The following is a 288358-nucleotide window of genomic DNA, read 5'->3' on the forward strand; positions in this document are numbered from 1 at the left end:
AGAAAATCAGAGACATATTTTGAACTCAATCAGAAGTTTAATTCTTAGCCCTAGCAATAAATATATGGAATAGAAAGTACTTTAAAACATATTGCCTTTTCTCCCTGACTGAGCATGGAATTAGAGGAGGAGGAGGAGGAGGAGGAGGAAGAGTTCTGCTGCTGAGAAAAATGATTTATCTCCTGAAAAGGCAATCTGAGATATTCTGTGTGCTTACTCCTAAATAAATACTTTGCAAATGCTTCTTTTGAAAAGTAGAAATACTCCTTGCACGTATCAGGTCTTAATTGTTTTTCCACACTTTGAAAAAAAAAGCTGGCACTTTCAGAGTGCATCTCTTATTGCTCCTAAAGTTCATCCATCTAGAAATGGTAAAAGTTACCTAAATCTCAAAACTGGGAGATAGCTCTGCATGAGGAAATTCCAGTGTATTTCCAACAAAGTACAAGTTGTTTGATACAGGGAGATGATGAATGTGTAGCTTCTGCTTATGTAACAGAACTTTGGTTTCCTCAACTCCCAGTCTTATTCATACTCCAAACTATCATCAATCAGTCCAATACAGCAAATGCTGGCAATGATCAAGATTGCACTTGAGCACTAAGATGAACAAAGAGAGAAAAACTCATGGAGAAAGAGCGTGATACTAGGTTCATACCACTGAGACCCACACTGAGGAAATTATGGAAAACTTCAGTGAAAGAAAGAGATGGAGAACAGTTGCAGTAAGTCTGGGACTGACAGAAAATGATCAGCTGGACAGCCCAAAGAAATAAGGAGAAATGGGATATACTTCATGGATAGCAATCCATGAAAGATAACATTATTAGGAGTGTTTTGAAACAATTGGACATGTTGGTGTGGGCTAATTAAACCACCAGGTTGTTATATGACCCTGACAACTGAAGGCACTCTTTCCTAGACTATTCATCTAGACTCAAAAGAAAAACTAGGATTTTTTTTCTTGGAATATAGCTATAATTTATTCCAAATATGGGTTTTTCATCACAATGGATTGAAAGAGACTGCCCTCAAATAGTGCAAGTCATATCTGGATGGACAAAATAATAACATTAATGATAAGAGAAATAATAGTCATCAATATTCTCTTTTTTAATGAAATTTAGGAAAATGAAGGCAAAAAGTAAGACTTGAAATAAAGGTATTCTAGAAGACACCATTGGTAGATATATTGGTTGTAAATAATTGAAAAATCACAATAAATGACGTGCTGAAAAAATTGTGACAAATAATTAAAGATCAACATTTACTACCCATTTTTGCAGTTGACATGTGGCAAAATTCTCCATATCCCTTGATAACAAGATAGAAAGACTTCCTATTTTATCACATATTTTATTAGATTTTGTTCCAGATCTACTCTGCAATTCTATCACGTTAGTAATTTCAAACCTGAAATCTTCTGAGGAGGATTCATGGTGAACTAGACATCCTTGAAGGAATGAGGATGGTATTGCGGGGGAGATCAGTGGCCCGAGGGTGAATATTAGCCAGTGCAGTATCTCCACAAAAAATGAGTGACCATGAGATTGCCCCCTGTGCTCTGGACAGCTACTCCTCATCACAAACCTGCAGAGATTAGGTTTTTGAGGTCAGTTTGTGAGTTGAGTAGCTGGAAGTCAAGGGAGTTCAGTCAAGCTTACAGCTGTAATGCAGCCTATAAGGGGATAAGATTTTCATAAGCCTCATTTCTTAATCACTTTGGGTATAACTAACTTACAGATAAAGGGAATTTTTCTTTTTTCTACTTTGGCAATACTTTTATTTCAAGGTTTCAATTACAACAAGAAAAGTTCATGCAAACTTAAACGAGAGAAAAGAATAAGAAGAGTTCATCAAAGCAAAAAAAATAAAAAGAATGTCCTCTCAAGAAAGCAAATTCTCATCACAAATATTAACAATTTCATAATTTCTTTACTTTCCTCTTAATTAACAAATATAAAACTTTTCATCCCATAATTGCTTTCTTTGCTTTCTTAACCATAGGCAAATCAAATACATAGCATCTTGCACAATCAGTAAAAAGTCTGATCAGATCTTTAAAATAATATTAATTAACATATATAAAACTCAACATTCAACATCTCAGCTCTTAGCAAAACCCCATTTAAAAGACATTAAATAGTTTCAATATCCTGGTATAAACAAAAAAGTAAATTTTAACATGACAAAGAGGAATGGTTTCTCCTTTAAAAACAAACTCCAATACACAACATTTTTCCATTTCAAATGCCAACAGTTCCTAAGAAAACCATCCCAAATAGCAACATATCTCATTCAAATAAACATTCCCTATATCAGCTCTAAACTATAAACAATTCTACATTTAGCAAATGTAAAGTAATCCCAGTATTTGAATATAAACAAAAGGTTAAAATTTAACATAAGGAAGAGGTATAATTTCTCCTTTAGGAAGAATAAGTTCACAAAACATCCTCACCTGAAGTAAAAAGGCAGTTAGACGTAGATCCAATTTAGGTGCTGGATTCTGTGTGCAGATGCTTAAACATCATATTAAATGTAAGCAAATCTAATAAACCACATTTTTCCATTTCAGATATCAGTGAATCTAAAGAGTACCAACCAAAATGACAATATAACCCATTTTAACCCTGGTCAAGTAAAACAACTTTATATTCCTTTGTTCCTTTTTATATAGAACAATCTTTGTCTGTAATCCATTTAGATCCTTGATATTAATTTCTTCAATGCTATAAAACAGCCTTTTTTGCTTTTGATAAGCAAAAGAAATTGATCCAATTGCTCTCTGGAATTGTCATATTTATTTCCTTCTTAATTTTTAAAACTTCATCCAATTGTTTCATTATATCTATGACAAATTCTAATTCAAATTTTCATCTAGTTCTCAGGTAGATTTTGTTGTGTATATTTTTCCTATAACATCTTCTTCTGAGAACAGACTGTATTTCAAGAAGCAACAAGCTGACATAATTGATTCAAAGTTCCAATGCTGTTACCAGCGCAGTTCCTCAAAGATATCTCTGAATGCTATTATATATTACTTGTCTTGTTACTTGTCAAAAATAATTTCTCTTTCCCATAACATGCACTTATTCTTTAAAGTTAATTTCAAAGTCTTAATATTCAAATATAATATTCCAATGCTTTCTGAGATCGAGACCTTAATCCACTTAAAATTTTCTGTAGCCAAAATCTTGTCTTGATTTTGCTGTTTATTTTAAATTCTTAAAAATTATAAAGGTACATCTTCATTTTCTTATATTAAGGATTCAGGACAATCTCCTGGTATTTGCAATCTTGTCATTTGAAATTGTCTTTGAAGCAGTTATATTTCTGAAAATAGCTAACAAAGAACTTATTGTCTTCTAAACAGGCTCCATATGTGGCTGGAGCAATCATGGTTAATATTTTCCCAATTCCCCCCCCCCCCACACACACACTCTTCTGGACACAGCTATCTTGCTATCTCCTTCTGACAATCAACCATAAGGTGAAGACTTGGGTGATCTCACATCCTCTCTTTATCCAGAGAAAACTAAAGGAACAAATTTACTCATTGGCTCCTATTCATGACCACAAATGCTGGCTCCATTTTTCATTAGTCTGCCATCATCAGTCTGCCATCTTCCTGGAAATCCCTAAAAATTGGTGTAAAAAAGCTATAAAATTCTGCATTTATATATTGAGCCAGAGGATTGTAAAGTTTAATATGCAATTGAGACCAGAATTTTTTCTTTTAGGATTGTTGGCCAATCAATTGGAAAAAAAAGTCATGGAATTTTGCTTTTGAACCTGATAACTACATTGAGATTATTATATGCACAAAGATGAAAAGATTTAGCTCTACCAGTTCATGAAGATGATGGATCTTGCTCAAATGTTAACTTATTTAATCAGAGGCAAGACAACATCTACATTTATTACTGAAATGTAGTTATGTGTAGTAACGTGAAACAAAAAAATGAATTTATGATTCATGATTTTGTTGATTAGACAAGGTAGATTATAGAAATAAGAGAGTATGTTGTAACCATAGAGTAAAAGCTAAGTTTGTAATTGTACTTAGAATTTTTGTAAAGATGATTGGGATCTACTTCTTTGTATCTTTTTTCTTTTCTATTTCTCTTTTAGTTATTTTTTCTTTCTTGCACTTTTATCTTCCTCTTCAATTCCTTTCTTTTTCATATATATGAAAAAGAAAGGAATTGAAGAGGAATACATAAACATATACATATATATATATGAGAGAGAGAATATGTTATATGTTAATCTCTCTCTGTGTGTGTGTGTGTGTGTGTAAACTGCCTAGAGAAAGGACACTCCCTATCAAAATAAAAATCACTGCATTGATTTCAATATAGATACTTTTATGAACACTGAAGTATTTGGATATAACTCCAGTGTAATAAACAAGAATCTCATGTAACTAAAAGGATAAACACTGCCAGTGTATTTGTAAATGGTTATTTAAAAAAAAAAAAGAATTCTCATACTGAAATAAATACTTTAGTTTGATTTGATTGTGACACAAACTGCCAAGAAAACGGCCTTACATTCAAATATTAACATGATTTGTTTTTTATTTCAGAAATGAAACTGCCCTCTCATCAATCAACTGATTTTTACGTTGCTATAGCTACCAATTAAACCTGTTCACATTTTAAACTCTAGTTTTTTCCCTTTTTGAGCCTGTAGATTTATTCTTCAAGCCTGCGCAATTGAAGTTGAGAACTCATAAATAACTTTAATTTTCAGTAACATTTTTATTTAAAGGTGACATAGGTTTTTTTTTTTTTTTTTTTTAAGGCAGTAGAAGAGTTTGGAGGACTAGATACTTCAGAATTAGGTGTTTTATTTATGGCTATTGATTGGGTGTTGTTTTTTTTAAAGCAGAGTGCATTTCAAAATAATCTGTCCTCTATTTGTTAGAATCTGCAAGATTAGAAGTAATGACCAGAAGGAATGAAGAGCTTAAAACTGACAAAAGTTTAAAGAAGAGGTACCTGAGGATCAATAGAGTCCCTGCTAAAGGAATGAGTAGATTGGTAACTTTAGGCCAGGGTGTCAAGCTTGCTTTCATTGAGGGCCACATCAGGGTTGTATTTGACCTTGGGGTGCCGGGATGGGCATGGCCAGCTCGACGTCACTCATGTCGGGGGCGCCTATGGTGGCCCCAGCGCTCTGCCAGCAAAAACGGGCTCCCGAACTCTGTTTTCGGCTGCAGCGGCCTCCTGCAACCCTCTGCCAGTTAAAACAGAGCTCAGGAGGGCTACACGTGGTCCTCCCAAGCTCCATTTTCACTGGCAGAGGCACCATGGGCTGGTCCCTCGCTGTTTCCAGGATGACTCCGTGAGCCAGATCTAAGCACCATGCAATCCAGATCCGGCTCTTGAGTTTGACAACCCTGCTTTAGACCATCGTTGTTCAAATTTGGTGACTTTAAGTTGTGTGGACTTCAACTCCTAGAATGCCCCAGCCAGATTTAGGGTTTCCTCTTATTACATTGTGTGAGGTTGGCAAATGTCTCTTAACACAGATTTTGTGGTCTACTACGAATCAGAAAAATGCAGGCCTAGACTAGAGCATCAGTCAAAGAAGAAATGAAAAATAGCAATCCTTCATTTTAACTTATGGCATTTTCACACCATCAGAATTTCCACCAGCATCCATTGCAAAGAACATGTTCAATGTTGACACTGAAATATAAGGAATATAAAAAATACAATGTGAGACATGAGTTCTCCCCCTCCCTTTCCTCCAACTAATAAACAGGATATAACAAAAAGCAGTATTTAATCAATCGCCTGCCCCCTGACTTATCATCAGTTATAAAATAGAAACATCTACTCAGTCTCCATAAAATAAACTTTTCCCATCCTCACCGTGTACGGTGTTTCGATCTTTTTCAATACTGAATAGCTCTAGGCATTTGATGCGATGCTGCGAATTGAGGCAGAGAAGACTGGTTGTAATAAATAAACAAAAGCAGATTGAAATCTTCAAAAGGATTTAGTTCGTCCTCTTTGCCAGCTTTCCTCAGTTGCTTTTAAAATCCCCCATGAGTTGTCACAGTGAAATGCCACTGTGTGTTGGCAATTGTGATGCTCAGTGCTTTTCCCACTACTGTGACCAAAGTTGTATATTACTACTGTGGCTAGATTAGTAAAGGAGGTGAGTGCTGAACAGCGTTTGCAGGAAGATTCAACCCCAGAAACTTCTGTTGACTCTCTGATGCGGATATGAGGACAGGAGTAAAAGTACCTGCTTCTGTTAGCCTCCTGGAGTAAACTGGCTAGGTTAGAGTAAACTGGTTTGCAACGAACTGAGCTAATTCTATTTTATGGTAAAGCTACATCAACAGAACCTTGCAAATCTGAAAGCACAATTTTGTCCCCATCTCCTTTGTAACCCTAGAAATGAGGTAGAGTCCCTTCTGAGCCTCTTGCCTCACCCACTATCCGATTGTGGACTATGCTGTCTCTTATCTCAGTGGCCCCCAACCTTTTTTGTACCACGGCCCGGTACAAAATGTTCAAAATGATCCACGGACCAGTACTGGCATCAGCACGCATGACCAAGGCAAGGCGAGCCAAGAGACCAGCCAGCCAGCCGTCCCCTGCTTCTCCCCGCCACCTTCAACTCCTCCTTTGTACCTTCTCACGGCCGATGGGCTTTTCGGGCTCTTTCTTAATCTCCTCCTGAGTAACGCAAGACTCCACCGCCATCGGGACGGATCTTCATTCGGAGCCGCCCCCCCTTCGATGAAACTAAGGCGCGAGGATTCCTTCAGCACCCAAACGCCACCCGACGACCGACAAGCTCACCCAGAAGCACTTTCTCAAGCGCCGTCAAAACAAGATGGCGGCGCCCAAGCAAAATAGGCGGCCTGGTACAAAATGGTCCACAGACCGGGACCGGTCCGGGGCCCGGGGATTGGGGACCCCTGTCTTAATTATAAAAGTTTTATTGATTTTAACAACAAATAAAAACACATAAAACATAAAACATAACATAAGAACATCGTCATTCTTCATAAATTTACAGACAGTGTATCGGTTGGTTTATCACTCCTTTTTGTGCATCTATTTCATAGTCATCATAATAATTATGTTACATAATAACTCATATTATCAATCAACAATTATATATCCTAATATCCTTATTAAACAATCATTTGACTATAATTTAACTAATTCATGCTTAAGCGAGATAACTATAATTTAGTTAATTTATAACAAATCGTAAAATCATACCAAATCTATCTTAATATAATATTCTAAAAATATTATCAAAACCAAAATATATATATATTCTATTATTATATTGTTTTATCTAACCATTGATAAAAAAGATCCCAAACTTCATAGAATTGTTTATCTTCTTGTTCTCTAATTTCAAATGTCAATCTACTCATTTCAGCACATTCCAGTATTTTCTTAATAATTTCTTCCTCTAATGGTATTTTCTCACTCTTCCAATTTCTAGCAAATACAATCCTAGCCGCTGTTAACACATTTACAATCAAATACTTTAAGTTTTTATTAAATGTATCAGGTAAGATTCCCAATAGAAAAATCTCTGGTTTCAAATCTATATGTTTTTTTGTCATTTCTTCCAACCATATGCGAATTCTAGTCCAGTATTTCCTGGCCTCCTCACAAGTCCACCACATATGGTAATATGAGCCAGGGATCTGATGACATTTCCAACACTTTTCGGATTTATTCTTGAACATTCTTGCTATTCTTGTCGGGGAAAATGCCACCTGTAAAACATCTTATACAAATTTTCTTTATATGCTACTGACATTGTCATTTTATAATTTTGAGACCACAATTTTTGCCATTTTTCTAAATCAATCCCATATCCAAAGTTCTTCCCCAAACAATCATTGTTTCTTTGACTTGTTCTTCCTCTAATTTAATTTCCAACAAATAACTATATAGTTTTTTAATCACTTTTTCATCAGCACCTGTCAAAATCCCATCTAAATCAGTCAATTTATCATAAAATCCTTCTGTTTTAGAATCTTTAAGATACCTTGAGTGTATTTGCGCATATGAAAACCAATTCATCTTTATATCTTGTTCTTCTAGCTTTTGCATCGTTTTAAGTTCACCCTTTTCATCCAGTATTTCCCCATATCTAACTGTTTGTTCCTTCTTATAAATTATGGGATAGGAAAAAGCTTCAATAGTTGATAACCAAACTGGAATTTTCAAATAACATTGTTTCTTAATTTTCTCCCAATTCAACCATAACGATTCCCGTATATAGTGCCTTCTGAAATAACCCTGCGATTTAGTTCCCTTATACCATAAAAAGCATGCCAACCCAATAATAAATCATGTCCTTCCAATGCCAGTAATCTAGACTTTCTTAACGTTATCCATTCTTTAACCCACATTAAATTTGCAGCTTGATAATACAACTCCCAATTAGGAAGGCCAAATCCTCCTCTAATTCTAGCATCCTGTAAAAGTTTTAGTTTTATTCTCGCTTTCTTACCTTGCCATATATACTTCAACACCATTTTATTTAATTCATCAAAATAGTCTTTACCAAGCCTAATTGGTATTGTTTGAAACAAATATAAAATTCTGGGTAAAATATTCATTTTAATTGTTGAGATTCTACCTATCAAAGATAATTGTAGATTTTCCCATTTTTTCAAGTCAGATGCTATCTGCTGTTTAAGTTTAATATAATTATTCTCTTTCAGTGTAGTACATCTTGACGGGGGACCCCTGTCTTATCTGACCATTCCTTGGCAGCATCTCCTTGCCCAGTCACCCAAGGTCTTTCCTACATACCATTACAGTTTCTTGGAAAACTATTGAGCCAGAAGGTTCTAAGAAAGAATTTGTCAATTAACAAGGAAATTGCCAGAAAAAACCTAACTAACAGATCATGATTGGCCTAAGGCTGTGATGGCGAACCTATGGCACATGTGCCACAGGTGGCACGCAGAGCCATTTGTGTGGGCATGCGAGCCCCAGGCAAACTTACCTCACTGCACATGAGTGCACCTCCCCGCTGATTTGGGGGCCTTTTTCGGCCTCCCAGGGGCTCGAGGGAAGCCTTTGCAACCTTTGGAGGCCGAAAAAAGGCCATTTTCATCACTTCCTGTATTTCCAGAAATATCGGAAATGACGAAATGGGCCCATTTTTCGGTCTCCAAAGGCTGCAGAGGCTTCCCTTGAGCCTCTGGGAGGCCGAAAAAGGCCTGAAAATCAGCTGGGAGGCATGCGCATGCACAGTGCAGGTAAGGGGGCAGCGGGGGGGGGATCACGCATGCATGCACAGGTGGTGGTGGGGCGCACATTGCCTTCTGGGTGCTGGCCCATGAGCGAGCATGCGCGAGCACATGCACAATTTTTGGCACAGGAACCCAAAAAGGTTAGCCACCACTGGCCTAAGGAATTACAGAAATGTTTTTTTTTAAGAAGCATATTAAATGTAATACCTATTGTTTTGCCATTGAATAAAACACAAAATAGGACCCCAATCAGGGAAATTAGGTTGCCAGTCAAGTGAAATATGATCTGCATCAGATATTTGTGCCATTTTCAGTGCCAACAAGTGATAAAACGAAGTGGTATGGGCATTATTGCAATTTCATGCTTGTACCAAATCTGTTTCTCAATGAAATTGGCATGATTCAGCTACCTTAAGGACTTGAGCCCACCTTCCCTGACATGGTGCTCTCTAGCTGTGGTGCAATGCCCATGATATTCAGTCATGAAATCATGAGGTTAGAATATCCCAGATGTGGAAAACGCTGTCTACCAAACTTCTCTAGGGAGATGCTATCTTACTTAACAGAAATAAAATGGTTGTCTGGGATGAGTATATTTTACTATGCATTGTGCTATATTTCTGTGCATGCAGGTCTAATTATGATTAAATTTCTTTACTAGTTGACAATACAAGGCAAATGATCAAGCTATATCAGATAGGAAAAAAATCAAGCCAGGGCAGATTGTTTATTATAAGGCCATCCATGAAGCCAAACAATTTGTGTTGTCAGATGTTTAAAATTCAAGCTTTATCTGCCCAAGAAACAGAAGAAAATAAGCACCACTGATCTTAAAAGAAAAAAAAAAACTTTGCAATTTCAGATTAGCAGCACATTTTGATTAATTTGTAGCTTTAATTGATGTCGGATGCAGGAGCCAAAGGTATAACCCCCCCAAAAAACAGTCCATCAATTTTACCTTCCTAAAAGCTATTTTAATAGCTTCCTAAAAGCTATCTTAAAAAGTATCCCCTATTTATTTATACTATATATGATCTTGTGCTTTCCCCCCCTCTTTAACCCTTTCTTCTTTCTATCCAGAAGATCTGCTTAATCTAACATTATACACCTCAAACTTGGAAAGTCTAAAATTAGTTGCCTTAATAACCATGTTGGGTTTATTATTAGTTCAGAATAATGTCATTTGTTTTTAAACTGAAGGCTCACATAGCTAATTTCTATTCAGAAATTTAAAAGAGAGAGATAGAGAGAAAGAGAGAGAAAGGGAGGGGGGAGAGAGAATTACAAATTTTTAATGTAGTAGAATGACCAGTTGGAAAAGTTCCAAAAGGATTTATTCCTAACAACCTTTAAATACCATTTATTTAGTTAGCCAGTTGTTAGCCATCCATATAAAATTCATAGACCAATGTTCAGTTCTAAATATGTTCTTTTGAAATGTACCCAGAATTTCAAGTTATCTTTCTTTGAGATTTCAACACATTGTATAAATGGGAATAATTTCTGTCCAGATAACTTTCCTTGAAGACATGTACTATATAACCTTTCTTATCTCTTCTTTCTCTCCAGTATTTCTTATAGCGTTTATTATTTAAGAGGAACATTCAGACACTTAAAATCACAGAATTTTTGGTATGGCTACTCAGAAGTACGTCTCGTTGAGCTCAGTGGGGATTACTTCCATATAATTGTATGATTTTAAAAAAATGGATTGCTGTAATTTCCAGAGGGTGTGGTAATGACATAATGAGGTCATCAGAGGATAAAGGCAAGATATGTGGACTATTTTGTCCTTTTTAAATTTTTGTTTGAAGGAGGTCAATTTATCATGGGTAGGTTAAACACTTTGGAGAGTCTTTGATGCACATAGTTAGTTACCAGTAATTTCCCCAACTTAGGATGTTTGAGCCACAAGTTACTCACCCTAATGACTAGATAATTACCAAGAAGACAGATGCAGAAATAAAGCCATCAGGATTCTTGCATCAAGAAAAGGTCCTATAAGCATTCTTGAGATATAAAATGAGAGAGAAAGTGTCTACAACTTTGTGCCCAAGTTCTGGACTGCACTAATTCTGATTACTTTTAGATGGCAACAAACTCCTCACTGATTACAGCTATGTAATGGCTTTCTACATTTCCCCAATCCAGGTCTGGTAATCTTCCTCAAAATTCAAAATGGGTATATCTTCTGAAAAGTGAAAAACTCTTAATGTTCAATGAAAAACTTTTCATTTTAAAATTAGATCTTGGGAAGAATAGTAGAAGCACCAGTTTCTTCAAATATCTGTCCTTTAGATATTTGAAAAATGCTATCGTCATTTTTTCTTTACCTTTATTTCTTCCTACTCCTTCCATTCCTTCGTCAATTCTCTTCTCAAATTACTTCCATCTTTTCTCATACAATTTATTTTCCATATTCTTAATCACCTTCTTCTGAACTCTCCTCGGGTTTTTTTCTGTCTTTGTTAGTGTATCACCTGAAACACTCACAATATTTCAAATGATGTATGATCCCTTACAATATCTAATAACCTGGAAATTATCCTCACTTCTGCCAATTCTTCTTAAAACCACATAAACATTTTTACAGTCACATTATCCTTCTGAATCATGTTTACCTCCTGAACATTCAAAATGTTTTTGCACATATTAGTGCCATAAGAATTTTTGTCATTTTTATAGCGGCCATGTTTGTTGAAGATGATAATAAAAATTTACCTCAACAAAAAAACTTTGCATTTGGTGGGATTATCATTTTGTTCATTTCAGGCAAGCTTTTCTGAATCATCAAAGTCGTTTTGAATTGTATTAGTAACTTGTTTATATTAGGATCTTTGATCTTTATTTCACCTGTAGATATAATAAGGGTTTTAAAAATATCAAACTGCATAACTGAGTTTAAAAAAATAAATCAAACAAAAGAAGGATACTGGATTTAGGACAGAACTACAGGATGAAAAAAAATCACCTTCAATAAAACTTTCTTCCATTATTCTTTTCTTTTTTCTGTTTTCCCCTTTGGCATGACTTGAGATTATGTTTAGTAATTTTCTTTTCAGGAACTCTTACTTACCTTTGCCTGCTGTCTCTATTATTTTATCTTGCCATGATATCCTACCTAGCATTTATCTGACAAATCACTTTTCCTGAAATCTAAGATAGAGGATTGATGTAAGCATTACACTCATACCTTTCTAAAACTCTGGTATCTCCTTGACCAATTCTTCCCTACTGATTAGGTCAAATAAAGAATGTAAACTGATCCTCTCTACTTTATGAAAGAGAAGCTTGTCAGCCAACTGTGCCAAGAATGTATTGCAGGTTCTATATTAGCAGAATTCTCTTTAGCAGATACCAGGTTCTATACATCATTATACGTACAAATAAGAATAGTCCATATTTTCTCCATATTAATGCTGTTAAAGGGAATATTCTTAATTCTTACTAAAAAAAGAGCTGGGAAAGGGGTCCCCCTCTTTTTTTTTCCATTTATTTATTTACAGGCTGACCAGACCATGAGACCAGGTAACCATGGCTTCTCATCATATGACGGTAATTTTACTATATTTTTCAAGTTTCAATGCAGTACACTCTGCTCCAACTATTCAGAGATAACATGACAAATGTTTTCTAGAATGCACTCATTTTTGAAAATTTGATCTTGAATGTCTCAATGGGGGTGTACACTCACACATTTGCAACTTGTTGCCATAGAAGCTTTAAGAATGGAGCCCTCTTTATTTAACTATAGCAGTTCTTTGATTGCAACTGATCTCAAAAGAGTGCATAGCTGATTCCCCCCCCTCCCCCCCAAAATAATTTCCCATGCATCCCTTACAGGATATTTTAATAACTATTTTCAAACTGTATTAACATCTGACACAAACACGGATGGGATGCTACTGGTTCTGCCCAGCTCTATAGAACCAGTAGCTCTGAAGAGCAGCAAAACCGAACTGGTTCTGTGTTTGCTGCTGTTTGGCCCACCCGCCCGCCTGGGCTCTTACCTGTCCTTTATTTCCTGATTTTTCAACCTCAGCTGCTTTGCACGGCACAGCTGAGGTTGAAAAAGCAGGAATAAAGAGGCTTTTCAAATGCTGTGCACTTGCACGTAGTATTTTTCAGCTGTCCAGGCGGCACAGCTTAAGGTGTTTTTACAAGCGCACGCAGCATGTGTCTGGCACACAAAGCGCAAAGCGCACATGCGTGCGCAAAACATAATAACCAAACCAATAGTAACACCGGTTGAATCCCACCCCTGGACACAAACATTTGAACATTAAAAAAAACTCTTCTAGGGGTTTTGGTCTGTGTTTGTGTTTCATAGACTCCAGCTTTGCATTTCATATTTTACTCATTTCAGCTGAAATGCCTTCTGATCTTATAATAGACACTTAGGAACTATCGAGTCCAATTTGACAGCCACGTCTTTATTTCAGCTGCAGGTGTCTCTCGAAGAACAGTCATTGGGCCATCTTCCATATGCAAAAACTATCAATTATATTCCCTTTTCTATAGTTCAGGGCTGTCAAACTCACGGCCTGCGGGCCTGATGTGTCATGTGCTGACCCCGCTCCTGCCTGGTTTAGCGAAAAGGGGGGAAAAAATCTCCCGGTATGTCACGTGATGCCGCCATGACGACATGAATTGACACCTCTCCTGTAGTTCTACAGGGCTTCTTTTTTCCTGATAAGATTCTTTGAATCCTTCACTTCCTTGTTCTTTGGCATTGGATGGTGGATATAAACAATGGGGTTGTTAAAGCAGGGGTGGGGGGAAAATCCTGAATTCTAAATATCTTTTGCAAATATCCCAAAATCTACCACAATATTAAGAGAGGTCACGATTTGCAATACCTTTTGGCATATTCTACTTTGCCATCTAAATTCTAATGTTGATTACTAATTTACTTGTGACATTCTCAAGCAATTACTGCTTCTATGTATCTCAAATCATATTCAGCCAGAAGTTTCTTCCAAGCAGTTCAAAGCACTGAAATAATATACGTGAGGTGGGGATGGAAGAGGCATTATTTCTCACAAGTTAACTTCTGATGCATGATTATTCCAAGTAAATAGAGCCCTGCAGCTTGACACTTGGTTGGTCCAGAGACAACCCTAGCAGTCAAAGATGCTTATGACTATCATCTTGAGCACTCTTGCAAATGCCTTGGCTTGTCTTTTGTCTTAGAAACTCCAGAAATATGTTATTTTTCTTTAACCTACTTCAGTTGCCGTATGTTTGGAGCAATCTGATTTTCAATTGCTATGAACTTCAATTGCCTCATCTCACTTCCTAACTCTTGACTCCATCGTGACGAGAGATCAGCTATGAAAGAAACAAATAGAATTCAAGATATTCTTAAATGCGTTGAGGAATTTTATGGCTAATATTCAAAAGTGGACAAGATTGCTTTCCTGCAATATGGATTCTAAGCTTGTATTTGGAGGAAGAGCAGGTGAGGCAAGAACCTGAAGTCAAATAGCAGAAGTCCCAAAGTAAACAAGAACAAATTCTACTGAGAGGACCTGCATGTAATAGTAAAGTTGGTCAGCATAATTTACTTTGCTACCTTCATTGTGTCTTCAGGTAGCTATTTAGCAGAGCTTCTTCAGCTGCTGAAAGGACTATTAAAAACAGTTCCAGTGATCAAAATGGTAGATGACTCAAATGTTATTTTGTGACAAATTTGCAAAGCACCCTTTTGATCCAGTTTCTTCAGAAGATGGGAAGCTCCAGAAACACTTTGCAAATTATCTTGCCCTGTTTACACTGGTCCAGTCCCAGGTTCCATAACAAATGACCTTCATGAGTTTTGCCAGAAATGAGACAGTATCCTCCTGACTCCAGACAGACACACAGACAGGCAGATAGACAGACCCTTTATTTCAGTCATTGACCAATCAAAGTACAATCAATAATGAACAACACAAAACTATCCCCCTAACAACCAGAACAAATAGCAACCATTTGTGGGCGAAGCTTATACATAACGCGGCAGAATTTTTGCTTCTTTTAGAGAAATACATTTATCTTGATTTAACAGATAGTGTAAATAAAAGCTATTGGAGCACTCCTGAAATTTAAACAAAAGGTGGCAATTGTCCATGTTGAAATTGGCAATACAGCATTAGCAACAGCACTTTGACTACTATACCGCTTCACAGTGCTTTACAGCTCTCTCTAAGAGGTTTACAGAGTCAGCATACATATTACCCCCAACATTCTGGGTCCTCATTTTACTGACCTCAACCTTGAACTGGTGAAAATCAAACTGCCAAACTGCTGGCAGCCAACAGTCAGCAGAAGTAGCCTGCACTACTGCATTCCAACCACTGCGCCACCCATGGCTCATGTAGAAGAAGATGGGCTCTGGTCTACAGTACCTATATCACTGGGGCTGTATCGGAATTCAAATGGGGTTTTCCTTCCAGGACAACTGTGGGAGAACATGAAATTGAAAGATAGAAATTGAAATTCCTAAATTTGGAGACTCTGATATGTTATAAATATGGCATTTGCTTATTTGCAAATGTATTATGAGAGAAAGTGGTTTTTGTTTGACCTTCTGTATCTAAGATGCTTTGCTTTAGTATTGATCTAGCTTGATCTGAATCTAAGGTTAAAATGGCACCATTAAAGAAACCATAGAGGCTCCATTTTTCTTTTTTGGACTGCCATTTCACAGGAAGATTGCTAGATGTACTGTTGAATTTCTTGACCTCACTTTGATTTAAAATGCCTGAGTATAAGATGCTTTGAATCAGACTGAGGAATTTCCAGTCCAGCATATTATATCAGTGATTAACTAGATACACAGCTATTTATTTGACTTGGATTTCACCCTGCATTCAGGAACCCAAGCAGAGGTGGTATTCAGCAGGTTCTGACCAGTTTTGGAGAACCAGTAGTGGAAATTTTGAGTAGTTTGGAGAACCGGCAAACTGGCCCGCCCCCATCTATTCTCTGCCTCCCGAGTCCCAGCTGATCTGTTGCCCTGCACAGGAGAATGGAGCTGGAAAGCAGGTTAGTGGGGTGGGGAGGGAATGGGGATTTTACAGTATCCTTCTCCTGCCACGCCCACCAAGCATGCCACGCCCCCCCAAGCCACGCCCACAGAGCCGTCAATAAAAAAAATTGAATCCCACCACTGAATATGAACAAGGAGGTCATAAATCCTGTTCCACTGGTATTCCCCAGTACCTGGGTTCTGAATGTGTGCCATCTATGCTTCAAGAATTGTAAGACACCAAGAGCCTATCGTATATATGAAACGAATTTGTCTGTTACCTCTAGTTGCATTTTTAAAAACTAGAACGTCTTTACAATTTCTAACTTGGTGGTGCTGTCATAACTGAACACAATCCAGGGTTTAATGTTGTTAAATATAGGTAGTCCTCGACTTACAACACTTCATTTAGGGACCATTCAACATTACAATGGCACGGAAAAAAGTGAGTTATGACCGTTTTTCATACTGACAACCATTGCAACACCCCCATGGTGACATGATGAAAATTCAGACGCTTGGCAACTGACTCGTGTTTATGATGGTTGCTGGGTCCCAAGGTCACGTGATCAGCTTTTGCGACCTTCTGACAAGCAAAGTCAATGGGGAAGCCAGATTCACTTAACAACCGTCTTACTAACTTAACAACTGCAGTGATTCACTTACAGTGATTAACAACTGTGGGGCAAAACTCACTTAACAAATGTCTCACTTAGAAACAGAAATCCTGTCTTCAATTGTGGTCCTAAGTGGAATACTACCTGTAACTTTCTGTATCAGTTTCAATGGATGAGCTCAATTTCAAACAATAGAATAGAGCAAAGGAAAAAGCCTCTGGCCACAGTATGATTTTATAATATTTTGGGGTCACATTTCCCTACACAGAACTTGCTTATAAACAAACCTGCAAAGAGCACCCATTGTAGTGATTCCTTATAAAGGAGCTACTGTAGCCTATTTATCACATTGGTGGTCCTTTATTGCATCTTTTCCAGCATCGCTTTATATGTACAGGTCAGATACTGTTCTTTTGCTATTTTGTTCTCATTTAATAGCAATAGCATTCAGACTTATATACCACTTCATGGAGCTTTACAGCCCTCTCTAAACGGTTTACAGAGTCAGCATATTGCTCCCAACAATCTGGATCCTCATTTTATCGACCTCAGAAGGTTGGAAGGCTGAGTCAACCTTGAGCCAGTCAGAATCGAACTGCTGGCAGCAAGCAGAATTAGCCTGCAATACTGCATTCTAACTACTGGCCCACCATGGCTCTTTAACAACATTGGTTTTATTTGAATGAATCCCCATGTGATCCTCCTTGCCTATTGATAATAAACTGGAGATAAAATTAATTCAGCCATTACAATTAAACAATCATGCATAAGAAAAGCGTGAGTGGAGGTTTTTTTATGTAACCCATTTGCTCCTCCTCCCTTTCTTTTTCCATTTTTTCCAAATCTTTGCAACACTTCCCTGAGATTGTAGCTGGAGTGTTTTTTTCTCCATTGTTTCACTTTCTGTTTTGCTTTTTGACACTGCTACTGGAAAGCTTTATGAAAACAATGCCACTGGAGAAAGGGAAATTACTCCATGCTGTGGAACTTTTGCCACAACTTGATCTTAAGATATCAGCTGTGAGTTTCATTTCTCTCCTCCTGTTTCCTATAGCCACTTCATTTCATCCACACGTTCACTGTGCATTTTGTGCAGGGGTGGGATTTTACCAGTTCGGGCCAGTTCAGGTGAACTGGATTTTAAATTTACACCTGGTTCACCAAACCTGTAGTTGAACCGACCGGCTAACCCCTCCCGTCCCTCCCCGCCTCATCCAGGAGTCTCCACACAGCCCGTTTTGGATGCAGGTTAAGTGCAGGGTCTGTGCAGAGGGTCTGGGAGGGCAAAAAGTGGCCCTCGAAGTTCCAGATGTCCAGAAATGGGCCTGTTTCCAGCTTCCGGAGGGCCTCCAGAGCTCAGGGGAGGCTGTTTTCATCCTCCCAGAGGCCTGAGGAAAGCCTCCAGACCCTGGGAAAGGTGAAAAACGGCCCTCCCGGAATTTCCAGTAGGCCATGACCACCGTGGCTCCGCCCACTCAGCAACTGGGCAGCGAACTGGGATTGTTGAATCCCACCTCTGAGTTTGTGTTTCCTGCTATCATTGAGCCTTTGCGAGTTGCCAGTGCCTGCCTCTGCATTTTCCCACCCCAGAGAGCTGAAATATTGCTTCTGAATGGAACCAGGTAATTGTGTGTTATCCCGATGATGATAACAGAAGGAAGGCATGCTGGAATCCTGCTTGGAGTAATGTACTGATTAGAGAGAGCAATTCAGGTTGATTAAGTGGCCTTTTCATCGAGGCAAACGGCTATCTACTTCTTTCTGCAAAGCTACCTTCAGGGCTTCAGGCTGTCTTAGATTCATGCATAGGAACTGCAGAAGTGGCCTAGGGTTAAAAAATATATATTAATAGCTCTGGATGACTATTGTTGGGTGAAAGAATGGGCTTAGCAAAGGAAGTTGCATTGACCGTCCTTCTTTTTGACCGAGGTTTCCAGCGATGCAGTGAGAGATCATTTTTAGATTTGGGACTGAATTATGTTAAAAGGTGGGTACGGACTTGAAAAGGTTCTGTGTATTGCATTACTTTTGTCTCAAAGTATATAAATAGCTTGGGAATAAGGACAGTTTTCTCACAGACAAAAACAGTACATTTAAAACAACAACAACAACAACAAAAGGCAGTGGACAGCTCCAACCAAGAGCACCTCCAGGTAGCTCACAATATATATTTTAATAAGAATAAGGTAAAGGAAATCACCAGCACCAAATGAGCCTTTCTGCCTTTATGACAGGAGACTGTCTACGAATACCTCCAGGGTGGGAAAGATTGCTATCTTTCTGGTGATACCAATATAGAATTGTTCTTGCTATCATTAAGTCTCTTCTGATGTTCACGTGAAATATGGCCTCCTACCATTGCAGCTTGGAAGATCTAAATCTCCCCAGGGCAACAAAGAATATGTCTTTGCTTCTGGTAGTCAGAAACACGATCTTGTTTCCCATTACTTCCTCAAACTCTGTCACTAATGATAAAACAAAGTCTTGGTAAATATTTCCTGAACTTTCATTATGTCTGCTGGAAAAAAAAAAAAACCAAAGCCCTACTGTAAGCATTCCCAAAACCAACTGGGAACACATGCCCTTAAATCACTGTTGATATGCCAGGCATTTTTTCCCCCTCATATTTTAGTGGTTTATATCCTTTATATTATCAAGAAAATACTGCAGCAGGCAGAAAATGTTTCATAAAAGACATCTTGCATATCAATAGTGAAAGGAATACAAATGTAATTTTATTACCTGCAGACTTTGCATTTGTTAAATATTTGAGGCTTTTCAGACCTATCAAAAGTGAGTGCGTAGAAAGAGAGACTGATCAAATAAATTCCTGAATATATCCCAACTTGAAATAGTGTAGGAACTACACAATGCAGGAGTTTTTAAGGATCCAAGGGCAGAAAAAACACCTCAGCAAGAGATAAGTTTTTTGGACCTCAGATCTTGAAAGTAGAAATTAATCATCCACAAGGCTTGGATAGCATTGAACAAGCTCATTTCTGCCATCCAGCAATTTGCTGTGTTGTTGTATTCTTTTTTTTTTTTTTTTTTTTGCATCAAAAGCAAGTAACACTTTATAAAATGTACATCCGACAAGGAAATAAGCATATTTCTGAACCACACCACTTAGACCTGTAAATACCTAATCAAATACTCTTGCACATAAGTAGACATACAAATAGTGTTTGGGAAGGCAAACAAGATCAAGGCAGAAGTGATGATGATGTTCTTCATCATGGCTTCGAAATCCATACCCTGGATGACCAAGGAAGTCCAGCACCTCTTGCATGACAGGTCCAAGGTCTTTAGGTCTGGTGATGGGGCAAGATACAGTGTTGCCAGAGCTAATCTGAAGAAAGGTATTCGGAAGGCCAAGACTGAGTATAAGAGGAAGATTGAGGATAATTTTTATAGCAATAACATGAGGCAGGTGTGGCGAGGGATTCAACAAATTACAAACTATCAACTGACCAATGTCATCCCTGCTGAGGGGGATGCTTCATTGGCAGAGAAACCGAATCATTGCTTTGCTCACTTTGAAGTGGAGAAATACAACCACCAGCCAATTGTAGCCCCCACCTCATTGGGGAGGAACAGGAGGTGAGGAGCATTCTGAGGGCTGTGGACCCTGGAAAGGCTGCCAGTCCTGACAGTATCTCTGGCCAAGTGCTTAAAGATTGTGCTGATCAGTTGGCTGGAGTCTTTACCAGAATCTTCAATTGGTCTTTATCCCAGGCCGCTATTCCATCTTGTTTGAAGGCTTCCAACATTTTTCTGCTGCCAAAGAAATTCCCTATCAATAACCTCAACAATAACAGACCAGTGGCACCCACTCCTATCATCATGAAGTGCTTTGAGAAATTGGTCTGCTGGCACATCATTTCTGGTCTTCCGCATACATTTGATAAACACCAGTTTGCATACAAAAAAAATACATCTACAGAGGACACTATAGCCATCACTCTTCACACTGCTCTGACTCATCTAGAACAGCGGGAGGGCTATGTGAGGATGCTTTTTGTGGATTTTAGTTCTGCGTTTAACACCATTCTTCCACATAGACTAGTGTCTAAACTTCTGGACCTTGGGCTTTCTAATTCAATCTGCCTTTGGATTATGGATTTCCTGTCTGGTCACTCACAGAGGGTCAGATTAAATAATCATATCCCTTCAGCCCTTATTCTTAACACTGGTACACCACAGGGTTATGTGTTGAGTCCCTTACTTTAAACTGTTTATGTGCATGACTGCATTCCCACTCATTCTAGTAATATTGCTAAATTTGCAGATGATACAACAGTAGTGGGACTTATCTCTAGGGGGGATGAGTCTGCCTACCAAGATGAAGTGGACCAGTTGCTTTTGTGGTGTGGAGACAATAACTTGGTCCTCAACACCAATAAGACCAAGGAGCTTATAGTGGATTATAGAAGGAACAGATCAGACATCCAGCCCTTGCTTATCAATGGAGACCAAGTGGAGCAAGTGGCCAGTTTTAAGTTTCTGGGTGTTACCCTAAAAAAGGACCTGACCTGGGGTGCTCACATTGCAGCCCTGGCCAAAAGGGCCCAGCAGAGATTATACTATCTGAGACTTCTCAGAAAACAAGAACTGAATGAAAAACTGCTGGTGACCTTCTACCGCTGCACCATAGAGAGCATTTACTGCACCTCTGTATGGTTTGCCAATTGCAGAGTGGCAGATAGGAAAGTACTCCAGAGGGTTAATGTCATTGCCCAGAAGATCATTGGTTGCCCTCTCCCCTCTTTGGAAGAGATTTATAGCTCCCCCTGCCTTAAGAAAGCTCAAAACATTATCAAAGAAACCATCTCATCCTGGGAACTCTTTTTTTAAACTATTACCATCTGGCAGATGGTACAGAATAATAAAAACAAGGACAAATAGGCTGAAAAACAGCTTCTATCCCAGGGCAGTAGCTCTTTTGAATTCTGCTGTATAGTGCAGTGTTGGTGTACTGTCGGGGATTTTCGGTTCAATGTGTGAAGGGTGAAGGATGTGTGTTTGTGCTTATTTTCATGGTCATGGTCATGATGTGCACTGAAGATGGTGTTTGATTTCGTTGTACGAGGTGCAATGACAGTAAAACTAAACTAAACTAAGGAACTGGTTTGGACAAAACTCAGCAGCACTTTTTCTTGCAGCTGTTGATTAAAAATAGGATCCCCAGCATGATTGCCAACATCCAATGCCAGACATGGCACAAGAAGAAGAAGTAGTAGTAGCAAGCTACCTTGCCATGCCACAGAAGATCAGGATGGCACGGAAAGGAATTTCAAACCATTATCCTTGATGTGCTAGTTTTCTTAATGTGAGTACAAAGTCTGGGGAACAAAGATTATGTTTCACTCTCAAAGAACACAAAAGAAAGCAAGCTGATAAAGCTTTAGATCAGGGAAATTGTGAGTTGATGCTTTTATTTAGACTTAGAATAACTTTATTGTCACTTTAAATGTACACTAATGGACACACATTAAAATGAAACTTCACTGCATACATAGGAGGAGATCCCATTAGGCCGCAGTCTGTTTTCGTGACCTTCCCATTGTGTTGGATTGTAATATCAGTTTCCAGAATATTTGTGGATTATGGAAATTATAGTTTGGGCTGAAGAAAGCCAGGATGAATTTGAAAGATGTCCCTTGACTTAGAAACTGAATTAGTCATTGAAACAAGATTCAAGTTCTTTTTTTAATCTGCTGGTATATAAAGTCCTGAACAACTTGAGAATATAATATCTGACTTCCCAATATAAATCTGTGCAATTGCTGATTAGATAGGTCCTTGTGGGTTATATCACAACTTGTGGGCTATTATTTTCAACTGATATGAGCCTGCCTAGGATGGCGGCACCCACACTTTAAATGATCTTTCTCCATCATCTGGGCCAGCAATGGGCCAGTTACTTCCTCTCCCAGTCTGTTTTACTTAATTTTGATTTCAATAGGGTTGCATTTTTTGGTTTTCAATGCTTGTATATTCTAATGATTTAATTATATTCTCCCTATCAAAAATTTTTTTGAATTTTCAGAGCTTACTGTAGAAGCAGTCCTTGACTTACAACATTTCATTTAGAGACCGTTCAAAATTACGGTGGCACCCCAAAAAAATTATGACTGTTTTTCACACATATGACTGTTGCAGCATCCCTATGGCTATGTGATTAAAATTCAGGCGCTTGGCAACTGAGTCATATTTATGACGGTCATATGATTCCTCCTTTTGCAACCATGTGACAAGCAAAGTCAATGGAGAAGCCAGATTCACTTAACAATCGTGTTACTAACTAAGCAACTTAGTTATTTAGTTATTATTTGCACCTATGATTAACATCTGAAGCCTCCTCTCTGTTTTATTTACATCCAGTAAGAATAGAATAGAATAGAATAGAATAGAATAGAATAGAATAGAATAGAATAGAATAGAATAGAATAGAATAGAATAGAATACCTTTATTGTCATTGCATTCAAAATACAATGAAATTTGAAAGCTACTGTGTTTCTCATATAATAAGGCCGGGTCTTATTTTTTTTTTTGAGCCCTGAAAAAATGGCTAGGCCGTCTTTTCGGGGGTGACTTAATTCCCCCCGCCCTTGCATCTTCAGACGGGCGGGCGGCGACAGCTTGGATGTTGACCTCAGCGTTGGTGGGGCACTTCATATCGGGGTCAATGCAGACAGCACCATATCCGGGTGTGCAACAAAAGTACTTCCTAACGGCAAGCCCCCCCCCCCACCATTCCCCCCCATTTCACATGTTTTAATATAGGCCTTAATTTGGGGGGAGGGGCTTAATTTCATTTCATGCCTATAAAACATGCTGGGACTTCCTATTGGGGGAGGCCGTATTGTTGGAGAAACAGGGTACTCCAGCACAGTGCCCCAAAAACCACATCACACTACAGAGTATTTAAAAATTAAAATAATTAAAGTAACAATAATAATTATTATTATAAAACCTAGCCTAAAGCCTATTTAAACATATATTAAGTTAGATAGTTTAAAAATGCCACTTTATACATAGGTCTAAATCACAAATATACTGTTTGATTTAATTCAAGACAATTGTTGCCTTGGAAAAGAAGCTGTTTCTCAGTCTATTAGTCCTCATTTTAAGACTCCCTGATGGTAACAGTTCGAAATATGAATGACCAGGATGAGAACGGTCTGTGGAGATTTTTAGTGCTCTAGAGAGGAGTCTGGTCACCCCTCCCCACCTCATCCAGGAGTCCCCATGCAGCCTGCTTTGGATGCAGTAAGTGTAGGGCGTGTGTGGAGGCTCGAGGGGGGCAAAAAACAGGCCTCGCAGAAGTTTAAGAAGGTCAGAAACGGGCCTGTTTCTGGCTTCCAGAGAGCCTCCAGAGCCCAGGGAGGCCATTTTCGCCCCCACCCCCACCCCCGGAGGCTCAAGAAAAGCCTCCAGAGCCCAGGGAAGACAAAAACGCCCCCCTGGCCATAGTGCAGGAGGCTGACTAGACCATGCCCATTATGGCCACACCCACCCAACAACCAGGCAGAGAACCCTTTGCTAAAATTTTTGAAGCCCACCCCTGCCCCTAGTCCAGTCTAAGAATAAGCTGGTCCGATTCCAAAGTCCAGTCTTTCTGCAGTGCATTTCAACCAATCCTTTGGTTGGGAAGATTTAATTGACAGCAGAGTTTTGCAAAGTAATCCACACTTCACTTGCAATTATCCTTGTGGGTAGGTCAGCACCTTGTTAATACAAAAGTACTACTGCTAGCAGTGGTGGTGGAAATAGTAGCAATAGCATCAGTGTCATTAAGTAGTTTGGTGGTCTATTATTCAGGTCAAGGGTGTAGATATTTCATGACGTACATCTAGCTAATAAGTTTGCATTGCAACCTTGACCAGTTCCACAAGATATGGATGGAGCTTTGCACCACACAATTACGAGTAGTACTATTTTATTTTTGATCACAGTTGTCTCCTGCCCTTCTTTGCACAAACCCTGGATGGAATATAGAGAGGTGACTCATTTTAGCCACACAACAACCCTATGATTAAAACTAGGCTGAATGATGAAGGGACAGAGGTGGCATTCAGCCAGTTCTGACAGGTTCTGGAGAACCAGTAGCGGAAATTTTGAGTACTTCGGAGAACCGGTAAATACCAGCTCTAGTTGACCCCACCCCATCTCTTCCCTGCCTCCTGAGTCCCAGCTGATTGGAGTCCCAGCTGATCGGCTGGGTCTTCTTTTGTTGCCCTGCCCAGGAGAACGGAGCTGAAAAGCAGGTTAGTGGGGAGGGAATGGGGATTTTACAGTATCCTTCCCCTGCCACACCCACCAAGCCATGACCACCAAGCCACGCCACACCCACCAAGCCACATCACGCCTACCAAGCCACGCCCACAGAACCGGTAGCAAAAAAATTGAATACCACCACTGTGAAGGGGTGAATCGAGACTTCATTAATATTGCCAGGTGGGACACACCATCCAGTCAGAGCCAAAGAAGCTTCTTGGATGAGAAGTGAAACATCTTCAAAGAAAAACCAGAAGGTCCAGTCGCCTCTTGAAAAAAAAGCACCTTTGGGACAACTATGACCTGAATGATTGAGAATCTGCATCGACAAGTGAGACACAAGTCACTTAAAACCCTTTGCCTTCCCCTGGGACTAAACCAAACCAATTTCCACATAAGACACAGGTAGCACACACACACACACACACACACACACACACACACACACACTATCAGCTGTTCCAGTCTGCAAGGATTGTCATGCCTATCGCCATCTCTGCGCGCCCCATTTTTGGCCTCTGTGCGCTTTGTTTTTGGCCTCCTCACACCCCACAGGATGTGCAGAGGATGAAAATGGGGCACATAGACGCCGAAAATGAGGCGCGCAGAGATGGCGATAGGTGATGACAATCCTTGCAGACTGGAACCGCTGATCGTTGGTATTCCAGGAAGCCGATCCAACCACCAATCAGCTTCTCATGCTAAATCAGGCTGTGCTGAAGCTGCCCAGGCTGTTAGCTGCAAGGAAGCAAATTGCTGGGAGGCATTTTTTTTTTCTTGTTTTCCTCCCCAAAAATTAAATGTGTCTTGTAGTTTGGAGTGTCTTATAGTCCGAAAAATATGGTAATTGTCTTGGTTATACCCCCTGTCAATACCAGTCAGTAAATACTGATGTTCTCAGATTCACATAGATGCAGACAAAGAGAAGAAAGGCCTTTGCTTAAGTGGTGATGGGGGGAGGAGAATTAAGCTAAATTGAAATGAACAGAATTCTTGTCATAAGTTGAAGCGGGACCTGTGGGCTGCTTCAAACCTTAGAGCAGAAATCTGCAGAGGAGCTCAGAATAACCTCTGAAATCTCTGCTATCTACGAGGAATTGCTGAATTGGAACCGATAATTCCATGACGTTGCATTTGTGACAGATCTGTGCTTGCAGGAACAAGTCTATGATTGCATACTAAAACTAAAGCGTGCCCTAGTCTTCATAGGTTAATTAAGTGAGGCAAGAAAAATTTTCTCCCTCTTTGCTCTACCAACATGCAACAGGATGTGGATATAAGACATGATTTCGCTTCTTGAGATATGCACTTAACTGCTCCAATTGTGTACATTTATAACATATATTCAGATGTAAAGATTACTACTAAATGAGTATAAATAAAGATGGCTATTTTATATGATACTTCAGTACATTTCAATTCAGCCAGGATTTCAGAATTGGCTACCCTTACTATTTCTGGTTATGCTTAAAAGCCAATATGTTTAAATTTTAGCAATAGCAATAGCACTTAAATCAGTGTTGGGGAAATTTTTGAGAACAGGAGCGCACGGGCGCAGGAAAGCACCAAAAACTGGCAGAGCAGCTCCCTGGCACACACGCTTGCACGCTGGCCACCTGGTCTTCCCATTTCTGACACACGTGTGCACCGGGGAGCTGCTTTTCTGGTTTCTGGTGCTCCCACATGTGTGAAGACCAGCTGGGCGGTGCACATGCGCGCATCAGAACCTGGAAGAGCAATGGGCGACGGCTGGCATGCCTAGAGAGATGGCTCTGCGTGCCACTTCCGGCATGCATACCATAGGTTCGCCACCACTGGTCGGTTTGGACCGGTTCAGCCAAACCGGTAGTTAAAAATGCCTACGATCTGCTTAGAGGAGGAAAAAAAATCCTCCGACAATTAGCTGAGAGGAAACCGAAGAGAAAAGCGCAGGATCAGCCGTCCCACCCGCCCCTGCACTTTTCTCTTTTTTATCCTCTCAGCTGATTGGCGCTGCAGGCCTCAGCTGGTGTGGGGAAAACTGCGCGCCCACCAAGCCACACCCACTGAACCGGTGGCAAAACAATTTGAAACCCACCACTGTCACAGACCTATATACCACTTCATAGTGCTTTACAGCCCTCTCGAAGCAGTTTATAGAGTCAACATACCGGTCCCAACAATCCGGTTCATGTAAATCTGGATAGAAGTCTGACTCAACCTTTAGCCCTGTCAGGATCAAACTTCAGGCTGTGGGCAGAATAAGCCTGCAATACTCCATTCTAACCACTGGACCACCATGGCTTAAATTCAAAACTGTGTTTTAGCTCTTCTGTATTATTCGTCATAGATGACTGGGAAAGGCATGGGACAACTGAAATAGCAAGCAATGTAACTCAGTGCCATTGATTGTCACCTGTACATTTAAGCAGATGTTGAAAAGCCAGCAAACTATGAGAATTTTCCAAGTCATCTGGATTTTTGCAGCCTAGATCTAGTAGCCTTCTCTATCCGAGCGTTGGGTTTCATTCAAGTGTTTGGATTAACTGTGCATTCAACTTGAAGGAACCAAGTATTTTGGAGAGTGCCTATGTCCTCCTCTCTTATGACATTCTCTAGTTCACATATGTTAAAAAAAATCACACAGAAAAGTCCTTTCTAAATATGGGGACACAACGGCAAAGATGGTAGAAAGTAGGAAATAATGATCAGATAAGAAGATGCACTAAGCAGTATGTGATATGATCTTCTCTTGACCCCTTTAGACTAGCTTGATGCCCTCAAGAGTGATGGAGAAGGATGCGCAATCCTCAAAGTTAAGGTAAGTATCAACTGTCAAGTGTGGTCAATTGCTGTACCTGGATTTCTCAATCTGGGCATTCCTCAGAAAACCACATGTGATCTGATGTTGCATGTATCCAGCTTTTATGGTTGCAAACCATAGTTTATATAACTAAACTATATAAACCATAGTTTATTCAGATAAACGTGCTATGGGGTATCCTGAGTATAGTGTGCTTCCTGCCCTGCTAGTCCTAAATTGCTTTTTTTTTTAAAGGAAATATATGTTCTTCATTTATGATAGTGCTTCAGAAAATACATTTTGAAGATTGGATGTTCTTGCATATTATGGTTGTTAGATATCATATTCCCATTAAGAAGAAAGGAAGGACACAATGAAATGAACAACCCCAAATAACCTAAACTTCAAATGTAATACTGTCTGCAAGCTCAATGCTCATTGACTTATATATAGAGAGAGATCAAAGCAGTTTTTTTGGCATGATGTGATTTCTCATTGCCTTCTTCCAAAATATTGTTTCAATTTTCCAAATTAACCAACAGTCTTGAGCTTCTCGGAAAAAACCACATCAAATACTAAGCAAAGATGAACCTGTTTAGTTTCCAAACCAGCCATATACCTGAACAAAGATTGAGAAAGAATAAGTCTGCAATAATAGAAACATCCCTTACGTTTCATTTTCACACACACACAAAAAGATTTCTAAGCTTCATGTTAACCCTCCAAATGTGAATAAATGCCTTACTGGCTTGGTGAATCCTCTCATCAGGAAAGCTGAAATGTCACTAAGTGATGTGCCAACTTTGCTTATTCATCCTAATGGGCTGTTAATTGCAGAGGTTCATTTAAAACACTTGGGTGTCAACTGGCTAACAAGAAACAAGAGTAATATGATTCCGTAATGAGGATGCTGAGATATGTCTGTTACTATAGGCAACTCTAATGCCTGTTACAGAACAATCCAGCTAAAGTTAGGATTTTATTATTTTTTTGTTTCAAGCCCCAATGCCTTCAAGAGAAAGTTTGTATTTAAAACTTTTGCTTGAAAGCTGTGGGAATTAAATGAGCTCAACTTTAGCTGACCATTTGTTTCACACGTCTCTTCCCCTTTCATCAAACAACAGTACAATGAAACTGTAAGGAGAAGGAGTGGCAAAACCTAGGGGTGGAATTAAAAGAGGGACCAGGCTAAAATCCCTATGTAGCCACAAGCAAACTAAGTCCGTTTGTGGCTATGTAGGGATTCCAGGCTGATCCCTCCTTTATCTCTTCCCTCAGTTCCCCTCCTACAAAAACTTTTCTGTCTGTATAGTGGTCTCTATAAACATTGGGGGTTGGTAGACCCACATGCAATTTGTGGAGGTTGTTGGGGGTTGCTAAAATGTGGAGAGGGGTCTGCCCACTCACAAAATGGCTAATGGGACAGATATTAGAAGTTACAAAGCCCTGGTTTGCCAGAATGCAATCTACTGCAACATTCCCTTTTGTATGACATTTACATTTTTTTTCCTTTCTTTTTGCAAGTGGGCCTCAGAAAATTTCATTTGCTTTCCCTTCCTTTTGAGGTGTGTATTACTTCATTTTAATTTTTATTTTTTGGCAAAGCTTTGGAAGCTCAAAGCATTCTTGCAAATGAAGATGATGTCGGAGACTAGGGCTGCGCATTGTGGCTGCGCCTCCATAAATAGAAGGCTTTTAAACTGGGAGGAACGAAAAGCAAGACGCAGTGCAAGGGGACAAACACATGGATGCCTTGAAAACTCCATCAGTTGCGGGAACCAGAGTATTATACAAAGAAGATTAAGAGAAGAAAGGAAGCTTGGGAGAGAAAAGAGAAAGATTGATAGCAGCCTATGTAAAGCATCAGAGAGTTTTGATGGGTTTTTTTTTTTTCAGTTGTGTTGCTGGAGAAAACAGATGAGAATAACTTGATCCCAGAAGAACAAGCCAGGCTGCTCACGGAAAGCACTACAGCTAAAGTTTAAAAATACTGGATCCATAGTTCAAAGGCAAGAGGCACTGGAGGAGATTCTGGAGAAGTTCCTGGTGATACCAGGCTTTTATGTAATCTGAACATTTCTGGGCTTCTTGGTGGGTTTTTTTTTAAAGTACAGTCTTTTTTTCTCCCCCTCCCCCACCAAATGCTTCACACAAGTGATATTGCACTTAGAAATAAACTGTTCTGAATCAAGGAATTGTTTTTCAGGACCACAACTGGTGACACCATCCCTTGCAGACCAAAATCCAGACCTACCACACCTCTGCCTTAAAGTTTCTTTGTTTCAGCAATATAACGTAGGAGTTTGTCCTGATGCTATTGCTAAAATAAAACCATTGAAACTCAGTAACCCACTATTTAATTAACTAAATACTCAGAAATCTATCTGTAGATTCCTAGAATGATGTGGACCAGAAAGTGAAAAATATCTTTTCAAAGCCGACATAATAGACTTTAAAAGATGGGACTGAATGACCCATTTGCAGTTAAGAATGTGTGTCAGCCAAAGTGTAAAAGTCCAAAGTTTAAAAATGTCCATCTGACTAGGAGAGAATTATGCATGATTCTGACTCTTCCTTCAGTCTCATCGGTGTGGCTCCAAAGTCTTCAGCACAGCACTGATTATTTCTTCTCCAAAGTATACAGAGGCAGGGAACAAGGCTATGAGAAGAGTAATCTTATCTGAGAATTCAACATTAGTTGATCAATGCTGAAGTAATCTCAGCAACTTAAATTTAGATAAGACTCCTGATCTGTTTCCACTACTAGTTCTTCCATAAGGAATATGTATACCAAATCAGTAATCCACAAGTAGACAGTTCATAGACAGACTATTAACCAGACAACAGTCAGATCTGATTTTTAGATGTTGGGAAGAACTTTGCCCCAAATATTTTTTTTTCTTCTCACTTAAAAACATTCTTGTCCTGATGCAATTTGACCTGAAACTTTTAGGGATGGTTGACTATATCCCATCATCCCCACATAGTCATGTTATGCTGGGGGATGATGGAACAGATAGCCATGGCATGTGGGTAGCCAAAAAGTGGAAAAGATTGTCAGAAAATATATTTACCAAAACTTTCTTCTCAGAAACATTTGACAGCCTTGAGCCTGAATCTGTTCCTTGAAAGAAAACTTTACTATACATAGTAGTTTTATATACAGTATTGGACTGAAACATATATTATTACATCTCTCCAGGATCCAGATGATGTCAGCCTGCTGGACCTTCATGAACCTGATTTTCCCCTTGAGCACTGGACCTGGGGGTTAAGTAAATTTGTTTTTAAGGTGTTTAATTTTGGGGACAACTATATTCACTTTAATTCTCTCAACCAATAACTTTGACTTCATATAAAATGAACACAATCTTGGGATTATTCTGATTTGGTTACCGTTTCTACGTTTGAAATTATGCTTTCAGTACTAGTTGCTTTTATACCTTATTTGGAAAGGTAGTGGCCTTGAAAAAATGTGTGCTGTGGTTGTTAAACTATGTTTGTAGAAAGCACATCTTTGTAAAAAAAAGTTGAGGCATGGAAATTAAGTGTTATCTACATCCAGCAAACCATTCTGAAAAATATGAAGAGGCCAAGGTTGAACTCTTTAGAAAGACAATGAAGAGGATCTTCGCAGTTGGATGAAAGAGGCCTTCTTTTCCATGGGGCAACAGTTGAGGCCTCCTTGGTGCAGAAGAAGAAGACTCTGCCACCTTCCAGGGGTCAAAAGAGCACAGTTTTACTCTTCTTGGCTCTCTTTTCCCTCTTGCAAAGAGCTTCTTAGTTTGCCTGCTAACATTCACTTTGGAGAAGCACAATTTAAAGCTATCTATCAGTTTGTTTTATAAGGAATTTGGCAGGTACCAAAGCAGATGTCTACACAGATGTTGTGCATTTCAAACATGGTCAATTCTTTTTCATATACAAAAAGAAAAGGAAGGATGCTTATGGATATGCTGTCATTCCCAAACCCTTCCTTTGCTGGTACACTCTTTATAAGGTTCAATCTCTTCCTCAGGACAGTTCAGCTCTGCTGAAGTTTGTAAAATGCAGTAAAATGTTCAAAACTCTTCCTTATGAAGCAATTATGTTTGTGAATGAGAAACCTGAGCTTGCACCACAAAAATTAGGGCAGAAGATGGAAATGAGGTTGAAAAAGCTATATTTAATCTATTTATTTTATTTATTTGATTTGTCAATCGCTTACAAGATAATAGGTATAAGTACATACATAGTTATGAATACATGAAATGGGTACATATAAGAAAAATAAAAGAAACAATAGGACAGGGACAGTAGGCACGTTGGTGCACTTATGCACACCCCCTACAGACCTCTTAGGAAAGGGGTGAGGTCAATAGTAGACAGTCTAAGGTTAAAGTTTTTGGGGTTTGGGGAAGAAACCACCGAGTCAGGTAGAGTATTCCAGACATTGACTACTCTATTGCTGAAGTTGTATTTCCTCCAATCAAGTTTGGTGTGGTTTACCTTGAGTTTGTATCCATTGTGTGCTCTTGTGTTGTTATGGTTGAAGCTGAAGTATTCATTGACAGGTAAGTCATTGCAATGTATGATTTTATATACCATACTTAGATCAGACTGAAAACGGCATAATTCAAGGTTTTCTAGGTCTAGAATTTCAAATCTGGTGGCATAAGGTATTCTACAACAAGTAGAGAGGAGTGGAGAACTCTTCTTGTGAAATATTTCTGGACTTTCTCAACTGTGCTAATATCAGATACGTAATGTGGGTTCAAGACTGATGAGCTGTATTTGAGTATTGGTCTAGCAAATGTTTTGTATGCTCTAGTTAGTAGTGTGATATTACCAGAGAAAAAGCTACGTAGGATTAGGTTAACAACTCTTAATGCCTTTTTGGCTATGTAGTTACAGTGGGCTCTAGCATTTAGATCTTTAGAGATGAGTATTCCAAGGTTCTTTACAGAGCTTGGATCATCAACAAGGTCTTGACTATTCAGCTTGTATTTTATTTTCTGATTTTTTTTTGCCAATATGTAGGACAGAGCATTTATTTGTTGAGATTTCAAGTTGCCATTTGCTTGACCATTCTGATACATATTCAAGGTCTTTTTGAAGGGTAACAGTATTGTCTGTGATGTTGAATAGCTTTACATCATCAGCGAAGAGAACGCAGTTGCTCTTAATATGATCACAGAGATCATTTATGTAGAGTATGAAGAGAGTTGGTCCTAGAACACTGCCTTGGGGGACACCACTATTGACAGGTACAGAATTTTAATTTTAATCTAATGTTACTCTAACCACGTAATTCAGTTTGAATTGAATTGTTTTATTATAAAGATATTTAAATCTAAATCAATTTAATAAAACATTAAAGGTAATATATTAATTTTAACCTCCCGCTTTTCTATGTGTATATGTACATAGATATATATGTATACCTATACTATACCTATACCTATATGTATGCGTATAGATGAAATATAACTATTCTATTGTGTGAGGTCCTTGTACTCTTTGAATTTGGTTGTTTGTTTGCAGACATTTCATTACCCAACTAGGTAACTATGTGAGTGTAGTGTTTGCTCCCTGTTTATATACAGTAGCTTGCCTTGCCAGTTTTGGTAAGGGTGTGTTTCTCCTTTGTAATTGCTTGACTAGAGTATTGTTTTATGCTTAATTATTTATCTGGTTTTAATCCCTGCTTATCAGGGTGTTGGTTGCTGGAAGAGATGTATTCTGGCCTTTTGTTTCCTTCTAACTTTGTATTTTTTTTGTTACTCCATTCCGTTCCATTGCATTCCTTATTTAAAATATTCCCCACTTTTATAAGGCAGAATGTTCAAGTTTTAGGAAAGCTCCCGCAGCTGTCCTTAATAACTTCGGGAGGCATTTGTAAACCTGGAGCTTCCAATCCCTGCATTCCTGATGCAAGGGAATGAGTGTTAATTTGCCAATGTAGGCAGTGTGGACCTCTGGCAGAGTCCAAGGAGGAATTTCCTGAATCAAAAGACTCTTGCCAGGAATTCAGTTTACTAGCTAATTCAGGAGGGTAAAGGGCGAAAAGGAATGGAATCAAAATGGACACACTGAAATGTGAATAATTACAGTGAAAAGAATGTTCTTTCAGATGCAGAAAAAGAAAAACCTTGCCCATTTCCAGATCTCTGAACTTAAGTGGGCACGCTTTTTTTCCCAGGCCCCACTTGTTCTCAAAGCAGACGCGGAAGTGATGCTAGTCTCACTATTTGTACATGTCATTTACTTTCAGGAACCAATGTTTAATGACACCAGCCTTCTCAACCTGGAACCCTCTAGATGTATAAGATTACAGCTCTCAGAATTCTCAGCCCCACCTGTATGAATTTGCATCAGATGGCATGAGGTCATTACTTAAGTGCCCCATTTACCCAATGAAATAAACATGCACAAGTCATGGTTTTGATATAATTTATGCTTTTTTTAAAAAAATTATTTTATCCAGGGGTGGAATTCTACCAGTTTGCACCTATTCGCTAGAACCGGTTGTTAACATTCTAAGAGGTTTGGAGAATCGGTTGTTAGAAGAAATTACTGGCCTAATCCTGTAAGGAAGGCAGGAAGGAAACATTCTGGTGTTGCTTACAGAAACGGCCTCTCCGTTAACCCTTATTACATTCTTGGCAGGACTAGACTTCCTGTCTCAGGAATGTCTCTGGAGTTTTTTTTCCCCTCCTTTGCTGATACTTTGCTTGTGTGGAGTGACCATTCAAAGTTACAATGGCACTGAAAAAAGTGACTTATAACCATTTTCACACTTACGACTGTTGCAGCATCCCCACAGTCACGAGAGGCCAGGTGAGGAGATGCGTGCCTTGATGTGAGTGATATTGAGTTGGCCACGCCCAGCCAATAACATGACCACCAAGCCACGCCCACCAACTAAGCCATGCCCACAGAACCGGTTGTTAAAAAATTTGAATCCCACCCCTGATTTTATCATTTATAAAGTGATGACTAAAAAGCAGAACAAAATGCAAAGATGAAAATACAGGTAGCCCTTGATTTATGGCCAAAATTGAGCCCAAAATTTATGTTGCTAAAGTGAGATATAGGTTAAGTGAGTTCTGCCCCCCATTTTATGACCTTTCTTGCCACAGTTGTTAAGCGAATCCGTCCATTTGTTAAATTAGTAACATGGTTTTTAAGTGACTCTGGCTTCGCTTGTCAGAAGGCCGCAAAAGGTGTATCACAGGACCCTGGGACATTGCAACCGTCGTAAATATGAATCAGGTTTTTGATTGCATGACCATGAGGATGCTGCAATGGTGGTAAGGGTGAAAAATGGCCATAAGTCACTTTTTTCAACGTCATTGTAACTTTGAATAGGCACGAAACAAACTGTTGTAAGTTGAGAGCTGCCTGTACCTACGTTGTTAAAGAAAATCAAAAAAATGCATAAAAATGTGACTGGTGTTTAATAAGGATACTGTTGACCCCAACCTTAGTAATGGATGCTGTTGACCCTGATCTGCATCTAATGTTATTTCATCATTTCTACATCATCAATTCCCTTCCCACAACTGGGCAGATTGAAGATTGCATATTTCACTTCTGGTACCAGAGGTGGCATTCAACAGGTTCTGACCAGTTCTGGAGAATCAGTAGAGGAAATTTTGAGCAGTTTGGAGAATCAGAAAATCCCATCTCTGACTGGAGATTTTACAGTATCCTTCCCCTGCCACGTCCACCAAGCCACGCCCACAGAACTGGTAGTAAAAAAAAATTGGAATCCCACTACTGCCTTATACCTATCTTCTATCCCAAAGGTGTCAAACTCAAGGCCCGTGGTTCGAATCTGGCCTGCAGGGTGCTTAGATCTGGCCTATGAGGTTGCCCTGGAAACAGCAAAGGACTGGCCCACAGGGCCTCTGCCAGCAAAAACAGAGCTCGGGTGGACCACGCACAGTTCCGTTTTTATTGGTAGAGGGCTTGGGCCACCACGGGCACCCCCAACATGGGTGACGTTGAGCTGGTCATGCCTCCTGGCCACGCCCCCCCCAAGGTCAAACACAACCCTGATGTGGCCCGCAATGAAATAAAGTTTGACACCCCTGTTGTATCCCATTTGTCATGTCAGACCTGTGATGGGTATTATTTTGTGTGAACCCTTCTACCCTGATTTTCCACAACATCACAAACCAACTGGCCACAATTATGACATGATGTGCATGACTCAGATGGTCCTTGACACTTGCTTTAATAATGGCAAAGAGATGAAGGGTTAGGCTGACGTTTGCAATATTAGATTGTGCTGAACCAGCTTCTTTCCCTAACTAAGAAAATCAGTTTCTGGGATCTAAAGACAGTGAAATAATTTTCCTGGCAAATGCTAGAGGAGCTACAGACTACTCAGAAAAGCCAAAGGTTCTGATAAGGAACTTGTTTCATCTTTTAAAAGACTCAGTTTGGAAAACTAGTTCCCATGTTAACTATAACTTCAACTTGAATAAGAAAATGACATTTTCTATTTGTTTGAAACAAGACTCGAACATCTGTATGTGTCCTTGAGATGAAGGCAGAAATAGACAGATAGACAGACATCACTTTATCAACTGATATTTATCCTTTCCAGGTTCACCTTTGATTTTATATGGTATAGATACCTTTTGGACAGTTAGAGGTTTGGGGCATTTAGGTATAAATGGCAACCACATGGTAATTAGAGAGTCTTGTGGGATGTTAATCTTCTCATCACTCCTTATCACCCATCCCCTCCCACTTGTGATTATAGGGCTGTAACTTTGTCACTTGTATCCTTACGATTTATATTGACTGTTTCCTAGTATGATTTGATTGTTGATTGTACCCTATGACTATCATTAAGTGTTGTACGTTATGATTCTTGATTCTTAACGAATGTACCTTTTCTTTATGTATACTGAGAGTATTTACACCAAGACAAATTCCTTGTGTGTCCAATCACATTTGGCTGGCCAATAAAGTGTTCTATTCTATTCTATTCTATTCTATTCTATTCTATTCTATTCTATTCTATTCTATTCTATTCTATTCTGTTTTCTGTTCTATTCTATTCTATTCTATTCTATTCTATTCTATTCTATTCTATTTTCTGTTCTGTTCTGTTCTGTTCTATTCTATTCTATTCCTTAGCTGTCGTGTCTTGCAGTCTTTTTCAAGATAATATTCTGGTATATTGGCTATATACTGGCTGTCAATTCATATAAATTTCTTGTTGATGTGTATGGGAATTTAGATTCCACTCGTAGGTGGGATGGGCATTAGACCAGTAGAATCTAATGAATAATGACCCTCAAGAACCATTTCAGTATCTAAATATCTATGGAGCTTCTCAGTCAACCAGGTCATGGTTGTCCCAAAAGTGCTTTTTCAAGAGGCAACTGGACTTTCTGTTGTTGTTGGTTTTTTTTTTAAGATGTTTCTCTTCTCATCCAAGAAGCTTTTTCAGCTTCTTCAGAGCTGAAGAAGCTTCTTGGATGAGAAGCAATATGTCTTCGAAGATAAAACCAGAAAATCCAGTTGCCTCTTGAAAAGCACCTTTGGGACTTCGGTACCAAAGTAATTTAATACCAGCATAAGGACATTCTGGGCATTCTAATAAACATATTATAATCATTATCCTTCTGTCCTATACTACTATTTTCCTAGTTCAAAAAACTAACTTTAACGAAGCTGCTGAGGTTCTAGATCAATAACAGAAGCAGGTCACAGCTGTTGTAATGGAGAAGTGTTCACACTGAAAAAATATGTCTACAGATTAGTGGTGCTTTCTGAGATTCAGGCATGCCTCTGGATGGCCAGATGGCAAAGTATCCAGGAAAATCTTTGGCAGTTTAGATCGGTAAACCAACATACTTGCTTCTGAAGAAGCCAAGTAGCACACTGTTTAGTTACATCTAGATTTAATTACTGCAGCATGCTCTTCCTGGGGCTATTTCTGAAGTGTTTTGGGGAAGTTGCAGTTGTTCCAGGCTGCCTCAGTAAAAATGTTAGCGAGCACTTATCATGAAATCATTAGATTGGATCTCACAATGCCTGCACTCATCTATTGCTTCTAGGCCTAAATCAAAGTATTGGCAAGTATTTGAAGGACTAAATAGTTTGGGTCCAATTTGGTTGGCAGATCATCTCCAGACATGCTAGAGATAAGATAAGCAGCCAATTCTCTGTCCTTCCTATAGCAGATACTGGTAAACCAAATCCCTTTAAAAATCTATGTGTGAAAAGAAAACTTGCTACTATGCAAACATGGCTATTTAACCAACTTCTATAGATTGTCCACTAAGCTACACGCATGTTAAAAATGTGACTTAAAGGAACTAGTTCTTTTCCAACATTTCTTGCCCATTATTTTTATTGCTGCAGGCAGCTTACATTTCTGATCTTTACCGGATCTTTAATATTCTCCTTATTGGTATCTATTTGTTCTTCTTCTTGCTGCCTTTTAGGACTCAAAACAAGTAATGAAACAAATGGAAAATATGACTCAAGAATAAAATCCACAGTAGTAAAAACATAGGAAAATAGCAACAGTTAAAATTGTTAAATAAAAGAAAGGGCCACCTTCAGATTAATCAACTCAGTTTGGCAAAAATACAGGTTTTAGACCATATTAAAATTAGTCAAAAAGAAAATGAAGCTCTGTTGTTTTATTTTTCTTCTGGGAGCAAGGGTGAATACGATCACGGAGAAGGGTGTTTTCTCTTGGGCTTATTAGAGCATGTGCCTTGGCCAACCCTTAAAGAAAGTTAACTTTGCAATCTGCAGAACACCAGGTCAATGCTTCTTAAGTAAGATGCCCCACCAAGCATTTGTGCTAAGTCTACTGACTTCTAGTTGGCAGAAGGCATATGTTGCACGGAACTATGATATTCTGGAAGGATGAATCAGTATTTTAAAATAAAGGGTTATCCATGACCTTCTTTGGAGATAAAAGTAATGCATTACCTAAGACAATCTGTATATAATTATGCAAGCTAAGATTGCAGGAAGACAAAATCCTTATGGCCATCTCTATGGAAATGAGGTCAGCTAAAAAAATAATCTCCGGGAAGATCAGTTTTGATTTTCTCTTTAAAGAGAAAGGGAAAGAAGGATGCGATGAGTCTGAGTTTTCCCCATAACTTAAGTTCCAAGCTTCCACCTTGCCCCAGCCCAAGCGTTCTTATTTTCCAGGAGAACTGGCTGACAGGAAGAGTCAGGATTCATTATTAAAAGACAAAGAGACACATTATCTGCTCTTGTGCTGAAGGTATGTCAAAGACTTTCTGAAAAGTCCTGGCATTCCTTTCACGAGAAGGGATGATTTATTGAAAATTGCTGCCAGAACACATGCACACCCTGGCAGCGGCAAAGTCTACCCACCCCCCGCCCCCCTCTTCTCTAATAATGTTCTTTGATCAGCATCTTAGGTTGTGTCTGCTTTCTCTTGTCTGCATGGAACTATGAGAATCAATACAATATTTTCCAGATCTTCCCTACCCCCCCCGCCCCCCGCTTCAATTGATTTTCTAAAATAGGCACTTTTCCATCTGCTCCCCACCCTCTCTTTTTCATCTTATTTAAATAGTACTGAGTAGAAGAGTTAATTCATGTAGAAGTACAGTATGAACTGTCGGATGGGAGAGGCAGTTTGGTATAGTGGTAAGGCTAGAAACTGGGGGACGGTGAGTTCTCATCTCACCTTAGGCAAAAGCCAGCTGGGTGACCTTGCGCCAGTCCTTCTCCCTCAGCCCTAGGAAGGAGGCAATAGCCAACCAACTTCTGAAAAGCTTTATTAAGAAAATCCCAAAGGAGGTTTTTGTTTTTTCCCCCCAAAAAGCAACTGGATTTTGTTTTTCCTTGAAGACGTTTCGCTTCTCATCCAAGAAGCTTCTTCAGTTCTTCTTGGATGAGAAGCGAAACATCTTCAAGGAAAAACGAAGTCTAGCTGCCTTTTGAAAAAGCACCTTTGGCCCAATCCTGACCTGGATGAATGAGAATCTCCATAGACATTTACTAAGAAAACTGCAGAGATTAAAGGGACTTGCCTGGGATGGGGGAGGGGAATTGGATGTATTTTGGTGTTCCCTTCAGGCAGTCAAAGGGATGAGATCCAAAAATACAGTGTATGATCTACATCAGCTAGTATGTAATGTCCAACCACCAATAAGATACCTTATAGGCAGATCTTTTCAGAAGCATATGCCACTGGAATTTATTTTAATGTAAATAAATTTATGATTGCAGAACTAAATACTGTTGCTCAATTGATTTGGTTTCAGTGGGAATTATCTGAATACATATTTTGATAACGTCTATTTACCAGGGATGAGCAACTTGTGACTCTCTTTATGTTTCATTACAAGATCCACCAACTCTTACCAGGATCAAGAAATATTAAAAAAAAAAAAACTCTTACCAGGATCACAACGGTGAAGGATGATAGCCACCTGCAGTCTGCAGTTGTATTATCAACGCACCTAGACATCCTCTGCTTTACTGCCTACTGCACCCACAGCATGTTCCTCCAGTTCAAGGCTGGTCAGCTGCCTGATCATCTGTCTGATGTTCTCTTCCATCTCCTCTCTTCCATGGCATTCTTATAGACTACCACTTCCATGACACGATGGAGCAGATGCTGGATGACACCAAACAGTACCCAAATGAGCAGGAACTAGATAACCAACCGTATGGTAGTTCCAGGGGTGGGATGCTGGCGGTATAACAACCGGTGATTACGTGCAGATCAACACAATGCAAAAGTCCTTACCTGTTATGTTACTTCAGGGGAGTAACACAGTTGAGGAGCGGCAATCCACTCTTCTGCGCTCATCAGCTGGGATGATAAAGGTCAGTACAGTGCATGGGCAGGCGGGCAGGCCCACATGATCATCGCACCAAACTGGTTCAGAGACAGCTGATCTTTGGAGCAAAGGGTTTGCCCGAACTAGTCCAAACCAGCAGAATCCCACCCCTGGATAGCTCCAAAGGTGCTTTTTTTCAAGAGGCAACTGGATTTTGTGGTTTTTCTTTGAAGATGTTTAGCTTCTCATGAAAGAAGCTTCTTCAACTCTCACTGGATGGTGGGAAATGGAAGGATCCAGTGAGAGCTGAAAAAGCTTCTTGGATGAGAAGTGAATCATCTTCAAAGAAAAACTAGAAAGTCCAGTTGCCTCTTGAAAAAAGCACCTTTGGGACAACTGTGACCTGGATGACTGAGAATCTCCATAGGCAGCCATATAATAATCAAATGCAAGATGAGCTTCTCCACTGTACTATGCAATATCACCATATTGCATAGTACAGTGGAGAAGCGTGAGGTGCTGCATCTGAATAGCAACCAAGACTATTGCCATTGTCCTCCTGCAGCAGGGCCATCAACTAAGGAGAGTCACGCCTGCTTCTGGAAGTTAGCACAGTCATGGCCAACCTGCTCTTCCTTCAGCATCCATCTAACACGATTCTCTTTCTCTCATAGCACCCGTTGCTTGCAGCATTGTCCCTGGCTTTCCAGTTAGTGGTGCCACACAAAGGTCTTGCACTGAGAACATAGGAGAGTGTCTCCTTCACCATTCCAAGTAGAAACAAGTACTACTGTTAAGGAGATTTGCCTCTAAACATTCCAGGAAGGCTGTCTGTGCAGCAGCTGAAGGACCAGGCACACAAATGGCTTGCCCCATGAAAGCACAACTGTGACCTAGACACCACCATGAGGACAACCAGGCATATCATCAACCACTTACATCATGACATCTGGAACACAGCTGCAACATTGCACATTGCAGGATCATTATGCTTCCACTATTAGCCTTCAGATCACACCATTCTTTGTTATAGTGTAGCAGATAAGCACCAATTCCACCCGTGCTTTTACAATTTTGTAAACAACAAACTAAAAGACTCAAGGTCCATCCCACCCCTGATAGGACCTAATGGTAAAGACTGCAACGATGACACCATTAAAGCCAACATCTTTAACACATTCTTCGGCTCAGTATTTGTAAACAGCAATGGATCATGCCCAGTATTTCCTAGCCGTACCACAGATAACAACAATGATCTAATACATATCAATTTTACAGAAGACAATGTTGAAAAAGCACTACGCAATCTAAAACCATCTCTATCTATTGGACCGGATGGAATATGTGCCTACTTCTTAAAAAAGCTATCCACTGCCATAGCCAAACCTCTAAGCATAATCTTTGAAAAATCTTTCAGGACCAGCTCCTTGCCTAACCTATGGTCACAAGCCACAGTCATCCCCATCTTCAAAAAGGAGACCCAAGCCTAGTTGAAAATTACAGACCAATCTCCTTATGCTGCGTCACCTGTAAAGTCATGGAATCAATTATTAACCAATCCATCATCCTCCACTTAGAGACAAACAACCTACTCTCCAATAAACAATTTGGTTTCAGAAAAAAACTATCCTGTAATCTGCAACTCTTACACTGCAAAAACATATGGGCGACACAACTCGACCAGGGCAAAGCAATAGACGCAATCTACATAGACTTCTGTAAAGCCTTTGATTCAGTGGTACACAACAAACTACTCCTAAAAATAAAATCCTATGGTATCTCTGGACAACTGAATAACTAGATAGAAGCATTCCTGGCAAACAGACAACAAATGGTCAAAATTGGGAGCGTCCTATCAAATTCTGTACCTGTCAATAGTGGTGTCCCCCAAGGCAGTGTTCTAGGACCAACTCTCTTCATACTCTACATAAATGACCTCTGTGATCATATTAAGAGCAATTGCGTTCTTTTCGCTGATGATGTAAAGCTGTTCAATACCACAGACAATACTGCTACCCTACAAAAAGATCTTGACTATGTATCAGAATGGTCAAACAAATGGCAACTTCAAATCTCAACAAATAAATGCTCTGTCTTACATATTGGCAAAAAAATCAGAAAATAAAATACAAGCTGAATAGTCAAGATCTTGTTGATGACCCAAGCTCTGTAAAGGACCTTGGAATACTCACCTCTAATGATCTAAGTGCTAGAGCCCACTGCAACTACATAGCCAAAAAGGCATTAAGAGTTGTTAACCTAATCCCTACGTAGCTTTTTCTCTGGTAATATCGCACTACTAACCAGAGCATACAAAACATTTGCTAGACCAATACTCGAATACAGTTCATCAGTCTGGAACCACATTACGTATCTGATATTAGCACAATTGAGAAAGTCCAGAAATATTTCACAAGAAAAGTTCTCCACTCCTCTACTCGTTGTAGAATACCTTATGCCACCAGACTTGAAATTCTAGAACTAGAAAACCTTGAATTACGCCGTCTTCGGTCTGATTTAAGCATGGTATATAAAATCATACATTGCAATGTCCTACCTGTCAATGAATACTTCAGCTTCAACCATAACAACACAAGAGCACACAATAGATACAAACTCAAAGTTAACCGCACCAAACTTGATTGCAGGAAATACGACTTCAGCAATAGAGTGGTCAATGTCTGAAATACTCTACCTGACTCTGTAGTTTCTTCCCCAAACCCCAAAAACTTTAACCTTAGACTGTCTACTATTGACCTCACCCCTTTCCTAAGAGGTCTGTAGGGGGCGTGCATAAAGCGCACCAACGTGCCTACCGTCCCTGTCCTATTGTTTCTCTTATTCTTCTTTTATTTTTCTTATATGTACCCATTTCATGTATTCACAACTATGTATACACTTATACTTATTATCTTGTAAACAATTGGCAAATCAAATAAATAAATAAATAAATAAATAAATAGATAGAACAAGCAGGGGGATAGCCCTATAATCAATGGTGGGATTCAGCTGGTTCGCACCGGTTCATATGAATCGGTTGTTAAATTACACACACACACCGCTATCAAAGTGGATCCTGGGCGCTGTGCTGCAATGGAGTAACGGGCAATAAAGCAGCCGGCGCGAGGGAAGGAGGAAGCCGCTTTCCTTCTTTCTTCTCCCTGCTCCTCCTCCTTCCCTCATGCCAACCGCTCTGTTGCCCATTTCTCCGTTGCAGTGCAGTGCCCAGAATCCACTTTGATAGCAGGGGGTTGGTAATTTAACAACCGGTTCACCCAGGGTCAGGTTGGCCATTGCGGGAGGCTCATCCCGCATGTGTGGCGGAGCTGGAAGACGGGGATGGGCCATGTCTCCCATGACAGCCAACCTGAGCCTGGGTGAACCGGTTGTTAAATTATTTGAATCCCACCATTGCCTGTAACCTTTATGTCCCATACAAGATTTGGCCTGCAGTGGGTTCTTCTGTATCCATATGAGTGGTGTCCATAGGGAGTGTAGGTTCAGGTAGTTCTCGACTTACAACAGTTTGTTTAATGACCTTTCAATGTTATAACGACACTGAAAAAAGTGACTTATGACCATTTTTCACATTCACAACTGTTGCAGCATCCCCATAATCATGTGATCAAAATTCGGATACTTGGGAACTAGTTCATATATATGACGGTTGTGGTGTCCCTGAGTCATGTGATCCCTTTTGCGATCTTCTGACAAGCAAATCAATGGGAAAGCCAGCTTCACTTAACAACTATGTTAGTAACTTAACAACAGCAGTGATTCAGTTTAAAACTATGGCAAGAAAGGTCATAAAGTTGGGCAAAACTCACTTAACTACATAAATTTCTGGCTCAATTGTGGTTGTAAGTCAAGGACTACCTATACCACTGCATGATATCTGTGAACAAGGGCCATAGTGTGCATTATTTAGTGCCAGGACTTGAGAGTGATGAACTGCCCAGAGAGTGGTGTAAAGCACTATGGAGCGGTATATAAGTCTAAGTGCTATTATTATTGAAGCCAAAGCATATTATGAGGTCCAAGCAGTGACAGGGCATTGATTAGTTTGGGTTGGTGCTGATTTTCCTACATGTCTGTGCTTGCTAATTGTACAAGACTTTCGTCAAACTTTGCATGTAGGATTATCTATTCCTCCATGTCTCCCCCAACACTCAACAAATGTGAAATTATATTAGTTCTGTAGGCCCTGCATCTTTTGATAACCCTACATCTACCACTCAGTATTTCCAAGTGCTATGCTCAGAAGGAGACTACAGGAGCCCATCAGACCCCCTGCACCACAAACATACTCAATCCTTTGTCATTTATATATTCTACCTATAGTAGGAAAGGGAGGACCCATGCAACCTGGTATTACATTTTGGAAATCTAGCCTTTATCATGATACGCTACATTGTGTTACAATCAGCACCTTTTACTTCTCAATGGTAGACAATGGCAGAAGTTGTTCTGTGGGTATCTGTGGGCATACCATATCTCTCAATCATCCCACCACAACATAGTGCACAACAACACAACTTACCAGTAGTTAAGTTCAGTTTCAACAGAGGGAATCGAGGCAGGGATATAAGCAACTCAGTAATCAGAGAGTGAACTTTCAAAAATTGCCATTGCAAACTATTGTTCATGTTTCATGGCAGGATATTGGGAAAAGTTTTCAATTAGCAATATTCACGTCTCTGATTAACTTCATTAAATACCTATGATACTGCCACTGTGCAAAGATGCAATACCATCCAGGGGAAGAAGAGAAACAAAACTAGTGCAGTGCCATCAATGCAGTAGATTATGTCCCAGTGTCACCCCTACTCCTACACATGGAGCAACATTTTCTATATTCTTCTGATAAACTAGACTCCAGGAGTTTTAAGTTTTCAACAGGAATATGTTGCTTCTGCAGACTGGTAGATGTATCTGCATGGGAGACCAATATGGAAATTACGTTTCCGTGTACAGGAAAACAATTCTGCTATTAAGCTCACAGAGTCCACTCTTGTTGAAAGGGTCAGGATGACATTGCCTCTGGGAAATCAGCAAGGTAAGATGCCCATCACCCACCACTATACCAAGACGCTATCTTCTGAGATTTGCAACCTTACTGGTGAAAAATGAAATCAAGCCTTTGGGTTGGAACGCAGGTGCCTGCAGTGTGTGGTTGACTGGAGTGGATTGCACCATGTTGGCCTGTGGTGTCATAGCAGATGGTGAGGACGGTGAAGGAAGTCACACTGGTGGGTCTGTTTTCATTGCTTTGTCAGGAAAATGTTGGGTCAACTGTTAGCATTCCAAAAGACCCATCATTTCTCAGCTGCAGAATTGTCCGGCAATACCCCCACCCCCATATCTGGCAACTCACAGGACTGTCCAGCATGGTGTTAATGTGGATTGCTGAACCTCAAGTTGCTATGTTTATGGACAAAAAAAAAAAAAAAAAAAGGGTTGCCAGTTGAAAATTGTTAAGGCAACCTCTGAGCTGATCACATGATACTCATTAGAATAACCTACTGCAATCCTCACCTTCATGAGCAAAAAAGGAGCTCAGGATTACGCTTGGTCCCTGATGTGCTCAGTGTGGGGTATCTACCAGGGAAAGAACGGAAAAGATAAGATGACCATCTCCTGTGCTATCTTGCCAACTCAATAACCCACCTACAGGGCCACTGTGTACTCCTTCCACTGCTTTCTGTGTGGTGTACAGGGAGGAAACCCTTAGCATGAATAAAAATATATGGTAAGCAGAAGTAACGTTTGGGCAGTGGCACAAAACATGGCCAGGGTTTCCTCATACAGCAGTTGCTCACTGCTGTTATAAACTGGGAAAGCAACAGCAATGGTACTTAGACTTATATACAGCTTCACAATGCTTTACAGCCCCCTTCAAGTAGTTTAAAGAGTCAGCATATTGCCCCCAACAATCTGAGTCCTCATTTTACTGACCCCGGAAAAATAGAAAGCTGAGTCAACCTTGAGCCAGTGAATTGTACCGCTGAACTGCTGGCAGTCGGCAGTCAGCAGAGTTAGCCTGCAATAGTGCGTTCTTACTAGTGCACCATCATGGCTCATAAAGCAATACATAATCATGGAGAATGAGGCCAGGGGATACAAAATACATATCAGTTAAGTGATATTCTTTCCAATCTTCCAGCCTTCCTTACTTTATGGTACTTTATGAATAAATGGATGGCTGTTGGCTTTTCCTAATGTCCATGGACAACCAGTCCATCTTTAGCCCTTTAAAATTCATTTTGGCTTGGATATGATAGCCATTCAAAGCTGTCCTTTCCAGATACACACAAGGAAATGCTACCAAACTGTGGCTGGCAAATAGCGGTTGCTGCCAAATTAAAGACCTACCACAGAAGGATCTTGATTTCCTTACATTCCAGTTCTAACAGCAATGCCATGAGAGAAGAAGAGGGCAGGAAGTCTGTGGGCCTCTCTTATAAACACTTTCGAGCACATAGAAATTGTATAGTTAGTGATGCGCCTGCCTGGAAAGCAGAGGATTCAATGTGAACAGATAGTCTGCAGTGATGATGTTGAGAAGGACAGTGGGTTGTCGAGATGGCTGGTGTTAAGAATTTGCCTTCCAGCCTCATTGGATATGTATGTATTAAATATAGAAGTTTATGTCTCTATCTTTGTCTCTGTCTCTCAGTATTATGTATATATGCATATATAAACAGAGAGAAGTAGATGGGGAGTAACCACAAAATGACATTTGATGGGGAAAAAAAGGAGTTGGCGTGTTAATTGGACACTGGAACATATTGGCATTTCATGCACATAAACAAGAACATACACAAAACAAAGAAACTGATTACATTGGGGAAAACTGACATCAAGTACGGGAATACTTGTCCAATAGTTGGTTACAGGATTAAAAAGAAACTTTTTTAAAAAAAAAAGAAGCAGCAGCAATGGTGTACCAACTAGAGTGGCCCGAGATGCTGACATGACAGCCCCTCACGGTTGGGGACACACACCATCTGGGTTCCTTATAGTACTGCAATGAACAAGAGAAGGGGGCTCAGAAACTGGACATGAAGCAAGTGCACCATAAAAGCCCAAATGCAAAATCAGCAGTGACACAATTACCATCAGCACTGCCTTGAGAATTTGATACGCAGATCTTCCCTAAATTCAGTAGAATTTATCTTATTTAACACTATAGCTGAAGAGTGATGCAGTTGGATTTGCCTTTTTCCACACAAAGAAAAAGGCCTTACTTCTGGCATGTCACCTTGTTAGAAGAATTATTATCTCTGATGACAAAGTCAAAATTGGGGCGGTGAGAAGCATCAGCATAGACTGATAGATGTATTAGCTTCCAAAGTGTGCAAAAACAGTTCCCCCAATTATTGTAATAATATAATATGAAACATTAGAAGGGGTATTGTACTGGAAGCCATTGATCTCATTCAAGATCACATAAATCCTGACAATTTTAGAAGGACTAGGTTTTACTCATTATTAATCATCATAAATTAGGAAAGGAGAACAACATTGAGGACATGATGGAAAATTACAGACGGATATGCGTTCTCATTTTTACTTAATTGATGAATGTTTCTTCCGTCTTCCCACTTTCGGGTTTATTCTGTAGCTCCTTAGGCTCAACTATTCTTTAAAGCTTGAGTTGAATTGTTTCTCTATCTTAATTAAATCCACATATTTAAAATAAAAGACTCAGCTTTTCTTTTTTTCCACAGAAGGTTTCTCATTCCATGGAAAGGGTTCCCTCCCCCATCTTTTAAAGTCCTACCCCCTCTTTGCTCCAGAGAGACTAGTTGAAGGACTAGAGAAACAGAAATATCAGGAGTGCCATGTCTTCCATTTCAAATTGCTTTCCTCTTCACTACAGTGTTTATTGATTTTTTTTTTTTGCAATGTTAACTTCATTTCCCTTCCACCCTTCTCTCCCCAACCCCAGTACTAGATTAAAATCTGAAAGGTATTAAATTTGGCATGAAAGATGCAAGTAGAAGGGGGAGAAAAAGGAGAGAATCCTACGCACACACATTGTTTGCAGGAAGGGTTCAGAATGATTTCCTGGAAAAAATAAAGATCCATGGTTGTAATATCTTCATTTTTTTCTCCCTCTCTCTCTTTTGTCTTCAAGGTGATGACACCTTATCATTGGCAATCTTGATTGTCACTTTCCATAGCTTGCGCCTATTATAGTCAGCCAGAGAAGTGCAGACAAGGAGAGGGAAGGGAGGGGGAAGATGGCACCAAAGTTTTATTTTTAATTTTAATTTTAAAGTAGGATCCTGTGGTAGTCAAAACACTGCACAGACCTTTCTAAGGAAGCAGGAGCATTTACCCCTGTGTGCTACAAGCTTTCTCCTTTTGTGTGTCTCTGTTGAGTATATCACACGCACATATACATGTATATACATACACACACACACGCACACACACATGCTAGGAGAAGAAATCAAACGACAAAGAGTCTTTATTTCCGGGAGAAGACTTCAAAATACGTGCTAGAAATGGACAATTTGAGTCCTTTTTCTCCCCTCAAACGCAAGCTAAAAGAGAAGGGAGGGGGATTAAAATCAACCACGTGGTAGATCTGAGCTTTTCTTTTCCTTTTTATTTATTTTTTTCTTTTAAGATACACTTTGCAACCTCCAGTTCCATTTGTGTTCTTTCACGCTGCTGCTGGGGGGGGGGGTGGAAGAAGGAAGGAAAAAAGACTAAGCCTCTTCTAGATGGGCGCATCTCAGGGATCAGCTTAGGGGACAGAGACAAGGCGCATCTCTGGAGGCGCTCAAGCCCGGTGGTACAGATTTTATTAGAACTTGTCAGGTCTGGTGGCAAAGGCTCTGGTGACCCAGCAGCGTAGAGAAGGGGCTTTCTCTCAGCATCTCCAAGACTAACAAGGGTTGCAGTTTACAAGCAACAGTTTAGGATTGGGAAACCTCTCCAGGTCGCTTGTGGTTTTTTTTTCCAGCTCTCCCAACCTCAGGAAGCCGGGGAGTGCCTCAGAAATCATATCCCAAGAGGACTCAAGTTTGTAACCATCTTCCTCTTCTCTCATCTTCTTCAACACCACCACCTCCTCCTCCTCCACCATCACCATCTCTAGCTTTCTTTCCCCCTCCTCTTATTCTCTTGCCTTCGGCCCCCCTCTTCTTTCTCCCCCCCCCCACGTTGTTGTTGTTAGAAAGCCTTCTTGCACCCCCTGGTGCTCTTGCGTTTTGTGTGGTAGGCAAGGAGATTGTCTTCTCTCTCTCCTTCTCTCGCTCCCTCTGGTTGCTCATTATTCAGAGAGAGACACACAGAAGATTGAGAGAGAGAGAGAGAGAGAGAGGGAGAGAAGAGAGACGGATATCTCAGGTCATCTGCAGCTGCAGCAAACCAGTAAGGGAGAGAGAGAGAGAGGGGGAGAGAGAGAGAGAGAGAGGGAGAGGGGGGAAAAAAGCAGGGAAAAAGATGGCGATTCTCCATTGCTGAGACCTGGCAAGGAGCACATGAGTCTAGCAAAAACAACTTCCACAACAATTGCAAGCAGGAGAAGGAGAAAAAGGAGAGCCGTGGAAAGCGACCAACGCCAGCGCCAGGACCTTCCTGTTGTAAGTTCTCGCAATTAAAGCCCATCGCGGGTCTAAGCTATGGGAACGGGGAAGAAAAAGCCTTCTTTTGGCTGTCCCACCACCTTGGAAAAGACAGGGAGATAGACCTCCTCTCATAGCCCGCGATCCATTCATTCCGGCAAGCCAGAAGAAGAAGAAGAAGCAGCTGAAGAAACAGAAGAAAGGGTGTGTGTGTGTGTCTGTGTTTGTGTGTCGGGGGGGGGGGGGGGCGACCCGAAGTAGTGGTGAGAAACGATGGTTTTGTTAAAGAGAAGAAGTGTCTTGTCTCTTAATGGGGGAGGAGGAGAGGAGGAGGAGAAGGAGGTAGTGGAAGAGCCGGTGGTGGGAGGAGGAGGAGGAGGAAGGCAGTTAATTAATTTTTTGTTGTTCTTGCATTAAGGGTGGGGGGAGGGAGAGATAAGTGAGAGGAGCGGAGCTCAGAAGTGTGTGGGGGCAGTTGGGGGGTTGGATGTGGGGAAGTGATTGGATCACAGGCGGGAGAGGTGGGGAAAAAAAAAAGAGCTCTGAGCTGACTCGACCCAGCTATGTGGTGACCTCTTTCTTTCTTTTTCTTTCTTTGCTTTCTCTTTCTTTCTCTCTCTGTTCCTTCACCTCTCCTTGCAAATCTGGTCCCTCTCTCTCTCTCTCAGGCAGGTATACTAGGTCTCCCTCCCCCTCCTACAACCGGTGTGGATATATATGTATGTGTATATGTGTATATAGATATAGATATATATGCGTGTGTATGTGTGGGTACACACGAGAGCTCCCGCCTTTCCTGAAGTTGATATAGTGGGGGTCTTCCCTTTGGCTGCGGTTTCTGAAAGGGTTGGAGGAGAACAGCGGTTAAGCTGGAGAGAAGCCATTACACACGTCCTGCTCTTTCCTTTGAGAGACAGAAGGGGAGAGAAGAAAGAAGGGGAAAAAGGGGGGTGGGAGGACAGAGACCTTCACTTTTTGTTCAGTTCCGTGGTGTCTATGGCTTTCTAGGGAACGAGAAGCAGCTGAGCTTCCTCCCCCCCCCCCCATCTTCATTCCCCCCTTTCTTTCTTTATCTCCTTGTCCTCCATTTGCAAGCTGTCTGCGTTGGTTCCAGTCCAGATTCCAAAATACAAAGCTACTTCTCTTTCCCGCGCACACACATACACACACACAAACACCGCCTTTTTCCTTTCTTTCGTTTTTTTTCCCTCTCTTGGAGAGACCTCCTTTCTTTCTTAAGCTTGGTAGTTTCTGGGGGAGGGGAGCAGAGGTGTGTGTTGGGGGTGGGTGGGAGGGAGGAATCTCTTCTTGGAGATCCTTGAGATCTGTTCCTTTTGTACCCTGGAGAAAGTTTTCTCCTCTCTTGGTTTTTGAAGGACCTTCTGGTAAAGGGGAGGGAGGAAGGTGGCGAGATATGGAGTTGCTTTCTGCTGTTGCTTTGTATGCATGGCTGTTTGCCTCATGAAGCTACTTGCATGCCTAAGAGGAAATGAATAGTTGGACAGAGGGCTGTGATCTGAGTCAGGTAAGCCATGTCATGTTCTCTAGCTCCACCAGAAAATGGAGGAGAGGGAGAGCAAGGACAGGCTTTTAACCACCAGACAAAGCTGAGATGGGAAGTGCTCATGCAATTATGGATGTTTCTCCATTTTTTTTCCTCTGAAGGTTTGTTGGCAAAGCCTGGCTTTGACAAGATTTTTCCTTCAGCTAGCAACATTTTTTGATGTCTCTTCTCTTCCTGCCTCCAGGAAATGGATGATTTGAGGAAGTTTCATAGATTCTTTTCATAGAATCTCCAGAGACAGTCAGAGAAAGAGAGGGAGAAAGAAAGAAAGAAAGAAAGAAAGAAAGAGACCTGTCTTCTAAAAGGACATGTTTTCTGCCCTGTCTCTTACAGTTTCATTTTGCAACTAAGCCTTTTTATTCTTTCTTTTCTTTTCTTTCTTTTTGGTTGAACTTCGTGGCATTCAAGTGAATGTGATTCAGTTGATCAAAGATATGTTTGGATTTTTAAAGAAAAGGAATAGTTTAGTGTATCTGATGAGGCAGTGTTCTTCCTCAGTATATGACGTGAAAATCAATGTCAATCAAATCTCGAGATGGTCTTGTGGAGGTCATTCCAATTTGGGAACCATGATAGTAGGCTGCCTTCTAGAACCATTGTAATTTGGGCCTGTATATCTTATTACAGCTACTCTTGGTATTGTTGCTGGGTTGTTTTTTTTAAATCTAAATGGGCCATTGTTAGGTCTCTTGGAATTCCATGAGGCACCTTATGGATTCATTTGTGATAAAGAGGCAAAACCTCAGTTCTGACTCTTGCAAATGGTCACATTTCATGTGAATTTCCACTATGAACCAATCATGTCTGAATATATTTAAATATGTTTGATTTCAGTAAATCTGTATCCAGGATTAAATCCCACTGAATTGTATAGATCTAGGATAGGATTAATTTTTTACACTCATATCTACATTATTTAAAATGTCTTTAGATTATGAACACAGTTGACAAGTAATTATGGGTTTCTAAGGGTTTTTTAAAATAGTATGTCAGTACAGACAAAACATGAAGTTTTTGCTCTCCATATTATATCCCATGTCAAAGTTTTATTTGGACTAGTTTAAGGTTTGTGTGGAAGAAAAATATGTAGCAGTATATGTAACATTTAAGTTTACCTTTTAAATTTTCTAGAACTAATGACCATTAGAATTTCCTTATGAGGTTAATTTTCTCTTTCAAAAATCAATAACATTTCAACAGTAAACTATTGAAAATAAAGGTAACCAAAATATTTGACATGTTTAAAGGAGTTTGGGTTTCCATAATGAGCAGTAAAACTGGAAAACCAAACCAGGTAATGCTGCCAGATAGATTTCTGTGCATGCCACTGATAGCTGGGAGTCATGAGAAAATAATGGCTCATTCACCTTGTCAGTATAATTAATTGTAGCTAGTAAACTGACAAAACAATATTCTAAAAACTCTTGTACAACTCTTGATTATAAATAGATAACTTTTGATGTTGTTTTCTTCCTAAGCTTATGAAAATCATGTTCATAGAGCCATCCTTGAAACAAAGCACAGTGTTATCTGGGCTTTATGCTTAAACTTTATGCTGGGGGTCTTATTCTTATGATGGGGTCTTTGGGAGGGCCTGTTCTGTGGATGCCCTTGAATTTACACCTGGTCTAGTGGGCACCATAATTGACACCATTTATTTTAATCATAGTTTTTTAAAACACTTATAGTATTTGGGTTCACACACTGTGCCAAGTCAGAACAGATACTCTGGAGGGAATCTCTGCCAATTAATATATCTGTTCTTGATTTACTTAAAAATATTAAGTCCTGTTTTTTCTTTTCTTTCTGTGATGGATTTATTCATGCTCCGCTTCTACTTATAAGAAAATGTACCCTTTTAATATTACACAAAATTACACATACTTTTTATCGCACTTTAAAGTAAAGATAAATCAGACATCACTTAAAGGCATCCTTTGTAGACATTTAAGAAAATTGCTATAAAAAATGTAAAGGTCATTTGCACAACAGATTTTAAATGAAACACCATTTATAGTCAATGATGGGTGTTCTTTAAAAAAAGGAAAGAGAAAGACTCAAGTTTCTTCCCATTAAAACTACTTAAGACAACTTCTAGCAGGAATTTAGCAGTTTTCTTTGCTTATCCAAGCAAATATTCCAATTGTCCTCTATTAGGAAACTGTGAAGTATTTAAGAGCTTTTACTCTTGGCTTAAATTGAGTGTGGGTTTCTTTCCTTTGATGTCATATGATTAGGATGTTTCACCTATTTCCATCTTAAAGACATTGCAGTCACCTAGATGAAAATAAATGCACACATTCATATATGTTGGAATTTATCTCTTCTAATTTTGTCCTTAGGCTATTTGGTGATTGAGTCCTTTGATTTTTGGTTTTGTCTTCCAGACAGCTGTATTCTTTTTCTTTACCAATAATACGTTATCTTCTTTCTGGGTTTTTTTTTTTTAAATTGTGGTGGCTCAGAGTAGCTGTGGAGTTGGATGGCCTCAAAACTGAACTAATAAAAACATAGATACATCACCTTTTTGGTCCTCTGAAAAAGTGGAGATGTTATTTCTTAATAACATGTTATTATAGAATGTTTTATTATTACAGAATGTTATTCTGTAGAAAAGAATTGTATATTATGAGGAATTTGATATATGAATAATGAGTAAATATCAGCATGGATAAAAGTGTAGTTTCTTGAAGTTGTATTTTTTTAAAAGTACAGTGAAGTTCAGTAGGAGGAATGACAGCAAAAAAGGTCATTCAGAATGTATGTGATTGCTATAAATTATATTCCCTTTCTCTTTGTTCTTGGAGTCAAAATAAAATATGGCAAATTCCCACTTAAATTGCAACCTCCTACAATAAGCTTCTGTAGTTTTTCAACACCTGTCTATAGTATCTGTTTTTCTTAATGGTTCCATTAAAATGGAGTCCACATAATCTCCTATATAAGCAACAGGAAACTAGGAGCCTTGCATATTTCATGCATTAGGGTGTAAATGATGGGGAAGATGATGAAAATAAAGATTTGAGGGCCAAGATCATTTCTCTTAATGTTGAGTTAAAGAGGTGTTAAACATTTGTTGTTTATTCAGACCTTTGCAAGTTTTTGAAACAGAAAAAAATGTATAACAGTGTGAAGAATTCTTTAAAAATTAACAGAATTGTTCCCTAATTTCAATTCTTTATAATAGCCTCCCTGCATTATTAAAACAATTCTAATAAAATTTTATAATTTTATCCCCAGTTGGAATGATTTTAATTCAACTCTTGCCAAAACTTGGTTAAAGTATGTTGCGTTACCTTCTCATTTGACATTGCAATGTAGAAAAATAAATTATTTTTGATAGTTGAAGGGATGGAATCTTAGGGTGACCGTTCATTATAAAATTTATTATATACACTGGACTACATATATTCAGTTATTCCTTTGTAACACTTACTTGCAAATTATCAATACATTTAACTACCAGAAAGGCATAATTGAATAATAGTGATCCAAGTTTAAATTTTTAGCTAAGGCTGACAGGAAACAAAAATATTTTGTGGAACAGATATTCTTAGTGGGAGGGTGGAATAGATATTTTAGTTGAGAGAAAAAGGATAGAGTTCTAGCACACCTTGAAAATTAGTAGGAGAAGAAAATACCTTAACCTCTTGTGGAAACATAGCATCTCTCCTGTTACTTAAACCACCATCTGTCCTTTAAGTGTTGCATATATATTTGGGGGATAGGAAGGAAGCTTACATGATTTGTGAGGTCCAAAGCATTCACATCCTTTAAAAAGAGCAATACTAATTGACATAAATTTCTATATTGTACAGTAGTATGTTTATACATGCTTTTCAAAAAAACAGTTTTCTTTTGAGATAACATTTGTCTTGAGTTAAATTTCTACAGTTTAGGGTGCAGATGTTAATACTTTGCCTTTCTGTCCAACCAGCACCATCAGTCGAACTGACAGCACAATATGAATTTTGATACTTATTGATTGATTGATTGATTGATTGATTTGATCAAACTTGGAGGAAGTGAATGGGAAGTCTGTTTATGTACATGTTAACAAAGAGTTGAAAACTCAAACTAAAATAGTAGGAATATGTAGAACAGCCTTCCCTAGGAAATGTGAGTGTTGATTTCCAACACATCTAGATAACACTTTGTTGGGATAAGCTGCTAAGCAAGATCCTTTTGCACTGATACCCTAGGAAAGTCCTCCTTTGTTATGTTAATTTTGAAGATTTTGAAAAAATATGTTAATTAGCTGCATTTTCAGTCCATTTCTGGAAAATGTTTCAACAGTTGCAGGAATTGCTCTTGATTTGAAGGCTACCTTTTTCCTGAATCAGACCGTGCTACTGCTCAGATGCAATAGTGTTGATTTCTACCATAAGATTGAGTTGCAGAAAAGTATTTCCCAACTTCTGCTATCAGAGACACCGCTGTTGATATTTATATAAAGTATGAAAAAATATTTCACTTTTGCATATGTGGAGACAGAAAAATCAATCAAGTTCCATGGTATCCTTCCATGGTGGCGCAGTGGTTAAAATGTGATATTGCAGGCTAATTCTGTCAACTGCCAGGAGTTCAATTCTCTCTAGGTCAAGGTTGACTCAGCCTTCCATCCTTCCGAGGTGTGTAAAATGAGGACCCAGATTGTTGGGGGCAATAGGCTGACTCTATAAACCAGTTAAAAGGGGCTGTAAAACACTGTGAAGTGCTTTTGCTATACTTCTTGCTTTGGCAGGAGGTACTGCTGTTGGTGAATCCTGTCCAACTTCAGAACAGTTTCTCAATGACTACTTCCACCATGCTGCAAGGTTGTATACAGTAGTATTTAGAAAACTGCAGGATTATAACTTCTGGGATCTTCTTCACCTGTCAGATTAATAGAAGATACATTAAGGAATCCTGGTGCACTCTAGTAGCAGCCTTGAGATAATGTCACTGTGGACATACTAGTAGGATAAGGTACATATTAGATGAATAAGACCTTGTTTCATCACTTAATGGACATACTGGTTATGATGGCTTACTTTTTCAAGAAGTATTTCAGCCTCGTGTGAAAAAGAATAGCGATTTCTTATCTGTTTGGGCCTTTGTCAGTTAATCCTGAAGATCCTGAAATGAGATAGCATTTAAGAAATTCTTAATTGCAAGGGGTGGTAGCAATTGCACTTGGAAGATTTAGAGTGCAATAGAAATATATTACAATGAATTGCTTGGAAAGTCATTCTGCATAGATATGTATTTAAGAAGTTGAACATGCACAAATACTATCTATAGCAAAAGACTGCAACAACTTTAGATGATCTGCTTCTATAAATAACCAGAGGTGGCTTTTCAGACCATATGTTTTGGATGTTTTTGGAAATGTGGCCTTGAAGCTGTGTTTTTTGTATATATGAGTACTAATGAATTTACTGATGCTCTGATATGAGTTACGAAAGTGGCTCTTTCTCTAAAAATTTGCAAGTTTTAACTTAAATATGAAATCATGCCTACATTGTTGCAATTGTTTATTGTGGTCTTATAGGTCTCTTGAATTTTAGAAAGATGTAAAAATATCTTCTTATGTCATAGAGGTGAACTTTTAGTCATTGTTGAAAAGTTAGAATTAAAACCGTACAGTTTCCCCCATTGTTTAAAAAAAATAAGCTGTTTGGGACACCGAGAAACGTAAAGGTGTTGGGAGAGTCACAGTTAACATTGCAATGGATGAACCTCACCATGGCAATATTCCAGATGAGTTTACTGTTGAAAGTAAAATGTTCCAGAAGAACTGGGAGAACAGGAAAGAAGTTAAAATAGCATAGTTTGTATGCCAATGCTGAGAGGAGGAGGAGAAAGGGAGACAGAAGGTAATTATCACAACGTTGACAGTCGTGTTGCTTGAAAGAACACAATTTCAGAGGTGCATTTGAATGATTTCTTTCCTTCGTCTCTCAAAATGGTCTCTGAATCATTTTTATGCTACTGTCTTCACTTCCAAACACAAGGAATTAGAAAAATAGGGGAGCTATGTTACAATTTAGATCATAGCAAGTATGCTTGGGGGGGGGGGGGAGAAACCCTCTTCAACATTCTTTATGATCTTAAGTGGAGCATGAAAAGGTGTAGCTGCACAAATTTATTTTTGGGTGGAAATTATGCCCAGTATTTTTCTTACTATAATTGGTATATTTTGTTCCCTGGCCAATAGAGATGATTCCGGCATTAATTTACTGAAAAGCATGCAATTATTCTTGTTCACCAATGGATTTTTCTTCTTGGAGACATCAGAAAGTTTTCAAAGCACCATCTCCCAGAGGTTTCTCCCAGGAAATGGAGCGATCTGACTTTTGGCGTCTTATTGTTTGTCCTTTACTAGCTACCAAGCCCAGATGGACCACATGTGGCCCTCACAACCCTAACTAACGTGAGAACTTGTATGTTTCCCTTAACCTATGAAAAGCTGTCCTGTAAGCAATAGGAAACAGGACAGGTTGTCTTTAGAAGTTTGATTTAAAATAGGCTGGTTTGATTTATATGCTACTTTATAACAAGAGGATCTGTTATAATTTCATAACACTTAAAAAGTTTCTTAAGCCAGGGAAATTTAAGAGCATTCTTTTCTATTCAAAAAGTAGCCAACTAATTGATTCTGCTTCATTGCTCTCAGTCTACTGATTCAGCTACATCTGAAATTTATTCTAGCTATATTGAAATTATACTCCATTCTCCAGATGGGATTTTCAAATCAACAAATCCTGGGCTCATTCCATTAGTACAGATTTCAGGTAAGCAGTCCTCGACTTACAATTGGACTAGAACTTTTGTTGCTAAGTGAGATGGTTGTTAATTCAGTCAGATCCAATTTCATGATTTTTTTTTTTGCCATGGTTATTAAACAAATCAGTTGTTAAAAGATGCTGCAACCATCATAAAGCCATGCCAATTTATCAAGGCTCTGAATTTTATTCATGTGACTGCGGGGCTGCTGGAGATGGTCGTAAGTGCAAGAACTGGTCGTAAGACCACTTTTTAGCGCAGTTCTTAAGTTTGAATGACTGCTAAATAAATGATTGTAAGTTGAGGACTACTTGTGTAGAAAGTGTCCAATATTTTATTGGACTGGAACTATGACATATTCACCTAATAAGACATACTAATGAAACTGTATTAATTTTAATAGGGCACAATCAGAAACGGGGTTAATTGGGACCCCATGTCGGTCTAAATATAATTGAAGATTGGAGAATAATGTTATTTTTTTTCATATCTGTATATGATTGTTAAGCTTTTAAAGATGAAAAATAGATTTGAAACAGCATTCAAGAATATCTATAATTGGCATTATTTACATGGGGTAGAAATGGTGGTATCCTATAGCAATGATGATGTGAGTGACAGATCACTGTTCAATTAACTTATATTTCATGCAAAGAAGATGCTCCTAGATGGATTATTTATTTATTTATGGACCCTGTCATAATAAATTTTGAAATATTAACCCACTGGTGTCCACGTATGGCTCTGAGTAGCCATAGTATCCACAGTTGAATCTCTCCATCTATAATGCATCAACTAGGTGCCACTTCTCTTGTTCACTGTCCTGTGCTATGGCATTCCGTTCATGTTAAGTGTTTGGGGGAAATGCTCCCGTTTGCTTGGCTGAATCTCATCAACAGTTCTGTAGCAGAGAGTAAGTAATTGTTTCCACTGGTTCCTGTATGTTTTTGGAGCAAACCAGATAAACATTGTTTTTTAATGCACAGCTTGGAGCCATGTGATAGAAGTTGGGGGGAGGGTAAACCAAACATATATACACTGGAATGGAGGAGAGATTTTTATGAGGTGATCCAGTGGCTTTTGTGCTCCAAGAAGAGAAAAACCTTTGCCAGAAGTTTTAAGTGTTCTAAGAAGCTCCAATTGTTTTTGAGGGAACGTGCAAGTGATTAGTAAAGGAACAAAACAATGTTTTTGATTAGGGGAATGAAATACTTCGCTACTGAAGAAGAATTCATCGGGGATGAAACTTGTGGACTAGTTAAAGTCCATTCTTTGAAACCTCACTAGTAATGAGTATATGGGAAATTACTCCTGAAATCATAATCATAACTATAAAGGCTTTGTAAGCAGTGTAAAATCAAGACAGTCGTGTTTATTACTTAATATTTTCCTTTAAAGCATTCAGAGTGATTTGCATACATTAAGAATTCTTACTGTGGGTTTGCCATGTAGTTCAGCATTAATATTCTTTTTTTTTTTTTAATGGTAGATAGGGAATTAAGGCAATCTGCTCCATAAGGCTTCAGGGGAGCAAATGTCTAATACTGTCATAAAAAAGTGAAAGTGGACTAGACCAGCTTTAGCCAACAAACTCTTTGGTTCCTCAATATTTCTCAGCACTAGGTTGGTCTGTGAAGTTTTTTATTTAAATGCTCAATGGAAGGAAAAGCTGTGTATTTCCCATCTTGCTGCCTCCTTTTTTCTCTTTACCACTTTATATTACAGTTAATTACTTAGCAATTATCAAGGGAACGGAATTACCTGTGACATAACAGTCTTGTGAGACTGACATCCTGTAAAGCCATCTGACACCCGAAGCATCTAAACTGTCTTGAAAATGAAGATAGGTGATGTTTAAACCCACTGCATGACTATTATTAATGGAAAGTATTAGAAGGAACCTAAAAACTGGAATGTCAGCTTATAGGGTTGGCTTTCAAAGATGCAATGATCGCTGTCAGGAAGCGGAAACAGGAGACACCGAAGCAGAAGGCAAGCAGAGCTCTTTAAGCAAGCACAAAGTAGGTTAAAACATTCCATAAGCAATATGTAGTGGAAAATCTCTGGTAACAAAGCTATCTGTGTTAGAGAAACAGAGACGGGGTAATTAATCATGGACTATAAAGGAAGGTAGACTTTTATGAAAGATTCTGCAGAAGTAAAATCAGTAGATTTCAAATGAGAAGACCATTTGGTACTAAAATTGGAAATGTCATATGTGGACACTGTCTGGTTCCATGATATTTTTGACAGCTGTTGGCAGTTGAACAGAAAAATAAGCTGTCTTGTTGGTAAAGAGTTAGGAGATTTAAGCTGTGAATGAAGTTCTAAAGTTTTGTGATTGTGGAAGAAGCTGTAATGTGAGTATAACTCTCATGCTTCCTGTGAAGTCATAATTATAGTTGTGGTATTAATAGGAAAAGAGTACCTATAAAAATGTTGTTCTGTGTCATATCTAGAGATTGTGGCCAAGATAGGTATGCCATTTGGGAACATCAAGATTTTGAGCTCTTACGCAACTGGTAAACAACTACATTTTCCTAGAGGTCTTTTCAAACACTGTTTGGATATGGTGTTCTGCTTTTCCAAAATGGCTTGTTGCCAGATCCACTTGGCTAGAGAGACTGATTATCTTTACCCATTTTATCTCCAATCAGCCAAATCATATAGATCAGCCAAATCATACTGTTTAGGGATGGATATTAGCCAATAGTCCATAACAGACATGAAAAGGCACTCTAACCTCAAGTGTGAATTTGAAGGCTTAGCTGCAGTAGTAGGCCAGAAAATAAAATTATTTCACCGCTTAAAATTAACCTACTTCATTGAAAGTGTTGCTTTAGTGTGTAATTGGAAAGTCCATTAATCATATGCTTTAGCATCCTGCAGGTGAAACTGTTCTACCCATAAAGCAAAAATGGAAGTAATAGACAAAGCTTGTCAAGCATTTTGTCTTCCAGATTTCTCTCTGAAATCCTTTAAAGTTATCTATTTAATTGATCACATTAACCCTATTTGGCAAGATCTTCATTTGTACATCTTAACATATGAGGGAAAATGAGCAATCCCACCTTTCTCTAAGGTGCATTGGTCACTGACGAGCTGTCTCTAAGGGCATGATGTGATTATTTTTCAAGGAGCCTTTGCAATTTATGCAAAGATTTTTAAGTGAGCGGTAATTCTGAAAATGCAGTACATGTTCTGAAATGGGAAGGAAAGCGCTGTGAGTCTTCCTGGAAGCAATGTTGTCTTGTTTTAGAATGCAGACATAAGGAAATCATCAGATGTATCTACAAAGTCTTTTATTTGATGCCTTTGAATCAGTGCTGATTTCTGGTGATTGCCTGGACTAGTCCTTGAAGTTTTCTTGGCAACATTTTTCAGAAGTGGCTTGTCCTTGCCTTCTCAGTAATTAATAGGTGTTCATGGTCTTTGGTTCAAATCTGTATTTGAGGTATACTTTTGGTGAAACAAGTCCAGGTAACAACATAAGATAACGTAAGATTACATATTATTGCCATTTCATAGCTTTCTCAGGTTGAGATGGCAATGTGGTTATGCCGGTTGAGTGATTATGGAGATGGACAAGGTCAATATTATCTGAAAGGCAATGGGGTACGGAATTGATTGCATAATATGTATGGTTGACAGTTTCTTTTTCATGCTAAATCCTCATTTATTACTAATGGTATTTAGTTTTATGGCCCTCCCCCTTCATTTTATGTGCTTGTTTTTTTTCTTAAATATATTCTAAAATAGTTTTGACTAAAATTATTTGACTAAAATATGTTCTAAAATAGTTCTGACAAAATTATTTGGTACAAAGGAATGAGATAGAGGAGATAATGCGTTGTTCATGACTTGTAGATCATGACAGTGAAAAGTGAAAATCCATACCACAGAGAACACTGAATGCTATGACATTTCTAGCAAAGATGGGTTTGAATATGAGGAAATTTAACTTAATTGTTTCTTAATTGTTTCATTTAACTTATGCTACTGGTTTCATATTATTATATTTTATCCTGATCACTTAAAAATTAAGAATGTTTTACATAGAAAAGAGACTACTTTTGGTCTACCATTTCAATCTGTGACCCCCCTCAACTGTTATGAGAGAGGAAATTTTCTAGATTACTGATATTTCTAGATATTTCAATAGCACCAGTGTTTTCATCAAGTTGATGTTTGTTATATTTTCTTAGAATCTGGCATCTAGGATATTAAAATCATGATAACTCTACTGTTCTGTTAATCTGTAGTGCATATTATGAAAGCAGACGATGTTGGCCAATGCATAACTTACATGCTGCTCTTGGTCTAAAATAGCTTCCTGTATGTTCCTTCAGGTGGTTCTCAAGTCATTTCATCTATGGTGATGTAGGGTGGGACAGACTCCTGGTCTTCACTGTAGAGTTGTTTATTTTAAGAGTTGATGTCTACTTGGCTTTGCTAATGCTACACTGCTATATCAAATGGTCTATTGAGGCTTCAAGGGGTTGGTAAGCTATTTTTATCATGTCAGTTTGGTAGATGAAGTTTCAGATTATCTAATGGTACTTTGGAGGTTCTGTTACCATATACAGAAGAACGTTGCCACTTTTTTGTGTGTGTAAGTGCATCTATGGAGTATTGCCATGTTTTGATATTAGATAATCTTGAGCTAGTTTTTTCAAAGCTAAATCCCAACTCTGATGTTATAGACTTTATTTTGGTTTATCAATCTTAGCATTTTGTTAAGAAGTATAGAAAGGACAATGCATTGATTCTGGTGAAATAAGTTGATATTTTATCAAGTTAATTCAGGAGTTATTTTCATCATCATTTTTGAGAAGTACATGAATGGGAGAAAGGAAGTTTACTATATGTTTGTTGATTTAGAGACAAGCATGATAAAATGAGTAGACTTGAAGTACAGGAAGTGTTGCATGATTATGGGGCTGAAAGTTGATTTCTGAATATGATAAGAGAAGATAAAGCATCTATAAGAATAAACAAAATGCTTAGAAATAGTTCAACACTGAGAACCTAGTAAGACAAGGATATATGACATCCTGGATTGTTTAGATATTTATAGATAAATATATAACGAATTCTTAGAAGTGTTTTGGTTATGGGTGTTTATGTACTTATCATATACAAGTAATGGCGTGGTGGAAGCAAAGATTGTTTGCAAAGTTAAATAAGCATGGTGAAATACAGGGAACAAGGTATTCCATGAGAGACATAGGTGGACCCTAAATATAATAAATAAATAAAATGGTGTTGGTGTAAAATAAGTTTAGCTATATACCCTTTTTATTGATCATGCCTTTCATTTATTTTGGTTTTTTTTACCCTTTTCTATACTTTATATAATATTGCTCATTCTGAAAGGAAATAGTATGATAGGTACTATTATTAGTACTACTGTTATTCTTGCCATCATACTAGCTAACCTCATCAGTGTACATTATCCTTTACAGAGTAATATTACTTTATAAAAGATGTTTGTTCTGTATGTGTGTGTTTGTGTATAATAATTTTTAAAAATAAAAAAAATAAAAATAAGATTTTCAATTTTAAAAATAAAAATTTTATTTAAAATTTTAACAGTAAGAACTGATATATATTAAAGTAGAACAAAAAAGAAAAAAAGCTGAAAGGGCAGAAAGAAAAAAAGAAGAAAAACAAAAAGTTATAACATAAAGTTATAAAGATGTGGCTCCTGATCTACATAGCAGTTATAAGTACAATTACTTGTTAAACTCTCTTTAAAGTTATATCATGCTTCTCTTTCTATAATCTCTCCTGTATAATTATCAAAATCACAAATCATAAGTTTATTCTTTTGTGTGTGTGTGTGTGTGTGTGTGTGTGTGTGCAAAAAGTCCATAAGAGATTTTTAGGCACTCCTAAATGTAGATATTGTCTTTTTTCTAACGAAACAAACCATTTTGACAAGTTCTATCTTCTTCACCAACCATTCCTACGTTGTAGGTATTGCCAGATCTTTCCATTTGCGCTCATGGAATAATCTTGCTGCAGTTTTTATATATGAAAAAGAACCATGGCTCTGGAAATCTGTGCTGAGAACACTTCCTAACTTGCAAGAACCAAAAAAGAGGAAAATGGTCTATACTAGTATTCCAAACCCAGGGATTCAAAAACCATATGGCAGCATTCTAATTTTCATCGTTGCCCTGGTTGGGAATTATGTGTTAATGTGGGAAACAATTATCTTTTCTGACTATAATAAGTGTAACGTAAGTATGTTCTGACCTAACAGAGGCATTCTTTTTCTTTCATACCAATTACTTTAAGCAAATTAAATTTAAAATTAATTTGGAACTACGATTCTGAGAACATTGTAGTCTCAACTCACCACCATGGCTGATTTGTGCCATAATCTTTCAACATCAATTTTCAGATCTTGATACTTTATGATTGTCTCCAATTCTTTGTCTTCTATTCTACTATCCCCTGGTATTGTCACATGAGTTATCCATATTTTCTTCTTTTCAACCACAGTAAATCTGATGTATTATGAGCCAAGACTTTGTCCATTTAAATTCAGAAATCCCACAATATTTTAACCTGCTCATTTTTTACTACTTTTTCAACTATCCTATTTTTTTATTACTGGCACGTGATAATTTTTACAGAAAGTACTGAATTACCAGTGAATCATTTTGATAAGTGTGTTATGTTTTTTTTATAATTGATTTGTGCAATCCTCTTGCATGAGCTGAGTATAGGATTTACTGTTTCTTCTGCTTCTTTGCAAAATCTGCACTTTGAATCATTTGATTATTTTTCAATTCTGGTCTTGATTGCATGCATTTGAATAGCTTAAGCAGCCAAATTCTCCTCGAGCCGCCGGAGCATCCAGAGACTGGGATGTGCTTCTGAGTCCTCTTCTTGCAGGCTGAGCTTTAGATGAGAAACGCTCCGCCCCTCACGTGGTATCGCGCAGCGTCTCCCAGTCTTTGCTCAGCCTCGAAGAGTCAGGCTGTGTTTCAGAGAGCTCCTTGGCTGATCGCACATTTCTTTATTATTACAACCCTCTCGTCTTGATAAGGTTTGCTTTTCCTTCCTCCTCCTGCGCAAAGGGTCTGGACTTAAGGGAAAATTTTTCCCGTCCTTGGGGCAAGGCTGCGGGCTCGCATGTGCCTGATAGCGCGACCCCCCACCCTTATCTGATCGCTTCGCTGCCTCCGCGTTGCCTCGTGGCACGCGTTTTCTTTACTGCTGGATTCCCCCCACCTTAAACACCGATCGGAGGGTCATCGCCCCTAGGGCCCTAGGCGCTGTGCTGACCAGCGAAGCCCTCCTTCCGTCCCGGCGTCCCGACGGTTCAGCTTGCGGCCGCCATTTTGGCTCCGCATCGTGGTCGGGCGCCATTTTGAATTTCTTTAGCTGCGGCGAATTGGAGCCCCAGGCCTTGGGTCAAAGCTTAGCTGCCCATTTCTTCCACCTGGCTGGCCCTTGTATTACTTGTTGGCCTCCCGCAGCCCGTTTTTGGGCGAAGTTGCAGCCCCCTCCGGTTTTATTTTTCTTGTCTGGAGGCCTGCTGCCAGAGGCTCTTCTTCTACCATAGGCCTCAGGTGTTTATTTGACTAATTGGCCTGTACTGAGATATACGAAGTTCTCACTGTTACGGTTACTGTTTAAAAAAAAAAAAAAAAAAAATCTATCTATATATATATATACTTAATACATATACAAAAGGAATATATTAAAAAAAAAAAAAAAAAAAAAAAATAAAATAAATATAATTATAATAATAATAACTTTTGTCTTGTACAATAATATTTTTCGTACATATATAAATATATACGGATAACCTGTATATACTTTTGGTACAAAAGCATAATAAAGATAAAAATCAATCAAAAGGATAAGGAAGAATTATAATTAGAGTATCTATTTTTCTGTACATACTATATTTCTTAGATACCTTACTGTTATCTCTGTACACAACAAATTCCAAAAGGGGGAGAGGGCCAGCTTCACCTTCACCCGGCCTCATCCAGGCCTGATCTGGGCGAGCCAACCGCCTTTGCTAGTAATTGTATCTAACATGGCAGACGACAATCCCTCTAAACGTCCTTCTTTGAAGGCTAAGGCAAAGTCCCACTACTTGCGCAGGCAGGACAAGGAACCTAAGGGCTCTAGACAGGACAAGGAACCTTCCAAGTCGCCAACGTGACGCCTTAAGGCGCCACAAAGCGTTGGAAAAGAGTTTGACCGGCGTTCAAGGAGTCCCGCCGGGCCGTCAATACCTCCTCCTCCAAACCCTTCTACCTCTGCTCAATCTCTCCCCTCAGACCCCTCTTCCCTACCTAGGCGCAGTTCGCTTCAGGGTCTTCCGACCCCGGACCTCCGACCAGACGGACCCCGAAGCCACCTTTACACCCACAGCCGCTGGTCTGCGCCACGATGAACCCTCTACCTCCGAGGTTCCACCTCACATCAGGGCTTGGATGGAATCAGCCATCCGCCAGGGCATAGCAGAGGGACTACAACACATGACAAGATCAGGCTTCTCCGCGAGCCTCCGAGCACGACTCGATATCTATCAGATCCCTTCCACAACCGGTCCCCAGTTGATCAGGTACTCTCTCAGAGGACAGCCCTCCTCCGATTGGGGCCCAGGTGGAGGAGGAAGGGGACTTTGGGGATTTCAGGGAAGAGGAAGAGGATTCCCGGATGGGATCCTCCCGCTACAGTGAACCCTCTTAGAGGCTGACATCATGGAAGGGGAGATGTCGGAGGGACGGGACCCTTCTCCCGACCAACCCTCCTTTGGGGGCTGTTTAAACCGCATATGTTCAAGTCCCTCCTCCTTAAGGCCAAGAATGTCTCTGGCCTTCTTTCCCAACCGCTGCAGAAACCCCCCTGTCCCAGAGGGCCCGGAAGACTCCATTTTCACCCAACCAGTGGTGGAAGCTGAGGTCATCCCTTCCCTCCCATCTTCGTTGATCTGGTAGCGAAGCAACTTACCTCCTCAGGGACCCCTCCCACTCCCTCTAGCCAAGACAAGGGATTCTTTAATCTCGATTCGGCTCTGTCTAACCTCCTGAATATCCCGGAGGTCGATGACCCCATTGTGGGTCTAGCCTCCTCCTCTACTCCCTAGTGAGGCCCTAGAGGCCTTGAAACCTGAGGACAGGCGGGCGGAGCAGGCGCTACGCAGGGCTCACCTATCTGACGCCTGGGCCATTAAGTCAGCTACGGCCGCCTCATTTTTCACGAGGTCCTCTATCCGCTGGCTACGTCAGCTCAAGGACCACATCCCTGCTTCCAATCTCAGAGCTCACCAGGATATAGCGAAGTTAGTGGCTGCAGCCGAGTTCTCGGCTGACGCCACTTACCAGTCGGGATAAAATTTTCTTCCAGGGCCATCACGTCGCATGTCACAGCTAGACGCATGCTATGGCTCAAACACTGGCAGGCGGACGAAAGTAAAGAATAAGGTCAAGCTGGCCACTGCCCCCATTACGGGAGATAAACTGTTTGGCCCAGCTTTGGAACCACTGCTGGTCGAGGGCCGCAGTAAGAGAAAGTATTTGCCTCCCTTTTTCGAAGGTCGGAGGCCAGGGCTCTCAGCCCTTTCGGAGGAGCTTTCACGCCCTCTCTACCAACCCCCTTCCCGCCCAGATATCCTAGACCCCTTCCTTCCGATCCCAGGACCGCACGGACCCGGGCGACAGATCCAGACGCGCGGTGGCGGCTACAAGAGACCCTTTCGGGATCGGGAGGAAGGCCCTACCGCAGAAGGTAGAGCCTCTTCCTCCCCCTCGTTGGCGGCCGCTCAGCCACTTCCCCGCCGCCCAATGGGACATATCCACTTCCGATGCATGGGTTAGGGACACAATCAGGTTTGGCCTCGCCCTGGAGTTCAGGTCCGCCCCCTGATTGTTTCTTCCCCTCTCCCCTCCTCAAGGGATCCTCCAAACGTGCACTAATGGATGCAGCCATCCATCATCTTCTTGACATCCAGGCCATTCAACCTGTCCCTCCGGATCAGAGAGGAAAGGGGTTTTACTCCCATCTCTTTGTGGTGCCCAAACACTCTGGGGTTGGGAGCCATCCTGGACTTGAAACGGCTCAACCGTCACCTTATCCAGCGTAGATTCAAAATGCACACTTTGCAATCAATTCTTTTTAGGCACCAGGCGGGAGACTGGTTATCCTCCATAGATCTTTCGGAGGCATACCTCCATATTCCAATCAGGCCTTCCATTTCAAATTCCTCAGGTTCTGTCACAATAGCCTTCATTATCAATCGTGGCCCTTCCCTTTGGACTGGCCTCGCCCCCGGACCTTCACCAAGGTCCTGGCGGCTCTGGCGTGCTCATCTCAGGGGAGCGTTCCTGTCGCCTCCACTGCTACTTGGACGATATCCTTATTCTATCCCCGTCCAAGTCCCAGGCAGTCAGGGATACCAGGGTCACTCTCTCCACCTTACAGGCACACGGGTTCCTAGTCAATTGGCAAAAGAGCCAACTTTACCCCTTCCACCCGAATAGGCAAGGCGGCACCCAGTCCATCCAGCTAATGAGGGAAGCCGGCGCCTATTGCCGCTGGGCAGAATCCAACCTCCTATCACTAAAGGCCGGAACACATCTCCGGAGTAGACAACACTCAGGCGGACTGGCTGAGCAGGGGCCACGGTGGACCAGGCAGAATGGTCTCCATCCATCCCTGTTCAGAGGGCGCTCCAGAATATTGACCCCTTCCGGTGGTGGATCTCTTCGCCTCCCCGTCCAACACTCAGCTTCCGGTTCTTCTCCGGTATCCATCTCACCGTCGGGGAGAATCACACAAACATGCGCTGCCCATGACCCCAGGGCTACTATATGCCTTCCCTCCGCCTCCCGTTAGTTCCCAGAGTAATACAGAAACTTCTTCAGGAGGGCAGACCTTCTCCTGGTGGCTCCCTATTGGCCCAGGCGACCGTGGTTTGCGGATCTCCATAATTTATCGGTAAACGCCCCATGGAGGATCCCCGGACAGGGTCTCCTCTCTCAGGGGCCCCTTCTGCATCCGGAGCCTCAATGGCTCCAGTTAGCCGCCTGGAGGTTGAGCGGATCCGTCTGACTAGTGAGAATCTCTCGAGTCAAGTCATCGACACTATTTTGGCCGCTAGGCGACCTTCCACTACTTACGCAATTTACGATGCCACTTGGAAGGGGTTCTGCAAGTGGTGTAGCGGGTCTCAGAGATCCCTCTCTCCCTCAGTGGCTCAGATCCTAGATTTTCTTCAGGAAGGCCTCCGTAAAGGGCTCGCACCTAACACCCTGAGACGACAAGTTTCTGCCCTCTCAACCGTGGTCTCCTGTGATAACTACGGTTCCCTTTCTCATCACCCCCAATTAGATCTTTCCTTAGGGCGCCACCAACCTGTGCCCTCCCACTGTTCACAGGTTCCCCACATGGGACCTCAACAAGGTCCTCGTTTCTCTCACACGTTCCCGTTCGAACCCTTGAGAGACTCATCCCTTCAGTTTCTCACCTTTAAGGTAGTTTTTCTAGTAGCTATTACTTCTGCTCGTCGAGTTTCGGAAATAGCAGCTTTGTCAGTTAGGAGCGATCTATGTGTATTCCACGCTGATCGGGTGGTCCTTCGTCCTGACCCCACATTCCTACCCAAAGTTAACTCTCCCTTCCATAGGTCACAGGAACTGGTTCTACCAAATTTTTGCCCTAGGCCCTCCAGGGGCAGGGAGGTCCTCTGGCACACCCTAGATGTTAGAAGGGCCTTGCGTATATATATTAAGCGCACTCAACCCATGCGAAGGTCGGAATCCCTCTTCCTATCCTTTCAACCCAGGTCACTGGGGCTTAAGGTTTCTCCTTCCACCATCAGTCGCTGGATCAGGGCTACTATTGCGAGGTGCTACCTTTCCCATTCTCTGCCCGCTCCGGGTGGAATAACCGCCCATTCCACCAGAAGTGCAGCCACCTCGGCGGCCTGGGCCACGCAAGCCCCCATCGCTGACATTTGTCGGGCAGCCACCTGGGCCTCTCCGTCCCCGTTTATCAGACATTATAAAATAGATACGTACGCCTCAGCGGAGGCCTCTTTGGCCGACGGGTCTTACAGAGGGTCATCAGTGATCCGGAGGGGCCTTCGGGCCAGACGGAGTCCCACCGTAGGACAGCCCAGCTTTGGTATGTCCCAGTCTCTGGATGCCGGCCGGGAGAATGGGCTGGTTCCGACGCCCCTTCTCCGACGAGCAAGCCCCACCCTACCCGCTGGTGGGGACTCTTGCTTCAGCCAGGGCCAAGTGATGATAGAATTACCCTCTTCGTTTGCAAAACTGGGAGATCACACGGAGGGGGCGGCTCCTCATCTAAACCACCTGCAGAGGGACCAAGCACACCCAGCCTGATGCTCGCAGGCAAAATCAAGCTTACAGTTTCTCTTTTTTAAAAGAATGGCTTCCAGTTGTAAACCATTGCCAGGTTTTATCTTTATCCACTTTCCCCTTGATCTTTTGTAGAAATTGAACATGTAAAGTTTCTCCTTTCCAGCATTCTGTCTGTGTTTTTATTACATTATTTCAATATTCATGTTTTGTTTTATGTACATTCAGGAAGTTTTCCAATTTTTAACTTGCACCAATGCTTCTTCTTGGCTGTGTTTTATATAATCAACCAAGGCACATTTTTCTTCTTCAACAGTTTGTTTGACCTGAAGTAAACCTCTTCCTCCATTTCTCTGGAGCAGGTATATAACCTATTGATATCACTACAGGCATATAATGCATAATGAATATTCCATCAGTTTTCTTGTTTTTCAGTCCAAACTGTTAAGTTTATTGAAGCTTGTGTCCAGTTAAATAATTCCAGCAGTGCCTTGTATCACAGGTATGGGCCAGGTATTCATGGTTTTGATGGTGTTACTACTATTCAATTTTGTCTTTAGCAGATTTTTCACTCTTTATATGTATTCTTTATTAATCACACTTTTAACTTGTCCATGATGATTGTTATTCATCTGTAATATGCTCAGGCACTTATTAGTTTCTTCCTAATGGCTCCTAATGATTTGGCCATGTGGTATTTAATTCCATCACTGTTTGTGATTTTTAATTGTATGTATGGTATTGCTCCTGTAGCATATTTCCCTAGGCCAAATTCCATTGCTTTTGAAATTCTTGCAATGTTTCTTATTGGCTGAATTTCAATTTCTGATTTCTCATTATATTATGATTGGTTGCACAGTCAGCCAGATGTTTAGACTTGATTTGGCATTTTTATCCACATATCAAGGCCTTCACAAGGACCTGGGATAAGCAAATGTTGTTATTATCTGTTCACAACAATGTGAAGTCACAGCTGCCAGTTCTTTAGCTGGTGTTGGCCTTCATACACATTGAATTCTTTCCAAGAAACTAGGATGTCGTAATATATTGGCGTGTGGATCCAAGCGATATAACCTTTTGTTGTTGTTTTTATTATTATTATTATGGGTTTGTGTGTGTTTCTTTTGATGAACTTGCTTCCTTTTTCCCTTAACAGAAAACTACGTTGTGTTTTTTAAAAGATATTTCCCCCCCAAAAAAGTTAATCCTAGAGTATAGCAAGATTTAGCATGGTTAGCAATAGGAGAGATTAAACTCTCCCCCCCCCCCCGTGTGTGTATGTATATACATATGTATATGCTTTTCAGTTATTTAAATGTATATGTATATATATATGCTTTTCAGTTATTTAAATGAACTGTATTATTAAATTGAATTGTAAGCCAACAAGTGTTAGGATTTGATACCTAAATCCTAATCATATCTATTGAGAAACCCAGATTTTGTGATTACCTGAAGATTCACACCTTTTGCTTAAGATAAATATTTTTGATACCCTGAACAGAACAATTGAGCATTTGCCTAATTTGAAACAGTTGATGAGAATCGGTGTATATTGTAGCAGCAGAAGTTATGAGGGCTGAACCTTTTCTCTCATTCCATTCACACTCAACCATATTCTTTTCTTTCATCACCCTTGTTTATATTGATCACTTGGGTAGCAAGGGAATATTACAAAGAGCTTTTGTAAACATGTACTTTGGGTTTTAAAGACTACTTCAGAGGTAGTTCCCTGGGTTTGCAATTAAAATACTGGATATTAGATAAAGGAGAAGTGTTTCCATGGCCTTTTAAAAGAGAAATATGCAGTTGTTCAAAATGTATGTTGTCCGGGCGCTCAATCTGGCACACCACTTCATTTTCATTTGTGTCTCTCTGTGTGTGTGTTTTCCCTGCTAGTGTGAATTACAGCTTCTAGTTATTCTTTGAGGTCATGTTCTTCTCAGCAGTCCAGTTGGAGATAGACCAGGTGCACTGTCCCACGCAGACTCTAAGTTAGGACTATAGTTTAGATGTGCTCTATGCTTGGTTTTTTTTTTTTTTTTTTAAAGAGATTGCTTTAATGAAGTGAAGTTTAAATGGGGTTTTGGTGGAAAAGAGACCATCTGGCTAACAGAAGGTTAGGGCAGGTAATGTCTTGCTGAGAGTGCCCCACAGATTAACTCGGTGTTTCTGAAAAATGCGCTCTGTGGCTGCTTATGTTCGAGTTTTGAAATAGTGCCTTTCGAATTTGCAGAGCCAGCAGATCTATTACCACTGCTGTGACACAGGAGATAATTCTGTTGGGCAAGCAGTAACATGGGGGTGGTTCTACAGCAGAGGATGTGTAATGTCAACATGAAGCCCTGGAGTTGGCACTAGGAAGGAAAGCAGCCATTTTATGCCAGTGCAGGAAGTCTAAACAGATTCTCCTCACTCCAGGCTCTGTCTCTTCTCCTTTACACTACAGCCTTCCCATTTTGTAATAAAGCTGCACCTTTGTGTTTTATCATCTGAGAAGTTCAGCCCAGGCGCACATTTCTTGGCTCTCCCCCTCTCCCGTCTCTCTCTTTCCCCCTCCTTTCCCCCCTCATCTTTCTTTTTTATTTCTCCTGAAGGAACTGAAGAATATTCCAAAAGCTTTGTATAAATGAAGGCTGGGAAGGGTTGTTGGAAGAGGTTCACAAAATCTGGAGAAAAGGAAGCATTCAGTCATGTGAAAAGTCCTAAGCTTCTGATGAAGCTCCATTGTAATGTGTCGATTCCTTCCTTTGTCTCCAGCCCATAGACACTTTTGTTCCATAGCTGCAATCATCTGAGAACACTGTGTGATGACTATGAAGTGGGGAAGGGTATAGAACACTGCAAATGATATAGAATAGACTGTGCAATTATGCAATTGCCATGTTATAGTAAAAATCCATCACAATTGTCTCTTAATAAGACATTACCATAGATTTGGGGAGCATTTCTTCCTTTTCTGTACATTCGTTGCCGTTCATTTAGCTGCTGTGACACCAGTAGGTTCACTGCTGTTAATTAAGGAGTCTGTAAAAATGGCATATAGGGTGCAGCAGTTTTGTAGGCAAAGTTCTGGGAATGTTCAGAACATTTTCTTTGAGTTCTTCAGAATGTATTGACCAGCAGAGCATTAAGGTACACTAAAAATTGGGTTGCTTTTAAGAGTAATAATCAGGCTTCTGCTTTGCTAATAAAGGTAATCCTTAACTTACAACAGTTCATTTAGTGACTGTTCAAAGTTACAACAGCACTGAAAAAAGTGACTTATGACTGTTTTTCACAGTTACGACCTTTGCAGCATCTCCATGGTCATGGGATCAAAATTCAGATGCTTGGCATCTGGTTCATATTTATGACCGTTGCTGTGTCCCAAGGTTATGTGTTCCCTTTTGCGACCTTCTGACACGCAAAGTCAGTGGGGAAGCCAGATTCACTTAATAACTGGGTTACTAATTTATCAACTGCAGTGATTCGCTTAACAACTGTGGCAAGAAAGGTTGTAAAATGAGCAGGACTCATTTAACAAATATCTCACTTAACAACAGAAATGTTGGGCTCATTTGGGTTGTAAGTCGAGGACTGACTGTATAGCATAGATATTTCTGTGTTTACTAAGCTGAAAGCAGGTTTCCCAAGAATAAGGTGTTATCGAGCTTTCCCATGGAATGATTAAATTGAAATATTATTGAGACCTCAATGTGAAATGTAGTTTGCATTTCTTGGCACCATCTGGGATGGGAGGGCACGCATTAAACTGAAATTACATAGCAAGAACCTTCTGTTGTTTGCCCTGCACTTATTAATAAGCGCAAGGAAATTGGGGGAGGAGTAATAAAACTGAGTTTTTAATCTAATCTTTTGGTAATTGTTCAAGGTTTAAATTTAGGTACCATGAGATAATGGTCACCTTGCAAAAACTGTTCTGTCATTTTACCTCCCTTCTAAGAGTTGGCACCTCCATTCATACTAACAACAAAGTAGAATTTAACACCTGTGTGTGTGTTCAAAGGGGATTGCAGTGTATTAATTAGGTTTTTACATGGCTTTTTCTGTCCAGGTTCTTCTGTTTCTTTGTCTCCCAGAAATACTTTGAATAAACAGTGCCTGTGCAGGTAACTTTATAAAGATGTTGCTTATGGCTAATCTTTCCTGTGTAATAAGGAATGGGCCCTAATTTACAATTAGGGATGACTCACAGTTACAGTCAATGAATTATATCACCAGGATCTTTCCTCCTGCTCACCAGAATAAACAGAAGTAGCTCAGGGCTAGTGGAGCCTCCTTATTCCCAAGAAATTAGTTTGGCAACATCTAAAGCAGCGTTCTAATCTTAGTGTTACCCAAATATCCTGTACTACAACTCCCATAATTCTCCAATCAGAGATGAAATCACATTATGCATGCTGATTAAAAAGATAAGCTTCAGTTCCTGTCTTGGTACTTAGATACTTGGGTACTTAGATACTTGGGTGTTTAGAATCGATAATTCTTTAAATCAATAGTCTGATCAAGGTGCCTGTTTTGTCATCTCTTTTTTAAAAAGTTTTTTTTTGGGGGGGAGGGGCGACAACAAATATGCAAATAGCTTGATTGAATGGGCTGCTTGTGTCTTCCTGAGAAAGCTGATGGTTTCATTCAGCAATATAGCTTTTTTAATTCCCAAGCCTGCGTGATAAGATGTGAGATATTATTCCAGCCTAGTTAAGGGAACAAAAGCAATAGGGTGCATTTAGTGTTCGGTGCAGGAAAATAATACTGTTTTTTTTTGGTCAGGCTCAGTTACCTGGATTGATTTTGGCTTCTTGACCTTCGGAACTGGAATCTACTAAAAGTGCCAGTCCTGACCATCCAGATAAAGATTTGGATTATAGAGCTATATTGTATAGATTCAAAACCCTTGCATGGCCACAGAATGGTATACGGCCATTTATATTTTCCATATAACTAATCTCAAGAGGTACTAGAGGGTAGAATAGGATAATCCCATGCAAACTATTCCAAGGAGTGGGGGGAGATACAATTTTTGACCATCCTTTGTGTCTGCTGCATAAGAATGCAGTGGTGATACTGATTCCTATAACCAAACTAATATTCATCGCTAAGGGGTGTTGGTGGGAGATATCGTTGAATTAATTACAATCCATTAGACAAAAAGAAGTGCCTAAATATAAAGACTTAAGTGTCTGTTTGGAGATACCACAAATCTAAGACTGGTTCTTGTCCATTCCATTTGAGTCGCTATCTTGTTGGTGTCTCCAGTTTCAGGTCAATGCTACATCTCATAATTGTCAGTTTTTCTCTGCTTGAAGAAGTTTCTGTACCTTGGAACTATTTGCAGTACAAGTACACCACTCCTGTAGGAATAGGCTGCCATGACATGCTTTGTATTTGTCTGGTTGCCTTTCTTGTGTGAAACAGTACTATGTAAATTTACACCTTATCAGCAATTGGTACATGGTGTATGGGTAGATATAATCCTCAATAACACCTATATTGGCCCTGAAGTGATGGTTGCAGAGGAAGTAGAGGTTGAAGCTTCTCTGCTGGCATAATGTTTAAACTAACACTTGCAAAGTTAGATAATGTAGGGACTACTTAGTCATTCCAAAAAAAATGTTCCCTGTGTATTCTGCTACCAAATATGTATTCTACTACTTTTGGGGAAAATGTGATGCTTATGACCCCAACTTTTTCTTTCAAGATGGAATGCATCATCTATCAGATTTTCAAGAAACCTCTCCATTTTTAAATGCAAATCTCTGCAACTTCACAGGTTTTTTTTTAAATAGAAGTTTTATCCAAAAGCATTACAATAAAACTAATAGAAAGTAAAAGAATAAAGAAGATGCAGAGAAGAAAAAAGAAAAGAAATTGACAAATAAAAAAGAAAGGAAAAAATAAGAAATATTACAGAAAAAAAGAAATATATAAAGAAATGTCTTCCCCCTTCATCACATGTATAATTTTTTTAATAACTTACGACCTTCTCTTAAAATATATCATATAATCACTTTTCCCCTTATCTGATCTATAAACAAATACTTAAACTCTCATCATTTCAATCCTGATGTCAGCAGAAATTCATTAAGAAACTTAAGACATCAGTCGAATCCTTTTGTGTGTCCAGTTTAACTTCTTTTTCTTTTACTCTTGTAGCCTCTAATTTTTAAATCCAGCTTCAAATCAGTTTCAATCTTGTCAAATGTTTATTTTGAATAACATATTTTAAACATTATCTATAGAGGCACAAATAATTCCAAAATCTTATTTCAAATTTATCTGGACATTTACTCCATTTATCATTTTATTTATCCTTTTGCTATTAATTTTAAAAAATTAAGTCCTTAAAACTCCTTTTGCTAAGGAATTGTGAAAAGCTGGTTTCCTCACCAGATCCTCATTATGTTGTAGTCCTTGGGTCTGGTTTTTGTAGAAGCATCTTGTCTGCCATTTTTCCTCTGGAAGTCCCATAATTTCACAGTTTTTGTCTTTGCTCTTTCACGTCCCTTTTCCTTCTAGTCTTTTTCTTTTTGGTCTTTCACTATTGATTAAAAAGCTGGTATATACTGTAATGTTTAACACTCTATAATTCCTACACATAGTCATTCATGGGCAGGAGGGAAAATGATGACACATGTTAATGAAGTAATCATAAAAATGCTGTGAATTATGTATTACCAGATGTCTTGCTTTTGCTCTAATTATTTTGTAATAAACAGTCATGCTTTAAGGTATCCGTTTCAGTTTTGATTCATACTATTTTGTTGAGCAAAATAACAGTACATAGTTAATCTCCAAACAAAGAAATGCTTCTCTTCCTAGATGCATAAATTGCACTTCAGTTTCTTTCTGACAGCATAAATAAAGTTAGGGAATGCATGACTATTATGGATCTTTGAATTTAAGAAACCATAGCTAACTGTGGCTTCTAAATTCACTTTGTTTCTTCTGTGAAATGTTATAGTTTATTATATAAGATTTTGGTTGTCTGAATGGCACTTATTTTTCTACCTATGGCCCTCTGTGGGAGCTCTGCAGTTTTTATTATCTTTATGGCTCAGATTTCATGCTGGACTGTGTTCGACTTGGCCTAGAGTCTATACTTTTTAATAAAAACTAGATATTATTTAGTTTCTGTTCATGAAAAAGGGAAGGAAGGAAGAAGAGGAGAGGATAAGAAAGGAAAGAAAAAGATTAGTTGACAAGAATATACAATTTTTGGATACTTAATAGCCAGATATGATAGTCACTGAAGACTACGTATAGATTTGTCCTGCTCACCCATAAAGCTTATCATTTTGGATAAACACTATCTCTGTCAATGCACCATCTTCTTAGGAAACCATTATGAAAACATTATATAATGGATTCCTTGAATGTGATCAGAGCATAAATACCAGTCTATAAGTTGATTCCTAGATCTACCGTTTGCATGTTTATTCTGAATAGATCATCAGGACAGCAAGCCTATATGCACTTGCCTGGGAATACACATGTTTAAGAATAAAGAACATTTGAATAGCTAAGTATAGAGTTATAGTGCTTGTTTCATTTATTCCATGGATTTATTATTTACTTTTACTGTGATTTATAAATATCAGTATTTATGCTTATAAGATTTATGAGGTAGCAGATACTGGGAAACCATATGGAAATTTGAAAAACTAGCTCTGCCTTATCCCACATTCAGATTTTTTTTTATTTGCCAACATTTGAATTAAGCCTAAAGGGAGACACCTATGAAGGATCACACTAAATGACTTTCTAATCCAGTTGTTAATGGTTAATTCAGTACCTTGAGGAAATTTGCATGTGAAACATAACCATAATAACTCTTATTCTGACTTTGACAACTCCGACTTTTTGAAAATTATGCTTCCTCCCTATCTCTTTCTACTGCAGAGAAATACTAAATAATAGATACATATTAAATTTTGTAATATGAAAGTGTTAATTTTTCTGTCAAAATGAATAGTGAAAATCTTTGCCTGGTGGCAAAACTGGAGTTAGGAAACTTCTCATTTGTAGTTATCCCAGGGTCTGTAGTGCCAGTGACAAGCAACAAAGGAATAAAACTTCTCAAAAGTCTGATAAAACTATATAGTGACTAGTGGTTTTCGCTCCTCCCACCCCAGTGATGTTTAGGAAAGCTATCAAAGGGGAATGTAGGTAAAGCTATAATGTTTGAGCTAGTTGAGTCTTATTGCTCTGATATAAAAAACCTTAGTATTAACTTCTTTTCTTTCATGTTTTAAGCAGGGGTGGGATTCTACCAGCTCGCACCTATTCTCTAGAACCGGTTGTTAACATTCTAAGCAGTTTGGAGAACCGGTTGTTAGAAGAAATTACTGGCCTAATCCTGTAAGGAAGGCAGGAAGGAAACATTCTGGTGTTGCTCACATAAATTGCCTCTCCGTTAACCCTTATTACATTCTTGGCAGGACTAGACTTCCTGTCTCAGGAACTTCTCTGGAGTTTTCTTTCCCTCCTTTGCTGGTGCTTTGCTTGTGTGGAGTGACCATTTAAAGTTACAGTGGCACTGAAAAAAGTGACTTATGACCATTTTTCACACTTATGACTGTTGCAGCATCCCCACAGTCATGAGAGGCCAGGCGAGGAGATGCATGCCTCGATGTGAGTGATATTGAGTTGGCCACGCCCAGCCAATAACATGACCATCAAGCCATGCCCACCAACTAAGCCATGCCCACAGAACCGGTTGTTAAAAAAATTGAATCCCACCGCTGGTTTTAAGGGAATATCATCATTTTAACTTGTGGTACCTGATTTTTTTTTTTTTACTTTGGATGAATCAGACAACCTTAAAGAAAGTCCTTAGACGCTACCAATTTTAACCTGACTGAAGGACATGTTCTAAAGAACTAATTCATTAAGCAGACTTTTGAAGGACATCCTTTATAGAACAACTACCCATTTTATTTGGTTAATGGTTGACCTAATTCCTGGAATGCATTTTAACATAAAGAATGCACCAAACAAGATGGGGATAAAAGCTGCAGAAGTCAACTCCATCATTGAATTAAAATCAATGCCATGCTCAAAGAATGTTGCAGAGTTTGTTACAGTTTTTAAATGGCAAGAACGTGTTGTAGAAAATTTTAAAAACAAATATTGTTTGAATATCAGTTAGCAATCCAGCTGCTGTATTTTGAAACAAGTTGCAGTTCCAAAGTCAGCTTTGATATTTAAATTGAAGTAAATTATAACAGGGAAATTTTAGCCTTTACCTTTTTGAACATATCCTAAATAAATAATATAAGAAAATTTTTCTTAAAAAGTATGTTATCTGGAAATAACTTTTTCTTGTGTGCCTTGGCTGGGGATGATATTCTAATCCTTGTGACTTTAATTACAGAATTTTGATAAACACATTCACAGGTTGTCTCTATGTTAGCATCTACATTGAACATTAGTTTCTGTGTAGACAGTGGCATTTAAATGTTTGTGAACTGTTTTAAATGTTTCAGCGTAAATATGACCTAAAGTGTTATTTGCTTTCTACACCAGTCCTAAACTAGCGAAAGAATCCAAATAAACAAATGAATAAAAAAAAACATACTTCTTTATTGATTTATTGAGGAAAATCATCCAAAGCTGCATATTTGTATGTGGAAAAAGTATTGATTGAAACATCTGACTCTATTTTCTCCATTAAATGAATGGATGATCCTAGAGATTCACATATGTTTGCTACACACAAATATATAGCTTGGGATTATTTTACTCAATAAATCAATGAACATATATATTTAAATCAAATCTTGATTATGGTCATAGACCAGCATAGGAACAAGTATAATGTTTTGATTCAAATGTTTAATTTTCTTTATATAGTTTTAGGTCTTGTAGGGAGAACAGATCACGTTTTAAGCCATACTAATACAGAAATATTGAATATTCAGAAAAGTTCTACAAATTTTTAAACTCAGTTGTTTAACAGTCTTATACTACTTTAATTTTGTTGGAAATGCTGTTTTTTTTTTTTTTTCCCAAAGAAGGTTTTCCTTGTGTGATTGTAGCAAGCTTTTTTTTCCCTGTTTACAGTATAAAAACTTCTAGATATTGATTGCCCACTATCTTATAAGGAGGAATATTTGTTTTTCCACTAGAATCTACATTATCTACCACTTTTAAAGTGATATTAAGGTGTGGCTTGTGATAGGCCTGTGCTTTATAGAATAAGATGACTCATTCTATAATTCTTTCTAGTATTGAGATTGAATTCCAGAAATTCCTTGAAGTATTGAACTTGGAGCTTGCTTCCATATGATCCTTTCATTTTGAAACTACGCTGAGAGCTGGCTCTCAGATTAATAACTTTAGTTACTGGATGATCAACAGGTAACTATCTCCTGAAAAGAGATAAGCCGTCTTTCCTTTATTTACACAGTTCTTCTCATTTAAAAATAGATTAATTCCTGGGATTCTTTTTTTTTTTTAAAATTTCCTGAATAAATATTATTCATCAGAATTCTAAGAAGCATGACCTTTGGGTTAATTTTACAATGCAAGTCATTGTGAGAGAAATGCAACATATTCCATAACATTTTATATGGGCCTATCTAAGTAGTTTTCATTTGTATTCCTTTCCTCACTTTCCTCACTGTTCTTTAAGGATGGAAAAATGATATAGTATTCAGTTTTTTCAGACTGAAAATTCTAGAAGTAAGTTTGGAAACCCAGTAAGTTTCCTCAGTCCTTTCACAGAAAAATTAACTCCTTATCTCTGCCTCCTTGTTATTTTTGGAATTTAGTTTAGGTTAATGTTGAATGCACATTTTATTTCTGTTGATATACCCTTGCTTATCCTCTTTGATTCTTAAAATATCACAGAATAAATTCATATTCTGCCTATACCTTCTGCCCAAGCCTGACTTAAACAATTAACAAGTCTTTTAAGTTTCCTTGAATTTATCTAATTGGACTTTTGAAACAGAATATTCAAAATGCCTAAGTATAAGATAATTCATTAAAAAGTTTATTCCCTCTCTGTTCTCCTGTCCACATACAACATGGCTTTCTAGTCCCTTTCTAAATAGCAGCGTATTTAAGATAATATATTGTTAACTAGAGTTTTAGCAATATATGATTTGCAATTAAGAGAAGTAACATACCATGACACACAATAGACTCTCCTCCTCTGTGTTATCCGGATCAGATGGCATAATAACCTTGCATGCAAAAATCTGGACTTCAGGTACTTTTAAATTTGCTGTCTACTAAGCAATAAAGATAATTTACCTCTGTATGAACAAATTCAATCATATCCGGCTAATGTAATGTAGTTTTCTTTATAGAAAACAAACGTTTATCAGGAAAAAAATGCACATTAAAAAATATGTACAGGTAATCCTCGATTTACAACTGGATACTTAGCGACCATTCAGAATCATGATAGACCTCCCCACCAAAAGATACTTATGACCCAGTTCCAAAGTTCTAATTGGCTGCATGTGATTCCATTATTGGGACTTGGCAATTGGCCTTCATTTACAGCTCTTTGCCTTATCCCACATGAATGCAATTTACAACTTTTTTTGCCAAAAAACCACCCAGTATATACTTCCTTTCTTTTTTTTCTTTTTTTTTTTGGCAAAAATGCCCCAAACAAGCGAACAATGGGCAGCATTTCCTTAACAACTACCATGTTTGCTTACAATATCATAAAATTTGGTTGGCAGACTCCATTATGGTTTTAAGTTCAAGGAGTTTGTACATAACCCAGAGATCATGTATATTGTGTAATAAAGATTTATTTGGTTGATTTTTTTTTCTAATAAAGCTGAAGATGACTGTATGAGTAGGATACAGAAAAATTAACAGTTCATAATACATATTTAAGGATCTGTAGCTGTAAAGCAACTGTTCTAAAATAGATATTGATAGATGGAATTCTAGGACAGTAGGAAAGAATTTTTTACTCTAGCCATGATGTAAACCAGGCATATCCAACTCGCAGTCCATAAGCCTTGTGTGGCCCTGGACAGCTAATAATGTGGCCCCATAATAAACATATACAAAAATAAATGTAGTTTGTTGTTTATATACATTATATTATACTATATATTTTATATATGGCTCCAAATAATTCCACTTCATTCAGTGCGGCCTAGGCAAGTCAAAAAGTTGAACATGCTGATATAGGTTGTGTGATGCCGTCCTCTATCGTTAAAGTGCAAAAAATGGCTGTGAAATAGTTCCCAATACATAGTGTTTATAAACATTGAGGTGACATTTCCTGTCTCTATTTTACCTATCGATATTGTTGTTTGTGTTAACAGTTTCCCTAGCAATAAAATTCATGGGTTAATTGCTCTGTAAATTGTGTAAAAAAGTATACTATTTCCCTATTTTTATTTTACCCTAAGCCTATTTCAAATTTATACTATGTTAATTCTTCGATTAACTTCTTAAGACCTGCATTTTTCTGCGGTAAATCCTCATTTATTTTATCTATTTATGATACCTTTAAGTTTTACATCTCTCAGAGGCACTTTTGTACTCCTGTGTAAAACAATTTTATAATATTCTCATTTGTTGGGTTTATTATTATATCTTACCCTGAAGGGTCAAGTGCCTCTAGAGTATTTTTTTGCCCCCGTAGAAAATGTGAATTGATATAAATAGACACAAATTTCCAATGGTGAAGTTGGCTTAAACAAAATTCTATGCTTTTAAGGGAAAAATAAAGTTGTCGGCTACCTGAATATAGTCACCTTATACCGAATAGTAGCATATTACCTATTTTAGGTATTATGAACAGATTATATGAGAGACTCCAAAATATAATTCTAGACATGGACATCAAGGAGGATGGGTCTGGTTTGCACCCATCAAGCAGTGACTCCCTGGGTTCTGAGGCTGAGAGCAAGGTAAAGGCTTTTGCACTGTCCTTTAAAAAACCCAATATGTTGAATATTTCACATTGGGAAAGAAGTGATCCTTCCTTCCTTCCCTGCGTGTATAAAAATTTAGCTTAGAAAAATTGAAGAACATAAATATGAGGGGGAAATTGTGGCATTCTTTACTTTCTTTCGAATTCCCAATAAAGCCCACATTTTTTTCTAAGCCTAGCTTAGAATGGAATCTTCACAGCTTCTCATCACTTTTCTCTCAGTGAAATGTACTAATCTATTGTCAGGCAGACAATAGTTATTGTACAGAGATGGGGAGATCAACCAGCTTGTGTTCCTGAATAAAACATAATGGAAATCTTGACTAAAGTTCGCATAGTGTCGAAGTCATAAACTTTTTGCAGAACAGACAAAGGAAGATGGATCCAATGAGTTGCCTCTGAGGCAAAAGAACTGATTTTTAAAAAAAGGTTATTTGCAATTTGCCATCTTTTAAGAGCTTCACAAAGCTGGGAGTTAGTGTTATTTGTTCCTGAAACCTGGGTTCTTTTTTTAAAGTAACCCTAAAACCTTAGAAGATTACTTTAATTCTTAAGAAATAATTCTTAGGAAAGCAAGGACTATTACTGAATAGATGCTGGACCTAATAGATTGAGATGTTATAAGGAGAAATACTGTAATAAGAATCAAGATACAGTGCCTTGCTAAATATGAAAAAGAATTCCTAAGGAAGGCTTCAATATTTCTAGTGGGAATATAACTAATTTTGAGATAAATCTGTTGAACATTTTCTGCCATAAGGATGTATGCTTATCAAAATGTAGAATTATCTATGAAACACAAGTTTCTGATACAGAATGATAAGCATTTTGATCTTTGGAAAGAAGTGAGTGCAATATCTTTTTGAACAGTGAAGAAGCACCCGTAGACTATTTGACAAGTGAGTCATTAATATTTTCATATATGCATTTCTGATTTTTTAAAAATATTGTAATGTATAGCCTTGAGCACTTGGCTTCTCTGAATCCTGATTTGTGCTTGGATCAACATCAGGCAAAAATTAATTTCCTCTATGTAAATATCCATGGTAAATGACTGGAGACATTAGGAATGTCAGAACTGAGAGTCAAGAAAATATTGAATCATTTCACCAGGTGCTTTCCTATTCTAGTTAATTTAGGGTTTGGGAACAGGTTAAAGTGCAATAAAAAGTTACATTTTCCTGCAGAGAACCTAAATAAGTTTCAGCTGGGGTGGGATTCAATTTTTTAAACAACTGGTTCTCTGGGCGTGGCTTAAGTGGTGGGCATGGCTTGGTGGTCATGTGACTGGCTGGGTGTGGCCAATTCAACATCACTCACATCGAGGCACGCATCTCCTTGCCTGGCCTCTCATGACTGTGGGGATGCTGCAATAGTCATAAGTGTGAAAAATGGTTATAAGTCACTTGTTTCAGTGCCATTGTAACTTTGAATGGTCACTTCACACAAGCAAAGTACCAGCAAAGGAGGGGGAAAAAAACTCCAGATAAGTTCCAGAGACAGGAAGTCTAGTCCTGCCAAGAATGTAATAAGGGTTAACGGAGAGGCAGTTTCTGTAAGCAACACCAGAATGTTTCCTTCCTGCCTTCCTTACAGGATTAGGCCAGTAATTTTTTCTAACAACCGGTTCTCTGAACTGCTTAGAATGTTAACAACCAATTCTAGCGAATAGGTGCGAACTGGTAGAATCCCACCCCTGGTTTCAGCCTGGAGCAAACCAGCAAAATTACAGGCAAGTTCTCATAGCATCTGAAGAAATGGAGGAAATCCTTCACTAGAATATATTAGCATTAGTTCTACTAGAGAGATTGATTGATTTACTGAAAGAAGACAAATTGGAGCCCAAATATAAATTGAACATGGATAACTTTAGCTAACTCTCATTGCCTGATCTCACCAGAAGTTGGAGAAAATGTGCCAAATTCTTCTCTTGTCTAAAAATTAATTTCTTGTGATTAAAGATGAAACATTGGCATATGCCAGACTGCCTGACCCGATAAAAGACAATATCAGAACAAATAAAACTTAAGATTTGGAAGCATATTCTTCTGCTTAATTTGTTGGCTCAGCAACTTCTTTTCTAACTGCGTTTATAGTAAGTGCTACAATAATACTAAACCTGTAAGAGACTGCTATCAAACTCTCAAGAGACTTAACAGATAGCGAACCAACATGTTTTAACTGCACAAATGTTTTAAAAATTGGATGACTTCAGCAGTTTTTTCCCCTGATTACATACTATATATATATTTAAAATGTTGGATGAGGCATTTTTTTTCTATAAAATTTTAGTTATTGTAAATAGGAATGCTCCCCAAATCCAAATAAGGTTGCAAGTAAGCAGATTTACAGATTGACACAGACGTTCAGTTAAGTTAGTCATTCAGTTAAGTTATAAAGAGATAACCTGAGGAGCTTTCTTTGTCATATTTGCTGTGACAAAATTATTCGGAATCCCATTTCTAGAATCCCATTTCTAGATTTTTATCAAAATCGATAAAGCAAAGCACTAGGAAAATGAGACCAAAAGCTTGTCATTCCCCCTCCTACTCTTTTTAACTTTTTGCAGGCTGGTCTTAGCAAAGAACTACAGCCAACCTACTTCGGGGACATTAAAAACAGAAATATTTTAACTATAATACATAGTGGCTCCTCTACCTTGACTTTCTACATTCGCTTGACTTCACTCAGGCTAGGAGAGTTATTAGGAAAAGGCTTTTAAAGATTGAAGGACAGAATGAAAAAGGACTCATCCCAAATTTGGTCCAAAACTCAGCTTAATCATTGTTAGGTAGAAACCAGCCAACTATATCAACTCACTCATCTCTCCAGCCCAACAAAGGTTCTTCTTTAGAGCCAGATATAATAGTCTACCCTTAGTGCTTTTATACAGTAGATTCAATAAAACCCCCATGATTAAATGAACCTGCCCTTGTGGTAATGGTTCAGTTGAATCTATTCTCTACATGCTGTAGCGCTGCTCCTTTTACAGTTGTATTTAAAGAAGATTCGTCTTTCCTCTCAAGCTACATGCACCAAATTCTTCCAAAAAACATCTTGTTAATGTTCTCTTAGCAGATAAGAAAACTGCTACCCCCCCATAACATAGTAAAATTCTGTATAGCGTTGTGAATGTGCACAAAAAAATTGACTGACTGATGTACACGACTGACATCTTCATATCTGATTGATTTATCTTACGGCCATGTGGATACTTTGTTTTTCTCCTTTTTTTCGACTGAAATTTATGTTTTCTTTTATCTTGTTATTGACCGAAATAAATATAGGTAGACCTCGACTTAACAACATTGGTTTAGTGATGGTTTGAAGTAACAATGGCATTGAAAAGAGTGACTTATGACCATTTTTTACACTTACGACCATTGCAGCATCCCCATGGTCACATGATCAACAGTTAGATGCTTAGCATCTGGCATATATTTATGATGGTTGGCGTGTTCCGGGATCATGTGATTACCTTTTGCTACCTTTTGACAAGCAGAATTAATGGGGAATCCAGATTCACTCAACAATTGTGGCAAAAAAGGTTGTAAAATGGGGCAAAACTCACTTAACAACTGTCTTGCTTTACAGTGGAAATTTTGGACTCAGTTGTGGTCATAAGTCAAGGATTTACCTGTATTGTATTACATGTAGAAGGCCATTTTTCTCCCACCTTTTTGTTTTGCTCTGTAACCAAAATATTTTTCTGAAATGTTTATAAGACAGGCTAGAGGAAGCATCTAACCAATCTTTGCAGATCTTGATGAATAAGTATCTGGTGAGTGCTCAGACCACAGGAAGTCCAAGGCAGCAGGCTTTTCTGGGGAATTGGGGGGAAAAACATTCTGGAAGAAGGCAACAACAACCCTCTTCCTAATTGTTGCCAAGAAAGCTATCTAGATATGTCATGAAATCACCAGGAGGAATCTAAGTGAGTTTACATTAGCAGTTTATAAATCTCAGTAATGAGACATCCTTTGCCCTCTGAATTACCGTCTATAAGGAATCCCACACAAAGAAAAAGGAAAGGAGGAGGAGGAGGAGGAAAAAAAAGAAAGTTCAGTCATTCTTTTTGAAAATTATCAGTCTTCTATCATAATGACCTGCTGGGAGAAACAGTTCAGATAACTTAGATGACATTGAATTATGCACAACACGTGATCGCTTAGCAGAGGAGATATCTTATTACCTATGAGAGGGTGTTGGAAAGGTGATGTGAAAGGATTGGAAGGACGGGGAAAATTGCCTTGATAAAATAAATAATTTTGGGAAGAAATCTTGCCCAGCTTCTGTTGCCTCTTTTAATCATGATTTGGCTCTTTCTGATAGGTCCAGGCTTGGATATGGGTATGGCAATCAAAATGTGGCAAGAAAATTCTGAATATACTAAGGTTAGATATCTAGATATAAAATATAAAAATAAAAATTTGGATGACTTTTCAGAGATTATATATAGAGATAATCTTTAGTCTATAAGATGCTCCTTTGCAAGACTACTTTTGAAAAATAGGTTGAAATTTTTGTTTTTTCTCAATAAAGGAACATATATGTATATACTTAAATAATACAGTGACAATATTATTTTTAATAAAAAATTATAAATCACAGCCAGTTACTAATACATTCGTTTTAATTTTGTTTAAACTTGCTTAAGTATAACACTTATTCTAATGTAGCTTCTTGGAAGCTGTATTGCATATGTGTGTGTGTATGTATGCATGCATGCATGTATGTAGTATAAATATATATTTACAAATCAATGAAATGCTCTGGTGCAGATTTGTATTTATTATCTTCTCCTTTCTGAAAATAAACATAAAAGTTAGCTAGTCATTAATTCTGCTAAATATGTTTTAAAATCTCTCTTGTTCATGGTCACATGCATTCCATACTTTGACCTGAATGATCATTTGGATTGGGATAAAATACAATTGGGACTTCCCCCATTAATATCACTTCTGTAGAAATACACCGTTTTTAGGATGTCTAGGAAAATCAAGAGCATCATGTATATACGGAAAGGTAACCTATCCAAGTCAGGCCTTTTCCCTTGAAATTCCAGGTTTTTATCACATATCAGCACACGTAATGCGACTTTTCTGCCAGTTCTGATTAAGAGTTTATGGATCATAATAAAAGTGTCAATGGAAGTGGCCAAATGTGGCCTGCAAAATTAATCATTACATAGCTTTTTTTGTTATTTAAGAACAGTCTGGCATAGTCTGATATTGTTCAGCAGTTGGTAGTGTTGGCCGGGAATAGTAATCATGGGAATTGTATAAGTAGAGGACACCCATTTGGGAAAAGTGGTTCTATTGCAAACCGCCTTGCTGAAGAAAACTTTGTGTCTGGAGAATCTTATTTAGACAAGCAATAAGGTAATAAAAGAACCAAGCTGTTAAAAAAGTCATGGATATTAACAACCCACTGAGCCACACTCCAGCATATTCCTAGAATAAAAAAAATGAATGAAAGGGAACTTAAAATTGCAAATACTCCCCCTCCCCCGTGCGTAGGGGAGAACTGTTTTGTTGTAAAAACTTTGGATTTCAGCTCATCTTTCATCTTATTAAACCAGCTTTCTTACAGTTTCTTTTCAGTTCAGTATTTTTAAGGGTGGCCATTGTTTGCAACACAATTGCAAAGGCCTGCAAAAGTCCCAAGAATGGCCTAACACTTTCTTAATGATAAACCTAGCAAGTTGGTGCTAAAATCGAGTTACCTACAAAGGGGAGAGAAGGCTGTAGGCAAAAATCTCTGAACAGGCTGAAAAAGCTATTTCTGAGAAAATTATATTCTGAGCGATTTGGCCTAGATCTAATTAAATCTTTGGTGGCATCGATGTGGCATCTATTCTGCTGTGAGATTCTCTGGCAGACCTTGACCTGTGTTGACCTATTCTTGAATAGGTGAACTTAATTTCTTCTGAGAGCTCGCTAGCTAGGTAGCTACTAAGTGACTTTGGAAATATCACAGCATCAGATTTTGCGTATGTGTTGGTTTCTCACATGTGTATTCTGTTTTGCTATTAGAAAGTGAAATATCTTGCTGATTTAAAAAAGGAGGTCTAAAACTACAAATCATGACAAAATGGTTATTAGGGTAGTCAGTGGCACAAAACTAACCATCTTGCTTTTTCCCTACCTGCAGTTGAACTTAGACTGAATGGCACCTGTGTCTTCCCATATCTGTTCATCTGTATTTTTTTAGAAACTTTTTTTTTACCAAAGTTGCATGAAACTGAACATAATATTCAAGGCATGGGATTTCCTTGCAAGATCCCTCCCAATCTTAAACATTATAATCCCATGAAAACTTCAAAGATTTTTAGAAGACCCAATTATGTTCTTTATTTTTTATTTTTTTTAAAAGGTCCTTAAAAATAAATAAAACTACTTAGGTTTTACTTTCCACCATTTTTGTTTCAAGCTCATTAATTTATTGGTTTACAGTATTGTAATATAAGTGTGCCATGAAATAAAGTCTTAGATAGGTCACAATATTAAAACAATTGGAAGTCAGTAATTAATTTAAAGCAGCAGTAAAAAATAATTGGAGGGTAAAAATTCAAGACAGGGGAAGTAAAATTAGCGTATTGCTGAGGCTGCAGAAATTGGGATGGTCACAAGATGGCAGGAAAGAGTTTGGGTTTTCTGTGTCTTTTAAAAGACCATTATCAGTTTCCACTCTGTGTGTGTGTGTGTGTGTGTGTGTGTGTGTGTGTGTGTGTGTGTGTGTGTATATATATATATATATATATATATATATATATATATATATATATATATATATATATATATATATGTATGGTGTTCGGCTTGGTTCGGGTATTTTCCCACGTCATTGTAGTTGTTCTTTTAAAGTTGTAGCAACATTTCAGCAGAATCTCATCTGCCATCATCAGGCTTCTGTATTGTGTCCGTCTGTGAGTCAGACTTTTACAGTGGTTTCAGATTTGAATTTGGGGCAGCCTATTGCTGTGCCAGAATGGTTTTTTCTTCATCCTGATTGGTTGGGAGTCTTGGTCTGTGTTTATTGGTCTCGGAGTTTGCTGTGTTCTGCTTGATTGGTGTCTCTAATATCTTCTGTCTGTTTTTTGGCTCTTTTTGTATCTTGATTGGCTGGCAGCATTGTGTTGCTTTAATGGAGGCCTTTAGTGCAGCTTGGCTTCGGGTAAATGGACGGCTATCATTAGTTAGGAAGCTGGGTTTCATCTGGGTGCCTGGTTGGGATGTGTTTGAGCTGGAGGTTCATGGAAGAATTCGAATCCAGAGCCCTGGCCAATGCCATCCTCAAACCCAAACTATGGTTAAGATACATCGATGACACATTCGTGATTTGGCCCCATGGACAAGAAAACCTAAACAATTTCCTAACACACCTAAACAGCGCACACCCCAAAATCAAGTTCACCATGGAAACAGAAACAAACAAACAACTACCATTCCTAGATGTACTAATCTACAAAAAAACAGATGGCACACTAGGACACACCATATACCAGAAGAAAACACACACCAACCGCTACCTCAACGCCCAATCCCACCACCACCCAGCACAGATAAACTCCGTGGCTAAAACACTAATTACCAGAACCAAACGCCTGGCAGACAAGACACACATTAAGACTGAACTATGCACCCTGACTAAAGTACTGACAGCCAACGGCTTCCACAAAAGCAAAATCACCAGCTTGATCCACAAAAACACACTGAAACATAATAGAGACCCAGAAGATGAACAGACCTATGGAACAGCTGTCCTGCCCTACATAAGAGGTACTACAGACAAAATTAGTAAGGTACTACACAGACATCACATCAGGACTGCCTTCAAAACAGACAGAAAAATAGCAGCCATCCTTAGCAACCCCAAAGATAAAATTGACCTGGAAAACCAAGGCATATACGAAGTCCCCTGTGCATCATGCCCGGCCACATACATTGGACAGACCAATAGAAGAATAAGCACCCGCCTGGATGAACACAAAAATGCAGTCAAAAAGCTGGAACACACTTCCTCACTAGTCCAACACATGGAAGCCACAGGTCATAGCATCAACTTCAATGGCACCAAAACCCTGGCCACTATAGAAAACCCTAATCACAGAATCATCAGAGAAGCCATAGAGATTGAAAAAGACCAGAAAGCATGAATAGAAGAGATGATTCCACTAGGCTGTCAATCATTTGGAAGCCTGCACTCACAAACAAAAAATCTCCACACCACAAGCCAGGCAAACACCTGGGCACAAACAGATCCCCTGATACCTCCAGCTCAAACACATCCCAACCAGGCACCCAGATGAAACCCAGCTTCCTAACTAATGATAGCCGTCCATTTACCCGAAGCCAAGCTGCACTAAAGGCCTCCATTAAAGCAACACAATGCTGCCAGCCAATCAAGATACAAAAAGAGCCAAAAAACAGACAGAAGATATTAGAGACACCAATCAAGCAGAACACAGCAAACTCCGAGACCAATAAACACAGACCAAGACTCCCAACCAATCAGGATGAAGAAAAACCATTCTGGCACAGCAATAGGCTGCCCCAAATTCAAATCTGAAACCACTGTAAAGTCTGACTCACAGACGGACACAATACAGAAGCCTGATGATGGCAGATGAGATTCTGCTGAAACGTTGCTACAACTTTAAAGAACAACTACAATGACGTGGGAAAATACCGAACCAAGCCGAACACCATACATGTAAGTACCGTGAAAACTTAAGAAAACATATATATATATATATATATATATATATATATATATATATATATATATATATATATATATATATATATATATATATATAAATATTAACAGATCAAATAAAGTGAAGATATGACTTAGGGAGGTGGTAAGATGGGGGTGATTGGAACATAAAAGCAGGTTGAGATGAAAGTATGGATTTAGGGAAAAGAAGCGCAGGGTTATCTAGACTGCAAAGATCTGAGTGACCACTAGTTAACAGCAAGAATTTGGCAAGTTATATTTCTTTGCTGCTTTCTGGTGCTTCTATGTTTTTCCAACCCCCCAAAATGACTTCAAAGTTACTGCAAAAGAGGTGTTAGGCAAGTCTCCTTGAGGAGAGCAGTATGAAGTCAACATTTCTTAGCATATCTTAAATGGTAAGAAAAGTAAATTTTCAAATAATATTGACTCAGGCTGTCTCTACAGGCTAAATTCAGCAATAGGAAACAATCCAGAAGCTACAAAAGGAGATGAAAACATCAATAGGTTGCTATTAGTTTGGTTTAGATCTAAAGTGGGCAAGAGTGCTTTGAATCCACATCTTCATAAGATGTTTTTATGGTGCTCACTCCCAGCCACTTTCTGGAAAACTCAAGTGATTGCAACACATTTATTGATTATGTGCCATTAAGTAGTTTTTGACTCCTAGCAACCATATAGATAGATTTTCTCCATAATGATCTATCCCTAACCTGTTCTTTCAGGTCGCATGAATGATGGTGCACTCATCACTATCTGAGTCCATCCACCTCTGGTTATCCTTTTCTTTCCTTCTACTTTTCCCAGCATCAGATCCTTTTCCAGGCTTCACATAATGTGTCTGAAGTAGAGTAATTTGAGCATGGTTAATTGTGCCTCCAGTGAGAACTTGGATTGATTTGTTCAATGAGTCATTGATTTGTTTTCTTGGCTGTCCATAATATTCTCAGGAGTCTTTTTCCAATACCAAAGTTCAAAAATGTCAATACCTCTTCCTATCCTGCTTTGTCAAAGTCCAGCTTGCATTTCTATGGAGTGTCATAGGGAATATATGGCTTGCAAGATTCTAATCTCTGTAGGTATAGACAGATCACAGGATTTGAACACGTTTTCTTCATGTTTACCAAATGCTTGTTTATTTGTTCCTTTATTGTTGATTGTTGATCCTAAAAGAAGCTTCCATCACCTCAGTATCTTTAGTCTCAATTCTGAGGGTGGTTTTTCCCGTTGTCATTAGCTTGCTCTCCTTTATATTTTAGTCCAGTTTTTTCCACAAAACTCATTGACGTTTAGTACTAGAGCTTACAGATACTTTGCATTTTCAGTTATCAGGGTAGTGTTATCAGCATATTTCAGGTTACTGATGTTTCTTTCTCCTATTTTAAAATCACGCTTATCTTCTTCCTATCCAGCTTCCCTTAATGTAGATTCTTCACATAGGTTGAATAAACAAGGAGAGAATATGCAATCTTGTCACATTCCTTTGCCAATCTAGAGCCAGCATATTTCACCATCTTCCATCTATACTGTAGCTTCCTGATCTGTATAGAACATGAGGATAATGAGAAGTTCTGGGATTTCCACTTTTCTGAGCACTTTCTATAGCTTGATGTAATCAACATAATCCAAGATTTTTCTATAATTGATGAGTTTTCTTTATTATTCTTTGGCTTTCTCAATTATCCAGATTGCATCAGTAATGTTTCATGTTCTTTGGCCATTTCTAAAGCTAGCTTGACCAACTGGTACTTCTTTTTCCAGGTAGGGCTCTAATCTGTGCTGAATGATCCCAAGCATTCTTTTGCTAGCATGTGAAGTTAAGAATGTTGCATGAGTTTACGTGCTCTGTTAAGTCTCTTTATCTTGGTATTGGAATGTAGATTGACTTCTTCCAATTTGTTGGCCATGGTGTTATTCTCTAGTTTTGCTGGCATGACTTGGTTAGAACTATCACTGGTTCTTCTTCTGTTGCTTGCTATATTTCAGTGGGATTCCATAAGTTTCTCTATTATCACGTTTTGACTTGATAATGGCCAGAGCACTGATCTAACATCTAGTAGTAGATGTTTTTGTAAATAAGGAATATTTTATAAGGTATTTCAGATGTTGAAATATTCTTCTATATAGTGTTTCAGTATACCCCTTCCAACTTCCTTTGATCTCCTTTGGTTTCTGGCTGTCCACTGACTTCTTTAGCACTACCAAATTGAGATTAGGACTTTCTTCTGAGTTCAGAAATCTTTTCAAAGACTTTTTTCCATCTCTAGTGTCTTGTGTCTTCTAACAGCTCTCTGAAAATCTTTGTTAAGCTCTTTTCTGAGGCTTTTTGTTGATCTTGGCTTTGGCTTCTCTACTTGGCAATTTCCACAGTTTGTTCTAACATCCAGTTTGCTTTCTTCTCTTTCTACATTTTGGCCGTCTCGTTTGACATTCATCCTTAATAACTTATTTGAACTTCATTCCATAATTCCTATGGTTCTCTATCAGTGAAGATCAAGATTTCAAAGTGATTTCTGATGTTCTTGAAAATGGTGAGTATATGTTCAAGTATATCATATTGTAGAAACTGATTAGCTTTCTTTTTTTTTCTTTAGCTTCATTTGGAATTTGCACACAAGCAGTTCATGATCTATTCCAAAGTTAGCAATTGGCCATGTCTTTAATGGCACAGTTGAGCTGCTTTTAGCAATAAAATAGTCAACTTGATTTCTATATACTATATATTCTATATATATTCTATATCTGGTGATGTCAATGTATAGAAGTGCTATTTTGGTGGTTTGAAGAGTGTTAGTTATATGAAGAAATAATTGGAGTGGTAGAACCTAATAAATTGATCCCCTGCTTCATTTTGGTTTCCTAAACCATATAATCCAATACATTTTCTTTTTTTCGCCATCTAGTCTCCAATCACAAGCGGCGTACATATTATTTGAATATTTTGTTGATTTCAAATTGGACTTGGAAATGAAACTCATTCACTTCCTCTTCTTTTGCATTGGTGGTTGGATCATAAACATGAATGTCCATGGAGATTTTCATCCAGGTCATAGTTGTCCCAAAGGTGCTTTTTTTTTTTTCTCAAGAGGCAACCAGATGTTCTTGTTTTTCTTTGAAGATGTTTCGCTTCTCATTCAAGAAGCTTCTTCAGCTCTGACTGGATTCCATTCCCCACCATCCACTCAGAGCTGAAGAAGTTCTTGTATGAGGAGCGAAACGTCTTCAAAGAAAATCAAGAAAGTCCAGTTGCCTCTGGGAGTGGGGGAATGCACCTTTGGGATATACATGAACGATTATCATATTAACCGGTTGTCCATGAAGTCTAATCAATATTATTTAATCATTGATTGCATTGTAGCCAAGCATTAAAGGTTGCTATATCTTTCCTAACTATCAAAGCAACACTATTTCTTCTTTGTTTATCCATGTAATAAAAGATGGGATCTTTTGACTGAAATAGTCCCGTCTCAAACCATCTCAGTTCTCTGATGCTGCAGATGTCAATTTGTAGTTGTTCCATTTCATCTTTCACTGTCTTGAGCTTTCCGGTGTTGAAGCTTCTTACATTCCCTGTTCCTATACTATAATGTTATCTTTGCGGCTTTACATTTCCTTTTCCTGTATGGCAACATTAGCAACTACATGTCTGGACGGCTTCATCGCAGTGATAATTACAGAATCCGTGTAATCGCTGATTCTTTTAGGGCAGAGTACTGCAAGCATGTGGGAACTTGAGATTCTCCAGGAGTTTGCATCTTTCATTATTTCACGTTGCAAGTATATTCGTTTAGAGACAGTTCAAAGTTACAACATTGCAAAGTGGCTTATGACTGTTTTTCACACTTACGGCCATTGCAGCACTGGTCACATAATCAAAATTCAGATGCTTGCAAGTGGTTCATGTTTATGATGGTTGCAGTGTCCTGGGGCCATATAATCCCCTTTTGCAACTTTCTGACCAGCAAAATGCGTGGGAAAGCCAGATTCACTTAACAAAATGGTGGCAAGGAAGGTCGTAAAATGGATCAAAGCTCACTTAACAAAGGTCTCGCTTAGCAATGGAAATTTTGGGTTCAATTGTGTTTATAAGTCAAAGACTACTTACATTGGAATGTGAAGCAGGAGCTGTCAAATTTTTTGGATTGGTACTCGTCAGCCAAATAAATAAACCTCCACTAGGATGGACTCTGGGCAGTATAAATAAAGTGCTAAAATATAAAACAGTATATATAAAAGTTAAATATGTGTTTTATAGGTCTTCCTGTCTATCTTTTATCTGCCTGCCTACCTATCCATCTTATCTATCCATGCATCCATCTCTATAGATTGCTTTGAATACACCCCCTTTTGTAGAGAATACTGTTTTGGAGTATCACATGTTTTTCAATTCTTCTCTAGGGAAAAAAAAAGATTGAATACTATTTAAACTACAATTCAGTTTATTGGCCCTCATCCAATCCATTGCTGCACTCAGACATTGATTTGGCAGATCACCTGCAGAGTAAAAGTGGAGGTCACACAACCCCTGTAATGACGACATATTGATAATCAGTCATGTGAATAATAAGAATCAAGAGTCTCACATGAGCAGAAATTTACAGTAGTATGCATCATGGTCACAACAGACCCACAGAACTAATTAAAACGAACCATGAATTGAACCCAGATTAATGTTTAGGAAATAAATTTAATTTGAAAGATTTCATTTGAAAGATATTTGGATGTTGCATATTTTAGGATTCTTAATTTAAAATAGCAATTTCCTTCTAAATTCCCTTTTAAATTCAGGTGCTTGAAGTAAACATTGTGGAAATCTCTTTACCATCCTTTTAGAGTAGTCATAGTAGAACTTTTGTCAGGCTGTAATCTCCAATATTGATTATTTTTGCTGAAGCATAAATAAAACCCAACCATACATGAACAAATTAATTTACTTAGCAGAACTTGATGATTCTGTTTGAGATTGCTGTTTTGCTCTTGCTCAGATTTTATATTCCATTATCTTTTGGATTTTTCTTTAATAACACATCCATGCAAAGTGGGCAGAGCTTATTTAAAAGGGGTGGGGCTGTTCAAACTTGGCAAGACATGGTTAGGTTTCAAAGAGGAAATGTTTTTAAAGACCAAAATGATTAAAGAAGTCATTGTTTTCTCACGAGGTTAATAAGCAGGAGATGATCTGTATCCTTGGCAACTGAGAAAAGCCAGAGTTTCAGTGTTTGTCCCAGGGTTGAACAACTGCTAGAGTGGACTAATAAGTATACAGTATATTTTTGCATGCTGTCCATAGATTGTACAATCTTTAGTTAATTGATAATTTGGCCCTTTGATTTAATTTATAGAGATTTGGAATTTGGAAAGAAATAAATGTGAATGCAGAGTTAATAATCATGGTTAAAATGAAAACCATCTTTAATGTTCTCTTTCCCGCTCTCAGATACACACACACATCAACATATATAACATTTGAATAAAAGGACATTCCATAAATAAATCTCTAGTTTATTAAAACTGTTGTCTAATTAAAAATGAAAATGGTCCTTTCTATCTCACTCATACTCATTCCATAGCAGAGCTACAGAAGTTAAATCATTCTGAGGCTGGTTTTATTATGTATCAGCTACACTACTATGCTTTTTTTATAAATGTATTTTTGTTAAATTTTAATTCTGTGTTACCGTTTCTAAAATCCCAATTTTGCATTCATTTATGAGATGTTTAGTTGGGCTCTCCAGGTTACGGTCTTTCATATATTTTGGAGTTATATGCTAATATATCTGGAAACCATTAAGAAAAACTGTTAAAGTTTTTTCAAGAAAGTAAGAAGATTATTACGGACAAAAACTCTTACATTTATTTTCCTGGAAATGCTGGGACAGAATCAGAAAAAATAACTGCCACCATTCCAAATTCCAAGTTCTGCAATAAGAGGAAAAAGTTAAGAAAAGGGGAAACCTTATTATTCATATGATGGCCCATCTTTTAGAATTTTGCCAGACTGGAGAGAAGCAGTTTGAAAGGGTGCAGATTTCTCTATATCACACAAGTAAAATTCAGTGAACTTAACAGGATAGCTTGTAAGAATAGGCAACACTATACCATGGGAATAAGCCCTAGTTAATTTATTGGGGTTACGATATGAGTTGAAAATGTTTTTTCTTCCTTTTGGGCTGTTCAAAATTTTTCTTTGTTTTGATGTATGATCCAAATTGCATGATCCAAAGCCAGAATTAACAAAACATTTAGAAATCTTTTATAATATTCATTAAAACTCAATTTCATTGTTGTTTGGAGAGTGGCTTTTTTCTAGAATAGATGAAAGAAAACAAGCTTGCCTTAGAATGAGAATTTGTGTCTTAATGTAAGGATGGGTTACAAGGCATAGACATATGACATTGTCTGACATGGGATCCCAAATAGTTGCAGAATAAACTCTGCAATGAGAAGCTGCCCACAGGTCTTCCTTAGTAAGAAAATAACTCTGGTCTGATTGGCAGGAAGATCAGTTAAGAACAGATTTGAAAGAGATGGCCTTGATAGCACAGAGTGCTGTTGTAACTCCATATAAAGGTTGGTGCATTACTTCTTTCCTCCTTTGCTTCTGCAAACATTAAATCCTGCAGTTCCTTGTTGTATTGGTAAAGTTTATACTTGTTTTATTTTATTCTATTAAACTGATGAATAAAGGAAAAGGAATAAATTCATGTAATATAACTTCGTTAGCAACTCCATGTACTCCAAGTCTTCTTCCTTGCACCTTTGATGGTGGTGGGTGGGGAAACCTTATGCAAAAAATAAATCTCAACCATTCATTGATTCATATCAGGTGTAGGTTTTTTATTCCTTTGGCAGTGTTCAATGATTGTTCTTTAACTAGTAGTCTCCATGCCTGAAAAACCTACAATTTTTGATGTTTTGATAGATGCCAGATACTGGGAATATAGCCAAGGAAACACATTGTTTGACTTCATTTTAAGATTGTAGCAAATTAATTTCATGTTCCTTAGAGCAGGGGTCCCCAACCACCGGTCCGCGGACCGGTACCGTCAGCGGAACAAGTCCTACCGGGCCGCTGGCTTGCTGGGCGCCGCCATCTTTTTGATGAAAAGTGCTTCCGGTGAGCTTTTCCAGGTAGAAAGCTCACGGAAGCACGTTTTCATCAAAAAGATGGCGGCGCTAACGCTCGTGAGCTTTTCGGGTAGAAAGCCATTTCTACCGGAAAAGCTCACCGAGCGCTAGCGCCGCCATCTTTTTGGATGAAAAGTGAGGTCACTGGAAGCACTTTTTCATCAAAAAAGATGGCGGCGCCCAGCTGATGCCGTGCACTGGGCCGCGGCGCCCAGCTGATGCCGGTACCGGGCGCGGCGAAAAGGTTGGGGATCACTGCCTTAGAGCAACTCTTCACTGGTTAAAAGAAGACATTCAAGCTCATGCTTCCATTATTTTTGTAAATAATTTCAAATTTTGTCGCCTTCTGTGAAAGAGGCTGCCTAGTTTGGGATCCATGAGCCTTTCCTTTCCTCTTTCCTCTTAAATCCCATGCTGTAGAATAGGGGTGTCAAACTCAAGGCCCTTAGTAGAGTACTTAGATCAGGCCCACCTTTGAAATAGCGAAGGACCGGCCTGTGGTGCTACTGCCAGTGAAAACGGAGCTCAGGAGGGCCATGCGCGACCCTCCCAGGCTCCGTTTTCACTGCAGAGGGCTACAGGAGGATCCCCCCCCAGCCCTGCCCATGCCACCATATGTGCCCCCTGACCTGAGTGACATCAAGCTGGCCACTCCCACCCCAGCCATGCCCATCCGGCTCCCTAAGGTCAAACACAACCCTGATGCGGCACTCAATAAAATCGAGTTTGAAACCCCTGCTTGTAGAACATCAGAAAGCAGCAGGACTTTTGAACTAGGTCAAATATTCTGTCAAATATGGCCCAAATTAGATAGAGTTTCTATTGTACAGGCTTTTGACTACATTTTGTCTTCCCTGGTTTTTTTTTTTTTTTTTTGAAAAACAAACATGACTTGAAATAAAGCTTAAGAAAGACCCATTTGTAATATCTGCAGTTAGTATTACAACTCAAATCTGTTTTATGATATACCTTACTGTTGTGCAGCTGAGGTAAAAAGTGTCTCACATGTCCTGAAGCACTCTTAGTTTAGCAAAGGTGATATATTGTGCAATGCACAACTCTCTCAGAAATATTGTTTAAAGGAAATACATGCTGTGTTGTTCTTCCACTTCATAGACCATTCTTTCTCTGTTCCTGTTGACACACCATTGGCAAAATTGAACCAGGTTAGTGTTGATAGTATCTTCATTTGACTATTTTTTAAATTTTTGTTTGCTTTTGGCATAATCCATTAGGAAATTCTTCTGCACGTTCCAGTTAGAGTATATGGCAACCGAAAAAAAACACCAGAAGTTAAGAGGTAGATGTCTGACTTAATTTATTTTAACTTAAAATATTGATCTTTTTCAGAGATTTCTGAGTTTATTTGTTAAAGCATTGAAACAAACTTGTAATAAGATAGATGAACTGTAATATTTCTTCATCATATCCTGGTGATAATTATCTACACATTTCCCCCCTTTTTTGTGTGCATTAAACTAGGTTTCCTTAACAGCATCAACATGAGGTTTTGTTATATTTCACTGCTCTTACCTATTGTAGACAGTTTACCTGGAATTTACATATTAATATTTGTAGCAGGAGGCCCAGTTTTGTGTAGTGATTAAGGCATCAGGCTAGAAACTGGGAAGTTGTGATTCCTAGTTCCTTCTTAGGCACAAAACCAGCTGAGTGACTTTAGGCCAGTCACTTTCTCCCAGCTAGGAAGGAGGCAGTGACAAACTGCTTCTGCAAAAATGTGCCAAAAACTGCAGAGACCTGTCCAGGCAATTTCCAAGAATTGGACATGATTGAATGGACGAAACAAATCTGCAGTAAAGTGTTTTTGTTATTGTGATATTTTTCTGAGAAGGTACAATTGATTAATTTTGCCAAAGTAGGCTTGTGAGTTGACTTTTTGCATTCCCTGCACCTTTTCCCCATGTTAACATCCAATTCTTCCGCTTCCAAAATGGGAGATGCTATCTTTTGTTGTAACAAGCATATTGAAGATAGATATTATAAAACTACAGATGGCCTTTGCTACCAGCACTTTACTATTCTAACAGAGAGTTGAAGGAATGAATAAACCTGGGACTTCCTCTAAATTCATATTTCATAGAAGGAATGCTAGAAGGAACAATGTATATTAGGCTCTGCAGATAGTTCAGATGCCTACGGATCCTTGTGAATGCTGACTTTTTAAAGAACTGTTTCCAAATCAGGAGAATGTTGGAAATAAATAATGTAAAAGGAGGTTTCGGTGTGTGTCAGTATGATAATTATCTGAAACATAATTGAATGGGACCAATTTTGGTGTGGTAGGAGAAGCCAGGAAATGATTTCAACTAAGGTCTTTAGAAAAAAAAAAACAACAATAAATACATTCCTGATTGTCTTTAGAGATTCTTAGTCATCCAAGACATGATTTTCCAAAGGTGCTTTTTCAAAAGGCAATTGGACTTTGTTTTTCCTTGAAGATGTTTCATTTCTCATCCAAAAAGCTTCTCCAGTTCTGACTGAACAGTGGAGGATGGAAGGATTAATATTCCTTGCAGTCATCTGGTTGTTAGAACTCTTTTTCTGAGAGTTGTTGAGGTGGTTTATCTGTGCCCTCAGGGTCACCAGTGCAAATGGGTGTGGAACCATCTTGGAACTGCTGAAGGGAATGAACTCAGGGCACAGATAAACCTCCAAGTGGCCTCCAAGTAGCCTCAATGACTCAATGAAAGTGAAACATATTCCAGGAAAAACAAAGTTCTTTTGAAAAAGCACCTTTGAGACAAAATGCATCCTGATGCAAGAAGCCATGGGCAGCAGCTCAGAAAATTGCTGTCTTCTCCATTCAAAGCCTACTTTGGTTCAATCACTCAAGTATATCTTCTCAGAAAAAGTCTGTTTTTTTAAAAAACCATAGTGAGGTGCTTGAAACATTGCATGTGATATTCAAAGCTTGGTTTGATAAAACATGTTTATTCTCCTCCCATGACATTTTTTGTAACCAAAGATGAGCCTGTTTAATGTTTTTGATTTGTTTAAAATGGAGTTATGTTTGTATGGATAGTGCTATATTTGTATGTGTGCATAAAGTCTCTGTTTTCTTTTTTGTTTTAGTACTCTATTTTCCCTGTAGGATAAGCAATAAATACATACAAACAAAAAAGCTATATCTATATAATATTATTTTGTCCTTTTCATGGCTTGTATTAGTAGAAAACGAAGGGCACAAAAATATATTATACAACTAGATGAGATGGAACACTCTTTAACACTATAACTCCCCATCTAAGAACATGAGATGTGACCTTAAAGACTATCTATGGAAAGAGGGACATTGTATTAACTTAGATCTTGAAATACAACTTAAGTCTATGATTTAGCAAACATACCAAGTTGCCAGCCTTCCCACTGGCAATGTTATTGAAGCCTGATTTCAAGCAGAATTATGCTTTAGACATGATTAGACAAAACAACTAGTGAGTTTAATTTTCAGCCTTCCGGAAATTTTAGCAGCTACATCTGAAATCACTCTGTGTTTTGCTGTGTGGAAACGTTGTGGTCTATCTTCTCTCAACTCCATTCGCACTGTATGAAATTCTCATTATTAACCTCCAGGAAATATTACAGATGCTGAAGTGTAAAGCAGAAACTCATCAATAAATTTGTTTACTGGTTTTTGCTGCAGCAGTTTTTTGTGCTACAGATACTTATATTTGTCTCTTCAAGAATCCAAAAGAACACACGTTCACAAATTATATTTGTATTTGAAAAACAGACACTAGCTTGAAGTGAATAATCCTAGCTATACAGAGTTTCATAGAATAATTGATGGCAATAGTTGAGGGGCCCAGATTGTATTATGAATCAAATATTATAGATGTTGGTTCAGATTGCAGGTTTTGGGGTATTCAAATGCATCCACTCCACAAAACCAGCCATAAAGAACCATTTATAAGTCTAAGTGTTGTTCTATTATGTTCAAGAAGCATATTCCACAGAGGGGAAAAAAGATTTCACCTTTTTGAATTGAACAAATGAGCTTGCTGCCGGATAGCCACACCCTACATTTCTGAAAATTATTTGGTTTCTCTTTTGATGTGGTGTTGCTGTTTCTTTTAACTGTGCCATGAAAACCGCAGTAGCTTATTAATTATACAATTAATACAATTAAACTTGACTAATAATGTGTAAATTTCAATCTGTTTTCTAGAGGGCTTCTTCTGACATTTCAGATTAATTTATCCTTTATTATTTATTATTTAACGCCTTACACACGTAACCTGCATTCACATGCAAACGTGGATGCTTATGTGCAAATATTCAAAAGTGAATTCTTCTGTACCTTTGGGGCTTTTTAGTGGTTTTTTTTTTTTAACTTTCAAGTCAGTGTTGAAATACCTGGTCAAAATCCCTTTAGTTTTCTTGGCAAGGTTTTCAGAAGTGGTTTGCCATTGTCTCTTTCCTAGGGCTGAGAAAGAGGGACTGGCCCAAAGTCACCCAGATGGAACTGGCTTTGTGCCTAAGGCGGGATTAGAATTTACAGTCTCTCGTGTTCTAGCATGGTGCCTTAACCACTAAACCAAACTCTCTCTCCATCTGTGTCTAGCTCCTGATATTTGAAGGAAATAGATTTCTTGATTTACAGAACTGTTCAGCATCAGCAAGTATCTTCCTTTCCCTTACTAGTTCATATATAGAAGTGTTCATTCCAACCGTCAGTTTGTTATATTATCCACATGGCCAAATGCAAAAAAAAGTGTGTTCTGTTAGTTTTCCTTTCTTTCTAATTCCCTTTTTTTTTTTTGCTCTGTGTTGTTGTTCCACCCAACTCCCACAAGACATATGGCCAAATTGTAAAACTGGTGATGGCCCTAGGTGGCTGAAATAATTAATGAGCTGTTTGGAAATGTATTAGCATCTGCTATTCTAATTTGCTATTAAGCACAGCTGCGGGTAGAAAATTTCAGATAGAAGGTATCCAACTGCATATTTGCTTCCCTCCAGCCTAAGCTGAAAGGTTCAGTTTTTAAAATTTTAATGAAATAATTTTGCCATCAAACAGGGTTAGGTTTAGTGTGCAAAGGCTATAAAACAAAATATTTTTTCCCTATATGGTTTTAATGCTTGATGTGTTTGACAGGCAACATGATCATGTATACTCTTACTCAGTAGGAGGGCCCATTGAATTCTCTTGGATTGCCCCCAAGAAAGCATACATAAAATTCTCTACTAGGAACATTAATAAATAAAATGCATGTAATTAGTTAGCCTATATTATATGTATCAGTGTTCTTCCTAAGTACACTCCAAAGACGTTGGACAGAATCGAACACAGTTGTATACATTGCATATATCAATGTTCCTGTTAGATTTAGGTGGGCAGTTGAGGCGGAGTTCTTGAAAAGGCAAATGTCATGTTCTCTGTGAGCTACCCTGATTCTCTAGTTTGGTGATGGCTCAAATATTGTTCAGAATCTTTTATTTTTAAGAAAAAAGATGTAAAGAACGACATCTTTAAGATTTTTTAGAAAAAAAAGACCCTTAAAACTGCTGCATTTTTACAGCACTTTCCTTGATCATGTTTGGGTATGCATGAGCTGATGAATAAGAAAGGAGGGAATATGAAAAATGAACTTAGTTTTGTCAACCTGTCATTTCCTTTTTTCTCTGATGTAGTGGCACAGAATGGACCACTCTAAAGGGCTTTCATAAAATTTGTTTTGGCTAATTACACTTTTGATTACCAATATTTATCTAGGCTTTATAAAGAGCACTAGGAAAAAGAGCACTGGTGAAAGCAATAGAACTCGGTATAGGTAGTCCTTGACTTAACACTGTAATTGGCCCCAAAATTATGGCCATAAGTTGTGCAGGTTATTAAGCAGGTCACCTTTTTTGTGGTGGTCACTAAGCCAAAAGAGCAGTTGTAAAGTAAATCTACCCTTCATTGTGGGTGTTTGTTTTTTAACTTATGGAAGTAAATGCCGGTTTCCAGCAAAAACATTGCAAATTGTGCTTATGGGTCTATGGGACACTGCAAACCGGTGTAAATGCATGCTAGTTGCTGTATGGCCAAAATGTGGTCACATGACCACTGAGAGGAACACACCCAATGAAACTGAATCTGAGTCACAGCCTGAGAAAGGTCCATCATAACTTCAAAAACTCGCTGAGTGACCAGTCATAAATTGAGGATTACTTGTATAGTATCTAACTATTAGAAACTGCTATAAGAATTTTATCTGAGGCTGTTTTAAGAAAAGCAAAACAGGTGGTAATGTATTCAGGGGGTGGGGTGGAATAAGCTCTTTAGGCAGCTGTTAACATTTTTTAAAAAAATTATAATTTGAAAAAGTAATCTTAAAAAAAATCTAATCAGTGTACTTGATTAGCAATAAGCAAATATAAGAATAAATATGTAGAGTACTTTGGGGCACCACAACAAGAAAGGTCTGTCTACGCTACAATCCAAATGGGGGTAGGAAGAAAGACCTTAAAGTAAAACAAAGTACATTCTTGTAGCCATGCAAGGAAGCAGAAACAAGCAAGTCGAATTTATCCTTTAAACAAAAGAAAGAAAGAAAAAAGACACTGGTATGAATGTGCTAATTTCCTACGCTGAAAAACTGGGTGTTATATTTGTTTTGACTCATTCACATATGAACTTTACCAGTGTTCTTTGAGTGCAAACCAGGCATAGATAGACAGACAGACAGACAGACAGACAGACAGACAGACGGGGGGGAGGTTTAGGTAGGTAGGTACTGCTTAATCCGGTGGTTCTCAAACTTTGTAATGTTCCCCAAAACCATAAATGAATTTATGTGATTACCCATTAGTAAAACTAATGTTAGTTTAATAACTAACTAATGAATAACTAATAATGATGTTATTAAGTTTCAGTTTGTGCAGGAAACCCCACCCCCTGCTTGTCTTCTATCATGACCCTTAAAATTGGCTTCGAGAGTTCCCAGTGATTTCCCATCTCAGAACTGTGCCCAATTTAAAATCTGTTTAATTACATATTGACAAATATTCAAACAATATATTTAGGCTAATTTCTTTGTGAAAACTTTAGAAGACCAAGTCATCTTGGCTTTTCATATTTAGCTAAGGTTATGGCATTGTGCTTCTGGAAGCACAGATGTTTTGGAAATCGGCATATCATACCTTGAATGTCAAATGCTAGACACCATGTAGTTTATAAATGGACTAGTCTGTTTTTAGCTATATTTTATTAGCTGTGGAAAACTCTTGGCTCTGCAAAGTTTCAGGAACCTTTAATGCAGATACTGAAAACTGATGAGCGGGAAATACAAAGTAGTTAAATGTAATTAAATCATGTACCTTGGATAAAATTTACATTCTTTCTTTTTACCTTTTTTTGGTCTGCTTTCCTTGGCATGGAACCCAGTTTGTTTCCCCAGTTAGATCTATTCCTGAATTTCAATTTTTAATTAATCTTAAAAGGTTAAGATGGCAATAACCAATTACTACAGATTATCCTTGGGTTAAACATGATATGTTAAGTACCATGAGTTCAGAATAGTGGGGCAGCTTACAGATGCATTAATCATATTTTCCTAAATTATAAAAGAGTCTTGAGCTGTTCTAGTCTAGGCAAGTTATTACTTCCAACTCTGTATGATGAGCTCCTTAGAGGATTTTTTTTTCATTAAAAAGCATCCTGCTGTATATAACTAGATTTACTACCCAATAGAATTGAAACTGTCCTGACACCAAGTTGAAATGTAGCGAGAGTATCAAAATTTATTGTCTTAGTGAAAAGTCATAACAAATTCAGAAAGGATATTGAAAATTAGTTCTTAATGTTATACCCACTAATGAAAATACACAGAGAAATGTATTTTTCAAATATATGCTTATTATGAATGTGGCTTATAAAATGCTTAAGTTTCTTCCTCTTTCTGAATTTTTTATACAGAGGAACTTACGCTATATGTGAGTCCAACTAAAAACATAAATTTTCTGGATCAGTTCAAATGTCATACAAAACAAATACCAACTAACGGGAACAACTATCAGTACTAAATAGAAATAATGGGCTAGATCTCTAAAGGCTAGGATAATGGTTTTAATCAGGGGTTAACACTTTTAAATTTTAGGAGGATTTTGCTCAAGAGACAAAGTGTGAGTGCCAAGAAAGCCGCCTTGAAGAAATAGAAATGTAAAGAATCTGGTAGTAACTTTTGAGACTGATAAGTTAAGGCATACATTATTTAAGGCAGGAGTCGCCAACCTTTTGGACCTCAGGGACCACCAAACTCATAATTTTAGATCCCAGGGACCACTAATCGGTTCTATGGGCATGGCCTAATTTGTAGGTGTGGCTTGGTGGTCATGTGACTGGCTGGGCATGGCTTGTATGTAAATATTATAAATATTTATATAAATATTGATTTTTTAATAAAAAAAAGAGAGCAACTTTTACCCAAAATCAGGCAAAGCAGGCAGATTGAGTTGCTCACAGAATCATTCAGTGATCTATCTATCTGCCGTCGGCTAGCTCAGTCTCTCAAATTTACTTGCCGTGAGTCTGCACTGAATTTGCTTGCAAGCAAACCTTCTATCCTAAGGGAGGTTTGGCTGTGCTGAACCGAAGATCTAAAGACTAGCTAGAAAGCAAGAAATCCAACCATTTCCTGCTTCCTAGCTAATCTAAATCTCTCGGCACAGCAGAACAGATGATGGTCGAAAAAAGGAAAAATAGCAATTTAGCAGGCAAATTTACCGGGTAAAGAGTGAGTGGGCGGGGAGGGTTCCCGCGGGCCATGTGGGCGGTGCAGCCTTGTGTTTCTGCACAGCCTGGATTAATTGCTTTGTGAGGATGCTCTGGGGGTGAGATTACTCTGGGGCCCACCAAACTTTTCTCACGGCCCACCGGTCGGCGACTGCTGATTTAAGGCATAAGCCTGCATCTGATAAAGAGAGCTGCAGCTCATAAAAAATTACGCCTTAAATAGTATTGTTAATTTTAGTTATGGAACCATCTTTTCCCTGTGGTTTCTACCAATCCTGTTTGCCTAGAGAAGAGGCAAGAGAAGCATGCACTGAATCCTATCTACAAGAAAGTCATATGTCAGGATCCAGGACGAGAGATTGTTTTTTGCCATGGCACTTGCCTTTTGGTACATCATCCTCCCCAGTGGTGGGATTCAATTTTTTTTTACTACCGGTTCTGTTGATGTGGCTTGGTGGATGTGGCAGGGGAAGGATACTGTAAAATCTCCAGTCAAATGTGGCATTTGCCGGTCTCCGAACTACTCAAAATTTCTGCTACCGGTTCTCCAGAACTGGTCAGAACCTGCTGAATACCACCTATGATCCTCCCCTAAATTGAACTTATGCTGAAGAGGCACTAAAAGCCTGGCTTTGCCATTAAGCTAGGGCTCTGATGACATATGTGAGTCCATGTTGTGGCTCATTGGAATGTGAGTCTTTTCAGCTCTTATTTATGTTGTCTTTAGGTCTGGTTGTTTTTACTGTTTGTTTCAGTTGTGGGACACCTAGAGTCACATGAATGAGATGAGCAGCCTACAAATTTCTTCAATGAATAAATAAAATATATAATAAATCATCTCAAAAGATATTACCAGATTCTCTCTGAATATTGGCCACCATTGAGTCCACATGATGCTTCTTCCACAATATCTTCTATAAATGGAGTGACACAGATTTCTTTGTGATAGTCACCCAACAGCCAAGCCCTTGAGAGAAAGTAACTAAAAGCTCTCGGGAGTTACGTCCCTTAGATCTCTAGCTGAGCTAGAAATACAATAAATTCATTATTTGGTTTATCAAACATGGTTTAGTCATTGGGACTTGTGACTTTGTTAGTCCATGTATGGTGCATGCATATTATTGCATATAACAAAGCAATTAACTGTTACAATTAGAAATGTCTTTTCGGGGTGATGACAACCCAGAGGTGTGATGGCCAAATATGCTAAATGAATCACTTTTTATGATTAGTATCATCACTGCAAACAGTGCATTGCTTGCTGGTCTGTCAGCAGTAAGGTGGAATCTAAAGGTATTTTTCTATAGCATCTGCTATTGGTGTATTTAACAGGTTTCCATTGAGAGCATAGCATTACTTATTTTCGTGGATGAATAGGATCCTTGTGTTTGCATATTGTATCTTTGCAGGGAACACATCAAGTAGCTGCAATGTATGTACAGTTATTCCTCGACTTACAAAAGTTCATTTAGTGACTGTTCAAAGTTATAACAGCACTGGAAAAAAAATGACTTATGAATGTTTTTCATACATACGATCATTACAGCATCTCCATGGTCATGTGATCAAAATTCGGATGCTTGGCAACTGACTCCTATTTATGACGGTTGCACAGCCCTGGGGTCATGTGATCACCTTTTGTAACCTGACAAGCAAAGTCAGTGGGGGAAGCCAGATTCACTTAACATCCATGTTACTAACTTAACAATTGCAATGGTTTGCTTAACTAGCAAGAAAGTAAAATGAGACAAAACTCATTTAACAATGGTCTCATTTAGCAACATAAATTTTGGGCTCAGTTGTGGTCATGTTGAAGACTCCCTGTAATTCTGGGGAAAGAACAAGATTTTTTGTTTTTTCCACTAGATATATCTCTGGTTAGTAAGATTTAATTTAATCATCTGCCTCTTGTGTGTGTAGACATGTATACAGTAGATTGTTTTAATCATCAGTGGTAGGGTCAAATACTTGTTCTCCATATTGAATTGTTTGTTATGTGAGCACACCTGTGCCTGCCAAGAATAATCTTGTCTATTATAAACCAATTGAATTAATATCAAAGATGCATTTTCCTGTTCACAGTTAGCCTCGTTCACTATGTATTAGTAGTTCAGTTCAAAGGAGCAACAGGAAGAACTGTGGCAGGCAGTTGTAGACAATCCAATTTATCATAGTTCTCTCCGACCCTATGCCAGACCACACATAGCTGTAAATAGCTATGTTTAAAGTCCCTCACAAAAGTCCTACTTTGCATAAAAATATTTTTTCCTCCTGATTTTAGCCAAGGCTCTCCAAATATAAGGAGCACATTTTTATTCCTGTTGTTTTCTCTTCCTTCCTGCGCTATGTGAAACATTAGCCTTTAATACAATTATGGCAGGCTGGTTGTGGTTGCTACTGTCTAAAATTCATGTTTATGATGCTCAGTGGCTACATATCCCAGTGCTATGCACTGAGGGCTCAATATCTTCAAGCTGAGATGGCCTTGAACCAGGAGAACTAGTCCAAGATAGTATTTCCAATGGGTACCCTGCAAGTTTGCTGGTTCCCGCTCCTGTCAGTGAAAGCTAGTTACAAGCCAGAGAGAATCAGCCTGGCCATAGCTTGTCTACAGGGATTAAGACTGTAGCCTTGTTTTCCCTAAATGACCCCATTGGAGCTTTGAAATTATTCCCTACCTACATGTGATTAAGACACCATGATTTGGGAAGTCTACTAAATACACAAGGCTGTCATATGGACAAAGAATTTTCTTCAGCATATTTGGTTTATTTCTTCAAGAAAAAAAACCCTGAGCCAGATGTAATCTTTCTATTTTCTTCCCCAAAGATATTAATTCAGAAACAATTAGGAGGAGAAAAGAACACACAGCAAAGGCAGCTCGAGCTGCATATACTGCTTGGCATATTAGCTGGCTATGGAAGCAGAAATGAAGAGCACTGAGCAGGAAAAGTGTAAGGAATGCATATTTTATGGCAGATAAAAAATTAAAACATAGGAACATGATAATTGGCCTTCTGCATATTCATGTTATACATATGCAGTTCTTGTGGCAGAATATATTTAGGAATGTTCTGGAGTGTTAAATCATCAAAGTATAAAAATATTTTTAATAAAAGTTCAAATAATGTTTTTGAAAATCATTAAATTTACTCAATTTTTATTGTCACAACTGTATCACAAAAAAGCAGACCTAGAACAATTGTTAACAAATGTTTTTTTAAAAAAAAGGAGAGACGGGAAAATCTGTCTTCTTGGATTGCTGAAAGGAAGAGAGCTTGAAAAAAACCCATTAGAGTCACCTCATTATGAGAATCCAACAGAAAACACTTTTTTTTCAAGAAATTCACATACAAACAAGAATGATCTATTAAGCATTTTAAATATATAATTATTTAATATGTAATTAGGCTTGGTAGAATATTTGAGCGAGCTCTATTTTTCACTGTACATAAAAATATCATTTAGAAAATGAAAATGTTCTCCTTTAAACATTTGTAACCTGCTACCTATCATATCATGAATACTTTTTATGGGTGAGGGTCTTTTATTTGTTCGTTGATCCTTTATCCTTGTTATTTAGTGATGTGCATTCCTACCCACCCACCCTTTTTTTTCTTTTCTTGAGCTGCCTATATCTTTCTTCCTTTCATTGTAACCTGGCTACAGAATGTCTAAGCAAGCAGATTACTGACAGAGAAAGAATTGCCATGATTGGATGTCTGCCAAGTTGTAGTCTTCATGTTTAATTTTTGCTAGGTTTCAATTTCTGAATGTCTTGCTAGTGAGGGCAGAAGGGACTTCCAGTAGTTCCAGTTCTCAAGGCCACTGGTGAGCCACACTGGGAATTGTAATTAAGCAACATAAGGTGGGGTAGGCTTCTTCTCCTGAGACAATTCCTATTCCAGTTAACTTGGTTTGCCCTTCCTGCCTTCCTTGCGCTCTCATTTTGTTATTGTTGTCAGTATTGTAAGGATGAGAAAGCGTTACTGAAAGATCCTGTCTGCTGAGTCCTTTCAAAGGACTCAGCATCTAAAGTAGATGTTTTCATTCAGATTTTTAATCTTTTGCTGGGGACGATTTTGCCTTTTTTTTTTTTTTTTTGCAATATGTACCTAACCTTGAAACAATCTGTTTTAAGCTCATTGTATTTCCAGCATTGACCTTTATTTTCTGTTGCTGTCCAGCTTGGTCATTTCCAGGTGTTGTTTTTTTTAAGTCATATCAAAGGCCAGAGAATCATTTCTTGGGTTAGCGTTAGGTTAGGGCAGGCTTATTAGATCTTGGGAAGTAGAAGAAAATCCTGCTATGTTCAATTAATTTAACTGCATGTCAAATTAGGGGTTCTCATTTATTTGCCCTCTCTGGGATTCCATGCTGGTTCATATTGCTACGTTTAGTGGGCCACCAAGATTGTGCAATTGCAACTTGTCTTTATGAGGTAATACACGTGAAACAATTAGCCATTTTTAGGAATACCTGGTAAGAGCTACTATGCAATTATCCTATAATCTTACAAAGTGTTACAATGTCCAGAAAGCCAATTAAAAAAAACAACATTCCATTGGTGCAAAAGAAATTTAGGGACTATCGTTTTCCAGGGATCAAAACAATCTGCAGTCTAAGTGGAATGTAAGTTTTAACAAAACTGTACTTTCTCCTCCTTGTGTACCATTTTAATGCCCTGGGCTTTCCCTATTGAATTTTGGAACAAAAATTAGTATGTATTGCTCTTTCATTATATACAACTGTTTCATCTTTCATCTTTAGGGTAATGTTTTCAGAGTCAGAGAAGAAGCTTGTTCCCAGAATTCCTTGCAGGAGAGTTAGAGTCCTGAAATTGGGATTAGCAGTAGCGGTGGGTAGATGGGATGCGTCCTAGGCCCAATAGTTCAAGTTCTTGGATGAGTGCAAGGAAAGAAAGTTGGAATATGATAAATGCAAATAAATAAAATACGACTGCGTAGAGCAGTTGCATCAAGTTGGTCCTTTAGGAAATTAAGTCTGATAAATCAAATTCACAACCTCCTCAGCAAAGCAAGGAAAAATGATCAAGATATACTTTGCTCTCTGCAGAAATTTTATTGGTAGGTAATATCTCTTATAATATCCTCCCCGTTAAACTTTGCTTATGAATTCAAGGAAAAAGCTGTTCAGGTAAAGTAGATTCAGATGCTGCATTAATTATTTCTATTAATGCAATATGATTTATTCTCCACTTCTGACTGCAAATGCTTTAGTAATGCTTACCCTAATTTGTTTTGTAAGATACTCCTTTTGCATTTGTCTGGGGCTTTTGCCTATCTAGGAGCAAATTGCCATCACATTAATGAAAATATTTAATTCATATAATATAATAAAGTTATTCTGGATTTTCTTCATATTTAAACGTACTGAGTTAGCTGCTATCATAATTGAGAGGAGACATATGCATGCAAAAGAAAAGCCTGAAATCTGTTTTGACCATGGCCCTAAATTGCTCCACTAACTCAAAGCAGGACTGGAGAAAAAAAAATACACTCCTTTCTTTCAGTGCTGACTGTGTTCATTGTCATAATATAAGTGCATAAACAATGGCCTGCTGGATCAGACCTCGGGGCCATCTAGTGCAGAAGTCTGTTCTCACAATGGCCAATCAAGGGCACAAGAAGCCTACTAGTCTACCAGCAGGTGGCTTTTGGTGTCTGTCCCACTGCCATCAGGGCTAATGGCCAACACCAGAGAGTTGCCCTAAAGAACACCGTCACTAGACCTTTCATCCTACAGCCTGCAACGGGAGACACTGTAGGATTTGGTGGCATTCCAATAATAGGACATGAGGCCTCCTAGGCCTAATTGAGACTAATTGCGTTTCCTTCTATGACTGTTGCTTGTTTCTGACTCATGTAACATGGGGCTGTGCGTCGATTGCATTACAATTGAATTATCTCAAACTTTGGCCTTCATGTGTGGCACACTGCCAGAAAGGTTAGCCAGCACTTTCTTTTCCCCATAAGCTTGCTGATAATAAATTCCATTCTTTAATGTGCTCAGGCTGAATTCAGTTTAAGCATTTTACATAGTTTCTTTTTAAAAAACAACAACAGTGCATATCTTAACACTGAAGCATGTTCACTAGCATTTCAATCCAGCATTTTATGACATCAAGGAAGGAGCTTTATAATTCTTAGATAACAATTTTTATTCATTTAGGAAAGAGCAGGTAATGCTTCTTATTTGTGACAGGTTTCAAGTTCAGCAGAATAGGAATTCTGTTCTTCTTCTGCACTTGATGGTCCTATCCTTTTATTGTCTTACACGTTCTGGCTTCCTTGGCTCGCTCAGCTCCAGCAGCATGTAAAAACAGAATAAACTGACCTCATCTAGTCTGTGTCTTTACAGAACTGATTTTGGTCAGGATAATGGAAACTGGAAGTCTATAACTTTCAAAAGTTCAGAACTGTTAATTAGCCTGGACAGAATTAGTTTTATAAGATGAAAGACAGAATATATTGGCAGCTCTGCATGAATATAATTTGATTCATTTTCATATAAGTGGCTAGTATAAGTTTGTTTTGATCACGATGAGACTTAATTATAGCTATTTTCAATTGATAACAATTTAGTATTTTTGATGTGAAAAATTAAACTACAATCCATACCTTTTTTAAAAAAATAGTTCCATTTTTAATAAAAATCATTGATTATTATATAATTTGGAAAAAGGTAAAGTTTTGGAATCAGGTAGAAATGCTAATGCACTTAACAGGCCCAGTGCAGTGTGTGTGTGTGTGTGTGTGTGTGTGTGTGTGTGTGTGTGTGTGTGTGATTACATCCAAGTACAAAATATGAACCCATGGGAAACACCCCAACAAATGGGTGTCCATATGACAAGATTAAGAAATACAGCTTAGGCACAATACAATTCTTTGCATATCTATTCTGAAGTAGATTGGTGCTGAAATGGAATTACTTCACACATATGTATAGGATCAAAATTTTACATTTACAAAATAAAGCAATAGAGATTCTTCCCTTACTCCTGAACTTTTACACAACAGCTGTTGGGATCAAACTGGAGTTTCATACTGAATGCAGTATGATGTCCAGGTCCATTAAACTAATTTTTATCCTAATATCTCGACTTTCAAGGGAAGCATCACATTCTGTTATATTTTCCTCATCTGAAAAACAAACACTGTAAAAAAATCAAGACAGTCACTGAACTTGAAGCAGTATTGTCCCTCTAGAGATCTGAAACCTATTTTCATACTAGTTGTTTCAGTGTTCACCAATTATCCCACTGCAGTCACAAGGCTAATTTCCTTGCAACAGACTGTTCAAGTAGTGTTTTCTACCGGTATGCTATACATATCAGTCTTGCGTAAACTGGCATCATCCGAATATATTGAATTAGACCTCAATACACCCATGGCATAATAACTATGGATATCTATTACAACTGGAGTGCAACAGGCTTGGGGAACAGTGCTCTACACTAGTGGTTCTCAACCTGTGGTCCGTGGATCCCTGGGGCCCCCACGATATCATAGGGGGTCCACGAAGGCGTGAAGAAATATTATGATTCGAATCTTGAATTAGGTCTTGGGAGTCCGTGGTCACAAAAGATATTTAAAGGAAGTTTGTGATGAAAAAAATGTTGAGAACTGCTGCTCTACACCATAGTTGTTATAACAATGCTATAGGGCATGCTGTAGAAATTAATTGGGTTACAGCAAGCAACAGGCCCTGTCTCTCAAAGGTGTTTAACTTATTAAAGTTTAACTTTGCTTATAGGTAAGAGAAGCACCGGGACATTGAGTATTACTAGTTGCACCAAATTTTATGATTTGTAAGGAGGTTTCAATTCTTCAAATAATATCTGGAGAATAGAATTCTTCCCCTCTCACAGCAAAAGGCAGGAGTAAGTCTGTATAAAATACCATTAACTCACAAACCAGAAGTTTTTAATGAACATTTTGAACATAATCAGTTTTTATGGTTGTTTCCAGTGTCTTATTTTATTGGTGTCTAGAGGAGAGCCCCCTATCTTATATATCCATTAAGTTAAGATTTTGAGACGTTACTCTCCCTCTTAATATTATCTGATCTGTATTCTCCTTTGGTGCTTTTTAGCAGATACAGATTAAAACATTTGTTTTACTTTCACTCTGTAAAATGATATTAAGCTACATTTCATACCTTTTTAAAAACAGTTCATTTTTAAATCAAAATTGTATAGTTTAATAATTGAAAAGCTCTGGAACAAGATTTAAAAAATAATGCAATGAATAGAACACGATGCAAAATATTTGAGTGGTAAAAACATGAGATTAAGATGTCAAGCCACTAGGCATCAGTGAATCTACATTTTTTTCTTGTTTCTGACATTCTTTAACATTCTTTATCTCCCTTTAAAATGCTAATTGATTGTATTAACATTTTTGTCTTTCTTTTTAATTATATTGGCTTCTATGGGAAGAGGTTTATTTTGGGAAAGCAAAATAAAAAGTAATAAATTCCTTTGGAAAAGAGGAATCCTGAGAATCCTTTCCCCACTTTGGACCCAAAATGGATTTGTACATCTTAATACATCTTGTGAAATATTAGAATAAAACACTGATTCACTTCTTATCTTCCCATCATGTTTTATAATCATGTATCTTTAACCATATATCACCTGCATGAATAGATTTCCACTTGCTTTTTATCTACTTTCTTGTCATGCAACACAAATATAATTCACACCCATGTTATCTCCAAGCCAGCACATATTGCACACATTGTATGTGTATTGCACACATTGCACATATTGTATTATTTGCTCCTGTTTGTATGGTTGATGGCATCCAGTAAAGCTCTCCCAACCTTTTATGCAAATCTTAAATCTACTCTTTTGTCCACCACTGCCGCTTAAAATTGTTCTCTGAATGGAGGTATTGGAATTTTTCTTTAAGAGCTGAACCATTTGCAAGTTAACCAGAAGGACATCTCGTAATGTTGGAGTGATCTCCTGGTTTTGTAATAGTGTTTTTAGAGGTCTGCTGAGGAGTCTCAAGTCTATGTAGAGTTTGTTTTTATGTATACATGCAAAAACCTCTTAAATTCTTTTTTTTAGTAACCAGATATTCAAATATGATTTTCTTTATGTATATATATCTTAGGAAGTTTCAACTCCTTCTCATGAAGCCACAAATTGCAGCTTGGTAGTTACTCCAGTATTCATAAGCTTTTTTAACTAGCTAGGCATCAATCTACTTCCTTCCTTACTTCTGCTCCTTCGCCACATAAAACCTATCGGAGGCAGTTGGCCTCCACATATTAAAGTTTCTCTTGGGCTCAAGGTCACTGCATGAAGTCTAGTTGCTTTTCTATCTATATAGTCACATCCTGTCACCCATTTCCTCTGTTCCTCTCAGCACTACTACAAAAGTCTATTTTCCATTACTTTCATAAAGGCATCAGACTGAATATTTCTTCTAAATATTTCATGCCCAGAAGAACTTAAGGTGAGTTTATAATGAGAAGGTACAATTAACATTTAGTATGGCTATCATTTGTTGGTTTTGTGCAAATTAAACTGAGATAGGCTTCTATCAGTTCTTGTGAAACATTCTAGAATTGCACACACACTAACAATCACAGTTAACACTAACCATTAACCATTGTTTCTCATTGTGATGTTCTTCAGTTGAACTTTGGATTGGAGAAGATTTGCAAATGATATTGAGCAAATTTGGTAGCTGCCTATGCATAGAACTAGAACATAGTTGAAATCAGATAGCAGGAGGAAATTCCTTACTAAAAAGGGAGCTGCCCACTGCAAATCTAGTTTCTGATTGGCCAATTTTCAGGAGATAGTGCTGTGTTTAGATCTAATATGGATGGTAGAGAGATAACAGTTCACAATATTTTGTAAAGTGTCAACATAATTTGTTCTAAAGACACTGTATGTAAAATAGTTCACTGACAATCTAAGGTAGCAATAGAAGGCTTTCAATTAGAACTGCTAGTGTTTCCTGATTTAAAATAAAAAAATCCTGTAGCAGGGAAATTGTAAAAAAAAAGAAAAAAGAATGTGCTTGGTATGATGTTGCTTATGGTATTTCAGGTTCTATTTCTTGAAGGTTTTGTAAGATCTATAATTAGTTGGCTGTTGAATCACATTGCTGTTTCAGTGCTTATTTTGGGTAAAGTAATCTCTCTCCAGCATAGAAAAAAAAGAAAAAAGATGAGAGCAATGCTAAGGCCTTCTGGATTCTATTAAGAGATATTTGCTCAGGAGAATGCAAAGGTTTTCTACAAGTGTATTTTTGGAGGATTCATAACAGTTTTTCTTCCACAAAGGATTGTTCCTTCGTTCCTTCCTCGTCTTCCTACAAGGAACTTGAGATCCTTCTTGAGCTAGATATTAGAAAAATGTCCAGCATATTTTTTATTCAAATAAATTGTAATTATTCCCCAATCAATTCTAATATACCTGCTAATACATATGTGTGTATTGTCATGTTAAGTAAGAAGACCTATGTTTGAAGGTTGAAAGATTTCACATATTGAGTTATTTTAAACAATGGCTGGGATACATAGAAGTCTATCAGGCTTAGGAAGTTATATCTTTTTACTTCCCTCCATGAAATCTCTGATTTTTTTTTTAAGTTACATTACAATATCCAAATATGTTATCTTTTAAAAACAGAAAAAAAGTTTCTAAACTTGGAAGCAATTTTACTATTCTTTAATAGTAAATGCAAATATAATGGAATTAAAATTTTAGAAAAATGCCGTTTTAAGTATTTATCTGAATGCGTGGGGAGACCTAAATGTTTTTTGTGTTTGCTGGATTATAGGCATAGCTTTCTGTGTGATCAGGAATTGAAATACCGTAAATAATTCTGAGTTGCCTTGATTGGTCTACTTACATGGGAGCAAATACAATTTCCTTTTCAGATTTCCCACTTGGGAACTTGACTGATAATGAACCTGAGCCCTCCCATTCTTCACACCCTTGACAACATTAAGCTACATGAACTTCAACTCACAGGATTTCCTACCTAGCCATTGGGGAATCCAGGGAATGGAAGTCCATATGTCTTAAAGTTTCTAAGATTGAAAAACACTGCTCTAGACTTTGAGTTCTCCACATTAAGTGAACATCTCAATGGGATTAGAAAGTATGTGGTATATTCAGCTCTCATACATGGTTGTTTCAGCATAGCTCTTTGCAACGCTCTTTAATGTCTCTTCAATCCTTAATGTTTCTTAATGCAAATTGTTAGAATAAATTCCATTAAGAATAAGCAAGTAGTTTATTCAATAAGAGTAAGTGAAAAATCAGGGCATAAGACAACCGTGGTGGCCCCAGTGGTTATTGGCACATTGGATGATGCCATACGAAAAAATCTTGGTTGGCACTTAGAAAATCTGCACATTGACAGAATATCCATCTGTCAGTTGCAGGTCACAATGCTTGGATCTGCATATATATACTACACTGATCAGAGGTGGTATTCAGCAGGTTCTGACCAGTTCTGGAGGACCAGTAGCGGAAATTTTGAGTAGTTCAGAGAACCGGCAAATACCACCTCTGACTGGAGATTTTACAGTATCCTTTCCCTGCCACGCCCACCAAGCCATGCCCACAGAACCGGTAGTAAAAAATTTTTGAATCGCACCACTGTACACTGATAATATCACAACATCCTAGGTTCCTGGAAAGTATCTGATGCATATGAAGGTGAACACCAGTTAAGTTGGTAGCTGTAACTTCACTTTGTTTTGAACAACTGTAAGAAGTTAGCACCCACCTCCCTTCTAGAAAAATGAAATATCCTGGGAAATGTTAAAAAGGCAGAATATTTCCCCTAAAAAGAGCAAACTCAGAGAAGCAGAAACTTAGCCCCCCCACCTTTGCTAATGGGCCATTAAGGCCTAGGCCAGAGTATTCTACATAATAAAGGGTCTAACCATCTCACCACCTGGCCTGGGAAGATTGTATCAGCCAACACTCAGGTGAAGCCATGTGGTCTACACAAAGCCTACAAAGTTAGCTAAGGCCCCCGCCCCTGGGAGTCTGACAGCCAATGGGATATATTTCTTACACAGGAACAGGAAACACTAAGGTGGGGCCCAACAGAGTTTATATAAGGGTCTCTCAGCATCTTGGTCTTCCCTTCTTGACCTTCTCACCTTGAAGTATGTGATCATCCTTTCTTTTTCACCTTGGAGCTCCAAGCCATGTGGTCCTGCTGTCCACCATTAAACCATCTTTCCAAACAGCCTCCATGTTTCCAGTGTCTTTCCCCCCACTTGGAACTGAACCCAGAAGGATATTTCTTTCAACACAACTAATAATGATGCTATTTTTATGTTCGCATAATTTTTCTTTGGATATCAAATTTTGAACATTTTGTTTGGCAGCTAGATTTTGAATAACTTTCTTAATCTTTTGGGTTTCTTTTTTATTTTTTTATTGTATAATCCATCGATAATCATATGGACAGTATGCCACTGCTGCCTTTGTCACTATGGACAAACATGCCAATATTGTTTCCATATATCTCTCTTTCATGTGCATCTTGACAGCATATTAACATCATCAGTGAAAAGCTCCATTCTTTGGCTGACAGATGGTTCTCTCTGCTCTCTTATCTTCCTGAGACAAAGAAAAAAACAGACACTCTATTTTGACCATTTAAACCACGTAGGGCCTTTGGAGGAAGCTGGTGGATACCTTCAAATGTTCTAGAAGTAGCAAATACATAAATAATAAGGAAATGATTTCTTCAGATTTTGGTGAAAACATGAAACCAAAGACCACTCAGATGTAATTGACCATAAAGTTATTAAAGGCAGAGGCACTGTCTTAAAAGTGAACAGATTATATGTTAAATAAATGCATGCACACTGATCAATGCAGTCCTCCAGCAAGGCTTCTTTAATTTTCTTTTTGGGAAAACCTCCTTTGAAATGAACAAAAGCTGAGCCAGCAACCTCTTGCTATGAGAATCCGGGTGTCAGGTGTGATTTTTCTTCAGCTCAGAGCTTCGCTCAGTTCAGGCAGATCTGTCCTGGGACAGTTGTCCTTGTTAATAGTTGACAATTGCATCGCTCTGCCTTCTGTTTTGTGACAGAACAAGTGGAGTGTTTGGTCTGAGTGATTTACTCATGGGCAAGCCAGAGTTAATAACCTTTAGAAGAAGCTTCAAGAAAAAGGCAACCATGTGGTACGGACAACTCTCGCTTGCTTTTTTTTACCTTGTAGGGAGATGTTTCATTTGTTATTTCTCCCCCTCCCCTCTTCTTCCTTCTGATTCCTAAGCTGATGTGAGAACTTTCAAAACAAGGAGGAACACAGCAGAGAAAGTCTTGCTTCTTTCTTCCCCTTTTCTTTTTTTCTTTTTGGTTTCTTTCAGGCCTTAAAGGAAGACTCCATCCGGTATGTAAAGGAAGAGAATCTCCGCCCGGATTTTTTTTTCCCCTTTCCACACACAATGGAGCTTTCAAGAGAACCTCTTTCCAAAGGAATAGCTCCAGCCTTTGTGTTGAAGGGTGTGCCTATTGGCAAGGCTTGCTAAGCAGACAGCTTGGCTGGTGATTAACAAAGGTCATTAGACTTTGGAATCTGGCAGGCAGAGTCAGATGGTATGTCTTCTGTGGATAGAAGAATGACTCCCATGAGGTTAAAGCACATACTGTGGAAGCCTTTTCTCCTCTCTTTGCTTCTTTTCTTTCTCCCGTTCTCCGTCTGCCTCCCTTTCTTCTATCCATCCTGTCTTAAAATAATAGCAATAGTAATAAGAACCTGGTTGCATTGCTGCTTCTTGCTTTGCTTCAGACCAGGAGGCCACCTGGCCAGACCTTTCTGCTTAAGCAAAGTCTATTATTGATGGATCATTGAGGGTTGTAAGAACCTTCAGAGATATTTTATCCATGGCTTTGTTTAAGGAGAGGAGGGTGGGGGGGAAAGCTGGTTTGATTGCAACCTTGAAGTCTTGGGCATCTATTCTTTCCCCTTCAAAGGGGAAAAAAATTCTGGTTTCTAACCCTGGTCTTGGAAAGCAAAGGAGAAGCTGGAGAATATTCTGTGGTGGAGATGAGGCTGAGATAAGTGAAGCCATGTTGTGTGCAGGCTAGAAGCTCTGAGCCTATCTCTCCCTTACTTAATACATGGCTTGTCTGAGCTAAAATGGCTGCTCTGTCTCTCTCTCTCTCTCTCTCTCTATCCCCCTCTACCTCTCTCTCTCCCTCTTAAAGCTCAGAGGACTAGGACAGCTTAGTGAGTCTTAAAGCGTCAGTGACGCAGGAGCTCATATCTCTTGAAAGTGTGATAAACACATTCAGAGAGCTGTGGCTTGTTTGACTTAGATGAAAAGACTATGCTGGTGGGGGGAGGAGGAGGAAGTTTAAGAAGATGGACAGTGAGAAGATCCGTTTCATTATTTTCTCTCCTGCTTTTTTCTCTGGAGCATTCTGAATTCAAGAAGAGTCGCCTGCTGCACCATGGCAAAAGGGGGGTGGGGGTGGGGGGAGAGAAGAGAAGAGAGATTGTTTTCAGGTCTAATGGACTGTGCAAAAGGAGACTTATGGGGTGGGGCCTCTATGTTCACTGCTGTAATTTGATCCAGAGCAGATAGCAACCTCTTCCACACACAGTCTGATCTGGTGCTTGCACATAAAAGATTTTGAGTCTCCTGATTGTTGTTAACATTGTTAGCTGAAAAGAAGGCAGGGCCAGCATTCAGTCTTTCAGGGCAAAGAGGAAGGTGAAGTGGGGCACCAAGAGATTGCCGTGGGTGTGCGTTTTCTGCTCATTGGGTCCACATTTTTAAAACCATGCCACCGAGAGGAATTTTCTTCTGATGCAGGATCCTGGTAGCGCTGCTTTTTCTTTGTAATATGGCTGAGAGAGTGTTTGGCTTTGAACATTTGATAAACATCACCTCATGTTACATGACAACGAGAAGATGGGATTTTGCTCAAAGCTCATTTGGGCTGCTGTTCCATCTCTTGGTCTGGTGGAGTTCCTAGACTAAATATGACCTGAATTGTGTGAGGAGACTTTAAAATAAGCTGTTCATTAAGGTAATAGCTGCTGGATTAGTCAAAGCTAGCATACAAGTTAGTGTATGAAAATAAGTAGGTATCTTATCCTAGTCTGCTACATATTTTCAACCTATTCAGGTTTGGAATTTCACAATTGTGGCTCTACACATTTAGAAAACTCTAGAGTTGAGACGGGTTATATAAAACAACATTTAATAATAGCTGGTAATATCAAAAGTAATAAACTTGGAAATGGGGAAGTAGCTTAAAGACTTTTTGCTTAAAAGCTTGGACTCGCCATGGGAGATGTGGCGGCTGTACCAATTTAAAACTCAACCAGTTGAACTTAAGCAAGTTGAAGATGTCAGCCTAACAGGGTTGTTAAGAAGGTTAAAATTGGATAAGATATAATATGTGTGCCACGTAAGCTTGGAGGAAGCATGGGATTAAAAGTCTTAAGTAAATAATCTGCTTGGCTTTCTAAAAAATTTTCAACAATAGTTCCCATGCATTTTATTGTTGATGGCTTTCCAACATGTGCTTCCTTGTTCTTTAGATGAACAGGTAGAGTGAGAGTAGAAAGGGCAATTGGGCAAGACTTCTGCAGTAATTATGAGTCACATATTTGAATGTATCAAAAGTACATTAGGTCCCAGATTTCTGTAAAAAGAACTGTTACTGTTCTGGTATGCTGTACTTTTTGTGCTTGGAGAATATTTCTTCTCCTATGATGAATCTGCTGCTGTAACAGTTTTGTGAACGGTTCTTATAAGCAATATGTTTCTTCTCCATCTTTTTTCAGGTTTTCCTAATGTAAAGCTTAGCAACAAAGATGGAGGTGCTGCAGTGTGACGGCTGTGATTTTCGAGCACCTTCCTATGAAGATCTTAAAGCTCACATCCAAGATGTTCATACTGCATTTTTGCAGCCCACGGATGTTGCTGAAGAAACTCCTAGCCCATCGAGATTTGGTTCCATAAACAGTGACCAGGCTGAGGTGGAGTATTCTTTGGTAAAAGATGAATTTGCAGTGGCAGATGGGATGGCAGGTAACTTTCTATTTGGATGTCATTCTGACAAGTTATCCCATTGCAGCATTCTCATATAATCATCCTAATTGCCATATCCAAATCTTATGACAGATAAAAATAACCAGGAATTGCTTTGAGGACAACCAACACTTGTGTTACTCAAATTCAACAGGAAGCAACCATACCCTGTGGCTGAGAATGTAGATTCCAAGAAGTATTCATCAAGGAATCTGTTACTTGTTCATCATGGGTTGGTTGAAAAGGGGGGGAAATAGCCACATATAGTAGATTGATCCCCCCAGGGCTGCTAAGTTTTTGATCAGACTTTTTTCTTCTTCTTCTTTTGTTACATTCAGAATTTACAACACAACGTCTAGAAAGCCATTTGTACGTGAAACTCATAGTATGCATGCATTTCAAGATAAATATTTTATGGAACAGCTTAAATAGTTTATCTAGTTGCTAGCGGTCTTTCATTGCTAACAATATTTGAGGGGTGTGTGTGTGTGTCTAAATTGTACTGGAATTTTATCCTTGTTTGTTAACTAGTATTTGGGGGCGGGGGATGGTTAAATTATTTAGAAATAGTATATATGAATTCAGCACTCTAACATTAAAAATGTGTATCTATGTGTATGAATTAATGTTTACATTTCAATTTCAGTTGTGCATTTATTACTAACATTCCCTGGAAGATAGTTGTAAAGGATAAGGTGGTAGGGTGTTGTTCTTTTTTGACATCCTATCTAGTATTTATGAACCAAATACCTTGGGAGGAAAGACAGCTTTGAAGGGGGAAAAGAAAAACAAAGAATAGGCAATGTAATAAGCATACTTCACAGATAATATTTAGTATGTTTTCTTCTTTTATAGGGCAAAATGCAGCTCAGCTGGGAACTGGCAATTACTATAGCCATAGCCAGGGTTATTATGGCCAACATATGCTCTCCAAATCAGCAAGCAAGTTTTTCCAGTGTAAATACTGTGTACGTTATTTCCGATCCAAAAACCTTCTCATAGAACATACCCGGAAAGTCCATGGTGCTCAGACTGGAAGCTCTCCAACTGGATCCACAAGTGCTGGTTCCTTAAACTACAACATCATGATGCACGAAGGCTTTGGGAAGGTATTTTCGTGCCAGTTCTGCACCTACAAATCTCCAAGACGTGCACGGATTATAAAACATCAGAAGATGTACCACAAAAACAGCCTGAAGGAGAGCTCAACCCCTCCTGCTTCTTCAGCTGCTATATCTGAATCAACCTCTACGTCTGTCTCGATGCAGGATTCGTGCAAGGAGCTTCCAGCTGAAGTTGTTGAGCGTAGTATTTTGGAGTCTATGGTCAAGCCTTTAACCAAATCAAGAGGCAACTTCTGCTGTGAATGGTGTACATACCAGACACCCCGAAGGGAACGTTGGTGTGATCATATGATGAAGAAGCACCGAAGCATGGTGAAAATACTGTCCAACCTGAGGCAGCAACAGGATGGGACCAATATGTCAGATGTTGTAAGCAAGAGTCCCCCAAGCCCTCCCCCAAACTCTAACTATATACCCATGAATGCTTCTGGGCGAGAGATGCCCAACGCAACTGTCCCAAACTACAGGAGTTCAGTAAACAATTCTCTTATCAGGTCCAACGCCTCTTCAAAATTTTCTTCTGCTTCCTATTCTCAGATGAAACATAAGGCTCCTCACAACTCGGGCATTGTTAATTTGTCTGACCGATCTCGTTATGGGGTTGGTGACATGACAAATTCTACTGATCTGGATACCAACAGCATGTTGAATGACTCCAGTTCGGACGATGAGCTCAATGAATTAGACAGCGAGAATGGGTTGAACTCTATGGATCACCAAAGCTCGGGACTAACTGCTGAGCAGCTGATGGGATCTGAGGGCCACAAGTTACTGGAAACCAAGGGGATCCCCTTTAGAAGGTTTATGAATAGGTTCCAGTGCCCTTTCTGCCCTTTCCTTACCATGCATCGGCGAAGCATTTCTCGCCACATTGAAAACATCCACCTCTCTGGAAAGACGGCCGTCTACAAATGTGATGAATGTCCTTTCACCTGCAAGAGCTCTTTCAAGCTTGGTGCTCATAAGCAGTGTCACACCGGTGCAGCATCGGACTGGGATGCCGTGAATTCCCAAACTGAAAGTATAGCTTCTTCTTTAAACGAAAGTACCATATCCTATGAAGGGGGAAACATAAACGGCAGGAAATCCGGGGGGATCATGGATTCCATGCAGCAGCAGCAACAGTCTCCGCAGTCCAATTCGCAGCACCCGTATAAATGCACCATGTGCAATTATTCCACCACGACTTTGAAAGGTCTTCGGGTTCATCAGCAGCACAAGCACTCGTTTTGCGATAACTTGCCAAAATACGAGAGCCCATCAGCAAATACCCTGCAAGACAGCGAGCCCGATGCTCATGCTTCTCCCAGCACTGTGAAGAAAAGCCAGACCTCAATTCTTGGACTGTCTTCTAAAAACAACTTTGTAGCAAAAGCCTCCAGGAAGATGTCCAATGACTTCCCCTTAGATCTGTCCCCAGTCAAGAAAAGAACCAGAATTGACGAGATTGCCAGTAATTTGCAAAGCAAAATCAATCAGAACAAGCAGCAGGAAGATGCAGTCATTAATGTGGAGGATGATGAAGAGGAAGAGGATGACAATGAAGTGGAAATAGAAGTAGAACTGGACAAGGAAGAAGAACAAACAGAACCACTGATGGAAATAGCGGCATTTGCTTCCCAGCAGATATGGGGAAGAGACACAGGTGATCCTCAGAAAGAGCCCAACTACAGGAATATCCCCCATGATTACAGCTCCACCAATGGGGCAGAAATTGAGCTAACTATATCTGAGGATGAGGAAGAATATTATTGTTCTTCGGTGGGTTTGAAGGACCCAGGACTGAATTCATCTATTCTAGGCAGCCAGGTAAGCCTATATGGATCTGATCAAAACAATGAGAATTCAGATTTTGGTGATTCTGGAAGGCTTTATTATTGTAAACACTGTGATTTCAGCAACAAATCTGCCAGGAGTGTTAGCACTCACTACCAACGGATGCATCCCTACATTAAATTCAGCTTTAGGTATATTCTTGATCCCAACGACCACAGTGCAGTGTATAGGTGTCTTGAATGTTACATTGATTATACAAACTTTGAAGATCTGCAACAGCATTATGGGGAGCATCACCCGGAAGCCATGAATGTATTAAATTTCGATCATTCTGATTTGATCTATCGCTGTCGCTTCTGCTCTTACACCAGCCCCAATGTTAGGAGCCTAATGCCGCACTACCAAAGAATGCATCCGACCGTGAAAATTAACAATGCCATGATATTCTCAAGTTACGTAGTGGAGCAACAAGAAGGGTTAAGCTCAGAATCACAAACGCTGAGAGAGATACTGAACTCTGCTCCGAAAAACCTGTCCACTTCGACCCCAGTTGCACGTGGGACTCATGGCATACCTGCTGCTTTTAACAAAAGTTCTTCAAAGGGCAATAGCCCCGAATCTGAAAGCCAAAAAGAGTCAACAGTCAACAGTGTTGTCGTTTATGATTGTGATGTCTGCTCCTTTGCAAGTCCCAACATGCATTCCGTCTTAGTGCATTACCAGAAGAAACATCCCGATGAGAAGGCTTCGTATTTTAGGATTCAAAAAACAATGCGTGTGGTGTCAGTAGAGAGGGGGTCTGCCCTGGCTCAGATGGCTTATGAACTGGGGTCACCTGGCTCTCCCAAAATGTCACCGTTACCACCTCCACCACCTCCAGACCTTACCACGGAGCTTTACTACTGCAAACATTGCTCTTACAGCAACCGGTCAGTGGTTGGGGTACTAGTGCACTACCAGAAAAGGCACCCAGAGATAAAAGTGACTGCCAAATACATTAGGCAGGCACCCCCGACTGCAGCAATGATGAGAGCTGGAGAGATACCTCCTGGTGTTCGTAGACCTGCCGTTTCTATGCAGCACCTGAATAGGGACGGCTCTGATGGTACTGTAGCTCCAGCAGAGAATGAGATGTTCTTCTGCCAGCACTGTGATTATGGAAACCGGACTGTAAAAGGGGTCCTTATTCATTACCAAAAGAAGCATCGTGATTTCAAAGCCAATGCAGATGTAATTAGGCAACACACCGCCACCATCAGGAGCCTCTGTGACCGGGGTCAGAAAAATTCCCCTGGTGGCTTACAAATTCCTACTTCTGGTTCCGAGCAAGAAAGGGCTAAGTTAAGAGCTCTCAAATGCAGGCAGTGCTCTTATACATCTCCTTATTTCTACGCATTGCGGAAGCACATTAAAAAGGACCATCCAAGCTTGAAGGCTACTGTCACATCTATTTTAAGGTGGGCATTTTTGGATGGTTTAATAGAAGCTGGATATCACTGTGAATGGTGTATCTATTCTCACGCGGAGCCCAGTGGCCTGCTTGTGCATTACCAAAGGCGACATCCTGAACATTACGTTGATTACACATATATGGCAACAAAACTCTGGGCAGGGCCAGATCCTTCACCCCCAGCCTTACTAATACCATCAGAAATGAAAATATATAGGTGCAGAGACTGTATTTTTGAAGCCTCTTCCATTTGGGATATCACTAATCACTACCAAGCTTTTCACCCTTGGGCTATGAATGGAGATGAATCGGTGTTACTAGATATTATCAAGGAAAAAGATGCTGTTGATAAAATGAACCCAGTATCTGATGGTATTGGTGCCAGAATAATTTCAGAGGATCATTTAGGATTGCCACAAGGGGACCCAGATACGGAATATGCAGAAGAGTCAAACCTTATCCAAGATAAAGCTCTTCAGCTTACCTCTGTGAATCCTGCAATATCCTCTACGCCGTACCAGTGCACAGTGTGCCAGTCTGAATATAACAATTTGCATGGACTTCTCACCCATTATGGAAAAAAACATCCCGGGATGAAAGTTAAAGCTGCAGATTTTGCACAAGACATTGATATTAATCCAGGAGCGGTGTACAAATGTAGGCATTGTCCTTACATTAACACACGCATTCATGGCGTTCTTACCCATTACCAGAAGAGACATCCTTCTGTGAAGGTTACGGCAGAAGATTTTGTGCATGATGTGGAGCAACCCGCTGATATGAGCCAGAATGACGTGGAGGAAACGAGCAGGATTTTCAAGCAAGGGTATGGTGCTTACAGGTGTAAATTGTGCCCCTACACGCATGGCACTTTGGAGAAGCTCAAAATTCATTATGAGAAATACCATAACCAGCCTGAATTTGATGTATTTGCACAGTCTCCTCCAAAATTCCCTGCCTCCATGGAGCCCGAAGTTCTTGCTGAAATTAAGCCCTCCCCTGAGATGGTCCCAGAAGATCTCCTGGGGGACGATTCACTACCATCATCCCACTTCTCTAGTTCCCATTTGGTTTCTCATACTGTGTTCCGCTGCCAACTTTGTAAGTATTTTTGTTCTACCCGGAAAGGGATAGCTAGGCACTACCGAATAAAACACAACAATGTTCGGGCACAGCCAGAAGGCAAGAACAACCTGTTTAAATGTGCCCTGTGTTCCTACACAAACCCTATTCGTAAAGGTCTGGCTGCGCATTACCAGAAGCGGCATGACATTGATGCTTACTACACACATTGCTTAGCAGCCTCAAGGACTATAAGCGACAAACCCAACAAAGTGATCATCCCCTCACCCCCCAAGGAGGACTCTCCTCAGCTAAGTGAGGAACTGAGAAGGGCAGTGGAGAAGAAGAAATGCTCCCTCTGCTCCTTCCAGTCCTTCAGCAAAAAAGGCATAGTTTCCCACTACATGAAACGCCATCCTGGAGTATTCCCCAAGAAACAGCACGCCAGCAAGCTTGGGGGTTACTTCACTGCGGTGTACGCGGACGAGTATGAAAAGCAGCAGCCTCCCCCGGAAGAGAGGAATGATTTTGAGAAGCCCGAAGTGGAGGTGGAGGCTCCAGAGATGGAGTGGCTTCCCTTCCGGTGCGTCAAATGCTTTAAGCTGTCCTTCAGCACGGCCGAGCTGCTCTGCATGCATTACACTGACCACCACAGCAAGGACCTGAAGAGGGATTTTACCATCCTGGGAAGTGGGGCCCGTTTCCAATGCAGGCACTGTGACAGTAAGCTGCAAAGCCTGGCGGAGCTGACCACCCACTTGAACGGCCACAATGAGGAATTCCAGAAACGTGCCAAACGCCAAGAGAGGAGGAAGCAGCTTCTGAGCAAGCAGAAGTATGCGGATGGTGCTTTCGTAGATTTCAAAGCAGAGAGGGTAAGGATCTGATTTTACATTACTTTTTTCCTATTTGATATTATTATTATTTCCTCCTCCTCCACCTCCTCCTCCTCTTCTTCCTCCTCGTCTCTTCTCCTCCTTCCTCTCTACCCTCCTCACTCAGCCAAGGTTACTCATTTCTTATTATTGTCCTCGGTAACTGAAAAGTCACAGGTTCTACAGTCATTGGGTTGTGCCAGTAAGTTCCATACCCATTGTTTCTTGTTTCATTGCTTTCCTCCTTTAGACTCCTGGCATGCCGTTTCATTTCCTCCTCTCCTAACTTTTCATTTCAAAGTGAATTTCTCTTTGAATAAGAAAATCATAGTATCTGTTCCTCTTTCCCCATGTCAAATATATTTTTTGTTCTTGACCAAAAATACCAAGAATGCAAGGAAATAATTGAGAAGAAAATCCAGTACAAAGCCCTTTGTATCTGTGGAAGTAAACCAATCTCTTTAAATGAACTGCATATTATATTAAACCCTTAGTTTGCTTGATGATATATGTGGAAGAACGTGCCTCTTTTGGAAATAGTCAAAGAGTGAATGTCATGTGGAATAAAACTTGCTCTTAGTGGCATTCTGTCATACACAGAGGTGTTTCAGCAAGTTGGTGCTAGAGAGAAAAAGGAAATGATAAATGCGTCTCATTGGATCCAAAACTACTTTCTGGTTTTGCAGGAGAATAATTTTCAAGTGGGATTCCACTTGAAAAATCCCACTAGTGGAATAAAGTCTTAAGACTGATTGTCAGATTAATGGGGATCTGAATATTTTTGGTGAGGGAAGAAATAAGAATATGGCAGATTACAGAAATGATGATGGCTCAGCAATCTGGAAAAAGGATCAAAATGATCAAAACCGGGAAATTAGGAAAAATTTAGGATCCCATTTGAAAAATCCCACTAGTGGAATAAAGTCTTGAGACTGATTGTCAGATTAATGAGGATCTGAATATTTTTGGTGAGGGAAGAAATAAGAATATGGCAGATTACAGAAATGATGATGGCTCAGCAATCTGGAAAAAGGATCAAAATGAATAAAACCGGGAAATTAGGAAAAACTTAATGGCCACAGCTTCTCAAGAGATTGTGTTTGATTGGAATGATTCAGTGTTTATCAGTTTTACAGCAAATTCAGTCATATATCTGAATATCTAAAATTTGTCTGAAATGTCTGTACATACTACAGGTAGCCCTCGGCTTACAACTGTTCATTTAGTGACCATTCAAAGTTACAGAGGCACTGAAAAATGTGACTTATGACCGTTTTTCAAAGATACAATCTTTGCAGCATCCCCATTATCATGTGATCAAAATTCAGGCGCTTGGCAACTGGTTCATATTTATTACCCTTGCTTTGTCCCAGGGTCATGTGATCACCTTTTGTGACTTTCTGACAAGCAAAGTCAATGGAGAAGGCAAAATCCACTTAAAAACTGAGTTACTAACCTATCAACTGCAATGTTTTACTTAACAGTGTGGCGAGAAAGATTGTAAAATGAGGCAAAATTCACTTGACAAATGTCTCACCTAACAGAAATTTTGGGCTCCGTTGTAGTTATAAGTCAAGGACTATATTAGCTATTAACTCTCTGCTTTCAGGTGCAAAAGATTCACCTTATTTTAAAAATCATACATTATTTAAAAAATAAAAAAGCTTCTCTTTGGTACTTCCATTGACCACGCTGGTTGACATTTAAATAATTGGGAACTGTACTCCAGCAGATACAGAGAGCACCAGATTAAGGGAGACTTCTGTGAATAATTTTATTTTAAAAAATCCTTACAAAGGACATACAAATTCTCAATTAAATTTCATGGTGCTTACAGGTGCTCACAAACATAACTGCTAGAGTTGCTCCCCATAGAGAAAGACATTAATGTCCTGTTGGTTTAGCATAGCTGCAGCTAAAAGGATGTTATTTGAGTGGAGGAAAACTCAATGATTTATGTTTTTATTTTCTTTCTGTATACAAACTCAAGGTTTTGGCATCCCATTTAGTATTGCTAGTAGAAGAATGTTGCAAACTGAGGTTGAGTTTTTCTACATGCCCCAAGGGTTTGAATCAATATTGTAATAGCACGCTGTATCTATTTTGGGACTTTTAAACATCAGTTTTTAAAATAAACTCATGCCGCCTTAGAGTTTTACTTATTCCAAGAAGCAGCATAATGTTGCCTCTCGTATTTAAATCTACAAATTTGTGACATTGTTTAGAGCAGTGTTTTTCAACCTTGGCAGCTTGAAGATATGTGGGTTTCAACACCCAGAAAATTCTCAAGCAGCCCTACTGCCTAGGGAATTCTGGGAGTTGAAATCCACAGGTTTTCAAGCTGCCAAGGATGAGAAGCACTTACTTAGAGAAGGAATGCTTAATTAAGTTTCACGTTTTATTGCCTTGCAGCCTTTTGGCAGCTTGGAAGAAGTTTCGAAATTGAAAGAGAGGAAAGTTGTAGGATACAAATGTAAGTTCTGTGTCGAAGTTCATCCGACTCTCCGAGCCATCTGCAATCATCTTCGTAAGCATGTGCAGTATGGGAATGGTTCTTCAGTCTCTACTGGAGTCAAAGTGAGTTTAAAGGTTTGTTTTGGGGTTAAAACCTTGGATTCAGCCAAAGGAGGAAGAAATCCCTAACCTCTTTTGTGAATCGGACATGACCGCAATCAGAAATAATATGATAATATAATGCTAATAATATATCAGCATTTATAACATGATTTCTATGTAGATTCCCCTTTTTTATTGGACTTAAGCCTAGTTCCTTGTGGGCAGAATATATGCACCCATATTAATGTTATTATAACACAATAATGTGAAATCATAGTTGCCAGTTGTTTGCTGGTATTGGCCTTCACATCAATTCCCACCCCCCAATAATCTGAGATGTTGTAGTGTATCAGCATAGCACATGTGTGGATCCAAACAATGTAACCATTTGTAACCGCAGCTGGAAATTTTGTCAACATTTCTAATTCAAATTTTTTGATGCGGCACCCTTTGCGCCAATATTCACTAGGACCTCCATGACTGATTTGTGGCATAATCTTTTAACTTTAATTTTCAGATCAGGATACTTTGCAATCTTCTCCCGATTCTTCTATTCTATTGTCTCCTAGAATTGCCACATCAATTATCCACACTTCCCTTTCAACCACAATTAAATCTGGTGTGCTATGAGTCAAGACTTGATCAGTCTGTATTCTGAAAACTCCCAATAATTTAACCTGCTCATTTTCACCTACTTTCAACTCTATGTTCCCACCTTTTTTTTTCATTACTGGCCCAGATGTCCCAGTGAATCATTTTGGTGATTATGTTATGTCGTTGTTTATAATCAGTTTGTTTGGTCTTCAACGAGCTGAGTATATGATCTACGTTTTCTTCTGCTTCTTTCCAAATCTTCACTTTGAATCATTCAATGGTTTTTTTTTTAAATTCTGGACTTGATTGCGTTAATTTGGATAGCTTGCCCCTGATATTATCATCTATTTACAATAATGTAAAGTCAGTGCAGCCAGTACTTTAGCTGGTGATGGCTTTCATATGCATTAAGTTCTTCCAAAGAAGCTAGGATGACATAAGGTAGCATATGTGCGGATCCAAGCACCATTATTATTAAATTTATATGCTGCCTGCCTCTTAACGACCCTCAGCAGCTTACAACAAATAGACATGCTAAATTGTTATTGCTCTTTTATGCAACCTTGAGAAAAGGTTTGGACTAACATCTCTAAAAGCTTTATACTAATATAGCCAATCTGTTTTCTGAAAGCTACTAATGGAGGTCTTGGTATATGCTGCCCTAGGATCCTTTGCTTTGAACTGTTTTCTGTCTTCTAAAAAAAAAAAAACCAGTTGTTTGCTTCCTTTTATATGAGAAGCTGCTCTTGAGTATTAGATGTAAAAACCTCAGAAGCCAGAGGAATTGGCTGCATAAAGTTTCCAAGGACAAGGCTAAAGTCGGTGTTGCTTCTATAGCGTTCTTCCCATGTTTTATTTTTAAATAAATGTTTTGTATATAATGTTATCATTTCTGTTTAGAACATTACTGCCAATTGTGCATTTATTTATATAAAATTCTTTGTAGCTATAAATTATGAAAAAGCATCGAATCAAGGCCTACTTGTCCATTGCACGTAGTTTCTACATAATTTACCTGTAATTGCTGCAAAACATGAACTTCTGTTTTTAAGTCAAAATATATCCACTCTTAAGTTTAAATTTAGTTTTCATTTAGAGACAACTTCTTTAATTAAATTTTGGTATGAGATATGTTAGTATATTAAATGAAACTTACTGCAAATGGCCCCTTATTTGCATTCTGCCATGTGTCCTATCTTTTTATGATATATGCTATTGTATGGAAAAATGCTTTTTCTTCAAATATGGCAGTAAATATTTTCTACAAGTTTATTTCCTTCCCAAGTTTTTACAGGCCACGACCAGAGTTTACATGCCTTCTGGTAATGGCAGTTAGTAAACCATCTGTGGATCTTTATTTAAGGCTGACAGATTGATATATTTTATAAATTAATGCAAATAAGTTGAATGTGCCCAGTAGGTGAGAAAAGTAATGAATACTGTGTAGTCTTTTTGATATTCTTCTTATCCCCTGCTCACCCCCGCCTCCTACCCCAAATTAAATCTAGATTACTTTACTCAAGCTTGGACTTTTTAAAACAGATCTATAGAAGCCAGTATATACTGTAGTTGCCAGTTAAATAGTTTGAAAAATATTTGTTTGGGCAAATCTTCAAAAAAATAAAATAAAATAAAATTGAAGGCTTGTAGTGTAGTGTCCTTGTGCCAGTTTTACACCAGAAAGCCAAAAGAAAGTGAGGAAACAGTCCAGTAATCTTCTGAAAGGAATATTGGCATTTCCGCAAAATTGGGACTATTCTACCTAATGAAGTGAATTATTCTTGAGGGGGAAAAAAAGGTTTTAGCAACAGTGTGCTCCAGCCATGCTAATCACCGCTAATGGAACAGCCGTATGTTGCTTTTCAAGACATCTTTGCTCAGATTGCATGGATGTCTGCTCATAACTGGATTTCAAGATTACTGCTATCAGAAGAAGTTGTTAGGCTTCCATAGATATAATGGTAACCATAGGGCAGAAGGGAGAGAGAATTGATGGCTTTGGGGGGGATGTGTGTCTTTTAGCAGGAAGCTGAAGATCCTTCACATGCAGCTTTCTTGGAGGGTATTGAGGGAGCCAAAGACCATATGGCCACTATGGAACTTGCAGAAGCTGAATCTGGACCATCACTGGAAGATGAAACCAGACCTGGTGGCTACCATTGCAGCCAGTGTGATCGGGTTTTGATGTCTATGCAGGGTCTACGATCGCACGAGAGGAGTCACTTGGCCCTGGCCATGTTTACTCGTGAAGACAAGTACAGCTGCCAGTACTGTTCCTTTGTTTCTGCATTCAGGCACAAGTAAGTCTGTACTACTTACTATTTCCGCTTCTTAATGTTCATCTGCCCATAATCTGAGGACCATACAGATTTACCAAAACCGAAGTAAATGTTCTTATTTTTCACATGTACTACTTTTACTGTGTGGTGCCCAATTACTACCAAAGGTATTATATATCGATGACAGTAAGCCCCCAGTAATTCTTAATAAGCAGTTCTTATTATTTTGGCCTTTCAACCCTTAAACTAGCCATAATTACATTATGGAAATACAGAAATTGAAACGTAAGGCCCATAAATTCTAGATTTTTGGTTATAAACTGCAATCTACATTGAAACTAGGTCATACATTTCAGGGATTTTTTTTTTAAATGTTCTGAGTTTATAACCCTCAATTTCTTACCAGCTAGACAACAACAGATTGAGTAAAGTAGTTTATTCCATATAGGTTGTACTTTATAAGATGTAGAAATGGAAAGCAGAACCATCCTTTTTCACTCCCCCACTCCACAGAACCAAGCTTATGTAGGCCTGCTATATTAAACTTCGATTTCTATTGGGTTTCTGCATTCATCCTGTGGATAAGTCCATATTTTTTTTCTTGCTTGGTTTTCTTGGTACTTGCTATAATACTTGCCAGAAAAACTATTGATGAGTGAATGTATGATTGATAGGTTAATTGACCGGATCAGAATTGTAGATGCCTGTAAAACATTTTTGCAATTTCATACTAGAATGTTGCAAACATGTATGACAGAAAAGGTAAAGGATTAAGGATAATTCTCCATTAGGAGTCTTTCCTCTCAATTCCATTTCTGTGGCATGTCACTACTGAGTTGTCTTGTGCTGGAAGTCCCTTCTTGCCTTTCTGTTTTCCTGTTCTCTATGGAAAACACTGATTACCACACTTTTCTTGTACTTCGGTTGCAACTGATGAAGCAAAAAAAGGCAGCTATGTGAAGTATAATTTTAAACATACTCAGAAGTCCCTTTCAACAAAATGCAAACTTCTGAGTAAGCTGGCTTAAGATCAGGCTTTAGTAAACAGTAAGAACCAAAAAACTAAATTCTTATCTTTCCCAACAAAGTGGAGAGGGGAGGAATATATTAAAAGTTAATCTTATATTTTATCTAAAAAATCTTAAATCAATTAATCCATTTCTTTAAATCAAACTGAAACTATTTAGAGACATACATCCCCATATACGTAGTAATGGTGCAAAAACAGTATATTTTGTAAAATTGAAGATGCCAAGAAATAAGGGAGAGAATGTAAAATGAGTTATGCTTGTCAAAATGTACAGGTGTATCTCCTGAAAAAGTCATAGAGCAGGCATCTTTTGCAAGATAAATTCAGAACTATCTGCTTTTAGATGAGAACTAGAAAGCAGGGAGAGAAAACACAAGTCTATGATGCTTCCTTTACTGGCAGTTCTTTTTAACATCCCAAATAATCTAAAGCAGGTATGTCCAACCTTGGCAATCTTAAGATCTGTGTACTTTAACTCCCAGAATTCCCCAGCCAGCATTAAAGTCCACAGATCTTAAAACTGACAAGGTTGGACATCCCTGATCTATAGCAGGCCTGTCAAACTGGTGGGCCGGATACAGCCCACACAGGCCACGCCCACCCCTGTTCCACAAAGGCGAGAAACATTGTGATATGTCACGATATGGCCCGTGATATGAGCGGGTTTGAAACCCCTGATCTATAGTGTAACTACATGTCTTTTACATTATGGAATTGGGTTTCTATGAAAAAAATAGCCTGATTTATAAGGTTAGGCAGATCTGGATTGAAGTATTGGACTGTGGCTGATTGACTGATTGATTGGTTGATTGATTACAGATGCGTTTATGCCACTTGACTCATCAAGACGCTAAGCAGTTCACAGAAGCAATGTTATATGTAATAAAACAAATGTACAAATTATAATTTTTTATTAATAGCAAATAATTAAAACTATATGACATAAAAATGAAAACACTTAAGAAACTAGTCATACTTTTTTTTCCTTCCTAGCATTTTCCAATAAGTATAGGGTGTGCATTTTTTTCAAATCAACCAAAAGTTGATTCATTGGTTGCAACAGGAATTGTCTATGTAGATTGAGAGTGTGAATGACCTGCCCAAAGTCACCCAGTCGGCTTTCATGTCTAAGGTGGGAGTAGTACTCATAGTCTCCTAGTTTCTAGCCTGGTTCCTTAACCAGGGGTGTCAAACTTGCCATCACAATGGTGTCGCGTGACGTATCGTGACTTTTTTGCTCTTCGCAAAACCGGGCATGGGTGTGGCCAGCGTGTGACGCATCTGGCCTGCGAGTTTGACCGCCCTGCACTAGACCAAACTGGGTCTCCTTAAAACTAATTATAAACCTTCTCATGTCTCAGTTCTCTAAATATACAGGTCTTTTTACAGCTTTCTGAAGGGGATGGGAATGTAGATCTTGTGGGATGGTGTTCCACAGAAGAAATATATTGGATTAGAAGGAAATCTGTTTATGGTGATGCAAATATGTCATGCATTTCATTTGCTTTAGTTATAGAAAGGGGTGGCAAAGAAATAGGCTGGATCAAAGGACCATAGCTTTACTGCTTCAAATTTAGCTGTAGGCAGTAAGGTCTTAGATGAGATGGAATGGATGCAAGGGAGGTCAGGAGATTCGGGTTGAGGTATGAAGTTTAAGGAAACGAATTAAGTCATCGACAAACATAGATGGTAAAAATGTCCCAATTGGAAGTGGAAGCTAATTAATACAAGTCTTTCAAGTTCATCTTGTCCACCTGTCAGTCTAGAAAGTTCCTTCCTTGTTTAGGTTCTTCTATAAGCCCACAGAAATAAATGATGCATTGTTATTTATCTAACAGGAAATGAAATATTTGATGGAGGTAAATCTGTAGGTCTGGCCCATTGGAATCTCATGATAGTATTTACTGAATAATTTGCTTACATAAAAACCTTTTAAGGACACAGTGTTTATAATACCATCAGGTTTGTACTTTTGTAAACATTAGGCACTAAATTTAAGATCACCTTAAACTATTATAGTCAGGCTAGAATTTTGAGGCAGAATTTCATTGTCAGCTTTGTCATTATCATCTGAAACCAAAACAAGGCAGTCTTAACTACCGCAGCAAAAGCTTTCCATTATATGCTTTTTTCCCCTGGTATAGATAAAAATCTGAGATCCATCCAGTGAAGAGTCTAATGCTGTTAGGAACATGCTGAGGTTCCACTGTCAGTGGTGGAAATGTTGTTCCTTGCAAGATCTTCCCAAAGTCTTCAGTTTATAGAAAACACGAGATCTTGCAGGTATCAGGATAGGTGCAAATAATTATCCTGCAGTTTGGTATCTTGTTAGTACTGTCTGTGGAGATCCTTAGCAGGGAACCCATGTTAAGGTACCCATCCTTAAACTGCTCTGCTCCTAAGTTTCTGAGGAGATGTGAGGGATGCATTGTTAGTGTGTACTAGCTAGAATTCTTCTGGGTTCAGCCTTTCTACCAACCATATAAATTGATACATTTTGCTTCAGGTGCACTGCACAATGAGACCATGCATTTCTAGAAAAGGATGCTTCAAAGATCTGAGAGAAGCATTGCCTTGAAGCTATTTGTGAAGCAACAAGCCATTTCTTGTAAAAAGAAGTGACCTCGTTGTTCCAGACTGTTCCGCTCTGCAGCCCTTCCCTTCCTCAGCATCCTTCACCACTTGGGGTGCATGTAGCTGCCCAGAAGCCTATTTTGGCTTTTGCGGAATATTGGAGAAGACTAGAAGGAAACTGCAAGAGAAAGTAGTCCCCTTAGCCTTCTCCAACCCTGCTGATGTCATTTTCTTGAGTTTCCTGCTGAGAAAAGCAAGATACAACAGGAAGCCTTCAAATGGATGCCAAAAGCTTCCCTAAGGCAAGTCATGTTGCCTCCTTGCTCAAACAAAGAGGACATTGTGTCTGTAATGCACCTCTAGGTCATCTCCACAGGCCTACAATCTGGATAATACTCTTAGGCATAAAAGCTGGCTGAGTGACTTCAGACAAGTCATTCCCTCTCAACCTAAGCCACCTCACAGGGTTATCGTTCTGGAGAAAATCTGGCAAAATCAGTGTGTGTGTGTGTGTGTGTCTAAAAGGTGGAATAAAAATATAATAGTAATATTAAATAGTATTATATTAATAACATCAATGTTAATTCATGACTGCCATGCAGGCTCCCAATTTGTATTGTTTAGCTATTACTAGATTTCCCTCAGTTTCTTTGTTTTTGATAGCACCAGCTTTTTGTATTTTAGTCCTCCTGGGTGAGTCTCCTAGGACAAGAGATTTTAAAAAAAAAATTCCTTTTGAAAAGAAAAATGAGGCCACTAGGGGGCTAATTTTATGGGAATACAGGGATGTCCTTTTCGAAACGATTCTTTAAAAATATTTCAAATAAAATTTAAAATAAATTCCTTTCGGCTCCATTTTATTATTTTAAACTTGTACTTTTTTCGGTTACAGGATTTCCTTTAGGATAAATCTCCTATTAATAACTTAAAGCAAATTGTGGAAATACTACTCTCAGTATTTTAGTAAAGCACCTGAGATAATTGATTTGTCCGTTCTTCAGTATCTTTTTTCTTCTTCTTTGTTAATATACTTATCCAAGCCAAGCATTAATCAAAATTATATTTTGTATTCTGTGAATTCAATGAAAAGTAATAATGAAATAGTCAGGTTTTTAATTTTATACTTATAGTCTCACCTCAGTATTGATAAAAGTTATATTACTTCCAATTTATCCTACCAAAGAATGAATGAATACACAACACACACAAACACACACACCTGAAGTGATAATACAGGAACAAAAACCCTAATCTTATTAGTGAATAAAAGGATTAAAAGTCATTTTCAGTCCACATGGTCAGATAAAAAGTTTGAGGAGATTAGCCATACTTTTAAAAGTACAAATATCCACATTAGAAAACAGAAATGTAAATGGTGTTATAAAGTAATGACTTTGATTCTGAGCTAAAATGAAACAGAAACAAAGTTGTGTAATTTTGTATTTCATTTATTTTGTTGGGAACCGGTGTTAAAAGCGATAGCTGAACAGAGAAAGCTGTGCACAGCAACATAATACTTAAGTCAATTTTAGTGATCTATTAATGAATTCTTTCTTAGCACTTTCTCTGGTCATTTGGTGGAATAACTAAAAATTCAGAATGTTTAATATTTGTTCAGCCATAGTTTATTACATCATCTAACTTTAAATTGTAGTTCAGAATTGCAGTTAAATTTGCTTAGTGAAAGTTAAAGTAATAATACCAGACATAAATAAGACTAATCACAATTCTTCGTTTGCACTAACGATAAACTATTGTTAAGTAAAAATACAAACTAGACTTTAACTGAAAAGTTAAAGAATCAATTATCAACAAATGAACCAGCAAACATGTAGAAAACTCTTAAAAACATCACTGGCTTCAGCAAACCTCCTTCCCAGGCAGAAGGAAATCAACAACTAGCAGATGTCCTGAATGTGTTTTACTGCAGATTTGAAAAGAAACTACAGCCACCTATCTCCACAACCCACATCTCAAACACACCAACAACAGCCAAGCCTCCTACAACTGGCCCCAATCCATTGGGCTCACAATCTCTGGTGATCACAGAAAAAGAAGTACAAGATCTATTACACAGACAGAAGCCAAGAAAAGCATCAGGGCCAGACAAGATAACTCCTTCTTGCTTAAAAGTCTATGCTGACCAATTGGCCCCCATCTTCACCCGAATCTACAATAGATCACTAGAGATGTGCTATGTTCCTTCCTGCTTCAAATGTTCTACCATCATCCCAGTGCCAAAGAAGCCCTCCATCAGGGAACTGAATGACTACAGACCAGTTGCTCTAACATCTGTAGTTATGAAAATCTTTGAAAGGCTTGTGCTGTCCCACCTGAAAACCACCACAGATCCGCTGTTAGATCCCATGCGGTTTGCATACCGAGCAAATAGATCAACAGATGATGCTGTTAACATGGCTCTGCATTACATCCTACAACACCTTGAACCTCCAAATACCTATGCAAGGGTCCTCTTTGTAGACTTCAGTTCAGCATTCAATACCATCATTCCAGACACTCTTCTAAATCAATTAAACCAACTAGCGGTACCTGAACACACTTGTAAGTGGATCATAAGCTTCCTAACAGACAGGAAGCAGCATGTGAAGCTAGGCAGAATCACGTCCGATACCTGTACAATCAGCACAGGGGCCCCCCAAGGCTGTGTGCTATCTCCACTTCTCCCTATATACCAATGACTGTATTTCAAACGATTCATCTGTTAAAATACTGAAGTTTGCTGATGACACAACAGTGATTGGTCTCATTCGATACAACGATGAATCTGCATACAGACAGGAGGTTATACAACTTGCCTCGTGGTGTAACCAGAACAATCTGGAACTGAACACACTCAAAACCGTAGAAATGGTAGTAGACTTTAGAAGAAACTCTCTCATACTACCACCTCTTACAATACCAGACAACACAATATCAACAGTAGAGACCTTCAAATTTATAGGTTCTACTATATCACATGACCTAAAATGGACACCTAACATCAAAAATGTCATCAAAAAAGCACAACAAAGAATGTTCTTTCTGCGCCAACTCAGAAAACTCAAACTGCCCAAGGAGCTGCTGATACAGTTCTACAGAGGAATTATTGAGTCTATCATCTGCACCTCTATAACTGTCTGGTTTGGCTCTGCAACCCAACAGGACAGACACAGACTTCAGGGGATAATTAGGACTGCAGAAAAAACAATTATAACCCACCTGCCTTCAATCGAGGACCTGTATACTGCATGAGTCAAAAAGAGGGCTGTGAAAATATTTACAGACCCCTCACATCTTGGACATAAACTGTTTCAACTCCCCTCAAAACGATGCTATAGAGCACTGCACACTAGAACATCTAGACACAAGAACAGTTTTTTTTCCCGAACGCCATCACTCTGCTAAACAAATAATTCCCTCAACACTGTTCAACTATTACAAAATCTGCACTACTATTACTGTTAATCTTCTCATCATTCCTTATCACCCATCCCCTCCCACTTGTAATTGTAGGACTGTAACTTTGTCGCTTGTATCCTTACAATTTATATTGACTGTTTCTTAGTATGATTTGATTGCTTATTGTACCCTATGACTATCATTAAGTGTTGTACGTTATGATTCTTGATTCTTAATGAATGTACCTTTTCTTTATGTATACTGAGAATATTTACATCAAGACAAATTTCTTGTGTGTCCAATCACACTTGGCCAATAAAGAATTCTATTCTATTCTATTCTATTCTATTCTATTCTATTCTATTCTATTCTATTCTATTCTATTCTATTCTATTCTATTCTAATATTTCCTATTTCTTTTCCCTGGCTATTATCATCTGAAGGACCCTAGAAAATTGTTAGGTTTACACCTACCTCTGGCTGTTTTCTCCAAGTTAGTGTTTTACACAATAGTTGTTAAATTGTTTGAAAGATGACTTCAGAATGTATAGAACACACTTTGTTCAGGTGTGCGATTTGCGATTTTCTCAGTAAGAGGTTATATCTGAATGCATAAAGTCAGCCAGAAGCAACTCGATGTGGCTGCTTTGAAAATATGAGCTTCAAAGAGGTTTTGGGATAGTCTAAAATACCAGTGTCAAATTCACTGCGTCACGTTGCCGTCTCGTGACGTTTTTCCCATTCGCAGAGCTGGAGTGGGTGTGTCCTGTGAATGATGTATCCGGGCTGCCAAGTTTGACACCCCTTCTCTAAAACACTCATTTGAAAGGTTTTGAAAAAAATCCTGCTCTTCATTTAGATTGACATTACCAGCCATTCTGGTTGCTGACAGTTTTTATAAAATAATTTTAATTACATATTTTACTTCTGTGGTGATCATTCTGCCCAGCAGAGAATAATTAAAAACACTGGAGATACTTTTCCCCTGGGGATGAAAATTTATAGTAAGGGCATTTCTTACTGTTCAGATACATAGCCCAACAAGGAAACCAACTTCTCTCACGTATTTGCACGATTTTTGGGAGATACGGCTTACTTTTGTTGGAATCAGTATTTTGAATGGATTTGTTTTATTCATATTCTGCAGGTGGCTATGACAATCCTAGTTTCATTTTAGTTGTTCAGTTTGTTTTTTTCAATTAAATACAAGTTGTGGATCTAGCACCCCTAGGAAAATGTCTTCTTTTGTGCAAAAATTCACAGCATTTGTTTCTCCTGGTAGGAAGGAGGGACTTCAACTGTCTGCTGACTATTTTTATTTCAGCTAAAAAGTTTGAAATAAATGAACAATGGTTAGATGAAAAGAGAAGTACTTAATGCTACTGCATATTTACAAAGAGGCTTAGCTATTGAAAGTCACCTACCTCTTCTCACATGCTACAGTCATATTCACGTATGCAGGCTACAAATAGAATTATAAACTTTGATTTCAACCTCTAAAATTTTGTGTGTGTAAAAAGAGCAAGCATTAGATAAAGTTCATGGCTTCTTTAGTCTTGGTACTTAGTGTGTGTGTGTAAGAAACACCCCCTGGTTTCTGCAGCAACATTTCTGCAGCACACAGTTGCATCTCTCCTTGATTTCCAGAAGTCTCCTGGAAATCTCCTGTGTTCCTGGCTTGAAATTAAAATGTTTGTAGAGCTCCTGTTAAGTTTTTTATTTTTTTATTTTCCATGTTGAGAATCTTGTTTTGGTCCAGACAGTCATGTGATTTTTAGTTATGTTTTTAATATATGCATTGGACTTACAGTATGTTGCCAAGAATCTTCATAGAGTTAGGTGGCCTTAACAAATCTAATAAATGAATAATACACAACGTCTCAGTTTAATTATTTTCATATTATCAATGGTGTAACTATAGTGGTGGTGCAAGTGGTTAGAATGCAGTATTACAGGCTAATTTTGCTGTAGTTCGATCCTGACTGGCTCAAGGTTGACTCAGCCTTCCATCCTTCCAAGATGGTTAAAATGAGGACCCCAGGTTGTTGGGGGAGGAGAAAATACTGACTCTGTAAATGGCTTAAGAGAGTGCTGTAAAACATTATGAAGCAGTATATAAGTACTAGAAGAAGTGGTTACCTTGGTTCTTGTGGGCTGAGATTTCGGTCTTAAAATAAAAATAAAATAAAATAAAAAAATAAAATTATAAAAAATAAAAAAATAAAATTATAAAAAATAAAAAAAATAAAAAAAGATGGACCTGGCCACAGGCAGGTATAGGACCAATGTACATGGTCCAATGAGGAGAAGCTAATTTGACCAGAGAGCATATCGGATATAGGTGACCACTTTCTTCCTTTCCTCCTCAGCCCTTCAGGAGACTCAAATCTACTCTTCTGGCAGAGGTACAGTTGTGTGATGCTTCTCCTTTTCTTCTTTCTTTCTGCCCTGAATTGCTACTGCTTGAGCTTTCTAACCCATCAACGGGGCCACTGGAGAGATCTGGCTTGCAGCTCAGGGGGCTAGTGGTGGTAAAGGTATTAAATTAGGAGAGGAGAGACCAGTTTCTTGCCCACTCTCAGTTGCGTAAACTCCCTGGTGACTTTGGGCCCATCATTCATTCTCTGTCCTACCCAGCACATGGTGATGCTATTGAAGGGGAAATTGGAGGAAGGAGCTCTTAAGTATGCTGCTTTCAGCTCCTGAACAAAAGGCAGGGTATAAATCCAATAAATAATATAATATTCATGCTCCTCCACCTCTTCTGCAGAGCACCTTATCTGTGAAAAGAAAATGAATCTGTGTCGGTGCAGGCGGTATGCAGTAGATGTCTTTCAGTCATCCCATACTGGTTGAAATGATTGATATTTTTGCTTCTTTCTTTTTTTGCTTCCCATTGCTGCTTTTCTCCTGCCAAGTTTGGATCGCCATATGCAAGCACACCATGGACATCACAAACCATTCCGCTGCAAACTCTGCCCTTTCAAGTCCTCGTATAATAGCCGGCTGAAAACTCACCTCCTCAAAGTCCATGCTGGTAAGTCTCTTCCCGAGATTCATAAAAAGAAGGTCCCCTTCCTTTTTTTTTTTTTTAACCCTCCCTCACTGTTTTCTGCTGCTGTAGCCTCATCAATTAACAGTAGCTTGCAGCCTTAAAGTGAGCCTTGGGGCCAATTAGGGGGAAAGTGCTTAAGTTAAGCTAATTCTCCATTCAGCAAATCTTAAGCTGGAATTGAACCAACTGAGTTAGGTGATCCTAAATTAGACACAGGCTGGAACTTAATTCCAGAGCCATAATTAAACTTCTACTAGGGTGGAAACCAGGGCAAGAGGTTGAATTAAGAACTTAGGCTGCAGCAAAACAGCCAGCCCCTTTGGATAGCAAATGTTAATCAGGTTGAAATAAAAGGGCTGTGCCAAATGTTCATATTCAGATTATGTGGTGTAATTTTACACTTTGTTTTGAGCCTAGTCATAGCCATTATTCCTTGCGTACTTTGTCATAATTGTATGTTTACAGTCTGCTTTTTTGGTAACTGCAAAGATCCCATATTGGACACTTTTATGAGGATATGGACATATATGATGTCGCTGTATGGTTCAGTGAGAATAAGCAACAAGAATGGAGTGCACGCTTTAATAGACATTCATGGACCGTTCGTCATGCTTAAATGTACATTTTGAAGCATGTGTATTCTAAGAAATCACATTCAGATAGGAATCCCAGATAGGATCAGATAGGATTCTGATAGGAGTTATGTATTAACCCAAGGAGCCTTGGAGATCTCCAGGGAAGACTTTATAAACTTTGAATTTATGGTCTCCTTTAAAATTGTGGGAAACCATGAATATTTTAATAAGTAATATTTAGAAACCTAAATTCTAGTAAGTATTACAATGTGTAGTCTGTTCAGTAAAGCACAGAGAAGTTAGGTGAGTTTATTAAATGAGAATTTAATCTGACAGTTATAATTTTGACTGTGTTCTTCATCAGCAACATAACTAACAATAGCTTGAAAATAATTAAGTACCGCCTGCCAACTCATTAGTTTATGGACATACATTTCAAAACCAAGAATTTCAATAATAGCTGTAGGCTTTAGAGATTTCTCTTCAAAGTTAATGTTGTTGAGAAAGATACAAGTTTGTTAAAGCAAACATAGTTAGAAACTTCTTACTTAAAATAATATTACCAAATACTGGATATGGTAGTTGCAAATTTTATTTTTTATAGTTGTACCAATGATCATTTTTGTAAGTCTTAGTTCTTTGATAAGTATAGCATAGTCATTGTCATTGATTGGCTGTTTTGTTCTGTCCTATTACAGGTTCGTCTCTGATAAGCTTTGGTTTTATTTATCAATTAGTCCCAAAAAATTTGGGTGGGGAAGAGGGTAGCTTTGGTTTCATGTGTCAATTAGTCCAAAATAAATTGGGTGGGGAAGAGGGTAGATTGCCCCCATCATTCAGATTTCCAAGCTCCTTCCAGGTGATAATTGAGTGATAACTCTCTACAATTTTGAGATCAGATCTTTAGGAAATTATATTGCTGAAGGTGTGCCCTGAAGTCAATAATTCCAGTTTATGTTCTTTCAGGAATGTTTAGCCAATATTATAACCTGAAAATACTTGCATGAGATTTTCAATGTTTGTGTTCTTCTTTTAACATAGCCATAAGTATCAAGATGTGGTTATGTGATCTTCATTGTGTTCTGTGCTGCTACAGTTTTACCAAAGTTTACACATCAGGATCATATGACTTATTTCTACCTTGACATTTTTTTCCTCTGTGATTACATTTCTATACAAAACTGGTATTTTATTTCAAAGCTAGACATGACAGAGGTACTATTTTTATTCAGTTCTATTTTGATTGAGTACAGAATTAACTTGTGGAATTTTCTAGCACTAGATACAGTATTGGCCACTAGCCTAGATGGTTTTAAACATGGGTTGAGCACATTCATATACATGGCTAATAATCTTGATAATTAAGGTAATTTCTGTGCAGTGTCTCTGAATGCCAGCTCTTTTATCTAGTCAGTAGAGGAATGGTGGCTGCTTGTACACTTGTTTATACATATCCTGAAGACATTTATTCAGCATTATAAATGGACTTGTACACTAGAATCTTATAGTTGAAAGGAATAGTTTTGGAATAAACTAGATTAGCCCTTTATTCTAACGTAATAAAGTTGTACTTGAGAGCCCAGGTATACTGCACTGTATATTTTTTTAATATTACTAGGTGTTCATTTCAGCTGACTCTTAAATGGAAAATGATTTGGGGATTTCTTTTGAAACTTTAAAAAAAAACAAATGAAGTTTTTTTGAAATGCTATTATATTTCTTTGTAGCCACGGATCCTACTTAGGTTTCTTCATTTGATTTGCTACTGATATTTTCTGTAGATTTTCTGAGATTCTTGACCTAATGTATATAAAGCAACTAATCCTTCTGAAAGCAGTTTAGGCCAGTTAATTGTCTCTTTGTAGAATATCTTTTGTTTGGTGTTTAATGTCAAAGGGTTTGTTTGGATTATTGAATTATTAGCTGCATATCCAGAAGTAGAGCAGGAGGGCTGGAAGCATTTAGTGACTCTTGCTGAAGTATATTTTGGGGTTATATGCTGCTGTCTTAAAGGAGGAATCAAATAATACCTTTCTGTACTAAAAAAAAACCCGAGCCTCTCATAATATTCTCTGATGACCCCCATATTCTATTTTCTATTTTTATTCTAGATAGCTCACTTTGAGGGATGCAGAACTGTTTTGTTATTTTAACATTTACCCTAAACATTCACATCTATGGAACTTCTGTTTAGTGAACGAACTTAGAATATGAATGTTATATGTAAACCCATGCTCATCCTGCTGTAGACTTTGGCATTTTTGCCTTTAGTATTTAAGCATTTGGAAACAATCATTTTTCTATCATCAGTTGGCTGATGTTCTTGTTTATAAATATATTTAGCAAAGCATTTTAAGGAACTGTCATTTGTTTTCCTCTTGTCAATTCTTATTCTCATAGTCTCATGTTGTAACTTCTGGCTGAAGTGTGCGTTTTGGTCTGCTGGGATTGTACTTAGAAGAAACACTAGAATCAGTTCATGGTGGGTATTCTTATTCACATGAGTATCTCATGTTTCCTGGTGCAGAAAAAGTCAGCAGCTCATTTATCTGAATGTACAATGCAGGATCCAATCTGGGTCGGTCACCGAGACCAGAGGTTTAATCTTCAGAGCTTTGAGAAATGTGCTGGGGCCCAACCTCAGGGAATTTCTGGTGAGAGAGAACCGTGAAGATGGACTCCAGCACAAGTTTAGAAGCTTGAAAGACCACTTCTGGTCCCGGTTGGATCCGGGACATTATCCTAGGACATGATAATGTAAAATATACAATCTTTCACATTAGAGACAGTTCTGTATAGAGCAGGGGTGTCAAACTCAAGGCCCAGGGGCCAGATTCAGCCCATGAGGTGCTTAGATCTGACCCGTGGGCCTGCCCTGGAAACAGCAAAGAACTGGCTCATGGTGCCTCTGCCAGCGAAAAGGGAGCTTGGGAGGGTTATACACGGCCCTCCTGAGCTCCATTTTGGGCCGTGGTGGCCTCCTGCAACCTTCTGCCAGCAAAAACGAAGTCTGGGAGGGCCGTCATAGACAAAAACAGAGCCTCGATGAGTGGCATCGAGCTGGCCATGCCACCTTTGCCACGCCCCCTGGCCCCTGGGGTCAAATACAACCCTGGTGCGTCCCTCAATGAAATCGAGTTTGACATCCCTGGTATAGAGGTTAAGGCACCAGGCTAGAAACTGGGAGACTGTGAGTTCTAGCTGTGCCCTAGGCAGCGTGACTTGAATTTTGCACCAGTCATTCTCTCTCAGCACTAAGAAAAAGCAATGACAAACCAGTTTCCAAATCTTTTGCCAAAAAATGCAGTACTTGTCTAGGCAATCACCATCAGTCAAAACTGACTGACAGCACAACAACAAATATTCCATGCAATAAATATCCTTTCAATCGTATTGTTTGTGAGTTCCTTCCAGCTCATCTTTCCCCTGGCGAATGGCAGGAAGGTTGAATGGGCAGACCTGATCCATAAATGCTAGTCTGTCTCAGTAGAAAAAAAAATGATTTGTGTTCATATAGTAGTTCTTGAAAACATCATTCATACTTTGTAATGTCTTGAAACAGCCATTTTTTCCTCCACCTAAATGTCATTTTGCTTTTTAAACTGAAATTTTGTTCATCATAAACAATTACCCTAAATAAGCATTATTATATAACATCCACCAGATCTTGGAGCAGTCTTGCTTTCATGTCAAAGACAGCGTCCTTGTAAAATTTGAAACCCCTTTATCACTTAATTCCTAATTGCACTCCTTTTCGTCCTTTGATCCTTTTGCACATTTTTCCATCTAACATCATTACATTCACTTATTCGTGCATCTTCAAATGGTCTCAGTTGCTCAGGCACCAAAACTAGTTGCCCCATAATTCTATTATGTTGCATTAGATCTGTATAATGAAAGATTATCAGAATGTAAGATGGGTTAGAAGTCATAGAATCATAGGGCTGGAAGGGACCTTGGAGGTCCTCTAGTGCAACCCCCTGCCCAGGGCAGATGTCTTTATTCCATCCCGGACAAATGTTTGTCCAGTCTTTTCTTTAAACTTCAGCTATGGAATACCCACAACTTCAGAAGGCAAGCTGTTCCATTGATTAATTCTCAGGAAATTTCTGCTTAATTCTAAGTTGGATTTTCCTCTGATGAGCTTCCATAAATTGCTTCTTCCTTGCCATCAGGTGCTGAATTGGCTCTTTGGGAATCAGATTGAAGACAACTAGAAAGTAGAAATTATTTCCAGTAGGCCATCTACATGAGGCTCATTCCTCAATGACATATACTTCATTGTTCTATTTTTCTATTTTATTTATATATGCTGCTCTTATGACTTCGAAGAATTATAAATGTCAGGTGGTGGTAATGGTGGTGGTGGTGTGTGTGTGTGTGTGTGTGTGTGTGTGTGTGTGTAATTGAAGTAAAAGAATACTGAGAATTTTTTTTAGAGAATTACATGAGAAGAGTATTGATATGCCAGACAGTGAAATTGAAAAGAATGTTATCATTGTTAGTGCTTAAGGAAGAAAAAAAATGATGAAAAGCATTTAATACATGCTATGAGAATGTTGGAAAACAGTAAAGCTGCAAGTATAGATGGTGGAACTGGAGAAATGTCAAAAGAGGGATGTGGTTTGGAGTGGCTGTGCATTTATATAATGTGTGTGAAGATTTCATCTGTGTCTGATGATTGGAAGACTGCCATTATGTTCCTTTGTACAAAGGGAAATATAACAAGAAAGAATGCAAGAATTACACAGCAATTAGGTTGTCTCATATGCCTGGGAAAGTTTGGACAGAATTCTGATCTCAGAATGTGGCACTGAGCAGAATTTGATAAATGCATATGGTGCTATGCCAGCCAGAGGCTTAGAAAGCAGAAGTTTTGTTTTTGAGCGGGTTAGTGAAAAATCTATGAACTTGAGAAAGAAAGATTATAATACTGATTGATGTATAGAACAATGCTAAAATATTGAATTAATTAAGGGATATTTTATAAGAATATAGAGTTGAAGGCTGCTGAAAACAGTCTGTTGCATGTAAAGTATGTTCAAGAATAATAAGAATAATGAATAATAGAAGAATAAATAAATGCTTAAAAGATTTTAAAAGGTTGTGATATTCCTTTGGTTATTTAATACACTGCTCAAAAAAATAAAGGGAACACTTAAACAACACAATGTAACTCCAAGTCAATCACACTTCTGTGAAATCAAACTGTCCATTTAGGTAGCAACACTGATTGACAATCAATTTCACATGCTGTTGTGCAAATGGAATAGACAACAGGCAGTTAGCAAGACATAGCAAGCATAGGCAGTTAGCAAGACATCCCCAATAAAGGAGTGGTTCTGCAGGTGGTGACCACAGACCACTTCTCAGTTCCTATGCTTTCTGGCTGATGGTTTGGTCACTTTTGAATGCTGGCGGTGCTTTCACTCTAGTGGTAGCATGAGATGGAGTCTACAACCCACACAAGTGGCTCAGGTAGTGCAGCTCATCCAGGATGGCACATCAATGCGAGTTGTGGCAAGAAGGTTTGCTGTGTATGTCAGCATAGTGTCTAGAGCATGGAGGCGCTACCAGGAGACAGGCCAGTACATCAGGAGACATGGAGGAGGCCATAGGAGGGCAACAACCCAGTATCAGGACTGCTACCTCCGCCGTTGTGCAAGGAGGGACAGGAGGGGCATTGCCAGAGCCCTGCAAAATGACCTCCAGCGGGCCACAATTGTGCATGTGGCTGCTCAAACGGTCAGAAACAGACTCCATGAGGGTAGTATGAGGGCCCGACGTCCACAGGTGGGGGTTGTGCTTACAGCCCAACACCATGCAGGACGTTTGGCATTTGCCAGAGAATACCAAGATTGGCAAATTCGCCACTGGTACCCTGTGCTCTTCACAGATGAAAGCAGGTTCACACAGAGCACATGTGACAGACGTGACAGGGTCTGGAGACGCCGTGGAGAACGTTCTGCTGCCTGCAACATCCTCCAGCATGACCGGTTTGGCAGTGGATCAGTAATGGTGTGAGGTGGCATTTCTTTAGGGGGCCGCACAGCCCTCCATGTGCTCGCCTGACTGCCATTAGGTACCGAGATGAGATCCTCAGACCCCTTGTGAGACCATATGCTGGTGTGGTTGGCCCTGGGTTCCTCCTAATGCAAGACAATGCTAGACCTCATGTGGCTGGAGTGTGTCAGCAGTTCCTGCAAGACGAAGGCATTGATGCTATGGACTGGCCCGCCCGTTCCCCAGATCTGAATCCAATTGAGCACATCTGGGACATCATGTCTCGCTCCATCCACCAACGCCATGTTGCACCACAGACTGTCCAGGAGTTGGGGGATGCTTTAGTCTAGGTGTGAGAAGAGATCCCTCAGGAGATCATCCGCCACCTCATCAGGAGCATGCCCAGGCATTGTAGGGAGGTCATACAGGCACATGGAGGCCACACACACCACTGAGCCTCATTTTGACTTGTTTTAAGGACATTACATCAAAGTTGGATCAGCCTGTAGTGTTTTTTTTTTCACTTTAATTTTGAGTGTAACTCCAAATCCAGACCTCCATGGGTTGCTAAATTTGATTTCCATTGATAATTTTTGTGTGATTTTGTTGTCAGCACATTCAACTATGTAATGAACAAAGTATTTAATAAGAATATTTCATTCATTCAGATCTAGGATGTCTTATTTTTGTGTACCCTTTATTTTTTTGAGCAGTGTATATTTCTGCATATAAAGTATATATATGAAATACATTTGTTGACATTAGAGATACGTTTATTGGGAATGTGAATGTCTGTACATTTCTGTAGAAATAATGCTGAGCTGTTGGCTGAGGACCCAGATGATTTGCACTTAATATTGTGAATTCTAAACTTTAATGTATTAAAGATCAAAGTAGTTATCTTTGAGAAGAAGAATAAAGTTAAGCACTGCAAGCTGTGCAAAAATCATGAAAAACAAGAACAAGGATTTTTTAGATGAATTTGTGGGCCTTGGTAAAATATTTATCAAAGATGGGAAACTGAAAGTACATAGAAGTGATTTGGTCCGAAAGAATGAATGAAGTTAGGAACAAAAAAAAGTGGGTCAAGAGAAAACAAAACACTGAAAAGGTAATGTTTGATAACGTTGAAAAGATCTTCAAAAAAGAGAAATTTAAAGAAAATACAGTGGATAGATGTGGTGGATGCAGGGATGAATCCCAAGTATAGAAAGATAAGGAAAATTACGGTGTTACAGGTAAATCTTTATTTAACAATGGAAATTGGGACTAGATATTCCATCACTAAGCTGTCCATTTGTTAAGCACGATGTCATACAACTGTGGTGGTTCGTGACAACAATTCTGGCTGCCCCAGTTGCCATCATTAAGTGACAGCCACACAGTTGTAAAGCAGAGACATCACATGACTTGTGATTTGCAACTTCTGGTCGGCTTTCCCATTGACTTTGTAAGAAGCCGGCAGGGATGGTTACAAATTGTGACCACATGACCATAGAACGCTATGATGATTGGAAATGCAGGGCGGTTACTACATGCCCTAATCGCAATCACATGACTGGGGTTGCGCTGTAATGGCTGCAACTACAAGGACCAGTTGTAAGAATCATGTAAAAGTGCTATCGCTTATTAATGGTACTTAACACCTACCAATGAACAAGCGGGAACTACTGGTCTAAGAATTAAATTTCCTTCTCCTTTTGATATCTATGCTTTTAATTCCTCTGGGTTATATTTTCCTGTTCCTGTTCTGCACTTACCTTGCTTCCCCGGGAAAGAAATAATGTGATGGGCATGTAAGTCTGTATGTATGATGCCCAAATGTCAAGTTCAATTCAAGTAAAAGGATTAATTAATAGTTACCAGTAGACACACTAGGAGAGTTTACAGTTTCACCCCTGGACTCATGACCTCAATCAACACGGTACAAGTAACACATCATTAATCATGCTAATGAGGGTTATTATCATTTAAGTACTGTTTGGCATGAATATTACGTTTTCGCTATGTACTTTAGCCCCTGGTATTTCCCTTCTTATCTCTTGGAGATTGACTTGCTTCCTCAAGCGAAGCTGCTCCACCCCCATTTTCTGCCCCTTTAAGCAATTTTTGTTAGGCTTTGCTGTCCCATTGATATGCCATGCATATAGGGAATTTTCACCATGGTTAACAATCAGCAGTTCATTTATCTGAATGTACAATTTCTCATATTAGAGACTCTTTGGTACAGCGCTTAAGGCACCAGGCTACAAACTGTGTTCTAATCCTGCCCTAGGCAGTGTGACTAAGACTTGGGGCTCATTGTCTCTCAGCACTAGGAAAATGCAATGACAAGCTACTTTCCAAAACTTTTGGTTTGAAGGAAAGAACAGCTTCTAGTATGTCAACCAAATTTCAGCATTGGTCCTGAGACTAAAGGAAATAGGACAGTTCCAACGTTTTTATTCTGTAGGATTACCCAAAGGAGGATCCCATGGAATTTCGTTAGGACCCATTGCTGATTCCATTTGAAGCAAAATACCCCCCTCCCAAGCTTCCTTTCTCACCCCTCTACTTCCCACCCCCTCCTGTTATCCTGTGAGCTGATGACTTGCTTGTTGTTTTGCTCAAACAGGTGAACATGCGTACAAATGTTCCTCCTGTTCATTTTCCACCATGACAATCAGCCAGCTAAAAGAGCACTCCCTGAAAGTGCATGGGAAGGCATTGACACTACCAAGACCACGAATTATCGGCCTTGTAACCTCGCATGCCTCCAAGAACCACACTACTGCTGAAGAAGCGGAAGACTCGAATGGTAAGAGGTGCTCTCAGCACCCCCCCTTCCCGCCCTAGGGTTCTAGAGGGAGAATCTGTTTTCTTCTCTTCATGGGGAAAAAGTCTAATTCAGAGGTTTTGTTTTTTTTCACTTATAGAGGGGAAAAAAATCCCTTCCTACCTAAGCAAATTGGATGTTGATAGGCATAGGAGAGCAGAGCTCGTTCACGCTTTTATCCCTATAATTGGCACGTAAACAATTTAGATTTCCCTGCGTTTCTTCTTTAGGGTCTTAGGATACTCCATTATCAATACTTTGCAGCTTTAAAATGAAGAAGCAGAAGCATTACAGACTTTCCCTAGTTGAGGATTATGTTGTTGTGGAAATGAGGCTAAAATGTTTGTTGATCCTTGGCTGTCACCATTCATACATTAGCAGCAAGAGGTGTTTGGGAAACAAATTCGTTGATTCATTTTTAAGCAATGCCATATGGGAACCTGAAATGTTAGCCATAGTAAAGAGCTGCGCCCTGCTATCCCTTCTCTCAACACATATTCTCTTCCTTATAAATTCTGACATTTTCTGAACTAGCCTGTGAAAACATCTATAAAAACCAGATAGCAAGTCTCTGAGGTAGCTTTATCAAAAATTTCTAAACACCATAAAGATTAATGCTGTGAACTGGTCCACCGCTTCCGCTATTGGGGTCAATGTATGTTACAACTAAGCTGGCCTCATGATTTTTGTGTAGCAAATGTGGCACCTGTGAATGGAATAGTATGGCAGTAATGCTTAGTACAGTTAATTTCCTAGAATTCTATGACTTTTCCATAGAACAGATCGTTTAGAATTTGATAACTTATTTTTAAAAGCATTATCAGGTTACACACATTTAATAAAGTTTGGTTAGTTTATCGCGTGTTAGATTGTGTAAATTTTGGCATCTAGCTTAATCTTAGGTCAGGCAAGTTCTTTAGTACTATATCTCTGCCTCAGACTGTTTTAGTAGATCTTTCTGTCAAATGACAATTGTATTTGGTTATAGTTTTTTTTTCTGGTGATTTCTAGAGAGAATAATTAATCCTGATTTAAACTGAAGTAGTGAGTAAAAGAAGCATTTTTTCCTAGCATGAGGCAAAAGGGGTGTGAGGGGTTGTATCTTATTCTTTATTAGGGACTGACATAATTATCTTTGTTTTTATAAAATATTTGTGAGATGAGCAAAATAAATCTAAGGGCTTTGGATCTTGGAAAAAAACAAACAAATCTGTATTGATACTATCAAAAGGCAATTTCTTATATAAGCAGCAATATTGTCCGTGTTTGCTCTCAATTATAAATGAGTTCAGATATGCCAGGAGTGTCAAACTCACGTCATCATGACAGCATCACACGATGTATCGGGACTTTTTTCCCCTTCGCTAAACCGGACGGTGTGGTCAGCGTATGACGCATCCAGCCCACATTTGACAGCCCCGAGATATGTGATGGTGAAATATACTTTTTTTTAAAAAAAGTATAATTATATACCAAGAGACTATTAAGCGGGGGGGGGGGGGTTATTCCCAAACAACTTGATATTGGCCAAGGGGTTGGGGAATTCATTTATTTTAAATAATGTTCCTAATAATGAGAAACCAGCCCACGTATTAGCAAAAAGGATGTCTCTGTTAGCCAGATCAGCTTACAGAATTAGAAGGACTGTTTTGTGGATATCCACTCACCCTTTACTAATGGGTTTATTAATCACATTATTTTTGACAATTATGGAAACAGCCGACCAAGGGCCTGTCAGAGTACAGGTGCTGGAGTAATGAAATTGACACCCTCAGCCTCATTTGATAAAGGGAGAAATCCCACCAGTTATTTTTCTAAATTTTATACTGCTGGACATTAACTTAATTACAGGTAGTCCTTGACTTAAACCATTTTTTCGGCAACTGTTCGAAGTTATAGCTGCACTGAACAAAGGCAATTATGACTAGTGCCTGAAGTTTCTCTCATTGCAGTGTCCCTGTGGACACATATGATAAAAATTCAGGCACTTGGCAGCCCACCTGCACTTACAACTCACAGGAGCACTTCAACTTCCTCTACCAATCTTATTTTCTCCTCACATCTATGCCCTGCTTGCTAATCAATATGGTCACTTGGCATTCTATTTATGGTTGCATAGACATAGACATAGAATAACAGAGTTGGAAGGGACCTTAGAGCATTACTTAGCAACAGAAATCCCAGTCCCAAATATGGTTATAAGTTGAGCTCTACCTGTACTTCCTTGAAGTGATTTCAGTTTCTAGAAGGGTTTCGTATATAGAACAAGTTCCACAAGTTGGCTTTACTACTAAATTGCTCGCCTTTGCTCATTGGTATATAAAGTTATTGTCATGGCTCCATCAGAGACTGGGTCCAAGAAAGAGGAGGAAATGGATCCGGGGCCGACAGTGGAAAATGGAACAGCTTCTCTGGCCGTGGAGGAGTGACTGGAGGAGCAGGATGAGGCAGCCCTGGGTCCCTCGGGCCTGGGAAGGGTCGCCAGAGAGGAAGAGAGGGCACAGGACAACCGAGCAAGGGGGGAGGAGATGGAAAAGACAGGCAGCAGAGTAGAGGAGCGATGGAGCTCCAGAGAAGAGCAACTGTCTCTCCCGCCTGATCCCTGAGAATGGAGAGGAGGCAGGATCAGTATAGTGCAACTCGGGAGGAGGGCGCCCCGCCCCTCATCCCCAGGCTTACCTGGAGAATAGGAATTAAGGAGATACTGGGGAGTGGCGTTCGTTGGGAACAAGCATTGCATTCTTCCAGGCACGCTTGTGAATACCGACAACTTGCTGCCTTGCTTTGCTTTGCTTTGCCTTGCTTTGCTTTGCTTTGCTTTGCTTTGCCTTGCCTTGCCTTGCTTTGCTTTGCTTTGCCTTGCCTTGCCTTGCCTTGCCTTGCCTTGCCTTGCCTTGCCTTGCCTTGCCTTGCCTTGCTTTGCCTTGCTTTGCTTTGCTTTGCTTTGCCTTGCTTTGCTTTGCTTTGCTTTGCTTTAATTCAGCTAGCCTGGCCTGGCTTTGTGCAAGCGCACAGCAACACCGCTCTGCTCTGGGTTTTTGCTGCAGCCCCAGTGAATTTTCCGAGCGACAAGGATGCCCCATGATCAGATTTTACGTACCGCTTCTGCTCCCAGGGACTGTGCTGCTCTTCTGGATGTATAGCAACCAAGAACTATTGGAAGCCTGTAGGCATGTTTAGAGCTCTGCTCTTGAATTTGCAGTGAACTGTGAGGATTTGGGGTTGGAGCAATAAAAGGGAATTCAGCCTTCGCTTCGGTCATGTCGCTTCCGTGCCCAGCCTGGGTCATCACAATTATATGGTTGAGTAAAAATACAGAAAACTTTATGCATGTATGGGACCAAGGACATAAGTGTTTGGGACCTTTTAACATTTATAACTACAGGTAGTCCTTGACTTACAACAGTTTGTTTAGTGACTGTTTGAAGTTACAATGAAAAAATGACTTAAGACCATTTTTTCTGTAGCTAAGCAAAAGTCACTTAACAACTCGCTTGGCAACAGAAATTTTGGTCTCAATTGTAGTCGTAAGTCGAGGACTACCTGTAATTTGTATTACTTTTTTTTAAATTTTTTTAAAATTTTCTATTGTTTACATTTATTAGTGCTTAATGAACATCGTGTTGTCTGGATATTTAATTTGCTTAACAATACAGATTACATTCTTAATCTCCACCCCTTTTTTTCCAACCACTGGTAAAATAAGTTCCGTGTTTGATAATATTCTGTGTCTTTTTTCGGCTGTAATTTGTATTATTTGTCAGACTTCCTTAGATATGCAGATTACCAAGCAGATATGCAGATATGTACTACCAAGCCATTCGTTAGGTTCCATTTAGTTCCAGTATCTCTAGCAATATAACCACATTTCCTTTTAGGACTGGGACTGGTTCTTGTGTTTTAGTTTAGTTGTTTAGTTTAGTTTATTGTAATTGTACCTCGTACAATGAAATTAAATGCCATCTTCAGAGTATATTATGACTGAAAATAAACACAAAAACACATCCTTTCCATTCTATACATTGAACTGAAAACCCCTGATATTGCATCAATATTACACTATACAGTTTTCTAGAGCAACGGGCCCAACTTTTTGGGCAACAAAGACCGGTTTCATGGAGAGTGTTTTTTTCTGCAGACCAAAGGGGGCGTGGTTTCACCTGCTGCCTGTGGATGGGGCATCTCTTGTGTGTTGCAGCCCGATTTCTGACATACTGCGGCCAGGGGTGGGGGACCCCTGTTCTCGAAGAGCGTGGAGCTATGTCAGTGAACCAAAGGGATTATCGAGAGCGGACCAAAAATGATTATATACCTCTTCCATTTCAGCCAAAGGCTGTTGGCTAGCAAACAGAATAGCCAGAGAGTGAGATCCAGCAAGCAATTGAACTTTTGCGGTGGGTCAGTATTAAGCGGCTGTCTAGAATGGCTGATTATATGGTAGAAATGACACTCGTAGCTAGGGAAAGGCAGATCTGACATACAGTTTGTGAAATCCTGTTGTGGTTAAGCACTTCGCAAATACAGTTTGCAAATACATGGTGTCTGAGATTGTGGAAAGGCCTTTGGTGGTTTCCGCTTGTTGTTTTTTGCCTGAGGTGTGAAGTAGAGTCAGAGAGGGTCAGTGTGTGGTGTGAGGATTTGTGCAGAATATTTGTGCACTCAAGCTACTGTTTTACTGGAGAGTGGTGTTTAGTAATTAAATGTTAGACAGGTTTCTTCACCAGGTGCTCCCTTCACTGCAGCACTGCAGTGTGGAAATGACTTTTGCAGCAGAGAGAGCTTGTAAAAGCAATTTATATTACTGAAAAGAAATTGTATATTGACAGTGGATATTTTTAGAACAGTGGGATTTATGATTGGGCGTAGCCACAGCTAGGGATACCTGTGGCAGCTAGTAAGATTCTGGCTGGATTGAGAATGTCTTATTAATACTCTTAAGAGCTATAGATTCACGATGAATGTTCAGTATATTGATGTATAATATATTCTGGGTTCTTCATTCCAGAAAAGCTCTTGCTGTGGTTTGTTTATTGAGATGTCGGAATCAGTAGCTCTAATTCTACCTCCCTCGCTACCTCCACAAGCCATAGTCAGAAGCTATGATTAGTTGTAGTCTTCACCATTCCTGACATTTTGAGAGGTGAGGGAAAATCCATCTAAATTCAAGTATCACAGTTAGTAAATTGTGGAAGGCAATTTTATGTTTTTGGAAAGAAAAGCAAAGTGAGATGAACAAGGAAAATATACTGGCATATTGTTGTTCACGATAAATGTTTAATGTTTTGGCTGTAGATGACTTGGGAACAAAAATTGATAAGAAAGGAATGACTAGATGGAGAGGAAAACTTATCTACCTCATTACCATATTTTCAGCAAAACTAAGACTGTTGCCTTTATGACAAACTGCAATGGCATCAAAATTTGGATATAGGTGTGAGGATATCTTTGATGGGTCATCATTCTGCATGCCTACAATTATAATATGAAACGACTCACTTGATTATCTGGGATGTAAGTGAAGATAGCAATATTGGTCAGTGGATGATGAAGGATAATATGTTATGGGTGATTGGACAAGTTTCCTGTCTACCAAATCTATGGAATAATGCATTTATTTCTGTTTCAACACCTTAGATGTTTAGGTTGCTCTTGGATTAATAGTGATTCTCTTTTTAAAAAATTAGGAAGAACCTAATTAAAATAACAGAGCACCTATACCTACTAGCAAACCAAATATTTAACACAAAAGTTCTCGCTCCACAAATTTTGCACTTCAAATTCATACCTGAATAAGTCTGGGGACGTTCCAAGAAAGTTTCACCAAAGAAGAGATTAGAGAGAAGGGGGAGGGGGAGATGCATAATCCTAAAAGATTTTGCATGCCAAGAATATATCATTTTAACTTTGCATTCTTTAAAGCTGAAACAAGGTGTCACATGTATTCTAACATACACTGGTAAATTCTTATTTAGCACTTGGCTTCAGTATAAAGAATTTTTTTAAAAAAACTTATAAGACATTGCAAGTTTAACTCTGCAATTCATAATAGTATTTGAATTACAATTTGAAAAATCTCCAACTCTACAGATAATAATAATGATAATTTATTAAACTTGTATGCTGCTGACCTGATAACCCTGAGTGGCTCAGAATATAAAAAAAATTGAATCAACTCAATAAAATATAAAAGGAACATACACTAAGATATGGCATTATATACAAGAACTGTATGCAGATTCATAAAAATAACTCACTTCTTGACCTATATTCACTTTGAGAATGAGTATTTTGAAAGGAGAGTGTTTATTGGCAATTACATGTATTGTTCAACTTTTTTTTTTTAAAGTAGCGATTTCGTTTTGAAAGCTATTGAAGGCTCCCCTAGAAATACTTTATGGAGTACTGCATGTTTTATTTTCTCCTCTGAGGCTGTATTTCACAGGCATCCACATTAGAATACTAAGGTCCCTTTAGACTAGGGAGGAAGCAATTTCTCATGCTTGAGGCTTTAGCTCTCATCAAACTCCAGGAATCTCGGAATCCTCCACAAGCTTAAAAATCAACATGCTGTTTGTGATGCGCATAAGAGTCTTGGAAAGAGCTGCCCACTCCGATTTTCAAAAATGAAAAGTTGGCCAGCTTCCTGAGTATGGCGCTTGGGAGCTTCCTTTCTCTGCTTTTGCAGTCGCTTTTAATTCAGTGTTATCTAAGATTAGCCTTATATCTCATTGTCCTTCATTTTAATTGAAAGGCCAGATCATGTTTTGCATTATTATAGGCAGCCAGATGTTTGGATTGGGCATTTTTGTCCACCTATGGAGTCCTTCCTAAGACCTGGGATAGACAGGTTGTTGTTATTTGATGGTGTTAAATGTACCTTCGCAGGATGTAAGCTGTTCCATGTGAAGCTGCCTTTTGCAACTGACTGGTGCTGATTTTGACAATGCCAATCGTGTTCAGCGGCGCACCAGTTATTTTGGGATAGTACCCAAGGTGCCTACCCCTATTGGGTGCTACCTTCGTAGTTCATTCTACTTCTGTTTGTAGATCTTTGTATTTTGTGATTTCTCCAGTTCTTTCTCTTTTCTTCTGCTATCACCAAGTTCCTGCAACATCCACTCTTTAGACTTTTTTTTTCTTATCATGTGTTTCTTGTTGACTATTGTTATTAAAGTTGGCCACAAATCAGCCTGTCAGACTGTTAGTTCAGACTGTCTAAAGAAGTAGAAATTGACCTTTGATTTTTATTAAGGTTCATTGCAGATGTTTTTGTTTAACCTTGATACAGGATGGTGATGGTATAACAGGATGTAATCTATTCCAAGTAAAGCTGCTTTTGCAATTGACTGTTTTTGTCAATGCTGATGGTGGTCAAATTTGAAGGACAGCGAAGAAGATGCCCTTGAAGCTTATATACCACAAAGGGATTATTATTGTTGGTCTCACAGTCAACCAGATGTATGACTATTATGTTTGGTCCCATAGGTAGCCAGATGTTTAAACGGGATTGGGCACTTTTATCCACCTATTGAGTCCTTTCCAAGAATCTGGAATAGGCAAATGTTGGTATTGTTGCAGGATGTAAGCTGTTCCAAGTCAGGCTGCCTTTTGCACTTACTATTATCATCTGTTCAGGATAATCTGAAGTCACAACTACCAGTTCTTTAACTGGGTTAGCCTTAATAGATGTCAGATTCTTCCCAAGAACTCCCAAGTTGTAATGTATTGACATAGTATATGTGCAGGTCCCAGCAGTGTGGCCTTTTGCAGTTGACAGGTGAAAAGATTGTCAATGTGCAGATTTTCTAAGTGCAGTCCAAGCTTTTTTGGTAAGGCCCCCAGTGTAAAATTGATTATAGCTACCATATTTGAAAAGACTCTGGGCAGCTGTAGTTCTCCTCCATGGTGAAAAAGATGAACAGGGATTTGCAGTCACTGGGTTATTTTTAACCATACTTTATCCAGGAACCAAAAGGAATAAAAAACGCCAGGATAAAAAGAAGGCCCAGAGTTGGTTTGAAGTTGCCTGAATTTAAATAAATGATTCATTTGCTGGCTGCTTCTCCTCTTTTACCTTTTACAGTGTCCTGGATCTAGGCTGTATAGAATCAGCTATATAACTGACTTGTGCAGTCACTGGAAATAAGATTAACTGGATTGTTCCTTCAGTTGAACCTGGTGCACTCTGCTAATGATTAGTAAGGCATCTCTGGAAGCCAACAGTATTACTTTTATTGATTCCAGTACATAATGCATGTAGTAATGATGTTTATGTCATATTGAAAATCTATTCCCTTTGCCATAAAAACTGCTGTACAACATCTGTCTGAACTCACCTGTGAATACCATTGTACTTTATCTTTGTTTCCAAGTGGTTCTTTCATTTCTCCTGTTACCTCTGAAGTGGCTCTTTAAATTCCTCTGGTTTTATGATTGATTTGGGAATTCCATTCAATTGCTTTTAAGAAAAGAATAGTCTTCTGTTCCATCATGAGACTGACATAACCCTTCTGAATTGCATTCCCTTTCTTTCTGCTTTGGCTTTGTTTGACCTGCAGTGGTCTTGTCTGCCTATATATAGAAAAGAATGTGATGGCTTTGTAGCTGTAGCTAAAAGCACATAATGGTTTTGTTGCAAAATAAGTAACAATTGTGCATCAATTCTACATTCCTAAGAAGCTTTGAGATGCTTCTTTCCATGGAAAAAGGGGACGGTCTAGGGCAGGGGTCTTCAAACTTGACAGCTTTAAGACTTGTGGACTTCAACTCCCAGAATTCCTCCTCCAGTCATGTTAGCTCAGGAATTCTGGGAGTTGAATTCCACAAGTCTTAAATTTGCCATGTTTGAAGAGCCAAATTTAGGATGAGGTGTGTGGACACTAGCCACAATTGTGAATGTCAGGATTTGGGCATTCATTGATACAGATGTAACCTAAATTTAAAATTGTAGTGGTGAAGGATCATAACTCGGCAGTAAAGCTCTTACTTTGTGTGGAGTAGATGACAGGGTTCTTCAATTAAGGCTTGTGAAATCAAGACTGAAACCTTAGAGCAGGGACTTTGTGGACTTTAACTCCAAGTCTTAAAGTTGCCAACTTTGAAGACTTCTGCCTTAGAGAGCTGCTGTCATCCAGTTGTATGGTGGCTGGACCAATGCCTTGACTCATTATTAGAAGCTTTCTATGCTCCTATGTGCTTTTCTCTTGCTACCGATAGTGACAACCTTGTTAATCATAAATCTCTTTTCACACTGCAAGTGTAGAAAGCAGGAAATGACATGTTTTTCCCCCCTCTAGGAATTTGTAGTAGACAGGGATAAAGAGGTTAGGTCTTGTCTGAAACATAGTGCGGGGAAAAAGGTGGTTATACGATGTTGGAAAAATCTGTCCATTGTACTTAACAGTCTAATTGATCCCATTTTTAACTAGCAAAACTGAGAGCACCTTAAAGCAGGGACATATACAGCTTATCCTAAAAAGCTTAAAAGTTGTACACCTATCACACTATCCTTGAATAGAATCCTCATGCAATGCTGCAAGAATCTTAACAGGATAGGAAAATGTCAGGAAAGCTGATAATTTCTTATTCTCACCCCCCCACACCCAAAAATTTTTTGGATATACTAGGCACGCCCAAAGCTCTTTATTTATTAATTACAATTTCTGTCAAGTTTTTCTACTTTAAAACTCTCCGTTCTTTTCTATCAGTGGAAGAACCTGTCAGCAGAGCCCAAAGAGAGAATAGCGAGTGAGCTGTTGGAAGCACTATTTGCTTAGCGACAGAACAAGCACCCTTAGACAGCTGTGTGATCTGAAATACAGTTTAAATTAGTCTTACTTTAATCATCCCAAGTTCCTTCTGCAATATCTCTTTCAGTGGCTAACGGCGCAGATCCCTAAAGCTTTGCTTGATACATCCAGGTGGAAGCAAACTCCACCATAACTTATACTTCAAGAGGAACTGAAATAAATATCACCTGTAGTGATAGATGATTAATTTAAATATATGTAGCTAAGCTTTTATTGCTGTACAGCAGGGGTGTCAAATTTCATTGAGGGCCACATCAGGACTGTGGTTGACCTTGGGGGGGGCGGGAAGCATGGCTGACTGGGTGGGTGTGGCCAACTAGGTGGGCGTGGCCATCTTGACACCACTCCCCAACTTCCTGGCATATTTCCTTTTCGCTTTGAGGAGACTGGGCTGAAGCCACACTGGCCTAATTGGGTAGACCGGGCCGAATCTACATTTGCCTGATCTTTCCTCTTCACACCAGGTAGACTGGGCTGAAACTTCGCTGGCCTGATCTTTCCTCTCTGCGTTGGGTAGACCGGGCCGAAGCGAAGTGAGTAGGCTGGGCTGAAGTAACGCAGGTAGACCGGACAGCCCCGCAGGCCAGTTCCAACCATCTTGCAGGCCAGATCCAGCCTGCGGGCTTTGAGTTTGACACCCGTGCTGAACAGTTTTGCTAAAAGACAATAAACCTGTTTCTTATATAGCATAGTGTTTCCTATAAATTGTATGCTCTTAACTCCTTGGAATTTAAGAACAGGATATTAGTTAACATGTATATTTTTTGGAGAGAAAAAAAATCAATGTAAACTTTGTTAGAGAATGTGGTACTTGAACAAATGTAGTTAATGCTACTTCTTAATAGGAGATTTTTCTGAGTTAACAGGCAGGCTTTGGTGTCTGTGGAGATTTTCAATCATCTGGGTCATGGTTGTCCCAAAGGTGTTTTTCAAAAGGCAACTAACGGGACTCTCTTGGTTTTTTTTATTTGAAAACTTTTCACTTCTCATCCAAGAAGCTTCTTCAGTTCTGGCTGAAGAACATGCATTACCCACCATTCAGCCAGAACTGAAGAAGCTTCTTGGATGAGAAGTGAAAAGTTTTCAAATAAAAAAAACCAAGAAAGTCCAGTTGCCTTTTGAAAAGCACTTTTGGGACAGGTAAGCTTGCCTCTTTTCTTGATCCTTAGAGGATGCTTAGAGCAAGAAGTAAAGTATACCATTCGCTTGAGCTCTACTTTTTATGTTACTGGTGTTCTTAAGCATCAGCACAAACAAGCTACTTTCGTACCTTCCTTCTAAAATACTTTAAGTTTCATATGATGGTCTAGATCATATGAACTCATCCTGATAATTTTGGATATCTTGCATGCCAGTTGCTGATAATAAAACTAAAAATGATCATTCATAGGAATAGAAGGACTGTGATTGGAGCTTCAGGAATCATCATAGCAATAAGGAGTAGAGCCATTTAGGGAACAACTTAACCACAACTCACATTCTAATCTTGATATTGTAAAAATCAAGTTACTGTTTCCTTTCCTCGGAGGAGTGATGCATTTGAGGAAAAGATGGCTGTGGGTCTGGGGAAATAAGGAAGTTGACCACTGCATAAACAAGTAAAAATATAAAATATATTAGTGGGAACATTTTCCATTATTTCTGATTCCCCCCTGGCAAAAAGAAGATACTTGATTTCTGTTTATCTCTCGTTTTTCTGTTGTGCTGGATGTGTTGATTCAGCATCTTGGTGATCTGTTGACTATCTCCTGGGGCTTTTGGGGGGGGGTGAGGGGACAGGGAAACAAAAAAGTAAAATGTGTGGATAAGTTAGAGTGAATTTTATTTTGAAGTGATCAAAGTAAGAAATAAGAGAAGTGAAGAAATAGAAGCACTTCCAAAAGGGCCTATCTTTTGTTAATGCCATGGTCTCTCATGGGAAAGTAAACCAACAATTGGCGTGTATGAAAAATAATAGGAAAACAAACACACAGTGTGAATGTAGAAATGATTCAGTGAAGTTTAACCTATGTCTGTCCAAAGGATTTTATGAAGGGAAGGTTTACAAGCGAACTGAAGTTCTTCACTGAAGTCGGTGGAAATTTAAAATGTGTGGATGTGAAAATGCTACAGGTAGCGTAAGATGTGTTATTGTCAGGTGTCTTTCTGTTTGAACACTTGGAAATGTGTGTCTGGTAGCTAAGAGCTACTGTTTCAGGTTCTTACAAAGCTGCAATACAGAAATCACACCTTTCCAATGTTCTTTATTATTGTATTGTTAAGTTATTCTTAATCTCTCTACAATGCGATCAAGATTCAGAAGACAGAATAAAACTGGCTGGTGTAGTTTTGAAATGATATTCTTGTTCTATCCTCTTTTGTTTAGGTTTATGGTACTGTAGTTCCAAATAGGTTTCTTCATAATTAAAATTATAGTGCAACAAATTGCCATTTTTTAAAGAAGGTCTTCTTTAAAACAAACAGAAAAAAACCCTAAAAATAATTGCAGCAAATAGAACGTTGTGAAGCTGGAGGGTCACCAAATTCATTTAAACTTCCATTTTGTTTAAATTCTGAGTGAAATTGACATATGTGAGTTGTTGCTTAGCATTTGTCTTCTCTAAACCATTCAAACTTGAGTATGTACAGTATATAATTTAACAAAGGAAAAAGTAAGTTTCAAAGAGACATAGATAACATAATAGGTAACATTCCTATTGTCACCTTTTCTTCTTTCCCTTTACAATATTCTCTCTCTCCCCCTCCCTCTCCCTCTCTCTCCCTCTCCCTCATATTATTCCAATGTATTTTAAAGACCAGAGCAGTTGCAAAAGCCAACCTTGATAGGCTTCCATGCAATTTCAAGGCAGGTACAAAAGAAGAACTAACCTATAATTCTGAAAGATCACTGCCTCTCTTCAGCTTTCTGAAAGATCACTGTCTTCTCTTTGGCTTTCTCAATAAAGCTTTGTTTTATTGTTTTTCACACCTTTTCTGATACTTCTTTTGTAACCCGTAAAACTCACAACTTTCTGGCCTTTTGGGTGAATAGGATGGACTGTATTTGAACATCATATTGCTCACAACATGCTTCCTTTGCATGCAACTTCCATTCCCATTTTCTTATTCCCCTTCCCTCAATGTAGTTTACTCTAAAAGGCCTGGCTGGTCCCATCCTGGATAACAAGTCATGTTTCCTTCAAATCTTGGTAACCTTAAGGACCATCCTTGTAGTTCTAGCAATGAGCTTTAAAAAATATTTTACAATACAAAGTTGTACTGTTTCAGCCTCCCATAATAAAAACCAGAATGCTCTGTTTCACAAAGTTTAGAGCCATGTTCGGGGAGTTGTATCTGTGTCTGTTTGTGCCTCTGTGTGTGTTAAGGCAGGGGTCTCCAACCTTGGCTACTTTAAGACCTGTGGACTTCAACTCCCAGAATTCCTCAGCCAGCTTTGCTGGCTGAGGAATTCTGGGAGTTGAAGTCCACAAGTCTGAAAGTGGCCAAGGTTGGAGACCCCTGTGTTAAGGGATGCCTGCAGCTTTTGCTGGATTGGTAGGGGTTAGGCGTAATTGTGGTTTCTCTCATTTGATTTGAGAGTAGAAGCAAAGCTAACTCCTCTCCCTGGAATTTGTGTTGCCTACTAGTAAAAGGGATTATGCAACATAACCAACCACTTGTATTTAATATTTGGATTTCGTAATGATTAGCCCATACATTCACATAAAGAGCCTCTTTGTTATCAAACTAGCCCAAAGGTCCTTTGAAAAATGTCATGTCTAGCACAAGGTGAAGAGATTTCCTCCTGAGCATTAGAAGGGAAAATCCATTTTTTTGTTCTTTTTTTTTTTTTTTAACAAAAAGTCTGTTGCTTCCGTCAGTGGTGTCTTGGCATTCTGCACCTTCTAGAGCAGAGGTGTCAAACTCGATTTCATTGAGGGCCGCATCAGGGTTGTGTTTGACCTCAGAGGACATGGCCAGGGTGGGCGTGGCCAGGTCGATGTCACTCATGTCGGGGGCGCCTGTGCTGGCTTGAGCGCTCTGTCAGCGAAAACGGGCTCCTGAGCTCCATTGTCAGCTGGGATGGCCTCCCTCAACCCTCTGCCAGCAAAAACTACGCTCTCAGCCAGGACGGCTCCTGCAACCCTCTGCCGGTGAAAACAAACCGTGTGCAGCCCTCCCGAGCTCCATTTTCTCTGGCTGAAGCACTGCGGGCCAGTCCTTTGCTGTTTCCAAGGTGGCCCCTTGGGCCATATCTAAATACCCGACAGGCTGGATTTGGCCCACGGGCCTTTAGTTTGACACCCCTGTTCTAGAGCATGGAGTTAGTCGATCAACCCAACTTCTTGGTTCACCAACCTGTCTCCCCATTGCCGAGGATTCAAACCAAGCGTTTGTTCTTTTCTCCTTTAGAAATATATAGGCTGGGTTTTTTTGCCATTCTGCTTTAACTGCGAACACACTCAGTGTTTAGAACTAAGAATACACAGAAAAAGTACTCTTGTTGATATATTTTACTCATTTGGCTATTGCTCAAAACAGATGCATGATAACTGAATATTAGAACAGAGCTCTGAGTGAAAGGCTTAGCTGAAATAAGCGGTTAGAGGTAGTCCTTGACTTAAAACAGTTCATTTAGCGACCATTCAAAGTTACAACAGCACTGACAAAAGTGACTTATGACCCTTTTTTCAGTCTGATGAACGTTGCCACATTCCCGTTGTCACATGATCAAAATATGGGTGCTTGGCAATTGGTTCATACTTAGCACAGTTGCAGTGTCCCCAGATCGTGTGATTTGGGGGCCTTCTGACAAGCAAAGTCAGTGGGGAAGCCAGATGCATTTAATTAACCGTGTTACTGATTTAATAAGTGCTATGATTCACTTCACAGCTGTGGCCAGAAATGTCGTAAAACGGGCAAGGCTCACTTAACAACTGTCACACTTAGCCAGAGAAATTTTGGGCTCAGTTCTGATCGTAGGCCGAGGACTACCTGTAATTGTGATTTCTGTTAGTTGTGCACCGATATCTTTTGTAAGGAAAGCAACTAGATTGAAGAGTACTGGGTCTTTGGTGCCTAGGAAGTATAGTCCAGAGCCATACTAATTCTGGAGCTAAGCTAGCCTGGTTATGTTAGCAGCAATCTGGATTTAAAAAAAAAAAAATCGCTTGGCAAGCATATGTAAACTTGTCTGAACTTTCCAAAGACAAGGCAGTGTGTGATTTTAATAAATACAGTAAATCCCTCTTCCAGAAACTCCCACCCTATTCATGAAGTTCCCAGTGGCCCCCACCACTCCTTTGACACCTCAGCAACTTCCTTCTTGCAAAAGGCAGCTAACCTTCCCATCATCCCTGACAGTCAGAGCTGACTTGGAGTCCCGAACTTGTGTCTTACTCTTGCAAACAAGTCAGAAATGCAATCATACAAGAGAAAGCAGATGAGACACATAGGGGGTCTCTCCCGCCCCCCGCCCCCCTTCAAGAAGTTTATTGTGCTGTTGATATTGGGTTATGCGGAAGAAAAGACTGTAGGTCTTTATAGCCTTGTATAGTTGTAACATTCAGGCTCTTGACAAAATAGGTCAGGGTGTGAAATTGCCGGCCTGCGGGCCGGATGTGTCACAAGCAGGCCACGCCCAGTTCTCTGAAGGGAAAAAAACGTCATGTGATGCCATGAGTTTGACACACGTGAAATAGATGCTTAGAAGTGTGTGTGTGTGCTGGGGCTATTGGATCTGGACTGCAGACATCTGGAAAATTTACACGGCAGAGAAAAAGAAACAGAAAACTCTTTTCTACTCTCTAGTGGTTATCTGGATTTTTGCAGTTCAGCTCTTGCAATCTACCTACCTACCTACCTATGTAATTAGAGTAACTGGGTTGTTTACAGCTAAAATAGTTATGTGTACTATATGATTTTCCTGCAGTAGAGAAAAAGAAACAGAAAATTAACTCTTGCTACTCTAGTGGTTATCTGGATTTTTGCAGCTCAGACCTGTCTGTCTGTCTGTCTGTCTGTCTGTCTGTCTGTCTGTCTATCTATCTATCTATCTATCTATCTATCTATCTATCTATCTATCTATCTATCTATCTATCTAATTAGAGTGACTGGGTTGTTTACAGCAAATTAATAATAATACTTGCACTGTATGATTTTCCTGCATATCCTACCCTTCTGCTAATTTTCCATTTGAGTTGGTTTGTCTTTTCTTTGGGTTTGCTTCTCCCTCCTGTTCTCTCTGCCTGTGCGGCATGAAGTGAGCAAATCTTTAGTGCTCTTGAACTCTGCTTCCTTACCTCTCTACTTCCCACACGGCTGCCACCACATTTCTCACTGCTGTTGCTTTCAAGTGAAGATTTTCAAACTGGGAGATTTGTGTGGGGAGAAAACAAAGGCAGTGTTCAAGGCAGGCAAGCAAGCAAGCTGTGCGTTCGCTTTGCTGATGCGTGGAAACATCTGAAGGCTTGAGTTTTTCCTTTACCCGATTTTTGAAAATCCCTTCCCACGACTTACATCCACCTGTTTTACCAATCAAAATAATACCTTCACGCTCAATTCTCTTTGAGCACTTACAGGTACACCACACTTAATGTATATCCTATAGTTTTAATAGATGTTTCCAAATGGGGAGGTTTTAGCCCTGTCAATCAAAATGCATTAATGAAGGGTTCTTTTTTTGCAGGATAGAAAAAAAGATAAGCAGTGGGAACACACAAGGGAATTACATGGAAAAGATGATATCATGATAATAATCCTTCATACAAGGCAGGGCGGATAAACCAAACTTGTCTTGGAGATAACAGTTGTAGGATATAATTCTTCCAGCTTAAATGATGATTTGTAGGATAATTGCCTTCAGTGGTAGGTGGACTTACTCACATTTCCTTTACTCCGGTTCATGCAATAGTCATGTTCAGCACAGGTAAACCCAAAATGGGTTCAACATCAGGACAAGAATGGAATGAAGGACAAGAATAGAATGAAAAATCAATTGAAGTAGAATTTGATTCTGATTTTTCTTTGCTTTTCCTTTTTGGGTAGAATTTTTTTCTTTAAATGTTAAAGGAACTCATATATACATGACATGCTGCCATCTCTACTTCTTGTTCCTTATTTAATCAAGTACCATTAACCAGTCATATCAGGTACTGGACTTTTTTCAAATTATATCTCTAGTGTGAAAAAGATAGCAGCCAAGCTTTTGGGAGCATCCTTCTGACAAACACAGTAAGCCCTCAAAAAGGACTTTTTGTTGCATTAAATGAGTTTTTAAATTCCAAGAAGCATACATAGCAGTTCTTAAATCCTGCTGTCACTGATTTTGCAATATAGGCTATTCCAACTCTCTATTAAATAGTTTATTTACATTCTTTTTTTAATTGATAATTACTATTAATAATAGTAAATGTAGTTTGGTCTCTTTAAAAACCTTCTGCAATGTATCCAGAGCTTCCACAGTTTTAGAAGCTGCTCATTAATGCATTTTGCAAAATCTGAAGTTAACAAATGATTTAATGTGTGTATGTGTATATGTGTATGTGTGTGTGTATGTGTATGTGTGTGTGTATATATATAGTCTTGATTGTGTGGGTATCTTTTTAGTATCACACTATTAAAAGATGAATAGATGTGATAGTCTAAGACACTTGTACAGGGTAGTATTGACACAGTTTAGATCTCAATGATCCAACCGTACAGACACTCCAAGCCAGTGGCAATATTTGGCAGAGAGAGACAACACCGTGCACAGCTTTTTGGTACCCCTTCTATGTCAAAAGGTCTCTTTCTTGCAGTGAGTAATAAGTCCTGTGATCTCACTCCTCCCATATGTTTTTATTTATTGGTTTGTTTGTTTCTTAAATTTATTTGCCACCATCTCACTGTGGGGGCTACTCTGGATGACTTACAACAGTAAAATAGAACAGATGATAAAACAAAAAAAGGGTAACATAACAATAGCAAAGCAATGAAACAATTAAAACAGTAAAAGTACAATAATAAGTAAAAAAGAAGGGGAGCAGGAAGCACAAGGGGGTAGTGGGGTCAGTTAATTAGTCCAGTAGTCAACTCCCATGTGGTACTTCCCTTTGGGTTCCCAGGCTAACCAGCAGAGCCAGTCTTCAGGGCCTTATGAAAGATAAAGGGTGGGAGGGAAACTTTACCTCAGGGGGCAGGATGTTCTAGAGCAGGGGTCTCCAACCTCGGCTACGTTAAGACTTGTGGACTTCCAATTCCCAAAATCCCTCAGCCAGCTTTGCTTGAAGAATTCTTTGTTTGAAGAATTCTGAGAATTGAAGTCCACAAGTCTTAAAAGTGGCCGAGGTTGGAGACCCCTGTTCTAGAGGGCTACAGCAGAGACGGCTCTTGTGAATTCCTCAGCCGGAGTTCCTTGACCAATGGGATCTACAGTAGGCGTCCTTTGTTGGCATGAGTAGGGCAGGCTCATCTTTGCACAGGGATAAAAGGGCTATAGTTCCCCATCTCAGATTTAGCAGGACAAGACAGCTCATCAATTAACCTGGATCTGTGCCACAGAGGGTTTTTAATTTTTTAATTTTTTTTTATTTTTGCCAAGTTTTCACAAAGTAGCAAATGAGATCAGATTAGTCAACCTCTTCCTATAATTTCATACGAAGACTCGACTTACCGCAACGAATTACAACATAAATTCTGGTCCGAATTGTGGCCGTGAGGCAAGGACTACCTATAGGTCCTTTGATAAGCAGCCGTTTCATTTGAGTGAGCAGAAAACGGTGGTGGGATTTGGAAGGGTTGTTTTGTCATTCTTCTCAACTAGAGAAGCAGTTGCCTAGTTCCTGGAGTTAAGCTGATGACTCTCCCCTGTGTGTGATGCCCAGAAACTATAATGAAGAACTATTGTTCTTCAAGTGGTCATCTGTGCATTCACAGCTCCTCCCCTATGTTCCTTTCTTTAGATGCTTACTCATCAGTCTTGGGGAGCTGGGGGGAATGTTGGAACCCCATCTTGATGCATGTGCAGAGGGCCAGGCTTCCTTCCAAAAGTCTTTGCTGTAGAAGAAGAATCACAGTTAGAGGTAAGAAAACCTGTTCTTGTAGCACCAATGGAGAAAAGCAACAGTGGTGCCTTTATGAACTTAGGCAACCGCCACGAAAACTGTCCTGGAAATAATGTAGCGTTGCTTAGGAAGAGAGTTGGTCATTCTAAGGAATGTGCTGCCATTTTGTCACAAGAGAGCCACAGAGAGATGGGTGGAGAAGAGTGGGGCTTTACTTGGTTGTATAAGGCATTTTGTTCCTCTCGCTTTTTTCCATCTACTTGTTTGGAACCAAATTAACGGAGAGATGTAAAAGTGGTTAATGCCATATACCCTCCGTCAAGTTTTTCTCAAGTTTCCTCCCATCTAGTATCCCTCATGTGCTGTTTAAGCTGCAATATACCCAGTTGCCCATCTTAGTTCCTTCACCATTTTGGATGCAGCCTGGCTATTGTGAGCCGATTATCCATCCTTGGCATTACTGTCCGTATCACCTTGCCATTCACCACAGCCACAATGTTCAGTTTTATCTAGCAAACCCAGTTAACAAAAGATTCTGAACATCTCCCATGTTTAAGAAGGAGCTCTTCCTTGGCCATTTCATTGAGTGCCACGGCATGCCACAAAAGAGCAGCAGCAGAGAACCCTGGCATTGTTATCAGCAGCAATTGGTAGTCTACTACAGGGGTCCCCCACCCCCGGGCCACAGCCCACTAGTGGGCCACATAAGCTGCATGTGTACATGCACACAGCTCCAATTGCGTGAGTGGCGGTCAGGTGCCTACTGCTCACATGGAACCATCCTCCCCACACGCACAATCCACCGGGCCATCAAGGGGGAAAGGTTGGGAACTATTTTATTATGTTATACTATATATGATTTTATAGTATAATAAAATATGATTTTATTATATTATACCATATTAATTTATTTGATTCTTTTTATTAGTTTTATTGTTTTAAATGTGGTTTTATATTCTGTAAGCTGCCTTGAGTCGCCATGGGCGAATAGGCGGCAATATAAATTCAATAGATAAATAAATAAATTACTGGTCTACTAGTACAGGTAGTCCTTGACTCACAACTTTTTGTTTAATGTTAATTCAAAATTACAACAACTTCCTCTGAAACAGTCATGACCTAAATTCACACTTAATGGTCATCGTACTGTGTCCTCCCCCCCACCTACCCAATAGTCACATGATCGCAGTTCAGGTGCTTGGCAACAGGCTGACATTTACATCCGGTTGCAACATCCTGCAGTCACATGATTGTAATTTGCAACATTCTGGCAAAAAAAAAAAAAAACCCAGCAAAAAATGCGATTTGGAAAGCTGGATTCGCTTAACGACTGAGAATTTGCCCAAATTGCTACCTTCTGGCACTATACTTATAAGAAACCCTCTGTTTACAATAAGGATTCTTCTGCTTAAATTGCTTATTGAACTACATATAAGAGCCTAGTTCCCTATCGATTAGCATTTAGACTTACAGCATTTTTATATGTTTAAATGAAGTGGGTTGTTTTTTTTAAAAAAAGAAGGAAATTTATGATAGCTTATTATGGGGAATGTTTTGATGCTGTATGTGAGCCAAACTAACCACCAATTGTTGGCTATCATCTGCTTCTGTAGAGGAAATACTAGCAGCATTACTATTGTACTGCAATAGTAAATCATCTTTGTTTCTCATATGGTAAATCCTAGAGCTTCCAGTAAAAGTATAGATATATAATTCCTCTATTTTTCTTAACAGATGGATTGGGCCGACATCCTGAGTATCTGTCGGTACATTTTATGTATCTCCAAATTACAATCTGTGGGAAACATGTAGTAATTGCTTATTCGACCTTCATTACTTTATAAATAATTCAAAGTGGAGAAAATACTTACCAGTCCTTGTCTTGTTTTTCTTTCTTTGAGGTGGATTGGGCTGAGAGAGAGAGAGTGACAAACTCAAGGTCATTTAGTTGGCTCTCATGCCTAAGGTGGGATTAAAACTCAGTCTCCTGGTTCCTAGGCCAGCACCTTAACTTGTAATAATACTTCCTTTTTATGACTCTGTAATCTCTTAATTTGAGATAGTTGGGGCAACTGGACAGAGCTGAGCATTTATTGGCTAGATGCCCTTCCTGACACCATGCAGAGAGTTTGCAGCAGATATTTTTTTTCTCTGCACCCTAGGAGAGAGAAACATCTTACGCTACCTAGGATTGCGCTCTTGACCTTCTGAGTGGAAGGCAAGCGTGTTCACCAGTAGGCCATCACTCTGTTCAACCTTAATGTGTAATAATATATATAACATAATTAATACAATATAGCATATAATAGGGACACAATGGCTCAGTGGCTAAGACGCTGAGCTTGTCGATCAGAAAGGTTGGCAGTTCAGTGGTTCAAATCCCTAGCACCGTGTAATGGCGTGAGCTCCCGTTACTTGTCCCAGCTTCTGCCAACCTAGCAGTTCAAAAGCATGTAAAAATGCAAGTAGAAAAATAGGGACCACTTTGGTAATAATATATATATATATAACATTATTAATATAATATAGCATATAATAGTAATTTATATAGCACCTGAATTGTCAGAAGTCAGGCAGCACGTTATGGTTCATCACACGGTCAGCCAGATGTTTAGATTGGATTTGGCATTTTGATCCACCGATCAAGTTTTTCCCAAGGACCTGGGATAAGCAGATGTTATTGTTTGTTGTGTTAAAGTATTGTCTTTATGCAAATTGTCCCAAGTAAAGCTGTCTTTTGCAAATGTCTGATTGTGGTTTTGCCAATGCTCAAGGCATTCATTACTGTTATTATTATATACACAACAGTGTGAAATCACAGCTATTGACTCTCTAGCTGATGTTGGCTTTCGCATGCATTGAGTTATTCCCAACAACCTAGAATGCCATAAGATATCAGCATAGCATATGTGTGGTCTTTTGTAATTGAAAAGTGGAGAGTGCCATCCAAGATTTCATGATACAGCACCCAGTGTGCCAATAACCATTAGGACCACCATGGCCGATTTATATCATAATCTTTCCACTTTGATTTTCATACCTTAATATTATTATTATGTATCTTGGTACAATGACTAATAAAGATTGAAAAACAAATGGAAAAAAATTAAGATACATAAATGCAGGTAGAAAGATACCGGGTAGTATGTGTCCTTTTGCCAGGAATGAATATTTATTAAAAGTAGTGAACATGAATGCATATATAATAGAAGAAGAAGAAGAAGAAGAAGAGGTCAAAAATGAATGGATTAAATACAAAAGTGATAGACAATGTAGAAGAGGAACAGGTTGCTTGTATAGAGAGAATGGATGTGGATTCACAAATTATGAATGGGTTGAGAAGAATGGAAAGCCCAAATGTAATTGTGTAGAGTTTATAGGATCCTGAGAAAGAATAAGGTGTGATGATTTAAGAACAAAAGGTAATGTATGAAGCAGCAAATGATTTTGGTGGAAGCAAGGATAGGAAGGTATGAAAAAAATGCCACAAACGGTATTTATATAAATTAGTTCTAATTATTTGTCGTTTTATTTTCTCTTCTAACATTTTAAAATTTGGTTGGCTCGCTGATTCTTACTCCCTTTCTGCACTTTGCATATCACTGCTCCTCGGGTGTAGCGTTAAGGCCATCTATGAATGGGACTGAGCCAGCAGCTCACTATTGAGAATGTGTCTGTTTGTTCTAACACTCTTCAGCTGGTCCAGAAAACCTTCTAAAGACTCAAGACTTCTCCTTCCAACAGAGTGTAGAAAAAGAAATTTAAACGTCCTCATGGTTACCTTTTCTGTCTCCTCACTGACACGAAGTGCAGCCTTTATATTCAATACACATGGGCACTTCACTTCCTTCTTTAATTTCACTTCTTGCTACGATTTTGGGATGACAATACATGGTGGCTTAAGCAGTTCTCAGCGCTTTCCATTTGTATTGGAGGAGCTTGGCTCTCTTTATTTCTGGTGGTTGGAAAAACAGACCCACCATGGGGCAATTAGGCACGATAGATCAAAGCTGCACCATGGGTTTAAGAGCTTTGAGCCAGTGGTGCATTTCAAATATTTTTACCACCGGTTCGGTGGGTGTGGCTTGGTGGGCGCGCTTTGCATACTTTGTATGCATGCGCATGCCAAATGTACACGTTGCGCAGGCGCAGAGGCTTTCTGACTCACCTCCTGCAAGCCTGCACTCTGTTGCTTCAGCAGCTGCCGCATGGCAGCTTTGTGCTTGCTGCACAAAGCTGCTGCACTTCAAAAGTAAAACATAAAGGTTAGTATGGGAGCCCGGGCAGGCAGGCGAGCCCAACAGCAAAGTGCCGGAGAGAACAGGTTCAGTCTCTGCTACCGGCTCGGTAGAACAAGGCCAAAGCGGTAGAATACCACCATTGCTTTGAGCAATCCACCTGCCAAATGGCCCCTGTTCTGCTTGTTTTAGGAAAGAAAGGAAGGTGAAGGATTGCCACTCTGATATGTAACCTCTGCCAAAAGATGCAAATGAAGTTGCGGTCAGCAAAACTTATTTTCTCTGGATTATTACCCTGGCCGGTCTAGGCTTCTCCTTTCTCAGATTGTTCTATTGGTATAAATTAATCCTTCCTTCTCTATCCTCTAATTCATGGTATGTATTATTAAAAGGGCACTTTTTTAAAAAATCATTTAAGATACCTTATACTATTCTAGCAAAGTCTGTTAAACACACATTCTTTGGGGGGTTTAAAATATCCTGACACCAAACTGTAGGCATCAATGTGGAAGGGGATGCTTACTAATTATAGACTAGTTTCAGCAGAGAAAGAATTTCCTGGCTTTCTCTAGTAGTGTTGGGATCATGGGATTCCTAAGCAGAGGACACAATTGATGTCACTGCTGTTTTAAAGCCATAATTCAGCTGAACCCTTGGCTCTGTTCCATAGTCGGTTTGATTTCTCCCCTGGCTTGCCTTTTGGTTACCATATCCAAGACCCAAAAGACATGTTGAGAAGGTAGATGAGCATCATGATGAACAGTGAACTTCAACTCTGGAAGCCTAGATTTTAACTCTCTACTGAATCTTGGCATTCACTGGTTTTTCTTGCCTGTCTTAGTAGAGCAAAAATAGAAAGGAAGGAAATCTTTTTGATATTTGAATGTGTTTTAAAGCAAGTTTTTTTTTCTATTTGGAGCCGTATCTGCTACCTTTTTCTCTGATAATACTTCACCTGATTAATAGTAATATTAGTTCACTGTTATGACCTATTATTATATTTTATTCAGAAGGATGCTTTCTTTCCTATAAAATTAAAGCACAGTATTTATTTGCCTTAAATTGACTTGGAAAGGCTTTTAACAAGCTCTTCATTTTCTTCAGTATATCCAGAACAAGGGAAATGTTTACAAGGGGAAAGATTTCAAGGAGCCGGGCCTAGACCGAAGTCTTTTGAGACTAATCTGCAGTTCACACATGAAGATACTAAACTGAAACCTGTTTTTATACATCTTTGCTACTGTTCCAAAACAGAGCAAGCACTTGTGAATTTTAGAGAGAGTTGTTGGTCCAGGATCTTTGCTTGAAGTGCTCTTGGAGATAAGATTCATCCTTTGAGAGCAAAATGACGTTGGGTGCCTTATGGATTGTTAGAAATGCTTTAGTGTGGGCTGTGGTATAATTTCAGAAATGTAGAAAATGCCGTTCCAAATTAAAATAGAAATGGTTCTTTCATGATTCATAAAATGTAATGCACAGGATGCTATTGTGCATATGTAAAACGAGGCCCATGGTCCAGTTTTGTACTGGACCTCAAAATGATACTTGAACCTCTGACTATAAACACCTAATAGCAACAACGTACAAAGCATGAACATATATAAGAAGATTTCAAAGAAACAATAAAGAATTGAAAAATCATCAGAACTGAAAGAACATTGACAGCTGCAGGTATTAAGTAGATTAGTTAGATAAAATAATTTTGTCTCTTTCTAAAGGCACTGAAGTAGATCTTAGGACAGTGCAGAGATAATTTGGAAAAGATAATTAGGTGGTTGAAGGAGGATAAACAGCCACTGTTTGTAATTGTTTAAAGCAGCCATATCTTCCTAGAAATCATGTGACAGTTTTGCCCTGCCTCATGATCCCAGGAAAAGATGCAGTTGCTTTCAAGAGTTGCAGCCATGCGCTTAATTCACAACTCCATTGAATGGTACTAGTAGATGCTACTTTCCCAGATTTTTCTGGGAAAGGCATTTGAGGTGATGGCACATTGGTTAGAATGCAGTACTGCAGCTAACTGCCCATAGCCAGGAGTTCAATTGTGACTTGCTCAAGGTTAACTTAGCCTTCAATCTTTCTGAGGTTGGTAGAATGAGGACCCAGATTATTTGGGGCAATATGGTGACTCTAAACCGCTTAGAGCAGTGGCCCCCAACCTTTTTTGTGCCACGGCCCGGTACCGGCATCACAAAATGATCCGCGGCCCGGTACCAGCATCAGCACGCATGACAAGGCAAGGCGAGCTGAGCGACCGGCCAGCCAGCCGTCCCCCGCTTCTCCCCTCCACCTTCAACTCCTCCTTTGTACCTTTGTCGATGGGCTTCGCTTTGGGACGGTCGCTCGGCTCGCCTTGCCTTGGGTGCTGAAAGAATCCTCGCGCCTTAGTTTTGTTCGAAGCCGCCCCCTCCCTTCGATGAAACTAAGGCGCGAGGATTCCTTCAGGACCCAAACGCCGCTTTCCAACCGGAAAAGCTCACCCGGAAGCACTTTCTCGTCAAACAAGATGGCGGCGCCCAACAAACCGGTGGCCCGGTAGGAAATGTTCCACGGCCTGGTACCGGTCTGCGGCCCGGTGGTTGGGGACCCCTGGCTTAGAGAGTGATAGAAAAATACTATTGAACAGTATATAAGTCTAAGTGCTATTGCTGGTTGGCATGCTGAATTGAAATAGTGCTTTCTTTTCCCTCTGCCTGTCTTAGATATTTTGCCGGGAGCACATATTGTGTGTTAGAAAACTCAAGCATTTTGTGTGGACCTCCCACGAAGTCCACACTCACTTAGTTCCAATAGTTTTGCTCTCAGATTCATAGCAAGGCCAATTGAGTTCTTCGATTTATAAACTCTCACTTCTAAACAGGGGTTTTACATATTCTGATTAAATGTTTCCATAAAAATTAGCAAAAGTTGAAAGAAACATTGCACAAGAGCAGGGCAAAATTTCAGGAGGAAGCTGTAAAAAGCATTAGCTAAAAACACGAGCAGGTTTAAAACTGATGGTATTTTGCAGGTTTGTGGGGAGGGATACAGCTGAATATTGAGTTGTGTACTGTTGAATGCATACTGAATATAAGAAGCATGCCTTTTGTGGTCGAAATTTTCATTTTTACTATAGGTAGTCTCGACTTACAACCATAATTGGGACTAGAATTTCTGTTGTTAAGCAAGGCAGTCATTAAATGAGTCACATGAATTTATTTTATTTTTTTTGCCACAGTTGTTAAGCAAATTACTGTAGTTATTATGTAGATCAGGTGTGTCCAACCTTGGCAACTTTAAGACTTGTGGACTTCAACTCCCAGAATTCCTCAGCCAGCAAAGCTGGCTGAGGAATTCTGGGAGTTGAAGTCCACAAGTCTTAAAGTTGCCAAGGTTGGACACCCTGATGTAGATCATTGCACTTGTTAAACGAATCATTAAAGGAATCCGGCTTCCCACATTAACTTTGTCTGTCGGAAGCCAGCTGGGAAGTTCATAAATGGCGATCACATGACCCCATAATGTTGCACCCATCATAAATACATGCAGGTTGCCAAGCACCCAAATTTTGATCACATGACCAGGGAGATGCTGTGACAGTCATACGTGCATACGTCACTTTTTTCCTTCTCAGTGTCGCTGTAACTTTGGTCACTAAACAAATGGTTATAAGTCAGGGACTACCTTTGTTCCCTTTTCATCTGGAAATGGAAACCGAAGTGTTTTAAGTTATATAGCAGTTTTACATATCCTACATCAGCCTATTAATTCCAGGATTAAATTTTGGCAATTTAATTTTCTTTTGTCTTTATTTTAAGGGAAGAAATTTAAATGAGACAACTAGACCCAAGGGAAGAAAGCAATATATTACACTGTGATTTAAACATGGCCCATTAAAATCTCTACATGACCTTGCTTTGCCCTATACTCGCACAATAAATAAATTAGAGAAACCAGCTTAAAGACCTGTGTTTTGCTTGTGTGGATGCCATTTAATTTATACCCCTTGTTCTATAAAGACTAACCTAAAACTTTCAAAAGATAGCATTCTTGTCCCAAATATCAAGGCATGTTTTTTTGGTGCTGTACAATTAATTTTAGTGTCACGTCTAGTTGAGCAGAGACAAACTACGTAGTAGCATTTTGAACCCACAATTGACATTCATAGTGCTTACGAGCAGAGGGAGCTATCTGAAGAACACCTGAAAGACTTCCATTATGGGGCATCCCTCTAAAATAGGGGCATCAAACTCACGGCGTCATGTGACATATCGGGACTTTTTTCCCCTTTGCTAAACCGGGTGGGGGCGGGGCCAGCACGTGACATATCCGCCCGCGGGCCGCGAGTTTGAAACCCCTGCTCTAAAATCCTATGTATTTGAAATTGTTAGAAGCCGAGAAGTGTCCCATTCAAACATTATTATTTCTTTTATCTTTCATTTTATTGTTTTGTTCTTCTATTATTCTTTCGGTAACAGTAGTTAATTAAAAAAAAATTCTTACCAAGAATTAGATAGAGCCAGTTGGCACAAGTCTACCTTAATGAATGCTGTAATTATGCTTAACAGTTTTTCCCCACAAGCAAATAATGTGGTTTGTTCAAACAGATTCTGGGTTATTTCTCTCAGGACAAGCCCAAAAAAGAAGCCACAATCCATCTATAGTTTATTACCCACTCCCTGAATGAATGAAGCACAGACTAGCAAGCTCTTCATTCATCAGTGACCTTAATAGGGTCATATGCAAATCACTTCAGAAGGTTGTTTTTTTTCCTTTTGGTGATTTTACAAATTGGTTAAATATCATAAACTTAGCTTGTAGCAATTAGACATCTCTCCATTACTTCAGATTGTAATTTATATTTCCTCCTTTTATTTTCCACTTTTTTTTCTTTCAATTAAAAGTTCTTCTTGTTTGTAGTTATATTGATTTGACTAAATTTGACTTTAAGCTTATAGTTCTAATCTAAAGGATGCAATATGAAGTTTCTAAATATCTTTCTCTTTTTGGAAGTATAATTGTTGTGGTAGTTTTGATCAGCACTTGCAGCCTCCCACTTTAATTATGTCTGTATTCCCATATAGAGGTAGTCCTCGACTTACAACAGTTCATTTAGTGACCGTTCAAAGTTGCAACATCACTGAAAAAAGGGACCATTTTTCACACTTAACAACTATTGTACAATCCCCAAGGTTGCATCATTTACATTCGGATGCTTGACTGACTCATATTTATGACAGCTGCAGTGTGCAGGAGTCATGTCATCGCCTTTTGTGACCTTCTGACAAGCAGAGTCAGTGGGGAAGCCAGATTCACTTAACAACCATGTTATTAATTTAACAACGGCAGTGATTCACTTAACAAATGTGGCAAGAAAAGTCTGAACAAATTTCTCACTTAGCGTAAATTTGGGGGTTCAATCAGTGGTGGGTTTCAAAGAAGGTTACCACCGGTTCGGAGGATGTGGCTTGGTGTGCGCATGCACATACTTTGTGCATGTGCCCCAAACACGCACTTTGCACACGCTCAGAGGCTTTCCTACTTACCTACTGCAATCCTGCACTCTCCCTGTCGCTTCAGCAGCTGACGCGCAGCAATCTGCTGTGCCACGCAAAGTAGCTGCGCTTCCAAAGCAGGGAATAAAGGACAGTATGGGAGCCCGGGCAGGCGGGTGGGCCCAACAGCAGCTCCTCAGAGAGAACTGATTCGGTCTCCACTGATCTTTGGCGCTACCGGTACGCTAGAATAGCGCCACTGGGATCAATTGTGGTCATAAGTTGAAGGCTACCTGAATAGCACAAATTTTATAAATAAAATTAATTTGCCTGCTGATACCGCATAGTCCTTTTTCCTTCCTCATTGGGGTAAAATCTGCAAAAAAATATGTTTCATATTTCCTTTAGTGCAGGGGTCTCAAACACAATTTACCTGGGGGCCGCTGGAGGCAGAGGCTGGGTGAGGCTGGGCTGCATAATATTATACTTTATATTATACTTTATATTTATATTATACACTAATATTATACTTTCATATCATGGTGGGGGCCACAGGATATCGTCCTGCGGGCCGCAATTGGCCCGTGGGCCGCGAGAATGAGACCTCTGCTTTAGTGAATCTGGAATAAGACTGATGTTTTCCCCTGTTGCAGGCAGAGAAGCTCCTTCATTTTCGACCTTCGTATTTTCCAGACATGTTTATTATTTCATACAGTTAATCCTCAACTTGCAGCCACAGTTAGACCAGAATTTCCGTTCCTAAGCCAAGCAGTTGTGAAGGGAGCCGTGCACAATTTTGTGACCTTTTTTGACACAGTTGTTAAGTGAATTGCGCAGTTATTGAGCAAATGCAGCTTCTCCCCTTGACTTCGCTTGTCAGAAGTTAGCGAGGAAGGTTCAAATGGAAATCACATGACCCCAGGATGCTGCAACCATCATAAATAAAATGCCAAATGCTCAAACTATGATCATACGATTGTGATGGTTTTATTAACATGCACAGGTTGTAAGTCACTTTTCCACTGCTGTTGAAACTTCTAATGGTCACTTAATGAATGGTTGTAAGTCAAGGACTACCTGTAAAGTTAGGGCTCCCAAATCTTCACTACCAGAATTGATCTGATAAATCAGTGGCAACAAAGATACAGAAAACAATGGAAAAACTCCCTAACTCTCATTTTTTGCAGCCCAGATCCAATATTCCTAAAGGAAAAGGTAGATGTGCATACTTAAAAAAAAAAAAAAGAATTATATTATGTGTACTTGGATCCTCCTTTTGGTGGCAATTAGACTTACTTTAAAAAAAACACAAGAGGCATCCAAAGAAAATTCTAATTTCCACCTGAAAGCTAAGTTATGAGGCAGTATTCTATATGCTGTAGGTTCTATACTGTGTCTGGTAGAATTTTCAGGGGTAAGACCAGTAACTTCAACCCACAAATAATGTTTATACTATGGTAGTTCCAAACAGTTCACAATGCGACTGCGATACTCTTTAGTATTTCAGTAGGTGGCAGCACTTGGCTGATCTTATCTATGTTTTGAAGCTAAGCCAGGTTGGACTTGGTTAGCATGTGGACTATTTAGAAAATCCCAGGGCTTTAAGATGGATTGAAAGTTGAAAGAACATCTCAGCAGAAAGCAATGATAAACCTTTTTTTTTTACTGCTGCCAAGAACCCTCTACGCCATAACCATGAGTCAAACTCAACTTGAAAGAGACTGTATCTTTTTGATTTGCCCCAGTTGTAGCTTCCAGATCCACTTCAAGAACACTTTCATTTTTAATACCCTGAAATAGGCTATGTTGTTTTTATAATGTGGATAATAAATATGAACACCTACACAGCTGGCTCATGAGTTGAAATCGATAAAATTCACTGTGTGCTACACCTCATGTTACATACCTTAGTTTACATTTAAAAGTATGTTTAACCACCTTTTGGGACCCAGTCTGCCCAAGCAGCAAATGAATACAATAAACCCATAATGTTGATTGTCAACTGTGTTAAAACAATAATTCAACCAATACAAACCAACTTTCCTAGAACCAATGGGGGGGGGGATTAAAGCAGCATTGATCTAGCATTGCAGTTAAATTACAAACTCAGTTCCTTCTTTGCCCTCCTTTCCTTCTCTCCTCTTTTTGTTATTAATATTAAATAGTTGTTTACTTTCCCTTTCAGATTCTTCCTATTCAGAACCTCCAGATGTCCAGCAACAACTGAACCACTATCAGTCCGCAGCCTTGGCAAGGAATAATAACAACATTAGCCCCGTCCCACTTTCTGGAGGAGACCAGAAAGCTGAAGCCATCCTTAACTGTGAATTTTGTGAATTCACTTCGGGTTACATACAGAGCATTCGGCGTCATTATCGTGACAAGCACGGAGGGAAGAAGTTGTTCAAGTGCAAAGACTGTTCATTTTACACAGGCTTTAAGTAAGTTGCTACACTGGAGAGTTAAGGGGTTGTTCTGTTGCCAATTAAGCAGCTATTCATTCAAACCTGGCCATTTGTAATGGTCTGTTGGAATGACCTTGGGAGATAGAAGGCAGAGCTGCAATCTAGACAAACAGTCTGGTAAGTGAGTCCAAAGAAGAGATAGGTTGGAGGAGGCATCTCAGAAGGGACCTTCCCTGGTCTTCAGGAGAGTAAAAGTAAGAGAGGGGAGAGATATTTTCAGACTTGCAAAAATTCTATTACTCTAACCTTAAAATAAAGTTAATGATAGCGCTCAATGTTGGTGCTTCTTGTCTGAACTACCTGAAGGGCTGACACAACTTCTGTCAGTAGACCTGCGTTCCCTTATATTTCAGTATTGTGACTTCAACTTCCATTTCTTGTTGTTTATGTCCCATTTACAAAATGAGGGGGGGAAGGCGCTTCTTGTACTAAATACTGCAAACACACCCACTTGTTTATTAGCAGTACTAAGGTGTAACGTGCTTGTAGTCCTTGTTGTGGAAAAGTAGACAAAAATATTTGCTTTATTGTGCAACCCGATAAATATCAGCTCAGAAGGATATTACATTGGATTCATTCCTAGATCAGTGATTATGGGATTGCAGTTTTAGAGTCTGAGATTAGACAGTAGAAAAGAGTAAAGGAATTGTAATCCACATTGCTAGAAATACCTACAAAAAATTGAACACTCAATCCAATAGACTACATATGCTTAGAATTATAACTTCACTCTTTTCCATGTGAAGTGTGGAAAGCAGTAAGCTGCTTCCTCCTGAAATCTACTTTGTCACTGGGGGAGGCTGATCCTATAAGGGCTCTTTACCTCCCCAAAACATACAAAATGTCTTTAAATGGTTGTGGTTTTTATTTAGGGTCCTTGGGATTGTTCTGTCTGTAATCCAGGAACACAATCCAGTGGGCAGCACAAGCTGCAAATCCACAAGCTTACGGATAATCTCTGTCAGCTGAAATGTGCATAGGACAGAGAGTGTGTAAACTATCGGTGTGTGAAGTATGCACACTTCCGCCAACAGCTGCATAGGTTAGTCCTCCTATGGTCCTCACTCTAACATGGTCTTCACTCTGCAACACAAAGATTGCAGTTGTGTCATGTAGAAATAGCCTAGGCCACGGGTGTCAGCCTCGCCATGTCACGTGGCCGTCACATAACATATTGTGATGCTTTTCCCTTCGCAGAGCTGGGGTGGGCGTGGCCTGCGTGGGACGCATCCAGACTGTGGGCCGCCAGTTTGACACCCCAACCTAGGCGCTGCCTATGCTGCAGTTGTATATTTGCAGCTTCAGTAAAGTTGTGTGTGCTGAGGCTGGGAAGGGACTCTGCGAACACAGCTCTTCCAACAGCGCCTTTGCCTTATCTCTTTAGTTAAAGTTGACATTTGCCCTGAAGGGAGAAGAATTTAGAAACCTGCCTAGGGGAATATAATAGTGAGTTCTTATTGACTCTCTGTAGGGTTCTGCAGTCAGCAAAATCTTCCTTCTCTTAAGTTCTGAATTCCCTAAAGTTGGTTTTAATGCTTTTCAAAAGAAGCTTCACAAACGGTTCCTGGAGTTTTTGGATAAAACTGTGAAAATGGAGTTGCATTTGGCTAGGTGTATGTCCTTGGGAAGAAATGATATAAATTACATGAACCTGCAGTTATCCTGCATGAATAGATCCTAGTTCATATACGGTCTGCATACAATTTGGGTAACTTATACTTTGCAAACAAAATTTGGTGCATCCCAGTATTTTGTGTGTGTAAACACATGTTGACAGCCCTGTGAGGTACGTACAGATATCTCAAATCAGGAGAATATGGACTTCCCATTCTACTTGGATGGATGGATTGATATTATGGATTAATGGATAAGTTTTCTATTTTGAGATGAATTCCTTTATTTCCTTAAAATGCTTCTCTGTGGCCATACTGTAGGATGTTCTACCCTGTTCCTTTTGGAATACATGCTGGTTATCTATACTTTTGCTTTAAATACATTTGCGATTGGCGCCAATGTAACATTGATCTATTGAGTATAGGTAGTCCTTAACAATAGTTCATTTAGTGACAGTTCAACATTACAACAGCACTGAAAAATGTGACTTATGACCGTTGTTCACAGTTACGACCTTTGCAGCATTCCCATGGTCATGTGATCAAAATTCAGTTTGGCAACTGACTCGTGTTTATGACGGTTGCTGTGTCCCAAGGTCATGTGATCACCTTTTGCGACCTTCTGACAAGCAAAGTCAATGGGGAAGCCAGATTCACTGAACATCCGGGTTACCAACTTACCAACTGCAGTGATTCACTTAACAACTGTGGCAAGAAAAGTCATAAAATGAGGCAAAACTCACTTAAATGTCTCACTTAACAACGGAAATTTTGGGCTCAATTGTAAATTAAGGACTACCTGTATTCAAATATTCATTAATATAATTCTAATTAGGTTTAATCTGTATTGATATTGGTTAACATAACATTTAATTCTACCTTTAAAAAAACACGAGCAAAGAGATTTGTAAAAAGATAAAGGAAAAAATGGCTGAGTTCATTCATCAACTAAGCTATGGTTTGCAGTCACTGTGGTTTGATGAATAAACAAAAAGCTAATTATAGTAAGCCATAAGCCATGGTTTACAACATAATGTCTGGGTTGACACAACACCATTACAGTTTAATATGAGTCAGACCTAGCTTTCATTTGTATCAGTTCCTGGGAGTACTAAAACCCATCGTTCCTTAAGTCGAAGAAATTTGTCTTGACAAATGTGTACAGCGTGCCTGTAAATGTAGACATCTGTAGCTTCTGTCACAAAAAGTATTATTCAAAGTGTTAAGGTTCTCCCCACTTATATCTGAGCCTGTGTACTACTCTTTGATTTTGTAGATCTGCTTTTACTATGCATGTGGAAGCTGGGCATTCAGCAGTTCCCGAGGAAGGACCCAAAGATCTCCGTTGTCCTCTCTGTCTCTACCACACCAAATATAAACGGAACATGATCGACCATATTGTCCTTCATAGAGGTAAAGAACTTTACAAGAATGTATCACTGATCCTTCCAAGATCTCTGTATGTGGTTCCTCATTACTCACTGGGAAACATGGTGCCTGGGAGAATACAAGAATTGCAACATCCATGATCACTTGCCAATTTTCAGCATCCAGATAATATAGGGATAGCATACACATATGGCTTTAAAGCGCTCTCTTTTTTTAATGCTCTAGATCAGAGATGGGGAACGATGGCTCCTTTATGACTTGTGGACCTCAACTCCCAGAATTCCTCAGCCAGCTATATCCCCATGATCATATGCAATCAAAATTCGGATGCTGGCTGGAGAATTCTGGGAGTTGAAGTCCACAAGCCTTAAAGTTGCCATGGTTGGGGACCCCTACTGTAGATCAGAGATGGGGAACGATGGCTCCTTTATGACTTGTGGACCTCAACTCCCAGAATTCCTGAGCCAGCCATACTAACTCAGGAATTCTGGAAGTTGAAGTCCACAAGTCATAAAAGGGCTACCGTTCCCCACCCCTGCTCTAGATCATCCTCTGGCTATCATTGCTCTCAACCATTCTGAGACAGGAACCACATAAAAACATAATTTTTTTAAAAAAACCTAAGAAATCTTAATCAGAATAGAGCTGGAAGTGACCTTGGAGCAGTGGTCGCCAATCGGTGGGCCACGGCCCACTGGTGGGCCATGAGAAAATTTTGGTGGGCCGCAGACAAATTTCACCCCCAGAGCACCCCACCAAAGCAATTAATCCAGGCTGCTCAAAAACACAAGGCTGCTCAGCCCCCATGGCCCGCGGGAACTCTCCCCGCCCACTCACTCCTTACCTGGCAAACTTGCCTGCTAAGTTGCTATTTTTCCTTTTTCCGACCATCATCTGTTCTGCTGTGCTGGGAGATTTAGATTAGCTAGGAATCAGGAAATGGTTGGAATTCTTGCTTTCTAGCTAAGCACAACCAAACCTCCCTTAGGACTGAAGCTTTGCTTGCAAGCACATTCAGTGCAGACTCACGGCAAGCAAATTTGAGAGACTGAGCTAGCTGATGGCAGATAGATAGATCACTGAATGATTCTGTGAGCAACTCAATCTGCCTGCCTGCTTTGCCTGATTTCGGATAAAAGTTGCTTTTTTTAATAAAAAAAAAATCAATATTTACATACATGGTGTGTTGTGAGTTAATTTTGTGAGTTTGCTTGCTAGCAAATTTTATGAGTTTGCTTGTAAGGAAATTTTATGTGACAGACTGAGCTAGCTGATGGCAGATAGATAGATCTCTGAGTGAACCTGTGCTTCTGTAAGCAACTCAATCTGCCTGCCTGCTTTGCCTGATTTGGGTAAAAGTTGTTCTTTTTTTATAAAAAAATTCAATATTTATATAAATATTTATAATATTTACATACAAGCCATGCCCAGCCAGTCACATGACCACCAAGCCACACCCACAAATTATGCCACGCCCACAGAACCAGTTAGTGGTCCCTGGGATCTAAAATTATGAGTTTGGTGGTCCCTGAGGTCCAAAAGGTTGGCGACCCCTTCCTTGGAGGACTTCTAGTCCAATCCCCTGCTCAAGCAGGAGACCCCATACCATTTCAGACCCATGCTCATTCTTTCTCTTCTTTAAAACTTCCAGTGATGAAGCACCCACAACTTCTGACGAAAAGCCGTTCACTGTTAGGAAGTTTCTCCTTAATTCCAGATTGCTTCTCTCCTTGATTAGTTTCCATCCATTGTGTCTTGACCGGACCTCTGGTGCTTTGGAAAATAAGTTGACCCCCTCCACTTTGTGGCAACCTCTCAAATACTGGAATACTGCTATCTGTCCCCCCTTGATGTGGTTAGCTGGCAGCAGGTGCAGATGGCTGAGGAGAGCGAGGACTCAGATGAGGGGCCAAGACCATTAGGGAGTAGACTGCTGCCTTCAGAGATTTTGGGGGCTGGCAGCAGTGATGAGGAGGTTCCCGAGGAGCCTGTGCCAAATGCGCATGCGCGCAGGATTGCTCGGAGGAAAGAACAGTTACAACAGCACAGGGGACTCGGGAGTAAGGCTGCAAGGTAATGGCCCCTCCTTCAAGAAGATAAAAGCCAGCTGTGAAATTAACCTTCTTTGCAGAAGGCAAAGACGTTTTGAACTCAGCCTCATGGACATTACAGTTGGTATTTGAAGACTCTTGTAAACTATTTCTTATCTGTTGTTTTTTGTCAGACTTGAAAAAACCTGGCAAGGCTCTTTTTTGTCGGAGCTAATTAGTTGGAAGCAGCCTTTTATCTGTGAAGAAACAGGATTCATAGCTGAAACTTAAACAGATTATACTGCTGCCTTTGTCCTGTGTTTGCTTTCTTGGAACCAGGTTTGGGTCAGAACACCCCTAGTCCTTTTCTCTAGAATAGCTTAACCCAAATCCTGCAACCGTTCTTCTTACATCTTAATCTCCAGACCTTTAATCATCTTAAGTTGCTCTTCTTTGACCTTTTTCCAAAGTCTCAACATCTTTTTTGTAATGTGGTGACCAAAACTGGATGCAGTATTCCAGGTGTGGCCTTAAAAGCGGTTAAGCTTCCAAAAACCCTCATTGGAAGTCTTGAAATGAAAGAAGGCCCTGGCCTGTCCATTGTGGCTACCAGCCTTCAAAAGCCTGCTCGTTCATGTGATATATAGAAATGTGAATGCAATTCTTGTGTTCTCCTAGGCACCAAGAAGTGTGCTGATTTGCTGCCATCCGCAACTCAATGCTTTCCTCATTTGTACTCACGATGAAGACTGTCATTACAAGCTCTGTAATTGTGTGCCTATCATAAAAATGCTCACGGGTCCTGTTTCCATATATCACTTTAGGCCTAGGATGTCTTTCTATGCCTGGCATCAGATCTTACCTAGTCTTTATAGTGTTGGAAAGCATTTAGCCTGCTGAAAAAGTAAAATAATATCTGATTCTCTTGGCTGCAGATTTATACGCTCTGAAAAGACAGCTGCTTAGAGTCCTCTTGGCTGGGAACCTTGCCCATAGTTATCAGCCTTGATGCTTCGAGATGGTCTGTTGGCTATCGAAACCACATACCCATGTGTTGGGGTGGAATTCTGCCTTATTGCACGCTGAGTAGCGTTCCTCAGCAGGGTAGTGGCAACGAAGCAATGAGTAGCATGTGCCATCTCTCCGGGAGGAGATATTTTTCCTTTCTTGTGTTTGTGTCGCAACTTACGCGGTGGCTTGCCACTTCTTTGTAAGCTTCTGTTGCTTCTGAGAATTTGAACGGGGGAGGCAGAAAAGCCAGAGCTGCTTCTGTAGTCGTTGTCTCTGAAAGTAGTGGAAGAGCAGATTAATGACTTTCACAGTTGCCCTTTTGATAGCATCCCAAAAAGGGGGAATATCTTTGGTGTTCAGATCCATCTAACAGAATCCTGAAGCTGAAGTGAAGAAAACCGTTGCTGTCTCAGTTGAGCTTTAGATCTATGGGAGTTACAGGGCCATATAGCCTGATCCTATTGGTCTCCCAAGCTTGCAAAAAGGCTTTTGAAGATTTAAGAGTGGGATTTGGAGGAAGGGCGAAAATAGGAATATGAATTAGAACCCGTGTGGGTTTTGTGTTAACGCTCTCTGAACAGCCGATCTTGTTGCATTCTAGGTTTCATTTCTGCTGTTACTACGAAGGATAGGCTGCTTAAATAATTCCCAAGTTACAAATATGTGTGACTGGAATAAGAGCCAATTTGGTGTAGAACTGAAAGGCCTCAGACTAGAAACAAAGAGATTGAAATGTTCCAGTCTTGCTTTAGATATGATGTTAACTGAGCGACTTTGATACACTCCCAGCTTTCAGAAAAAGGCAACAGCAAACCACTTCCAAAATTATTGTCAAGAAAACATCATGGGCTCATCCAAGCATTGGCCAAGAGTCACCTTTGAATCAAAGGGACAGAGGTCTGAAATAAATCCTGTTTTTTCCCCTCTCGTGGATTATGAATGTTTTAGCTAAAAAATATTCTTCATCTCCCTGAAGCAGGAGTAGCAAAGGGTATATTGACCTGCTGAAGGGAACTTACTTGCCTGCATCAAGGCTTCCTTGTAATCCTCATCTTAAGGTCCTCCTTCCTGTTTTGGAGATGCAATCAATTTCTCTCATTGTTTAAATAGATGTATGGTTGCAGAAAGAGTTTTTATGTATTCATAAATATTTTTATTAATTCATTCATTCATTCATGTATTTTTCTACTCTCAAGGCTCTAGGGCAGGGGTGTCAAACTCAAGGCTCGTGGGCTGAATTTGGCCCACAGGGTGCTTAGATCTGGCCCGCAGGGCTGCCCTGGAAACAGTGAAGGACTGGCCCGCAGTGCCTCTGCCAGCGAAAACAGAACTCAGGATTATGAGGGCCGTGTGTGGCCCTCAGAGGCTGTTTTCAGTCCTCACACAACCCCCCCCCCGAGCTCAATTTTTGCTGGCAGAGGGTGCAGGAGGACATTGTGGCCCAAAACAGAGTCCAGGCAGGCCAAGTGATGTCGAGCTGGCCATTACCACCCTGGCTACCCCCCAAGATCAAACACAACCCTGATGGGGCCTTCAATGAAATTGGGTTTCCCTTAACCCCTGGCTCTAGGGAGTTAAACAAGTCATAAAAATCTTAAAATTAGATATAGAATAAAATCAATGCAATATTGAAAAGCAGAAATTGTGCTAGGTTTCACTTGGCCTTGGCAATTATTTAGTCAATGTCATCGGAATTTAAAAATACACCAATTAAGGATATTTTAAACTAAGTACAGTAAGTCTTTAGATGGAAGCAGTTGTGTTCTATGTGGTGCGGCTATATTAGCACTACAGGATCAGGACCTAGCATTCTAGATGATGGGCTAGAGGCAGATGCACTTTTGCAGCACTGTTTCCCTTTGTAGCATAAAAATTCCTGAAAAAATATCCTTTTGTACTGGGGGTGAAAACCAAGCAGGCTGTCCAAAGTAACATCCAGCGCTAATTTATACAGAGTAATATGCAACATTATTTTCTAGTATAATGTTGATCAATTCCTGTTACAACACAGGAAAAACTGATGCCATCATACTTAAATGTAGGGACCTTACAACTCTGAATGCCAATTCTTTCCAAACGAGTAAAGCTGAAGATAGCTAACTCGGATTCTGAGGTTTTTAAAAATATTTTGCTCTTTTTTTGGCCTATTTCTTTTCTTTTTTTTTTTCTTTTTTTTGAATCTTCTGAGATTTAGGCGTTTTCACCCACAATCACGTGTATTAGGTAATCTCCCAGGATTTCTAAACTCAAAAAATTTTTGCAAGTAGGAAGAAGGGGGAAAAATGGCCACAGCAACTGAAGGCCATGTTATGCTTTCTTTCTTGGTTTCAGAATAAGAGGAAATCTATTATATTCCAGTGGAAATCAGAAATAACAAATTCAGATATGTGCTAGAGAAACTTAGTTAGGTAGAGTTTGGATTAAAATGCATACATTCTGTTTCCATTCAGATCCAATTAAGATACCATGTGGAATTTCCTATATAGCCAGAGTTAAGTATCCTTGTGTGGAAGCAAAGATCTCATAGAAAAAGTTATAGACTGTTTCTCATTAAACAGGATGTTATCAATCTGCCTAAGCCAGTTCCAAGCTGCTTGATTCAGTCATTCAACTGGAACACCAACCTAAGCAGGATTTCAACTAACCTCGTACAGGCCTAGTGGAACAGGGATTCTGTGTACTTTACAAAGATTTGCAGGGTGATTTTTAAAGTAGTTGTTGCATGGTTGTGGTGGTAGTTAAGGAATTACTTCTGACTTGTAAACGAGCTTGCTTTTCCTAACAAACTAGCTCTCTTGATGCCTTTGGCACCTTTATTCTCAGGGCGGTTGAAATGCTAAATCTCAGCCAAAGGTTAACGTTTTCTCATTTAGTCCACATAATGTAATTAGCTAGCACCTTCTAATAAATCAAATTTTCATGCAGGCTTTCAATAAATGCCCTGACATTTTTTCCAGTGCTTCTTGCAGTTTACCAAATAATATTTATTTATTTGTTTGATTTGCCAATTGTTTACAAGATAATAAGTATAAATGTATACATAGTTGTGAATACATGAAATGGTTACATATAAGAAAAATAAAAGAATAAGAGAAACAATAGGACAGGGACGGTAGGCACGTTGGTGCGCTTATGCACGCCTTTAATTTTTTTTAAAAAAAGGAATATCTTGAATCACTTTTTCACTTTGGTCAGCAGAATAAAATGATAATTATTTAAAAGTATGAAGACTGTTTTTCTCCCTCGCCTGCTTTTACTTCCTTTTTAAAAAAATATCAGGACAGTAAATGCAGAGTATCAGGGCCTTGATTTTTCAAAGATTAGAGAGCGATAATAATTTCAGCATTATTCGAGGCAAATCTCTCTCTCTATAAAAGCGAAATACCACATACGCTTCATCACAAAATCTCCAGAACCGTAAAGCCTATAAACGTGAAATTTGGCACATATGTTCCTCTTGGCTTGCAGGTGCTCACTAAGAAAGGATTTTTCGAAATGATCACCAGAGCATTAGTATTTCGTATATTATTATTAACATGCTCTGATGCTAAGGAGTTCTACTTCCCCTACCCACCTGAAAAGAAATCTGTTCCAAATGCAAAACACAAGCAGAGGAGAGGAGTTTTAGTTTCACAACACCAAGCAGCTTTAGTACAGAACAGTTGAGCTAAGCCACACCCAGGCTCCTTGCTGACTCTTTCTTGCTCACACAGAAAATACTGTTTCAGTTTCCAAGCAGCCCTGAACTCTCTCATACATTGACAGGACGCTAGCCAGATGAATACCGATAGATGCTGGTAGGCAGAGGCACAATTTTTTCCCCCTTATTTTCCTCCGAAAAACTTGCCCGATCAGAATAGTTTCATAGGGAAGCACAGGTACCCTGCTAATGTAACTATATATTTACCATTGGAATCTCATTAATACAGTTTTTCTTTTAAATTCGCAGAGACACTTCCTCTGCAGGTATAAGCAGCAAATAGGAAATTCAGATTCCCCAGACCACAATTTGAAAAGAAAGGTGCATTTGATGATGAGCTAAGATCTCTGTGATTAAAGAACTGGCCATTAAGTTCAGATGGCTACAGAGTGATTTCTGCTTTCATTGTAGCAAGGAGGAGGAAGGCATGCCATCCTTTCCTGTTCTGTGCACAGGAAATGCATCATGTGATGCACTTATATCATGCCCTGACTCAGGCTGTTCTTAATGGGAAGAAAGGGGAAATGCGTGCTTGGGTCACCCGTGACGTGAGGTGCTTTGACAAGGCAAACCAAGTACTTATCTGCTGCCCAGTAAATGTTTGATCTGGCTTTTGAATTACAGTTACTGTCAGACCTACCACCACTTAAACATCTAAATAGAACCGATCCTTGGCTCCATTTTTGGAGAAAGGTATACTTTTATTAGAAGTCGAATGTAGTGCAGTAATGCATAGCCAGAACTGAGAATCGTGCGCCAAAATCCCTAAGTCCAACTTATCCCTCCCTCCCATCACTTACCACCCCTCCATGGCCAATCAGGTTCATGCAAAGTGTTTTCGGAATGGTCAGTTGGTATGCAGCTGCCTTCTTTTCCCAGTCGGGTGACCTTGAGGCAGCTTCTCAGGGAGATACAGCGGTTACTTTCATTTCCCCTAAGCATTCATTTTCATTTTTTCCCTCCCAACTATCCTCCTCAGTGTTCATGGCAGACTATCACCATGGTAGCGAGGCACAAGCAAGCTTAAAGTGGCAGCTAACAGTTACTTTGCTTAAGCTTTTCTTGTAGGCGACTTCTCAGATAATTAATAACCTACATAGATGCCATGGTTCCATAGGAGATGGTACCTTGAGATGTGACATTTGTTGATAAAGTGCTATTGACTGAACATAAACTTCCGCATTATTTGGGGCTGTGAATCCCAGGGGTGGGATTCTACCGGTTCGGACCGGTTCTATAGAACCGGTTGTTACAATTCTGCGCAGTTTGGAGAACCAGCAAATCGTACCCCTGGCTGGCCCCTCCCCTCCCCGCCCAGTCAGCCCTTATCGCACATGTGTGACATCGCACGCATGCCCGACAGATGATTGCATTCTCCCCTGCCCAGTCACTCCTTAAGGTATTTGGTGTTTTTTTTTCCTCCTCCCGACAATCAGCTGTTCCGACGATCAGCTGTGCTGGGATCCCCCTCTCTGTCTTACTGCTTTGCCCAGGAGGCTTCCCTGATGCCCAGGAGGCAAAAAAATAAAAAAATGGAGTGCGGGAGGGGGGGGTGTGTGCAAAAAAATAAGCCACGCCTGCCCATTCACATGACCACGCCCACCTAGCCACACACACAGAACCGATTTTTTAAAAATTTGAATCCCCATCCCTGGACATGACCCAGGAATAGCTTATTTCTTTGACTTCTTTCAAAAGATGAACATCATTCTTCCTCTTTGCTACTGGGCATGCACGGTAGCTTGCTTGCTTTACAGGTTGTCCTCGACTTACAATCGTTCGTTTAGTGACCATTTGAAGTTACGACAGTGTTGAAAGCCAGTTCTTATGATTGTTGCAACGTTCCCATGATTACCACTGGCAGGCTTCCCAGACAGCTTCCAACAAGCAAAGCCAATGAGGAAGCAGGAAGGAAAGGTTGCAAGTCACGATCATGCGATGTCTTGCTTAACAATTGCACCACTTAATGATGAATTTTCCAATTCTAATTGTGGTCTTAAGTCAAGGACTACCTGTATTTATTTATTTGTTTACTTGTACATTTTATCCCAATGGTTTTCTTAGAGTTTGTTTGTTTGCCTTTATTATTTTTACAAATCACTCAAGGGGGGTGAATATATCTAATACAACTACTTCTTCCTATATTCTCCACAATAGCAATCCCGGGAGATGAGTTGGGCTGAGAGAGAGAGTGACTAGCCCAAGATCACCCAGCTGCCTTTCGTGACTAGAATTCATAGTCTCCCACTTTGTAGTCTGGTGCCTTAACCATTCTTGCCACATCCATAATTTTAATCGTTTTTCTAGTAGTTTAGACTTTAGTTCTTCCAAAGAAGCAGCACAATTCAAACTTATTAAAGCACACAATTTTTTTTTCCATTGTAAGAAATGCCTTTATTTAAACCTAGGAATTGCACGCACATTATTACTATTTATATCAAGAACCTTAGAAACAGATGCATGTTCTTGCAAATAGGCCACAAGAATTATTTGCTGTGTATTTTCTCTGCTCCCCCCTCCCCAATCCTTCCATGAAAGAAGAAAGGAAAGGAAAGTTCTGCTGGGTGTTGCATGAAGTTGGTAGGTTTCAAAGGGTCTGTCGTGGCCCTGTTGGAGCTTGTCCGTGGAGGAGGACGAGCCAGAGATAGGGCAGATTAAGGTTGAGGGGGTGGTGGTCTCGTTGACTTTGGAGGAACTCGGGGAGAAGCGGTACGAGGCAGCTCTGGGTCCCTCAGGTTTGGGATGGCTTGCCAGCAGGGAAGAACAGGAGCAGGACGACCAAGAAGGGGGGTGGAGAAGAGAGGGCAGGCAGTGGAGATGAGCAATGGAGCTCAGGCAATAAGCAAGGACAGACTCCCTCCTGATCCCTGAGCACGGAGAGTGGAGATGAGGCGGGAACAGCACAGGCTGACCTAATGACTCCGCCCCTCTTTACAAAGCACGCCTGGGGACTGAGACTTAAGGAGACACTGTGGGGAGGGGCGTTTGTTGGAACAAGCACTGTGTCAGCTTTAAAATTCAGCTGCCACATTTTTTTTTTCCTTTTAGAGAGTTGGAGGAATTGAAAAGTTCAAGGTTATTCTGTATGTCGTATTAAGTAATTCCAGTGGCAGTTAATTGGTGCTCGTGATTTATGAAGTGCAGAAGTGGGAGGAGAGAAGGGAGGAGAGAAGGTGGATTCTGTGTAAGGCGCGAAAATAATTTCACTTGGGAAATTGCCTTTGACATGCTAGATCTGTTTCTAATAAATTCAACCTTGGAGAGAGATGTCTCGGAGTGATTGATATCATGGATACTTTCTGGATGCCTAACACACTGAATTTGTGGAGTTTGGTGTGCTGTTGCCAATGTCTAGAGTCTTGTTCCTTTGCTTCGTTGGATTCCTTGACTGGTTCTCTTGACCCGCTGGACTTCTTGCCTTGAAGCTATTGTGCTAACAGCATTTTGCTGGACTACTCACAGCCAGAGTCTACTGGAAGAGTGTGTCTGTGATGTGTGTGTGTGACAGAGAGAGAGAGTGAGACCAGCCATAAACATGGGAGCGTTTGAGGGAAAGTTGAAGCAATAGAGGGGCATTTTAAACTATCAACTGACTGTGTTGCCTCTGTGCCTTGCCCCGGGTCATCACTGGATCTTCCTGTGTGCTGGTTCTTTCGAAGCTCGTTCTAAGGAGTTGCTCTTAATCTTGATAGCTACAATGGGGATTTTTGAGAAACACCTTAATAACAACAAGGCATTTCATCATATCCCTGAAAGGCTGTCTTCAGTTGGCAAATATACACAGGTGAAGAAGAAGAGGGAGAAAAGCTATTAAGAGACTGATCGAAGACCAATGGGATCCAAAAAACAAAGTGGCAAATTTGATTAGAACACCATTTTATGCCGTCAAAAAAAAAAAACGCAAAAGCCCCACAGCAACCACTCATTGCAACAATAATCGACAGTATAAAGTCTTAACATTGCTAAACAAGCATCTGTTTTGGAGAAAAGCTGTTGCCTGTATTGTAATCAAGTCAAATTTTATTATTTCTGATTCAGCTACTATGCACTAGCATCCAATTTCAAGTCCTTCTGTCGAGGAATAATAGTGTTCAGGCTTGCAGTAACTTCCAATAGAAATAAAAATGTCCTCCTACAACAATTTTGAAGTCCAATGTAGCCAGTTAATATGTTTATTGTTCCACTTTGCCCTGTTGCATTCCATCCTTTTTTTTTTTTTTTTTAAGGCAAATGGAATATGCCAGAGCAGCATTTGGAAAACACTTCCCATTTTTCAGGACCGTCTTTGGGGAATCATGGCTAGAACAAAAAAAGAAGTGAACAGCCTTTGCATTACCTGTTCCATCTATCATGAATGAATTGGCTTTATGATTCAGTAACTAACTGGATAAGCTGCTGTGTATGCACTCAAAAATAATGAATGAATTGAGTGAAATTTACTCCCAAGGTCACAGTCTGGCCATATTTGCAAAACTAGAACCATGTTCCTAATTTGTATGGCTCTGATGAGAATTGAGACAAAAAATGGGCAAAATGCGACATTTTAATGACAATAGCAATAGCCGCCTATAACCCATTTTCTGTCTCAATTCTCTGCTTTCCAGCCCTCTATAAGCGGTTTACAGAGAGTGAGCATATTGCCCCCAACAATCTGGGTCCTCATTTTACCCACCTCGGAAGGATGGAAGGCTGAGTCAACCTTGAGCCTGGTGAGATTCAAACTGCCAAATTGCAGGCAGCCGGCAGGCAGCAGAAGCGGTCTGCAGTATTGCAGTCTAACCACTGCGCCACCATGGCTTATCACAGATAGCGCTTGATTTACAACTGCAACTGAGCCCAAAATTTCTGTTGCTAAGGAAGACAGTTAAGTGAGTTTTGCCCCATTTTACAACCTTTCTTGACACAGTTGTTAAGCGAATCAGTGCAATTCTTAAGCTAGTAACATGGTCATTAAGTGAATCTGACTTCCCTGTTGACTTTGCTTTGTTAGAAGGTCGCAAAAAGGTGATCCCATGACCCGGGACGCTGCAACATGATCATGAGTCACTATTTTTTTTGGGGGGGGGGTGCTGTTGTGACTTTGAACGGTCCCTAAATGAATGGTTGTAAGTGGAGGACTACCTGTACTAGAAAAATAAACTGAAGTGACCATCCCTGGGCATCTGGAGAAATAGCAGAAATAACTCTCCTTGTTAATGGTCCTTTCTCCTTATCATCTCTTTTTCGCCCCAATAGAAGAGCGAGTGGTTCCCATAGAAGTTTGCCGTTCCAAGCTGTCCAAATATTTACAGGGAGTCGTTTTCCGCTGTGACAAGTGCACCTTCACCTGTTCCAGCGATGAGAGTCTACAGCAACACATAGAGAAGCACAATGAGCTGAGACCTTACAAATGCCAACTCTGCTACTACGAGACCAAGCACACGGATGAGCTCGATGCTCACCTTCGCGATGAACATAAGGTGAGTGGTGGTTTCTGCTCGCTGAGGCCCAGGCCTTTTGACCTGGCGGGGGGAGGAAAAGGGAGGGGTCTCACCTTACTTGAGATGTCAGCTGGCCAGCCTCTTCTAAAGGAACTCGGTTTTTTTCCACATGCACCTAATGAATTGAACACATTTTTCCATAATTAAGGGGATGTTTGTCACAGGGTGCAGACCTTGGGCTCTGGGCCTTTAAAATGGGGTTAGAGGTAAATGCAAAGAGGAAAATCTATCAATCATTATTAGGCAAAAGAAGTATAACCTGCCATTAAATGTTGCACTGTGGAGACCTCATTCCATGCCCCTCATCTTGGTTTTCTGAATTTATACTCCAGTAGCATTGCTAACTGATTCAACAGCTTGTTGAACTCCTTTTCCTCTTTGCCTTTGCCCCCCTCCAAGAAAATGTTTCACTTCTCTAAAAATAATAATAATATTAATTGGGAGTGAATCTACTCTCTGTTGGAAGTGGATCTTTATACCCAGACAGTAAACCTGCTGTTAGCGTGTGGCAGAAAATAGATTAGCATAAATCAATCACTGTTTTCTGATTATCAGTACTTTTAAGGCAGCAACTCCAGAAACACAACAAACAAACAAACAAAAAACACCTGCCCTTCTATATTGAGCTGCTGTGATAAAATGGACGGAAAACCATTGCCTTAACTTGACCACGTGCCTGTTTCTAGTGTAAAGAAACAAATCCCAGTGCTGACTGTGTTGAGTGTCAGCTTCACTCTTTACGTTTAACAGTACAAGCTACCGACTTCACCGCTTCGCATCTGGTTCAAGGTGATGAGCTTCCAGGAACTTTAGCTAAAAGGGCTGTTTTAAATGGTTAGAAATGGCAAAAGGCGGTACAGGCCTAAAATCTCACCCGCTACAATCCATCAGATGAGAAGATTGGACCTCTTCTTTTCAGAAGCTTTCTGCCACTGAAGATGGGCTGTTGGGATAGGCTGCAAGCAGCAGGCAGTAACAAAGGTCTCTGAACACATTTGTTTAATTGTGTACTCATTGAGATGCAAAGTGAAACACAATATTCCAGATGGTAACATGATACATGACATTAGGAAGGTGTTCTGTATTCACCAACCCTTGCCCAAGCTGTCCTGCCAATGTTTTGTTAGCAGGTGTCTCATCCCAAAGAGTCACAACGTTGTATAAATTGAGTTGTGTTATGAAGCATGCAGCGAAAGGCCCCCTTGCAAATTTAATTGTACAGAGGACCATATTTATTCCTATCAGATGCCTTAATAATGGTGATACATTCTGCTCAATTAAATATATGGAACAAAGAGGATGGTGTATATATTATCTCAAGCTGGTCCAAAAAGTTTATTTTTTCCCCCTGCCAGAAGTGAGTCAATTGAAGGCTTCCATCTTTGGTTCCCATGCCCTATAGTTGTATCTCTAAGGTATTGTGCAGGGCCCCAGGTTTTCACCATTCCCTCCCATGATGGCTGCACTGGGTGGCGAGCCAGCAACATTGTAAGAGGTGGAGGTGTTGGTTGCATGAGAAATAACAAGCCTCTCTGGGAATCCAGTCATTATACACAGCCCTTAATTAATCAACCAATTAATCAATGTAGGGAGGTCCAATTAAGCTCTCAGTATGTTCTGTTGCTCGACTGTGCTGGGACTTGGAAGTTCAGAATGGATATGTCCGCTTCCTGCTCCACCCTATAGAAAGTTATCAGCGGCGTTTTCTGGGGTTTATAGAACAGAGGTCTTCAAACTTGGCAACTTTAAGACTTGTGGTCTTCAACTCCCAGAATTCTGGGGATTGAAGTCCACAAGCTTTAAAGTTGCCAAGTTTGGGGACCCCTGTTATAGAATGTATAGAGCTGCTCAACTTTGCAACCCTGGATGGCGTACAATAGTGTCCCAAATCAAAACAAGATGAATGATTTCAATTAACTTCTAAGAGATTAATAGGCAACCAGAAACTTGCATTCATATCTTGCTCCAGACAAGAACTCCAATTTTCCCACCCTGAAGAGAAAGCACTTTTTTAAAAATTGCCTTTCTAAAGGCCAACAGGGTCCAGGCCAATGGTATCTTGGGAGCGGATCGTTCCAGAGGGCATTGTTTCTCTTATCTCTGCCTTTTCTTTCATCAGCACTTTCATCTTCCTTCAAATAAGGGCAAATGTAAGCCTTGCCAGAAGAAACCATCTGTCTCTGTTACTTAACCCTTTTCAGATATTCAACTCTTTGCTTTGTTCCTATGGAGCAGATTCCCTGTTGTGGAATAGTGAGAAGAGTATGGGTCTATGGAATTTCAAGCATGTGTAGTGTTATCACAGTTGTTTTCAACCTGTTGTTTCCATACCTGGCTACTATACAGTTGTTTGGATTCTCCATTCCTTAGAGGAGAGTCCTACACCCAGGAAAAACAAGCAGCCACTTTAAAAGAGTAGCACTCACAGTGCCGTTTTTTGCAAATACGCTGTATTGTTTTCTTCCCCAAAGGTGAGTCGCAATTTTGAGCTGGTTGGACGGGTTAACTTAGATCAGTTGGAGCAAATGAAAGGAAAAGAGGAGAGCTCCAGCAGTGATGAGGAAGAAAAGGATGAGGAGATGAGCCCCGAGACAGAAGAGAGAGGTCAGTGTTGCGGTTGTCTTGCTTAATTCTCCGTCCAGCAGTTCCAGGGAGAAACATTTTGAAAGCTTCCAGTCATGTTAAGATACAAACTGACTTGCCTTTCCTCCAAACAGGAGCCTGTTCAAAGGACAGTTTGTTCGGGAAACCTTTACAGTCTGTTCATCATTCCACGAATATATCACCATGGGTTTGGTTTGTTTCTTTTTTTGCAACCGTCCAGGTATAACAGATCCCCAGTTCCTTATAAATAGATCTCAGATTTGAGGAGTATAATTAAACATTAACCTCTTTGAAGCTTAACTCATGGGTCTGATCCTCCGTAGTATTAATTTTTCAACAAAAAGGAACTGCCGATATGGGCATAAGCACTCACTGTCCCAAAGTATTGGGTTTCTTAAAGAATTTTTAAATCCATGCACATGACCAGAAGGAAAATGTATTTGTGTAACACCATAAAGATTACGTTGATACCAAGTGAACTTTTTTTTATTGGGGGGGGGAAGGGGAGAAACAAGGCAAAACAAGGTGGCATGGCCGTTGTCTTGAGGACTTGCTTGTTTATCACTTATGTCCTCTTTTCACCTGAAATGTGCCCATTTCCTGCACTACTGAACTTTGATTGTGAATTTGATCCTCCCAATGGCAGGCAGACAGTGAGTGAGAAGCCACAATCTCATTCGCTGGCATTTCACATATGCTGGTTCATAAGGGAATCATAATTAACCGTAACAATATCTCCCTTGTATTGTTACATTCCATTCTTAGCTTGTCTGACTTACAGCTGTTGATAGACCTGTTCTCCACAAACTTAAGTCTCAGTTTTTATTCCATTCTTTCTTTGATATGTCCGTCCCGTTCCCCCCGCTTCTCATATGCATAACTCTGGGCAGCTAATAAAAACGTAGCAAAAAGCAATAGAGATTTAAAAAGAGCAGAAATGGCATGAAACAATATAGTAATTGAGAACACTGATTTAGCACAACTGTGACCATGAAATGGTTCGCCCACTCTATCTTCTGTCTTGACGACAAAACCAGGTTCTCCATGCCTTGCAAAAAGCCAACCGGCTTGGGACAAGTTCAGTCTGTGGGGGAACCATGTTCCTGGGGATGGGCACCTTGATAGAAAAGGCTTTGCTCCTAAATCAGATGGCACTAGATCAAACTTGACAGCTTTAAGACTTGTGGACTTCAACTCCCAGAATTCCTCCTCCAGTTATGTTAGCTCAGGAATTCTGGAAGTTGAAGTCCACAAGTCTTAAACTTCTTCAAACAAGTTTGAAGACCCTTGCATTAGATCATGGGTAGGACCTGGAATATGCCTTTTCTGTTGGATCCCACAACATGGGTAAACACCACTAGAAAGAGATAAGCTGGTAGGTGGTCCAGCCCAGCCATTAAGGCCTGAAGAATACCTTGAATTGCACTCAAAAGCATCCTGATAGCAATACAGCTCTTAAAGCAGAGGTAGCACGTATACTGATCAACTGGCACCCAGAACTGGCTGTGATGCTATATTTTGTGCCAGGCAAAACTTCTGAATACTCTTCAAGGACAGCCTGTTGTAGAGCGCGTAGCAGTAATCCAAGTAGGAGATGACTAAGGCATGACTATGAAAAAGACCTCACAGTCCAGAACAGTTATGTGATGCATAACACAAAGTTATGGCTGCCACCTGCTCTTCAAATAGAAGCTGCAAATCCAGGAGGGACCCACCAATTGCACAGGGGATCTGCCTGAGGTAGGGCAACCCCACCCAGAACAAAAGATGGAGATCACCAAAACCAAAGCACCCTCGAACACAAAGCCCCTTTGTCTTACTAGCTTTGAGCTATGGACATTTTATAAAGATTTTCCACTACTGGGTCCTTCAGAAACCTGCGGGGAACCCTAGGAGAAATAAATTGTTAAATGATGGAGTTTATCTACTATGATTTACCTTTCGACAGCAAAGTCTATAAAACTATAGACGGCCTTTGCCTTTCCCTCCAAGAATTTGCTTGCTTGGAGGACCCAAACTGAAGCAGATAGATTGACATTTGGGGAATTTAAAAAAAAGTATAACCTCAAAAGAACAAGAAGTCTTTTTTTTTAAAAAAAAAAAATTGTTTGAGGATAGTTTAAATTGGATTTCAGAGAGTTGCAGTCCAGTATCCTCTGAAAAAAACAACAACAACGATGTGTTTGGAAAAGTCTTGGGAAGAATTTGACAATATTTCTCCCAGCCATCCCCACAAAAAACAAAACTGTAGAGAAAGAAGGGCATACAATGTACATGTATGAGATCACACAGAAAAGCAAAAGATGTAAATTTTAAGTGGGTTAGGTTGGCTCATGAGTTGTGTGCGTAGCATAATATGAAGTGGAAATGAGGCAAGCAAAGATCAGCAGTTAAATGAAGCAAAATCCGACTGTTTTTCATTATATACTTTGAGAGGACTCTGGGAAGCGAGAGACATTGGCATTCTGTTCTTCTTTTTACTCAGGATAATCCCCACTACAGAATTAATGCTTAGAGCAGATGGTACTGTCTCGTTTTCAGTGAAAAGAAATCAAGCAAGATAGTCCAAGTAATTATTTTTAATGGCCTGTGTGGCAATCGTCTTAATTTTGTGAGAAAACATTTCATCTTTTGTTTGGCAGACAGCTCTCTGGTTCACATTGGTCTCCCGTATTTCAGCCAGGAGGAATGTCCACTGTGATTTCAGGGTCTTGGGAATGCTCCATTATGTTCTGCAGAACAACATCCAGCCAAAGCTTAAGCCGATAATTAGTGCTTCCCCCCGTTAGAATCAGTGAGAAGTATTTGGCTGGTCTACTCTCGAAGGGTTGATTGGCAGGGCATTCTCAGATTAATAAATACTTTCACTGAGTGTTACTCTACAAGGAATGCCTTCCCTATAGGTGGAGATCATATGGCTGCAAACCTGTGGCTCTGATCTATCACTGACCTGTGGCACAATCGCCATCCAGTTCAGTGGAATCAAATTCTACTCTGTATTCAGAGGAACTTTTACTTCCTTTCCAGTGAAGAAAAGATGCTCATGGAACACTAGAACAAGTAAATTTAGCCCCAATGAACTTCTAAAAATCATATTTCTGTTAAGTGACTCTTCAGTTGTTATAACAATAGGTTCATTCACAAGTAACCAGTAGTGCTGGCTTATTTGATTTGCTGTCAACCAGGCAAAGAGGAGGCATTTTCTGCATTTTTGTATCTTCTGTGCCTTATACTTTACAAAACAATTCATACAAGTGGAAAGAATTATCGTTAGAGACTGATAGTATCTATATAAAATAACAGTCTTAGAAGTTAGGAGATCCTCCATAATTCTCCCATAACCTCTGGGATTGTTATTTTATATAGGGACTATATAACTAGCTAACAATAATTAAATAGTAGAATAGTAAATCGTTAAGTAATAGAGTATGGCAGCTACTAACAATAGTACTGCGCTTCCCCCAAAATATGAACTACCCCAAAAGTAAGTCCTAGCTTGATTTTTACACATGCACCTAATATAAGCCCTACCCCCCAAAATAAGCCCTAATTAAAACCCCACCCACTCCAGGATCCACGGGTGAAAATTAAGCTAGGATGGGGATGTGGTGGGGTGGAGCTGCCCTACTACTTACCTTTGGACAGTTGCAGCCAGGCCTTGCACACACCCTGACACCTGCCTTGCCAGCCTATTTCTTCTGCAGCCGGCAAGGCTTTCCTGAAGGCCTTTGCAGCCGATCACAGAACTCAGGGTCTTGCTGGCCACAGAAAAAGTTCCTGTAGGCCTCTGACAGCAAAAAGGGGTTGGGGGGCGACATGCGCATCTGAGATGAGCCCGTGGATGACATCCCCCCCTGAAAATAAGACGTGGTGCCTTTTTTGGTGGCAAAAAAAATATAAGACAGGGTCTTATTTGGGGGAAACATGATAGTAATTGTTATAATAATAGTATAAGTAGCTAACAATAGTTAAAGTAGTTGAGCTGCGGCAGTAAAATCATACCTTTGGAACCTATAATTATTTTCAAGGCTATTGGAGGAGGAGGAGGAGGAGGAGAAGGAGGAGGAGGAGGAGGAAGAAGAAGAGGAGGAGGGGGAGGAAGAGGAGGAGGAAGAAGAGGAGGGGGAGGGGGAGGAAGAGGAGGAGAAAGAAGAGGAGGAAGAAGAAGAGGAGGAGGAGGAGGAGGAGGAAATCCATTGAGTTGAGTCTGGCTCTTGGCAATTCTATGGTCCAGGTCTCTTCACATCTTCCGATCTTGCACTATTTCTTTGAGCTTTTCTGTGCCCTGTCTGGTGTCAGCTTTGATAGTGAGGTTAATGAACAATGAGACAGGTATGATTGGTAATGTACAAGTGATGCATATGCAAATATATAGCTTTGGGTCATTATTGTCAATGAAAGTGTGTTTGTTTAATTGGGTTCTCTGTGTCTACTTTTAGGACTTGTGTGGAGAATAGGTCACATTTTAGGTCCTATTTATGCAGAAATATTGAAAATTTAAAAGGGTTCAGACACTGTTAAGCACCACGGTAGATATTGGTAGTCCTCAGATTACAACAGTTACAATGGCAAAAAGAGTGACATGACCAGTTTTCACTGTTACAACCTTTGCAGCATTCCCCATGATCATGTGATCAAAACTCAGGTGCTTGGCCACTGTTTCATACTTACGACCATTGCCGTGTCCGAGGGTCCCCTTTGGTGACCTTCTGGCAAGCAAAATCAATGGGGAAGCCAGATTCACTTAAGAACCACGTTACTTGTTTAACAACTGCAGTGATTCGCTTAACAACTTGTGGCAAGAAAAGTCATAAAATGGGGCCAAACTGACTTAACAAATTTCTCACGTAGAAACATAAATTTTGGGCTCAATTGTGGTCGTAAGTTGAGGACTACTTGTATAAAAAGTGGGAGACAAGACTGGTAAATCGGAAATGTTCTATTCCTGAAATGAAATGTTGCCCTCTCTCCCATTAAACAAAATCTGGACTCTATAGATCTATCTATCTATCTATCTATCTATCTATCTATCTATCTATCTATCTATCTATCTATCTATCTATCTATCTAATCCAGATTTTGCTTAATTGGGTTTGGGAAAGGGTGACATTTCATTTCATGAATATATATGTCTCAAAGAGAAGCACGAGATATTCACATTCTTTGCCAAATGAAAATGTCCCTCTCTAAAGATATCGGATTCCCATATTCTCACGAGTCCTTTCAAGGAGGGAAATTCGTGACGTGTTTTTTCCTATTGGACTTTCAGACTACTTTCTGTTTCTGCCTTCTGCCTCCTTCAGAGAACTGTGGCTTATTCTTAAGATTGAGACGTGTCTATGTGCTTCTTTTCCTCCAAGGGGACATGAGGTTTTCAGAAAACGGTCCTCCTGAAAAACGCTTCCCCTGTGAATTTTGCGGGCGAACATTTGCTGAAGGTTCCGAATGGGAGCGGCATGTACTGAGACATGGCATGTAAGTGGATCCAGAAGCTACCACTTCTTCTACCAGCAAAGGGAAGACTGGAGCCTTTTGCTGGCATAATGCATATTATGAAGCAAATACTACAAACAAAGCATGTTTATTATCAGCCAGCTAAAAATAAATTAATGCTGACTGTAAGAAACTGTATTTTTACTGTATATAGCTTTGGGTTTTACTGTAATGAAAACAAAGAACTTGTTGGGTTATTGGACTGTAGTTTCAAAACTGTGTTCTGTTTACTAACAGTAAATAGTCAATAACATTTTCCTTCTAATACATGAATCTCTAATATATAAGCACAGTGATATTGTTGAAAATTAGAAAAATTAAAGCCACCCTCAGCATAACACACCAAGAAATCCTGTGTATTTTTCCTTCCACAAAATGTAATTATTAACATATTTATCTGTATCAAATATTTGAATGGGACTAAAATACACAGCAGTCTTGATACAAAAGTTGTAATTTCTCCCTACAGACTTAATAATATTTTCATCTGCCTTTGAATATCCTCCTTCATTGGGAGGATAACATTTTCAAATGTTCTTATCCATTAAACTAGATAGTAATTCCCAATGTGGATTGTATAGTATAGTAGATATTTGACTGTATTCTATATTTGGGGGCAGGGTTTCTTGGACATTAGTTGGATTATATTCTAGAATGGAATTGTTTCTACTGTGTAGTTGGCAACATGCAGACACAACCCCTCCCCAAAGCAAGCAACTCTCAAATTGTATTTTATGCTTAACCCATGAACCCAGGGAGTCTAGGCAGTCACCAGGTTCTGATTCAAAGGCAGCATTCTTTATGTATGTATGTATATATATGTATGTATATATATGTATGTATGTATGTATGTATGTATGTATGTATGTATGTATAAGTTTTTGCGGGTATTTATATGTATGGTATTCAGCTTTGTTTAGGTGTTTCCCACGTCATTATAATTGTGCTTTTAAAGTTGTAGCAACGTTTCGGCAGAATCTCATCTGCCATCATCAGGCTTCTGTATAGGGTTTGTCTGTGAGTCATAACTGTTGTGAAAGCCTGACTCACAGACAATACAGAAGCCTGATGAAGGCAGATGAGATTCTGCCGAAACGTTGCTACAACTTTAAAAGCACAACTATAATGACGTGGGAAAATACCCGAACAAAGCTGAATACCATATATATAAATACCCGCGAAAACATAAGAAAACATACACACACACACACATAAAGAATGCTGCCTTTGAATCAGATCCTGGTGACTGCCTAGACTCCCTGCAGTTTTCCCGTCAAAATTTTTTAAAAGTGGTTTGCCATTTTCTCCTGGCCTAGGAGAGAGTGTAACTGGCCCAAAGTCACACAGCTGGCCTTGTGCCTCAGGTGGGACTAGGACTCATAGTGTCCAGTTTCCGGCCTTGGCGGGCATTTTAATCCCACTATACCAAATTGGTTCTCTTCAGCGCAGTTACTTTTAAGTCCCACAGATGGCCATAATCTCGCAAAGTCTAATTTGTCAGCCTTATTAAAAGGAAAAGGAAACAAAATCACAGAAGCCTTGGGAACCAAATATCTGTATATTTTAGTCCCCGACGCTCCTCGAGGTCAGCAAGTGCATGAAGACAGATGCTTCTTGATGCCTTTGTTCCTCTACCTCTCCTCTGATTTAAGGGGGAGCTTGCTAACCATTTGGAAGAAACAACACCCACCTTATTTTGCCCTGCACAGGTAGTCCTTGAGTTATGACAATTCACTTAGCAATGGTTTAAAGTTACAACACTGCCCCCAAAACCAGTCCCGAAGTTACAAATGTTGCAGCACCATGGCAGTCATTCACTCTTACAACCAGCCGCAGAGATGCATGCCCCCTGCCTATTCTCCCCCTCCCTCAGGGTCCTTACAGGCACTGGTCCTGATGTGTGCTAGCCCACCGGCTCCTCCCTGTCTCTGATCCACTCACTTACCTTTCAAAGATCTGCAGAGCTCAGGGCCGCGTGGCAGAAAAGTGGCCATCTTCTCAGACACTGGTTAAAGCTGTTTTACATGCCCATCTGTCCCCTTTGCAAAAGGCTTTTTGCACAGACGACGGAGGCACGACGGAGGCCAGCAGGAGCACAAGATTGCGCCCCCCGAAGGCTTCCACCCCCTTTACAAAAGTTTTTTTGATGTGGAGGAAAGAAGCCTGCAGATGCGCGAGATCGCCCCCTGCAGGCCTCTCTCCTCTGCGCCAAAAGCTTTTGCAAAGGGGACGGAAGCATTCAGGGGCGCGATCTTGCACCCCTGCAGGCCTCCATTGTCTGAGGGGCAAGCTTTTTCCAAAGGGGGCCGAAGAACACAAGAACTAAAGAAAACAACTTCGCCTGCATCTGAAGGCCATTTTTCTGTCACATAGCCCTGAGCTCTGCCGATCTTAGAAAGATAAGTGCGCAACTGAGGTGGCCCTAAGGGATGGGAAGGGAGGAATATGAGATACCTCAGTGGTCATGGGGAGGCCTTGGGTGGCCAGAGGCAGGTGGTCCTTTTCTGCACTGGTTTTCCCCATCCCTGAGGTATTTCATGAGCACTTAACGACCCGTGCATTCGATTAATGAAGGCAATGGGGAGAGGAGGGACGGGGTTCATTTAAAGTTCATTTTTGTTTAAAGCGGTTCCATTAACGTTACAACCGTAATGGGCATTATGCGCTCCCTTAGGGTCGTAATTCGAGGACTACCTGTAGTGCAAAGGTACCATCTCATCCCTAGGCTCAGAGGCCATCTGATCTGGCTAAGTTATTCCTAAGACCCGTGTGGGTTTCCTCTTCCAACTTTCTGAGTCATGTTGGCTCTGCCCTAGCAAGAAGAGACGAGAGGTCCCTGGGATGCCCAAATTGTCACCTTTTTTTAAAAAAAAAAAACCTTCCTCTGTCTCCCATGTCCAGGGCAATGAATGAAACCAACCGGGTCATCAGTGACGAAAGCCAGGCCAAAGAGAACGCGGAAGAGACGGTTAAGGTACCCTTGGCAGAAGAAATGGAAAGCAGCCTGAAGAGACTGGGGGACTTTCCCCACCAGAACGAAGCTGCCATCTGTGTCACTGCTGCTGCTGCTGCTACTGCTGCTGCTGCTGATAATAAATCACTCCCAGAGATGGCAGAGGTCAAAAGTGAATGAGCACCTGGTGTGATTTCCGACAACCTACTTGAACAGTGATGAATGGGGAGGGGGCGGGCAGGGGGACAAGGAAGAATCAAAGCTGCTTTTAGGACTGAATGATCTATTTTCAAAGCACTGGTACCTGTGTGGGTGTGTGTGGGTGTGTGCGGGCGTGCGTGGGCGTGTGTCTGTATATAGATTAAATTTATTTAATTGAGGACGGTGGGATCCATGGCTCCATGACACCCGCACGACTCTTCTGGATCTCGACAACGGGAAGTTAACACGGTCATAACTTTGGACTTGCGAGAATCGAATTCCCAGATGTGTCTTGCATTATTTTGCCTTTGTGCTCCACCGCTGGAGACTTCGGGATCCTTTCGGCGAGAGAGGCGTCTCAAGGATGGAAGAATGCAGGGGACAAAAGTTCCGTGCCCATCTTTGGGGCACTCTTTTTTTTTTCTTTTCTAGTTTTAATATACATACTACGCTTTTCCAGAGTGACAAAAAAAAAAAAAAACCAAGAAAAAGAAAAGAAAGTTAAAGACTGCTTTGGCTTAAAACAGTCACCTGTTTCCTAGTACCTCAGAATTAACCAAGGGAAATTAAAAATGAAAAAAAAAAAACACACAAAACAAATCTCTGCATTTGTGAGTACTACCTGTTGTCATTGTGGTTAAATATATATAGAAAGACAGACTGCTGGGCAAGATGGTGAATGGAAGAAAAACCACAAAGTTTTAAAAGAAAGAGAAAAACACACAAAAAAACAAAATTGTGCTCAAAAATCCCTGTGGGGGGTTTATTTCTTAAAATACTGTGATTTTTTTAATTATTTTAGTAAAAAAACAAAACAAAAAAGAGAGAATTCCTAGATACCTGTCTGTGACTTGTCATCTTTTATTCCAGGTAAGCTGTTTGTTAGCGTTCAGCTATGATTTTAGGGCGTTGGGTTGCTTGGTTGGTTGGGTTTTTTTTCTTTTTTAAGACTCATGTGATTGACTCTGTGCCGTTCTTGTTTGCCCCATGTCTACGTTGGCTCAGCCTGAGGGATTACAATACAGCACAATTAATTTTTTTTCCATGTAAAGTAATGTCCCCACCACGCATTTCTCCTTTGCTCTCTCATCCAATGAGATAGGGCTGGGAAGGAGAAGTAGTTCTTGTGAATAGATGATGATGATGATTATTATTTAGTTTTAAACATGTGGAGATATCAAAGAAGGTAACTTTTTTAAAGAAACTCAAAAACAAAAAAACCCTTTTAACTAAAGAACCAAACTTACAGCACAGCTATGCAGATTGTGGACCCACCCAAGAGTCCTCAGAATCATTCTGTTGCTCGTCCAATTGAACATTTTTCACTGGTTATTATTTTGGTTACTTAAGAATGGTTGCCTTTTTTTTTTTTTTTTAGTGTGGTGTCTCGTTTTGGTACAAGGAGGGTCGGAGGGGGAGGGAATCGATAACCACATAGTTCTAAAGTTCAGGTAACCCAGTTTTGCAATATTAGGAGCCTAGAGATCTACATTTTATGGACTTCAAGGAGGGAGAAAAATCATTGCGCCACCTCGCATTCTTCACATGAGGGGGAACAGCAGAGCCTAAACAGGAATAGAAGTTGTGTTTTTGAGTTCCTTTTTCCATGTAAAAATGTTGGGATATCTTGCATGAACCTGAAGCAGAAGGTCCAGGCCCAGGGAAGAATGGTCTGATAAATGGGGTTACTTTCCAAAAGTAGAAAGTACTTGAGTGAAATCTAGTTTTAGAAATGCATGTGTCTCTTTGGGTTGCTTTTCTTTTCTTTTTCCTTTTTTCTCCCTTTTTTCTTTTCCTTTTTATTATTATTATTTTTTTTACCTTTGAGGGAAGGGGAAGGGATGAAGCTGCCGAGAAGCCAATATCCACACAAAAATTCTCAAATGGATGGTGTAAAAGAGGTGAAAAGGAAAAAAAACGGCTGCCATTACATTTGTGGAAGAAGTGCTACTTGAAAAAAGCATGATGTTTTGAATTTTGCAGATTTAAGTTTGTGAGGGTGGGCTTTCAGTTTTGTTTTGGGGTTGTTTTTTTGGTTCCCCCCCCCTTTTTTTTAATTATTTGGTGGGGGAGGGAAAGTCATGCGACGAACACATTGGAAGGAGAAGTATAAATAAACATTTTGTGTCTGAATGTTTTCTTTTTAATTGGCCTCATATCAATTGTATTTAAACAGTTCCATACCTGGATTGGATGTTTGTAATGGTTACCAAAAATGAAAAAGAAAAAAAAAAGAAATGATTGTGACATGCTTTTATCACTACTTTATTTTTCGAATAACATGTAAATATTGTAATCCATTGGATTTTTTTGTTTTTTGTTTTTGTTTTTTTTTTGGTTTATTTTTTGCTAACCTGTTAATAAATATATGGGACCATTATCCTTTTTAACAAGTCTAGAATGTCATATTTTTTTTCCTTGTGTTTTTTCCCCCCTCCCAAATGTATCCCTTGATATATTGTGGACACACATTTTAGATGCATTATTACGATTCTGTTGGCTGTAATGATGACCTAGGATTGAGAGTAACATCCTTTTTTTTATTTGTTTAATTTATACAGAGGACTTTTTTCAGAGTTTGAGAGAAGGAAATAAATAGCAAAATGATAACCCACTGGCTTCAGAACTCAGTATTTCCTAATTAAAATTAACTACTGCTCAGTGTTTGGTGGGTGAGGCGTGGATGTTCTGAAATGTTGCACTGATAACTTTTTTAAGGCAAAAGAAAACGAATAAAAAATTTTCAAACAGAAGTGTGCGTATGGTTCTCTCAAGTTCAGAAATGTTCTGCCTTTTTTTTTGTCTTGTTTTAACCTGAAATATTGGCCCTTTCATTTGATGTCATGGTTATCAGCAGTGAAAAGCAAGTATTTTTTTAATCATTATCAGACCTGGCTAATTTTTTTCCCCAATGAATAGTTTGGTTGGATTATTTTTAACATTTTTTTAGAAGTTTGTCAATGTTTTTGTTTTTTGTTTTGGTCTTGTGAAAATTCTTAATTTGAAGCTAATCCTACAGGGTTCAACGCATTGGTTTCTTCAAGAGACATCACCAGATCTTCCATTAAACTCGGCAGGTTTGGAACTCATTTTAAGGTTTAAAGGTTTTCCTCTGTCCAGACATGACCGCGACTTGGGGACGGTGCTCATCTCAGATTCTCAACCAAGAGATCCTGGGTTGTCTGAGAGACGTTTTCTGTCATGTGGCCAGAATGGAAATATAGAACACGGTATCCTTTCCTGCCAAAGTGGTGCCTATTTATTTACTCTCATTTCCATGCTTTCGAACTTCTAGGTTGGCAGGAGCTGAGGTGAGTAATAGGAGCTCACCTGTCACATGACACTCGGGTTGCAAATCTGGGCTGTCTGCTTTCCAGCTGACAAGTTCAGCGTCTTCACCGCTGAATAATCATGCCCCTTGAAACTCATTTAGCTAACAATGATAATAGTTACATAGTTCTTCCCAGAGGTCAGTCATCTAGGTTAGTGAAAACTAATATTCCTAATAAGAAAAAGAGATATGGTGTAAACCTAGCAAATACCGATAGATGTAGGTTCCAGTAGTCTTCTCAAACAAAAATGGCATTGCTGTTCAAACTTCACCTCTAATGTCATCTAATAACACTTAGGGGGTAGGGTGGGCAGGGAAGGATAGCACACAATAGCAATAGCGCGTAGACTTATATACTGCTTCACAGTGCTTCACAGCCCCCTCTAAGCGGTTTACAGAGTCCACATATTGGCCCCAACAATCTGGATCCTCGCTTTACCCACCTCGGAAGGATGGAAGTCTGAGTCAACCTTGAGCCTGGTGAGATTTGAACTATCGAACTGCTGGCAATTGGCAGTTAGCAGAAGTAGCCTGCAATACTGCATTCTAACTGCCACCACGGCTCTTTTGTGGATTATCACATGATGCTCTTGTTTGATGGCTATGCTATCTGGATATTCTGGGAATATCTCCAAAATTTAGGAAAAGAGGAAGGGTGTTGTATTTCCAATCTCCATGCAAGTAATCCTCAATTTACACCTCATATAATGCCCGTTCAAAGTTACACCACCACTGAAAAAAAGGACTTGCAGTCAATTTTGAGACATTGCAGCATCCCTATGGTCATGTGATCAAAATTCAGACACAGTCACAATGTCCTGGGGTCAGAAAATCTGCGATATTCTGACAAAAGTCAGTGGGGAAGCAAGATTTACCTAACCAAGTTAATAACAACTGTGGCAAGAAAGGTCGTAAAATGGGGGAAAACTCACTTAACAAATGGTCTCTGCTGTTCTCCCTCCCCATACCACTTGGGTGCTATCTTAAAGGGCTTTCAATGAATCATATTGCTTACCTAGCTTGCTTATTTTGGTGATAATTATGAACCCGCGGAGTTCATATTCAGAGAATATTAGGAAGGAACAATCTACTGGGGGCAGAAAAGCAATGATAAGGATAGAATAAGAACAGGAGCAAAATACTTAATCTCAGTGCAATTAAGAACCATGAAGATAGGGAACTTTTTAAAGATATTGTTGACCAACAACTCTCATTATCCCTAACTATTGGCCATGTTAAGTGGGTCTGTAGCAACTGTTAAACTGTGTGTATTTCAACTCCCAGATCTGCCACTGGTCTTAAGCAGGGGTGTCAAACTCAAGGCCCATGGGCCGGATCTGGTCCACAGGCTGTTGAAATCTGGCCCCCAGGGCTAGCCTGGAAATAGCAAAAGACCGGCCCGGGGTGCCTCTGCCAGCCAAAATGAGTCACAGGTGGCGCACGCCCCCCCCGGCCGCCGCCCTGTTTTCAGCCTGGACAACCTCCTGCAGCAGTCTGTCACCCAAAACAGCAGGGCAAGGCTGTCCAGGCCAAAAATGGCGCAGGGAGGGCCACACATGCCCCCGGCACCCCATTTTGACTTGCAGGATGCTGCAGGAGGTGTCCATCCCATCTCTTCCCCCCCACCCCAGCCAGCCTGTGGAGGAGAACTGCAATGCTGATCCTCGAAGAAATCCAATTTGACACCCCTGGTCTATAGTGTTTTATAGTGTTTTGTGTTTTTTTTTTAGTAAACAATCATTATTTTTTGTTAATTTGAAAGAGTGTATGGGCAATACATGAAACTATACATAAGCAATGTCCTCATACCAGTTAAAGCAGGGGTCCCCAACCACCGGTCCGCGGACCGGTACTGGTCCGTGGAACAAGTCCTACCAGGCCGCTGGCTTGCTGGGCGCCGCCATCTTGTTTTGATGAAAAAGTGCTTCCCGGTGAGCTTTTCCGGGCAGAAAGCTCACCGGAAGCACTTTTTCATCAAAAAAAGATGGCGGCGCCCAGCTGATGTCGGTACCGGGCCGCGCCATAAAAAAGGTTGGGGATCACTGAGTTAAAGGACTTTGAAGTGCACTTATTTCAATGTAAAAAGAAAATGCACATAACTCTCCAAAAATGAACATGGTAAATCATTGGATTGAATAGTGAAAAAATATGCTCAGAGTGATTATGTGCTCTTGTATGTTCTCCTGACCTATAGTCTAACTATGATTTATTTAAAAAAAAGTGGATTACTGATGGTTCTTAGGTTAATAAACTATTACAATTAACCTATAATTTCATTTATCTCGCGCATTTTGTCTAAAACTCCCATTTTACTGTAATCATAAACTTGATGTGTATAGTATACTGAAAAGTTGTCAAATATATTGTGAAAGGTCATAGAATGAGCTTTATGGCTAGCTGAAGAATTGAACAAAAGTCTTCCAGTGTTAGCCAGGAAAGTCTGGCCATGATAACATAATGGTCTGAAAAAAATTTCACCCTTGCCGTGACTTATACACTTAGAATAAGTCATGCTAACTAGATAAATGGTCATTTATCCTATGTCATCTGCAATGAGAAAGTAATATTAATTTAGTTTAGTTTTTTATAATCTGTCTTCGCCCATTAACCTACAGAGTGTGATTCTGGCAGACTACTTTGGTCTCAACATTTCTGGAAAAATGCCAGCTTGGGGGGAAAAAAGACTGGGAAGATTTTTAAACCAAGATACAAGTAGTCCTCATTTAGTGACCACAGTTGGAACCAGCAAATCAGTCAAGAAACAAATTGATTGCTACTATTTCAAACTCAAGGAGGAAAAACAATTATCATTAGTATCAGTATAAGAGAATTTGCTTAGAGATAAGGCAGCCATGCAAAAATACAAATGGCCCTTCTCTTTGCTGCCCTCTAGGGATCTTCTGGAGTTCTGCATCCCAGATCTGCTAGCCTTATTTTTACCAAACTGTTCTTGGTAAAAGTAACCTAGTTTTTTCCTAGTTAGCTGATTTGTTGATGAGCCTGGTTTTAGAATAGGTAGTTTAGAAGAATATCTAGAAGGCTGTATCTATAGAACTATTACCACTGAGATGAAATTAGATGAGTTAATACAACTGACACTACCAAGTAAAAATTAAACTGACAATCTTTTCCAACCTTGTAACCCCCAACAGTGTAGAATTGAATTCCTATTACACACATTAAATTTCCAACATGGAAAAAAGCTAAGAAGGCTAGCAATTGCAAAATATTGACAAGGTACTACTGATATATCCAGTGCAAAAAAATAGTTTGTATGTATGCAAAAGCATTTTTATAACTACAATAAATGAAAAAATACAGTGTCGGGATTAAACTAACCTCCAGAGTCAGCATCCTTGGGTACCTTCTAAATCTCCAGAACTTCTACAGGCAGTCCTCATCTTATGAACTTGGTTAATTACAGTCATAAGTTGTGATGGTCCTTAAGAAGGTCTCCATGAGATTGCGCAGATTTAATTACCTTTTTTGTTGTTAAGCAAATGCCACAGTCATTAAGTGACTGCGTCAGCCCCAAAGCAATTATCCAGGCTGCACAGGAACACAAGGCTGTGCCGCCCACATGGCCTGCGTGAACACAAGGCTTGCATCCCTTCCATTGCAAACAAAACGAGGTAGTGAGGGGAGGGGGAAAGGGTGGAGGGGGGAACTTGCCCCACTCACACTATGCACCTCACCTAGCCCCTGGGCTGCTTCTTTCCATTTCTTACTATTTCTGCTTTTGGCTGCACACAAGGAAAGCAGCAAAAGTCTTCTTTCTCTCCCCTAAACTCTGCCAGAAATGAGTCTTTGGGACCCTGCAAGGCATCCTGCTCCAAGAGGCTGCGCCAGCAGGACAAGTCACACAAAGACTCATTTCTGGCGGAGTTTGGGGGAGAGAAAGAAAGACTTCTGCTGCTTCTGCTGCTTTCCTTGCATGAAGCCAAAAGTCTCTCTCTCTTTCTCCCTCTGAGAATGGAGCTGAAGACGGTATCCTACGATCCCAAATAAAGAATGATCAATCGATAGGAAAATGGGGTAGGAAATTTTCCTGCAGACTTTTGGGGGGATTTTCCCAGGGTTTCTGGTCCATGGGATTTAAAATTATGAGTTTGGTGGCCCCTGAGGTCCAAAAGGTTGGCGACCCCTGCCTTAAACCACTTCATACAAGCAATCCTTTCACTTATCATCAGCCATGTAACCACCATTTGAAGTTTCAACAGACTTCAAAAAGGCTCATTATAAGCTGTCCTCGAAATTAGTACTGCCACCTCCTCAAGGTCACATGATTGTGTTTCAAGTGCTTGTCAACTGGCTCACATTTACAACCTATTGCAATGTTCCATGGTCACGTGACCATGATTTGTGACTTTTTGCCATTTTCTGGCAGAAAAAACCCACCACCCATTGGATATGTTGGATTCACTTAACAGCCATTAAGTGATTAGTTTTACAACGATCATAAAATGGTCATAACATTGAGTTTAGTCATTTATGCCTCAACTTATGACTGCAATGACTTATGACCAAAATTCCGATCTCCGTTGTGTTGTAAATCAAGGACTACCAGTATCTTCCTCTCCTTGCAAACCATTTTTGCTTTGCCTACATCCCCACAATACTTGATAGTTTGCCTTTCTTCTTAATGTCTTATTCCTTGACTGCAAGGGAAGCAAATGTACCTTCCATGTTCATTAAATCCCATTCTTTAATCTTCCATTTCTAATTTTAAAAACACAATGAATTATAGCTGTTCCTTGGAGGTAAGGTTTTTCAACTAATTACTCTGGTTGTCTTTTTTTCTCTCTTCCTTCTCCAGAAGGACATCCTTTCTGAAACCAAGCAATTAAGATTCTAGAGAATATTCCAAATAGGATTGAATTTGGGAATTTGTATAAAAATGTTACCGCATTGAAACTTTTACCTCTCAATAAGATGCCTCTTTTGACCCATCTGCTTCTTCATCTTCCCCTAACAGCCACACAGAGGCACCATGGCATTGTCTTTTTTTCTTTAACTGCTTCTCTACAACATTACCTTCTTCATCTCACCTTCCCTCCTGCTACCCTGTTTCTCCAACAATATGGCCTCCCAATAGGAAGTCCCAGCATGTGTTATAGGCATGAAATGAAATTAAGCCCCTCCCCCAAATTAAGGCCTATATTAAAACATACAAAATGGGGGAATGGTGGGGGGGCTTGCCATTAGGAAGTACTTTTGTTGCACACCCAGATATGGTGCTGCCTGCGTTGACCCCAATACGAAGTGCTCCACCAACGCCGAGGTCAACATCCATCGCTGCCCACCCGCCCGAAGATGCAAGGGGGGAAATTAAGTCACCCCGAAAAGATGGCCTAGCCATTTTTCGGGGCTCAAAAATAAGACCTGGCCTTATTATATGAGAAACACTGCTAGAGGAGGGCTGTCAAACCCACGGGCCAGATGCATCACGTGTTGGCCATGCCCATACCCAGTTTAGCGAAGGGGGGAAAAGTCATGATATGTCACGTGATGATGCCATGGCGACGCAAGTTTGACACCCCTGCACTAGGGGGGCACCTGTTAGAACTTATTACCTATTACCTTGAAGAGAGGTCAGGTGATTGGAAGTAGTCTTTCATACTAGTGTTTTTTGCTTATTTGAGAGTGGGTAAGTATCCCCTTTAAGCCAGCAGCAGAGATATTAGAAAGCATTCCGCTGTATGCTTCAAATCTTTGCACAAGTACAAGGACCAAAATTTAGTTCATGTACTGAAGTTTTCTTCTGATTAAACATGTTTAGGATTGCTCTGAAATGTGGTTAACTGGAGGATTTGCTTCTTCCAATGTGCCTCTGTTTACCACTGAACCCCACTTCTCCATTTATCTACTTAATTTGTGAATTAATTCACGACATGTGGACTTTTAAGAACCTGGGTTTTCTCCACCAGCAAGAGTAATGTGAGGTTCATGCAACCCTCATCACATTCGTCCTCCTTGCATTTATGACCAAGATAAATTACAAGTAAGACTATGGAACTTCAATGCTCAATGGAATGTAATTACGGCTATCTCTGCTTCTGAAATCATTCTAAAGAATGATTAACTCATCACTCTTCTTACAAATCTCAGAGCCGAAGGGCATTGGCCAGCATTTGGTAAGCCCAATTACATAATTTTAAAATAAGGGATTCCAAAAAACGGAAGCGCTCAGGCTTCCCTTGCAGAAATCACACCGATACTACCTGAATAGAATTTTCCCTATTTTGGAGACATCATAATGCTCCTTATGATATCAGAGAAAAACTGGAAAGTCATCTTTTATAGGGAGAATGAACTGCAAAGAGGCATTAGATTTTAATTGTCAAACACTAATCAATTCAGATAAAAATTCTCATGGACTTCGTGTAAGGGAGGACTTCATTGTTCTCCTACTTGGCTCAGCTTATGGATTTGGTTGTGTGGATGTGAGCTGTTAACTTTTAATTACACAATAAGCTCTATTTGATTAATCGTATTCATTTGAATCCTTAATCTTCCATAAATTGATGGACCTTATGCTTCATTTTGCTTTCCAGAACCAATATTCAACACGGATTGAGTTCTTTGTGATGGATTAAATACATAAACCTCAATTAAGAAAGAAAAATGTTGCTGGAAAAGTAAAAAAAGTAATGAGTTTTTCAACTCTTTAAAGTGCAAACTTTAATAAATATATACTATATTAAAGTACATATACATATACATATACATATACATATACATATACATATACCGTGTTTCTCCAACAATACGGCCTCCACCAATAGGAAGCCCCACCATGTTTTATTGGCATAAAATCAAATTAAGCCCCTCCCCCCAAATTAAGCCCCATATTAAACATGCGAAATGGGGGGGAAAGCGGGGAGGGGGGGCTTGCCGTTAGGAAGTACTTTTGTTGCATGCCCGGATTTGGTGCTGCCTGCGTTGGTGGGGCACTTCATATCGGGAGACCTTCCACCGTTGCTTTCCCTTCTCCCTTGCTGCCGGCGCGGCGTTTGGTGCAGCCACGTGCGGCCAGTCAGGGCTCCTCCCTGCAACCGGAGCCCTGAGGAGACACTTTGCTTCAGGCGCTCCCGTCTTCCCTTTGCTTTCGAAGGTAAAGCGAATTATTTTACAAAGCCTCCCCTGCCCGAGAGGGCAGCCCAACCCCACGTGGGGAGGCTAATTTCCCGGGCCTCTTCCGTTCCTCCCGACCTCCCTACACTGCGCGAAAGCAAAGGGAAGACGGGAGCACCTGAAGCCAAGTGTCTCCTCGGGCCCGGTTGCAGGGAGGAGCCTGACTGGCCGCACGTGGCTGCGCCAAACGCCACGGCAGCAAGGGAGAAGGGAAAGCAACGGTGGCCCGAACCCAAGGTCTCCCGAATATCCAAGCTGTCGCCGCCCGCCCACCCACCCGAGGATGCAAGGGGGGAGAATTAAGTCACCCCGAAAAGACGCCTAGCCGGTTTTTTCGGGGTCAATAACAAAAATAAGGCCCGGCCTTATTATGTGAGAAACACATATTTACATATACATATACATATACATATACATATACATATACATATACATATACATATACATATACATATACATATACATATACATACATACATACATACATACATACATACATATATATATATATATATATATATATATATATATATATGGCAGTTCAGATGTTCCATGTTGTCATTTGAATCTTGATATCTATTTTTTCCTTCAGTTTATTAAAAACATTTGGAAAATGTTTTCACTTCCATAGATATTTACCATCCATGGATATTTACCATCAGAACAGAAGGTCTGTTTTTTGCATTAAGGCTAGGCTTTCAAATGTGTTGATTTATAAATCCATCATCTCAAGGCAGCAGGGTCAATGTGTTAGTTGCAATGATGGGAACTGAAGTCCTTCATATCTGAGGCTGCCAAGTTGAGTAAAGCAGCATTAGGTGGTATTTGTTAAAGGAAAGGAAGATTTGGAGAAGCAAATTATGCTTATAGATCTGTGGGAGGTTTTTCTTGGGGGGGGGGGGTGGTATCCAATTCTTTCCTCTGTCCCTTTGCCATGTTTCTGTCCCATCTGCTGGACCAAGTTCCAATGGGCGAAAAGAAAAAATGGGCAAGAGTGAAAGATGTCAAGGGCCACAGCTGTATTTTAATTCTTCTGCAGCTGGAGGCTGTGAGAGAGACAGCTTGATTTTTCAGGCTGCAACCTGGCAACCTTATTAGCAATTAACTTAATGCATCCACTCCCACTCTCTCCCCCCTCCTTTTGTTACTGATACTGTGGCTTAATTCAATTTACACTACAGAGTAATTGGATTAAGGGGGAAATTCCGATCAGTTTTTTTTTGAATCAAATCAAGTGGATCCAGTCCGAGCTGTCAGTTTCAATCCATCACTGTTGTGCTCAAAGGGAAACTGTTGCTGTGTACAATCCTAAAAATGCAAGCTGGCTATGATACTTTTAGCCCCTACACACACACCCCCGCAAGGAAGCAAAATTTGGAAGGTAACTCTTCCTTTTGTATGGATGGGCATTTATATAGGAGATGTTAGCTACTCAATTTCTGCTCATATATAAAAAAAGTGACTCTTGGTAAACTGGTCACACACGTGCTTGGATTAGGAACAGAGGGAAAGGATAATTCCTTGGGGAATAAAACCCAATTCTCAAGTCCCTGGTCTTCAGTTTTAGATAACTAATAGCCCTCAAGGGACCCAGACTGGTGTAAACGGTTAATGTGCTGTCCCAGCCAGTCTATGGGAATTGGATAGTTACTTAGGAATTATGAGCTGTCCCCTTAAGGGAAGGCATCATGGTAAATGTAGTTAAAGGTATCCTGGGAAATGTAGTTCATGTCACGTGGCCACATCTGTAATCCTGATTGGTCACTAGTTTGACCCTCGAGGGGTTGGGGGAGGCTTCCCTCCATTCTTGCCTGGACTCATGAACTGATAGCAGCTTTTCTACTGCGACGAGATGGGTTAGGAGATAACCATCTTTTACTGTCCTGTCTCATGCACAGAGGTGGATTTGTAGCTGTGCAGATGCAGACAGATAAATTCCACAAAACATCCATAACAAAGTACATTTATTGGTACATCAGGTATCTTCATAACTCACATTTGTGATGAAGTTCTTCTATAATGACCAATCCTTTGTATATCAGCCTTGCAGGTAAAAGATGGTTATCTTTTAACCCATCTCGTAGCAGTAGAAAAGCTGCTATCAGTTCATGAGTCCAGGCAAGAATGGAGGGAAACCTCCCCCAACCCCTCGAGGGTCAATTTAGTGACCAATCAGGATTACAGATGTGGCCACGTGACATGAACTACATTTCCCAGGATACCTTTAACTACATTTACCATGATGCATTCCCTTAAGGGGACAGCTCATAATTCCTAAGTAACTATCCAATTCCCATAGACTGGCTGGGACAGTACACATGAGACAGGACAGTTAAGGCACCAGACAAAAAACGGTGAGGCCGTAAAACTTCTGCTTCCTTACCGTGCAACAGGACCAGAAAAGATTCCAGTCTGAAATCCTGAAGAATTCCTCAGACAGTGATGACAATGTTGAACTCACTGCATCAGGGCTCCAGCTGTTGTTAAAATCACTTTTTTTAAAAAATAAATAAATCCTATTTTAGAAAATTGGAATATTTCCAGACTAATTCTATGAAGTCATATTTGTTGAGGGAGGGGAGGGGGGAGATTTGAGTTTCCCAAAATTATCCACCAGCACATTTGAAAGAAACACAGACAGGTAAGTTAAAATGGGGCATGTTAAAATGCAGATTTGCTTCCTTCCTCTATTTGTCGTCTCCCCCCTCCCCACCCGGTTTCTGAAGGCATTTGGGCATTCATCAGCTCATCCGGGCAAGAATGCTGGTGTCACGAGCGACGATGGTTTTATGAATGGTTTCAGCTAATAAGCTTTATGATGGCTGACTAGCTTCATTTCATCCTGACTTTATTATTGTCTCCTCCGCATCAGGCTCCAAACTCCTCCAGTTCCCATTGGACACAGTCCCCAGTCACGGCAGCCATGATTTATTCAATAAACCATAGTCAGGCACACAAGGGCTTAGCTCTTTAGGCAGCTCCAGGGAGTTGTCCTCAACAGGCAGCCCACCAAAGACTCAGAAGGGCAATTCCCAGCCTACTTGGCCAATAGCGAGGAGGGAGGCCTCCAGATGTTCCTGCACACCATCTGGAAGGCAATCTGTTGGAACAGCCTCACCTTCCCTGCTGAATGCAGCAGCGCTGCTGTCTCAGAGACAAGGGCTTGTGCTAACGTGATACCCAAGAACTGAATTCATATTGTAGGTGGGTGTAATGTTTTATAAGTCACTGGGAGGGAAGCGTGGCTGCTGCGTGGAGTTGCAAGATGGAGCTTTCCCTGAGTCGTTGTGGAACTGGGTCCACAATTGGTCTGCAAAGAATCAGTGGATAGGAGCCTGTGGAAAGAGATCACCCTATCTTTAAAACCTTGTGTTTCCTTTTCATTGCCCTTTTCCCTCTTGTTCGATCGCGGGAATAGAGACTCGAGACCAGTGTGACTTTTTCAGCTCTTTATTTTTTGTATAGGTCTGTGCTAGACCTCGGAGCCAGGGCAGCCCTTCTTATGGGGATTCACTGCGGCTCGCCAGCCAATGACAGTTCTTTGGATCTCCTGCGATCGGACCGGCCAATCGCAGGCGATTCTCGGTGACCAATCCGGACAGGTCTTTTCCACCAATTGCTGCACAGTCTCCCTGGGCCAATCAGAGAGGGGGTCCTCCAAGTATGTTAATATGGAACACCTCTCTTCGTCCTTTTACTTCTTTCTGCCTTTTCTTTCTTCTTTCCCCTCACAGCAAAGGTTGGTCTCCATCCACCATCTCAGCTGCTTCAAACTCTGCCTGAAGAAGACTCTTTTAACTGATAAGATGCCCCTAGCTAAATATGCACTCTGCACCTTCTCAGAGACCTCTGATGCTACAAAGGTCAGCTTTAGAACAAAGTACCGTATACCAATGATTTGTATGTTCTGACTTGCTTTCTCATTTCTCATTTACTTCTCTCTCTCCATCTTTCTCTCACATGAACTCAGTCTCTCTCTTTCTCTTTCTCTCTCTCTCTCTCTCTCTCTCTCTCTCTCTCTCTCTCTCTCTCTCTCTCTCTCTCATTTCTTCTCTTCTTTCTACATTCACCTCTCCATCCTGTACATAACTTACACTGTAATTTCAATAATGGCTCCAATAAATCATGGAAGATGACAGAGCATGATTCAATCAGAATGGTTTTTAAAAAGGCAGTGCTTCCTTCCTTATCAGAGGAAATTATCCTCCTTGATAGAGTCAGAAAACGAACTCTCAGTTGATTTCAATAGTTCATTCCACTTTTACACTGGGCCTCTTCCACTTTACAGTGTTGCTGGTGTTTTGTGAAAAATTAAAAAAAAACAGGAAAATGTCTCAGCATCATCTTCTTTTTAAAGAAAAGATTTTATTTCAGAATAATCAATGGATTGCCAATATTTGAAAACACGTTCCTTTATCGGATCACAAATATGTTTGGTCTCCTTCTGGGCCATATCTCCAATGTCATGTGCACCAGATTTAATGAGGTCAAAGATAGGCTGTTGGATACATATTAATGCTGTTCAAAACCTTAAGGCTTCAGAATAGATTCAGGAAAGTTGTTTTGCTTAAATAGCCCCCAACTATCAGGTGGGATTCAATTCTTTTTACTACAGGTTCTGTGGGCGTGGCTTGGTGGGCGTGGCAGGGGAAGGATACTATAAAATCTCCAGTCAGAGGTGGTATTTGCTGGTTCTCCAAACTACTCAAAATTTCCACTACCGGTTCTCCAGAACTGGCCAGAACCTGCTGAATACCACCTCTGTGAAATATGCTAAAAATAAATTTCTGGAAGCATGTTCAGAAGATAGCCATGAAATCTTGAACAATGTTTTGAAGAGTTCATATGCTTAAATGTCCTTCTCTGAATTATTTCCATAGCCCTGATGCTCATTGTCCCAAGAAAACCTCTGCTGCTGCATTCGCAGCATCTTAGGGACATCAGAGGCTGAGAGAGGAGGCAAAGCTGCATTTGACTTCATTATGTTTGATCTGAATTCTTAACAAACTCTTGAAACTAAACGTCTGTAAAGGTAAGCAAAAGGTTTTCCCAGTCAAATCATGTCCAACTCTAGAGGGCGGTGCTCATCTCCATTTCTTGGCAGAGAGAACCAGCATTGTCCAGAAACCATTCCATGGTCATGTGGCCAGCATGACTGTATGCCGAGATGCACTCACTGGAGTGGTACCTATTTATCTACTTGCTTTTGCAGGCTTTCGAATTGCTAGGTGGGCTGGAACTGAGGCAAGAACAGGAGCTCCCCCCCATCATGTGGTGCTTGGGTCTTGAACTACCAACCTTCTGGTCGACAGGCCCAGCCCAACCACCATGCTGATCCTAAAACAAAACAAAGTTCCTGCCCTAAACTTGAAGTGGGAGAGATCATTCATTCATAGATAAACATCCTAACCAGGGACCATAGATAACTGTGTGAGAAGCTTCCTGTATCCAGGCATTTTTATAGCATCCTCACTTTCAGTGGGCAGAAGCAATAGCCAAGTCTTATCTTCTACCTCATGGAAGATGTCAAGCCTACTGTATCAACATATCATATCATATGTATCAGAAACACGACTTCAGCAACAGAGTGGTCAATGTCTGGAATACTCTACCTGACTCTGTGGTTTTTTTCCTCAAACCCCAAAAACTTTAACCTTAGACTGTCTACTATTGACCTCACCCCTTTCCTAAGAGGCCTATAGGGAGCGTGCATAAGCACACCAACATGCCTACCGTCCCTGTCCTATTGTTTCTTTTTTTTCTTATTCATATCCATTTCATGTATTCATAACCATGTTTATACCTATACCTGTTATCTAATAATCGCTTGACAAAATAAAATAAATAAAGCAGAGGCAGCCATGCGCGTATAAATTCTCCTTCAGTAGAAATAAACTGTTGCTGTTTCATAACTGAATAGGACTAGAGAACTACACGTACTTGCTTGAAATCAAGAACCATTGACTTCAAAGGGACTTCTCTAAAGTAAGATCATATATAGACCTGGCCATTTTATAGCTTGTGGGCCAGTGGTGGGATTCAATTTTTTTTACTACCGGTTCTGTGGGCATAGCTTAGTGGGCGTGGCAGGGGAAGGATACTGTAAAATCTCCAGTCAGAGGTGGTATTTGCCGGTTCTCTCAACTACTCAAAATTTCCGCTACCGGTTCTCCAGAACTGGTCAGAACCTGCTGTATACCTCTGCTATGGGCCACATTTAGCCCCGTGCCTGTCCCTGTCCATCCTGCAGCGTCGGTTTGGAATTGGCAGGGGGCTGGGAGCAGTGGGTGGCATGGGCAATGGAGCAGTGGTGGGATTCAATTTTTTTTATTACCGGTTCTGTGGGTGTGGCTTGGTGAGTGTGGCAGGGGAAGGATACTGTAAAATCTCCAGTCAGAGGTGGCATTTGCCAGTTCTCCAAACTATACAAAATTTCCGCTACCGGTTCTGAACTGGTCAGAACCTGCTGAATACCACCTCTGCAATGGGGGCAGGGTAGTTGGGGGCTCAGGCAGGGAGTGGGACAGGGATGGTGGGTGGGTAAGGGAAAGAGCATGGTGGCAGGCCCTCCACAACAGCTCCCATTTTACATGTGACCCCTGAGGAAAATTATTTGCCCAGTCCTGCTTATATAGATTTAGGTGTGCTGATTGATTATGGGCCATTCAGTCAGTGTTGACTCTTAGTAATTGCATAGGTTTTCTCCAAAGTGATCTATTTATTCTTTTAATAATATTCAAAGCCACCCATGTCATGTTACAAAACAGGGGCAAATCTTTTGATTTAATTAATTCATTAAACATATAAAGTGCAAAGTGGCACTCAATGAACAAAAAAGTAGACTGTGGACCTGCGGGAATATGCTAGGAAGAAGGAGGAGGAGGAGGAGGAGGAGGAGGAGGAGGAGGAGGAGGAGGAGGAGGAGGAGGAGGAGGAGGAGGAGGAGGAGGAGGAGGAGGAAAAGAGAAGATGATTAAACATATAAAGTTGCTGCCTCTGGCTATTCCTTCGGTGCCAGAAAACAGCAGTGAAATCAGCAGAAGTAAATTATTGGCAGTTTCCTGATGAGGCCATCCAATAATAATAACTCCTGGTTTGGTCAGAGCTCTCAAATCATTGGAGCTTGACTCCACTTTCCATCCATGTTGAGCTACGACCTCAGCTCTTGGGATCAGGACAATTTGCCGTCAGAGGAGGACAAAATGGTGGCCCCTCCACCATTCTAGGCATTTTGCTTTGAGAGCACTGAGGAGACACCATCTCAGGCCAGTTCTCAGGATGACTCAAAGTTTATTCTCTGCCAAAAGTACATTCCCAAGAGCCTCACCAAAGGAGCCAGGGGGCTGCTGCCCTTTTCCAGCCACCACTAGCACCTGCTGCCTAATGGTCACTCTACTACGTGGCCAGCCTGCTTGTGCTGCGCAGGCAGAACCGGCCGTGGACTCAAAGCTGCAACCTCCAGAGGAGGAAAGCTGTGGGCGTAACTCTTATTAATGTCCGTCTGCAGCACCTTATTTCCACGCTGACCTTAGCGCACGTGCCAGAGGTCCATTAAACTGCTGATTAAATAGATCAACAAGTGCTTTGGCAATAATTTGATATTTAATGTTCAGCTTGCTATTAAAATGCTAATTAAATGTTTTAACATGCCACACATGTTTTATGTATTAATAAGCAATAAGCATTCAACTTACACTTCTTGTGTGATTTAGAATTAATTGAAGGGTAGTGAGGGTTCCTCCGTTATATACCTATTAAACCCCTGTAACTGCTGTTTTTACAGTTGATTGGTGTTCATTTAACATACCATAATTGCTCTTTAAATACGTTAAGTGCGTCTTTGAGACAATTTACAGTGTAGCAGTTTCCCAGCAGTATTCCTCAGAGGTATATGCAAAGTGGCTTCTGTGCTGGAATTCTCCCCGAAATGCGTGGCAGAAACCCTCCTCCCACTTTGCATTGTGAGTGAAGTGAGAGGGCGGAGTGGGCGAAGGGGGCAGACTCTGTCTGTGCAAGCTGAGAATCTCAAGAGGAGAAACTGGTTCCCTGGGTGCTAAAACAATGCATCACACCTCCCATAGGCTGGGGGGGAACTAGAGGAGGAGGGGGAAGGGTGGCGGCTAATAGAGATGTTTTGCTGGCAAGCCAATTAGACGGCATGAGATAATGAAGGCATCTGTAAGTATTCTGTGCTCTTTGGGCAAAGCTGTGTCTGCTCGTCGTCTATGCTAATCTTGCCAAATCTTGAGAATGCCATCATTGCAACAGCCGGGATCTGTTGTCTAACTTGGCTGCTTCTGTTGTTCTTTTATTATTATTGACTTTCCCAAAGGAGGGGAGCACAGAACCAGGTTCATTTCAAATGTCTCCATCAGGCTGATAGTGCTGGACTCTTTCTTGGTGGGGTTTTTTTTTGGGGGGGGGGGGAAAGGGTGGATTCTTTAATTAATGTTTACTTGAGTTTTTAATTGCCTTTGTAGTCTTAGCAAAGCAACATTTCTTTAGCAATGGAACAGTGTGCGGTGTTTGTAATCGTGGCGTCGCTTTGGAACGATGCCTTTGCATATGGTAAGGGGGCAAATTTATGTCAGTCGTAGATCCTTTCCCTTCCTCTGGTCTAAAACAGTAATAGATTTGGCTTGCGGTTGTGTTACGTTCAATGGGAGTTCAAAATATCCATAAGTTTAATGGTATGTGGGGAAGACCTTGGGGGACAAGGAGAGGATCCACAGCCAGGAGAATGGATTGGATAAGAGGCAGCTTAGCCCACAGAAGGAACGTGGGCATGGCAATATCTCAATATCTCCCTTGTTTCTTGAGCTATAAAGATGATGGGAGTGAAATGTACTTTCAGACTTGCAAGATTCTGTTAATGTAGCCTTAAATAAAGGTTACATTAATAAAGTAGAAATAGTTCATGTTAATGTGCTCCTTGTCTGGACTGTTTCCCAAGGTTGATGCAATGGTATGTGAGAAAAAGCTTGGGAGATGTGGGGCAAAGACACACTGCCTAGGGAGCAGTCAGATAAGAGACAGCATAGCCCACAACTGGATAGCGGGTAGAGATTTGGAAGGGACTCTCCTTGGGCTGTGAAGGAGATGGTGGGAAATTTGTTTTTTCAGACTTGTAAGATACTGTTAATATAGCTTTATAATAATGTAGAATTAGCTTATCAATTACGTTTCCTGTCTGGTCTACCTCAGAAAGCTTACTGCTGACGATAGGATTTCTGTGTTCCAAAATCAAAGTATCAGTTGTGTTCAAAGCAAATAAGTAGCAATAGCAATAACATTCAGACTTATATACTGCTTCAGTGCTTTACATCCCTCTCTAAGCAGTTTGCAGAGTCAGCCTATTGCCCCCAACAATGTTGGGTCCTCATTTTACGGACCTCAGAAGGATGGAAGGCTGAGTCAACCTTGAGCGTGGTGGGATTTGAACTGCCAAATTGCAGTCAGCCCGACAGTCAGCAAAAGTAGCCTGCAGTACTGCACTTTAACCACTGCGCCACCCTGGCTCATTAATAAGTAGGTCATGCACACCAGTGACAGGTGAGCCACACGGGGAGTTTTGAAATGGCTGTGTTGCACCATGCCTGGTTGAACAAGACACTAAGATATAAATTGTGGGTTTATGAATAGCAATAACTGGAATCACTCCATATCTTGCTAGTCACCAAGAAGCAATTCACATTTTGGCTTAGTACCTGGTTGTTTTCTCATGGTTAGAATACGTATTTTGTTTATTCATTTACTAGATTTATACCCCATTTTTCATTCAGGAGCTCAAAATATTCTTTCGTGAGATTGAGAACAAATGGGTCAAAGTCACTCAGGATGCTTCCATGGCTGAGGGGTGATCCTAGACCAATAATGAAAGTTCAGCATTCTTGCCGATTGATTTCAAATCGCCCAATTCTGCCAATGATATTTTTTTTCTCTCTGCTATGCTGCTCCCCACTAGTACTGGCTTCTTGTTAGTTCAAAGATCAAAAGAAACAGATCACGGTCTCTGACTATGGCATTCAATTTCAAAGAGTCTAATTCCTCTTTTTTTTTTCCATTGTGCTACTAAAACACGATCTATAAAGCTTGATACAATAAATTATTTCAGTACAATTATATTTAAATGCTTAAATTCTTAACATTCAACTGTTTAGGCCCCGTAGAGCAGTGATCCCCAACCTTTTTTACGCCGCGGCCCGGTATCCCCAACCTTTTTTATGGCGCGGCCCGGTACCGACATCATCTGGGCGCCGCCATCTTGTTTTGATGAAAAAGTGCTTCCGGTGAGCTCACCGGAAGCACTTTTCATCAAACAAGATGGCGCGCTCGGTGAGCTTTCTGGGAGAAATGGCTTTCTACCGGAAAAGCTCACAGCGCCGCCATCTTGTTTTGATGAAAAGTGCTTCCGGTGAGCTTTCTACCGGAAAAGCTCACTGGAAGCACTTTTTCATCAAAACAAGATGGCGGCGCCAGCAAGCCAACGGCCCAGTAGGACTTGTTCCACGGAGCGGTACCGGTCCACGGACCGGTGGTTGGGGACCCCTGCCATAGAGTACTGAATACAGAGAAAAACCAAAAGACTGGAGCCTCTTATCAATATCAGTTATAGTTTTTATTGCTTTTAAAATAAAGACCAAAAAGGAAAACAAAACCCGCCAAAACTACAAAAATAATAATGATAAAAATGCAGACATTATCGGAAGAAAACACACACGCATAAAAAGTGGTTGTGGAAAAAATGAAGAAAAACAAACAAAAGAAAAAAATGCTTTGGAAATGAGGCGACGAATGTCTGGTTTCTCCTCAGACACATGACTCTTTCACTTCATCAACTCTTCTGTTGATGAGTTTGGATGGCTAGTTGAGGAACTGTGGGAGTTGAAGTCCCCAAGTCTTAAAAGTTGCCAAGTTTGTAGACCTCTGGCATAAACCAGAGGTGGTATTCAGCAGGTTCTGACCAGTTCTGGAGAACTGGTAGCGGAAATTTTGAGTAGTTCGGAGAACCAGCAAATACCACTTCTGACTGGCTCCACCCCCATCTATTATCTGCCTCCAGATCAGCTGGATCTACTTTTGTTGCCCTGCACAGGAGAATGGAGCTGGAAATCAGGTTAGTGGGGTAGGGAGGGAATGGGGATTTTGCAGTATCCTTCCCCTGCCATGCCCACCAAGCCACACCCACAGAACCAGTAGTAAAAAAATTTGAATCCCATCACTGGTATAAACAATTGTCTTCCATGTTTGTCTCATCTACAAAACATAAACAAGGAGCTGTATGAAAATTTGCCCATCATTCACTGCAGATCCGTCCTGAAAACTATAGTACGTTATTTGATAGACCAATACAGGACCCAGTACTTTATTACAGCCAAAGTCATGTGCATAAGCACATAGTCAGAAACACCACTTACTTAAGTTACCACTGGGAAGCCTTTGTTTGTCTTTAAAAACTAATAAAACTTTTTTTTTTTTAAAAAAAAGAAGACCCAGCCAATCAGCTGGGACTCGGGAGGCAGAGAATAGATGGGGGCAGGACCAGTCAGAGGTGGTATTTGCCAGTTCTTCAAACTACTCAAAATTTCCGCTACCGGTTCTCCAGAACTGGTCAGAACCTGCTGAATACCACCTCTGATTACAATACTTAGTAGTTCCCAACAGCCAGGCCCGACTCCACGCCTACCCATCTTGGGATTCGCTTTCAGCCTGGCTGACTTCATACCCAAACACCCCACTTCTACCCAGGAAGACATATCAGCTTAGAGACGCAGAGGCTTAGAATTGCACAATAACACGGGACTCTTCCTATTCTTGCTGCTGTGCTCTGACTGGTGAAAGATTTCCTGCAGGCTGGAGACCTGCTAAAGAGGCACAGCAGCAAAGCCAGAGGGGAAAATCAATCAACGTGCCTAGGATAACAGGTATACCCACAAATCAGGAGAACCCAATTCAGCAGTGACTTGAATGAGATGTAATAGAGGCAACTGAAGAAATTGGCTGCGGCAGCGGATTTACTGGTGACATTTTTGTGTGCCAACACCAAGTGGGTTGATGGCACCATGTTAATTCCACAGTGCAGAAATGACCACAGCTGAAAGACATAACGGTTTAATACAGAGATGGGGAATCTGTGGCCACCAATGTCACTGAACAACAGCATCAGGCAGCTGATCAATCAGCTTCCCGGTGACTGACATTGGGAGTTGTTCTTCAGCAACATAATCTCCATCCTTCGCTTAGATTAGAAGCAGATAAACTTATGCTGAATTCCCCGGCTTTTCACCATCTGAAGATTCAGTTAGCATTGCATATGGGCTGCTGGATTGCTGTTATTTCTGGGTGATCTGCAGCTGTCCCTGGGAAATGGAATGACGTAATCCATAAGATCCCTCTGTGGTGGTGATCTTAGGCATGGAAGGCATTGTTGGGATCCCCACTGGCTGCAAGCAATGCTCATTTTATAGAGCCCTGAGGGAACAGCATTTCTATGCATCCATGGACATGCCTCCATTTCAATGTTATTTTGATGCAGACTAAGACAATTCTATTCTTCTAGGACTTTTATAGCTTTTTCTTAAAGGCATACATTAAAATGCCTTAATTTTTTAAAAATTGTAATATTACCTGATGATATTAGTTTCATTGTTTTTACTACTACTACTACTACTACTACTACTACTACTACTACTACTACTACTACAGCAGAATTCTGGTTATTGGATAGAAATATTGGGTTAAATATAGCATCAGAATACATCAGGCACCACCTTGCCAAAATGGAATCTGCTCGTCCAGTCAAAACATCTCAAAAATGTCTGTTGAGAATATCTCTCCTCATTGCCCAAGAAATATGTGAAGTATGAGACATAGTCTTTTTTAAAAAAATGTGGCTCCAGTGTTTTATGTGGCTCCTAAAAGGAGGGTTTAATTTTGCCCCTTACTTGCACTCTGTAAAGAACTAACAGTTACCTCACTCCACTGAGCTTCCAGCTCTGGTTAATTGTGGGGGGCATTCATCTAGGCTGGTTTGATTTGTGTGGCAGGGTTTCTTCAGAGGTGAATGTACACTTAGCTGTATGCTGTTTATGTTTACACTGGGGGGGCGGGGGGAGGAAGGAAGGAAATCAGCTGCCACCTCATGCTTGCTTATGTTTTGCTCTATTCAGTGGCAGACTGCATAGACTCTGGGGAGAGGGGAAATATAACAGGGAAGACTTGGGGGGAAACTAAAGTAAATGCTGTATCTCGTCCAGACGCTGCTACAAGGTTACCTGGAATATCATCTGCATACCAAACTGTGCCTGGATTGTCCGTTATGAAAACATCTTGCCTGAACCTCCTTGGTTGCCCGAAGGTGGGTAATGGGAGGTAGCTAAATGGGAAAAAGTTGAATTTAGGGCTTCTGGCGCATGATTCTCAGGTCTGGCTTTGCATTACTGCAATACACTTGACTTCTACTAATATTTCTCAACAAATGTAGCCAAAGATTGTTTCTACTTAGGAGTTTAAACTATGTCAGATCTGAAGGGAGGGAGGGAGGAAGGAAGGGAGGAGATGTAAACAAAATAGAGAGATAGAAATATGTCTCTCCACCATTGTGCAAAGTGAGACAGCCACATAAATGACATATTGGAGCAGTGGTGAAGTGAGGTATTCAAAACAGAATTGTGTCTAATTTGATTACTTTGGAGAGACACCTCATCCTTCACTGCAAGCCATTTAACTCTCTCTATGAGCCATGCTCTCTATGCTTCTGTAGTTTCTGTTCATATCCTAGGCCAGTCTCTCTCTCTCTCTCTCTTTCCCTCTCTCTCTCTCCCCCTCCCTCCCTCCCTCCCTCTCTTTCTCTCTCTTTCCTCCTAGTGCTGCTCAGATGTGTTGAAGCTACAAATATAAAATTCTCACTGAAATATAGAGAGTTGAAGTTATAAGGCATATGGTGGGCATTGCACTGGGGGAAAGAACAAATGTGGCCAACAGCTATGCTGGCTTAACATTCTACATTTGGAGAAATTGCATTTCACTCAAGGGAGATTTCTCTTTTTTACTCCACATGTCTGGAAGGCATCAGGCTAGAAAGGCTGAATGAAATCTATGAAGTATGGTCAACTGGGAGTGCTTACAATAATGGGTTCATAGCTAAGCCAAAATATATCTGTCTTTCTTTGCTGTAAGCTTGTACGAAGCAACACATTCTGGTTTATAGGTCACAAGTTTTGGATAGCACAATGTAGTAACCCAACCAATTTTGGCTTTATCAACCAAACACTGGTAGGGCCATCACAGTTTAGCATGAACAGAGTCATCATTGAAATAAGCCCTTCTTTAACTAGCAAGGAAGCAAGGTGGAAACGATTAACACGTCTTCTCTGTATACTTTAATGGACTTCTTTAAAGGCTAAAATAGGCTGATCGAACAACCTCCTTTCTATAGGTGTCTTAAAATGAGGACTAATAGATTGAGAAACAGTTTCTTTTCCAAGGCAGTAATTGTCTTGAATCAAACAGTGCATTTGTGATTTAGTCCTGTTATTATTATAATAATTATTTTAATTTTTAAATACTCTGTAGTGTGATTGTGATGTCGTGTTTGGGGCACTGTGCTGGAGTAGCTTTCAAATTTCATTGTATTCGTGAAATGCAATGACAGTAAAGGTATTCTATTCTATAAGAAATCTACCATGCTATTATTTTTGAAAGAGCACCACTGTTGTATACATAATGTGGCATAATATGGAGGCGATTTGGAATGTCAACAATTTTTCCCTGCCTGTTGGAAGATGATTAATGACATATAAAGACATATAAGACAACATTGTGACTGCTTTCATTTACTATTAGGAAACTACAAGGCAAATGAATGAACCTGTCCAAGAGATCAGATGCCCCTGCACTGTCCTTTAGGATTGGCCTAGCTCCACAAACAACGACAGATCTAATTTAGAAGGGACCTCCAGGCCCTGAATCTCCCAGCGATGGGGCATTGTGTTCCTTGCTAGGTCACAGCACGCCCAAGGAAGGCAGAGAACCACAGGGAGGTGATTTCTCATCTGCTAGCAGCTAGTGGATCATCTATGACTTTTAGATCAGCGTGGAAAATGCACAGGCTGAGAAAGATTGAAAGAGCTGGAAAAGCGAAACTTCATGCCTTCCAAACCAATAATAATTCCGGCTTGTTGGCGTCAACGTGCTAAGCGCTCTTGTGGCCAATTTGCCTTTCCAGTAGCTCTGTCTGACTTGGCAAAGTCTCAGAGAAGTAGTCGGCATGCAAGCCCAACATGGTGTACTTCAGGGCATCCTTTAGTTGAGGGCCATTTCATTCCTTCACTTCTGGGAACGCTCAAAAACTGATTGAATTGACCTTTGCCTGTGGAGCCATAACAGAACTTTAATTGGAAGGAAAAAGAAGGAATTCTTTGGCTGCTCAGTCAAAAACTAATGAAGGCTGGTATTTTCTGTTATAAGGAACTGGTTCCGTGGAGATTGGTTTTTCTGGGGACCGGAGGGGGTGTGGTTTTGTGTGCTACCTGCATCCCGCTGATGGGGCTTCACTTGTTTGCACGGCCCAGCTTCTGGCATGCCGTGGCCCCAGTGCCAGACTGGGGATGAGGGACCCTTGTACTAAAGGAAAAAGAGAAACTATCTGGAAATAGCCAGATTTGTCTTTACTGTGGCAAAGTTGGAGAAAGGAGTTTGTATAAGAAAACTTGCTGGTCAAGAATTTGGTGTTTTTATTTTTTTGCACTTGGGAATCCCCTCTTACAAATCAATGGTATCCGCAGGAGGCAAAGCAAACAATATGACATCCATGGTGTCCACCATCTTGCCTGTTTTGACCTCCATCCAGTGGTGGGATTCAAAAAAATTTACTAACGGTTCTGTGAGCATGCCTTGGTGGGCATGGCAGGGGAAGGATACTGTAAAATCTCCATTCCCTCCCCATCCCACCAACCTGCTTTCCAGCTCCGTTCTCCTGTGCAGGGCAACAAAAGAAGACCCAGCCAATCAGCTGGGACTCAGGAGGCAGAGAATAGATGGGGGCGGGGCCAGTCAGAGGCAGTATTTGCTGGTTCTCCGAACTACTCAAAATTTCCGCTACCGGTTCTCCAGAACTGGTCAGAACCTGCTGAATGCCACCTCTGGGTCCATCTCATCTTTGCTCCTGTTATTTGATGCCTTCTTTCTCTTTCCGAGATTGCCTGCACTTTCTGTATGTTCACATCAACTCATTTCATTTGGTAAAAAGCGAAAGATGATTGAGATGGAGCCAGCAGAACTGAAAGGGTTAAATAACCCTGTATTCCCATTTCTGTTTTTCCACAGCTTGTCTCTCTTATTTCCTACCTGCATCAACTCAAATCAAAAGAACACTCAGGGAGGGGAAGAACAATGTTAGTTTTAAGGCTTTGAGGAATTTGCAGGCCTTGACTTCCGAAACCCCACCTCAGTGTGGAAGGCCAAGGGGGTGTTTTAGGGAAGTAAGGAAGCAAGGCAAGCAAACCACAAGGCATTCTGTAATTCCTAAAGGGAAAACTGTGGAGGAAGGCAGGGTTTTCCTAAGGCGAAACAGGGTATGCTAAAACTATTGCACTTGTTTGGTTTGTGATTAAAACCGCCACTTCCTGGTATTTACGCTTCTCCAATTACTCCCTGTAGTAAGGAAAGAAAAACAATATAGGAAAAGTAATTTGGCAACAGATAGCACTGCCAAAACTTGTAATATTAGTTGTTGCTGTATGATTTAAGGGAATCTGTGTCCCTTTGTAATTGGAGATGATGAATTGGTTGTCTGCATCTGCTAGCTATATCAACAGTAGAAAACTCCCATAAGGCTTCTGTACTCTTGTAGTAGGTCTCGTTTCTAATGGGACTTCGTTATTTATCATATTTATACTTTGTTCTGCTCCACGTCCAGACAGTACAGGTAGTCCTCGACTTATAACAGTTCATTTAGTGACCGTTCAAAGTTATAACAGCCCTGAAAAAAGTGACTGATGACCATTTTTCACACTTACGACCATTGCTGATCCCCATGGTCAGGTGATCAAAATTCAGGTGCTTGGCAACTGGTTCGTATTTATGACGGTTGCCATGTCCTTGGGTCATTTTGAGACCTTCTGACAAGCAAAGTCAACGGGGAAGCCAGATTCACTTAACAACCGTGTTACTAGCTTAATAACTGCCATGAGTTACTATGGCTAGAAAGGTCGTAAGATGGGGCAAAACTCACTTAACAAATGTCTCACTTAACAACATGAATTTTAGGCTCAGTTGTGGTCATAAGTTGAGGATACCTGTATAGCAATCCCCACACAGAAGTTAGCTGGCAGAAGTTAAGTTAAGGAAGGGTAAAGAAGAATATAATGAACTTTAGAAGATGATAATGAACTTAAGAGCTTAGCAAAAACTGGAGTTGAAGTATTTTCATTTCCTGATGCCATCGGAAGCAAGAAATAATTAAGCCAAAGAGAGCGACCTGCCCATTTGATACTTCCCTGTTGTACAATATTAGGTCAGAACCTGTGGTGGGATTCAAATTTTTTTACTACTGGTTCTATGGGTGGTGGGCTTGGTGTGGCGTGGTGGGCGGGGCTTGGTGGGCATGGCAGGGGAAGGTTACAGCAAAATCCCCATTCCCTCCCCACCCCACTAACCTGCTTTCCAGCTCTGTTCTCCTGTGCAGGGCAACAAAAGAAGACCCAGCCGATCAGAGAATAGGGCAGGGCCAGTCAGAGGTGGTATTTGCCAGTTCTCTGAACTACACAAAATTTCTGCTACCGGTTCTTTAGAACTGGTCAGAACCTGCTGAATTCCACCTCTGGTCAGAACCGACATATTTATTGCTGTTCAAATTCAGGGTCAGGCCCAAAAGTTGCAAAAAACCATTACAAATAGGAGTCTTTATAGAGAGATGAAAAATAAAGTAAAAAGGAACTGATGAGGATGCAAAGAAAGATTCTAGTAGTAATGTCTCCAGATATATTTGGAGAGCCCAGAGGCCCAGTCCCTTCTCCTCCTCCTTCCACCCAGTTCAAATCTTTCTCAACCTCCCATATTAGCTGATTCATACATTCAAAGACCGCTTTGGTTTGCCTACTCATTTCACCCAGTGTAAAACGACAGGGAGGACCCCTTCCATAAAAATAACAGGATCAATTTTACAATTGTTTCAATTACATTCATTTGATTTAAAATCACCGGTTTTGCTAATTCATTTACTGTATGCTGGCTTTCTTTTTCTTTATTTTTGGCAACCTCTTACGTGAGTCAGTTTTAGTGGCTATGTCTCTATTCAGATGCCATTTTATTTTCCAAGAATTTCCTGGGCTATGTCAAACTGTGGCATTCTAGGAAAATACCCATTGGCATTTTTTACTTCCAGAATGCCCTGGAGCAACTCATTGTCCAGAATAATCTGCATTCAGTTTTGGTCACCACGATGTAAAAAAGATGTTGAGACTCTAGAAAGAGTGCAGAGAAGAACAACAAAGAGGATTAAGGGATTGGAGGCTAAAACATACGAAGAACAGTTGCTGGAATTTGGTACGTCTAGTCTGATGAAAAGAAGGACTAGGGGAGACATGAGAACAGTGTTCCAATATCTCAGGGCTGCCATAAAGAAGAGGGAGTCATGCTATTACCCAAAGCACCTGAGGGCAGGACAAGAAGCAATGGGTGGAAACTAGGAATCAAGGAGAGAAGCAACTGAGGACTAAGGAGAAATTTCCGGACAGTTAGAACAATTAATCAGTTGAATTAATCCCACAGAAGTTGTGGATGCTCCAACACTGGATGTTTTTAAGAAGAGATTGGACAACCATTTGTCTGAAGTGGTGTTGGGTTTCCTGCCTAAGCAGAAGGTTGGAATAGAAGACCTTCAAGGTTTCTTCTAACTCTAATTAAAATTCTATTCTAATTCTATTCCACTGGTGTCAAAGTCGATTGCGTCACATGGTGTATTGTGACTTTTTTTGCCTTTGAGGAGTAGGGGTGGGTGTGGCCTACACGTGATGCATCCAGCCCATGGGCTGCCAGTTTGACAGGCCTATTCTATTCTATTCTATTCTATTCTATTCTATTCTATTCTATTCTATTCTATTCAGAGGTGGTGTTCAGCAGGTTCTGACCAGTTCTGGAGAACCAGTAGTGGAAATTTTGAGTAGTTCGGAGAACTGGCAAATACCGCCTCTGACTGGAGATTTGCAGGATCCTTCCTCTGCCATGCCCACCAAGCCACACCCACAGAACCGGTAGTAAAATATTTGAATCCCACCACTGATTCTATTCTATTCTATTCTATTCTATTCTATTCTATTCTATTCTATTCTATTCTGGGAAAATAAAATGGCACATGCCAACATTTAGCTCTTACATAAGTGATAAGTGACATAACCAGTGGTGGGATTCAATTTTTTTTACTACCGGTTCTGTGGGCATGGCTTGGTGGGCATGGCAGGGGAATACCACCTCTGACTGAAAATCTCCAGTCTTCTTCTTTCTTCTTCTTTTTCTTCAGCGTTTGTCTCGCGCCTGGCGAGGTCCGCTAATGTCCTTGAGTATTGCTTCCACGCCTCTCTGTCTGCCACGTATGTCGGGTCTGCCTTCGCGATCTCTAGATCGGCCTTGATCGTGTCCATCCAGCGTTGCTTAGGTCTACCACGGTCTCGCTCCTCCGACAGTCACCTTCATCGCAGATTTGATGATGGATTCTTCCTTAGCGCGACTCACATGCCCGAACCATCGTAGCCGGACTGCCTCATGACCGTGGGGATGGGCACGACGTTGAACCGTCTACGCACTTCTTCGCTCCTGACGCGATCGAGCAGGGTGAGGCCTACCGACCATCGGAGCATTCGCATCTCCATTGTCTGGAGTCTGCTTTCAACTTCTTTGGTCGTCGGCCAGCACTCTGCGCCGTATATGGCCACGGGACGCACCACAGAGTTATAGATTTTCGCTTCAGGCGCACCGGCATCTTCCTGTCAGGAGGACGCCCGTGACGGACTTCCATTTGCCCCACGCTGCGTTGATCCTGGCTGCCACCTCAGTTTGTAGTAGGCCTTCTTCCCCAAGAGTAGTTCCCAGGTACTTGAAGGTGGAGGCGCGCGGTAGCTCCTGCCCGTTCACGTGGATGGAGCCTGTCGTTTCGTTGTCAGTGGTCAGGTATTCGGACTTCTTTAGGTTCAGCCGGAGCCCAAACTGCTCGAGGCGGTCGTGCCACTGTTGGACTAGGTGCTCGAGTTCAGCCTTGCGCAGGTTGGCCAGGAACACATCATCGGCGGAGAGCAGCGTCCATGGGGCGGGCGTGTACAGATCGTGTGTAATTGTATCCATCACCAGAATGAACAGCAGTGGTGAGAGAGCAGAGCCCTGGTGTACGCCGGACGGTGATATTGAACTCCTCTGATATCCCAGCTGCCGCTTTACACGGCTTTTGTGACATCTGTATAGGAGTTGGACCCATTGTACTGAGCAGCTCGGACATGCCATGATCTCGCAGTGCGTACCAGATGAGATCGTGCGGGACTCGGTCGAAGGCCTTTCCAAGTCCAAGAAGGCGGTGTGGAGCGCGATTTTCTTCTCTTCTGTGAGCCTCCATCAGCATCCGCACACCGAAGATGGCGCCGGTGGTGCCGCAGTTCTTGATGAATCCGGCCTGGTTGACGCTGATGTCGACGATGTCCCGAATGCGCTTATCGAGGACGCGTTCTCAAGATCTTCATAGTGTGTGACAGTAACCTGACCGGTCTGTAGTTGGAGCAGTCCGCTGGGCTGCCCTTTTCCTTCCAGATCGGAACAGTGGTGCTGCGGTACCAGTCGTGTGGCACTTTTCCGTGGAGACGATGTTGTTGAACAGCTCGCACAGCCACAATGCCGAGCCCGGTAGTGCCTTTTTCCAGAAGTCGGCAGGGATGTCGTCTGGTCCTGTTGCCTTACCGCTTTTCATGGCCTTGATGGCGCCGGTGACCTCGCTGGCGTGAATGCCTGAGACTGGGCCTTCGACGGGGTCACCTCTCGGGGTTCGTGGGTGTGGGAACTCCTCGGTGGAGATCTTCTCGAAGTATTGCCGCCACCTCTCGGCAGCGTCTCTGGGGTTGACGATCAAATTTCCCCTTTCGTCATTGATCCCATGAAACTGGTCGATGTCCAGGGTCTTCCTGTGTCTGCTTTTGGCTAGGCGGTAGATCTCATTCTCGCCTTCTCGCGTGTTCAGCTTCGTAGATGTCATCGTAGTGGGAGCTTCTGGCTGTCGCTACTGCTTTCTTGGCTGCCTTTTTGGCCCCTTGTACTGCAGAGCTTCGCTGGTCTTGTCCTGAAGAAAGGCCTTGTAAAGCCGTTTCTTCAGGTGCACGGCATCTTGTACTTCCGGTGTCCAGAGCCATGTATCTCGCTCGATGCGTCTCCGTCCTGGCTTGGTACAACCAAGCTGTTGGCAGCCGGCAGTGTGAACAGTGCTCTTCAGCATGGACCACGCTTCCTGTGGCCCGTCGACCATCTGCAGGAACTGCTCCGGTTTGATGAGGGGTCCCGCCATCTTCTTCTGGTTCCACCACTTGATTCGTGGCTGGTCTGCATTCTTTTTATCAATCTTATTATCAATGAAAATCTCCAGTCAGAGGTGGTATTTGCCGGTTCTCTGAACTACTCAAAATTTCCGCTGCTGGTTTTACAGAACTGGTCAGAACCTGCTGAATACTATCTCTGGGCATAACCCATACAAATCTGTTGAGGTAATTCCCTGTTAGGAGAATGAACACACATAGGGAGACGTAGTGAGGGTAGTGAAGAATAACACACAACCAGCACACAGATACACCGTATAGTAAAATGTAGGTTTTTACTTCCAGTAAAACAGTTAAGCAAAGTTCAACAAAAAGTCCAAGTCATTCATGGTTAAAGCAGTCAGTTTTCAGTCCAGGGATAATCCAAATATCAAAGTCCAGTATCAAAAACAGTTCAGTAAATAGACTCACATCAACGATCACCAACAGTCAATAGGGAACAGCAACACTCTCCAGAAAAAGGACAGAACAGAACAAGCCAGGTTTCTGGGTCCATCTTATGGCCGTTTGAGGAACCACACCCAATTACAATTTTAGCATTCCCTTAAAGAGACAGTATTAAAATGTCTATCCTGGTTTATATATTTTCCAACCCAACTGTTAGGTGTCTTACATTCCTAACATTCTCCCCTTTGGGTAGGACAATATATACAACCTTACATTCTAAGTCCATAATCCTCACAGCAAGCGTTATGCTTTATAGAGCCTTGGGCTTTTGTAAAATGATCTGCGATGTTATTTTCTGACATACAGTATTCCAGCTTAATCATCTTACTTTGCACACATTGTCTCACATTTAGATATCTTAAATCTGTGTGTTTTGTTCTTGTCTTTACAGCAAGATTTGAAGCCATTTGTATTGCTGATTGGTTGTCTTCATAAACAACAATAGAATCTGTTACATCAATTCCCATATCAATCAATAGTTGCTTATAAAAAACTAAATCTGTACATAATAAAGACAAACATGAGAATTCAGCCTCCATTGTTGACGAACTTAAATGTTTCTGTCGAATAGACCTCCATCCAATCAACACCTTTCCTAATAATACTACAGTACCCAATGTAGATTTACGTGTATTTATGTCTGTAGCAAAACTTGCATCGGCATATGCAGTTAGACTTAGTTCATTCTTAGGCTCCAAATACGATGCATAATGCACTGTTTGTTTCAGATATCTTAACACGCGTATAGCAGCTTGCCAGTACCTTTCAGTTGGCTCAGTATTAAACTTCGCTAATTGGTTAACACTGTATGCTATATCTGGCCTTGACCAATTACTGAGATAAGATAAACTACCAACCAAGGACTGATAAATGTTCTTATCAAAAACAGGACTTTGAACATCACTATGGCTCAACTCCTGGCTCATTGATGTCTTAGCCAGCTTACAAAGTTCCATTTTAAAATTCTTTAGTAATTGGTTAATTTTATCTGTCTATGAGATTTTGCATCCTCCCCTAGTTCTATCTATCTTTAAACCAAGATATTGTTTAATTTCTCCTGTTTTATCTTAAATTTCTTCTCTAACAGTGGTAGTATTTTAGTAGCTTCTTGTTCAGTTTTGGTGATTAATGCTATGTCATCAGTAAACAATAGCAACAATGACACTATACCATTACTTTCCTTTTTAAACAAACATGGATCAGCCATGCCAGCTACAAAACCTATCTTAGTTAATTCCTTAACTATACATTGGTTCCACTCATATCCTGATTGCTTCAAGTCACAAAGACTCTTTTTCAATCTCCAGCAATTAGTTGTATTATCATTTTTGATACCTAAAGGTTTCTTTAAATATATAGTGTGCTGCAATGGTGCTTGCAGATATGCCGTCTCTACATCTAAATGATTTATAATGTATTTCTCCTTAGCTGCCCACACTAATGCTGCTCTTAATGTAGTAGCCTTCAGACTAGGTGCAAACAGCTCATCGTAGTCGTTTGCTGTCTGATCGAACCCTTGTGCAACTAACCTGGCTTTATGGGTAACAGTCCCATCTACACTAGTCTTAAGTTTATAAACCCATTTACATCCTATGGCTTGTTCATCTGGTGGTAACCTGACATTTTCATATACCTCCAGTTTTTGTAAGGATTTCAGTTCCTTATCCATTGCTTCCTGCTAAGCAGCCTGATCCTTAGCAGGATACAGTTTCAGTTCATTATAGTTATTTGGAACTGTATTCACTTGGCATACAACACTAGCCTGATATCTATCAGGTGGTCGTGTTACTCGGGTTGAAGGTCTTGGTAATACAGGGCTTACTGGTGGACTCACCTGTTCCACCTGCTCCTGTTCTTCTACTTCCTCCTGTGCCTGTTCTTCCTCTTTAATGGCTATTCGTGGTTTACTTATTTCATCTTTAGGGACTACTTTGGTTCAATAATAACATCATTGCTGGATTCCTGTTCCAGTTTATCCCACCCAATATGCTCAAGAAATTTAGCACTAGCGCTACAATAAACAAGAGCTGTGCCTTGATCCCAGAATCTAAACGATCTATGGTTGGCCTCATAACCTACAAAAAATAATTTCCTAGCTCTTTGTTGCCCTTTCAGTCTTACTTGTGAGGGAATATGCACCCATGCTGGAGCTCCAAATGTGTGTAGATAACTTAAATTTGGTTTTCTGCCATGCCAACAAGTGAATGGCAATTCTCCAGTTGTTGTGTTAACTACATTGTTTAAAACATGGTTACTACACATTATGAGTAATAGTGGAGAGTAATGAGTAATGATCCATTATACTCAAAACATAGCAGGCACCTCCCAAACTGGGTTTCTTAGGACCAATTATGTCAGCAAAACAACCTCTAAAGGTTCTTTGGTCTTAAACCCATTAAGTCTGTTTGCTGGAATAACCTTGCTTTTCTCTTGGCTACAAGCATTATAGTTTAAATACTTGCTACAGGGTTTTAATTTTACTCCCTCTGACAATTCAACAGTTTGTTTAAGCATTTTGAAAGTAATGTGCCCCAAACGTCTATGCAGTAAATGTATACATTCATAATGTGGCTTAACATTGTTATAAACCGAGTTAGCCATCTTCAACTGGTCATCATGTATCACATATAAATCATTCTTTAAATTAGCAATAACACTTCTACCCTCTTTCTCTATTATACAGTTATCTCCCCTAAAGGTTAGTACATAACCAAGATTAATTAAAGCCCTAGCTGCCGGTTCTTTATCTGGTGTTGGCCTTCATATGCATCCAGTTCTTCCCAAGATCCTAGGAAGTCATAATGTACCAGCATACTATATGTGTAGATCCAAGCAGTGTGACTGTCAATCCTGAAATTGACATAAGTGTAGCCATTTTAGTTTGTCTTAGTATATATTCTTTTTCTTACTTTCTCTGTGGCAGTCATGGGGGGGAAGGGTTTCGGGCTTGACATATTCCTAAAGGGGGAGGAGTGGAGATAAAGAGAGTTGTTTTGGCTAGGTGATCTTTCTTCCCATGGGAAACAAGCTGTCCATGCTTGGCCCCCTTGAGGCGGAGAATCATGATATCAAGCAACAGTTGAATTACTTCTATTGGAGAATGTGACTTTTGGGAGTTGTTTCTAACTTCTAATATTGTGGGGTAATTCCGGGTTGGGTCAGATCCAGAATTACCATGGACTTTGCCAGTTTGATGCTTTCCTAAATAAAAGAAATCTTTTTGAAGATGGACTTTGTTCTTTTCTTTTAAAATGGATTTCATCACTTGGAAACCTGCCAGTGACCTTCTGTAATTGACCAATGGAAATTTGGTCAATGCATATATTTTGTAAATGCCATCCAAAAATTTTTTAGCATGTGCTGATAACCACTGGAACCACCATGGCCAGGCTCCCAATGTTAACAGCACACCAAGTGCTGTATATTTATTATTACTGCAGAGGTGGTATTCAGCAGGTTCTGACCAGTTCTGGAGAACTAGTAGCAGAAATTTTGAATAGTTTGGAGAATGGGCAAATGCCACCTCTGTCTGGCCCCGCCCCATTTATTCTCTACCTCCTGAGTCCCAGCTGATTGGCTGGGTCTTCTTTGGTTGCACTACACAGGAGAACGGAGCTGGAAAGCAGGTTAGTGGGGTGGGGAGGGAATGGAGATTTTGTGGTAACCTTCTCCTGGAGTGAGGTGGGAATGAAGATTTTATAGTATCCTTCCCCTGCCACCCCCACCAAGCCACCCCCACCAAGTTACACCATGCCCATAAGCCATGCCCACAGAACCGGTAGTAAAAAAAATTGAATCCCGCCACTGTATTACTGTACTGCAGATGTTGCAGAGGATCAAGTTAGAGGTGATGTAAGATTGCTGTTTCAGTGACAGGTGCCCAAGTTTTGTTTTCTAACCTCTGTGATTTTATGGATTGGATCCCTAAAATATCCAGTGATTGACTTTGAATTTGTAATGTAGTTGGTAATTTGGGACCTTGGCTGAATGATCTTTTTGTACTCCTTCAGATAATTCTACATTGTAGCTTCTGTTAGGAGCTACGTAACTAGCATCCTTTCTCTGATACTGTATATCAGGCATCTCCCAAACTTGGCAACTTTAAGACATGTGGACTTCAACTCCCAGAAGTCCATGATGGCTGAGGAACTCTAGGAGTTCAAGTCCACAAGTTTTAAAGTTGCCAAGTTTGGAGACGCCTGCTGTATATATGATGGCTAAGGACCTAAACTTCTGCTGCCTTGTTTTGGAAATGTGTACCATACAGAAAAAAAGCTATCAAAAGATAAAGTCAGAAATTATAAAATAGCGTTCTTGAAAACAACATATATAACCACATTCTAACAGCCAGCTGGCTCATTAGAATATATATATCGTTACAAATTGGAGCGGAGCTCAATAAGACAGACCCTAACAGACATGGAACAAGATAACTCATAGCAGCCCCACTTGCAGTGGGACAACTAAACAATTCAATGCAATTATTTAAAATAATTTTAAAAAATATTTTAATTTTGTCATTCACATTTCAGTTTGTCCCTCCTTTTGTCCCTCCTTTCTTTAATGATTCTATTCCATCATTTATTGATAATAATGTAACTCTTGTCCTGTGGCGAGCTGTCCTGTGGTGACTGGGCTGCAACAAGATGGCAGGGCCGAGTTGGCCACAGTAAGTTGTCCTAGACCCTAATAGGCAGTAGGCCTCTCTGACGGGGTCCTCATCATCTGTCACTTGGATTATGGGATTTTAGGATCAACATCTAGGTCATGGGCGTCAAAACTCACAGCGTCATGTTGCCGTCACGTGACATTTCACGATGTTTTTTTTCCTTCACAGAGCTGGGGTGGGTGTGGTCTGTGTATGACGCATCCGGCCCGTGGGCCGCCAGTTTGACACCCCTGAGCTCAGTCCATTTCTAGCTGCATTAATGATTGCAAAAATAAAATAAAGCATCTCAATGCTGCTTCCCTATCCTCTTTTTTTTCGAGTAGAGTACACATTAAATATAAATGACGTGTTTTTTTTAAAGGGAACAAAAATCTCTTTTTCTGCTCTTAAATTGGCCCATCCACATTGCATTTTACTCTACTTAAGAATAGACTTGGGAAAAAATATGGCCAAGGAACAATTCCTCCAAGCGTTTTGATCATATACAGCCTGGGAAGCTTTTAGTAGCTTCTTGCCTTGCTCATTTCGGAAAGTAAAAGATTTAGTTTAGATGACAGCAGTGCTTGAACTTCAAATGGTTTCCATGGGAAGTGGAGTTGGCTGTGACAAGGCAGTGGGGAATGTGCTGATTTCTAGGGTCGAGCATTGCTTGACAGAGAGGAATTCATTAGCTGGTAGAACAAAGGCGGCATTTGCATTATCAATCTGGATGTGCCTTTCATGGCTGCAGACAAGAGGAACACCAACATTTGACACCGTAAGTGCCCTCCTGCCATGCAACCTTTTCATTTGAAATGAATCTCTTTTGAGCTAGCAGGACAAACTGAAGTGACGGGTATCAAGAGGTGGCCCCCATGGCCCCTCTGGCTCTAATTGCTTTCCTGGCAAATCTGTTCCATTTCACAGGATGAAGCTGTTCGTTTCTTCATCTGCCACCTTGAATTTGGAAACGAAACAGCCTTCCAGGATTTAGGCGATGTTGAAGGAAGCACCATCTGGGCATTTTAATTTGAGTCAGCATATTAGGAAAACAAAGAGACCTCTTTAAGAAAACGCATCTGGTCATAGGCCAATAAAACGGCAAGGTTTCTGCAAGGAAGAAGCTTCAGTTAATTGGTAGAAAACCCTGATATTCTTTAACTGGATTTTGAACCTGTTGCTTTCGTGGTGTGGAGACAATAACTTGGTCCTCAACACCAATAAGACCAAGGAGCTTATAGTGGATTATAGAAGGAACAGATCAGACATCCAGCCCTTGCTTATCAATGGAGACCGAGTGGAGCAAGTGGCCAGTTTTAACTTTCTGGGTGTTACCCTAAAAAAGGACCTAACCTGGGGTGCTCACATTGCAGCCCTGGCCAAAAGGGCCCAGCAGAGATTATACTACCTGAGACTTCTCAGAAAACAACAACTGAATAAGAAACTGCTGGTGACCTTCTACCGCTGCACCACAGAGAGTATTTTAACTTACTGCACCTCTGTATGGTTTGCCAATTGCACAGTGGCAGATAGGAAAGTACTCCAGAGGGTTAATGTCATTGCCCAGAAGATCATTGCCCTCTCCCCTCTTTGGAAGAGCTTTATAGCTCCCCCTGCCTTAAGAAAGCTCAAAACGTTCTCAAAAATCCATCTCAACCTTGGAACCCTTTTTTTGAACTATTACCATCTGGCAGACGGTACAGAATAATAAGAACAAGGACAAATAGGCTGAAAAACAGCTTCTATCCCAGGGCAGTAGCTCTTTTGAATTCTGCTGTATAGTGCAGTGTTGGTGTAGTGTCGGGGGTTTCCGGTTCAATGTGTGAAAGGTGAAGGATGTGTGTTTGTGTTTATTTTCATGGCCATGGTCATGGTCATGATGTGTACTGAAGATGGTGTTTGATTTCATTGTACGAGGTGCAATGACAATAAAGTAAACTAAGCTAAACTAAATAGAACTCCAAGCACTTCCAAGAATTATAAAGTGAGACATGCTTAGAATCAAAAAGACCACGTTTGAGAGGAAGATCTTTGGAAAGGTTGTTGAATACAGTGCATGGATACCCAAGGAACTGAATTATGGATTTATCTACGCAAATCTATCTCAGGACAATATTGGACATGAGAAATTAATCAAGGAAGAGATGCAATTTATAGCGAAGGAGAAATTTCTTGACAGTTAGAACAATTAATCAGTGGAATAACTTGTCTTCAGAAGTTTATGTGGGTGCTCCAATACTGGAAGTTCTTAAGAGATGGGACAACTATTTGTCTGAAATGGTGGTGGTTAACCTTTTTGGGCTCCTGGGCCAAAAATTGTGCGTGCGCTTGCATGCTCGTGCTCGCGTACCAGCACCCAGAAGGCAATATGCGCCTCCCCATGCCCCCTACGCATGCATACGCAATCCCCACCCACCCACCCACCCCCCACCCCCCCCTTACCTGCAGTGCACCTCACAGTTGATTTTTGGTGGATTTGAGGCCTTTTTCGGCTTCCCAAAGGCTTGAGGAAGGCTTCTGCAGGCTTTGCAGGCCGAAAACTAGCACTGTTTCGTCACTTCTGGTATTTCCAGAAAAACAGGAAGTGATGAAATGGGGCTAGTTTAGAGCCTGCAAAGCCTGCAGAAGCCTTCCTCAAGCCTTTGGGAGGTTGAAAAAGGCCTCAAACCCACCAAAAATCAGCTGTGAGGCACACACATTCGCAGTGAGGTAAGTTTGCCTGCAGCTCGTGTGCTAGCACATGGCTCTGCGTACCACCTGTGGTATGCATGCCATAGGTTTGCCATCACAGGCCTGAGCAGTGGATTGGATTAGAAAACCTTCAACTGTTGTTGTTGTTGTTGTTATTGTTGTTGTTGTTATATTTCACAATTTGGAAGGGAAGATGGTATTTTTCAAGACCTCTACTCATGCATAATCTGTCAAAATGAGCTATTATCTCCTCTTTGACAGACAGGAGAATTTATAAATAGGAAGAGTATGAAAAGAGAAATCTGGCTGGAGTCACTTGAACTTTCCAGAGTAGTCAGCTCAGCTTACTGAGTCTCATTTGCTAGAGGCATTAAAAGTGGTTCAACTTTTAATGAAATTGAAACAGGACAGACAAAAGTATAAATGTGATGACTAGAAAGATACATATAACTGAATTTAGAAAGGAATGAGATAATTAAAAGTAAGATTGAGAAAACTAAGGGAAGGGAAAAATTACTGAGAAAATGTTAAAATAGATATGGAATAGAACACAAAGTTGAATATGAAATTGAATTTGTGTCTGTATGGAGAAGTGATAACCCGGGACCATGCAATTCTCAAAAAAAAAAGAAAGAAAGAAATTTTACTTGTATTATGTTTTGTGAAAACCCAAATAAAATTTTTATATATATATAAAAAAGTGGTTCAACTTACAAGAGTTAACATACAAATGTTCTGTCTCACCTGTGACCACGAGGTGAGAGTCCAAGTTTTCAAAGGAATATAAATAAACAGACAGGACCAGGAACGACAGAGTTAAATTCCTTTGACTGGAGGAATCCTTGGCAGTCTTCCAAAAGCTGCCTGCCAAGTCCGATAACAAACAAGACCATAAATCAAGAAGCAAATGCCACACGGAGAATTTGTCCAAGTTGCTATCATGAATAAACAAATTGTCCCGAACGAGTATTCCGAGCTAACACGCCCTCTTTTATTTCCTGAGGGGCATGTCAGTCCCTCAAGTCAGTTCCTGATTTGACCTTTCCTTTTACGCTGCATTTCCCGCTTCTGCCTGCATCTTTTCCTTGCATCAAACCAGTATTCCTCGGCTTGATCCTCAGCCAAGGACTCTGGCACACTCTCCTGATTATCTGCCGACACCTGAGGCACAACCAGGGAGGAAGGTCCCGGGGAGGGAGATGATTCCGAATCCTCCAGCAACGCAGGCTCAAACCTCAGAGCCAAGTCCTCCTCTTCCTCCTGGCTCAAGTCTGTGTCTTCCAGCAAGGCAGGCTCAAATCTCGAAGCCAAATCCCTCTCTCCCTCATTACTTAAGTCTGTATCTTCTAACAAGGCAGGTTCAGACCTCCAAGTCACAACATACAAATGTATGAGCCTCTTGATTGTATGAATGTTGTGCCATGCTAAACTAAGTGTGTACTTCATTTGGATGCTCCTTTTACTTGCAAGAGAACTGTGTTTAGTAAAAAGAGAGGTAGCTGTGGTTTGCCTTGGAGATTGATGTAAAATGCCACTTTGTCAGAGGTGTCTGACAGGGCTAAACTAGTCAAGGCAGCAGTTGCGATAACACAACTGTGGTGCATGTCAAAAAAAGCATGCCTGACATCCCATCACTGAAGCCTACATCTTAATGTTTTTGACTCTCCCTGCAAATGAATGTCATTCTGCCTTTAAGGAATGTTGGTATTATACCTGAAAAATCGTTCCCGTAGATTTGTATTCTTCCAAAAAAAGGGGGGGGAGAGAGGGGGGGAGGGAGAGAGGGAAAGGAAGAGAGAGGGATGGGGAGAGAGAGGGAGGGAGGGAGGGATAATCTAATATCAAAATAGGCACAAAGAATAGATTGTTTAGCCAGTTTTCTCTTTGAGTTGTAATCTTGACTTCTATTTCCAAAATCAAAACTTAAAGAGTTTCGTTGTTTATGTGGCTCAAAGTGTATTGTTTACAAATAAGGTAAAGCTTCCAACATGTTTATGAGACCATCAATAGTTTTAAAAAATCTAAAGACAGATGTCTCTAAAAGCGGGGGACAATGACGACAAAAATGCAATACAGTATCAGAATGTGATGACTGATCCTTAAAGAGAATAGCATATGTTCAGTAGCCATGAAATACTGACCAGTTTGCCCAGTAAGTGATTTTCCGGTGCAAATTTAAACTGCAGCACTCCATGCTACTGTGCAGCTGGCTCCACCTATTTTTTCCACATTAAAAGATCAATATTTCATTCTGATGTTTTTTTAACCCTTCCACCAGGAGTGTTATTATTTCCCAAATGTATACTGCATTCTGTAGGAAGCTCTCCCCTGCCCCCTCACTTATAGAGAATTAAATATTTGGGGGGATATTAAAGGGGCAGAGTATTATGTTTCCCCAAAGGAGAAATTGAGAAACACGTTCTTAAAGGCAGGAAGCAGCCCCAGTCTTCCTGCATTGTAAAAAGCCTCAAGCAAAAGAATCTGGTCTTTAGGAATTTAGATTTTGTACCCATTCATAAAGGGTGGGCCATCCTATTTATAAACAAAACAGCTTCAGCCACAGCTTCCCCAGGCTGGGATTAAGAATTTACATCCCTCACCCAAATTCTAAGACCAGGACATGATCTGTAGGACATAATAGGATTAACCCACCACCATTAGAATAGCAAAAGGCACATTGGACAACCCCTGGAGCATCTCATATAAAAATTCATCCATTCCTAAGTCAAAGGGTCAGCCACCCCAGAAACACTGCTGTTGCCAATGAAGTTTCTGGAAACCAAATAAACCTTCTTTCCTTGCAGCCAGTCAGCCTCCATTTTATTTCTCTGCGCCATTCTCCAGACCAGACCAGATTTTCCTCCTCCTACAATTCCAAAAGCTGGAAGGTCTCTTTCAATTCTGACCAAGAAATTATCTTCAGGATTTAGCTTCTAATGATGTATGCCTCTGTTACTGTCCATTTTCTGGTTGGACACTGATAAAACTGTTTTGTTGCAAGCTCTTACAATTTGTGCTTCCTTGCCATTGTCTGAAAATCGTTTGTGCCCTAACTCCTACCCCACTTCAGCGGTGGATGAAATTGGCGTTTCAGCAAATTCCACTCTCTGCATTTGTATCATTTGTTATTTCTTTGAGGAGCCTGTGAGAGCAGTAGAAACTCCAGAGGCAGGACACTCAACAGGGAGAAGGAGAATTAGCTAGCATTCTCTGAGCAAAGTGACTGGCTGATTAATGGTGAGGTGAAGATCTAAAGTACATTATGAATGATGTGTAAATGAGACTGGTTAGTGGCAAGGCAAAGTTTGATAAGCCAGCTCAAGTCTTCTCAGACTATTAGCACATAATTGACATAATAAAAGATGGCCAGGCAACTTTCATTAAATAAACTAAGAAGAGAAAGATAAATAAATAAGCAAATGTAGGTTTATTTGAATGTGAATGTGTGAGAGAAAAATAGTGATCTAGGAATAAAAGTCACATGGGGTTGATTCAATCTGAAATTTGTTCTAAAATAGGTGGAAAGAGCAGGGCATAAATGCTGAGAAAGGATACTGTTCACCTTTTCAATATCTATCAAGATATTGATTTTTCTCTGGAAAAGGAGGCATAAAATTTGTGTGTGTGTGTGTGTGTCATAAATGGAGGACAATGTCACCTGGACTCTTGTAAATTATAGAGGGAGTATCTTCCAGCATTTATTGACGTAATGGCCATGACAGCAGATAAATGATGTATGGGCTTATTGGGAAAGGAAAGAGGTCATTGAGAATAAAAGGATCTCATCTCATCCAACCAAGTCATTAACTTGGAATTAGCTAAAGCAATTTTCATAATCCAGATATATCTTTAATTGGGACTTATGTTCCACTTTGGCAGAGGAATTAAGCCAATCTGAGAAGTATGGCTTTAATTGCAATATTTCTCAGCATCTCAGAGCCTACTGACCGCAAGACAGTGAGATATAGATAGGTTGAAGAATTCCTTCTGTGTTGTTCAATCTTTATCTCCTTCTCTGCTCTTTGGCGGTGACATTCTAATTACAGGATGTTTCCTTCCTGACTGTATTGTTGCAAGCACTTTTGTTTTCTTACCTCTCCCCTGAAACTAGGTTGTTTGTGAAGACAGGTTTTCCTTCACTAAAGTGTCACAAAAGATACACAAACTAAGAAGGAGCAATACAGCAAGAGGGGAAAAAAGGCAAAGTGCAGAAAGCAAGAATGGAAAAGAAGAGAGCTAGAAGGAAGCTTATGATTTTCCTGGCAGCAAATAGAAGCAAGAAGTTAAGATACAGGTTTTCAACCTATTCTGTGTTCCAAGAGAAGAGAATTTGGTAGCTCATACGTGTAGGGTTGAACTGTGGAGTCCTTGGTGCTGAGTTTGATTGTTTGCTTACAGACATTTCATTACCCAACTAGGTACCTCATCAGTCCTGGTGAGTGTGAAGTTTCCTCCCTGTTTATATACAGTAGCTTGCCCTGCCAAGTTTGGCAGGAATGTGGTTTTCCCCTTTCCATTTTCCTGATTGTTTCATTGTTTCATTTTATTGTTTCATTCCTATTTTCTGTGTATTGCACATACTACACCATCTTTCTGCTAAACTTAAATCAGGCTGTTTCACTCATCCTTGCTCCAGTTAAATTCTCACTTTCCAGAAACACTGAAATCATTTTCTTACACCAAATTTCCCCAAATTAAGACTACCAAGATACTGTTGGATTTTAAATCCTAATGATTTTTATTGACTGTTTCCTAGTATGATTTGATTGCTTATAGTACCCTATGACTATTATTAAGTGATGTATCTGATGATTCTTGACTCTTGACAAATGTATCTTTTCTTTTATGTATACCGAGAGCATTTGCACCAAGACAAATTCCTTGTGTGTCCATTCACACTTGTCCAATAAAGAATTCTATTCTATTCTATTCTATTCTATTCTATTCTATTCTATTCTATTCTATTCTATTCTATTCTATTCTATTCTATTCTGTTCTGTTTTGTTCTGTTCCCTTTTATCTGCAATATGACTTTCCTTGTAAATTAAATTATTTAAAAGCTGTTTTGGCTATGTTATCTGGGGATCTAAACACATCTGCAGAGCACCATATAGATAGACTGTATTAATACTCAACATCTTTTGATATTGGTTTTTTTTTCCTATAACGAAAGTTCAATGTTTTTAGTGCACGTGATTAGCCAGCTAAAATGTCAGCCAATTGATTTTGGGAAATCTTGCTTTTCACATTCTTTGAAACTGTTTCTTCAAACCTGACAGCTCTTAAAATGCTAGCTGGGGGATTTTGGGAATGGAACCACACATCTTAGCATTGCCAAAGTTTGATAAACATTGCTTTAAAATGTATTGTAAGAGAAGGGGTCATTTCATCACTGCTGATCTGTCAAGAGCTACAGTTCCTGCCTCCTCTCAGTCCATAGGAAGGAAGTAGATAAATGGTAGCCTTCAAAAGAGTGGAGGCTTTTAAGAAGAGAGACTGGACAACCATTTGCCTGAAATGGTGGTGAATCTATGGCATGCGTGCCAGAAGTGGCACGCAGAGCCATTACTGCCAGCACGCAAGCACTCGCCCAGAAAAGGTCTACTGTGTATGCGCGCGCCCGACCGACAGCTGATTGTCAGATATCTGGCGTGCATGTGGGGGGGGGGGCGGCGCATAGGAGACACTCACGCCTGCGCAGAAGCTCTGGTCGTGCGGGTTGCACGGGTCGTGTGCGCATACAATGGAGGCCCTGCACACATTGCCTTCTGGGTGATGGCAGGCAAGCACGCATGCAATTATCGGCAGTTACCTAGTTTGGGTAATGAAACGTCTGCAAGAAAACAACCAAGCTCAGAATGTACCAATGACACCTTGTTTCAACCCTGAGTTACACATATTCTCGTTTATTGGCAGACTGGAATAGAGTGGTGCTGTGGCCTCAAGGTGGAGCTCTCGCCTCACAATCAGAAGGCTGTGAATTTGATCCTAGGGAGTGGCAGGTAGTTCTCTGCGCACGTTGAGAATATATCTGCTGAATACAGCTCTGCATTGGTGACAGGAAGGGCATCTGGCCAGTAAACACTCAGCTTCATTCAGTTGCCCAGACTCCACCCTGCAAGGGATTATGGGGTCGTTAAAAGAGAGAGAGATTATGAGTATCATCAGGAGTAGCCGTTGGCAGAACTAGTGGGATATTATAGGGGCAATGGTGGCATGGAATCACCAAGGGGTAATCACACCTTTGAATAGATAGGAAGTACCATTACTGCTGTTTGTTCAAGAGAACCACAGGCCAGCCAAAGTTGGCAATTCTGATCATAACAGAGGTTGGCTCTCTTGCCTTAAGAGTCAGGATAGTTGATTTTGCTAGCTGATACATGATGAGCAGAAAAGCAAGGTGCGCTTCTCCAAGGAATTCCAATTCTTTCAGTTTTTTTTTACTTCTTTGACAAAAATATATTTGAATGACCCCTGTTAGTAAGCTTGGAACATATTGAGTGGGATGGAGAAACATACTTGCTTTTTTTGTAGAACACAGTTGCTTTTCATCACAGTTTTACTTTAATTTGACAACATAGATATATTTGAGGTAGATTTCTGTATTTTGAAGGCCAATAAACACAACTTCAGAGAATAACCCAGTAGAGAAGAACTCAATTTTGTCAAGCAAAGGCCATTGTAACAGATATATAAATGGGATTATTATTATTATTATTATTATTATTATTATTATTATTATTATTATTATTATTATTATTATTATTATTATTATTATTATTATTATTATTAAGCACATCCAGGTTACAGATTAGGGAAGCTTCTGTAAACTGAAAAAAAATTCCCTCTACTCATTCTGCCCCACAGATGTCAGTGTGTTACAAAAGGCCAACCCTCACATCTGCAACTATTTTAAATATTTGCTAGCAATTTGATCTTATCCGAGAGTGTGCAATTCATGGGTTAAGCTTAACACAGAATATTTATATCTGATTTGTTTCTTGACAGCTCATAATTACATACCTAGTAGGTTGGGAAAGGAAGAGAAAAACAAAATAAACTGATTTGGATCGGCTCAGTGTTTCAGGATTTGTAACTGCTTGTACTGACTGATTTAGATTTTTCCAACCTCCTGACCTCACATGTGTTGGGCCTGCTAACCCTCACCACCCTCAAATCTCTCGCCACATCTGGACAGGCCAGGGCAGGGAAGACAGCATATGAATGCCATTTCTAAGCATTTGATAACTCAGAGTTTTCAAGTGCCTATGGAAGTTCTCAATCATCCAAGTCATGGTTGTCCCAAAGGGACTTTTTCAAAAGCCACCTGGACTTTCTTTTTTGGATAATAATAATAACAATAACAATAATAGCAATAATTATTACAACCCTGGTGACAGCAGAATTGACGAGGAACAACTTGAAAAAATCACCAGATATCAGGACTTGAAAATCGAACTGCAGAGACACTGGCCTAAACCAGTGCAGGTGGTTTCAGTGGCACTTGGCACACTGGGTGCTGTGCCTAAAGACCTAGGCAGGCACTTAGAAACAATTGGCACTGACAAAATCACCATTGGTCAGCTGCAGAAGGCCACCTTTCTGGGATCTGCTGGCATAATCTGCCGATACATCACACAGTCCCAAATGCTTGAGAAGTGTTCGACTAGTGATTTGTGATACGAAACCTAGCATAATTATCACGTTTGTTGTGTACACTGTCATTTGTTGTTGTTGTTAATAATAATAATAATAATAATAATAATAATAATAATAATAATAATAATAATAATAATAATAATAACAACAATAATAATAATCTATTGTTATTGTATGCATATACACAGCATACACATACAATGAAATTCACATAACACCCAGAGACCAGACCCAACACACACACATACATGACAATCCCCAAACTCCCCCCACCCGCCAAACTCCCTGCCCTCTAAAAACACACAAGCACCCACACAACAGACCAAGTAATACTGTCCAACAGCTCACCGATGGTGGTCTTTTTCCTTGAATATGTTTCGCTTCTCATCCAAGAAGCTGAGAGAACTGAATTGAAGACGCTTCTTGGACAAGAAGCAAAATGTCTTCAAAGAAAAAAAAAACCAAGAAAGTCCTGTTGCCTTTTGAAAAAGCATCGTTGGCTCAGAATTTTCAAACACAAATTCCATCAACAGCAGTGGGTCATCTGCAACCGCCAGTTATTATTGCTGATTGTTGTGGTCATCAAGTATAATCAGCCCACAGGGAGCATTAAACTAGGTAATTATCTCAGTCTGTATAATTCAGCTTTCATTTGGGATGGCTGTGAAGTGATTGACTGCCTGAATCTTAACACCTTTAAGATGTATGGATATCAACTCACGGAATTCCCCAGCTGGAACACTTAAAGGACCTTAGATCTCCACGTATCTGAATGTTGCTAAGGTGGAGGAACACTGGTCTACAGTGTGTTTTCTCCCAGGCATTCATTTGCAAAACAACCTTCTGATGAAGATGTAGAGTAACAGAGTTGGAAGGGACCTTGCAGATCTTCTAGTCCAGGGGTTGCCAACTTTTTGGACCTCAGGGACTACCAAACTCATAATTTTAAATCCCGCGGACCAGAGACTCTGGGAAAATAAAAAAATATTCCCCACCCCGTTTTTCTACGGATCGATCATTCTTTATTTGGGATCGCAGGATACCAGCTCCAGCTCCATTCTCAGGGGGAGAGAGAAAGAGAAACTTTTGACTTCGTGCAAGGAAAGCAGCAGAAGCAGCAGAAGTCTTTCTTTCTCTCCCCCAAACTCTACCAGAAATGAGTCTTTGTGAGACTTGTCATGCCGGTGCAGCCTCTTGGAGCAGGATGCCTTGCAGGGTCCCAAAGACTCATTTCTGGTGGAGTTTGGGAGAGCGAAAGAAAGACTTTTGCTGCTTTCTTTGTGTGCAGCCAAAAGCAGAAGAAAGAAGCGGAAAGAAGCAGCCCGGTGTCCAGGCCAGGTGCATGGGGCAAGGCGGGCAAGTTTCCCCCCCTCCCCTCACTACTTCGTGTTGTTCGCAGTGCAAGCGACACAAGCCTTGTGTTCACATGGGCCATGTGGGCAGCGCAGCCTTGTGTTCCCGTGCAGCCTGGATTAATAGCTTTGAGGGGGGTGCTTTGGGGGGACATTTCTCTGCGGACCGCCAAAATTTTCTTGTGGACCACCAGTGGTCCCCGGCCCACCAGATGCCGACCATTGATCTCGTCCAACCTTCTGCTTGAGCAGGAGACTCTACACCATGGCTATCCAATGTCTTCTTAAATACTTCCAGTGATGGAGCACCTACAACTTCTGAAGACAATCTATTCCCCATTGAATAATTGTTCTAACTTCAGGAAATTTCTTATTTCTGTATTTCTCCTGAAGTTTCCATGCATTGCTTCATGTCCTGACTTCAGGTGCTTTGGAGAATGGGTTGACTCTCTTTACTTTGTGGCAGCCCTTTAGATATCAGAAGACTGTTTGCTGGGGAATTCTGGGAGTTGAAGTCCACACCTCTTTACGTTGCCAAGGCTGAGAAATGCTGAGCTAAAGAATGCAAACAGAAAGTTCTAGATTGCTACCTGGATCCTCCCATGTAGTAGATTGTTCTGTCCTCACTACACGTTAGTCTGCGTGCAGCTTGACACGCAGCTAAACCCACCTATTCTCCAATAAAACTGACCATGCGGGTAGATCTGAATGCTTTATTGAAAGAACAGGATATGGTAAAACTGGGGAAAATAGGGATACATACAATGAGAACCAAATACAAGATAGACAGTATTAAGTTACTACTGAACATAACAATAAATACAAGCAATTTAAATCTCACTAGCGATGCTCTGTGTGGAATGTTGGTTTGTCCTTGAATGACCATGTGCCACAGATTAAGATGGATGCTTCTTTGTGCTCCTGCCTTCTCCAAATGCTAAAGGAAATGGAGCCTCGCTTCCCAGAGTGCACTTGGTTTGAGAGTGAAGGCTGATGGGTAAAATGGGTTGGGTCATTTTAAACAATATATTTGGTATTTGTCCTTCTGGCCATTAGATGGGGGTAGAGCTACAACAGTATATAAAGATTGTGTGTTGGGGCATATTTGTCCCTCAGGCCACTAGATGGGGCTAGAGAGCAACAACAGTATATAAAGATCTTATGTTGGGGCATGACAAATTTTGTGACAGAAGTGGACTTCTGCATAAGACTTTGGAAAACCTTTGTTGATTTTTAAGCAGACAATATTGGCATGGCCCTGGATGATCAGTTTAATAAATTAGAATAGAATAGAATAACATAGTTGGAAGGGACCTTGGTGGCCTTCTATTCCAACCTCCGCCTATACTAGATTTATAAATTAGATCTACTTCTAGCCAATAGTCTACAGCAGGGGTGTGAAACCGGCGGCCCATGGGCCGGATGTGTTACGTGCAGGCCATGCCCACCCCAGCTCCATGGATAGGAAAAACGTCACAAAACATCACGTGATGGCAACGTCACATGGCGAGTTTGACACCCGTGGTCTACAGGAATGAAAAGTGGGACTAAAATATGTAATGATGTGTCATCTGGTACTGATTAAATCTCATCTCATAGGGGTAATTATGATTCAAAACCTAACCACCCTGCTTAAATAGAGTTATCTCATTGGGCTAAGTTTCTCAAGAGAGATTTCCATTTTCTCCCCAGTGGTGACCGCAATGTTGGAAAATTAGAATAGAAATAAACATAAGCTTTATTCTTCATCCTGTTGGTGATATTGATTGAAGTCAAGTCTGTTAGAGTAGAATTATTCTGTGTAGTAGTAGTAATAGTATGAAGACAATGTCATGCCCCTGTTGGAATCTGATTCCGAGGGAGAGGTGGAACAGCTGACAGGGAGTGGGAGTGTGGCTCCAGTGGCTGTGGAGTAAACTGGGGAAGGGCACAGGCCGGCTAGGCATTCAGAGGAAGACCCAGGCCCACGCCCTCTTCACCCTAGGGCACACAGGGAGGAATGGAGAAGAGAGCAACGTGAGTTGTATGGTTTACGGGGGAGGAAAGGACTCTGATCTTCATTGGCTTCAGCTGGGAAGACTGTTTAAAAGGGCAAACTGCGCATGGCAAAGTTGTTGGAAGCAAAGTGTGAAATTATTCTGGTTTGTCAAGTCTTATCTGAATTCTGGCGTGCTCCCAAGTATGTGTATTTCATTATCTTTTGACGCCTTCAATCCCTTATCCTGCCCTGTCACGTTAATTGCTGCAGTGTGGTTGTGTTGGTTTTTCTTTATAATTTATATGTACTTTGAGTTTGGACGGAATTTCTTTCCTTTAAAAACTGTTCTTGGGAGTTTTTTCTCCAGCCAATGATAATTGGACCTTGGAGGCCAGGTTGGAGGAATTAAAGGGACTTTACCTATTTTTGTGACTTTGTTGCTTTTATGTCATCACAGATAAAATGTAATGGGGAAAATACATTGTTTTAGGATCCTAGATCCTAGATTGAGATACACATGTATGTGAATAATGTATTTTACATTATGTACATGTACAAAATGTTTATTTGATGTAGCCCATTCTTCTGCAACCTTGGGCTCTTCTGATAAAAAACATATGGAATCCAAGTTGCAGAAAGCTTTATTAGACTTTGTATGAAAATCTAAGTTAGAAAAAGACAAATCTGGTTCTTTTTCTTTAGACTTACTCATGGCTATATCTCCCTTGCCTTATAAATCAAAGATGAATGAAAAACAAATCATCATGAAGCTAATATAAGATCTGTATAAATTTCCAGGCACCTTTTACTGTAGATATGCTCCATTTTAAGTATTGCCAGTTATAAACATTTCTTTGAAAAAAAAACGTTTAATCTCAATATAGTTGGACAGGATTATTTAAATTTTATTAGATTGTTTCCAGGTGTATTTAGCATTAATTAAATCACTTTTTGCAATGTGCTGTAAACTTCCTTGCATATTTTTGACCAAGTGATATCTGTTTACCTGCATTTATTTTCTCTGGCTAGTAGAGGTTTTTTCAGTGTTGTAAAAAGAAAGTGCTTATGTAAACCTTATAGTCCTTAAATTTTAAAATGTGTACAACCTCAAGTGTTTGGCTTTTGAAGGCTCCACCTAAGGAGCATGATAATGATGTATATAACCTTATCAAGATTCTTTGGAAGAGGACTGAAATGATATGGCCTATTCATTTCAACTAGGACCGTGCACATTTTCATTATATGTATGTTCCCTGAATGCTCATATTATTGGGCACTAATAAGAAACATAAGGGGTTGATATAGATTTACACACTGCTTCAACTGCATACAACTGAGAGCCGATTATCATAATTACACTGAAACCTCTGGGTAATTGTAGATACCATACGTTCATAGAATTATTTCAAGAATATCTAAGGGAAATAGAGGTTGTCCCTGACCTACAGCCATTCATTTAGCAACTGACTACCAGTCCTCACAGTTATGACCACTGCAGCATCCCCCACAGTTATGTGATAAAAAAAAAATCAGGGTCTTGGCAAATGGCATGTATTTTACAACGACTACGATGTCCTGGGATCACTTGGTTGTCATTTACAACCTTTGCAACCAGCTGTCTTCTAACAATCGAAGTCAGGAGGGGAAGCCAGCTTAACGGCTGTGTTATTCACTTAGCAACTGCAGGTGATTCACTTTAACAACTGTGGCAAAAAAAATGGGGGGGTAAAATTGAGCATGATTCACTTAATAATCTCTTGCTTAGCAATGGAAATTATGGTCCCAACGGTAGCCGTAAGTCGAGGACTACCTATCAGTGAAATTCTGACGTTTAGAATTCCTAATTCTGAGCCTTTGGGTTTCAGAGCGATCATTAGCTTGATCATCTGTCCGGTGATACAGACTGCCAATATATTATACCCGTGGCAGGGTTTCTAATCAGGTCTGTAACCGCCTTTCCAACTTTAGTGCTCTACCGATGCAATTGGACCCACTCTCTGCCAGCATGGCTGAATATTGCAGGATTTTGGAGGCTGTTTATCCGTTGGAGCCTATGGAAGGCTGATACTTAGATCAATCACAATGATTGTACCCAGCACGTCACTTTAATATAATGGCGTGGGTGGCATTAACATGACACCAGACCATGTGATTTACATCAGATTAAGGGAGAGAAGACGTAGGAGTTATCCGGAAGAATGACACCTTACGAACGGGATCACAGAGCTTTCACTGTAGGTAGAAATAATGTCATCAGTTAGTAATAGCTGTAGACTAATTAATAAACCCCCTTCTAAACAACGGTAATATATTCCCAGAGAAGGCTACACCAATATATCCGTGTACCTATTACACTCTGCTAAAGGTATAGTCATTTATCTTGCCACAGCATCCCTCTTTTGTTATTGGCCATTCCCTCTCCACCTGGACTCTTCATACCCAGATGGACTATAATTAACTTGAATTTGTGCCTGGATCAGACCTGCTGCCTATTTTTTTTTTTTTCATTTCTGCAATTAACCCTTGCCCCTTTGCCCCTCCCCGCCTGTGAGAAATTTGATCGTGTCTCAACATTTCCCTCCAAATGCAGGATTTTCCAAAAGCTGCTCACAGCTTGACAAAAACCATGAATGCATCCCATCCCGGCAAATAATCCAGATCCAAATAATTACACAGCCAAACGGGTGCCAAGTTAAACAACACACAACAGCTTTCGGTGAGATGCCAAAGTGGTGCTTTTTGTTTCATTCGCAGGGCATGTCTTGCCTTGGCCCCGGCCACTTTATTAATGCTAATATAATTCTTTGGATTGAGTTGCTGACACCTTTTTTTTTTTTTTGCTTTTCCCCCTGCTTGGCAAGGAGTAATCATTTGCTGTGATTGGAACCGAACATGAATTCCAATCGAGGCTAATCCCACCATGCGATTTGGAAACATTCCCCCCCCAAAATGCATTAGCAGCCAAACAAGAACTGGCCTTCGGTAGTTCGAGCAGTTTTGGGAAATTAGCTTCAGCATGCAAATCTAAATCTGTGCCTTACTTATAGGTAAAGGTTCCCCTCGCGCATACGTGCTAGTCGTTTCCAGCTCTACGGGGCCGTGCTCATCTCCGTGACAAAGCCAAAGAGCCAGCGCTGTCCAAAGACATCTCCGTGGTCCTATGGCCAGCATGACTAAATGCCGAAGGCGCACGGAACGCTGTTACCTTCCCACCAAAGTGGTCCCTATTTTTCTACTTGCATTTTTACATGCTTTCGAACTGCTAGGTTGGCAGAAGTATATAAGCCTTATTTGTATATAAGCCTTACTTATATACAAGAGTAAATAAGAGCATCAGAGCAATGTACTGGTGTAGGCTTTCCACAGTCAATATATGTTGGGCAGTGTTGAGCTTCAGGGTTTAGTGACCTCACAACTGTGGCTGGCATCTTCTGAGGCAAAGTGTTCTGTCATGCCCCTGTTGGAGACTGACTCTGAGGGAGAGGAGGAACAGCCGACAGGGAGTGGAAGTGTGGGTCCGGAGGTTGTGGAGGAGGCTGGGGAAGGGCAGAGGCCATCTGGGCAGTCAGAGGAAGACCCAGGCCCATCCCCTCTTCATCCTTGGACATGCAGGGAAGAACGGAGAAGGGAACAATGTGGTTTATGGGAGTGGAAGCAGCCATGATCCCCCTTCATTGGCTGCAGCTGGGGGGGAAAGTATAAAGGAGGGGCATTTAAAACACAGCGTTGCTAGAAGCAAAGCATGTTTTATTTCTGGCTGGGATTTATCTTGGTTGGTGCTCTTCCAGCGGACTGTGCCTTGTTATCTTCTTGAAGTTTGTAATTAATTGTCCTGGTCTGTCGTGGAAATTCCATCAGTATGGTTTGTTTTGGTTTTTTATTTCTCCATTATCTGTTCTTTGAGTTTGGACTGTATTTCTTTCTTTTGTAGTCTATTTTGGAAAGAGTTTAATCTCCAACTGCAAACAATTGAACAGTGAGGCCAAGTTGGAGGCATTAAAGGAAATTTATTTACGTTTGGGAATTTATTACGTGTGTGCTGCTTCCCGGGTCATCACAGTGTTCTGCTACACACAGACAATGGACAGCTAACTGAGCAGGGACTGCCTGAGCACCTGTCTTTATAACCAGGTGATCTGACTTCTGATTGGTCTTTAGCCAAGTTCATTTCCAATTGGTGTAAGTCAGAGAGGCCTGGCCTTTTTTTGATTGGTTCTTTGTTGATAACAGGGTCTGAGAAGTTATCTTCTCTGATTTCCCAAACTTTTCTGAGAATAGAAGTTTACTTAACACAGGTAGTCCTTGACTTACAACAGCTCATTGTCAAGGCTCCGTCTAAGGAACACAAGCAAACCAGAACTCTGAGAGTAGGACCCTTCTCAACATTCTTCTTTATTGAGTACATCATATTGGCACAGCTTCAAAGGAAAACCAACTCTAAATCTTTCCCGTGGTTTCAATATAATTAAAATAGAAAATAACCCCATCCCCAATTGTCACATTGGCCAATTGGGTTAATTGGTGGGCTCTCCAGGCACTCCTTCCCCAACCTTATCCATTGCAAGTTGAGATGACCTTGATTTTCACGAGAAAGCTCTCTGTTGTGTCTAGTAAGGCATTCCAACTTCCTTCCCCCCTCCCCCCTCTATGTGGAACTGAGGGAGAGAAAAATGGCTGCTGCCAGGCTTGGTTTGAAGTTGACATTCATTTAGTGACAGTTCAAAGTTACAACAGCACTGAAAAAAGTGACTTATGACTATTTTTCACACTTACGACTTTTCTCATGATCATGTGATCAAAATCCAGATGCTTGCCAACTGGTTCACACTTATGAATGTTGCTGTGTCCCAAGGTCATGTGATCCCCTTTTGCAACCTTTGGACAAGTAAAATCAACGGGGAAGCCAGATTCACTTAACAACTAGATCACTAACTTATCAACTGCAGTGATTCACTTGACAACTGCCGCAAGGAAGGTTGTAAAATGGGACAAAACTCCCTTAACAAACGTCTCACTTAACAACAGAAATTTTGGGCTCCATTGTGCTCATCAGTCGAGGACTACCTGTAGTTTTAAAATCTGTAGTGAGAAGAGTGGTTACTGGTACTTCCCAGGGCTATCTTTACTTCCATCCTTTAGATGTAGTTCACCTTGAGTCCTGCCAATGCTAAAAATAATGTTATGTAGATCAAAAAGAGGCACAAAGGAAGAAACATGTAGTCTGACTCTTTCAGTGCTAAAATAAAAACAAGAACCATCCAAACTCCTGTCCATTGAGGTCCTGCTTGTTAAGTCTGATTAAGGAGATCCATTTCCCCTTTCAGGATCTTAAGCTTGAGAGCTAAAAGAAAGGCAAATCAACAGTCCTCCCAACATTTGCAAAAACTGGAAAAAAACAACTGCAGCCTTCCGTTTTGTAAGTACAGGTAGTCCTTGACTTATGATTACAATTGAGCCCCACGTGTCTGTTGTTCAGAGAGACACTAGATTTGCCCCATTTTGTGACTGTTCTCGTGATAGTGGTTAAGCGAATCACCTCAGTTGTTAAATTAGTAACCAAGCCGTTGAGTGAATCCGCTTCCCCATTGAATTTGCTCACCAGAAGGTCACAAAAGGCAATCACACGTCCATGGGATATTGGAACTGTCGTAAGGATGAATCAGCTGCCAAAGCATCTGAATTTTGATGTGGTCATGAGGAGGCTGCAACCACTGTGTGAAAAAAAGGCCCTACCAGAGGTAGTATTCAGCCGGTTCGGACCGGTTTTCAGGCGTACCGGTAGCAGAAATTTTGAGTAGTTCAGAGAACTGGCAAATATCACCTCTGGCTGGCCCCGCCCACCTGCCCCTGCCCTTGCCCTTTCCTTCCCTAAATTCCCTAAAGATATGGAGGGGAGCAGGCCCCGAAACGCCGCTCCGTCGAGGCTCGCCGCCTGGCAAAAGCCATCCATGCACGCATGCATGCACCCTCACATTTTCGGCAAACCAGTGGTGGGTTTATTTGAAACCCACCACTGGGCCCTACGTCACTTTCTCCCCTCCCCCCAGGGCTGTGGTAACTTTGAAAAGTCACTGAATGAACTGTTGTAAGTCAAGGACTACCTGTAATGGAAGATTCTAAAGAAGGTCCATGAAGGGGAGGGTTGCCTCAAGCTTTCTTCCAGAGCTGCAAAAGCTGAAAAAGTTCCCACAGAATCGTCTTCCTTTTTTTCACAAATGTCAATGTTTGCAGAAGAGCCCCAAAAGCAATGGGACCAGATCACTCTTAGAAGCAAGGGGCTCTGAAGATTCATACAGATCAGGTTTGAGAAGGGCAGTTATTTATTTGCGCAGCTTATAGGCTGCTCCAGTGGTGGGATCCAAATAATTTAACAACCGGTTCTCTGCCCTAATGATTTCTTTCAAACAACCAGTTCACCAAACTGCTCAGAAAGTTAACGACCGGTTCTCCCTAACTGGTGCAAACCGGCTGAATCCCACCACTGGGCTGCTCTGTCCCACCAACTCTGAGTGACACAGGACTCAAACCTGGAACTGGGTTAGGAACAAATATATAAACAAAAAAAATTTTTTTTTTAAAAGAAGCATATAAAATAACACGAAACGTGGGAATTAAACATCCAAGCCCCAAATAAAACTAATCCATCATCCAGGGGGATGGTTGTAGCAGCCCTGCCCTTACAAACTCTGCAGATTTTCTAAAATGCAGGAGGAATGGGGCCACTTGAATAGTTGTAATGCTACGCGGGAATGACGTTGTGAAACAGGAGAAAGGCTGCAGACGGGACAAGGGTCAGACAAATGGCTACGGAGTCTGCAGAAGGAATGGGGAGGTGGCAAACCTAGAAGTGGCACACATACATACCAGGTTTTTGGACTGCAAAACTGTATTTCTTTCACAAAATGAGTATATTAGAGTATATTAAAGCTCTGTGGAACGGTATATAAGTCTAAGTGCTGTTGCTGTTATTTGTTTCTTAAATAAATTTCTGAAATGCATTTAATTACATTGGATTAATTTACATTTTAAGCACATTTAAAACTGTATTTAAATTTTTTTTAAATGTATTTGAAGGGGAGAAAGATATGCTTTCAGACTTGCCAGATTCTGTTGATGCAACCTTTGAATAAAGTTAGCACTGGTACTCCTGGATGTGCTTCTTGTCTGGATTACCTCACAAGGCTGAGGAGATTCTATCCCAGAGGAGGAAGCGGCAACTGAAAAGGCATGTTTCCATGGCTCCTACAGGGGGCAACCCCCAACAAGAAGACATGGAGGTCTTTTTAGTGCAAGTCATCTGGAGAAGATTCAATGCATCCCTCAAAGAAATTGCACAGTCCCATTATCCATCCTAACATGGGATTGCCAACATCCTAAGTTATTTTTAATCAGCAAAGGGAAATAGGTTAGATGTGTATCCCTAGCAATGCTCAACAATCCCTGTAATTCTGACATTTTTTCCCCAGCAATATATATTTATGGGCTAATCAGCTGAAAAGCCTGTTGAGATTTCTCAAAGTAGCAGCCTTGTCATTTTTCTTTCCTTATCCAGGTAACTCCCAACTTCCTTTTGCTTTATTTCCTTTCATCTGATTTATTTTGAGGGACTGTAAGAACTGGGAAAAATCTGATTGGCGCAGAAATCTTTTTTCAAATAGAAGCAGGCTGCAAAAACTGCTGCATCAAGGGAAGCTTTAAATCTATAGGGATCCTGAATACACACACACACACACACACACCAGTTTCCTTCTAAGCAAACAAGCAACCGATGTTGGTCTTAAAAGTATTAACTGGAATCCATGGAGAAAAGAAGGAAAAGATGATTAACTTCCTTTGGCTTAGTCAGTGGTTTGTGAATTGGGAATCAGGAATCTGTGTTGACATGCAATAAGTTGCCTATGAAACAGAAAAAGAAGAAATCTAAGAATTGTGAGAATCACATCCTTATATTTTTAAAAATATATGCACTGCTGCTTCTTGATAAGAAACATATGGATGTACTGTAGTTTACTATGCATGCATGACAAAAGATACATACATGGCTTAGATTAAATCAAATCTGGATCAAGATGAATTTGATTTGTGTAGTATGTTCTGCAACAATGTATATTGCCTTCTGCAACAGTTCCTGTGTACATGTACACTTTACATATGTATTTAAGTGAGCCATTCTTCAATATTTCAAGCTAATTTCCATTTTATGCATTCCCCTTGATACCTGAAAAACACTAAGAGACTTCCTCAAATGGTTCCTTGCACCCTCTATTTCTTCCACAAAATGAATATGTTATATATTTGTTTCTTAAATACATTTCTTAAATGCATTTGAATTAATTACATTTAATTCATTCAAATTTTAAATACATTTCTTAAATAGGGGGGGAAAGGCTGAGTTCAGGAACAGTATGATATTATAAGTTAATGGCTGAAACAATTAACTTGTTTTTCTTAACAGATTGTCCATTTATTTTATCTTTTAAACCATACAAAACCCATAGTAAAATAATCCACATGATATAGGAATTAAATGGTATAATATAAACATAGATAAAATATGAACATAAAATATATAAAAGTAACATATATAAAAGTAACATGGGCACTTCAGTTAAAAAAAAAAGTATTATTTAAACAAGGATCTAAAACATAATTTAGACTGGGTGCCAGTTATACTTCTTTAGTGCAGATATTCCACAAGTAAAAAGATCTTTTCTTGAAATCACCTACCTAGCTTCATTTGTTTGGGCAAACAAAAGAAATCTCTAAAGATGGCTAGAGTCACCAAGCAGGTAATAAAGAGAAAGTGATAAGGCAGATCCCAAGGGTGCTTTTTCAAGAAGCAACTGGAGTTTCTTTTTTTTTTCTTTGAAGATGTTTCACTTCTCATCCAAACAGCTTTTTCAGCTCTGAGCCAGAAAGTCCAGGTGATTCTTGAAAAAAAGCGCCTTTGGGGCAACCATGACCAGGATGACGGAGAATCTCCATGATAAGGCAGATATTACAAATATCTGAGACAATTTGGATAATTCTTAACAATCCCACAATGCAACCAAAAGTTAGTAAACAACAGAAAACGAGTGCCCTGATTATCCATCATCGATCAAACTTGGTTCAGATCAGAATCTGACCCTGATACTGAAGTGAGATGAGTCACATTATCTGGGCCTATTGTGCGTAGTCTTTCCAACAGTTTTTAAAACTAAAACTACAACAGCAATACCGTGTTTCTCCAACAATATGGCCTCCACCAATAGGAAGGCCCAGCATGATTTCTAGGCATGAGGTGAAATTAAGCCCCACCCCCAAAAATTAGGCCTATTTAAACCATGCGTTTCCCCGCCATTTCTCACATCGTTCTCTTCACACGAGGTGAAGAGAAATGGGGGGGGAAGGGCAGGGGGTGGGGAGAAAACTTGCCTTTAGGAGTGCCCTGCAGGTAGCCTAGGCTAGAATAGCCCGATAGCCGATAGAAGCTCCCTGAAGGCAGAGTCCACAGCGGCTTCAGGGCGTGGCATGGCTGCCCGTGTCCCCTCTCCTTTAGGCAGTCTCTTTTGGGCGATGGAAGCTCCCCAAGTGCAGTCACCAGCCACTTCGATCGGCTGGTAGAAGCGGCCTCGGGGCGAGGGGAGTGTGTGTGTGCGCTTGCCCCAAGTCCGCTTCTACCAGCTGATCAAAGTGGCTGGTGACTGCACTTGGGGAGCTTCCATTGCCCAAAAGAGACTGCCTATTTTAACAGTTTGCAAAATCTTCTTTTGTTTTCATCACCTTAACTTGTGTCATATAACCATACCTGTTTTTAACTTATATCGCTACCTCATTATTATGTATTGATACTTTTCTTGGCAATTGGCAATTTTTAATTCAAAAAATTTATAATTTGAATCTGGGTACCAAATTTGAAAATATTATAACAACTATATATGATACACAACAAGCTAATATAATAGTGAATGGGGAATGCACCGCCCAATAAAGATAGAAAAGGAGTGAGACAGGGGTGCCCACTCTCCCCTGCTCTTCATATTAGCATTAGAGACATTATTAACACGAATTAGGCGGAATTCAGATATAAAGGGATTAACAGTTAAGAAAGAGGAATATAAATTGCAAGCGTTTGCGGACGACATGATTTTCTTCCTTGAAGAACCAAAAGACAGGGGACCAAAATTGATGAGTGAATTAGAGAAATTTGGAGCAGTAGCGGGACTTAAAATAAACAAAAAAAAACCAAATTAATGACCAAAAACCTAACAGAAAAACAGAAAATAGAACTAGAAGAAATAATGCATATACAAGTGACAAAGAAAGTGAAATACTTAGGAATTTGGCTAACCCCACACTGTAAGACACTTAAAGAAAACAATTATGATAAACTGATACACCAGGTAAAGAAAGATTTAGAATCGTGGGGAAACTTCAAATTTCACTACTAGGCTGAATTGCTACTATTAAAATGAACATTCTCCCTAAATTCTTGTACCTATTCCAAACGATCCCAATTAAATTACATAAAAAGTTTTTTGAAGAACTCAATAGAACAACCCTGAAATTTATTTGGCAAGGGAAAAACCAGAATAAATGTAAAAGCAATGCAGGATATGAAGAGCAGGGAGGGTTAGCATTTCCAAACTGGGAGTTATACCATATGGCCACCTCATTAGTTTGGTTGAAGGATTGGGTGAATTTAACCAATAAAAGAATACTATTTCTAGAAGGCCATGATTTACAAAGGGGTGGCACGCTTTTCTATGGGACGTAGGGAAAACCAGTCAAAAATATTTCCATAGACATTTAATTAGAGACGCACTATTAACAATTTGGAGGAAAATAAGGAAAAACATTATACAAAAGTACCAGTATGGATTTCAACAATGGAGGCAATGATTCACCCAAACAATTTGGAGCTTACCAAAATGATTAAATACAAAGACTTATTAGACCCACAAGGAAATTTGAAACCGAGGCTGGATCTTCAGGAGCAAGGACATAAAATTGATCAATGGGTTTACCTTCAGATTCAAAGCAGATATAAACAAGACAAAAAAGAATTCGGAATTAATAACAAACTGGAACAGTTAGATAAAATTTTATTAGGATCAAATAAAAAAAACATAACAAAATTTTATAACTACTTATTAGAAACAGAACTAGAAGAAGAAATTGTAAAAGGAAATACGATTGCTTGGAGTAAGAACGTAGGGCGCAGCATCACATTAGCGGAATGGGAGAAAGTTTGGGGCAGAAACAATAAGATTACCAAATTGGCAGCATACAAGGAAAATCTTTATAAAATGTTTTATAGATGGCATCTCCCCCTTTGAGGTTAGCGAAGATGCACCCCAACATGAGTCCGCATTGCTGGAAGTGTAGGAAAAAGAAGGAACCTTTTTCCATATGTGGTGGTCTTGTGCAGAAACCCAAAAGTATTGGAAGAAAATCAAAACTTGGTTGGAAGAAATCACCAAAGAGGTGATTACAAACCAGAGTCCTTCCTACTAGGGATTTTTGATAAGCAAATTTCCAAAAAAACCAAATACATAACAATACACATTTTAACAGCAGCCAGATTAGCCTTCGCTCAACACTGGAAAAACATCAAATTCCATCAGAAGAAATGATTATTGAAAAAATCTCAAAATGCGCAGAAATGGATAAATTGACTTTGGTGCTAAAAAACAAAGACACTTCACTATATTACGATAGCTGGAATTGTTGGTATAATTGGATTGACCAAAGATAAATTATATATCATGAGACTGCCTAAAGGCGAGGGGACACGAGCAGCCATGCCACGCCCTAAAGCAGCTGGGGACTCTGCCTTCAGGGAGCTTTTGTCGGCCGATAGAAGCGGCCTCGGGGCGGGAGTGTGTGTGTGCTCTCGCCCGAGGCCGCTCTACCAGCTGATCAAAGTGGCTGGTGACTGCACTTGGGGAGCTTCCATTGCCCGAAAGAGACTGCCTAATGGTGAGGGGACATGGGCAGCCATGCCACGCCCCAAAGCAGCTGGGGACTCTGCCTTCAGGGAGCTTTTGTCGGCCAATAGAAGCAGCCTCGCGGTGAGGTACGTGCATATGGGCTGCTCTAGGTGGGGGAGGAAATTAAGTCACCCCCGAAAAGACGGCTTAGGGGTCAAAAAAAAAATAAGGCCCAGCCTTATTTTGTGAGAAATACGGTAGTTATCATAGAAGTATTCAGTACAATAATACACGGTATTGTTTTGTACTGCTAATCAATTCATTTAAATTATTGTATGGCCACCATCTCACAGCAGTGGCTTTGGGAGGCCTGCAATGTTAAAACAGCATTTAAAATAATTCAAACCATGTCTGAGGTTGCAAATGGCAAATTTCAACTTAAAGTAAAACCACATTAGCTGGCAGAGCTCACTTAACCTCCTGGCCCAAACACCTGGAGGAACAGCCAAGTCTTTTTATGCCTTGCAAAAGGCTAACTGGGTCAGGGCCATCCACATGGTTGAAAGGATGCTGTGTTACAGGGCAGTTGCTGCAACAGGGAAAGCATGACGCTTGGATCCAACATGATGACATTGTTTAATGGGAGGGATCCAGAGCAACCCCTCTGGGATCTAACAGTGCAAGCAGAATTGATGGGAGACAGGTATGGATATCAAGTCATTTCTATTACACCATATATGGAAGCTAGTCCTTTGCTCAATTCCATGGCTCATAAAGTTCTGTCTTGCTTCCCGTTTCATTTTATACCTATAGGAAACTACGATGTTCAGCCACTCCACTGTTTTGAATGTGATTGTACCAATATATTATTGATATTCAGCTCTACTCTTGTTTGTTATTCAGTATCATGGAAGCAGTCTACATCATTTGATGTTGCTTTTTGATCTTGGACTGGAGAAGGATAAACATGCTAAGTTTAAACTCGGACAATCTGGAGATGCCATTGGTCACCATTTTTAAGATGAGAGCTGAGGTTTGAAGAACTGGGACCAGGTGAAGAGGTATTATCCTAAAACATTGCAATCTATCTTTTTGACATATTACAGATATATATGTAGCTTTTAACCACTAACGCCCTGCAAATGATGACGTGTGTGTTCGCTCTTTAACGAATTATTTTTGGGAGGAAGCTCATATATTAGAGCATGTTATCCTACACAACTTCATAATGAATGTACTGTAGACAGGGTATGAAACCATGCATCTTTTGAGACTACCTCCAAAAGCCTCCCTTTGTGAGACCAATCTCAGATGAATTGATAATCATAACTGGAAGAGTCCATTAAGGCTTCAGTTTCTCTACACTCAATTTTATAACCAAATTCCATCTATGCAGCTATTTCATATTCTGTAAGCTGCAATGAATTATGCGATTGACATCCTTTCACACAGAAATCACGCCATCCCCCTTTCACACATACATACCATTCCCATGCATTCACTATACACTTTGCTACACACCATCCATCTTCCTGTCTCTCTCTCTCTGTATAGAACAAGATGAGTGTGTTTAAAATCAGCTAAAAACAATTCATGTATCTGACAAAGTAGCCTTAAATTTATCTTTGAGTGCCTAACACTAGAATAAAGATTTCAAAGGATTACCAGGAAGATATTAGATTTTATCAATGTCTATTCATCCTGGATAATTTGGCTCTCTTACACATTCCTTGGTCATCAGTACATGCTGTTTGATTTCTCCAATTTAGTTCCACCTCCTGCCATGTGACATAAGTAATTCTGATTTGTTCCCTCCTAAACAGCCAGCAAAACCTTGGCAATGTTTTGGATTTTCAATTCCTAGAAGGATTTCTGGTTTATTGCAATGGGTGAACATAATCAGTTAGTTGGTGTTCTTACAATCACAGGAGGAACTATTTTTCTGCATTTTAAATTCTTTATTTTGAGAGTGGCCAACAGCAGAATTAAATTATCTTCCATTTGTACAAGCCATATGAACATTGCACTCCACATACACTAAAAGATTCCAATCTGAGGAGCCTGTGACATATGCATCTCATTAAAGTAGCTGCTGTTTTCTGAAGTAGTTCTGCTGGCATCTGAAGTCGGAGATGTTGGATGGAGCGTGACTGATTGGCCATGAATCAGCCTCATGGTAGAAACCAGGGGTGATCTGGCCAACACCAGCAGGCATTAAATTTGGAAAGCATGCCCTTCAGTATGAATATTAAATCTGTGTTCGACTGACCCATTTTCCTGTTGCAGTGTTACTGACTTCAAAGGAATAATACAAAAGGAGAATGAAGCCCTAGTATATGTTGGAATTTGGATGCATTTCTTTGCCTTCTCATCTCACACTGTTCAATCACATTAACAAATCTGGATAACAAGCCCCTTATTGTACTTTTGGCATGTACACAAAGTTACACTTGTTTGCTGTAATGCTAATTAATACAGAACAATTGCCACCCTAGAAGCCTCATTAGCATGAACTGGAATTCCCTCTTGGCTCCTACAAGTGCATTAAAAGGGTAGAAAAATCTTACCAGGCAGCTTGGTTATTTCCTGAAAACATTGAACAAACATGCAACTGACACTTCCGAGACTTTGTAGCGAAGGGCCTAACCTTAACCTCATCACTTCATATTTTGTGTTTACATTGAGAACATAAAGTGTGTTTTATTTTGAATCAAGGATACCTATTAGTTCAGTGATCCAGCCCAAAGCAAAGATCAAACTTGGAGCAAATGGGGGCAATTCAAGATAGAATCTGACTTAACAGATAACAGATAATCAGAGTTGGAAGGGACCTTGTAGGTCATCTAGTCCAACCCCCCGCCCAAGCTGGAGACCCTACATCATTTCTGACAAATGGCAGTCCAATTTCTCCTTGAAAGTCTCAAGTGATGGCGCCCCCACAACTTCCGAGGGCAAGCTGTTCCATTGGTTGATTGTTCGTTTCTCCTTATTTCTAGGTTAAATCTCTCCTTGTTCAGTTTCCAACCATTATTCCTTGTCTGGCCTACAGGCACTTTAAAAAATAGCTTGACTCCTTCCTCCCTGTGGCAGCCCCTCAAATATATTGGAAGACCGCTATCATGTCTCCCCTGGTCCTTCTCTTTACTAGACTAACCAAGCGCAGTTCCTGCAACCGTTCATTGTTTTAGCCTCCAGTCCCCTAATCATCCTGGTTGCTCTTCTCTGTACTCTTTCCAGAGTCTCAACATCTTTTTTATAATGTGGTGAACAAAACTGGATGCAGTACTCTAGGTGTGCTCTTACTAAGGCTTTATAGAGTGGTATTAGTACTTCCCTTGATCTTGACTGTATCCCTCTGTTAATACAACTTAGGATTGCATTAGCTTTTTTGGCTGCTGCTGCACACTGCTGGCTCATATTTAGCTGGTTGTCCACTAAGACTCCAAGATCCCTCTCTCAGTTACTGCTATTGAGCCTGGTTTCACCCAGTCTATATGTGTACTTTTGGTTTTTCTTGCCTAAGTGTAGGACTTTACTTTTCTCTACATTGAATTTCATTTTGTTAGATATGGCCCAGTGTTCTAGTCTGTCAAGATCCATCTGGATCTTGAGCCTATTTTAGCCAATGCAGGAATGAATAACTCCAAGCCACTCATTCCGATTCAAAAACGTCCATGAAATTTCAATCCTATTTATAAATGTAGATAGTGCTGTGGAAATTGTGACAGCCAGTTTGATGTGCTATAGTTTATCAGGTTAGAAACTGGGAGACTGGGAGTTCTAGACGTGCCTTAGGTATGAAAGCCAGCTGGATAATTCTGGGCCAGGCCTTCTCTCTCAGCCCTAGGAAGGAGGCAGTAGCAAACCACTTCCCAAATCTTGCCATGAAAACTGCAGGGACTTGCCTAGGCAAACACCAGGAGTCAGCACTAACTAGAACAGAACACACCCAGCCAAGTTTGCCCAAAAAGGTTTAGGAAGATGTACGCAAAAAGTATTTTGGTGTTTTATACCAAATTGAGGTAACTGGATACTGATTTAGGTATCGACAGATCTGCTCTTAGATCAAATATTATTGGTGACCCCAATAACAGATTTTGAATGGGTAACAGGATTAGGAATTCAATAAAAACATCCAGGTAATTGTTGGCACTGAGGAAGCAGGGTGAATATCTGCGAAAGTACATTCACAAAGGCTTACTGAAAACTTTTGAGAATGGTACAGAAGTGGTTTAAGTGCTAGTTTAGTCCAAAGAAAGCAACATGAGGCACCTGGATATATCCTTTAATTACTTTCCCAATTAAAGAAAATAAAATACATCTGCATATATCTTTGAAGGAAGGTTTATTTTTTTAAATAATATAGGGGGAATGCTTCCAACAATAAATTCCACAGAATCAATTAGGGATTGTATGAGTTTCTGGAGCACTGTATCCAGCTTAAAAAGATGGCAGCTTTAAGTCTTTGAACAGTGCAAATTCATAAAGTCCAGTTCTGAATATGTATTTAATTATTCCTGTACCAGTGAGACATCAGCCTTCCATTTAACACAGATGGCAGGGGCTCGCATGGAAGGCCAAAACAAAGATGGCAAGAGACAATAAATGCAGGCATGAAAATTGCCCAGTTGGATCCAGGTGTTGCATTTGATTGTGTAAGATGCCATTCATCAATTGAAAAACAGACCCTGCCCCTGCAGGAATAACGCTAGGAAGATGATGTATCAGTGAGACATCATAAAGGGTTGAATATTGGTACAAAGCTTCATTTCGAGTATTAGACTGAGTCACCTTCAAGATGACTCAATGTTCTGAATGAATCTCCAAATCAGATACCTGCATGAATTGGATGTATCAGACTGAACTAGGTATCTCTTGAAGGTTTCAATGTACATATCAATGTTTATCCCACAGAACCATTATTGAAGTTACGTTAATGGAAAAAAATTGGGCTGCAAATCCTAATTGGATCTTGGCTAATTTATCCTTAGCAAATATGCATCACAAATCATCACTGTTGCCCTGATTTAATACAAATCTAATTCAAGTGCACAAAATCGGGGATTCCAGAACCACAAGGAGTCCATGAAAACTTCAGGTATACACCCTAAAAACCTCTATAACTAGTCTTGAAGGAAAGTCAGGATTTCTAAATAGTACTAAAATGATTTAAGTATATTTAAAGCAATGAACTCAAATCCAATGCAGCCTTTCTTTAGGCCCCACGTTCTGCTTCTTGGAGTAAACTTAGTATTGCATTCAAAAAACCAAGCGTGGCTCTAAGTCCAGAAAAAGTATTGTACCTTTGCTTTTTAGAGCAGAAGCAAGCAAGCAAGCAAATGCAAAAATTATTCACAGACTTCTCATATTTGTATATACATATACATAAAAGAAAACAAATATACATAAAATTGTACACAACTGTTTCAATGTATTTTGCTTGTTGTATTGTTTCTTTATTCAGTTTCAATAAATAAAGGCAAACAGTAGAACTGGAATCAATGATGCCAGAAATTCCTGGGCATAGTTATCAGTGACATCAACCTTCCAAGGTATTCCATATGATTAAAGAAACAGTACATTAGTTGGAATTGAGTCATGTAGGCAAAAGCAATATATGTATCTGATTTTCAGTGCTTGCTATTAACAGAAAAGACACAACCAGGATCCACTGTATTTTTATTCAATCTACAGGAAAAAAAATAGGATTTTGCAGTTTAGAATATTCAGATGTTTATGTCATCCTAAAATCCATTGTGCACGGGTATATGGACATTAATTCATAATCCAAACTCCACAAAAGCCACAGCAGAGTAAAATATGAAATTAAAAATAAACCAAGAGGGTAATGTGTAACAGGTGTTAAGCAACATGGAAATCTAAAAAGTGAAATCCACTTTAAATTAGACCCCCATTAACAGAAAAGTACACATATTTTAAAGAGCTATGTATATCATCAAAAATACATGAATCAAATTGTGGTGAATTTTCTGGTGTGGGCACTTTATAAGCAGGTTTCCACCTGCTGCATATGAGGTTACAGATATGTGCCATTAAATTATATAACTAATGGACAAAATTTGTTATCCAGGTTATGGGCTCCAACTATAAATATGCATTGCTATAAACTACTCCAAATTAAGGTAACAGTCCTATTATTGTCAGCCTGACAAATGTTTACCAAAATCTTCTGTTTCAACCTTTGCTCTGCTTTAACATTACCTTGTACAATGACTACATCTCTGACATTTCTAACTAGGAGGGGGGGGGGGAATCAAGTGTTCATTACAGTAATTATCCCTCAAGTAGAGGAGGAAAATGTGATTATGCAATTTATAAAAATGCGAAGAGTGAAGCTGCTCTGATTATGACTGATTAATTTTGCTCACAAGCTCTGGCATTAATCAGAATAGGCCGACTCTTAGATAATAAGAACAGAGACAGAAACCTAATCTGCAGATCACCTACAAGGAAATCAGTTGCGTTTTATCACAAATTTGGGTAATATCTCCCTGTGTTGAAACATTGTGCATTTGTTTATAGATGTAAAAAAGCTTCCCTGCCTTCTTTGAAGAAATGCATTTATGCTCTATTATAAAAAATGACCATGAAAACAAAACTTTAGAATATTCAAGAGTATTTTTTTCTTCAGAGCAGATGTTATACTTGGACATGAAACTGAACAGCAAACTAAGGAGGCCTCTTGTCACAGGACAAAGTATGGCACTGAAACAGAAATTCCTTATTAAGTACTGTCCTGATTCTGCTTGGACTGAACTATTGGCTACTACCTTGAATCTGGTATGCAGTGCAATGGGATATCAATATTAATCCTTATGTAGCTGAAGAAATTACATTACATCTCAGGATCAATTTGGGCAGATTTTTTTTCTCCATGTAACCCTTGCTAGCAAAAGCAGGATGCATCTCACTGCTTATTTTTCTGCTTTACTAAAGCAAAGTTCAAGTACAGTACCAGAGTAGGCCCATCACACATTTTCAAACCAATCTTAAATCTATTCAGAATCTATTTTCATATACAATTGAACAGACCATAGCTCAACAATTAAAGCTTACAATTCAATGTATATGTTACCTTAGAATCATTTCACTGAATTTAATAGGGACTGACTATATAGCATTAGGCTGGGAGGGGAGGAGGTATTAGGATTTCTAGAATTTCCTTAATAAAATTATTTGGGCTCCTCACAACTAGCTCAATTATCATACAAAATAATAGATATTCAGGCTCTCAAAATAGTTGAGATAACAATATGTATTTAGTCTCTGAGCATATCTTCTAATTGAGAACACAGAATTGTACCTAGACTACCATTTAATCGGAGACTTGTAGGAATCCACCCAATCTTACAAAAGATATAGCAAAGTTCTAATTTTCCCTCTTTCAATCTAAGGATTTTTAGAGCTGGAAGCTGTAAAGGAACTGGAGAGATCAAGGAAAGAACATTATTAGCATTTTCCCCAAAGAAGATAGGAATGCAACTATGTGGTGTCACCTAAGTAGAATTTTAGGCAAAATTTGGGGGCAAGATGGGGTTGTACAGTATTTTATCCCTATTATCTGGGACAATATTTACTGTTATATATTACAGACCACTCAGGTATACCAATAACATTCAGACCAGAGTTATTGATTTTTCCTCCTGTATCTATCTCTAGTTATTGTGATAGGTTATTCAGTCTCTTAACTGTCTCAGGTTTGAGGCACTTTCCATTACATTTTCAGAAAATCTCTCCTGAGGCAATGTTTTTTATTAATATATTCTGACATTGCTGGTGAAATGTGTCTATCAATTCTGCACACTATATCAAGTTAGAACTTTTTAGCCATCATCTCTGACACGGCTGCTCCAAAACTATTAATTTAGAAAAAGGTTCAGAGGGATAAACTTGAATCTGAGTGTTTCTGAGGTAGCTACTGCCACCTACAGGCTTAAATATTAGGCTCTGTTGGAAAATTTGGGATGCAACTAAGAAACTTCCTTTCACATTTGGAAGCTGGGGTAGTATTCTCAGAAAGTACAGCCCTCCAATTAATAAGTAAAACTACTGATTTTGGCTTCTGATGACTTTTAGAAACTATCTGCATGTAAAATTATTTCCAGCTCTATCAATATATCGTTGGTTTATTTTATCTCCAATCTTTTATTGTCTATTAGGAAATCTATGTAAGGCAGGGTTCCAAATTACTGCTGAATGAACTCTTGCTTTATTTTTTCGGTATTCTAGTTTCCTTAGAAGAGCCCTAGGTACAACCTAAAACACCTTATCAGTTCCACAAACTTTAATATTAATGTCTGCAGCCTGTTTCCCATTCTATCTTAAACCTGTAACTAAACAGACCCCCCGAATAAGCTAATCCTTTGCTTCTTTCATTTTTTGCTGTATCACCTGTAATAATGATGACTTCTACAAAATGCTTTGTTTGCTTGTTATACAACGATGCAATTAGTAATTAGAATGTATGTGCACATAATTAGTTGATAAATCAAAACACTCTGAATCTATGCTGAGAGACAGTAAGGGCGGGAATGTAACTCTCCAAGATAGATCTATCGGATCTGGCCTTAAAAAAATCTAGACAACCACTACAGGGCATCAAAGAGATAAATGAAACTAACTCTTGCTTGCCGCCTGGTGATTATCTAGATTTCTGTAGCCAATATCTGATAGACTTACATCAATTTGAAGTCCACAAGCTACTTACTAAAGCCCAAAAGAAATTTACTTGCTAATTTTCTTTTTCCTTTTCTAGGATTGTTAAATACAGGGGGAAACAGGAAGCAGGTAAGTCACATATTTTTGGCTCTAAGTTTAAAAAGTAAGTTATATACATTAGTCAATTCTGAATTTACAGTACAGCTCATTTTGGGAATGAGAACTCTATGGAAAATTAATACACATAACAGGAATTTATAGAACCAAATTCAGAATTTTTGATACATATATTACTTTCTTTTCTAGATCAAGAGTATGTGAGCTGACTCCACATTTTTAGAACTGCTGGATTTGTTACTTATTCATTCACGGAGCCCTTTTGGTCAAAAGTGTTTTTAAGTGACTAATGACTATGCAATTAAAGGAGAGTACACCCAACAACCCCCCCCAAATAAATTGTCTATCTAAAATAGTCATGCATGACATCTTGAAACCAGTGATTGCTGCTGCAAATACCCCTGCATGAAAATCAGATTTGTGCATAAATTTGAGAAGAGATGCGCTGTTGACAAAAATTGTAATATCAATAAGGGAAGAGGAACCTATTTTGGTCAAAACTGAACTGGATCTGGTTTTGCACCAGGAGCCAGCATATATTGGTAACCACTATTCTCTAATGGCCCTTCAAAAAGACTGCCCTTTATAAAATACAACACAAATCAGGGTGATAAAATTCGATGACTTTTAAAAAAAATTAAATCAGATTTTTAAATTAAATTGGATTTTTAAATTTTTTATCAAATTTATTTTAATAAAATGCTTCTGGAGAAAAGTATCTAAAGATAGTTTTCTATTTAAGATACATTAATAATTTAGTTTATTCAGCATGAAATGGAGCTTAGTTATGTAGCATGAGGCTGTATATTCTGCAATATTTACATTTTTGGTAAACTCGTTCAATGAATCCAACATGATGCATTCACACAATTTCACAATAACCATGAGATAAATCATAAAACAAAGTTCAGGAATATTTCTTTATCCCATTGTACTGCAAATCTATGTACAGTACAAACTGTATGATTGCTTGAAGAGAAATGCATCTGTACCACCAGGCTCTAAGTGTGAGGAGGAAGGGCAAGCAGTAAAAGTGAAAGCTTCTAAGCAGCTTATAAATATATTAAAGAGTATCTGTCATTTCAGATCCATCATGGCAGTGCCTGTTAGCGGACATCCACTCACCTGCTGCACACCACGTCCCTCACCTTGTTGTGTCACTGCCGCATCACCAGCCATCCCATTAAAGTGAATGGGACTGTCGGTTAGTCAACAGGTCAGAGGATGAGCCACTGTGGGACAGAGATGAAAGTTGCTCCTTAAAAATTATGATTTAAATCAATTTGATTTAAATCAATCTTTTTTACTACCGGTAGTGATTTAAATCACGATATAAAAATATTTTGCATAGTTTCTGGTCTCAGAGTTTCTAATTAGTTGCCTCTGAGAAATCATATTAGGGAAACAGCCCATTCATTTCATGTTCTCCAGAAACTTAATCTGATAATAATAAAAAAAAAAAACACTAACCCTCACCCCAACCAACCACCCCCCAACCCCCCCCCCCCCACCCCCCCCCCCAAAAGTAATTATATGAAACAGAAAGATGAAATTTTAGTCAGAGTAAGCTACAGCTCTTAGGCACAGTGAAATTTATCTCTAGAATGTGAAGACATTGTTCAGTTACCATCACCCGTAGCCTATGCCCCTGCTAAGATTGCTGGGCACTGTTATGCAACAACATCTGGTAACATAGATTCCCCATCTTTGTAATGGAAAGATTTATCTTACAACCACATGGCATATGATCAATTCAATCTTAATGTTTTCATATTGCAATATTTAATATAGAAGAATGTTCAGAATACTATTCTGAATATGTAATCTAAAATAGCAAAGTACTGGAATGAATTTATTTTGGAGATTTGATTCAGCAAGTCTTTGCTGGAGGATGTGCTTCTAAATATAAGCACAGAGCTGAAAGAATATTGAGCAATTACGCTGCAGAACACTCCATTAGAATTAAAATAATACAGTTGTCTTGGATACAGACTACAGGCTAAGCCCAGCTAACAGTAAATCTAACTTCACTTCTGTCTAAAGTATGTCTGGAAGAGAAGGAAGTACAAAAGAGAAAGACAGGAAGTTTCCTTTGTTTCTTAAACATATAGAAAATAATTACTAACAATGTGCCTGGAGAAAAATAAGACACAAGGACAATCTGTGAAGACCCTTCTCTGTCTCTTCTCTTTGTTCTTGTGATCAGAAAGGCTCATGAGTTCCAAGAGATAACACAAACTCTAATAGTTTACCAGACAACCTGCAGTTGCACAGACTAGGTTGTGGCTACATGGGTACCTTCAATGTAGTTGATGCAATGTCATATGATATTCTTGACACTGTGATCTAAAACAGGGAATTATTCTTTATTTAAGTAATAAAAAAAATCAAGAAGCTAACCCTAGATAGCATGTGGTTTTTGGCCTTCCTCCTTACAGCAGAATGTGCAAGTTTGTTCTGGATGCTACATTTTCTTCTCTGGATCAAGGAAATTCAACAGATGATTTGTAATAACTTTTATTTAACTGTGCATTACATTTTCAGATAGAATGTCTGCCTATTTATCTTTTAATATGGAATTGCCATATTTTTTGCATTATAAGACGCTCCAGACCATAAGACTCACATAGCTTTTGGAGAGAAAAACAAGGGGAAAAAAATCTGCCTCTCCCTCCCAGCAATTTACCTCCTTGCAGCAAATAGCCTGGTCAGCTTCAGCACAACCTGATTTAGCATGAGCAGCTGACTGACGGTTGGATCAGCCTCCAGGAATACCACCGATTAGCTATTCCAGGCTGCGGGATCGCCACCGCCCATCTCCACCGCCGCCACTGATCACCGCCTCTGTGTGCCCCATTTCTGGCCTCCAAGCACCCCATTTTTGGCTCATTCCAGGCGGCGGGAATTGGCGGGGGCTGTGATCTCCACCACCTGGAACAGGCCGAAAGTGGGATGCGCGGAGGCCGAAAATGGGGCACACCAAGGCAGCAAGGGATGGCAACGGCAGCGAGGGGAGGCAGCAATCCCCACAGCTTGGAATTGGCAGTATTCTGGGAGGCCGATCCAACTGCCAGTCAGCTGCTCGTGCTAAATCAGGCTGTGCTGAAGCTGACCAGGCTGTTTGCTGCAAGGAGGCAAACAGCTGGGAGGCAGAGGCCGAAAGATGGGGACTGGCGGGTAGGTGGGGCTTTGGCAACGTTTGCTCTATAAGACGCACAGAAATTTCCACCCTCTTTTGGGGGGAGAAAAAGTGTGTCTTATACTGCGAAAAATACGGTAATTAAATCCTGAGTACTATCCTTCCAGTTTAAATGAGGCAGGAGACAGATTTCATAGAAATCATGAGAACAGCGGAAAGAAAATTATGTATATTATTATCATTGTCTCCTACCTTTATTTTATACAATTCAAGGTGGCATACCTGATTTTTTTCCCCACAACAGTAACAATAAAAATAAAATAAATAAAACGAGGTGGGTTGGGCTTAGAATGACTGGCTGTCACCTGGCCAGGTTCTGTGTGTATGGGAGAAGTAAAAGCTAATCCATTACACCAAAGTGGCTCATCACAAATTCTTGACAATGAAT

General features: G+C 39.9%; 1 protein-coding gene, 1 long non-coding RNA gene and 1 pseudogene across 27 annotated transcripts; 2 read left to right on the forward strand and 1 right to left on the reverse strand.

Annotated features, from left to right (window-relative positions):
• Positions 1-45334: 45334 nt before the first annotated feature.
• Positions 45335-45486, reverse strand: LOC113420614 (U4 spliceosomal RNA; annotated as a pseudogene).
• Positions 45487-49924: 4438 nt separating this feature from the next.
• On the forward strand, positions 49925-216004 carry ZNF462 (zinc finger protein 462). Of its 26 annotated transcripts, none has more exons than XM_087957517.1 (15): positions 49946-50341; positions 124358-124604; positions 125460-130891; positions 133304-133480; positions 136067-136341; positions 145693-145728; positions 146242-146360; positions 155571-155753; positions 174502-174621; positions 186501-186756; positions 189670-189806; positions 201759-201982; positions 204475-204607; positions 209968-210082; positions 213002-216004. In XM_087957517.1, exons 2-15 carry the CDS (start codon positions 124388-124390, stop codon positions 213231-213233), a joined length of 7656 nt encoding a protein of 2551 aa, XP_087813643.1. In that variant the 5' UTR covers positions 49946-50341; positions 124358-124387; the 3' UTR covers positions 213234-216004. The 26 variants fall into 26 exon arrangements, with proteins under 26 accessions (XP_087813670.1, XP_087813662.1, XP_087813664.1 ...); XM_087957524.1 differs by having other exon boundaries at positions 49947-50341; positions 133304-133468; XM_087957523.1 differs by having other exon boundaries at positions 49948-50341; positions 133304-133468; positions 136064-136341.
• Positions 216005-231823: 15819 nt separating this feature from the next.
• On the forward strand, positions 231824-285097 carry LOC113420599 (uncharacterized). The gene is made up of 5 exons (XR_015747990.1): positions 231824-231897; positions 276879-277036; positions 282628-282776; positions 284752-284783; positions 284961-285097. It is a non-coding gene; the product is annotated as an uncharacterized LOC113420599 (long non-coding RNA).
• Positions 285098-288358: the final 3261 nt, after the last annotated feature.

The sequence above is a fragment of the Notechis scutatus genome, chromosome 2 (genome assembly GCF_049901735.1).
Source record: "Notechis scutatus isolate UNSWTSFEM ecotype Mainland chromosome 2, rNotScu1.2, whole genome shotgun sequence".
NCBI lineage: Eukaryota > Metazoa > Chordata > Lepidosauria > Squamata > Elapidae > Notechis > Notechis scutatus.

Excerpts from the sequence above, each read along its gene's own strand:
- ZNF462 (XM_087957517.1), top strand. The coding sequence starts at position 124,388 with ATGGAGGTGCTGCAGTGTGACGGCTGTGATTTTCGAGCACCTTCCTAT. Across the intron at positions 145,729-146,241 it reads AATCTACTCTTCTGGCAGAG|TTTGGATCGCCATATGCAAG; the intron begins GTACAGTTGTGT and ends TCTCCTGCCAAG. Across the intron at positions 210,083-213,001 it reads CATGTACTGAGACATGGCAT|GGCAATGAATGAAACCAACC; the intron begins GTAAGTGGATCC and ends TCCCATGTCCAG.